Raw genomic sequence first — 288,358 nt, forward strand, 5'->3', positions numbered from 1 at the left:
GCTTGGTCCCTTTGCCAACCATCGTGTATTTCCGCCAATCATGGGGGCCGGCCGATTAATGACTATGCACCCGTGGAAGGTGCCAAACTGCAGAAACAGTATACCTAGTAATATCCCCCAATGGGACTCAGGTTTTTAACTATATTTAACCTTTCTCCAGCCATGTGCGTTGCTTCGGGTGACGCGCCGCCTCAGGTGATGGCGGAGATGATGGTTCTCCTCCACAGGCAGGGGGTTAACATACTTCCATATCTGGACAATCTCCTGATCAAGGCGTCCTCCAGGGAGAAGTTGTTGCGTCCATTGCTCTCACGATGCAGCTGCTCAGGGAGCACGGTTGGATCCTCAACCTTCCCAAGTCTCATCTGTAACTGACAAGGAGGCTGAATTTTCCTGGGGATGATCCTCGACACGGAGGCGAAGAGGGTATTTCTCCCAATAGAGAAAGCGTTGGTCATACGAACAATGGTCTGGGATGTCTTGAAGCCTACCCGGGTGTCAGTTCATCAGTGCATCCACCTTCTGGGAAAGATGGTTGCCTCCTACGATGTCCAGCAGTAGGGAAGATTTCATGCATGGTCCTTTCAACTGGATCTCCTGGACCAGTTGTCAGGTTCTCACCTACACATGCACAAGAGGATACGTCTGTCTCCGAAAGCGAGAATTTCACTCCTCTTGTGGTTACAACTGCCTCACCTTCTAGAAGGCAGAAGGTTCGGGGTTCAGGACTGGATCCTTCTAACCACGGATGCAAGTCTCTGAGGTTGGGGAGCAGTCACTCAAGGGGAAACCTTCCAAGGAAGATGGTCAAGTCAGGAGTCCCTTTTTCCCATAAACATCCTGGAGCTAAGAGCCGTGTACAACAGCCTTCTTCAAGCAGCAAACCTTCTACAGGATCAGGTGGTCCAGGTGCAGTCGGACAATGTGACCAGGGTGGCCTACATACACCGACACGGCGGAACAAAGAGCAGAGCTGCAATGTCAGAGGTGACGAGAATCCTCCTCTGGGCAGAAAGACACACAGTAGCGATGTTGGCAATCTTCATTCCGAGAGTGGACAACTGGGAAGCAGACTTCCTCAGTAGACACGATCTCCATCCAGGAGAATGGGGCCTCCACCCGGAGGTGTTCGAGGAGGTAACCGGTTGGTTGGGGGTTCCTCACATAGACATGATGGCCTCCTGCCTCAACAAGAAGCTGCTGAGGTACTGTTCCAGGTCGAGAGGCCCACAAGCAGTGGCAGTGGATGCACTCTTAACACCGTGGGTGTTCCCGTCAGTGTATGTGTTCCCTCCACTTCCTTTCATTCCAAGAGTTCTACAGCTTGTAAGAAGAATAAAGGTTCTGGCAATCCTCATTGCTCCAGACTGGCCAAGGAGGGCTTGGTATGCGGGTCTGTTGGATCTACTACTGGACAATCCAAGGCCTCTGCCTCTTCGGGAGGATCTTCTAATACAGGGGCCATTCGCTTATCAGGACTTATCACGGCTACGTTAGATGACATGGCGATTGAGCGCCAGATCTTAGCTCAGAAGGGTATTTCGAGTGTATTTATTCCTTCCCTGATACAGGCTAGGAAGGGGTAACGTCTAACCATTACCATCGCATTTGAAAAAAATGTGTTATGGTGTGAATCCAAGAAGTTTCCTGTGGTGGAGTTTCAACTTGGCCATATTCTCATATTCCTGCAAGCAGGTGTGGATATGGTCCCTCAAGGTCCAGATTTCGGCTTTATCCATTTTCTTCCATAAACAATTGGCTGCCCTCCCTGAGGTTCAGACCTTTTTGAAAGGGGTACTGCACATCCAGCCTCCCTTTGTGGCGCCGACGGCACCCCAGGATTTGGACGTGGTGTTTCATTTCCTGCAATATGATTGGTTTGAGCCTTTACAGGAGGTTGAGGTCAAGTTTCTCACGTGGAAGGCTGTCACTTTGTTGGCCTTAGTTCTGCCCGATGTGTGTCGGAATTGGGGGCTTTGTCCTGTAAAAGTCCCTATCTGGTCTTCCATGAAGATAGGGCATAACTCAGGATGCATCAACAGTTCCTTCCAAAGGTTGTGTTGGTTTTTCAAATCTACCTATTGGGGTGCCAGTGGCTACTGACTCCTCAATTGCTTCAAAGGCCTTGGATGTTGTGAGGGCTTTGAAGATCTATGTGAAGAGGACTGCTCGTCACAGATAATCTGACTCTCTGTTTGTCCTGTATGATCCCAAGAGAATTGGATGTCCTGCTTCTAAGCAGACAATTTCTCACTGGATCAGGTTCACTATCCATCATGCATATTCTACGGCAGGATTGCCGTGTCCGAAATCTGTTAAGGCCCACTCTACTCATAAAGTGGGTTCTTCTTGGGCCGCTGCCCGGGGTGCCTCGGCTCTGCAGCTTTGCTGAGCGGCTACTTGGTCTGGGTCGAACACGTTTGCTAAGTTTTACATGTTCGATACTTTGGCCTCTGATGACCTCACGTTTGGTCAAGCAGTTCTGTGGGAGCCTCCGCGCTCTCCCGCCCGTTCTGGGTGCTTTGGTACATCCCCATGGTACTAATATGGACCCCAGCATCCTCTAGGACGTAAGAGAAAATAGAATTTTATATACCTACAGGTAAATCCTTTTCTCATAGTCCATAGAGGATGCTGGGCGCCCGCCCAGCGCTTCTTTATCCTGCAGTGGTAATTTAGTTCAGTACTGCCTGGTTCCTAGGTAAGTTCTGCGTTCTTTACTGTTTTAGTACTGTTTCAGCTGTTGCTGAGTTTTCCGGCCTGTTGCCGGATTTGCCTTGTTGTGTGAGCTGGTATGAATCTCGCCACTATCTGTGTATTTCCTTCTCTCAAAGTATGTAGTCTCCTTGGGCACAGTTTCTAGATTGAGTCTGGTAGGAAGGGCATAGAGTGAGAAGCTAGCCCACACTGTTAAACTCTTAAAGTGCCAATGTCTTGACAATGCTAAATTTCCTTGTCGTATAAACAACCCTTTATGAAGTCTAAGAACACTGTACGCTGTTTACTTAAGAAGTACCGTAATGGTACGCTAGTTGCGTAACGATCGCTCAGCCGTAGGCGAGACGCTCAAGCGTCACGTTCGCTCATGGCCCAGTGATCACAGGACACGTTATTGGTTATGACTAGAGTAATGATTCGCTATGGCGTAGCGGACGCTCGAGACCACGAGGAGATCACCAGCGGCGCAGACGCTCACAACGCTATACCTTTATGTCTAAACCTTATACCAATGAAATACACGGAATACCTTAATGTGAATACAGGGTGTAAGTGCAACCTTGTGTAACCTGACTAACTACAAAGCTGCTTGAGCGTCACCGACGCTCAAGTGAACACTTAACACTATAGGAAATACACAGATACTGGTTTAGGGTCCAAAGCCTATTAACTGTATTATATCTAGTATACTTGTAAAAAGGGGATAACAGTACAAATGATACACTACAATATAACAAAGACTTCCTAACCAAAATACAATACTATCTAATACAATACAATACTAGTCTAGGGGAGATACGAGAGAAAGAGAAGGGAAAGAGAGAGAGAGAGAGAGACGGAGAGAGATGAGAGAAATTGGCTCACAGAAAGACAATGATTACGGAGAGAAACTTACGCACAGGGTAAACGATCGCATGCGCCTGGACATCCAGCACCCGATTTTCAGCAATGAGAACCGTTGAAGAGTGAGAGCTGGATGTGGTCGGCCTGCCTATTTATGCCCCACACACAATGCAATCTCATAGTCCCTACAATCCCATTGTCCATTGGATGAAGGAATTCGACCCTGTATCACAACAAAAGGTCATAGGTTGATTCATACAGGTGGGCTGTGACGATTTCCAACAGCTCAGGTGGGTGGGAAACTAGGTTTCCCGCCGCATACCTGAGTATGAGTAAATAATAGAAATGGACATAAACTTCTTATGTCCATAACTATTCGCACGAGCGATTAATACGCTCCAAACCAACACCGGAATATTGCTAATTAAATACTCTTCCGATGGGTACCAAACACTGCTGTATGATTCCTGTTAGACCCTTCGTACAATACAAAGAGGGATTACTTTAAACAGGGACCTTCTATATTAACCAAACTTTCAGAAACTATCAAAGGGATCATGATCTATAAACTACATTAATTGTGAAAATATGTAACGAATGAGTCGCACGCTACGACTACATAAACTCTACCGTAAATACGCATACCGCGCCTGCGAGTGCACGCTATTGCGGGTATGCGCCTTCACGGGAGAGCGTACGCATGCGCAGCACGGACCAGTGTGCGGTGCAAATATGGCAACGTGCATGGGGATATTTTTCTGACTTTGACAGTCCACCCTTTGGCAGTCAAAAATAACTGCCACCTTCTAAAACATTTCAAAAGGAGAAAAATATATGTCAGGGGTTAATTCATTTCCATGGTTGGGTGAGGGAGGAGAGAGGAGTAGGTGTGAAGAGGGTATGACCTAGTGTGATAGCAGAAGCATGTGTGTATGAGTCCATGTTTGGAGGGTCATGTATCATCGTGCCGTACGTGTTGTAAATCAAGCTTCGAGGTATTGCGAAGTATACATTTGAATTCCTTCTTATCCTGTGGTACAGGTCTGTGGATGGGCTGTCAAACTTTACCGAGCTCTTTTCGGATTTTGAACAAAATGGGGAGCACATTTTAGTTGATGATACATGAATGGGGAAGGTATGTGGTTGCTGATATCTGTGCCTGTATTCCCTATCGTCTATGTGTGTCATTACCTGAGGGTTGTAGAGATGAAGATAAAGAACACTTATGGAAAATGCAATGATATTCTATGTCAGGGAAATGTACATCTGTCGTCGAAGTTGTGTTCGGTATCTGTTGAGAGTCGTCTTCTTTGCGCTGTATTGCTCCTTGGGCATGAGCAAATAGCTTTGTCAGAGCCATCGGATTTACAAAAAAATGTTGGGCTAGCGTGAGTTTAAATGTACTAGGGAAACTGGGGATCCATGGCAAAGTTCATCAAGTGTCCATTTCTCAAGTGGTCAAAACTTCATCTTTGGTGCTTGTCTGTTGTCTGTATAGCGTCTCGTCAACTTCCTCGTCCAAGGGGGTCTTTGTATCTTGGAGAAAAGCAGAAAAACAGGTGAAAGAAACGGACCGTATAATCGCATTTTCATCACATTCGGGTTTCTATTATTGGGTCATAAATCAAATCCAGGTTAATTACAGTTTCCTCACTCCTCACGCTCATCACTTTTGTACTTTGTTTGCACCTCATTAAAGCCTGCCCGCATCTAAATATCAATCCAATCGATATAACGACACCCAAGATACATAGTAGAAACTTTCCAACATCCATTATGACTCTTTGAGCCCAGTCTCCTAAACCGGAGAACCAATTTCGCGGGTTCAACCATGACACCCAACCAGTCAGCTCATTACCTACAGCAGCAAGGGTGAGATTGTGTTTTCGACGAAATTCCCACTTTAATTGCAGAATATCGTCCATCTTTTGGTCTATGACCTCTACCGGATCCTCGGTGCTATTCGTGATATAAGTGCAACACTTTATGCCGTACTGTGTTGCCAATGTAACACAATATCCGCCTGTTACTGCTGTAAGATAATTAAGAACCATCCTATGCTGAACTAGTTCTGTTTTATAAGCTTGAAGTTCTCTTCCAGTGTATCTAAACGTGTCATCATACATTTCAGTGATATTATCTAACAAATTGGCGAGTGCGGAAATGTATCTATAATTCATCACTCCTCGAGCGGTGCGAGTGAAATCTAACGCTACCAGAACCTGAATCCCGGTGGATTCATGGATAAGATCGGAGGCCGGATGCTCTAACCTTTCTGACAGTTGTCTTTTAACTCGGTGCTCGTAATGAGTGTGAGTATAAGGAGCTTGGGCACCACGGTGTATGTCTTTCATTTTGTCATGTGTTACAGTCATCACTTCAGGCAATACTTTTCCAATATAACACAATCCTTCAGAGTTTGGGGCAAGCCACTTGTACGCCTTTCTCCCGCATATGAAATATGCGTCATCGGGGAGAACATATGGGACGGAGAAGGACATTACCATGTTACAAACCTTCCAGGTGAAATCTCCTGACCCTAATTCTTCCATCTGCTTAATGCACGTATCAGTTTGTACGATATGTGCACAGTATCCTGGTGATACCTCTCTAACTCTAGTAATTCTATTTCCTAAGGTATATCGATACCGGAAAGATTTTCCTCTACTGGCTATGTGGCGTACAAGCTCTGTATCTGTAGGCATTCTATCTGCTCTGTGTGAAAAGGTCATGGTAAGGTTGCTCCATGACACTTCCCAATTTCCCGGCTTACGGGGGTTGGAGATATTAAAACATAAGAGGGACCTATCCACATGGTATTGGTGGAGCTTCAAACTAGGAGGGCTGGAGATGTTCAATCTCCGGTCCACCGGTCTCCCACCACTTAGCTCAAGTACCTCCCCTAACGTTAAAGGAAATGGTACTAGCCCTGATTTACTATGACCCTGAGGTACTTGAGAGCATACCCAACAATCTGTTTTGTTTAACACATTACCCACTAAAGAGTGATAGTCACTCAATGGATGCCGGTCCATATGGATATTAAAACTGGATTGGCATTTCTTTATGCATCCATCTTCAACCAGATTATCACAGAGCCTACAGATACAATTTTCTTCAGCTAACAATCCATCACAATTTCTTCTATCGGATCGTTTTCTGATACTCGCCTTTGCTTGTTGGTTTGGTTGATCTTGGAAAACTACGCCTCCATCATCATAATCGGAACCCATTCCAGATCCTCTCTCGACCTCTATGGTACTCTCGCCGGAACAGACTGCTCTGGTCAACATCACGGTTAACATCAAAATCCGGATCACAGTCTCTTGGGGCAAGTCCATCTTTGAGGAGGAAATAGAGAAGAATGAGAAGGGGGAAAAAAGAAATTTCAAGGAAGAGGGGATGGGAAGTGGAGAAAAACAATAAAAGGGAGAGGGGAGTCGACAACTGCTTTCGGTCTTCAAGGCTCAGGTGCCGCCTCAGTCCTCCTGGAACAGACACTCCAGTGATACAACCTCTACCGTCTGTTCCTTATCACGGGACTTCTCTGGATCAGCAATCTTTTTGCAGTGGGATGAATGGACCCAAGTCTCTCTCTCAGCCACCTTCAATGCTGTGGTGCTAGTCAATAAGACCTGGTATGGTCCTTCCCATCTATCAATAAGACAACCTGAGCGTAGAAAATTTCGTATCATTACATAATCCCCAGGTTCAATGTCATGACAATTACTATCTGGTAAATCAGGAATCACCAACTTCAGATTATCATTTTGATTCCTCAACTGCTTACTCATGTTAATCAAGTACTTTACAGTTACTTCATTGTTACATTTCAAATCATCCTGAGGGTTAATCATGACATGCGGTTGTCGACCAAACAAGATTTCAAAAGGAGACAGATTAAGAGGGGACCTGGGAGTGGTTCTGATGCTATACAAAACAATGGGTAAAGCTTCTGGCCACGTCAATCCTGTCTCTGCCATTACTTTACTCAATTTATTTTTAATAGTGCTGTTCACTCTTTCGACCTTCGCGCTCGCCTGTGGACGGTACGGAGTGTGCAGCTTGCTATCAATTCCCATCAACTTACACATTCCTTGAAAGACATCACCTGTAAAATGGGTACCCCTATCACTTTCAATGATTCTAGGGATACCATATCTACATACAAATTCCTGCACAATTTTCTTAGCTGTAAACATAGCGGTATTTGTAGCTGCTGGGAAAGCTTCGACCCAATTCGAGAAAACATCTATACAAACAAGTACATATTTCAAATTTCGACATGGGGGTAATTGAATGAAGTCGATTTGTATTACCTGGAAAGGGCCGCCGGCAGGTGGGATATGGGATGGTTCTGTAGGTATTGCCTTTCCAATATTCTTTCTCAGACAGGTAAGGCATGACATTGCTCTTTTACTCGCATGAGAGGAGAATCCTGGGGCGCACCAGTATGCTCTTACCAATTTGCACATCCCCTCCTTGCCTAGATGAGTCAGCCCGTGAGCTGCTTCAGCCAGACATGGAAGGTATGCCCTGGGGGCCACTGGTTTACCATGTCCATCCGTCCAGAGCCCTGAGGACTCCTGGCCATATCCCTTTGCCTTCCAGACTGCTCTTTCCTGTGTGGAACACAAATTCTGCATCTCACACAACTTTTGTGTGTTGATGGTATTAAATACCATCAGTTGTGTGGTGTCTGTCTGTATGGGGGTAGCAGCTGCAAGCTTTGCGGCTTCGTCTGCTCGGCTGTTACCAAGGGATACTGGGTCTTGGCTATATGTATGTGCTTTACATTTGATAACAGCCACTCTGTCGGGTTCCTGTATCGCTGTTAGAAGCCTTTTTATATATGCTGCATGCGCTATCGGTGTACCAGCTGCCGTCATGAAATTTCTGAGGCGCCATAGGGCTCCGAAATCATGTACTACCCCGAAGGCGTATCTAGAGTCGGTGTAGATATTGGCTGACTTACCCTTAGCCAATTCACATGCTCTGGTTAGGGCGACCAGTTCAGCAACCTGGGCTGAGTGAGGTGGGCCTAGCGGTTCCGCTTCTATGGTGTCTTGGTCATCTACGACTGCGTATCCAGTACACAAGTCTCCCGAGTCTGACTGTCTATGACAACTACCGTCCGTGTAGAACGTGAGTTCTGCATCTTCCAGTGGGTTGTCACTGATGTCAGGCCTTGCGGTGAAATTTTGGGTCAAATATTCCATACAATCATGTGTATCTTCCTTTGCATTAAATCCTCCTTCCCCATCACTCTCACCTTCCACCCTTTGTGCCTGACCAGGCACACCTGGGAGAAAAGTTGCAGGATTTAATGCGCTGCATCTCCTTATGGTGATGTTTACTGGGGCCATTAATGCCAATTCCCATCTTGTAAACCTTGCAGATGAGACGTGTCTGGTTTGGGCAGAATTCAATAAGGCAGATACCGCATGTGGTGTATGGATTGTGAGGTTGTGGCCTAGCACGACATCTTCGCTTTTTGTCACTAGCAATGCTATCGCCGCAACGCTACGCAAGCATGTGGGGAGGGATCGCGCTACCGTGTCTAGCTGGGCGCTGTAGTATGCGACTGGCCTGCTGGCGTCACCGTGTTTTTGGGTTAGTACACCTGCTGCGCACCCAGCACTTTCTGTTCCGTATAGTTCAAAGGGTTTCCCATAGTCTGGCATACCTAGTGCTGGTGCCTGCGTTAGGCACTGTTTGAGTCTCTCAAATGCTGTTTCGGATTCGTCTGTATGCGAAATCCGATCAGGTTTGTTTGAAGAGACCATTTCCTGCAAAGGTAACGCCAATATGGAAAACCCTGGGATCCAATTACGGCAATACCCACACATTCCTAAAAACGTCCTGATCTGTTGCTGGGTTTGTGGCAGTGTCATGTCTCTAATGGCTTGGATTCTATCAGCGGTCAGGTGTCTCAGTCCTTGTGTTAGACAGTGTCCCAAATATTTTACCTTAGTTTGGCATAATTGTAACTTGTCTTTGGAAACCTTGTGACCTGTGTCTGAAAGATGAAACAGGAGCTGTTTCGTATCCTTCAGAGATGTTTCCAATGAATCTGAACACAGTAATAAATCGTCCACATACTGTATCAATACTGATCCACTGTCTGGTTGGAAAGACTGTAAACAATCATGCAAAGCCTGAGAAAATATACTTGGACTATCTATGAAACCTTGGGGTAACCGAGTCCACGTGTATTGGACTCCTCTGTATGTGAATGCAAACAAATATTGGCTGTCAGGGTGCAGAGGTACCGAAAAGAAAGCGGAGCAGAGGTCAATAACAGTGAAAAATTTGGCAGTGGGAGGAATTTGCATTAGGATGACAGCTGGATTAGGCACTACGGGGAACTGACTTTCAACTATTTTGTTAATCCCCCTTAGATCCTGCACTAGCCTGTAACCCCTCCCCCCACTCTTTTTAACAGGGAAGATGGGACTATTTGCTGTGCTGGACGTTCTTACTAGAATGCCCTGTTGTAGCAAGCGCTCTATTACGGGAAAAACTCCTAACTCCACCTCTGGCTTCAGAGGATACTGTGGGATTTTTGGAGCTATCCTACCATCTTTTACTTGTACAATTACTGGAGCTACGTTTGCCATTAATCCAGTGTCCTGTCCATCTTTTGTCCAAAGTGACTCTGGTATCTGAGATATCATCTCTTCTACTTGGGATGGATTCCTATTTGTCATAATGGAATGTGACATTAATTTTGATGGGGAGTCTAACATGTCTCGTACCTCCTGAGCGTGATTCTCAGGAATGTCCAAGAATACACCTTCAGGAGTACAATAAATGACGCAACCCATTTTACATAGTAAGTCTCTACCCAGGAGATTAGTTGGTGCTGATGCAGCCAGCAAAAAGGAATGCTTGGTATGCAAAGGCCCTATTGTAATCTCGGCTGGTTTGCTAACAGGGTAGTGCTGGACTACTCCTGTTACTCCCATGGCTGGAATTGTCCTACCAGTGGTTCTCATGCCCACTGTCGAATTTATCACTGACTTGGCCGCCCCTGTGTCTACAAGAAAGTTTAAAGTTTTACCAGCTACATTGATTGCAATCTCTGGTTCACTTCCAAGACTGGCAATCAACTTAACTGGCTGCAGATTACAGGTATGGCCACACCCCTAGTGGGTATGCTGACCCCCCTGAATCCCGCTGGCAGCGACTACTTGTGAGGGGGTTAGCTGGGAACTACCAGAGGCATGCCAATCTCTGTTCGGGGGATATCTTTTTGTTTCCCCTGTATGTGGCTCGAAACTCCGCCTCTGTGGACCCTGCTCCCAATGTCGTGTGTCGTGTCGTTGTCTAGGGGGTTGAAAAGATCTTTGTACACTCTTTGTTCTACAGTCTCGTGCATAGTGTCCCGGTCTGTTACAAGAAAAACATGTTATTACACTTGCCTTACCCACAGGATTCGGTGGTACATACGCAGGCTGCCTTGTGGTCAGCGCCTGTATACTTACGGACATCAACTTATCACTTTGCGACTCCCTGTGCCTAGTGATGTTTCTGTCGTGATCAATAGCAGCCTCTCTCAATGTGGACACTGACAGACCTCGCCAACATGGTTGTGTGGTCTGTACCCTAGCTTTTAATGTTTCTTTCAAACCATCCATCAGTACAGATACTGCTACTTCTCGATGGTTTGGGTTGGTCTTAATGTCTTCTATACCAGTGTACTTTGCCATTTCTAATAGTGCCCGGTGGAAATATTCTGTTGCCGTTTCGGACTCCTTTTGCTTAATGGAAAATATTTTATTCCATTTAACAACGGCTGGGAAATACTCTTTTAGCTGTAAATTTATCCTTTTTACATTATCCTTGTTGTACACGTCTGTAAGCGGTACATCTTTATCTAATGCGCAGTCAACTAAAAATTGAGTTGCATCGACATTGGAAGGTAAACAAGCTCTTAGCAGTATCTGCCAATCCTTGTTGTTGGGTTCTACAGTGTTACCTAGATCCCTGATGTATTTTTGGCTAGCAACTAAGTCTTTCCTGGGGTCAGGAAATTCGGACACTATTGTTCTTAATTCCATTCGGGAAAATGGAGTGTACATGGCAATGTTCCTTATGGGAGTGGCTCCAGACACATCTGTTTTTCCATTGGGAACTGCTATTACCCTTACAGGAGCAATTCTAACAGCCTCATTCTGCGTAGATTCTACAACTTGTGGTACAATTGTTTCAGTGTAGTGCATGGTGCCGTACTTACCCGTTGACACGACCTCACCTATCCCTCCGCTAGGGGCTTTCACTAATCTCGTGGGTGTCGCTGTGCCTACTGTGGTCTCTGCTATGGTGGCCGCAAGAGAGAGAGCTGAAATTGTTGCCGAATCTTCTTCTTGATCACACTCCTGAGGAAGGTTCAAAACAGGGTACAACTTGCACGGGTTAATAATAGCATGAGTTACTTGGTTAACATCATTTACATTTACAGGGTTACTAAGTGTTTGTGTTTTACAACCCAGTGCGTTTCTCTCCGCAATCAACTTCTCTCCTGCAATGTATGGTGGAGGAGGGGCTGTGGCTATCAGCTTACTGACTGCCCCAGATCCTGCCGCCAGAGCCAAACCTCTCTGTATCTCACCTTCCTGGTGCCATAACTGTAAATAATCATGATGCTGAATTCGTCTCTTTGTTGATTTTACGAGACATATCCTCCTCCTTAAATTTTGTAACACGTCTGGACTGAAGCTACCTATTCTTGGGAATTTGTCCCGGTCTTGTACAGTCATTCTCTCCCATTCATCACATAAAGATTCTGTGTGACTTCCGTATTTTTCACACATGATGTACCTTGCCGACCCAACGGGTCGGTTCTCTGAATCAACCCGAACCGAGGTTGATCGCCCCCTACCTGAACAACTGGCCCCCATAATTCTGCAGGTGTTGCTTATTCCTCCTTGGATCTTTATCTCAAGGTTTTCAGCGAACCCTTACAAACAAACCAAGATGTCCTGGGCAGGCCGGCGGTGGCGGTTTTACCAAGTACCCCACTTACTTCTCGCCCACGTTGGCCAGTACTGCAATAACTGTAACCAGAGCAGCTGTACCCAACCCAGGGCCCCTGTGAACCTCCTGTTTACTGGAACATATGAGGGTTACCCGAAGGACACTTACTCTTTCCAGTAAAGGTGGGGTTGTTAGATAGTTCCTGAGTGACCAGCGAACTTCCCTTTAAAAATAAAAAATTACACAAATCACGTCAGAATGTACAGATAGCGTTTGTGACCACTTTACTCTAATGGTATTAGGTCAGATTACTAACTACTGCACACAATTACGTGCGGTCCAATCGTTCAGTACATAAGCACTACTTGTCATGTACTGAAAGATCAATGGAATCGATGTTTCCGGCCGCGATTCCTTCAGCAAGAGCTTATGGCCTATATGGGTTCTGCACCAACACCCCAGGCGTTGTGCCTCTTGTACCTTTATAGCGGACCTCTTTGTCTATTTTACCTGTTACCTTATGACCTCCTGGTCTGTTCCCTTATGACCTCCTGGTCTGTTACCTTATGACCTCCTGGTCTGTTACCTTATGGTCCGCTATACTCTAATGCTCAAATATTATTTAACCAGGGATGCCTCCCTAGCCACCGTATATGTCACTTACACGTGTGTCCCTTGACGAGTACCCGACTTTCCTTTTGGTTCAACCTCTAAGTTATATAAACTTATGTGATAAAAACACACTCACTCAACACATGTACACTTTGTTTCTATATCTATTTCTGCGCAGAAATTGTCTTCAGTCCAACAGTGTTACCAATTAGGAGCAGGATCTGTTAAACTAAATTTCAGATTTTTTTTCAAAAATAGATTTGCGTTATTTACCGCGTCGCGTTATTTACCGCTGTGCGTTACTTATCGCCTTTGCGCTAATTATCGCTTTGCGCTAATTCAACTTTTCGTGACTTGAGCTACGTTGCGTAACCAGACGCTACGTTGCGTAATGTACGCTGCGTGCGTCTGCCGTTTGGATTGCGTACGCAAGTCTTTTGTTAGGGACACGTGTACGCAAAACAAAGATCCACCGTAACACAATTTCTACCTTTATCAATGTAGGTGATCCCTGATCATCTACCGCACACCACACTGACTGTCTTATCTCCCAGACAAGCCGTGTGTTGGTCTATACTTTAACTATTACCTCTACTATGAAATAACAGCAAATCTCTTTTTGCACTTTCTATCAACTATAAAACTTGGCAAACAGGAATAGTGATATACGAAATTTGAAAAAGAAATGCAGATAAATGTATGTGTGCGTGTATACGCAAGACAGAAGAGAAATAAAACAGTTTTAAAAGACACAAGCGTTTTGTTCTTCCGGTTCCCGGATTCCTTCAGCACTCTTTATCTAAGCGAAGCAGACGCTTATCCCGTCAGCACTGCGAGACAACCTCCCACCCTTTGCTGGGGGGATAATGTCTGCTGATCTACCTAGTGCAGATATGAGAAGGATAGGACGAGTCCCCAATTGACAATGCTAAATTTCCTTGTCGTATAAACAACCCTTTATGAAGTCTAAGAACACTGTACGCTGTTTACTTAAGAAGTACCGTAATGGTACGCTAGTTGCGTAACGATCGCTCAGCCGTAGGCGAGACGCTCAAGCGTCACGTTCGCTCACGGCCCAGTGATCACAGGACACGTTATTGGTTATGACTAGAGTAATGATTCGCTATGGCGTAGCGGACGCTCGAGACCACGAGGAGATCACCAGCGGCGCAGACGCTCACAACGCTATACCTTTATGTCTAAACCTTATACCAATGAAATACACGGAATACCTTAATGTGAATACAGGGTGTAAGTGCAACCTTGTGTAACCTGACTAACTACAAAGCTGCTTGAGCGTCACCGACGCTCAAGTGAACACTTAACACTATAGGAAATACACAGATACTGGTTTAGGGTCCAAAGCCTATTAACTGTATTATATCTAGTATACTTGTAAAAAGGGGATAACAGTACAAATGATACACAACAATATAACAAAGACTTCCTAACCAAAATACAATACTATCTAATACAATACAATACTAGTCTAGGGGAGATACGAGAGAAAGAGAAGGGAAAGAGAGAGAGAGAGAGAGAGAGACGGAGAGAGATGAGAGAAATTGGCTCACAGAAAGACAATGATTACGGAGAGAAACTTACGCACAGGGTAAACGATCGCATGCGCCTGGACATCCAGCACCCGATTTTCAGCAATGAGAACCGTTGAAGAGTGAGAGCTGGATGTGGTCGGCCTGCCTATTTATGCCCCACACACAATGCAATCTCATAGTCCCTACAATCCCATTGTCCATTGGATGAAGGAATTCGACCCTGTATCACAACAAAAGGTCATAGGTTGATTCATACAGGTGGGCTGTGACGATTTCCAACAGCTCAGGTGGGTGGGAAACTAGGTTTCCCGCCGCATACCTGAGTATGAGTAAATAATAGAAATGGACATAAACTTCTTATGTCCATAACTATTCGCACGAGCGATTAATACGCTCCAAACCAACACCGGAATATTGCTAATTAAATACTCTTCCGATGGGTACCAAACACTGCTGTATGATTCCTGTTAGACCCTTCGTACAATACAAAGAGGGATTACTTTAAACAGGGACCTTCTATATTAACCAAACTTTCAGAAACTATCAAAGGGATCATGATCTATAAACTACATTAATTGTGAAAATATGTAACGAATGAGTCGCACGCTACGACTACATAAACTCTACCGTAAATACGCATACCGCGCCTGCGAGTGCACGCTATTGCGGGTATGCGCCTTCACGGGAGAGCGTACGCATGCGCAGCACGGACCAGTGTGCGGTGCAAATATGGCAACGTGCATGGGGATATTTTTCTGACTTTGACAGTCTCCTGGTGGACCTGTCTATAACCCATGGTACTAATATGGACCCCAGCATCCTCTATGGACTATGAGACGAGGATTTACCGGTAGGTATATAAAATCCTATTTTTTTCACCTCTGGTTCAATTAATAGCTGAATTTGTTGTGATCTCAGCTATTCCATTTTGATTACAATTCTCATCCGCCAACTGACACTTGGAAAGCTTTGGATTACTGTATGTCTATAGTACTTGGGTTTGTGGTATTTATTTGCTTAAGTAAGAACATATTTTTATTTACATCCTTAGTGTTAACATGGCAATAACGTATTATTTGCTCTGCTGCTTCTGAATATCTATGGTTGTGTAGTATGTGCACATTGTATATTCCATTATGCACTGCCGCAAGGCGCTGCATAGGTGTCTCACTAGTCAGAAAGGCACATTTATAGGCTGATAAACAATATTATAATAAAACATGTCAAATGTATAACTTTGACACGAGACAGATAATGCCACTGTCCAGTTACTTTTCTTAATAAATGAACAAATATAAAATCTGGTACAAATAACAATATATTAAGAGAAAAATAGATGGGTGGTCCCAAATTAAGTTTAAGCAAGGGGAAGAGGAAGGGAACTGTTGCACTGGAATAATAATATCTATTTCATGTAGTATAAAGTTCGATACCCCTAATCTAAATACCGTAACAATCAATAATACGGAAAGTGGGGGTGCTACCACAGATCAGGTAAGAGTACCTATAGTGGAAAATAGAAGAAAAGAGAAAAAGGATCTGTTTCCGGTGCACAAGGTAATAGATAATATAAGTAAAATGTAACCTTTATTTTATATCTTAAAAATTGTTATACATGTGAAGACATGTTTTATTTCATGTCTGTAAGGTCTGACTGTTGCGAAATATAAAAAAAAAACAAAAAAAAAACATGTAACATTGGTGTAATGACATAACAACACTGTGCATTAAGGAAGAAAGAAAAATAACTAATAAACAAATATTAAAACCTCTGAGCGTCTCTTTCGTGCCTGTCCTCTATGATTTATGTCTCTGTGCAAACCCTTATATTGTATGTCTGCTGCAGGAGATACTATAGATGTTAATAACGTGTAATATGATTGTACTTCTGTGGGGATTCTATTATGTACCTTGAAAAGAGGATTGGATACAGTTGAATACAATTGTGTTCCTTATAATCAAGGTTTATAACAAAGTATCACTTTTGTACTCTTGTCAGAGACCTTGGCTCATTGCCCAGAAATGATGTTATAAAGACACTTAAGTCCTATCTATCCAAAAAATGTTCAATATACGGATAGGACTAATCTGCTAGATATACATTTATATACATAGGGAATTTCTCTTCCCCCCTGAACATATACAGTAGTGAGAAAATATATATGGGGATATATATGGTGAAGTGTGATTTGGGGTGTCTCCTGCATATAATATCAAAATTCAAAATAGAGACACACTTCACACATAGATTAGATCACCCAATCCCCTCTCACATATATTGTCAGGTGTCACTATCTCATATAGGGATTTATATATTGTCACTGTCTCATATAGGGAATTTTTCGACACATACCATAGTGAGAAGGTGTATATATTTCTAAATATATAAATCCCTATATGAGACAGTGACACCTGACAATATATGTGAGAGGGGATTGGGTGATCTAATCTATGTGTGAAGTGTGTCTCTATTTTGAATTTTGATATTATATGCAGGAGACACCCCAAATCACACTTCACCATATATATCCCCATATATATTTTCTCACTACTGTATATGTTCAGGGGGGAAGAGAAATTCCCTATGTATATAAATGTATATCTAGCAGATTAGTCCTATCCGTATATTGAACATTTTTTGGATAGATTGGACTTAAGTGTCTTTATAACATCATTTCTGGGCAATGCGCCAAGGTCTCTGACAAGAGTACAAAAGTGATACTTTGTTATAAACCTTGATTATAAGGAACACAATTGTATTCAACTGTATCCAATCCTCTTTTCAAGGTACATAATAGAATCCCCACAGAAGTACAATCATATTACACGTTATTAACATCTATAGTATCTCCTGCAGCAGACATACAATATAAGGGTTTGCACAGAGACATAAATCATAGAGGACAGGCACGAAAGAGACGCTCAGAGGTTTTAATATTTGTTTATTAGTTATTTTTCTTTCTTCCTTAATTCACAGTGTTGTTATGTCATTACACCAATGTTACATGGTTTTTTTTTAAATATTTCGCAACAGTCAGACCTTACAGACATGAAATAAAACATGTCTTCACATGTATAACAATTTTTAAGATATAAAATAAAGGTTACATTTTACTTAAATAATCTATTACCTTGTGCACCGGAAACAGATCCTTTTTCTCTTTTCTTCTACTTTGGTCCAACATTAAGTAAGAGAGGGTGTATTTATTTATTATTTACAATTATCAACAGGTACAGAACAACTCTGATCTTAAGGCCCGTACACACTGGTCGATGTATCGGCCGTTCTCTTGAACGGCCGATACATCGCGGGACCGTCGGCCAGTGTGTACGGGCGATACGTCTGTGAACTCCGTCGTTCACAGACGTATCGCGTCGGCCGCGCAGCACAGCCGACAGCCAATATATCTAACGATATATTGGCCCGTCGCTGTGTGTGTACGGGGCGGTCGTCCGACCGCCCCGTACACATGCTGCGGCGGCCGGCGGTGATTGACAGGTGAACTGGGCGGGCGCGAGCGCCCGCCCGCCCAGTTCATGACGTCAGTCCCCCGACGGATCGGGCAGTGTGTATGCACAGCACACTGCCCGATCCGTACATAGATATATCTGCAGATCAATTGATCTGCAGATATATCTAATAGTGTGTACCCACCTTAAGAAACAGATGTACAAACTACAGTAGGTGGGGCAGACTAGATGGGACAAGTAGTTCTTATCTGCCGTCACATTATGTTTCTATGAAAAACTTCCAAAACTGTGAGCAGAAATGTGCAGCTTTATTTCTTCATATTGCCTCATACAGGCCTTGTTTATAAATTACCAATTTCTCCTAACTTAAGTTACTTGTTGTGTGACATTGAAATATATTTCTATTCCATAGACAAAAAACCTTACGGTTTCACATGTCCCATTAAGGCTTCTTAGACATGATCGAAATTTCAGAAACCTGTTGTAACTCTTCCACTCAAACTCCAAAAAGCAATGAAATTCCGATCATTAAGGCTGACGCCTTAATGGACGTGTTCCTTGCGCAATACAGATATGGTATGCCATCACAGCCTGTGGGTAAGTGCAGATTCAGCACTCTCACAGAGTGAGATTGCTGTCACTCACACAATGGTGGAGCTGCTAATTCACAGATTTGTGTGCTCATTGGAATACACACATGCAGTCTATGCAACTGAAGGTCTGAGCAGTTTTGTGGTGCTCCCATCCCACACAGTGCCCACAACCATCCCATTCGGTCACCACAACAATCCCACCGTGTTACAACAGCTTCTCACTCCATACATCCATCTCACTTAGTATACACATTTAGCTCCCTCAAAATATCTTGGTTAATTGCTAAAACTATAATACCACATCTACTGTCTATGCATCTACACTTGCTTCCCCTATACACCTCCATGCTGCTGTCTTCCCCTATCCCTACTGCTGTGTTCTCCCATCTGTGCTAGTCTGTACTAACTTATCTGCACCATCTGTCTTTCCGCACCTGTGCCTTGTCTGTATCACCGTTTCCTTCTCTCTTTACTGCTCAGTGTTTCCCTCTTCAACGTCACTCTGTCTCCTCCAGTACAGGGCACACTGTCTTCTCTCCCATCTGCACCAGTTTTCTACCCATCCAAGCCAGTGTTTTCAACCCATCTGCACCATTTCCCCCATCTGCACCGCTCTGTCTCCCTTCCCATACTTTGTGCTTAATCTACCCCCTATCCACACCACTCTTACCCCATTCATGTAGCCGACATCCTGAAGGTAAATTTCGTGGGTCCTGCGCTCTTGGCAGGGAAATAACCGCCACAGCCCACCCCCCAGTGGTCCGGAAACGCCTCCGTTGTGCAGACCATGCCCTGCCAATGGCATTCTAACGCTGTTTGCACACCCCCTCCTTCCCCGCAACCCCCTCTGCCTATCAATCAGGCAGGGTGATCGCAGCCAGTGTTGATAGCATCTCACTGGGCTCCTGGGGTACGTACGCGCAGTGCAGCCATTGCACGTGGGCACCTCACAAACTAATTCAGACTGCGATCGCTGCTGCTGCGGTCTGAATTACCCCGTGTTTCTTTGTCCCCCCCCATCAGTGCTGCTTAGTGTTCCCTCTATCCACACACTTCTGTTCCCCCATCCACACCGCTCTCCTCCCTTCAATCAACAACACTCATACCTCATCTGAGCAGCTTTGTCTTCCGCTCAGACCTTCAGTTGCATAGACTGCATGTGTGTATTCCAATGAGCACACAAATCTGTGAATTAGCAGCTCCACCATTGTGTGAGTGACAGCAATCTCACTCTGTGAGAGTGCTGAATCTGCACTTACCCACAGGCTGTGATGGCATACCATATCTGTATTGCGCAAGGAACACGTCCATTAAGGCGTCAGCCTTAATGATCGGAATTTCATTGCTTTTTGGAGTTTGAGTGGAAGAGTTACAACAGGTTTCTGAAATTTCGATCATGTCTAAGAAGCCTTAATGGGACATGTGAAACCGTAAGGTTTTTTGTCTATGGAATTTCATCGCTTTTTTTAAATTTATTTTTTTTATTCAGAAATGTAAAATTTCACTGTAAAAATAAACATTTGATTTTTTAAATGTTTAATGAAAATTTTCGTATAACATCACTGTTCTGTGCAAAATAATTTTATTTACCAAACCGAATTGTTTAAGGTCCGTACACACTTAACGATTTAATGAGCGACGTCGCTCATTTTCCCCCTCCTTGAGCGACGTCGGTCGTTTTATCGTTAAGTGTATATGCCACCAGCGACGAACGATGCGCTGCCCCGCGGGTCGGCAACAATCGTCGCTGTCGGTAGGGCATGCATGAAGGATGTGGACTGTCGTCCACGACCTTCATGCAGGGCTGGCGGGGGCGTGACCTCACTGAGTGATATGAGCGGTCATATCGCTCAGTGTGTAAAGTCGGCTGCCGGCCGGCCGGCCCGGGAGGGGGAAAATAAGAATTTACTTACCGATAATTCTATTTCTCATAGTCTGTAGTGGATGCTGGGGACTCCGAAAGGACCATGGGGAATAGCGGCTCCGCAGGAGACTGGGCACAAAAGTAAAAGCTTTAAGACTACCTGGTGTGCACTGGCTCCTCCCCCTATGACCCTCCTCCAAGCCTCAGTTAGGATACTGTGCCCGGACGAGCGTACACAATAAGGAAGGATTTTGAATCCCGGGTAAGACTCATACCAGCCACACCAATCACACCGTACAACTTGTGATCTGAACCCAGTTAACAGCATGATAACAGAGGAGCCTCTGAAAAGATGGCTCACAACAATAATAACCTGATTTTTTGTAACAATAACTATGTACAAGTATTGCAGACAATCCGCACTTGGGATGGGCGCCCAGCATCCACTACGGACTATGAGAAATAGAATTATCGGTAAGTAAATTCTTATTTTCTCTGATGTCCTAGTGGATGCTGGGGAATCCGAAAGGACCATGGGGATTATACCAAAGCTCCCAAACGGGCGGGAGAGTGCGGATGACTCTGCAGCACCGAATGAGAGAACTCCAGGTCCTCCTCAGCCAGGGTATCAAATTTGTAGAATTTAGCAAACGTGTTTGCCCCTGACCAAGTAGCTGCTCGGCAAAGTTGTAAAGCCGAGACCCCTCGGGTAGCCGCCCAAGATGAGCCCACTTTCCGTGTGGAATGGGCTTTTACAGATTTTGGCTGTGGCAGGCCTGCCACAGAATGTGCAAGCTGAATTGTACTACAAATCCAACGAGCAATAGTCTGCTTAGAAGCAGGAGCACCCAGCATGTTGGGTGCATACAGGATAAACAGCGAGTCAGATTTTCTGACTCCAGCCGTCCTGGAAACATATATTTTCAGGGCCCTGACTACGTCCAGCAACTTGGAATCCTCCAAGTCCCTAGTAGCCGCAGGCACCACAATAGGCTGGTTTAAGTGAAATGCTGAAACCACCTTAGGGAGAAATTGAGGACGAGTCCTCAATTCTGCCCTGTCCGTATGAAAAATTAGGTAAGGGCTTTTATAGGATAAAGCCGCCAATTCTGAGACACGCCTGGCTGAGGCCAGGGCTAACAGCATTACCACTTTCCATGTGAGATATTTTAAGTCCACAGTTGTGAGTGGTTCAAACCAATGTGATTTTAGGAACCTCAAAACTACATTGAGATCCCAAGGTGCCACTGGAGGCACAAAAGGAGGCTGTATATGCAGTACCCCCTTGACAAACGTCTGGACTTCAGGAACTGAAGCTAGTTCTTTTTGGAAGAATATTGACAGGGCCGAAATTTGAACCTTAATGGACCCTAATTTTAGGCCCATAGACAGTCCTGTTTGCAGGAAATGCAGGAAACGACCCAGTTGAAATTCCTCTGTAGGGGCCTTCCTGGCCTCACACCGCGCAACATATTTACGCCAAATACGGTGATAATGTTGCACAGTTACATCCTTCCTGGCTTTGATCAGGGTAGGGATGACTTCATCCGGAATGCCTTTTTCCTTCAGGATCCGGCGTTCAACCGCCATGCCGTCAAACGCAGCGGCGGTAAGTCTTGGAACAGACATGGTCCCTGCTGGAGCAGGTCCTTTCTTAGAGGTAGAGGCCACGGGTCTTCCGTGAGCATCTCTTGAAGTTCCGGGTACCAAGTCCTTCTTGGCCAATCCGGAGCCATGAGTATAGTCCTTACTCCTCTCCTTCTTATGATTCTCAGTACCTTGGGTATAAGAGGCAGAGGAGGGAACACATACACTGACTGGTACACCCACGGTGTTACCAGAGCGTCCACAGCTATTGCCTGAGGGTCCCTTGACCTGGCGCAATATCTGTCCAGTTTTTTGTTGAGGCGGGACGCCATCATGTCCACCTTTGGTTTTTCCCAACGGTTCACAATCATGTGGAAGACTTCTGGGTGAAGTCCCCACTCCCCCGGGTGGAGATCGTGTCTGCTGAGGAAGTCTGCTTCCCTGTTGTCCACTCCCGGAATGAACACTGCTGACAGTGCTATCACATGATTTTCCGCCCAGCGAAGAATCCTTGCAACTTCCGTCATTGACCTCCTGCTTCTTGTGCCGCCCTGTCTGTTTACGTGGGCGACTGCCGTGATGTTGTCCGACTGGATCAGCACCGGCTGACCCTGAAGCAGAGGCCTTGCCTGACTTAGGGCATTGTAAATGGCCCTTAGTTCCAGGATATTTATGTGAAGTGACGTTTCCATGCTTGACCACAAGCCCTGGAAATTTCTTCCCTGTGTGACTGCTCCCCAGCCTCTCAGGCTGGCATCCGTGGTCACCAGGACCCAGTCCTGAATGCCGAATCTGCGGCCCTCTAGAAGATGAGCACTCTGCAACCACCACAGGAGAGACACCCTTGTCCTTGGAGACAGGGTTATCCGCTGATGCATTTGAAGATGCGATCCGGACCATTTGTCCAGCAGATCCCACTGAAAAGTTCTTGCGTGGAATCTGCCGAATGGAATCGCTTCGTAAGAAGCCACAATTTTTCCCAGGACCCTTGTGCATTGATGCACTGACACTTGGCCTGGTTTTAGGAGGTTCCTGACTAGGTCGGATAACTCCCTTGCTTTCTCCTCCGGGAGAAACACCTTTTTCTGTACTGTGTCCAGAATCATCCCTAGGAACAGCAGACGTGTCGTCGGAATCAGCTGCGATTTTGGAATATTTAGAATCCATCCGTGCTGTCGGAGTACTACTTGAGATAGTGCTACTCCGACCTCTAACTGTTCTCTGGACCTTGCCCTTATCAGGAGATCGTCCAAGTAAGGGATAATTAAGACGCCTTTTCTTCGAAGAAGAATCATCATTTCGGCCATTACCTTGGTAAAGACCCGGGGTGCCGTGGACAATCCAAACGGCAGCGTCTGAAACTGATAGTGACAGTTCTGTACCACAAACCAGAGGTACCCTTGGTGAGAAGGGCAAATTGGGACATGGAGGTAAGCATCCTTGATGTCCAGAGACACCATATAGTCCCCTTCTTCCAGGTTCGCTATCACTGCTCTGAGTGATTCCATCTTGAATTTGAACCTTTGTATGTAAGTGTTCAAGAATTTCAGATTTAAAATAGGTCTCACCGAGCCGTCCGGCTTCGGTACCACAAACAGCGTGGAATAATACCCCTTTCCCTGTTGTAGGAGGGGTACCTTGATTATCACCTGCTGGGAATACAGCTTGTGAATGGCTTCCAATACCGCCTCCCTGTCGGGGGGAGACGTTGGTAAAGCAGACTTCAGGAACCGGCGAGGGGGAGACGTCTCGAATTCCAATTTGTACCCCTGAGATACTACCTGCAGGATCCAGGGGTCCACTTGCGAGTGAGCCCACTGCGCGCTGAAATTCTTGAGACGGGCCCCCACCGTGCCTGAGTCCGCTTGTAAGGCCCCAGCGTCATGCTGAGGACTTGGCAGAAGCGGGGGAGGGCTTCTGTTCCTGGGAAGAGGCTGTCTGCTGCAGTCTTTTTCCCCTTCCTCTGCCCCGGGGCAGATACGAGTGGCCTTTTGCCCGCTTGCCCTTATGGGGACGAAAGGACTGAGCCTGAAAAGACGGTGTCTTTTTCTGCTGAGAGGTGACCTGGGGTAAAAAGGTGGATTTCCCAGCCGTTGCCGTGGCCACCAGGTCCGATAGACCGACCCCAAATAACTCTTCCCCTTTATACGGCAATACTTCCATATGCCGTTTGAAATCCGCATCACCTGACCACTGTCGCGTCCATAACCCTCTTCTGGCAGAAATGGACAGCGCACTCTTGATGCCAGAGTGCAAATATCCCTCTGTGCATCTCTCATATATAGAAATGCATCCTTTAAATGCTCTATAGTCAATAATATATTGTCCCTGTCCAGGGTATCAATATTTTCAGTCAGGGAATCCGACCAAGCCACCCCAGCACTGCACATCCAGGCTGAGGCGATTGCTGGTCGCAGTATAATACCAGTATGTGTGTATATACTTTTTAGGATATTTTCCAGCTTCCTATCAGCTGGTTCCTTGAGGGCGGCCGTATCAGGAGACGGTAACGCCACTTGTTTTGATAAGCGTGTGAGCGCCTTATCCACCCTAGGGAGTGTTTCCCAACGCGCCCTAACCTCTGGCGGGAAAGGGTATAATGCCAATAATTTTTTTAGAAATTAGCAGTTTTTTATCGGGGGAAACCCACGCTTCATCAAACACCTCATTTAATTCATCTGATTCAGGAAAAACTACGGGTAGTTTTTTTACACCCCACATAATACCCTTTTTTGTGGTACTTGTAGTATCAGAAATGTTCAAAACCTCCTTCATTGCCGTGATCATGTAACGTGTGGCCCTACTGGAAAATACGTTTGTTTCCTCACCGTCGACACTGGAGTCAGTGTCCGTGTCTGGGTCTGTGTCGACCACCTGAGGTAACGGGCGCTTTAGAGCCCCTGACGGTGTTTGAGACGCCTGTACAGGTATTAACTGATTTGCCGGCTGTCTCATGTCGTCAACAGTCTTTTGTAAAGTACTGACACTATCACGTAATTCCTTCCATAAGACCATCCAGTCAGGTGTCGACTCCCTAGGGGGTGACATCACTAATACAGGCAATTACTCCGCCTCCATACCATTTTCCTCCTCATACATGTCGACACAACGTACCGACACACAGCACACACACAGGGAATGCTCTGATAGAGGACAGGACCCCACTAGCCCTTTGGGGAGACAGAGGGAGAGTTTGCCAGCACACACCAGAGCGCTATATATATATATACAGGTATAACCTTATATAAGTGTTTTTCCCTTATATAGCTGCTGTATAGATTTATCTGCCAATTTAGTGCCCCCCCTCTCTTGTTTTACCCTGTTTCTGTAGTGCAGGACTGCAGGGGAGAGTCAGGGAGCTTCCCTCCAACGGAGCTGTGAGGAAAAATGGCGCCAGTGTGCTGAGGAGATAGGCTCCGCCCCCTTCTCGGCGGCCGTTCTCCCGCTTTTTTATGGAAAAACAGGCATGAGTTAAATGCATCCATATAGCCCAGGAGCTATATGTGATGCATTTTTTGCCCCCTAAGGTGTTTATATTGCGTCTCAGGGCGCCCCCACCCAGCGCCCTGCACCCTCAGTGACCGGAGTGTGAAGTGTGCTGAGAGCAATGGCGCACAGCTGCGGTGCATTGCGCTACCTTATTGAAGACAGGACGTCTTCTGCCGCCGATTTTTCCGGACCTCTTCTGCTCTTCTGGCTCTGTAAGGGGGACGGCGGCGCGGCTCTGGGACCCATCCATGGCTGGGCCTGTGATCGTCCCTCTGGAGCTAATGTCCAGTAGCCTAAGAAGCCCAATCCACTCTGCACGCAGGTGAGTTCGCTTCTTCTCCCCTTAGTCCCTCGATGCAGTGAGCCTGTTGCCAGCAGGTCTCACTGATAATAAAAACCCTAAAACTAAACTTTTTTCTAAGCAGCTCAGGAGAGCCACCTAGACTGCACCCTTCTCGTTCGGGCACAAAAATCTAACTGAGGCTTGGAGGAGGGTCATAGGGGGAGGAGCCAGTGCACACCAGGTAGTCTTAAAGCTTTTACTTTTGTGCCCAGTCTCCTGCGGAGCCGCTATTCCCCATGGTCCTTTCGGAGTCCCCAGCATCCACTAGGACGTCAGAGAAACATTAGACGATGTCGCTCACAGAGCGACATCGTTTAATGTGTATGGGCCTTTAGACTTTGGTCAAAATATTTTGCTGCCTTTGCAGCTGATGCAGGGAGGGGGCTAGGCGGCAGCAGCCTGTAACTGAGGCTGGAGGTAGGCGTGAAATGCATTGCTTGTACGTGTGAGTGCGTGGTGTCAGGTGCTGCGCGTGTATATGTGTGTGTGTCAGGTGCTGCCTGTGTATGTGTGTCAGGTCCTATGTGTGTGTGTGTGTGTGTGTATGTGTGTGTCAGGTGCTGCGTGTATATATAAGTGTGTCTGATGGTGCGTGTGTATGCGTCAGCTGCCGCACGTGGGTGTGTGTCAGGTGTTGCGGGTGTATATATGTGTGTGAGTATTAGGTGCTCCGCGTGTGTACAAGTGTATGTCTGGTGCTGCGCATGAATACGTATGTCTGTGTCAGGTGCTGCGCGTGTACATGAGTGTGCGTCAGGTGCTGCGCGTGTACATGAGTGTGCATTAGGTGCTGTGCATGTACATGAGTGTGCGTCAGGTTCTGCGTGTGTACATGAGTGTGCATTAGGTGCTGCGCGTGTACATGTGTGTGCGTCAGGTGCTGCGCGTGTCTGTGTGTGTGAGTAAGGTGCTGCGTGTGTATGTGTGTGTCAGGTGCTGCATGTGTATATTAGTGTGTCTGATGGTGTGCGTGTATATGTATGTGTCAGGTGCTGCGTGTATATGTATGTGTCAGGTGCTGCGTGTACATGCATGTGTCAGGTGCTGCATGTTTATTTTATTGTGTCTGATGCTACGTGTGTGTGTCAGGTGCCGCATGTGTATATGTGTGTGTGTCAGGTGTTGCGCGTGTATGTGTGTGTCAGGTGCTGCATGTTTATTTTATTGTGTCTGATGCTACATATGTGTGTGTGTCAGGTGCCGCACGTGTATGTGTGTATGTGTCAGGTGTTGCGCGTGTATGTGTATGTCAGGTGCCGTTCCCCTTCTTCCCATCCCAGCTCTCTCTGTAGAATACAGCTCTGCACCCAGAGAGAGGGAAAGACCAGGGGGCTGATCATTGCACTGCTCACTTTTTGGTCATGAGTTCGGCCTCCTGTTTCTTCCAGTGCTGAGTTCCTGCAGCCCAGCCCTCCCTGTTGTGCCAGAGAATCAGCCCTTCCTTCCCCTGCCAGAGAGAGAGAGCCCGAGGCAGAGACACTCTTCCCGTAGCTGGCCTACCCCCAGTACTTCAGCACTGGCCATGCGGCAGTCAACAAAGGAGACCAGCAGGGGGTCCTGGCAGCATCAGCTGTGGCCGCAGCTGGATCGGGGAGGCCTGCAGTGTCTGAGGTGGGCAGCACTTCCTCCGCCGCTGTCACCTTCCCCTGCCGGAGAGAAAGCCAGAGACATACCCTTCCTGCAGCTGGGCTACCCCTAGTACCTCAGCGCTGGCCAGGCAGAAGTCTATGGAGGGGACCGGCAGGGGTTTCGGGCCGCAGCAGCAGCGGCCGCAGCCAGATCAGGGAGGCCTGCAGGGTCAGAGCTGGGCAGCACTTCCACCAACACTGTCACCTCTGTGCTGGGCATGTACACCAGTCCGTACGGACGGAGGTGTCCACAACAGGCAGCAGTATAATGAGTCAGACAAACTCATTACACGCTGCCCACTGCTGCGCCACATGCCCTCGATGGAGGAAGCCTAGATGCGGTCCCCAGCTGCAGCGAGGGAGAAGAGTGATCACATCACCCTTCAACCCGGCACCTCACAATCAGCTGGGGATCTGCAGTAGCTTCATCTCTCTCTTCCTCTCCCTCTCTGACAGCACAGCAGCCCCTCTGGGTCCCATGTAGCTCTGCCCCCCTGCTCACAGTTCACTCGGCCTCTCCTGATTAAAAAGAAAATAAGAGCCTGACCTGCTGCTCAGATGCGAGGAGGGGACGGGCGGTAGGTCCTCTGTGAGTGCACTACACAGCAAAATTAACTGACTCCTCACAACAGTGTGGACTGCGGGCGACGTCAGATGCCAATTTGGGTGTGCTTGCCGCACTACCTGCCTATCAAGCCCAACGTGGTGCCATGGTGCCAGCCCCGCCCACTATACGGATTCCATTTTGTATTAGGAATCCTATAACAGCATTCCGACATCCCTCCCTATGACGCTGCCATCCATACACTGCCGCTCTCATACATCCGTACACCGCCACTCTCATACATCCGCACACTGCCGCTCTCACACATCCATACACTGCCGCTCTCATACATCCGCACACTGCCGCTCTCACACAACTGTACACTGCTGCTCTCATACATCCATACACTGCCGCTCTCATACATCCGTACAACCCCGCTCTCATACATCCGCACACTGCCGCTCTCACACAACTGTACACTGCTGCTCTCATACATCCGTACACTGCCGCTCTCATACATCCGTACAACCCCGCTCTCATACATCCGTACAACCCCGCTCTCATACATCCGCACACTGCCGCTCTCATACATCCGTACAACCCCGCTCTCATACATCCGCACACTGCCGCTCTCATACAGCCGCACACTGCCGCTCTCATACAGCCGCACACCGCCGCACTCATACATCCACACACCACCGCACTCATGCATCCACACACCACCGCACTCATGCATCCACACACCACCGCACTCATGCATCCACACACCACCGCACTCATGCATCCACACACCACCGCACTCATGCATCCACACACCACCGCACTCATGCATCCACACACCACCGCACTCATGCATCCACACACCACCGCACTCATGCATCCACACACCACCGCACTCATACATCCACACACCACCGCACTCATACATCCACACACCGATGCAGTTATACAGCCGTACACTGCCGCTCTCATACAGCCGTACACTGCCGCTCTCATACATCCGCACACTGCCGCACTCATACAGCCGCACACTGCCGCTCTCATACAGCCGCACACTGCCGCTCTCATACAGCCGCACACTGCCGCTCTCATACAGCCGTACACTGCCGCTCTCATACAGCCGTACACTGCCGCTCTCATACAGCCGTACACTGCCGCTCTCATACAGCCGTACACTGCCGCTCTCATACAGCCGTACACTGCCGCTCTCATACAGCCGTACACTGCCGCTCTCATACAGCCGTACAACCCCGCTCTCATACATCCGCACACTGCTGCTCTCATACAGCCGCACACCGACGCAGTTATACAGCCGTACACTGCCGCTTTCATACATCCGGACACTGCCGCACTCTTACAGCCACACACTGCCGCTCTCATACATCCACACACCGCCGCACACCACCACACGCATACAGCCGCACATCATCGCACTCATACAGCCGCACACCGACGCAGTTATACAGCCGTACATTGCCGCTCTCATACATCCGCACACTGCCGCTCTCATACATCCGCACACTGCCGCTCTCATACATCCGCACACTGCCGCTCTCATACATCCGCACACTGCCGCTCTCATACATCCGCACACTGCCGCTCTCATACAGCCGTACACTATCGCTCTCATACATCCAACCACTTCCACTCACATCTATACATACATCTACACATCCAATCCCCGCGCAAGGGAACACTGAAATCACTATCACTTTTCCCCGGGGTGTGACCACAGCCAGCCACTACTCCGGCCACCTTCTTGTGACACCAAAATGCATCTTACCTATCATCAGGGTGGTGCTGCTGCTGGGGGCGGGTTGCTGCCTCAGTCTCCTGGTTGGTGCTGCGATTGGAGGGGGTACTGCTTCCCTGTGCTGCCACTGTCTCCCGGATCATCGTGCCGCTGACTGAATTGCAGCTTGACGCTACTGCTGCCGGGAGTAACAGCTTCCTGACTGTTGTTGCTGGTGGCTGCCTACTGCTCATTGCCGCCGGAACACTGACCAGCTCGGCAGTGATGCTGGCGGAGGAGTAGTGGCGGTGGGGTGGGGGGTGCCTGCTCCCTTCCCTCGAGCATGCCGCAGTGCAAAAAAATAAATAATAAATAGAGAGCATACCAGGGTGAGAGTCTGTATGGATCACAGTGATTACACGGGGCACAGCATAAGGACACCTTGCTGTGAGGGGCTCTGCCCACACAGATTGCTGCACCCTCTCTGATGTCAGCCGCTGCCCTCTCGTTCTCTGGGCGGCCAGTTCCAGTGTGAGGTAGGAGAGAAAGAGAACACACAGGAGAGCAGCCCTGATATATAACAGAGGTGGAAGTTCTATAGGCAGCAGAGACGGAGACCAGCCAGCCAGTCTCCCAGTGCCCTGATCACTACACGCCGCCAGCACAGCATTACAGGAGGTTCCTATAGTGCTGCCCTGAGCTAACAGGTGTGTGTACTAAGTGTACCCCGTACAGTGTGCTGCGCCCTGGTGTCTCTGAGAGGGGTGAGGTCACCGTGCCGCTTTAGTATATGGCTTTTCCTTAGTACTGTACATTACAGCCCTGCACTAGTAGTGGCAACTCTGCCCTATGTTAACCTGTGAGGTTATTTTCCTATTTACAGAATAACCGGGGAGAAGGCGGCCATATTGCGGCTCTCAAGTGAAGGCCCTCTAGTACACCCCCTGCTGGCAGCCACTGCACAGGCGCAACAAATTGAAATGCCCTCTCTCTATAATGGGGCATATTTCTCTTAATTAAAAAAAAACCTGTAACTTTCCGAAAAACCACAACCCCAAAAGGCACTTCACTGGGACATGCTCTATCTAATAAAACAAACCCCAAGTCTTATTTTTATATATATATATATATATATATATATATATATGCGCACACACTCATGTATATACATGAATATACATGTATACACAAATACACGTATGTACATGTTTATGTATGTATAATACACTGATAGAGTACATTATATTTATGAATTAATTGCTTCCCGATTCTGCAGCATCATCATCAGCACCACCAGTGTTACAGTCACTTCACACTGACTGCTGCACAACACATCACTTAATTTCCGGGCCGCCCGCCACCTGGTGAAGAGACATGGGAGATGAAGGACCAGCAGTGCCACGTTGAGCGGAAGTATTGTGAATTAGTTACCCACACACTCCTTGTGACACCTGCTCCCCGTCTGCCCTCCCACCCGCTGCCTGCCGTCCGGAACCCGCACTGACAAGTAAGTCTCAGCAGAATGTGTCTGCCAGCAGCTCCCAGTCCCTCCTAGAGGAACACTGCCAGTGGTGTGGCGGCCGCGGCACACTAGGACTGAGAGACCGCAGCAGGAGGAAAGCACAGGTGGGCGGGAGGAGAGCATAGGCGGACATCACCACGTCACATTGCAAGGTGACGCCAGTCCCCCCAGTGAGGCCGCCGACGAATGCACTCAGCATAGTATTAGCAGCAGGCAGAGGGGGGGCGGGTGCAGCGGTGGTGGGAGGTACGGAAATGAGCTGCAGGCTAGGCTCCACCGATCACACACTCAGCGATCACTGTGCTACAGCAAGCGTGGCGTGCAGCGGTGCTGGACATTAGGGAGTGCCTGTGCGCACCAGGCACCCCCTGTACGCACGCCTATGCGCTACCACCCCCCATATGCCACACTACATCACTATGCTACAGCCCTCCCATATGCTGCACTTCATAAGTACACTATACCCCTCATACAACATACTACATCACCACACTACACTACTCACAATAAAATTAAAACATCCCAGTTCCTCATTCTTAATGAGCTCACGTGAGTTCTCTCCCCAACGGAGCTCCAGACCAAGTAACAATGAAGACACCAGCAGCGTGTAGGGGGCAGGCCTGGTCCACTTGTCAGGAGAGAGCAGTCACAGGAGGGTAAGAAGGGGGCGGGGCCTAGTCCTACAGAGGGGAGAGAGCACAGACAGGAGAGAGCAAGGTACAGGGGTAGAAGGGGACGGCTGATGTGAAGAAGGGGGCGGAGCCTATTCTTACAGGCTTTCAAAATTCGACTTTAAAATTCGACATTTGACAAATTCGACTTTTCTGCAATGGTACAAATGCGGCAATTCAACAAAAGTATATTCAATTGAAGTTTGTAAATTCGACAACAGTGCTTTTAAACAGTAAATTCGTCATTTCAATCCGCCACACTTTGCTGGCGGAATCTAATAAAAAAATTTAAAAACATGTTTTTTTTTTGGTAATAGCATATCTATTTATATTAGAAGGGATTAGGTACTTGGTTTGCCTTTTTTGGAGGCACAAGTATTATTTATATATTTTTTAAAATATTATTTATTTTTTAAATGGAATGTGAAAAACCCGGAAAAAAAAATTGCGTGGGTCCCCCCTCCAAAGCATAACCAGCCTCGGGCTCTTCGAGCCGGTCCTGGTTCTAAAAATCCGGGGGAAAAACGGACAGGGGATCCCCCGTATTTTTAAAACCAGCACCGGGCTCTGCGCCTGGTGCTGGTGCAAAAAATACGGGGGACAAAAAGAGTAGGGGTCCCCCGTATTTTTTACACCAGCATCGGGCTCCACTAGCTGGACAGATAATGCCACAGCCGGAGGTCACTTTTATACAGTGCCCTGCGGCCGTGGCATTAAATATCCAACTAGTCACCCCTGGCCGGGGTACCCTGGGGGAGTGGGGACCCCTTCAATCAAGGGGTCCCCCCCCCCAGCCACCCAAGGGCCAGGGGTGAAGCCCGAGGCTGTCCCCCCCCCATCCAAGGGCTGTGGATGGGAGGCTGATAGCCTTGAGAAAATTTAAAGAATATTGTTTTTTCTAGTAGTACTACAAGTCCCAGCAAGCCTCCCCCGCAAGCTGGTACTTGGAGAACCACAAGTGCCAGCATGCAGGAGAAAAACGGGCCCGCTGGTACCTGTAGTTCTACTGGGAAAAAAATACCCAAATAAAAACAGGACACAGACACCGTGAAAGTATAACTTTATTTCACACCTGCCGACACACACATACTTACCTATGTTGACATGAAGCAGTCGGTCCTCTTCTCCAAGTAGAATCCACGGGTACCTGAAAATAAAAGATAATTATACTCACCTGATCCAGGTTCCAGATTAAATCCACGTACTTGGCAAAACAACAAACCGAACACCCGGACCAGACGGACTGAAAGGGGTCCCATGTTTACACATGGGACCCCTTTCCACGAATGCAGACATCCGAATCTCGCGAGAATCCGACAGCGGGATGAGGACGTTCGTGCGTGCTCGGGCTAGCCGAGCAAGGTGGGAAGGTTCGAACCTGCCTCGGACCCGTGTAAAATGGGTGAAGTTCGGGGAGTTCGGATTCCGACGAACCGAACCCACTCATCACTAGTATGTACGTGAGTGTCAGGTGCCGTGCGCGTACATATGTGTCAGTGCCGTGCATGTACGTACGTGTGTGTCAGGTGTCGTGCGTGTACGTGTGTGTGTGTCAGGTGGCGCGTACCTACATGTGTGTATGTCAGGTGCTGTGCATGTGTGTACGTACAGGCGTGTGTCAGGTGCCGCGCGTGTACGTACGTGTGTGTGTGTGTGTGCCAGGACACACAGCAGGGAGGAGGGGGGGGGGGTGGCTGGACACACAGCAGGGAGGGGAGGGTGACCGGGCACACGGCAGGGAGGGAAGGGGGTGGCCGGACACAGCAAGAGGAGGGGGGGTGGCCGGACACACAGCAGGGGAGGGGAGGGTGGCCGGACACACAGCAGAGGGGGGCAGACACAAAGCAGGGAAGGCTGGGTGGCCGGACACACAGCGGGGGGGGGGGCGGACACACAGCAGGGGGGGAGGGGGGGGCCACACGGCAGGGAGGGGAGGGGGTAGGGGGTGGCCGGACACAGCAGGGAGGAGGGGGGGGGGTGGCCGGACACACAGCAGGGGAGGGGAGGGTGGCTGGACACACGGCGGGGGGGTGGGGGTGGTGGCTGGACACACAGCAGGGAGGGGAGGGTGACCGGACACACGGAAAGGAGGAGGAGGTGTGGCCAGACACACAGCAGAGGGGGGCAGACACAAAGCAGGGAAGGCTGGGTGGCCGGACACACAGCGGGGGGGGCGGACACACAGCAGGGGGGGAGGGGGGGGGCATCCAGACACACAGCAGGGAGGAGGAGGATGGGGGGGGTGGCTGGACACACAGCAGGGAGGGGAGGGTGACCGGACACACGGCAGGGAGGAAGGGGGTAGGGGGTGGCCGGACACAGCGGGAGGAGGGGGGGTGGCCGGACACACAGCAGGGAGGAGGGGGGGGTGGCTGGACACACAGCAGGGAGGGGAGGGTGACCGGACACACGGCAGGGAGGGAAGGGGGTGGCCGGACACAGCAAGAGGAGGGGGGGTGGCCGGACACACAGCAGGGGAGGGGAGGGTGGCCGGACACACAGCAAGGAGGGGGGGTGGCTGGACACACAGCAGGGAGGGGAGGGTGACGGGACACACGGCAGGGAGGGGAGGGGGTAGGGGGTGGCCGGACACAGCAGGGAGGAGGGGGGGGTGGCCGGACACACAGCAGGGGAGGGGAGGGTGGCTGGACACACGGCGGGGGGGGGTGGCTGGACACACAGCAGGGAGGGGAGGGTGACCGGACACACGGAAAGGAGGAGGAGGTGTGGCCGGACACACAGCAGAGGGGGGCGGACACAAAGCAAAGAGGGCTGGGTGGCCGGACACACAGCGGGGGGGGGGGGGGGGGCGGACACACAGCGGGGGGGGGGGCAGCCGGACACACAGCAGGGAGGAGGAGGATGGGGGGGTGGCTGGACACACAGCAGGGAGGGAAGGGGGTAGGGGGTGGCCGGACACAGCGGGAGGAGGGGGGGGTGGCCGGACACACAGCAGGGAGGAGGGGGGGGGGTGGCTGGACACACAGCAGGGAGGGGAGGGTGACCAGACACACGGCAGGGAGGGAAGGGGGTGGCCGGACACAGCAAGAGGAGGGGGGGTGGCCGGACACACAGCAGGGGAGGGGAGGGTGGCCGGACACACAGCAAGGAGGGGGGGGTGGCTGGACACACAGCAGGGAGGGGAGGGTGACGGGACACACGGCAGGGAGGGGAGGGGGTAGGGGGTGGCCGGACACAGCAGGGAGGAGGGGGGGGGTGGCCGGACACACAGCAGGGGAGGGGAGGGTGGCCGGACACACAGCAGGGGAGGGGAGGGTGGCTGGACACACGGCGGGGGGGGGTGGGGTGGTGGCTGGACACACAGCAGGGAGGGGAGGGTGACCGGACACACGGAAAGGAGGAGGAGGTGTGGCCGGACACACAGCAGAGGGGGGCGGACACAAAGCAGGGAGGGCTGGGTGGCCGGACACACAGTAGGGGAGGGCGGGTGGCCCGACACACAACAGGGAGGGGGGGTGACCGTACACACAGCAGGGAGGGGAGGGTGTGGCCGGACACAGCGGGAGGAGGGGGGTTGGCCGAACACACAGCACGGGAGGGGAGGGTGGCTGGACACACAGCAGGGAGGGCGGGGGGACGGACACACTGCAGGGAGGGCGGGGGGGGGACACACACAGCAGGGAGGGCGAGGGAGGGGGGGGCACACACAGCAGGGAGGGCGAGGGAGGGGGGGGGACACAGCAGGGAGGGCGAGGGAGGGGGGGGGGACACAGCAGGGAGGGCGAGGGAGGGGGGGGGACACACAGCAGGGAGGGCGAGGGAGGGGGGGGACACACACAGCAGGGAGGGCGAGGGGAGGGGGGGAGACGGACACACAGCAGGGAGGGCGAGGGGGGGACGACGACGGACGCACAGCAGGGAGGGAGGGCGGGGGGGGGACTGGTGACCATAGAGACCTTGATAAATATCGCATACTGCAGGGAGGGAGGGCCGGACACAGCAGGAGGAGAAGGAGGGAGGAGTGGCCGGACACAGCTGCCCGAGACGCCTCCTACTGCCAGCCGCACCACAGACGCGGGGAGGAGACGCAGGCAGCAAGAAGGGAAGGTCCGGCGGGCGGCCGGGCACACAGCGGGAGGGGAGGGCGCGGCCGGGAGGGGAGGGTGGCCGGACAAGCAGGGGAGAAGTGGAAGCTGGGTACACAGCGGTGGGCTGCCTGACAGAACTCACCCAGTGCTACGCAGCTCCGGCGATCTCCTCCCGCTTCATGGACCTCAGTGAACTCACGCGCAGGGAACCGCTGGCTGTCCTCCTGCAGCTCCACGTGACTCCTTCCCACTCTGTCTCCTCGTGCCCAACTGCCAGAGCTACTCTCTGTACACCCCCTGCTGGCGGCCACTGCGCAGCCGCAACAAATTGAAAAGCCCTATCTTTATAATGGGGCATATTTTACTTAATTAAAAAAAAAACTGTAACTTCCTGAAAAACCTTAACCCCAAAAGGCACTACACTGGGACATACTCTATCTAGTAAAACAAACCCCAAGTCTTAATTTGTCCTCTATCCTGAGTTATGCCTTCCCAAAAAAATCCTCATTCACTCTATGGGAATACGGTGTCAAAAAGCCACAGAGGGAGTGGCAGAAAAAAACTGACAGTTGGAACTTTAGGTTACTCCCAATTCCTCATTTTTTATTATTTTGCCCTGAAATTTGGCATGCAGCACCGGGTGACGATTCTACGCTCCCATGCCAAATTTAAGCTCAGTACGTCCTATCAGTTTTGAGGTGTAGCCCCTCAAACACCATGCCCCCATCTCAGAAGTTCCCTATGGGAGAATTCCGTTTGTTCGATTCAGCCTTAATATAAGGGCACGACCGTGCCCTTATAATAACTTTTCCACAAACCATGTAAAATATAGAGTAATGGTGGAAAGTCCCACTTACTATTTATAAACAATATTACAGTTTTTCAAACATGTTTAAGAAAATAAAACCGCTTTTTAATTATTTTTGCATCTAACTATAAATGAATGTTCATTTTAGATCAGTTACGGAGCAAGAGACCCTGTGCTGAGTGACAGAAGGATTTATCCACATTTTTTTCGAACAAGTTATAATGACCAGATGCAATTTGTGGCAATTGTAAAGTTATTGAAACTCTTTGGCTGGAACTGGGTTGTGATAATTTCATCAGATGATGAGAGTGGAGAGCGGGAGTTCCAACAGCTGAGCAGACAGTTAACCACTCATGGGATATGTATTGAATTCATCTTAATAGTATTTGATAATATTCCTAAAAGGGAAATGTCAGTATTTAGGAATATTCATCATTCTACTGCTGAGATTATAATAAAGTGTGGCACATATACCATGTACATTTCACATTTTATCCATAGAATAGCTATACTGACTGTTAATAAGACTTTTATTCTTCCAGCTTCATGGTCAGCTGAAGTAGAGATTACGATGGCCAGTGATAGGGGTGTACCAGTTAATTGCTCTCTTGTGTTTTCACTTCCTGTATGTAACATCACTGGGATGGAATCATTTCTAGATAATGTCAGTCAACCAAATAATTCAATTGATCCATTACTGGAGGATCTCTGGATAACTCAACTTCTTTGCATGTCTAATAATGAGGTTAAGGATATTTTTTTTCCATTATTTAGTAAGAAAACCATTAGAAATTGCACTGGGGTAAATCTTAGTACCTATTACAGTTTTCCTGAAGATCCTATTCCCTACCGGGTGTACATTGCTGTTTTCACTATGGCTCAAGCTTTGCATGATATGTATTTATTTTTAAACAATAATGCAACAAGAAACAACTTTAAAGTAAATAAAAACCAAGTAAGTTTATATCATGATCATAAATTATCATTATCAACAAAAATTTACATTGCACTGAATAACCACAACTTACAGTTGGTGTCACCATATGACTAAGGGGGTCATTCTGATCTGAATGCTCGCTGCAGTTCTTTGCAGCGCACCATTCAGGTCAGAACTGTGCATGCGCTGGTGCATGGCTGAGAGCCAACAGCTGTCGTTGCCTAGCGATCGCCTCTGACTGATTGACAGGCATAGGTGGTCGCTAGGTGAGAGGGGGCGGCAACGACGAGTATCTCCCGGAAAGCCGCAGAAGTTGCGCTGGCTGGGAGTTACTCTACAAGTACAAAAGCATCGCCTCTGTGCGATGCTTTTGTACTTGTTGAGGGTGGGGGATGGCCTGACATGCAGGGCGGACTAGTCCTGTGCTGGGCATGTCAGGGAAGATGATCGTAGCTGTGCTAAATTTAGCACAGTTAAGATCAGGTCGGAATGACCCCCCAAATCTGGAGTTTATATGAATATGGCTCATTAAATGGTCACCTAACTTGCAGTTTGGCAGAGATGCAATACAAACTGACCATTGTAGACAGAAAGACATAGTCAGGCTCAGACTGGGCCACCAAGGAGCTGGAGAAATCACCGGTTAGCCCTACTGAGTATTAGTCATGCTCTCTTTGTGTGAGGGCGGTGATTCAGAGTTGTTCTGAGGGGAGGAGAGGTGCACACTTCGCTCTCCTCCCTGGCCCCAAGCAGCAGGTGATCCCGGGCGGCGGCGGTGACACAGAGTCGGGCTGAAGGAAGGAGAGGTGCTCGCTGTGCTCTCCTACCTGGCCCTCAGACACAGGAGCATCAGTGGGAGCAGCAGCAGAGCTCAAGCGGCAGCTGTGAGCAACACTGTGGGGGCAGTATCTGTATATATCCATATACTCAGTTTTTGAGAGATTACCATCACAAAAACACTTTAGAAGTGTACGTACCATACAAAATGTATGCTTAATAGTTTTTTCCAACAGCTATACGTGCACTAAATGGCTTAACGAAATGAGATAATTTATAAGTAAGACTTGTTTTATTGTTTGTTTTATTGTGCAGGATGTTGATTGGAAAATTTCATTGACATTTCATTTTTCTTGTCTTGTTAATGACAATAAATTATTCTTATTCTTATATATGGCACTGTTGGGACAGTATCTGTGTATATGGCACTGTGGGGGCAGTATGTATATCTGACACTATTGGTGCATATGTGTATATGGCACTGCACGACTGGGGGTGTATGTGTATCTGGCACTGCTGGGGGCATATGTGTTTCTGGCACTGCTGAGGATATATGTGTATCTGGCACTGTTGGGGGCATATGTGTATCTGGCACTATTGGGGACATAGTTTCATAGTTTCTGAGTTTGAAAAAAGACAATTTGTCCATCGAGTTAAACCTATTAGTGGTCTCCAATACTGTATTATTCTTAGGACAACTTTATCTGTTGTGAATGTTGGGCGTTATGTTTATTCCTCTTTTTTTAACTATACTGTGTGATCTACACACCATAACACTGTATATCCTTATCCATTAGGAATTTATCTAGCCCATTCTTAAAAGTAATGACCGAGTTCGCCATTACTACTCTCTCAGGCAGGGAATTCCAAGTACATATTGTTCTTACAGTGAAGAAACCTTTACGTCTCTGTGTGTGAAATCTACTCTCCTCTAACCTATGCGGATGTCCACGTGACCTCTGTGCTGATCTTGCAAAAAACAAATCCCCCGCAAGCTCTGTGTATTGCCCCCTTATATATTTGTAAATGTTAATCATGTCCCCTCTTAATCTCCTCCTTTCCAGTGTAAACATGCCAATATTAGCAAGCCTTTCCTCGTATTCAAGCGTATCCATCCCCTTAATCAATTTGCCTGCCCGTCTCTGAACCTTTTCTAGTTCCAGGATATCCTTTTTGTAGTATGGTGCCCAAAATAGTGCACAGTATTCAAGATGAGGCCTCACAAGTGATTTATATAATGGGAGTATAACACTCTCATTCCTTGCATCAATTCCCAATTTTATACATGCTAATACCTTGTTTGCCTTATTTGCTGCAATCCTACTTTGGTTACTAGTGTTGAGTTTGTTATCAATATGAACACCTAAATCTTTTTCCAGTACAGAATCCCCTAGTTTTTTCCGATTTAGAATGTAGATAGTAGTTTTATTCTTAATCACGGCACCTCCCATTTGTTTGACACCTCTAACTCACTGTTAACTTCCAAAAAACATTATAAACAATACAATCTATGCAATACGATACTGTACTATGACCTAGCTGAGAAGAGAAACAGTATTCACAACAGAACAGTAATTAATAATTCAATCAAGGGCAAGGGGGAGAGAAAAAAAAAGAAAAAGTAACATACAATAAAGTCAATACAGTAATGATAGTGATTCTTGCTTGTCTGGGGGAGTCTGGACTTCGTTCATCTCTACCCGCTCCTGGTTTACTGGTCACTGCTCCAAATGCCTACTTTGCCTACTTTACATGCAGTTGCTCCGACTCCAAGCACCTCGCATATGTGTTTATGGCACTATTGGGGGCATACAGTATGTGTATCTGGCACTGCACTACTGGAGGCAAATGTGTATCTGGCACTACTGGGGTCATTATGTGTATCTTGCACTACTGGGTCATTATATGTATCTGTCACTATGCAGGGGTCATTATTTGTATCTGGCACTATACTGGGTTATTTATGTGAATCTTCTGTTCTCTCCCGGTGTCACTCAGTCACATATACTACTGGTCTCTAACAATGTAACCATTGCACATATACTACTGTTCTCTCCTGGTGTAACCGAGGCACATATACTACTGTTCTCTCTCTCTGTTACCTACGCACGTATACTGTTCTCTCCCGGTGTAAACCAGGTGTGTATACTACTGTTCTCTCCCGATGTAACCCAGTTGCATATAATACAGTTCTCTCCTGGTATAACCCACTCACATACACTACTGTTCTCTCCCAGTGTAACCTAGGCACATATACTACTGTTCTCTCCCGGTGTACCCCAGGCACATATGTTACTATTCTCTCCCGGTGTAACTCAGGCATGTATACTACTGTGTTCTCCTGGTGTGACCCAGGAACATATACTACTGTTCTCATCTGATGTAACCTATGCACATATACTACTGTTCTCTCCAGGTGTAACCCAGGCGCATATACTACTGTTATCTCCCGGTGTAACCCAGGCACAAACATAAAATTTTGAAGTGGGCAGCAAGGTAGAGCTCTTTTTCTTTATATACTATGCTAGGTGTCACCTGTAATGGCTGGCCACTCCTCTCTGATCACATGGCTACACCCTTTACAGCATATGGCAATGCCCCTTAGTGGACCCCTGTGACTGCAGTTCCCTGGTGGGCCCTTCATTCCCCTGTCTGACACAGGATGCTGGGGTCCATTAAAGAAACATTTTTTCCCCAGCACTTTGTCTGGAGAAAGCTATACTTTGTTTTCTATTTATTCAGTTACTGTACATGAAAAGTGCAAAAATTACCAAAATCTCAATATTTCCATTTCTTCTTACACATTTCAGCAGTCACCATTGTATATAATGGGGGATTTAGAAGAACAATATTCACAGAGATGAGCAAAGCAATCACACTTCCATGTTCCCCTGGCTGTCTTCCCATTGGACTGTTGTCATTGATACTGATGGGTACAAATTAGTGGTGAGCGCAGGGACATTTTTTGTGTTTTGATTTTGGCTCTATTTCTCCTTTGAGTTATGTATCTATATTGGTTTTGCCAAAGCTTCCCTTGCATGTTTTGGTTTTGGATCTGGATTTTTTTAAGAAAAAAAATCAAAAACAGCTAAAATAACAGATTTTAGGGGTGCTTTTGTTCCTACATGTTATTAACCTCATAACATTCATTTCCACTCATTTCCACAGCTCACAACATTGTTTTCATCCAGTTTAGGCCAAAAGGTTGCATAGATGTAGCTGAATGACTAAGCTAAATGACAGAAGTGGGTGGCACAAACATGTGGCACATCTTCGAGTGGCACTGCAATGGCAGACAGGATATCAGTTTTACAAAATATGCCAAAAAAATGCTCCAAAGAGCACATAATGCACAGAAAAGAGGTGCAAGATGGAATTGTCCTTGGGCCCTCCCACCCATCCTTATGTTGCATACTGTATATTAAACAGGACATGCAAAGTTAAACAAACCAATCATTTCAGCGACAGGGATTGTCACTTGTGGCCGAAATTATTGGTTTGTTTGGTCTGTCCCAATTCCACACACGAATCCTCAATTTGTATTATGTCCTCCTTATCAGATTCATCACCATCTTTACTTGTACTGCTCCCCACATGTGCAGATGGTTCAGAAATGGTGGAAGGAGGTTAGAAGAGGCTTCTCTATGAGGACAGTGTGAGAAATGTCAAACTCACACATAGCTATTGTGGACACCCCTAAACGCTACTGAAGAATGTCTGATGGCTCTGATTCTCAATGGACAGTTTGTCTTGTTGTCTCTGCAGCTAACTTTCCTTTTGATATTTTTTCTTTACCACTCTAAAATTAAATGATTTTACATTCCCTAACTTTAGCCCGTTGTGCCCTTGGGTATCTGCCTTAGCAGATGTCGTTGACGGACTTACATTGTCAATGTCATGAGAAGTGGCAGCAGCTTCAGCACTCACAGTGGCCTACATTTCTATTAACACAAAGTGGGGTTGACCTTCATCGACAGTGTCACACAAATGAGTCAGAAATATATATAATTACTTACTGTGGATTACCTTCATCGACAGTGTCACACAAATGAGTCAAAAATATATATAATTACACTCTGTGGTTGACCTTCACCAACAGTGTCACACAAATGAGTCAGAAATATGTATAAGTTATTTAGATATCACACACCGGCAGTTACAGAGTTGCACAAATGTGTCAGAAATATAGATAATTACACAATGCAGTTGTCCTTCACTGACAGTATAATACAATCCGTTTATCAGTAGGAAATAATAGTCACAGTACTTATGAAAATTTAATAAAAATTGTATAGAACACTGGGGTACAGCACAAACAAACAAAAAATATATATTTTTGTATAATTATAATTTTAGGCTATTTGTTTTTAGCTTTAATTATTTTTATTTTACACTGGGGTGGAGCCCATGGATGGATGTACAGATCACCCCTTTCAGATAAAGCACACAGAGCACCCATTTTTCAGATACAGCTAGCAGAGCATCCCTGGATTGATATAGCAGACAGGGCACACCTGGACTGATACAGCAGACAGGGTACCTCTATACTTATACAGAAGACAGGGCACCCCTGAACTTATACAGCAGACAGGGCACCCCAGGACTTATACAGCAGAGTACCTCTGGACTTATGCAGCTGTAAAAGTCAAATTGCTTTCTAACAAATATTTAAAATGCCAGCTCTAATATATACTGTGGACGCCTGCGCATCTTATTACCATGAGCTAAGAATGTGCGCTATACATCGCAAAACACTGCATCCCATAAAAGAAAACAATACACCCACACATTATGTGAGTTCCAAAGCTCATTGATGTATATATTTGTTATTAAAAGGATATGTATTCAATATATCACAATGTACAGTATATATATAGTTACATTGTTACAATTTACACAGTAAGCAGTTATTACAAACTAATTCAAATACATACACGGCCAGCAATACATCACCATATTTTGCTATATATGCACCCTCCGCTCCATGTCACTCTCTCTCTCTCAGTAAAATCATACAGCCTCTGGACAGATAGCATCTCGACCATCATCTGGGACAAAAGAGAGCAGCCATCTCTGTGTGTGATCAGCTATACACTGAGTCTGTTGGGGGCGTGCACAGATCTCTTGTTATTGGTCTAGGGGAGGGAACTTTCTCATTCATGATGAGTTATTGGTCAGTTCATATGCAAGCAATGTCCAGCCTTGATGGTGTAATTACAGGAGATAGCCACTGGTACCAAACTGCAAACATGCTGTCTTCCACGAAGTTCATTGTTCTAACAAGAGTGACTTTAGCTTTCATACATTTAATCATATCTATTCATGGCAATGTGCTACAACCTAATCACAGGCATCAAATTGACACACACATTAATCTGGTTACTTTGACACCAAGCACGACATGTCCATCTTGCTCCGCTCCAATAATACACATACATGACGTTACTCCATTATATAATTTAAAACCTTATGATGTCTGGTGCTTGGTATGTTCAATTTATGTGCTGTATGAAATATGTGTTGAATATATCTTTGTGGCATGTCTGTGTAAATGGGTATGTTACCATATATTGCGGTGCGCTTTGTGCGTATTTGCAAGTATAGCGACTCATAATGTGTGGAGTCTGTGTGTTCTCTCTATGTAATATTTTTGACTTCGACAGTCCACCCTTTGGCAGTAAACAATAACTGCCATAAATTATTAACATGAGAAAAATATTTCAGACAATAATCGGTGACCTAGACACACGTATGTATTCATTTCACAAATCAGACACTTGACTATATTTGGGGAAGAAAAGTAGGAGGACGAGACATCCTCTATATGCACTTGGTGGTCACGGGACCACTGGTTGGGTGTGGGACAAGATTCAACCTATAGAGTATGCTGAGACAGTGTTATGGCCTATGATGTCTGATTTGAACGAACATTTCACACATACATTTACCTACGTCTTTGTACACTGATGTTCGGATTCGATTGAGGTTCTGCTGGGTAGAGGGAGAAAACACAAACAAATCATGAAAGAGACATATAACATTTTCATGATTTACATTCCTATCATTCCCTGAACATTTGTTTCCATTTCTGGACCGTATGCTAGGTCTATTTCATCGTTGAACAAGGGTTATAAGTAGTGTCCTTTCTAGATAACATAAACCTTCAGAGTTCAGGGAGAGCCACTCGAAACCTTTCTTCCACATATATATTTATGAGCTCTTTATCTGCTATGTGTGAATAGCCATTGTCTGATTGTTCCTGATTACCTCCCAATTTCTGATTTCCTGAAATTGGTGAGATTTAAACATACCAAGGATTTATCTATGGTACATCTTAAGACTAGGGGGTCTAGTTATATTATATTCCTTGTCCACCGGTCCCCTCCCCCTTCCATCTAATTCAAGTACCTTTGCTAACTCTAAAAAAAATATGGCACTAATCCTACATCATTTCATCTTAGAGGTACCTGTGAGCACATCCAACATTCCATTTGGTTTAAGACCTTACCCACTAGTGAGTGGTAATCACTCAAGGGATGTCTGTCAAATGCTGCCTTATTGCTAGACTGACATCTCTGGATGCACTCTTCTTCAAATATTTGGGGTCACAATAACTGCAAAATACAGTATTCCTCAGACAATAGCCTATCACGTTACCTCCGAACTCCGTAACTACTAAGCCATTGATTTTTCTCTGGCTTTAACAAACTGATAGGCTAATCCTGGGATCCTATAAGGAAATCACTCCTTCCTCCAGAACCAGTTCCAGTCCCACACTCGACTCCTCATAAAAAAAACCTCGCAAAAATAGAATGTCCTGAAAAAAAATGTTTGTCAGCGGGAAAAAGGAGAAAAGAAAAAGAATTAGAACAAAACAAATCTTGTCCATAGCAAATCATTTACAATGACTGGTCTTTCTGTAATCCTTTAGTACGCTCAGGTAGTGTTCAACAGTGCCGCCTCTCAGTCTTCACAGAGCAGACTCTCTGGTGATACTTTTGCGATCTCACTCCATTTACGGGTTCCTTCTGGACTACCGACTTTCCTGCAATGGGAATCGTGGACCCAAGTCTCTCTCTCAGCTACTTTAACTGGGATAGTGCTGTCAACAAAACTTGGTACGGTCCTTCCCACCTGTCTATTAGGCAACCTGAGTGTAAGAACAATCACACAGTCTCTTGTTTCACAATCAAGACAGGTAGTATTTGGCATACCAGGGATCAACAGTTTCAAGTTCTTTTGTCAAGTTCTCAAATGCTGGCTCATCTCAATAAGGTACTGTACTGTCACCTCATTGGTGTATTTCTGAAAATTGTGCGAATCAATTATGACATGAGGTTGTCTTCCATAAACAAAACAAAAAAACAAACAAACACAAAAAAAATTTTTTTTTCGAATAGGGTGATTTGTTAAGTGAAGATCTGGGAGTGGTTCCGATGCTACATAATACTAGTGGCAGTGTCTATCACCACAATAGTCCAGTATCACTTTGCTCCTACTTCTAGGGGTACCATATCTACACACACATTTCTGCACAATTTTCTTTGCTGTAAACACAGCAGCATCCGTGGTGGCAGGAAATGCCTCTACCCAGTTTGAGAAAACATCAGTGCACACCAATACATAACAATAATTCCTAAAGGGTGTTAACTGTAGGAAGTCAATTTGTGTTACCTGAAAAGGTCCGTCTGCAGGAGGTATATGGGATGGCTCTGTTAGTACTACCTTACCAAATGTTCTTCCTCATGCAGGTAAGACAGGTCATTGCTTTCCTGCTTGCCTGAGAAGAGAACCCTGGTACACGCCCGTAAGCTTTTACCAATTTGCACATACCTTCCTTACCCTAGGTGAGTCAGATCATATGCTGCCTCAGCTAGGCTTGGGAGATACATCCTGGGGGCCACTGGCTTACCTTGTCCATCTCTCCAGATTCATGGGGACTCCTAACCATACCCCTTCGACTTCCAGACCTCCTTTTCCTGTAGTGAACACAAATTTGTATCTTAATTTAACTGTTGTGTGTTTGCAATGTAGAGTACCATGAGCATAACTCAAAAAAAAAAAAAAAAAAAACAAAACATCTCTAGAGGAGAGAAAGAAGAAGAAAATATCAGGTCTGCATTCACCAACGGGCATATCAGTGTCTATACAAAAAATTTCCTTCACCAGTATTCTCATCCTTCCTCCACCCTTTGTGCATGACAAGGCAAACTGCAGTAATACTGGTGTCATCGTGCTGGTGAGATATACTGGATTTGGGTAGAACTCTGAAGGACCAATTAGGTATGTAGTGTTTGAACTGTAATCGGGTCCATGTATTGTACCACCCTGTGTGAACGCAAAAGATGAAGAGGAAACTGTGGAGAAACAGAATAGAGGTTGGTGACAGATGAGTTTGTAGAGGTGGAGAGGATTTTATTAAAATGACAACTGGATTGAGCACTACGGGGAATTGATTAACTACTTGGTCTACCCCCCCTTAAAGCTTGTGCATGCTGTGTCACTACTGGGACTACTTCAGCCATCAATCCAGTGTCCTGTCCATCCTAAATTCATAGAGGAAATTATCTCACAGATACCGGGTTCCCTATCTGTGATGGACACGTGTCTATAACGGTGGAGTTTAACATTAGCCATTGAGGGGTGTCTAACATACCTTGTACTTCCTGATCGGGAGTACAATATATGTATTTCACATTTAACAAAATCTCTGTCGATTAAGTTAGTCAGGGGCCACTGCTGTTAGGAAAAAGAAGGAAAGGAAAGGGTTTAGCATTGTAGAGGCCCAATCATAACTTCAGCAGGTTTTTGTCAAAGGTTAATGTTGCACTTCTTTCGTTCCTCCCATTTGCCGAATTAGTGTTTATCAGTGATCTTATCCAGACGTAGAATTTTCTAGTACTGCAAAAGGCAAAAAAAATTACCAAGCTTCTAGGTCATGCGAAGTATTCATTTAATCCTTCTTATCCCATATTAAGGGTCTGTACATGGTCCAACAAACATTTCCGAGCTCATATTGACTAGGGGCATTACTAGGAATGAATACTTCTTATATGGTAACTAAAAGAAATATCCTGGGGTTACCCTATCTCTGTCCGCTTTCCTACTGGCAAATACTAATGTGCGGACAGGATTTTCTCCATTTCTGACGTTACTTTCTTGATTTTTATTTTATTTTTGGGTTTTACTTTATATGTACTCGAATGACTCCATACTTACCAGTTCCTCTGGTCTCAGCCACTTCCCCTGCAGGCTACTGCTCTTTTTTTTAACGGTTGGATACTCCTCTGACTGCATTAGAAATGGGTGAAACCAGTCTGGTCGCCTTCTCCTCCTAAATACAACTTCGACATTCCTAAGTACATATATAGGTTACATTCATATTTTTATTTTTATTATTTTCTATAGTTTGTATGCTGGCTGTAACTGCTTCCACATTTACATATGGCGGTGTACTTGATTTTCTCTTTTTTCTACTTGTTTATTGTTGCTACAAGTTCAAACAGTTCTTATATTTCTGTTCTTGTCTTATATGACTTTGGTTAGACATACTACCTGCAATACCTCAGGATCAAACTCACCAACCCTAGTGAATGATGCCCTATCCCCCGCAGTCATACATTCCCATTCATCGCAAAAAGTCTCCGTGTGTGGACCATATTTCCCACACATTTTAAACCGAGCTGACCCCCTGGGCCGTAGCTCTCCAGCCTGAACCCTGGCTGCTGAACGTCTCTCACTTGAACACCTGGCTCCCATAATACCAAACTACACAATGCAAGCAGACGGTGAAAGTTCTCCAAGCGCTCTTCACTCACTCTCGTCCACGCTGGGCAGTACTACAATACACTGTTGATAGTGGAAGGCGATGTACCCAACTTAGGGCTCCTATAAGACCTTACAGCACCGCAATTTCTTTCAGTGGAGGTTCTGTTGGAATATTTTCCTGAGAGAGACAGCGAAAAATTCCTTTTCGGAATCTTTCCACTGGAATTTTTTGTAGGGAGAGAAACAGACTATTGATCCCCCTTTCCAGTTTATGCCCACCAGGGATATTTCCTGTAAAGCGAAAAAACCCTTGTTTACACAATCACATTTGCGTGTGCTTCCCACAGCGCATATGACACAATAATATCATGTTGTGCTGTGTAGAACACACGGATGTGTGGTTCAATCGCACAGCCTATAGATACTAGTTATCTATATGCCCTACGATCGCGGGAGTCAAATTCACAAGCTGCGATCCTCAACCGGAGCGTAACAAAAAAACTTTACTTCAATTCACAGTTCTATCACAATTTACAATTCCCTATCATGCTCCTGTGCAAGTCTCCTCACGACTTGCATATCTCTCTATTCCTGTATTCACGTAAGGTAGCGGGCCTTAAGCCACCGAGCCTCTACTAACTCAGTGTTTCCAAGGGACTCGAATTTACGGGGTTCAATACACTCACTCCTACTTTCAGCTCACACAAAAACACAGTGTTTTTCTGTACAGAAAAATATCACTCCCTTTGAGTGATGGTTTTAACCCAGAGGCAGTACCGTTTAAACAAATTCTTACACTAATCTGCTTTTGAAATCAGGTAGTTATGTGCTATAGTATTAAAAGTATTCTATCCTAGCTTAAATTGAACTGCTATTGCGCGGTTATAATTTGCGCTCGCAACTCTATGCAACCTTGAGTAAACATGTGACCGTGCGTGTCTGTACGCCACGTGTGCGACCTTATGCCGTGTGTGCGCCTCTGTACACTGTCCTCACGTACTGTACCACGTGTACAAATGTGTGTTCGCAATTTAATAAACCACAGTATCTCGATAAATGTGAGCAATAAAAACTACTATTACTCACTAACACAACACACAATTGTTCCGTATAAACCTAAGCGACTAAGCCAGATCTTCGTTTCATGTTTTTATAATTACTCCCTTAACACACTAATTCAAATATATATAGCAAATAAATGTATCCAATTTCACACAGATCTGTAATGACTGCAATAATCTATAATTTAAATGCTATGATTCAGATTGGATAGCTATCTTGCAGAACATACACTGATATAAATACACACATAATTATAATAATATTATATATATCGCACACTATATACTGCACTTCTATGAAACACCTTCATATGTATTCGTGGACACCCTGAATGACTGTATTCTATCAGGTCCTCTATGATTTGCATATCAAAGATATTTGCCTTGCTTGTACAAGAAATTAGTTACACAGGTTAATTAACATTTCAATGCCTATCCTACCCTAGCAACAGAGTCAACAAGTCTTGGAAGAAAAACAAAAACAAAACAACTCTCTCTTTTCTATCTGTGTGCAACTCCCCCACTTGATGTAAGGGAATTACACAGACAAAAAAAAGTATTCACCTATCTCACCATTTACTCTCACTAGGCCCAATTGAAACTATTTGTAATTGACTATGGCATGGGTTAAATAAATTCATTGGTAACTTATAAATGGTGCTAGATTTGTAGATATGTGGAAACTTTGTGACAAAGGAAAGTGATTGTTCTAACCAGACTGAAAGCCAGCTATTTAGAAAGTGACCTTCCTAAAATGGCCACTGCTCCTCCCCCTTTCACATCCATGAGGCTTGCACAAGATGGTGGACAAGCCATGCGGCTCTTTTGTCACAAACAAATCACACTCTATACAGGCACCAAAAATTCCTTTAGGCCTGTGTTTAAAAATATACAAATTTTATCAGCATGCTAACACAGGTATATTATGGCTATGCACCAACTTTTAAATGTACTTTAAATTTACTTAACAGATAAACAATCCAATCTGAATCAAACACAATATGACTTATTTGAACTTTGTTTTGCAACAATAAAAATATGCTGTAGCATTTTAAATATTGTGAGAAACACACTGTCCCTTGAATTTCATATCAGCGCCTTACTGATAACACACAAAAAAACAACACAAATGGATGTGATTCGGTAGAAGGTCGCAATGCATCCATCGTTAGCTTGTCGACCACAGCGGCGTTTGTACAGTGCAATAATTAAGAACGTGATATCGCGGATGCAGCCCCCATCTGTTCAAGTCAAATTGCTTTCTAACAAATATTTAAAATGCCGGCTCTAATATATACTGTGGACGCCTGAGCATCTTATTACCATGAGCTATGAATGTGCGCTATACATCGCAAAACACTGCATCCCATAAGAGGAAACAATACACCCACACATTATCTGAGTTTCAAAGCTCATTGATTTATATATTTGTTATTAAAAGGATATGTATTCAGTATATCACAATGTACAGTATATATATAGTTACATTGTTACAATTTACACAGTAAGCAGTTAATACAAACTAATTCAAATACATACACGGCCAGCAATACATCACCATATTTTGCTATATATGCACCCTCCGCTCCATATCACTCTCTCTCTCTCAATAAAATCATACATCCACTGGACAGATAGCATCTCGACCATCATCTGGGACAAAACAGAGCAGCCGGCTCTGTGTGTGATCAGCTATAAACTGAGTCTGTTGGGGGCATGCACAGATCTCTTGTTATAGGTCTAGGGGAGGGACCTTTCTCATTCATGATGAGTCATTGGTCAGTTCATATGCAAGCAACGTCCAGCCTTGATGGTGTAATTACAGGAGATAGCCACTGGTACCAAGCTGAAAACATGCTGTCTTCCACGAAGTTCATTGACTTGGTGCTGCAACATGCTGGTTAGTTTTAATGGCAATGGTGATCGCACTGTTCACCCCTTTTTTTCTTAGTGTAGTAAAGTGATATACTGAATAGGGTTCCAATTCCGCAGCTGATAACGACTCAGGCACAACCCTAAGCAACAAATTATTATGTTGTTCCTTGTGCTCCAACTCCTCATATTTTTATAATGGAACTTTAGTTCCCTGCTGAAAAATTTACATCCCTGAGTGAGACATCAAGCATTATGTAACCCATGAAATTTGTCAAATTGTGTCTCCAAAACAGTGTGTACTGATTAAATTAGGCAAAATCCAATTTGAGCTCACCATTTGTTCTTTCCAATGCAGATGTAAAACATTTTCAGATTCTTGATCTAGACTGGAGATCACAGATATCCCTCCTGTGAAAGGGGCACCATCCTCTTTCATCTAAGGGTCTCACAAGCATGATGGTGAGGAAGGGCTACTGTTGAGGGAAATGTTTGTCAGAGGCACCAGACCTTTTTTGGGACTTTGCCCATTTTTCTATTCATTTTGTGCCAATAAAACTACCAGGTGCATTACCCCTCTGTACCCCTGCTACAGCTGAACTCATCACTAGTGGGGGCAATAGATCAGTAGGAAATCAATTCAGCACATGTGAAAAATGGATTTCCTCTTTAAAGTCCAGGGGGCAGACCAGGATGGCATGGTAACATGGGATGCAACCATGTCAGGGAAAGCCCAGCTGGATATTTTTGTATCTTATGTAACCATGCCATTTAACTAGTTAAGTAACTACTGTATAATGTTTTCTTTAACACTTAGGGGTCTATTTACTAAAACTTGGATGGAGATAAAGTGGACCGAGATAAAGTACCAAGCAATCAGCTACTAACAGCCATGTCACAGGCTGGGTTTGAAAAAAGACAGGAGCCAATTGGTTGGTACTTTATCTTCATCCAAGGCTTAGTAAATAGACCCCCGAGTCAGCATATGTATATATTTAATAATGAGAAAGAAATAGCAAGTGCTATTAATTGCATGTGTCACTATATAACAATTAAATTGGTTTAGGGTAATTGTTGAAACCTAAATATAGGATGAGTCCTAGGGGTAAATTTACAAGCATTGGTTTTGGGTCTAATTCAAAACCAATTAGCAACAATGAGTATTGTCATCGGATTGAAGTTTAAAAGAACAACATTTACTATGCATTATTTTTGACAGTCATTTCAAATTGGACATTAATACCCATCAAATTTCTTCCCCCTACTCTGCAGCAGATCCAACAGCAAAGCTGTAATCAATCTAGTGCTGAGGGGAAGCCTTGCATAGATTACTATGACCTCTGCAGGTTTCACTTGCTCTATAGCTAATTGGATAAAAATGTGTTGGATCCCTCCAAAATAAATTACTAGCCCCTGGGCCTAGCCTTGTATTGGAAAATAGGGGGAATACAGTTTTCAGCCCAGGGCTGGTTGCCCTTGGAGAGGGGGGACACCATTTTGGGGAGTCCCAACTTCTCTAAGGATTCCAGCCCTGGGCTGAGTAGTTTTGAACTGGTTTAATAACATCTACAGAAAAGAAGCCTGCACAGATCATAAACATCTGTGCAGTACTTCACCCAAACTCACCAGCCACAAGCAGATCTATTGTTTAAGTGGGTTTGCCATCATTTTTGGGTCATTTTTCGTTCATTTGCAAACTAATGCTAAGTGAATCTGCAGCTTCTATACTTAATGTAAAATAATCAATAGTTGGACTGACATTGAAAAGTCTTCTAAAGTTGGTAATTTGGTAGTTTTTCAATTATTTTGCCTTTATTAAATACTTGGTTTGCAAAATGGATAAACAGCATCTATGTGAATCCAAACATATACAGAAAAATCTAATCAAATTTTTTGAGTTTGTAATTTCCTCTCTGTTTCTGTAATTACTTTTTTTTACCTAAAATGATTCAATATGTCATTCAGTTTAAAATGTAAAAAATAAATAGTTACGCTAAACATGGCAATTGTTAATTACAATATTTTATGTTCAGTATTATAGATGTTCTCTATAATCAGTGTGTTTCAGTGCCAGTGCAAGGTTTTTCAAAACCCTAATCAAAACTTCTGCCTACTGCCCCTACCCCCTCCCAAATACCCTCTTTCCACCCAGAAAAGGGGTGAGTTTTGAGTCATGGATCACGGTGTGTAAGGGGTGGATATAAGGCAGCATGGGGAGCACGAGAGAGAGTGAGGGAGTGAGTGAATGAGAGAGAGACGAGGAAGGTTTCAGGGAGAGAGAGAAAAAGAGGGGCAAACAAGGTAGAGAGAGAGGGGAGAATGCGTGAGACAGAGAGATGTATCAGGGAGAAAGAGAGAAGAGTAAGACAGTGAAAGAGGGTGTCAGAGAGAGAGAAAAGGTGTCAGGGAAAGAGAGGGAGGGGAGCAAGAAAGAAACAAAGAGAGAGAGAAAGCGGAGAGTGGAGGGTCAGGGAGAGAGAGAGAGAGAGATGGTGTTGATTCGAGAGAGAGACAGGGTGTCAACCAAGGAGAGGCAAGGTTTTGGAAAACAGTCAACAAGCACAGGAATTTCAGTCAAAGTAGTTAGAGATGGGTCATAGAACAGTCCACATCAAAAAGACATCAAATACTGTAACTAGCGTATATTTCATATAGCAGGTGGTGGTGCACCCAAAGAGTAAAAAAGTATTGATAGAAAAAAAGATAGAAAGAAACTCTCTTGTTGGGATACTCTTGTCTATGAAAAAATGGAATTAGTTAAAACTTAACTTTTATTAGTTATAATTAGAATAGATATACGATAGCCTCTGAGATAAATGTCATATGGGGCATAACACTAGAAATAAATTTCTAGGGTCGGCAAAAATATCAGGAATACTATTAAGAAATTTGAGTTCAATTACTCAATTCAAAACATATAGGCATTTCTATATAACTATACTGTTATAAAATTGACCATAAATATAGATATAAAAAGAAGGATGCTTCGATATAAGGAGAGGGAGATGAGATGTGGGCAAGGGAGAAGGATAGAGATGGAGAGGGGTAGAACAAAGTTCCAGTGAGGTTGTGGAGAGCCGATGCTGCCTGCTGTATGTGACGTATAGAGAGTGGTGAGCAGGTCCTGCCGCAGCTGTTACCGGATAGAAGGAAGAAAGAGAGGGCGGCTGTGGAGCGAGGTTGAGTCACCAGCGTGCCCTGTTGAAGTGCTCTGTTTTGAATTGAGTCATTGAACTCAAATTTCTTAATATTATTCCTGATATTTTCACCAACCCTAGAAATTTCTTACTAGTGCTATGCCCCTTGGGAAATTTATCTCAGAGGCTATTGTATATCTATTTTAAATCTAATATAAGTTAAGTTTTAACTAATTAAATTTTTTCAAAGACAAGAATCCACCACAAAGAGAGTTTCTTTCTCTATTTACTCTGTTGAGAGAGCGAGAGAGAGAGAGAGAGAGAGAGAGAGAGAGAGAGAGAAGAGAGGGTGTCAGGGAAAGAGAGGGACTGAGAGAAATAGAGGACATCAAGAGATGGTGTTTGGGAGAGAGAGAGAGAGAGAGAGAGAGAGAAGGAAATAAAGGGCAGAGAGAGAGAGTGATGCAGAAAGAAAGAGGGATGAGAGGGTAGAGAGAGTAAAGGTGTTAGTGAGAGAGGGGAAGAGAAAGGAGGGAGAGATGGTGTCAGGGAGAGAGGGAAAGGGAGGGGGAGTGAATGGGAGAGAGATGGAGGGTGTCACGGAGAGAGAGAGAGGGGAGCAAGAGAAAGAGTGTGAAAGGGAGAGAGAGAGAGGAGGGAGCAAAAGTGATAGTGTGTCAGGGAGAGAGAGAGGGGGAGAGCCAACGAGAGGGAGGGGGAGTGAGCTAGAGTGATAGACAGAGGGTGTCAAGAGGAGAGAGAGCATGTCAGCGAGAGAAATAGGGAGAGACAAAGAGAGGGAGAGGGGAGAGGTGGGATAGAAAGAGGGAGGGGGAGAAAGTGGGAGAGAGTGAGGGTGTCAGGGAGACAGAGAGGGGCGGCAAAAGACAGAGAGAGAGTGTCAGGAAGAAGTAGAGAGGGATATAGAGAGGGATAGATTGAGTGGAGCAAGACAGAAAGAGAGGGGAGACAGAGAGAGAGAGGCATAGTGAGTGGAAGAGAGAGCGTCAGGGAGAGAGAGCGCATCAGGGAGAGAAAGAGACTGGTGCAAGAGACAATAGAAAGGAGAGATAAAGAGGGAGAGAGATGGAGAAAGAGTTGAGAGAGATAGGTGGAGAAAGAGGGGAGAGATAGAGTGGGAGAGAAAGGAGAGGAGGGAGAGAGAGAAACAGAGGAGAGGGAGAGGAGAGAGGGAGAGGAGAGAGGGGGGAGAGAGAGAGTAGAGAGATGGAAAGAAAGAGAGAGTGGGGAGAGATAGAGAGGGTAGTTCAGAACTGATCGTAGATGTGCTAAATTTAGCACATCTATGATCATTTACTCTGACATGTGGGGGGACGCCCAGCACAGGGATAGTCCACCCCACATGTCAGGCCCTGCCCCCCCCACACACACAGGTACAAAAGCAGGAGGTGATGCTTTTGTACCTGGCGAGTAGCTCACTATTTGTGTAGCTCCTGTGTGCCGGTAGAGAGCTATCCGCTGTGTCCCAGGTCTCAGCGTCTGCGTGTGACATCACAAAGCCACAGTGGCCCACCCCCACAATGGTCCAGACATGCCTCAGTTATCCAGAACGCACCCCACCAATGGCATTCTAATGCCGTTGGCATGCCCCCTCCCACTCCGTGACCGCCAATCAGGCAGAGGCAATTGCAGACAGTGAGATGCTGATAGCATCTCACTGGGCTTCCAGGGTGTGCATGCGCAGTGCGGCCGCTGCACATGCACACGCCACAAAGTAATTCAGAGTGCGATCACTGCCGTTGCAACAAAGCAGTATGAATTACCCCCCGAGAGATAGAGAAAGAAGGTAGAGATAGAGGGAGGAAGAATGGGGAGAGACACATTACCTGACCCAGCCTTACTAGGCTTCAGCACAGGTCTATGATGGGTGAGGGCACTTCATGGCATTAGGCCCTGCCCCCTCCCACCCACAAATCGCAGCACTGTATTCCCGGCTGCCTGGAGTCAGCCAGGCAAAATGGTCCTGCAGGCCAAAGCAATATTTGTTGCATTGTGGGGGCCCATGATCTGTCCTATAATCGGGTCCTGCACACATACACAGCACGCCGGCACTACAGAGCCTCAATAGTGCCCCCACCAGGCCAGGCTCCAGCTGCCGGGGAAGAAACACCTGGTGTTATTGGCGCTGCCATAATCAACCTCGCCATATGTCCATATGGTGCTGCTCATGGATCCATCATCATGGTTATCATCCAGGGGGGTCCTGGTGGAAGTGGCTGTATAGCCTGCCCTTGGAACAGGAGCAAAGGATCGCCAATTACTGGGGGGCGACAGCATCAGGTAACGGTGTAGAGCACATTGGGCACCACCTAACCTACACACGCTGACTCTCTGATGTCCCCTCTGGCAAATTGGAAAAGAGATGGGTGGGCGCACACTCATCAGTGCATGCAAGCGGGTATTAATGGATGAACAGAAAAGATCTCAGAGATCAGTTCCTGCCATCACCTGGTGCCACCCGAAAAATGCCTGCCAATAGTTGGCTGTCCATACTGTAGGTCTAGAAGAAATCCTTCATTTTTTACCCAGGTAGCCTTCAGGTCCCGGCACCTATAGTCAGATGGCTAAAACTGCCTAATGGAAGTGCAGGCCCTGGTGTGTTTTAATTTTTGTTTTGGAAAAACCACCTTTTAGTGTTTTTCCTTTTGGTTTTGGATCTGGATTTCTTTATAAAAAGTTATAAAAAAAACAGCTAAAATGTTACTTGAACCTATTGTTCCTACAGTATTACTAACATTAATAACATTCATTTCCAATACTGTACAGTCAATTTTAACCAATTTTGCATGACTTGTATGCAATGAAACCCACGTAAGATCCATTTTTGAGATCAGAGATCTGAACTTGTGGGAAGACCGGAGATGCACTCGGTTCTACTTGAAACCCCAAAGTGACCCGAGCTGGTACTCAGTTCAACTAAAAACCAAAAGGTTGTTTTTCAGCAAAATCAGCCACTCGTAATATATTTAGTACACCTGGGTTAGTGACTTGATAAAGGTCTAACACTCATTAGTTCAAATGTTTTATTTGTTTGCAAAGATACACTACTGTAGCACATTTTATTTAAACAAATTGTATAAATGGGGGGGTCATAAATCATACAGTACTCAACCAATCACAGCATGTTCTGTGTACTTTTTTTTACTACTTTCACAGACGGCATGATCAACATGATAAATAAAAGTCAAAGAAGTGTGTTCCATCATTAGAAGTGTAGTTAAAATCATATAAGACAAAAACATTTTCTTATTAGAAATCTATTCTCAGAACTATTCAATTTTAGCAGATTAACAAAAGGTATGTCCTCCTTTATGTAAATAACAATGTAAAATAAAAATATATTGAATTACAGATGCAATATTCTTGGTTTGACATATCCATGTCTAAATGAAGATTTTTTTGTTCTTGAAAAATGTCCTGCTTCTAAAAGACAAATGACTGTATATACTACTCATGGCTCATTTATTGCTGATAAGAATGTTGTAATGGGGATTTGGTATGATTTCCCAATGGTCGGGATCCCAGGGGTCATGAGACCAATGCCGGAATCCCGACAGCAGCACATCGAGTGCGCTCGCCACGCTTCAGGCCCAATGGCACATTTTTGCTTGCCACACGATTAAATTCTGTAGGAAAATTAACTGTGATCCATTTATATATTCTTGCCTGAGAGAGCACCCTCACACTACAGGACTTTAGGAGGTGGGCATTTCTAATCATGCTACCTATACAGTATAAACCTTACTCTGGCAGCAGGAAGCTGCAAGAGCGTTAGCTCTCATTCTTCTACGAGGTGTCCTCATACACCTAGCCTCAATACACAATGTGGCATGAGATACCTGGTGCAAGTGACCTAGCCAAGCAGTGCAGCACAGTAACTTTGTCTTTTGCATCTTATCCGCACTACTGACTCAGTAAGACACCTCTCAGTCTGAACTAGAGACCTTTACCACATTAATTTTAAATATAAACTCACACATGTGGCACAACAGAACTTGGGAGTGAAATAAAGCCGTGGTTGCTTCATCCTAGCACTGCGTATACAGATTCAGACTCATTTGCACACAGATATACAAGTGACGCATGTCACATTAATCAGTGCATCCTGTGACACACACGACCTGGTGCACCAAAAAGGGCTGTTTGGCATGACTGTGCAATAGTGCATGAGGACACAGCTGTAGTCCTCAGCAATCCCATTGTTTTGTTTGTAATTCCTGTATATGACCCAGGCTTGTTTCTGACCACTTTCCAGTGTTATCCCTTGGCTCTGATCTATGCAGACCATTTTTTCCTCTGCTTATGACCTGACTTTCCTTCTGATAGATGAGTTTGGTTTTGACACTTCCTTTCCATTACCAGACCCAGTTTGCTGACTTTTCATTGCTATCCTGCTACAAACCAACTTCAGGTGCTGTGTCCTGTGTGCTGGGTCCAGCAAAGTAAATTCCTCCTTGAGGAGGTCCCTGGTGAAGCTCACCAGACTCCATCTCCCTACTGTTGATTGTATTAATCATAGTGGTTCGCTATAATCCACATTTCAGTCCAGAATCATGAAAAGGAAGTGGACTGCAAAGAGTGGGGTTAGCCCTAAAAATTCTGAAGCATTGAGAGAGAATGAGATGCGCATGTCTTGGAAAAATGGATGAGGGATTAGAGTTTTTATTTAGAAAAGACATGCATCTTGGTGATATGCTGGTATTGACTTTATATGTTAGTAGAAGTAATTTATTGCACTGATAACCAATGTACGTTCAGCTAATATAAAATATTTTACAATGTAAATTAGCATAGAAGCTTAGGTACATCCAAAGGATACTGTATATGGTAACGGAATCTCAGTAGAAAGGGCATTGTACAGTAATACTCAATGAGGGAGCTTGACATGAAGTAACCATAAAATAATGTATTTCATTTTATTTCACATGGTACTAAGTATATAATGGTACAGTAAGTATATAATAATTATTATTTTCCTCTGGTCTGGTGTTATGATATAAATTGTATAGTATAGGAATACATAAATGATATGCCTTCTGTAGTTATCTAACAATTGAGGTGCACACTATAATCCAGTGCCAGATTAAGCCTTGAGGAGTCCCTCCAGGGCACTTAAAACAGGGGGGACCAAGGGGAAGGGGGTGTATATTAAATTATCCATACCTCTGAACATGACCCATTCTAGAAGGAACAAAATGCTCTCTACCTGGACTTCCCTCTTAATGTATGATTGGCGCCACTTGTGTTGAACTATTTCATTGATAAGAAAGGTATTTCAACATACTGTAGGTGATTTTGTCCTTCCTGGAATAGGTCATGTTAGGAGGTATGGATTGTGTATATTAAATTGAAACCAATGGTGTATATGAAATTTAAACTAATAGTTTAATAATGCCTGAGTTTTCTTGTAGTGGAACAAAGACAACTCTATATCTTATCTTGTCACATGCAAGAATAGCAGCAGCCTCTACAGAGGAGGACTCTGTGTGTGTGTGTGTGTGTGTGTGTGTGTGTGTGTGTGTGTGTGTGTGTGTGTGTGTGTGCGTGTGTGTGTGTGTGTCTCTCTAGACCAGAATACTCTCATTAGATAGCAGGGTACCTAGGACTCAGACACGCAGGCAGGGAGGAGGAGAAGCTGGTATCCCTTGGTTACTTAGAGCTCTCTACCTCCTCCTATCTATCCTCTGTTCAGTAGCTCATGAATCCTGATACTCCTGTGTCTCTGTCTGCACTGCATACTGTCCTGTGCACATTCTGGCTGCCTGGTTCTGCTACTGCACAAGTGAGAGAGCTAGTGATGTCAGTGTGCTCCACATGTGGGGGGGGGGGGCTGACAAAGGGGGGCCTGGGTTACAGTATTCCCTGTGTCCCTACCTTAATCTGACTATGCTATAATCCTACACAGGTGCAGAGTATCACATAATGTTCTGCGTTACATCACAGACAACCCTACTGACACAGCTAATACCCCTTTCAGACAGAGAAAAGGACCCGGTAATTTCCTGGTTCGGGAAGGGTCGACCTGGGATTTTTTTTCTGTCTGAAAGGGTCAACACAGGACTGAATTCCTGGGACTTCTACCCAGGTTTCTACCTGGGTTTTGCCCGGATCGTACACGGGTTGCCGGCTGTCTGAAAGGGTCCGACCCGGGATTTTAAAAATGGGTCACGGTTAACAGTGCTTATTGGCTGAGCTGGCAGGGCACTGATGATTGGCTGAGCAGCAGGGTCTCTCTGATTGGCTGAGCGGGCGTGGCACTGGCATCTGAGGTCACAATTGTGCTGCAGGGGAGACAGATGAGAGAGACAGCGTCGCACACTGGAAGGAGGAAGAGACCAGGGAGCTGCTTTCTGTTAGAGAGGAGGAGGAGATCCGGAAGCAGATCACTGGGACAGTGAAGGATGCCACAGTGTACACCAAAATTGCCAAGATACTTACCTCAATGGGCATTGTGCGGACACAGCAGCAGGCAGTGAATAAATTGAAAGCTCTCAGAAAATACTACAACAAAGTTCACGACCACAACAGGAGGAAAAGTGGTGCTGCTAGAATGAAGTGGGCTTACTATGATCAGTGCAATGAAGTGTTTGGCAATTCTGCACTGGTTAATCCCATTGCCATTTCATCATCCAGTTGTGAATCCTCACAAAGCACTACCCCGGAGAACATCCTATCCATTCCACCGAAGCCACCAATGTTCTGTGATGACATCACTGAGATCAGCGACACTGATTCGATGGCTGCTGTGGGGTACCCAGTCACTAATACTATTGAGGTCGATGCCAGTGGAAGCAGCACAGGGACTCCTGGGACACCAACTTCTGTGCAGACTGAGACGCCACGGGTAGGTGGTATACAATTATGGATGGACTGCCGAGTGCCGTGGACTACCGTACTGTACTGTGTCTGCTGCTAATATAGACTGGATGATAATGAGATGTAGTATGTATAAAGAAGAAAGAAAAAAAAAACCACGGGTAGGTGGTATACAATTATGGATGGACTGCCGAGTGCCGACACAGAGGTAGCTACAGCCGTGAACTACCGTACTGTGTCTGCTGCTAGTATAGACTGGATGATAAATAATGATATAAAAAATATATATATATCACTACTGCAGCCGGACAGGTATATATTATATAATGACGGACCTGCTGGAGTGGACACTGTCTGTCAGCAGAATGAGTTTTTTAATTTTTATAGAATAAAAAAACACCACACAAGTCACACGACGAGTGTACTTTTTCAGGCAGACATTCAATCACAATATACTATACTGGTGGTCAGTGTGGTCAGGTCACTGGTCACAGTGGTCAGTGGTCAGTCACACTGGCAGTGGCACTCTGGCAGCAAAAGTGTGCACTGTTTAATATGTACTCCTGGCTCCTGCTATAACCTATAACTGCTCCCCAGTCTCCCCCACAATTAAGCTGTGTGAGCACAGTCAGATATTATACATAGATGATGCAGCACACTGGGCTGAGCACAGATATGGTATGTGAGTGTGACTGAGTCACTGTGTATCGTTTTTTTCAGGCAGAGAACAAGAACAGAACGGATTATTAAATAATAATAAATTATAAAACTGCACTGGTGGTCAGGTCACTGGTCATCAGTCACTAGTATAACTCCTCCTAAGCTCCAGTAAGTAAATGAAGTGTCTCACTCTCACTCTCCTATCTATTTTAATTTCTAAACGGAGAGGACGCCAGCCACGTCCTCTCACTATCAATCTCAATGCACGTGTGAAAATGGCCGCGACGCGCGGCTCCTTATATAGAATCCGAGTCTCGCGATAGAATCCGAGCCTCGCGAGAATCCGACAGCGTGATGATGACGTTCGGGCGCGCTCGGGTTAACCGAGCAAGGCGGGAAGATCCGAGTCGCTCGGACCCGTGTAAAAAAACATGAAGTTCGGGCGGGTTCGGATTCAGAGAAACCGAACCCGCTCATCTCTAATAACTCCTTGTCATTAGTGCATTTGTACCATGTATAAGTAGATGGTTGGCAATCTTTCTAACCTTGAAACTCCTCTCTTTAGTGCTATACAATCAGTATTTGTTAGCAATCAGTTATAGGTGATTTCTAATGGGTTATTAGTCTTTGGATACCCTGCTATAATTAGGTTTTCTAATGACCTAAGTCTAACTTTGTTCTATCACAACCCTTGATGCCTGGTTATCTGCCTGTGAAAAGTGGCCTATTCATTTTGGTAAAAGTTTTTCCTGTTCTTCACATGCAGAGGATTCTTGGATCTGAGCTCAATCAAGACATTGAGCCAGATATAATGAAGTCTGAGTTGGCCAGAGGTGTGGATTCCCAGCCGAACGTGGATGTTTTTTAAATGGTAATCATGTACAAGGCAATAACATGCCTTGTAAATGATCGCCACTTTAAAAAATGCCCAAGCTCACCTGGGAACCTGCACCTCCAGCCAACTCGGACTTTATTACATCCGGTGCATTGTCTGCTCACTTTTTTGGATTGATTGTTATATGTAATTGTAAAACTGAATTTAGAACTTTAACTATGTGTTTGCCTGACACTTTTTTATTGGTATCTTTTGTCCAATACACTGAAACGTGAATGTCTGATTATGAGTTTGCAACTAACTGAAACCTTTACCGCTTGAAAATGCAGAATTGGTTTTCATAAAAATAAATCCACACAATTTATAAATGGCAAACAAAAACCAAAACAATCTTCAGTTAAAGCTGTTAATGGTTTAAATTAATCACAATAAGGGAATAAGCATTTAAATATATAACATCTTGAAGAAAAACACTCAATAGGCTTATACACCAGAGATACATCAATGCAATAACTATTATTATTGTTGTTGTTATTATTATTATTATTAGTAGTAGTAGTAGTAGTAGTAGTAGTAGTAGTAGTAGTAGTAGTAGTAGTAGTAGTAGTAGTAGTAGCATTTAATTCAATACAGGGGTCATAAGGGTTGTGAAGCACCATTTATATGGAACAAAAACTGCATTAAATTACATAGTTACAAACTAAACAACTAAATCACTTGGTATAAAACAGAATGCAATTGGAATAACTATACAGAGAAAGCAAAGGGAATAAGGTGTAGATATATGAGAAGCAGTAAAGTAGAGTAGGAAAATAGTCTTCATGGAATGCTTGAAGCCTAAGAGGTTGATAAAAGTCTAAAAGAAAATGGAAGCAATTTCAAAAGATGGGAAAGTCCAGCAATAATCCAGATGTGAGGGTGGGTAATGATGATCAGGGAAGGGGTGTGGAGAATAAACTTGATATCTAGGATAGAAATGTTTGATTGAAAGCTTTGTATGTGTGGGTGAGAAGTTTGAATTTTATTCTGGAAGTAATAGAGAGCCAGTGGAGTTAATGGCAGAGGAGCAGCAATGACAAAAAAATGTGAAGCAGGCAGCATAAATAAGAGTAGCCTGTAGCGGTGCAATGGGGACCATAAATTAGAAGTTTACAGTAATTTAGAAAAAAAATGATGATGGCATGGTTGAGAGTTTTAGTAGGGTGAGGAAGGCCCTGATTCTGGAAATATTGTGGAGGTGGAAATTACAGTATTGGGAGACGGACTGAAGGTAGGGTAGGAAGAGTCCCAGTTGACAACTACTTGAGATATACAGATGTGAATGGGCAAATATTCTCTCTAAGTGCTGTAGAATATGAGTGCATTATATATAGTAAATTACTGGCAATAAATAATTAAATAAATAATTTAAAAATATTAAGCTTTATATGACATTGTGCTGTTTATGGAAAGATGGCTGATAGTTAATAGATGACACAGGAAAGGTCATAGGGAGCAATATTAGAGGAAGATTGGTCAATACAGTATGTGTATTGTAGGCATAGATGTAGTATTAGAGGACAAAGAAATGGAAAGTACAGTGAATATCATTTAAAGAAGTTAACAGCCAAGAGACAGGGAGCAAGGTATATTGTAATTTTCTCATTTTGGAGAGATAGATAGATAGATAGATAGATAGATAGATAGATAGATAGATAGATATGCTAAGAAAAATGGTGCTTATTGATCTATTAATGCCAGTCATTTATTATTATGAGTAAAGATGTTTTTACCCCTGCATAAAAGCTCTTTTCTCTTCACATGAGGCATCCTCAGTATATTGTAGCATTTAGGGAAAAACATGCAGCCTAATATTCCAATGCATGAGGCTAATATAGCAAACACCTCTACAATGACCATATGTTTCCCCTTACTACTCAGATAGGCTGGGATTGCACAGACCCACACACTGCAGAACACCAGCATGCTGAAGGTAATGTATTTGGCCTCATTATAGATGTCCGGTAATGTCCTCACCATGAAAGCCAGAGCAAAGCTCACAGCTGCCAGGAGTCCCATGTAACCCAACATGAAATAAAATGCCAGCACAGAACCCTCATTACATTGGATGATGATAGTCCCAGGATATGTGTCCATGTTAAACTCTTGAAATGGAGGAGAAACTGACAACCAGATGACACCATTCAGGACCTGAACAGATGAGCAGAACAGGACTAAAGAATTTGGTAGTTTGGCTCCCATCCATTTTCTCCAGTAACTTCCAGGTCTTGTGGCCTTAAAAGCGATGCAAACCATGATAGTCTTGGCCAGGACTGAGGACACAGTGATAGTAAATATGACTCCAAAGCAGATCTGCCGCAGCATGCAGGTTATATCCACTGGGCGACCAAGGAAGAGAAATACACAGAGTAAACACAACTTTATGGAGATGAGGAGAATAAAGCTGAGGTTCTGATTATTAGCTCTGACAATTTGACTGCTCCGGAAGTAGACAAATATTGCAAATATGAAGACAATTATAGCAAAAAATAATACAGCTATGCCAGAGAAAAACAAAGTCATATAGTCCACTTCATATGAAAGAAACTCTTGTGATTTGGAAATACAGCTGTTTTTAGCATCATTAGGCCATTCAGTATCAGAGCATTTTACACAGTTTTCATTATCTATGGAACAAAAATGTGACATAAAATATTGTAGTAACAAGTTGCCACACTCTCTCTCTCCCTTTCTCTCATAGGGAATAATGGGACCTATTTACTAATCCTTGGATGGAGATAAAGTGGACAGAGATAAATGACCAGCCAATCAGCTCCTAACTGCCATGTCACAGGCTGGGTTTGAAAAATGACAGTCTGGAGTCAATTGGCTGGTACTTTTTCTCTATCCAAGGCTTACTAAATATACCCCAATATTACTAATAGGGGACAAATAAAGGAAAGTGTTGTGGGCAGGGGGTATGTGAAGGCAAAGCTAGTAAATATTGGGTATCATATGATGGTAGAGCTGAAGGGCAGTGGGTTGAATGTGAGAGTATTACTTGTTGGTGGGAGCATGTGCTGATGGGCAGGTGATGCCAGTGGGAAGTGGAAGAAGCGATAGAAAAATTGTAGCCGTAGTGTTACCCTCATTCTTTCTCAAGTATTTATCTCTCCCTCCCATTATTTCACACATGCTGGGACAAATGCACTAGCCCATAATTTGCAGACAACTGTGCAAATGCTTCTACATTTATGGCAACAATTATTTTCACACAAAATCATCCTAAATTTCATTAAAAATGAATTGTTGCCACAAATCTAACAGTAATAGTACAGTGGATTGCAGCGGTGCCCACTAATTTAAAGATGTTGCATTTGGATCATTTTCACTTTGTTATTCTCTCAATTTTATATGACTACATCTCAGTTCTGTATCCTGTCTCCACTCATCTAGTACTTTCTTCTCTATCATTATCTATATTTTATTTTACAAATAAATTGATGCAAAGCAATTCAGTACTTTTTTTTTACATAGTTTTGGATACATTTTGAAAATTGCCAAATTATTTGTTCATCTTTAGATATTGAAAAGATTTACAGAAGTCAAAAATATCTTCTCAGAAAGAAAATAGAGAAAAAGTTGACATTAAATGATAAATTTGAGGATTTCTAAGTCTAAACATAAAATGCCAGGAACGCATGGAAGCTTTTTCTATATTCTCCATAAAATGTACTAAAGTCTTAATAATAGGTTTTAAAAATACACTCATTTAATCAATTCTTAAACAATAAAATTAATTAACTAATAAAAGTGTTGCACATTATGCTCTGGAGACATCATATAACAAGCAGTGCAATGCGTGTTCTTCATTGCATGTTTATACATTTTTTAGGTTCATTTTTGGCAACATTTCTTCAACTCTGTAGTCAGACCTAAGTTACAGAACTCAGAGTCAGGCCTAATGTGCACAACTCAGTGTCAGGCCTAATGTGCACAACTCAGTGTCAGGCTTAATGTGCACAACTCAGTGTCAGGCCTAATGTGCACAACTCAGTGTCAGGCCTAATGTGCACAACCCAGTATCAGGCTTAATGTGCACAACTCAGTGTCAGGCGTAATGTGCACAACTCAGTGTCAGGTCTTATGTGCACAACTCAGTGTCAGGCCTAATGTGCACAACTCAGTATCAGGCTTAATGTGCACAACTCAGTATCAGGCTTAATGTGCACAACTCAGTGTCAGGCCTAATGTGCACAACTCAGTGTCAGGCCTAATGTGCACAACCCAGTATCAGGCTTAGTGTGCACAACTCAGTGTCAGGCCTAATGTGCACAACTCAGTGTCAGGCCTAATGTGCACAACTCAGTGTCAGGCCTAATGTGCACAACCCAGTATCAGGCCTAATGTGCACAACTCAGTGTCAGGCCTAATGTGCACAACTCAGTGTCAGGCCTAATGTGCACAACTCAGTCTCAGGCCTAATGTGCACAACTCAGTATCAGGCCTAATGTGCACAACTCAGTGTCAGGCCTAATGTGCACAACTCAGTGTCAGGCCTAATGTGCACAACTCAGTGTCAGGCCTAATGTGCACAACTCAGTGTCAGGCCTAATGTGCACAACTCAGTGTCAGGCCTAATGTGCACAATTGTTACTCAGGTCCAGATCTTTTTTTGCAAATTAAGTACATTTTTAGCTTTTGTTTAATTTCATCATTTTACATAGAAAGGATCCCTTTTACACCAACCTACCCTATGATACAAACACACACACACACACACACACACACACACACACACACACACACACACACACACACACACATCCTTTGCAGATATGGTCTTTTTTGGTGGTTAGAATCTTCAACAATTAACAATGCCTGTCAATGGAAATTTTAACATCTTGATTTAATTTTCTTTATAAAAATAACAGAACTATTTAATGTATAGTTAGTGAATTAATGTAAATACATTTTCTCTCCCCTGCACTTGTACTTGCAAAGCAAAATCTAAAAATACTGTACCAGACTTATTGGATATTTCTCCTTCTGAGCACGGCACACAGTTATAGCAGCATGCATGGTATCCTTCCTTTGGTGCTTTTCTGAATCCATCAGAACACTTTTCAGAACATTGTCCATGTGGCATCTGTGACAAAGAGTTATGACTCAGCAGTTTTACTGAACATTCCATCATTCCCCCTATTTTTGACACTAACAGCTTTGGATCAGTACAACCAATCTGCATATATACTGGCAAGTAGTAAAGTATTGGATAGAGAATTTGTTTTAATAAATCAGTTGCAGAAATATATCCCAAATTTCCAGAACTATTTTATTTGAAACTTTAAGTATCTGAAATTAAAATCTGTAGAAAAGTTATCTACAGTATGATATTTTGCATACACTACTTTAGATTATTAATTTTGTTTTATCTTTGTGACATACTGTACATATTTCTGTGACAAAATACTTTATTTGTTGTGCATCATTAATTTATGGTTGTAGTATAATGTGGATTCAGGGGTGCTTTTAGTACAGATGGGAGGTAGGAAAACAACATATAGAAAAATATAGAGATGCTGTTGACATTAGAGCAGTTAATTACATCCCTTAAGGTAGACTTAAAACATGGACCACCCTTAATGATAGTAGCTACTGTACAACTTTTAGTTTAAATGATACCATTGTCCCATTAGTTTGCCATAACACTAGCTCTTTGGTACTCTCCAAAATTCATACAATGAACCCAGACATTCTGTCACTAAAAGTTAATGAGTTAAACATATCACAAATTAATATAATGGACTTGCAATATAAGCTTAATGTACAATCTTAAAAGAAAAAAATGTCCTCTTGGATTTTGAGGCAATTAACTTACATTATTAAAATGTAACACTTACTGCAATTACATATAAAAATACCACATATATTGAGGGTCATAGTATACATGCAAAAACTATACACACATACAAATAAGCAAATATTATCTAATTGAAATCAATAAAAATTGAAGAATGAAAAATGTAACCACTTAATATTTTTTTCTAAACATTGCTCAGAAATTGTCATTTTTATGATTGAGTTAGCTTACCAACACCTATTTATTTTAAGTGAACAAGCCCCATTAGGCGAAATGTGCATCCTTCTTTCGATACTTAGTCTTTGTGCACAGGACCGAGTTCTAGGAACACTGGGAGTTTGATAACTATAATACTTTATTCACCTAATTTTTTGTATGTCTGTCAAAATGCTCATTATTGTTGTTTGTAATTGCAAATCTCTGTACATTTCTGTATACCTTTACAATCTACTTTATTATATTCTACCTTTTCAAGGGACTTTCATTGTGCAGCACCCACCTGGTCACTCTGCACTGGCTTTTATGCTAACACGCTGATTTCTTTTGTGATTTGAGGCACAAAAGCAGATCCCTCTCTGATCTATACTTACTCATCTCTAGCTCACTTTCCATAATCCCATCCTCCTGTTCACTGTCCATCGTGACACAGAGGGGGACAGTAGAAGTAGGGTTGAGCAACGTGAGACGGCTACCACTCTGTGCTTAGCAAATTAGGTATAATATTATTATTCTACTATAGGAGATGACATACACTATTATTGCATCATTACCCAGTGTGTTATGCTAATTGGACAACATGAAATGTACTTCTCAAATATTTAATTATATAATCTATGAAGCACATTGTTTTCATGTTTGAATATTTATAGATACAGTATAAACAATATTTTCACCTATGTACATTACTAATTATTAGTTATCATTCTTTTATGTACTCTTTGCTTTGGAAAGCAATACAGCCACAATATAATATATGATTAACAGGACACTGACACTGTCCAAATACTGGGAATCATAGATATTTCTGGCTTACAAACTCATTAGTTTAAAACTATAGCTTTTTATTTCTGAAAGTAAAAACACTTGATATGTCTGTCTAAAATAAATGTATCACATTATAATTGTGTACAAATACCATTTCTTATATAAATATATATATATTTATATATATATATATATATATTATAGAAAAAGAGGAAAAATGGCGCCCCAGGGGTTTACAAATACCCTTATACAAAGACTATTGCTTAACAGGATTTGCAATCAATATTTATACAGGTTTTTAAAACACATAACGGACTGTACTTTTCATAAAAATTTATTAAAACAATTATACAGAAACATGAAGTATATCCATCATTATTACATGTACATTATGATGTAGTTTCTCCTACAGAAATCCATCAATGGGATATGGAGGAAAGAAGGCAACCTTTCTGTTGTATCCTTATTCTTCCTCATTAAATATTCGGAGATAACATCAACAAGAAATACAGTAACCCAACGCGTTTCGTCTAGGAACTAGACTTCATCAGGGGTGCATCTTAGATAATATTGTCTATCCAAAAGAGTGATAGGCCTAGATCATTGGCCGAATAGGTTCATACGTGGGCTTCCAAACATCAATGAGGCGTGAAATAAGGGCATAAAGTCAGCCTCGTGAATCTGGTAACTCAGATTACGAAGAGCTCAAAAGGGAAGCATTCATATGAAAAAAAGAGGAATCGGCAACTTCATGCACACATGGAGGACCTCAGAAGTCACAATACAGGTGAAAAATGCAGAAATCTATACAGAGTCCTTATGGTATCCTATGGATAGGATACCTTCCAAATAGTGATCAGCAGTGAGCCAGTGATCATGCATGCATGCACACACAGTATATATTCGATGTATTGTCTATGTGTATTGCTAGTTTTTTGTAGAGATGACACTTTGACATAATTTTATTGCATATCTATAAAAAAAATTTAATTGAATAACACAAAGTGCCCCAGAAAAGGAGTCTTCTTCTCAGTCCCAATTCTTCCACGAACACTATTTAAGATATATATATATAAAACAATTTTATTAAAACTTTTAAAAAATGTAAACATCAATACACACGTTGATGGCTGGAACATCGTGACCATTGCATCTTCATTTTTTTGGCACCTGCTGAAATCTGCAGCCTCCTTTTTTTCACATTTCACATTTTTTTCACATCTTTACAGAAGCTGCTAATGTCTGTAGCCATTGGATGGGGGTGCTGCCAGATCATTGGGGGGAGGGTTCCAGGAAGCAGAGGGTCCAGAGCTCCCTCTTAGAGTCGCAACTGCAGGAAGATCCTCATCCTACAGTCGCACATTTGGCTTTCTGACAGGTTACATCAGATTCGACCACGCCAGGCAAGTAGTAAAGCAAAACAAATCTAAAGACTAGTCTCTTCCCTTCTGACATCAATTTGAAGTAATTTCAGTTCTGTACCTCTTGCATTGCTATATTTCTGTTAGCTGTTACCCCACTTCTACATGTCCCTGTTTAGAATGGCCCTTAACAGCATTTCGATAGTCCCATTTTCTGATTATACCATTATTTAGAAATCTGACATTTCTATAAATATATTATCACATTTATCTTTATACTTCATTCCACCACTTTACAGTCTCTATGTCTCTGGAAAACAGTCTCTAAAAGCCTCACCTGTATATAGTATTAAACTACTATGGGGGACTAACTGTTTGGAGTTTCTTTATTCTCCCTATGCTTGTGTGAGTTTCCTTCGGATGCTCCAGTTTCCCCCTAAAATACAACAATATACTGGTATGTAATTAAAAATAACAAATGATATTTGTACAATATGGAAGTATTGATTCCAGACAAGCATGGTGTCCCATTTGTGGTGGAATTAACCCATCATCCCTGCATTTTGGCATGTGGTCCATAAAATCAGAAAAAAAGGAATACAAATGCCTTCTTGTCTCTCACATTTTTGCTTCTCTCTATATTTCCATATTGTATAAAAAAGTCTTACCGGGGGGGAATAGCTGTACTTCCAGTGAGCTCCTGAACAACTACCCTCCTTATAATCACCTTTACCCACTTTCCACTCTGAAATCACCCTCTACCAGGCGTCCTTATTACCTGCTGCCGCCGGCGATTCAGTGCAGGGTGAGCTGCGGCGCCTGGAGACGCTATTAAGGGTCTCTCCGGATTGCGGCCTTCCCTGCCAGAAAAGCCGGGGACTCGAGTACCCGCTCAGGCCCGCCGGCTGAGCTCCATGGCGAGAATTGCGGGAGAACGGAGCCGCGGACACCAGCTCTGTTTAGAGCTTCACATACACACTGCCTGCCCTCTCTCCTGGCCTGATGACCTACATGGATAGGAGCCTTAATACCACCTTGCTGGCACAACACATGAGGTGAGAGACAAAACAGGCTCTGCTATACACAGGCTGTGTATAGCTGCGGCGGCCATTTTCTCCCCAGCACATTGCATTGCAGCCTAGTCTGGGAACACTTTGCTGGACTGTTAGCTTTATTCATACCTGCTGGATCCTCTCCCTAACCTCTTGTCTTGCTACCTACATTACTGGGGCTTATTTCTACATGTTGCTGGAGGTCATAAGCAATCCCTCAGTGTAATATCTGGGTGCACCCTCTGCTATTCCCCAATACTCCCGGTCTGTAGCTACATGTGAAGCTTGTCACCTTTCACATTAACCCCCTGGTTCCTGTGATTCGCATTACCACATTTTTGCATTACCCACAATTTGCCTCAGAAGCTTTCTGTATTGGATGAGGACCTCAGCAGCGCTGCTGGTCAGGCTGTTACTGTGTCCTTCTGCATAGTTCGTGTATCTACATATGCTTCTGAAGGCCCTCTCACAGGAATATCTACTCATGTACTCTGCAATGTGATTTTATCTACGCAATGAGCTGATAGCCTCTCTCACCGGCCTCATCTTACTTACTTCAGTAGAGACATTTCCACTTGTCACTGTTACTACCTATTGGGGTTTTTTCTGAATATTATATTGTCCTGGTTGCTGCTTATATGGAAAAATATCTTACGCCTCCTGCCTCTGCACAACCTCTTCAACCACGCCAGGAAAAGAGAAGGGCAGACACCAACATGTTTTCGGATTCTGCTATCGTTGCATTATCTCCTGCCGCCAAAAAATCGGTAGCCCCCCGGGACTCTTATGTTACATATAATGACGTGGTAGATGCTATTAAGGCGACCATGGGGCCGCTACTCTCACAAGCAGTTTCGGATATAACTTCTCAATTGCAACACCTCACCCACCGGGTTGCTGAAACGGAACATAGTGTCGGTACCCTGTTTCAAGACGTCTCGCATCTCACACAAGTGGTTCCCAAATTGGAAAAGGACACCTATCATCTTTGGAACAAGGTAGACGACCTTGAAAATCGGTCTAGGAGAAATAACATCCGACTAGTGGGGCTCCCGGAAGCAGTCAAGGGCCCGGCTCTAGCTCATTTTGTTCGTAACACTCTCCCAACCCTCTTAGGAATCGAATCTGAATGCCGTGATCTCATCATTGAACGAGTTCACAGAGTGGGTCAACATTCCGCAGCTACGTTTACCCGTCCTCGAGTTGTCCTGTTTCGATGTCTTAATTACTTACATAAACAGTTGCTCTGGTCAGCGTCCCGCAACAATAAATTTATTCCATGGGAGTCATCGAAGTTATACCTTTTTCAAGATTTCTCAGTGAAATTGTCTCGAGCCCGTAAGGCTTTTTCCCCAGTGTGCTCCCGCTTAGTGGCAGACCAGCGTAAATTTGCCCTGATCTACCCAGCCAAGCTCAGACTGTTTGATGGTTCATCTTACAAAGATTTCAACACTCCCACTGATGCAGAGGCTTTCTTGGCAGAAGAGAGTTGTTCTACGCCCCAAGGAGATATTGCAGATACTCCTCCGGTTACTCGCTGACCTCCTCTCAGTTCCTGTGGACACTGCTTTGTTCTAATACATTGATTTTTTTTTTCCCACTGAAAAATGCATCCCTTCATTAAAATGTCACTACGAATTGTTATGCAAATATGTCTTATTTTCTGGTATTACAGGTATACTACTGATAATATGTTTACTGCCTGAGTTCGAGGCCTAGTTACTATTTTTTCACATTGATTCAGTTTTCAGAGGCTTATCTCGCCCATTGTGTTTTGCTATTAGATTCATCAAACATTTGCCATGATTTCAATGGCACTGGTTTTGACTTTGCAGATTTATGTTTGTTCTCATTTCATGTCATCCCATGTTTGTGGTTTGTCTCTTCCCTTTTGTCTCCTCTCCCACCCCCTCTCCCATTTTTTATTTACCTGACAGGTCAAGTGGGGATGTTTGTAACCGGTTCCTACATTACTCACCTATCACTTAAATGTCTGTACGCTTAGGCACGTGGAATGTCGGAGGAATTAACTCCCCGGCTAAAAGACGCAAGATTCTTACCTATATTTCCAAACTGAAGGTAGATATCATATTTATCCAAGAAACGCATTTGACTCACACTGAATCCCTGAAACTACAAACACTGGGTTGGAAATTGTTAGCTGCTGCACCTTATAACTCTAAATCCCGAGGCATAGCTATATTAGCCAAAAAATCCTTATCCGTCTCTATTTCTAATTCAGTTATTGACCCGGAAGGGCGGTACCTGATTACTGATATTGTAATCAACAATTCCCCATATACCCTCTGCACGATTTATGCCCCAAATGTTTATAAAAGATCCTTCTTTAGCACCTTACTGGCCAAATTATTACAACATAGCTCAAAATCCCTGATTTTATTGGGAGATTTTAATCTTATTTCCTCCCCGATTCTTGACAGGTCCTCCACCTCAAAGACTCCCATCTCGCTCCCTAAATTGGGTATACCAGCGCTTTCCAAGCAACTTAGCTTGATTGATGTTTGGCGAGCTATGAACCCAATAGAAAAGAATTCACTTGCCTCTCTGCAGCTCACCAGACACTCTCCCGCATAGATTTTATTTTATTATCTTCCTCCTTATTCCCCAGAGTGCAAGATGTTGTTATTGAACCCATAGGGTTTTCTGACCATGCGTTAGTATGGTTGTCGCTTCAAACTACAGTAGACAAGGGCCTTTATAGATTATGGAAATTCCCTAACTATTTGTCCCAGTCCATTTCTTTTTGGCAAAAACTAGAGTCCGCTTGGATGGACTTTAAACATGCTAATGCTGATTGTGAAGCTTCGGACCCACTCTTGTTTTGGCAGATGGGCAAGGCGGTCCTCTGCGGTGTCATAATCTCTTACCTGGCAGCTGAGAATAGACACTTAGCCGCCATGTATCTTGATTTACAGTCTAAATTGACTGAATCTTATCAGTCCTTTAAGTCGGCCCCTACCCCTTCCAATAAGTTGGTTTACTGCACTGCAAAAAATCATTTTGATGAATATTTTAAAATCAAAAGTGATCGCTCCCTTTTTTCCACTAATTATACATTTCATAGATTTGGAAACAAGACTGTCCGTCTCCTTTCCAATCTACTAAAAGGTTCACAACCGCCTATGTTGGTCCACCCGTTACGTCGAGAAGACGGTTCTGTGGCAAACTCGAGCGACCAGATCACTGATATTATGAAAAATTTCTATGAATCCATATACTTTGACCCTCAAGGTATTGATCCCCCTTTCACTGACGAGGTTCCCCCCAGTTCTTGGACGTTTCCACCCCTTCCCCAATTTCCAGATGAATTCTCCCATCTACTGGAGGCCCCTGTCTCCATAGAAGAAGTCACTAGGGTTATTCAGCAATCAAAACCATTGAAAGCCCCAGGCCCAGATGGTCTATCAGCGGAATTTTACAAAATTCTATTGCCTAGGTTTGGGGAAAGCTTGGTTGCCTTTTATAATGGTATTATTTCTTCCAAATCGGTTCTACTCTACTTTAATTCAGCGATTATTAAGTTACTCCCCAAACAGGGCAAAGATTTATCTCTACCTGGATCCTATAGACCTATTTCTTTTTTAAACTTTGATTATAAAATATTTACAAAAATTCTGGCTGACAGATTGAAATTATATTTACCCCAAATTATTCATCCGGATCAGACCGGTTTCATATTAGGTAGGCTTTCAGTAGTTAATGTTCGAAAAAATTTGGCAGCTATCCACCACTCGAGCTCTTCTACCCCTCCTAGTCTGATAGTTTCTTTTGACGCTGAAAAAGTGTTTGATTTAGTTAGTTGGAAATACCTTTTCACTGCTTTACGCCGGTTTGGATTCCCCCCCGCTTTTATTTCTATATTACAAACACTATACCATTCACCCTTCTCACAAATTTCCTGTAACGGTTCCATATCGTCTGCCTTCGCCATTTCACGTGGGACACGCCAAGGCTGCCCTTTATCCCCCCTTCTTTTTGCCATCGCCATGGAACCTCTGGTGATTGCTATACGGCTTTCTGCTACGATTGAAGGTATTACCATTCGTTCCAAATTACTCAAAGTTTCCCTATATGCAGACGATATGGTGCTTTTTCTTTCCAACCCGGCATCCTCTCTTCCAGCTGTCCTAAACCTCATCTCCTCTTTTGGTTCTGTCTCTGGTTACAAAGTCAATTTGGACAAATCAGCGATCCTCCCCATTAGTGGCTCGCCCTCTTATTTTCAATCATTGCTTATTATTCAAGCTTTCCACATTGCCCAGTCTTCTATTAAATACTTAGGTATTCATATATCGACTTCACTATAGGACATTTATGCCATTAACTTTACCCCCATCATCGCCAAGCTAAAATCATACCTAGACAATTGGCTATCCCTGCCTATTTCCCTCTTAGGCAGAATAGCAGCTATTAAGAGTGTACTGTTTCCCAAAACCTTCTATGTTATGCAAATGCTCCCGTTTAGACTCCTCGCTAAAGATATCAAAAATTTAAATACCCTCTTTTCCCGGTTCCTATGGCAAGGGAAACGTCCAAGAATTGCGTTCACTAAATTAAGATTACCCCGTAAGGAGGGAGGTCTAGGTTTTCCTGATTTAGCCTTATATTCGGACGCAATATTTTTTCGATATGTCAGTGACTGGTTGCTCGAGACTAACTCTTACACAGATAATCAACTGGACTCTGCTCTATTTGCCCCTTACTCCCCCAATGCACTGTTACACTCCAGATTAGCGGATATTCCTCCATTTATTAAAGACAATCCTTTATTCATAGAAACTTATCGGACTTGGGTTAATATTAATAAAAAATTTCATGGTAAATCTAGCTATTCTCCGTATGTGGCATTATGGGGAAATCTGGCTTTTCCCCCTTCACTATCTAATGTGGGTTTTCTTCAATGGAAGGAAAAAGGTTTAGCCTCAATAGCGAAGGTATTTGACCCTGGTGGCCGTCTATATTCATTTGCTGATCTTCAGTCCCGATATTCCATTCCTACTCAACATTTCTATATGTTTCTTCAAGCACGTCACTATATTCAATCCCTGTGTATCCCATCATCTACTGATAATAGAACGAACACGCTCCTTTCCTTGCTTAAGCTCATTTCCTCTGTGCCTTATAAAATCAGTTTACTGTATACCTCATTGGCTTCCTTGTCAGCCTCGGCTCACTGGGAACCCACCCTGAAGAAATGGTCTCTAGATGTGCCTAGTATCAAACTTTTACCGGACCTGATATCTTCATATGATAACATGCTTAGATTCCTACACTCTTCCTATTTGCAAGAAGTTCACATTAGGATGTTACACAGAGCATATATAGCTCCTGCACAACAAAGGTATATGACACCCCTTGAATCTGGTGCATGCGTTAAATGCAAAATGTCACATGCAACATTTATTCATTGTGTTTGGTAATGTGGCAAAATTAAACGGTTTTGGAATAAAGTGATTCAGTTTATCAATGCTATGTTTTCTACTCATGTACACCCTGACCCTTCGGTGTGTCTCTGTGGGAATTTCAAAGCTTGGGACTTAGGTCCCGATAAGAAATTTAAACTCCAATTACTGTCTTTAGTTATCACGATTGCCAAAAAGATTATTCTCATTCATTGGATTCATTCCTCTTCTCCCTCACTATCAGAGGTCAAACAAAAATTGTTGCAAATACTGTATTAAGAGCGAAGGTCTACTATTCCTGACATTAATGTGGGCGTTGAGAAATTTTACCGTAAATGGAAATTTTTTATTAACACTTTGGAAATACAGACACAAAATCATATTCTTAAATTATTCGAAAATACTACCTTGAATTTGCTTAGGAATCTCTCCGCCGATTCTTAGATGTGTCTCAGCTGTATAATTATTTTAAATATTCTATATAACATGGTTATGAACCCCTGATTTCCGATGACGATTTCTCACCCCCCTTCCCCCCTTCCGCTCCCTTCCCTTCTTCCCTTGGATGTTATTTGTAGTGTTTTGTTTTGTTCGTCTTTCCCCCCTCTTTTTTGGGTTTTCTATTCATACTGTACCGTAACATGAAGATTATTGTTAGACTCTCGTATTATTCTATGTTATGTCTGCCAATGAGTTTGTGGAATTTATTTTTACATATCTCCCCCTAACCTTCCAGCTAATGTGGTACGATTGTTTTTTTGTTGAGATTTTCATTGTCTATGCAAGCCACTGGCCTAATTGTACTTGTTCATTCCTATTCGGTACTGTAATTGATTTTCTCTATTTCTATTAGAAAACCAATAAAATCTATTTACAAAAAAAAAAGTCTTACCCATCCATATTCCGAAGCCATCGCTGAACCTCCTTTATCTTAATTTTGTATTTACCTGGTGATCAGCTTCCATTAGATATCTCGGTGTCCATCTTACAAAATCTTATCACACCTCATACAAAGCAAACTACTCTACCTTCTTCAGGCTGATAGACTAAGATATCACTCTGTGAATTGCATTTATTTCCTGACTCAGTCACATTAATGCATTTAAAATAAACATCCTCACAAACTTTTGTAACTTTTTCAGACTGTACCTGTGGTGCGCCCCCCATCCCCCCCCCACACACACACACACACATTCTCTACTCTCTCCAATTGCATTATGGTAAATTTGTCTGTGACAACAGGACACCCAAAATACGCAAATGCATTCTTTTTGAAAGCATCATAAATGGTGGTCTTGGTCTACCATCGTTAGCATAATATTACAAAGCCTCTAGACTGAATCAGCTGGTTGCCTGTAACTCTCCTAAAGGTACCAAATGCTGGGTTGACTGCAAATCTGCACTCAGAGTGGTCCCCTCTGTTTCAGACCTACCGTAGCTTCCTCAGAAACATAGGCCCTTTTTCAGCTTTATCGGTCCCTTTGGTGACACTCACTCTGTCCGTTTGAGAAACTATCAATTCTAAATTCACATTATTGTCAAAGTCGAAAAAATATAGTAATGCACATGCCCGCTGCGCGTGCACTCAGTCTGCCGTGCGTGCACATATATCCGCAATTTGCGTAAAGTAGCTTTCCACGGTCATGCGCCTTAGAGCGTGGTATGTGCATTTACGGTAGAGTTTGTGAACGCATAGAGGGTTATTAGAACATTACATATTTAACCCAAATAGTGTACATTTTAGATGTATTTCCCCTACACCACATCAGCGAGTATTAATAGTTTAAACAGTTCCTGGACAAAGGGATTCGCCTTTGCATGATAGGAAGGGTCAGGTAAAGGTTGGAAGGTGATGTCTAGTATCCAGCTGTAGGGTATTTTGAGGGTAACATTCCGGTGTTGGTTAGAGAAAGATCGCATGTTCCTGCGTATAGTTATGTGCAAAAGTAGAATATGAACATTAACTATATTTACTGTATATTATGTATGCGGCGGGAATCCAGAGGATACCACCCACAAGAGCAGTTGGGGAAAGACATCGCCCACCTATTCAAATCCACCTATGACCTCTTATGTAATGTAAAGACACATCCCTGTGTCCAATGGACAATGAGATTACAGTGACCATTGTATTGTGTATGCATGTTGTGTATAAAAAGCCCATTGTTGCCTGGCCGGTCAGAAGACTCTGAACGCTATCTGTATGACCAGCGGAGGACCGGCCGGGTTGCCCTTGCGAACATTCTCACGTATGTACATTCTCTGTAGCCATTATTCTGTTTAGATTTATCTTGTTAGCCTGTAGTGTATGATTTGTACTGTTTTACCTTTTGGAATTAATCCACTGTGGCCTAAGAACCCTGTGGTTGCAACTACAAATCAGTGTTGTGTCTTCACTTTCCTTCAAGGGTTTTAGAGTGTATTTATCTATATAAGGTGTATAAGTATTGATAAGGTGTACGCACTGTGGGTACTTTATACCGTCAGCGCTACTTAAGGTGTAAGGTATAACATCGATTGCAGAACTTTGCTGCTAAGGGTTTAAAGTGTAATCATATCATTGCATTGTATCATTAACAAGGTATAAAGGTTATCAATTGTGTGTGCGCACGCTGTGTGTACTCTGTGCACTCAGTGCGGCGTGTGTACGCCAAGTACGTACCACGTGCGGGACTCTGTACGCAAATAGCGTACAAAGTGCGTAGCACGTGTATTCAGTCTAGCGGCCATGGCGGCTCCACGGTAATAGTGTATCTAGAGGTATAGCTTTTCGGTCTAAGATAATATCGACATTATCATTATTTAACCATCCCTTGTCTCATTTTCCACTGTGGTTTCACCCCTCCCCCCCTCCCCCACCCCACCCCCCGGTGACTCACCTCACATGGCCTCTACTTAGCCAGCGGCTGGTGTTACTCACTTCCATCACATTCTTGGCCAATCTGTACCAAAATATTTCTTAGAAAATTTGGAAATCTCAGATCTCTACTGAAAACACTCTGAGCAAGTAGGATCCTTCTTTCGCATTTGGTGGACATGCCCTAATATAACCCCTTCTGTTCGATGGTCCAATCCCTGATCTCCATATTTTCCCTTACGTATCAACTTACCCCAGCCTCACTGATTCTGTGTGCCCCAGCCTGCCAACACTCTAAATATGAAAATAAACTAATTCTACACATTTCATGCACAGCTAAATATAAGATTGCATCTGGTTTGTTGCCAAAATGAAGTTCATTACAAGTCTCCAAAATAACATGGACTAGTTTCATGTGGTAATGTCACCTTGGTATAGAACTCAGGGTGTAGCTCTTCCTAGTCTTCCCGAATCACTCAGTCCCAGATGCTGCTACCATATCCCTCTGCTGCTCTGCTTCCCTCCCATCTACACTACTCCTCTTTTTGACTCGCCCAAGTTCGCCTCCATCTCTTTTGTTCTCTAGTCTGTATATTTTCTGTTTTTTTTAATTATCACTCCTATATCGTCCCCTCACCCTTTCCATTTTGTGTTTTGTTTGGTAGTTTTGTTTTGTGATGTCCTTTTCTCTATAGGTGATAACTAATGGCAATACTGTATATATTCCCATTGTTATACCATGTCATCTATGTTATTTTCTATCTGCAGGTACAGTACAAGGTTTGTGATTGCTGTATGTTCAATAAAATTGTATGACCTTTAACATTCCCATATTCCCCTCTTCTCTCTCCTCCCACACAATTCCTCCTGACCATGCATCCACTGCGTATCATTATTACAATGTACATTCTACAGTATGTTGTGACTGCTTATTTTCATTAGAGATGTGCACTGACCCCTGTGTTTTGGTTTGGTTATTGGTTTTGGATCTGTATCTCCTTCATATTTTGGATCTGTATTTGGTTTTGCCAAAACCACATTTGCATGTTTTGGTTTTGGATATGTGTTTTATTTTTTAAATCATAAAAAAAGGTAATATCACAGAATTTGGGCCTGCTCTTTTTCCTACAGTGTAATTAACCCCAATAATTTTAATTTCCAGTCATTTCCATTATAGTTTAACCACCTCACAAGTCACAATATTGTTTTCATCCAGTTTAGGCCAAAAGGTTGCTCCAAGGTAGTTGGATGACTAAGCTATATGACAGCAGTGGGTGACACAAACATGTGGCAGTTCACATTCCAACATGGCAAATCTAGGAAACAGAATGGCACTGCAGTGGCAGGCAGGGTGGCAGTTTAATAAACTATAAAAATGTTTGTCGTCTACACAAGATAACAGTCAACAATGCTTCAAACAGCACATAATGCAAAGAAAAGAGGAACAAGACAGAATGGTCCTTGGGCCCTCCAACCACTTTTATGTTGTATATATTAAACAGGACATGCACAGTTAACAAACCAATCACTTCAGTGTTAGGAACTGCCACTTATGGATGACATGATTAGTTTGTTTTGGCCCTCACTAAACAACTTGCAAATGGGCAGTGGACATTTCTGGCAATGATCTCTATGTACACAAACTAGCTGTACATAGGCAAGATGACATCATCGTCATAATTATCCAATTCCACATCCCCATCAGTGTGTACATCATCTTCTTCCAACAATATTAATTTGTACCAGCTGGAATCCACCATTATAGGTGCCTCTGTATTATTTGACGTAATTGCTGGCAAAGGTCTTCCTTGTGAAATTTGTAATTAATTTTGATGAACATCATCTTTTTCACATTTTGGGGAAGTAACTTCCTATAACGATCACTGACAAGGTTCCCGGCTGCGCTGAAAACTCTGAGTACACACTGGAGGTTGGTAAACATAAGTAAAGAAAAGTAAGTTTGTGCAAGGGCCTCCAAAATGCCTTTTGTCACTGCCAGTAGTGAAACGGTCTGCCTTACTAGTCTGTTTGGATGCTATAACTAAAATAATTATCAAACATGAATATTACAGTGCAGTTTGGTCCACAGCAGCATCACAGTAATTGTATGCATATTACACAGGGGTATGGCCTATAGCCTCACAATACTTGTATGAAATTGGGGTACGGCCTGCAGCGACACAATACTAGTATGAATACTTCACTGCGTTTTCACCTACTGTTTCACAATACAATAGAAATTGAGGTACGACCTGCAACATCACAATACATGTATGAATATTAAACTGCGGTACGACCTACAGTGTCCCAATACTTGTATGAAATTGAGGTATGACCTGCAGCATCACAATACTTGTATGAATTTTACACTGCAAGTACAACCTACAGCATCACAATACGTATATGAATATTACATTGAGGTCTGACCTGCAGTATCAAAATACGTGTATGAATATTAAGCTGCTGTATGACCTGCAATGTCACAATATTTGTATGAATATTAAACTGCGGTATGGCCTGCAGCTTCACAATACTTGTATGAATATTACACTGTGGTACAACATGCAGAGTCACAATACTTGTATAAAATTGGAGTATGACCTGCAGCATCACAATACTTGTATGAATTTTACACTGCAGTCTGACCTGCAGCATCACAATATGTGTATGAATATTACACTTTAGTATAGCCTGCAGCATCACAATACCTGTATAAATATTACACTGTAGTATGACCTACAGCGTCACAATACTTATATGAAATTGGGATAAAAACTACAGCATCAAAATATATGTATGAATTGTAAGATGTAGTATGCCCTGCAGTGTCACAATACTTATACTGTACATTATGAAATTGTGGTATGACCTATTGCATCACAATACGTGTATGAATATTACAGTGTGGTCTGGCCTGCTGCATCACAATACTTGTTTGAATATTACACTGGGGCAGTGTCGGACCGGAGCATGAAGGGTCCACTGGGGAATGCAGTAGTAGGGGGCCTATGCATAGGGGTGTGGCCAGCCTCCAGAGGGGGTGCTGCCAGCCACTAGAGATAGATGGTCTGGGCTCCTTGATATATATGTATAGGAAATAATGCTAGTGCATGCACGGTATCGTACCAGAGTATTAATATAAATAGTCTTGTGTAGTATAATGTAACATTATTTATATTTCAAGTGCACTGTTTTGAACCTGATCCCTAGAGGAGGAGGTGGAGCCCTCATGTAGTAGGGTTCATCGGGGGTTTCACCTGTGCCACTGTGGGACAGTCCGACCTTGCACTGGGGTACAGCACTAAAATAAAATAATATTTTTTAACTTCTATAAATTTTTTTCTTTATTTTACAATAGAGCAGAGCCCCTGGATGGACACAGCAGCTCCCCTGGATGGACACAGCAGAGCCCCTGGATTGACAGAACAGATCCAATGGATGGACACAGCAGAGCCCCTGGACGGAAAGAGCCAGCAGCACCTGGACGGACACATCCAGCAGCCCCAGGACGGACACAGCCATCAGCCCCTGGATGGACACATCCAGAAGCCCCTGGATGGACACAGCCAGCAGCCACTGGAGGACACAGCAGCCCATGAAGGATGTATCAGCCCCTGGAGGATACATCAGTACATGGTTGGACATGACTGCCCCTGGATGGACAAAGCAGCCCTGGAGGACACAGAGCCCCTGGACAGACATAGCACCTCTGGACAGACACAGCAGCCCCTGGAGGATAAAAAATATCCTGGATGGACAACACAGCACCCTTATATGGTCACAGCATATACTGCACTGTTAAAGTTCCACAGCTGGAGTGAAGATGAATGCCGATCACCTGGGATCTTTATGCAATTAAAAACTAGAGATGTGCACTTGAAATTTTTCGGGTTTTGTGTTTTGGTTTTTGGTTCGGTTCCGCGGCCATGTTTTGGGTTCGACCGCGTTTTGGCAAAACCTCACCGAATTTTTTTTGTCGGATTCGGGTGTGTTTTGGATTCGGGGTTTTTTTTCAAAAAACACTAAAAAACAGCTTAAATCATAGAATTTGGGGGTCATTTTGATCCCAAAGTATTATTAACCTCAAAAACCATAATTTCCACTAATTTCCAGTCTATTCTGAACACCTCACACCTCACAATATTATTTTTAGTCCTAAAATTTGCACCGAGGTCGCTGGATGACTAAGCTAAGCGACCCTAGTGGCCGACACAAACACCTGGCCCATCTAGGAGTGGCACTGCAGTGTCACGCAGGATGGCCCTTCCAAAAAAAACACTCCCCAAACAGCACATGACGCAAAGAAAAAAAGAGGCGCAATGAGGTAGCTGTGTGAGTAAGATAAGCGACCCTAGTGGCCGACACAAACACCTGGCCCATCTAGGAGTGGCACTGCAGTGTCACGCAGGATGGCCCTTCCAAAAAACACTCCCCAAACAGCACATGACGCAAAGAAAAAAAGAGGCGCAATGAGGTAGCTGTGTGAGTAAGGTAAGCGACCCTAGTGGCCGACACAAACACCTGGCCCATCTAGGAGTGGCACTGCAGTGTCACGCAGGATGGCCCTTCCAAAAAACACTCCCCAAACAGCACATGACGCAAAGAAAAAAAGAGGCGCAATGAGGTAGCTGTGTGAGTAAGGTAAGCGACCCTAGTGGCCGACACAAACACCTGGCCCATCTAGGAGTGGCACTGCAGTGTCACGCAGGATGGCCCTTCCAAAAAACACTCCCCAAACAGCACATGACGCAAAGAAAAAAAGAGGCGCAATGAGGTAGCTGTGTGAGTAAGGTAAGCGACCCTAGTGGCCGACACAAACACCTGGCCCATCTAGGAGTGGCACTGCAGTGTCACGCAGGATGGCCCTTCAAAAAAATACTCCCCAAACAGCACATGACGCAAAGAAAAATGAAAGAAAAAAGAGGTGCAAGATGGAATTGTCCTTGGGCCCTCCCACCCACCCTTATGTTGTATAAACAGGACATGCACACTTTAACCAACCCATCATTTCAGTGACAGGGTCTGCCACACGACTGTGACTGAAATGACGGGTTAGTTTGGACCCCCACCAAAAAAGAAGCAATTAATCTCTCCTTGCACAAACTGGCTCTACAGAGGCAAGATGTCCACCTCATCATCATCCTCCGATATATCACCGTGTACATCCCCCTCCTCACAGATTATCAATTCGTCCCCACTGGAATCCACCATCTCAGCTCCCTGTGTACTTTGTGGAGGCAATTGCTGCTGGTCAATGTCTCCACGGAGGAATTGATTATAATTCATTTTAATGAACATCATCTTCTCCACATTTTCTGGAAGTAACCTCGTACGCCGATTGCTGACAAGGTGAGCGGCGGCACTAAACACTCTTTCGGAGTACACACTTGTGGGAGGGCAACTTAGGTAGAATAAAGCCAGTTTGTGCAAGGGCCTCCAAATTGCCTCTTTTTCCTGCCAGTATAAGTACGGACTGTCTGACATGCCTACTTGGATGCGGTCACTCATATAATCCTCCACCATTCTTTCAATGGGGAGAGAATCATATGCAGTGACAGTAGACGACATGTCCGTAATCGTTGGCAGGTCCTTCAGTCCGGACCAGATGTCAGCATCAGCAGTCGCTCCAGACTGCCCTGCATCACCGCCAGCGGGTGGGCTCGGAATTCTGAGCCTTTTCCTCGCACCCCCAGTTGCGGGAGAATGTGAAGGAGGAGATGTTGACAGGTCGCGTTCCGCTTGACTTGACAATTTTGTCACCAGCAGGTCTTTGAACCCCAGCAGACTTGTGTCTGCCGGAAAGAGAGATCCAAGGTAGGTTTTAAATCTAGGATCGAGCACGGTGGCCAAAATGTAGTGCTCTGATTTCAACAGATTGACCACCCGTGAATCCTTGTTAAGCGAATTAAGGGCTCCATCCACAAGTCCCACATGCCTAGCGGAATCGCTCCGTGTTAGCTCCTCCTTCAATGTCTCCAGCTTCTTCTGCAAAAGCCTGATGAGGGGAATGACCTGACTCAGGCTGGCAGTGTCTGAACTGACTTCACGTGTGGCAAGTTCAAAGGGCATCAGAACCTTGCACAACGTTGAAATCATTCTCCACTGCGCTTGAGACAGGTGCATTCCACCTCCGATATCATGCTCAATTGTATAGGCTTGAATGGCCTTTTGCTGCTCCTCCAACCTCTGAAGCATATATAGGGTTGAATTCCACCTCATTACCACTTCTTGCTTCAGATGATGGCAGGGCAGGTTCAGGCGTTTTTGGTGGTGCTCCAGTCTTCTGTACGTGGTGCCTGTACGCCGAAAGTGTCCCGCAATTCTTCTGGCCACCGACAGCATCTCTTGCACGCCCCTCTCATTTTTTAAAAAATTCTGCACCACCAAATTCAAGGTATGTGCAAAACATGGGACGTGCTGGAATTTGCCCATATTTAATGCACACACAATATTGCTGGCGTTGTCCGATGCCACAAATCCACAGGAGAGTCCAATTGGGGTAAGCCATTCCGCGATGATCTTCCTCAGTTGCCGCAAGAGGTTTTCAGCTGTGTGCGTATTCTGGAAACCGGTGATACAAAGCGTAGCCTGCCTAGGAAAGAGTTGGCGTTTGCGAGATGCTGCTACTGGTGCCGCCACTGCTGTTCTTGCGGCGGGAGTCCATACATCTACCCAGTGGGCTGTCACAGTCATATAGTCCTGACCCTGCCCTGCTCCACTTGTCCACATGTCCGTGGTTAAGTGGACATTGGGTACAACTGCATTTTTTAGGACACTGGTGAGTCTTTTTCTGACGTCCGTGTACATTCTCGGTATCGCCTGCCTAGAGAAGTGGAACCTAGATGGTATTTGGTAACGGGGGCACACTACCTCAAGAAATTGTCTAGTTCCCTGTGAACTAACGGCGGATACCGGACGCACGTCTAACACCAACATAGTTGTCAAGGCCTCAGTTATCCGCTTTGCAACAGGATGACTGCTGTGATATTTCATCTTCCTCGCAAAGGACTGTTGGACAGTCAATTGCTTACTGGAAGTAGTACAAGTGGTCTTCCGACTTCCCCTCTGGGATGACCATCGACTCCCAGCAGCAACAACAGCAGCGCCAGCAGCAGTAGGCGTTACACGCAAGGATGCATCGGAGGAATCCCAGGCAGGAGAGGACTCGTCAGAATTGCCAGTGACATGGCCTGCAGGACTATTGGCATTCCTGGGGAAGGAGGAAATTGACACTGAGGGAGTTAATGGGGTGGTTTGCGTGAGCTTGGTTACAAGAGGAAGGGATTTACTGGTCAGTGGACTGCTTCCGCTGTCGCCCAAAGTTTTTGAACTTGTCACTGACTTATTATGAATGCGCTGCAGGTGACGTATAAGGGAGGATGTTCCGAGGTGGTTAACGTACTTACCCCTACTTATTACAGCTTGAAAAAGGCAACACACGGCTTGACAAATGTTGTCTGCATTTCTGTTGAAATACTTCCACACCGAAGAGCTGATTTTTTTGGTATTTTGACCAGGCATGTCAATGGCCATATTCCTCCCACGGACAACAGGTGTCTCCCCGGGTGCCTGACTTAAACAAACCACCTCACCATCAGAATCCTCCTTGTCAATTTCCTCCCCAGCGCCAGCAACACCCATATCCTCCTCATCCTGGTGTACTTCAACACTGACATCTTCAATCTGACTATCAGGAACTGGACTGCGGGTGCTCCTTCCAGCACTTGCAGGGGGCGTGCAAATGGTGGAAGGCGCATGCTCTTCACGTCCAGTGTTGGGAAGGTCAGGCATCGCAACCGACACAATTGGACTCTCCTTGTGGATTTGGGATTTCGAAGAACTCACAGTTCTTTGCTGTGCTTTTGCCAGCTTGAGTCTTTTCATTTTTCTAGCGAGAGGCTGAGTGCTTCCATCCTCATGTGAAGCTGAACCATTAGCCATTAGCATAGGCCAGGGCCTCAGCCGTTCCTTGCCACTCCGTGTGGTAAATGGCATATTGGCAAGTTTATGCTTCTCCTCCGACGATTTTATTTTAGATTTTTGAGTCCTTTTTTTACTGATATTTGGTGTTTTGGATTTTACATGCTCTGTACTATGACATTGGGCATCGGCCTTGGCAGACGACGTTGCTGGCATTTCATCGTCTCGGCCATGACTAGTGGCAGCAGCTTCAGCACGAGGTGGAAGTCGATCTTGATCTTTCCCTATTTTTGGAACCTCAACATTTTTGTTCTCCATATTTTAATAGGCACAACTAAAAGGCACCTCAGGTAAACAATGGAGATGGATACTAGTATACTTATGGATGGACGAGCGACTGCCGACACAGAGGTAGCTACAGCCGTGGACTACCGTACTGTGTCTGCTGCTAATATAGACTGGATGATAATGAGATAAAATTAAAATATATATATATATCACACTAGTACTGCAGCCGGACAGGTATATATTATGTAATGACGGACCTGCTGGACACTGTCTGTCAGCACTGCAGACTCCTAAAGTAAGCTACTAGTATCAAGAAGATAGAAAAAAAAAAAAACACGGGTAGGTGGTATACAATTATGGATGGACGAGCGACTGCCGACACAGAGGTAGCTACAGCCGTGGACTACCGTACTGTGTCTGCTGCTAATATAGACTGGATGATAATGAGATAAAATTAAAATATATATATATATCACACTAGTACTGCAGCCGGACAGGTATATATTATGTAATGACGGACCTGCTGGACACTGTCTGTCAGCACTGCAGACTCCTAAAGTAAGCTACTAGTATCAAGAAGATAGAAAAAAAAAACCACGGGTAGGTGGTATACAATTATGGATGGACGAGCGACTGCCGACACAGAGGTAGCTACAGCCGTGGACTACCGTACTGTGTCTGCTGCTAATATAGACTGGATGATAATGAGATAAAATTAAAAAATATATATATATATATCACACTAGTACTGCAGCCGGACAGGTATATATTATGTAATGATGGACCTGCTGGACACTGTCTGTCAGCACTGCAGACTCCTAAAGTAAGCTACTAGTATCAAGAAGATAGAAAGAAAAAAAACCACGGGTAGGTGGTATACAATTATGGATGGACGAGCGACTGCCGACACAGAGGTAGCTACAGCCGTGGACTACCGTACTGTGTCTGCTGCTAATATAGACTGGATGATAATGAGATAAAATTAAAATATATATATATATATCACACTAGTACTGCAGCTGGACAGGTATATATTATGTAATGACGGACCTGCTGGACACTGTCAGCACTGCAGACTCCTAAAGTAAGCTATTAGTATCAAGAAGATAGAAAAAAAAAACCACGGGTAGGTGGTATACAATTATGGATGGACGAGCGACTGCCGACACAGAGGTAGCTACAGCCGTGGACTACCGTACTGTGTCTGCTGCTAATATAGACTGGATGATAATGAGATAAAATTAAATATATATATATATATATATATATATATATCACACTAGTACTGCAGCCGGACAGGTATATATTATGTAATGACGGACTTGCTGGACACTGTCTGTCAGCACTGCAGACTCCTAAAGTAAGCTACTAGTATCAAGAAGATAGAAAAAAAAAAACCACGGGTAGGTGGTATACAATTATGGATGGACGAGCGACTGCCGACACAGAGGTAGCTACAGCCGTGGACTACCGTACTGTGTCTGCTGCTAATATAGACTGGATGATAATGAGATAAAATTAAAAAATATATATATATATATCACACTAGGACTGCAGCCGGACAGGTATATATTATGTAATGATGGACCTGCTGGACACTGTCTGTCAGCACTGCAGACTCCTAAAGTAAGCTACTAGTATCAAGAAGATAGAAAGAAAAAAAACCACGGGTAGGTGGTATACAATTATGGATGGACGAGCGACTGCCGACACAGAGGTAGCTACAGCCGTGGACTACCGTACTGTGTCTGCTGCTAATATAGACTGGATGATAATGAGATAAAATTAAAATATATATATATATATCACACTAGTACTGCAGCCGGACAGGTATATATTATGTAATGACGGACCTGCTGGACACTGTCTGTCAGCACTGCAGACTCCTAAAGTAAGCTATTAGTATCAAGAAGATAGAAAAAAAAAACCACGGGTAGGTGGTATACAATTATGGATGGACGAGCGACTGCCGACACAGAGGTAGCTACAGCCGTGGACTACCGTACTGTGTCTGCTGCTAATATAGACTGGATGATAATGAGATAAAATTAAAATATATATATATATATATCACACTAGTACTGCAGCCGGACAGGTATATATTATGTAATGACGGACTTGCTGGACACTGTCTGTCAGCACTGCAGACTCCTAAAGTAAGCTACTAGTATCAAGAAGATAGAAAAAAAAAAAAACCACGGGTAGGTGGTATACAATTATGGATGGACGAGCGACTGCCGACACAGAGGTAGCTACAGCCGTGGACTACCGTACTGTGTCTGCTGCTAATATAGACTGGATGATAATGAGATAAAATTAAAATATATATATATATATCACACTAGTACTGCAGCCGGACAGGTATATATTATGTAATGACGGACCTGCTGGACACTGTCTGTCAGAGTCAGCACTGCAGACTCCTAAAGTAAGCTACTAGTATCAAGAAGATAGAAAAAAAAAAACCACGGTAGGTGGTATACAATTATGGATGGACGAGCGACTGCCGACACAGAGGTAGTGTTAGGGTCTCCTGCCCTGTGCTGCCACGTCGTCATGGCAACCGGGAGACAAGTGCTAGCGGAGTAACCTGAGCGCAGCTGATACTCCGGTTCGGGTCTTTTGCTGTGCAGTGGTTACAGGCATGGGATCCGGTGCTGTTTTTTGTGCTCACAGTCTGTGAGGTCTGAGGGGGGCGTGGACAGCACCTGCTTTATAAGGCCTCTTCTCAGGTTAAGCAGATGCTGCTGAATCTTTGTTGGTTAGTCAGTTCCTGAAAGTTAGCCAGTACTGTGTAGCTTTGTATTTTGTTGTTGCTTACTGCAAATAGGCCTGGGCATTTGGTACTACACTCTGCCAATCCAGACCTAGCAGTAAGACTGGAGTCAGTCGTTTAGCCTGCTGAGGTTCTTTTGCTATTCTGTGAACCCAGCAGGTTTGTGGCTGTACTTTCAGACCTGCCTGCATAATCCTCTCTCACTGTGCAGGGCGTCCATGTGTCAGTTTAGTGGCAGTAAGCTGAACCTGGGCCCTGCAAGTGAGAATTAGGATTGTGGAGACTCTCCTTGTGTCTATTATTCCATCTCTGACCAAGGAGTTTACTGCCACACCCGTTGGTAACCCTTTAGGGTTTTGCTGTTGCCCGTAGCAGCAGCATTTCGGGTTCTCTACGTATTAAAACACAACATCTTGCTTTTTCCATCTGAGCATTTCTAATACTAGGGAGACACCCAGTTTCTTAGCCTCTGGGCTTCTCTGTTCACTCTGTGTTGGTTTTGTTACCCTATCACCTTCTGTGTACGTTATGTCATATTTCCCAGTCTGTCTGTGAGTTCATTTGTTTTGCATCCCTCTCTGTTCAGACACCAGTACATTCCTGCAGGCACTGGTGTGTATAACAGTTCAAACACCAGTACATTCCTGCAGGCACTGGTGTGCATAACATATTCAGCAGCCCAAATACTCCTGTTGAAATTTTGTGGGAATATGGAGCATACCCCTCAAAATACGTTGCAACAGGTGGTCGATCAGGTGCAGGTCCTGACTCGTCAATTTAATGATTTGTCCATTAAAATGCACACCTCACATGCCGCTGGCGGAGCTCCCGCAGCAGCAGCACCTTCAGGGGTTAAGGAGCCGAAAGTAAATCTTCCGGATCGTTTTTCTGGAGATCGCTCGCAGTTCTTTTGTTTCAAGGAGAGCTGCAAGTATTATTTCCAGCTTAGGCCTCAGTCTTCTGGGTCAGAGATTCAGCGGGTGGGCATAGTGATTTCCTTGCTACAAGGAGACCCACAGGTCTGGGCATATGGGTTGCAGCCTGACTGTCCGTCGCTTAAAAGTGTTGATGCTTTTTTTACGGCACTGGGCATGTTGTATGATGACCCTGACAAGACGGCCTCAGCCGAGGCTCAGATTTCGATCCTTAAGCAAGGGCGAAGGCCAGTTGAGGTTTACTGTACGGAGTTTCGGAGGTTGGCCCATGATACCCAGTGGAATGACCTAGCCCTGAGACACTAGTACCGAAGAGGTCTTTCTAACCAGATAAAAGACCAACTGGTACAATATCCCTTGCCTGATAGCAGTTATCCATCCGGGTGGATAGACGGCTGAGAGAGCGTAGGCTTGAAAGGGAGACCGAGGTTTCCTTCTTTCCCAAGGGAACCTCAGACTCTGAGGAATTTTCCGAGGAGCCTATGCAGATTGGGGCTACCCGCCTCTCCTCGCGTGAGAAGACGCGGAGGAGACAGCAGGGGTTGTGTTTGTACTGTGGGAATAAGGGTCATGTGGTAGTATCATGCCCAGAAAAGCCGGAAAACTTCAGGGCCTGAGGGTGATGGGAAATATCCTGTCAGGCCAGAAGTCAGAATTTCCCAAGAAGACTTTTATCATTCCGGTGACCTTGAAGATCCTCGGTCAAACTGTCAAGACTGAGGCCTTTGTGGACAGTGGGGCCGACGGGGTTTTTATGGACCGCCAATTCGCCCTGAAACACTCTGTTTCCTTAGTACCCTTGGCGTCGGAAATTGAGATTTGTGGGTTAAACGGGGAACCATTATCCCAGGGTAAAATTACCTCTTGCACTAGCCAGATTTCTTTGTTTATTGGAGCCACACACTCTGAAAAATTGTCCTTTTATGTGACTGTCTGTACTTTTGCCCCATTGGTGTTGGGGTTACCCTGGTTAAGGGCCCACAATCCTCAATTTGACTGGGTCTCTGGGGAGATTCTTAGTTGGGGTACTGATTGTTACAGGAGTTGCTTGAGCCTTCCAGTCAGGCTCTCGCAGCTAAATTTGCCAGTATTGCCAGGGTGTTATGCAGATTTTGCGGACGTGTTCTCCAAAAAAGTTGCAGAGGTACTACCTCCCCATCGCCCCTATGACTGTGCCATTGATTTGTTGCCGAATGCTAAGCTTCCCAAGAGCAGGTTGTACTCCCTGTCACGTCCTGAGACTCAGGCTATGGCAGAGTACATTCAGGAGAACTTGGCTAAAGGATTTATCAGACCTTCACAGTCTCCAGTTGGGTCGGGGTTCTTCTTCGTGGGTAAAAAGGATGGTTCATTGCGACCCTGCATCGACTTCAGGGAATTGAACCGTATCACGATTAAAAACTCATACCCACTGCCTCTCATTTCGGTCTTGTTTGACTAGCTTCGTACTGCCACCATTTTTTCTAAGATTGACCTACGCGGTGCGTACAATCTAATCCGAATAAGAGAGGGGGATGAATGGAAGACTGCCTTTAATACCCACTCAGGGCATTATGAATATTTGGTGATGCCTTTTGGGCTCTGTAATGCCCCGGCAGTCTTCCAGGATTTCATGAACGATGTGCTCAGGGAATATTTGGATAGATTCTTAGTTGTATACTTAGATGACATCCTAATCTTCTCCCATTCCCTGGAGGAACATCGGAAGCATGTACGCTTAGTCCTCCAGAAACTCAGAGACCACCGGCTTGGGGCGAAGCTGGAGAAGTGCGAATTTGAAGTTCAGCAAATCGCATTTCTAGGATATATTATCTCCCCAGAAGGTTTCCAAATGGAGGGTTCCAAGGTACAGGCAGTCCTGGATTGGGTGCAGCCCACTAGTTTGAAGGCGCTTCAGCGTTTCCTGGGCTTTGCAAATTTTTATAGACGATTTATCGCTGGATTTTCGTCTATAGTGGCGCCCTTGGTGGCACTCACTAAGAAAGGGGCGGATGTTGCTCACTGGTCTCGTGAGGCCAAAGCGACTTTTGCCCGTCTCAAAAGGGCATTTGTCTCGGCCAAGGTGCTGCGACACCCAGATCCAGAGCGTCCTTTTGTGGTGGAGGTGGATGCCTCTGAGATGAGTATTGGGGCAGTGCTCTCTCAGATGGGAGTATCTGATAATCGCCTTCATCCCTGTGCTTACTTTTCCCGTAAATTTTCGCCTGCCGAGATGAATTATGACGTGGGTAACCGGGAATTGTTGGCTATTAAGGATGCACTCGAGGAGTGGAGACACTGGCTTGAGGGGGCTAAGTTTGTGGTCTCAATTCTCACCGACCATAAGAATTTGGCATATTTAGAGTCAGCGAAGCGTCTCAATGCCAGGCAGGCACGATGGGCTTTGTTTTTTGCTCGCTTTAATTTTTTGATAACATATCGCCCTGGGTCAAAAAACATCAAGGCTGATGCGCTCTCGCGGAGTTTTGCTCCAATCCAGGAGACCACCGAGGAGCCGTTGCCCATTGTGTCCCCATCATGTATTAAAGTGGGCATTACCCAGGACCTCTTGTCATTAGTCCTTAGAGCACAGGAGCAGGCTCCTCCAGACCTTCCGGTAGGTCTTTTGTTTGTGCCTCCTAGGTTAAGACAGCGAGTGTTCCTGGAATTCCATGCCAAGAAGTCGGCAGGTCACCCGGGTATTGCCAGAACTCGGGAGTTGCTATCTAGGGCGGTGTGGTGGCCCTCGGTGGCTAAGGATGTGGATCAGTGGGTTCGGGCATGTGACATCTGTGCCCGAAATAAGACTCCTAGAGGGGTTCCTGTTGGCCCATTACATCCACTCTCTATTCCATCTAAGCCATGGACCCACATTTCAATGGATTTTGTTGTGGACTTGCCCAAATCCTCTGGGATGACAGCCATCTGGGTTGTCGTTGACAGGTTTTCGAAGATGGCGCACTTCGTTCCACTGGTTGGGCTGCCATCGGCCAGATGCCTGTCTGAATTATTTATGCTGCATGTTGTGCGCCTCCACGGGTTGCCACTTGATGTGGTCTCTGACCGCGGATCCCAGTTTGTGGCCAAATTCTGGAGGGCATTTTGTTCCGATCTCCAGATTTCTGTCAGCTTGTCGTCAGGCTACCATCCGCAGTCTAATGGGCAGACTGAAAGGGTGAACCAGACCTTGGAGCAGTTCCTCAGGTGTTATGTCTCCAAGTGTCAGACTGACTGGGTTGCTCATCTGTCAATGGCGGAGTTTGCCTATAACAACGCGGCTCACTCTGCTACAGGGATCTCTCCCTTCCTTTGTGTGTATGGGCATCATCCTAAGGCCAATTCTTTTGACCCCCTGGACTCCACGCCTGGTGGTTCCTCTGTCGTTTCGGTCCTTAGAGGTATTTGGAGGAAAGTGAAGAAAGCCCTTGTGTCTGTGTCATTAGTGACCAAAAGGGTTTTTGATAAGCGGAAAAGACCCTGCAGCTTCAAATTAGGAGACTTCGTCTGGTTGTCTACCAAGAATTTGAAGTTGAAACAGCCATCTCATAAGTTAGGCCCCCGGTTCATCGGCCCTTATAAGATCACCAGGGTTATCAATCCGGTGGCATTTCAGTTAGATCTTCCCCGTTCTTTGGGTATCAATAAAACATTTCATTGTTCCCTTTTAAAACGGGCGATTAGTAATCCTTCTTCCAGAGGAAGACCTTCCCCTCTTCTGATACATGGCCAGAGGGAGTTTGTTGTTGAAAGGATTCTTGACTCCAAGATGGTTCGGGGTCGGCTATCATTTTTGGTGCACTGGAAGGGGTATGGCCCGGAGGAGCGGTCGTGGGTGCGCAGTTGTGATCTTCATGCCCCCAGACTGATACGCTCTTTCTTCTCGCAGTTCCCCGATAAACCCGGTGGTAGGGGTTCTTTGACCCCTCGTCAGAGGGGGGGTACTGTTAGGGTCTCCTGCCCTGTGCTGCCACGTCGTCATGGCAACCGGGAGACAAGTGCTAGCGGAGTAACCTGAGCGCAGCTGATACTCCGGTTCGGGTCTTTTGCTGTGCAGTGGTTACAGGCATGGGATCCGGTGCTGGTTTTTGTGCTCACAGTCTGTGAGGTCTGAGGGGGGCGTGGACAGCACCTGCTTTATAAGGCCTCTTCTCAGGTTAAGCAGATGCTGCTGAATCTTTGTTGGTTAGTCAGTTCCTGAAAGTTAGCCAGTACTGTGTAGCTTTGTATTTTGTTGTTGCTTACTGCAAATAGGCCTGGGCATTTGGTACTACACTCTGCCAATCCAGACCTAGCAGTAAGACTGGAGTCAGTCGTTTAGCCTGCTGAGGTTCTTTTGCTATTCTGTGAACCCAGCAGGTTTGTGGCTGTACTTTCAGACCTGCCTGCATAATCCTCTCTCACTGTGCAGGGCGTCCATGTGTCAGTTTAGTGGCAGTAAGCTGAACCTGGGCCCTGCAAGTGAGAATTAGGATTGTGGAGACTCTCCTTGTGTCTATTATTCCATCTCTGACCAAGGAGTTTACTGCCACACCCGTTGGTAACCCTTTAGGGTTTTGCTGTTGCCCGTAGCAACAGCATTTTGGGTTCTCTACGTATTAAAACACAACATCTTGCTTTTTCCATCTGAGCATTTCTAATACTAGGGAGACACCCAGTTTCTTAGCCTCTGGGCTTCTCTGTTCACTCTGTGTTGGTTTTGTTACCCTATCACCTTCTGTGTACGTTATGTCATATTTCCCAGTCTGTCTGTGAGTTCATTTGTTTTGCATCCCTCTCTGTTCAGACACCAGTACATTCCTGCAGGCACTGGTGTTTATAACAGTTCAAACACCAGTACATTCCTGCAGGCACTGGTGTGCATAACAGGTAGCTACAGCCGTGGACTACCGTACTGTGTCTGCTGCTAATATAGACTGGATGATAATGAGATAAAATTAAAATATATATATATATCACACTAGTACTGCAGCCGGACAGGTATATATTATGTAATGACGGACCTGCTGGACACTGTCTGCAGAATGCGTTTATAAAAACACCACACGACGAGTGTTTAACTTTTTTAGGCAGACAATCACAATATACTGGTGGTCAGCAGACAATCACAATACTGGTGGTCAGTGGTCACTGGTCAGTCACACTGGCAGTGGCACTCTGGCAGCAAAAGTGTGCACTGTACTTAAATGTACTCCTGCTATAACTGCTCCCCAGTCTCCCCCACAATTAAGCTGTGTGAGCAGTGAGCACTCAGCAGTCAGATAATGATATACAGTATATGATGCAGCACACTGGGCTGAGCACAGATATGGTATGTGTGACTGTGTCACACTGTGAATCGTTTTTTTTCAGGCAGAGAACGGATTAATTAAACTGGTGGCACTGGTCACTGGTCACACTATCAGCAGCAAGTAGTACTCCTCCTATATGCTCCCCAAAATTTGTGTCTCTCTCTAGTACTCTAGTCACTCTAAACGGAGAGGACGCCAGCCACGTCCTCTCCCTATCAATCTCAATGCACGTGTGAAAATGGCGGCGACGCGCGGCTCCTTATATAGAATCCGAGTCTCGCGATAGAATCCGAGCCTCGCGAGAATCCGACAGCGGGATGATGACGTTCGGGCGCAATCGGGTTAACCTAGCAAGGCGGGAAGATCCGAGTCGCTCGGCCCCGTGTAAAAAACCTGAAGTTTGGGCGGGTTCGGATTCCGAGGAACCGAACCCGCTCATCTCTATTAAAAACCCATGAGAAACCAACAACGGGAGGACAATGTTTTGCTTTGTTTTAGGATCCAAGTGGGGCGGGAAAATCTGAGCCGGACTCGGATAACCTTCCGATTCACAACGTACCCTCTCATCTCTAATTTGTATCCGTCTCAGGTATTATCTTAATGTTTACTATGTGGAGTTTCTGACATTCCTCCCCCTCCTTATTTCTATGTGTGTATCCTCTTAATTTGATAAATGTAATATCATTTATGTATAAGAAATGTTATGAGATGTACTTTGCCATAAAATACAGGGAACATCTTATTGTGCAATTCAGACACATCTCAGTACCTGTGGCAATCGGATAGCAGAGAACATGTAGTGGATACAGACGTTATAATTCTTCACTATTATATTTAACAGGATTTGTACACCCACGCCATTGGGTAGTTGTAGGATCAATAATATCACTGTTAATTTGGGATACTGCTAGGAATGTGATCAATAACAGCATTGTAAGTTTGCTAGATCACATTTTACCAACTATCCCTTAATTGATTTTCACAACTAAGGCCAAATAGGCATAAATTTGGGAGATCACATTGTAAGAATTATTCATCAGTTTATTCTATAGCTAAGGCCAATCATATCCATGTATAACTTAATATCCCAACAGATGTGGTACAGTATAATAAACAGGATGTATGAAAATATACTTAGCTAATAGGGGAGAAATAACATATTGAAAGGTTCTCTCTAGAGATGAGCAGGTTTCGTTCTCTGGGAACCAAATCTCCAAACTTTGCAATTGGAGCCGGCATCTGAGCCCAGCTCGGGTTTTCCTGCCCTCCTCGACTACATCATCAAGTCCAAACAACATCATCCTGTTGTTGGATTATGTAGGCTTTGGATTCTATATAAGTCCCCAAGCATATGCACTATCTTCACTCATTGAAGAGTATACTGGATGGAAGTGTCCATCTCAGTACTGGGTGGTGTGGTGTGGTGTAGTGTGGTGTGTGGTGGGTGGGGGTGCCCTGTGTGCTGTATCTGAAAAAGGGGTGCTCTCTCTTTCTGCTGTATCTGAAAAAGGGATGCTCTCTCTGTCTGCAGTATCTGAAAAAGTGGTCCTGGCTCTGTCTGCTGTATCTGAAAAAGGGATGATCTCTCTGTCTTCAGTATCTAAAAAAGGGGTGCTCTCTCTGTCTACTGTACTTGAAAAAGGGGTGGTCTCTCTTTCTGTTGTATCTGAAAAAGGGTTGCTCTGTCCATCCATCCAGGGGCTCTGCCCCAGTGTAAAATTAAAATAATAAAAGCTAAAACCAAAAAGCCTCAAATGATTAAAAAAAATACTCCATTGTATTATACAATTTTTATTTTATTTTCTTAAGTACTGTGACACTGGCAGTCAGAGCAAAGTATATTATTTCCTCCTCATACTCGTACTGTCTGACACTGTCGGTGAAGTCAACCACATTGTGTAATTATTATTATATATATTTCTGACTCATTTGTGTGATGCTATCTGTGAAATCAACCACAGTGTGTAATCATTATATACTTTTCTGACTCAATTGTGCGACGCTGGTGGTGAAGTCAACCGCAGTGTTTAATTATTATATATATTTCTGACTCATTTGTGTGACGCTCTCGGTGAAAGTGTGTTGATAGAAATGGAGAGTACTACTAGTGCTGAAGCTGCTGCCACTAGCCATGATATTGACAATGCAAGTCCATCAACATCATCTTCTAAAGCACATATCCATGGGCATAGAGGGCTTAAGTCAGGGTATATAAAATCATTTAATTTTAGAGTGGTAAAGAAAAAAATCAAAAGGATTTTTAACTGCAGAGGCAGGCAGACTAGTTGCGCATTCAGAATCATAACTATCAGACATTCTTGAGGAACATTTAGGGGTGTCCACATCAGCTGACATTTCTCACACTGTCCTCATAGAGAAGCCTCTTTCGCCTCCTTTCACCATTTCTGAACCATCTGCACATGTGGGGAGCAGTACAAGTAAAGATGGTGATGAATCTTATGAGGAGGGTGATGAGTCTCATGAGGAGGACAAAATAAAAATTGAGGATTTGTGTGTGGAAGTGGGATAGGATGAGAGGGATTTGTGTGTTCTTTCTGACAGTGAGGATGTTGATGATGTTCTTTGTGTAAGTCAGCCACCGGTGGCTGCAGTTGTTGACCATGATAAAAAGAAAGTCAATGCGATGCCTGGGCAGAAGACCAAAAAAGCCACATCTTGGGTGTGGGATTATTTAAACACCAATCCAGACAATGTATATAAAAGTTTCTATTCCATTTGTGAGGCCAAATTTAGTAGAGGTAAGAATGTTAGCCATCTAGAAACCTCCTCCATGTTATGTCATTTGCGGTGCAGACATGAAATTTATTGTGCAAATTTATAATGTAATTAACGGGATATAGTTATGTGACTGGCGGTCAGGAGACCGACACCTCCATCCTTACCCCTGAACTTCCCGACAGTCAGCATGCCGACTAACAGGGACTATCCCAACTCGAGTGGGAATAGAACCTGTGGCAAACATAGCTCACCACCGAGCCTGCATCATGGTGAGTGCAGTTAGCCCACAAGGGGCTTCATTGCCCTCTCCCCCCAACACCGGCATTCTGCTGCCAGGATCCCAGTTCAGGATGCTGACCACCAGGATCATGGCGCCGGTGAAAAAAGTTAAATTTAAGAAACTACATCACCCAGCAGGCAAAGCAGCTTCCGGTCGCGGACGGTTTTGCAATTTTAGCAATAAGTTTTGACACTGTACCTCCGAGCTATTCCCAGTAAAAGGGGATCTTTTCAATAGGGGAGATTGTATAGATCAGTCTTTAATTCTTTAATTCTTAAATTTAACTTTTCCGCTCCGGCTACTGAAAGCGCATGTAAAAACTACATTACCCAGCAGGCAAAGCGGCTTCCGGTCACGGACGGCTTTGCAATTATAGTAATAAGTTTTGATATTGTACCACCGAGCTATCCCCAGTAAAAGGGAATCTTTTCAATGGGGGAGATTGTATAGATTAGTTCTTAATTTTCAATCTTAACTTTAATCTTGGTGTCATTTTTGTGCTTAACCGCAAAAGACTACATTTCCCATGAGACATATCTATTTCCGGTTACGGAGTTGTTTTAGATCAATCAATTGCCTACATATCCCAGAATTCTTAGTGCTAGCAGATTTCCACTTTTGATTACTTCTTTGAATCAACATTGTTTTTTACAATCAATGGAGCTCTGTACTTATACACTCACAATCTACATTGTAATGAGAATTTTTATCATTTCCTAGACATTTTAGAATGTTAGTCCCGGTCATGTGACCGGAAGTGATGTAACCACACTTTTGCCATAAATAGGGCAACCTGTTTGTTTAGACCCTCATGCCTTGAAAAAGAGTCTTCTGACTCGAAACGCGTCGGCTTAGAGGGGATACTACTACAGCGGATCTGTCTTTTTGTACTCTGAAGGAAGGTAGGACCTTGTCATATTCATTTATTTATTTTGGAACTTAAAAAGTTGGCCACTTACTGTTCCAAGACGGTTCTCACTTCCATCAGAGCCGGACTCTGACGCTTGGATATACGAGTGTTTTTTATGTTATATAATTTTGAATAAATTCATTTTTATTTTTACTACTTCTGGATCGAGGTCTTTTAAAAGAAACCTTTATATGAGGACACCAACCACTTCTCACGTGAGTGTTAGGTACGCCTTCCATTTGTAAAAACTTGGGGTATCCTGTTTTAAATGATAGAAAATCAAGCATCTTACGAAAGATACCTTTATGAACGTCCAGACACCTGCCTTCATGTGAGTCTGGTGTGTCCATAGGAACCCTATGGTTTAATTACCCTCATAGAAGGATAGCAATATTAAGTTTTAGGTATACCGCTCTTATTGGTTTAAGACAATACCTTTTCCTTTGAAGTACGACGATACTGCACATTGTATATTCTTCTAATTTCTTGCATATTTGGGCAAGTACAACCGCCTGGTCAAAACTCCTTCGGAACGAAGCCTCCGAAAGAAACCGCTATATGAGGATAACTACTACCTTTCACGTGAGTGTTAGGTACGTCTCCTTTTTACACTAGTAGACATCATTTCAAACTCTAATTCACTCACAGATAAAGAGAATATCACACCTTGAAAAGATACCTTTATGGGCTTCATTATACCTGTCTTTCGTGTAAGTCAGGTGTGTTCTCATGAAATTAAGTTCAAAAAAGTCATCAATTCCCTGATCATCGATTAGGGAAGCCCACCAGTCCACATTGAAAAATTACACCCATCTTTCCTTGTTTATGACGATATTACACATTATCTATCTCTGTTTTATTTACCCTATCTTTGAATACGGCGAGTTTTTCAACAAATATTGAACACAGAACATCACTGACTGCCCATTCGGAAACGGCAAAGTTAAGTATCTATTTAGCACTCTCACCTTTACCACCACTGCTTGAGCGATAGTGCCATCTAACCCACACCACGTATGTACCATTGACTGTAGCCATTATTCTATTGTATTGTATTGCTATTGTAACCCCCTTTCAGTAATTATATGTTGGTGTGTTGGAACCCTGCATTTTAAATACAGTCTGGTGTCATGTCTCCTTTCCCTGCTAAGGTTATAAGTGTATTTCAGTTACACATGCAGCTGCTAAGTGCTCACGGTGTATCTTTGGGTGTGTACGCACTGAGTGTACTTTGTACAGCAAGCGCAGCATTTGTACGCAAAGTACGTACACGGTACGGGGCTCTGTACGCTAATGGTGTAATAAGTACATAGGTTAAGGATTGAGTATAGCGGCCGCAGCGGCTCCATTTAAAGTGTATTAAATGTCTTTTTTAAAGTGTTGCTTTTAGTCCTATAAGTAAACCAACATTTACACTAGAGATGAGCGGGTTCGGTCTCTTTGAATCCGAACCCGCACGAACTTCACTTTTTTTTTCACGGGTCCGAGCGACTCGGATCTTCCCGCCTTGCTCGGTTAACCCGAGCGCGCCCGAACGTCATCATGACGCTGTCGGATTCTCGCGAGACTCGGATTCTATATAAGGAGCCGCGCGTCGCCGCCATTTTCACACGTGCATTGAGATTGATAGGGAGAGGACGTGGCTGGCGTCCTCTCCATTAGAATAGATTAGAAGAGAGAGAGAGAGAGAGAGATTGTGCAGACAGAGTTTACCACAGTGACCAGTGCAGTTGTTGTTAAGTTAACTTTTATTTAATATATCCGTTCTCTGCTATATCCGTTCTCTGCCTGAAAAAAACGATACACAGCAGTCACACAGTGTGACTCAGTCTGTGTGCACTCAGCTCAGCCCAGTGTGCTGCACATCAATGTATAAAAGCTTATAATAATTGTGGGGGAGACTGGGGAGCACTGCAGGTTGTTATAGCAGGAGCCAGGAGTACATAATATTATATTAATTTAAAATTAAACAGTGCACACTTTTGCTGCAGGAGTGCCACTGCCAGTGTGACTAGTGGTGACCAGTGCCTGACCACCAGTATAGTAGTATATTGTTGTATACTATCTCTTTATCAACCAGTCTATATTAGCAGCAGACACAGTACAGTGCGGTAGTTCACGGCTGTGGCTACCTCTGTGTCGGCAGTCGGCACTCGGCAGGCAGTCCGTCCATCCATAATTGTATAATTATATACCACCTAACCGTGGTATTTTTTTTTTCTTTCTTTATACCGTCGTCATAGTCATACTAGTTGTTACGAGTATACTACTATCTCTTTATCAACCAGTGTACAGTGCGGTAGTTCACGGCTGTGGCTACCTCTGTGTCGGCAGTCGGCAGGCAGTCCGTCCATCCATAATTGTATTATTATAATATATACCACCTAACCGTGGTTTTTTTTTCATTCTTTATACCGTCATAGTGTCATACTAGTTGTTACGAGTATACTACTATCTCTTTATCAACCAGTGTACAGTGCGGTAGTTCACGGCTGTGGCTACCTCTGTGTCGGCAGTCGGCAGGCAGTCCGTCCATCCATAATTGTATTATAATATATACCACCTAACCGTGGTTTTTTTTTCATTCTTTATACCGTCATAGTGTCATACTAGTTGTTACGAGTATACTACTATCTCTTTATCAACCAGTGTACAGTGCGGTAGTTCACGGCTGTGGCTACCTCTGTGTCGGCACTCGGCAGGCAGTCCGTCCATCCATAATTGTATTACAATATATACCACCTAACCGTGGTTTTTTTATACCACCTAACCGTGGCAGTCCGTCCATAATTGTATACTAGTATCCAATCCATCCATCTCCATTGTTTACCTGAGGTGCCTTTTAGTTCTGCCTATAAAATATGGAGAACAAAAAAGTTGAGGTTCCAAAATTAGGGAAAGATCAAGATCCACTTCCACCTCGTGCTGAAGCTGCTGCCACTAGTCATGGCCGAGACGATGAAATGCCAGCAACGTCGTCTGCCAAGGCCGATGCCCAATGTCATAGTACAGAGCATGTCAAATCCAAAACACCAAATATCAGAAAAAAAAGGACTCCAAAACCTAAAATAAAATTGTCGGAGGAGAAGCGTAAACTTGCCAATATGCCATTTACCACACGGAGTGGCAAGGAACGGCTGAGGCCCTGGCCTATGTTCATGGCTAGTGGTTCAGCTTCACATGAGGATGGAAGCACTCAGCCTCTCGCTAGAAAACTGAAAAGACTCAAGCTGGCAAAAGCACCGCAAAGAACTGTGCGTTCTTTGAAATCCCAAATCCACAAGGAGAGTCCAATTGTGTCGGTTGCGATGCCTGACCTTCCCAACACTGGACGTGAAGAGCATGCGCCTTCCACTATTTGCATGCCCCCTGCAAGTGCTGGAAGGAGCACCCGCAGTCCAGTTCCTGATAGTCAGATTGAAGATGTCAGTGTTGAAGTACACCAGGATGAGGAGGATATGGGTGTTGCTGGCGCTGGGGAGGAAATTGACCAGAAGGATTCTGATGGTGAGGTGGTTTGTTTAAGTCAGGCACCCGGGGAGACACCTGTTGTCCGTGGGAGGAATATGGCCGTTGACATGCCAGGTGAAAATACCAAAAAAATCAGCTCTTCGGTGTGGAGGTATTTCACCAGAAATGCGGACAACAGGTGTCAAGCCGTGTGTTCCCTTTGTCAAGCTGTAATAAGTAGGGGTAAGGACGTTAACCACCTCGGAACATCCTCCCTTATACGTCACCTGCAGCGCATTCATAATAAGTCAGTGACAAGTTCAAAAACTTTGGGTGACAGCGGAAGCAGTCCACTGACCAGTAAATCCCTTCCTCTTGTAACCAAGCTCACGCAAACCTCCCCACCAACTCCCTCAGTGTCAATTTCCTCCTTCCCCAGGAATGCCAATAGTCCTGCAGGCCATGTCACTGGCAAGTCTGACGAGTCCTCTCCTGCCTGGGATTCCTTCGATGCATCCTTGCGTGTAACGCCTACTGCTGCTGGCGCTGCTGTTGTTGCCGCTGGGAGTCGATGGTCATCCCAGAGGGGAAGTCGTAAGCCCACTTGTACTACTTCCAGTAAGCAATTGACTGTTCAACAGTCCTTTGCGAGGAAGATGAAATATCACAGCAGTCATCCTACTGCAAAGCGGATAACTGAGGCCTTGGCATCCTGGGTGGTGAGAAACGTGGTTCCGGTATCCATCATTACTGCAGAGCCAACTAGAGACTTGTTGGAGGTACTGTGTCCCCGGTACCAAATACCATCTAGGTTCCATTTCTCTAGGCAGGCGATACCGAAAATGTACACAGACCTCAGAAAAAGAGTCACCAGTGTCCTAAAAAATGCAGCTGTACCCAATGTCCACTTAACCACGGACATGTGGACAAGTGGAGCAGGGCAGGGTCAGGACTATATGACTGTGACAGCCCACTGGGTAGATGTATGGACTCCCGCCGCAAGAACAGCAGCGGCGGCACCAGTAGCAGCATCTCGCAAACGCCAACTCTTTCCTAGGCAGGCTACGCTTTGTATCACCGCTTTCCAGAATACGCACACAGCTGAAAACCTCTTACGGCAACTGAGGAAGATCATCGCGGAATGGCTTACCCCAATTGGACTCTCCTGTGGATTTGTGGCATCGGACAACGCCAGCAATATTGTGTGTGCATTAAATATGGGCAAATTCCAGCACGTCCCATGTTTTGCACATACCTTGAATTTGGTGGTGCAGAATTTTTTAAAAAACGACAGGGGCGTGCAAGAGATGCTGTCGGTGGCCAGAAAAATTGCGGGACACTTTCGGCGTACAGGCACCACGTACAGAAGACTGGAGCACCACCAAAAACTACTGAACCTGCCCTGCCATCATCTGAAGCAAGAAGTGGTAACGAGGTGGAATTCAACCCTCTATATGCTTCAGAGGTTGGAGGAGCAGCAAAAGGCCATTCAAGCCTATACAATTGAGCACGATATAGGAGATGGAATGCACCTGTCTCAAGTGCAGTGGAGAATGATTTCAACGTTGTGCAAGGTTCTGATGCCCTTTGAACTTGCCACACGTGAAGTCAGTTCAGACACTGCCAGCCTGAGTCAGGTCATTCCCCTCATCAGGCTTTTGCAGAAGAAGCTGGAGGCATTGAAGAAGGAGCTAAAAGGGAGCGATTCCGCTAGGCATGTGGGACTTGTGGATGCAGCCCTTAATTCGCTTAACAAGGATTCACGGGTGGTCAATCTGTTGAAATCAGAGCACTACATTTTGGCCACCGTGCTCGATCCTAGATTTAAAGCCTACCTTGGATCTCTCTTTCCGGCAGACACAGGTCTGCTGGGGTTGAAAGACCTGCTGGTGACAAAATTGTCAAGTCAAGCGGAACGCGACCTGTCAACATCTCCTCCTTCACATTCTCCCGCAACTGGGGGTGCGAGGAAAAGGCTCAGAATTCCGAGCCCACCCGCTGGCGGTGATGCAGGGCAGTCTGGAGCGACTGCTGATGCTGACATCTGGTCCGGACTGAAGGACCTGACAACGATTACGGACATGTCGTCTACTGTCACTGCATATGATTCTCTCAACATTGATAGAATGGTGGAGGATTATATGAGTGACCGCATCCAAGTAGGCACGTCACACAGTCCGTACTTATACTGGCAGGAAAAAGAGGCAATTTGGAGGCCCTTGCACAAACTGGCTTTATTCTACCTAAGTTGCCCTCCCACAAGTGTGTACTCCGAAAGAGTGTTTAGTGCCGCCGCTCACCTTGTCAGCAATCGGCGTACGAGGTTACATCCAGAAAATGTGGAGAAGATGATGTTCATTAAAATGAATTATAATCAATTCCTCCGCGGAGACATTGACCAGCAGCAATTGCCTCCACAAAGTACACAGGGAGCTGAGATGGTGGATTCCAGTGGGGACGAATTGATAATCTGTGAGGAGGGGGATGTACACGGTGATATATCGGAGGGTGAAGATGAGGTGGACATCTTGCCTCTGTAGAGCCAGTTTGTGCAAGGAGAGATTAATTGCTTCTTTTTTGGGGGGGGTCCAAACCAACCCGTCATATCAGTCACAGTCGTGTGGCAGACCCTGTCACTGAAATGATGGGTTGGTTAAAGTGTGCATGTCCTGTTTTGTTTATACAACATAAGGGTGGGTGGGAGGGCCCAAGGATAATTCCATCTTGCACCTCTTTTTTCTTTTCTTTTTCTTTGCATCATGTGCTGATTGGGGAGGGTTTTTTGGAAGGGACATCCTGCGTGACACTGCAGTGCCACTCCTAGATGGGCCCGGTGTTTGTGTCGGCCACTAGGGTCGCTAATCTTACTCACACAGCTACCTCATTGCGCCTCTTTTTTTCTTTGCGTCATGTGCTGTTTGGGGAGGGTTTTTTGGAAGGGACATCCTGCGTGACACTGCAGTGCCACTCCTAGATGGGCCCGGTGTTTGTGTCGGCCACTAGGGTCGCTAATCTTACTCACACAGTCAGCTACCTCATTGCGCCTCTTTTTTTCTTTGCGTCATGTGCTGTTTGGGGAGGGTTTTTTGGAAGGGCCATCCTGCGTGACACTGCAGTGCCACTCCTAGATGGGCCCGGTGTTTGTGTCGGCCACTAGGGTCGCTAATCTTACTCACACAGCTACCTCATTGCGCCTCTTTTTTTCTTTGCGTCATGTGCTGTTTGGGGAGGGTTTTTTGGAAGGGCCATCCTGCGTGACACTGCAGTGCCACTCCTAGATGGGCCCGGTGTTTGTGTCGGCCACTAGGGTCGCTAATCTTACTCACACAGCTATCTCATTGCGCCTCTTTTTTTCTTTGCGTCATGTGCTGTTTGGGGAGGGTTTTTTGGAAGGGACATCCTGCGTGACACTGCAGTGCCACTCCTAGATGGGCCCGGTGTTTGTGTCGGCCACTAGGGTCGCTTATCTTACTCACACAGCGACCTCGGTGCAAATTTTAGGACTAAAAATAATATTGTGAGGTGTGAGGTATTCAGAATAGACTGAAAATGAGTGTAAATTATGGTTTTTGAGGTTAATAATACTTTGGGATCAAAATGACCCCCAAATTCTATGATTTAAGCTGTTTTTTAGTGTTTTTGGAAAAAAACACCCGAATCCAAAACACACCCGAATCCGACAAAAATAATTCGGTGAGGTTTTGCCAAAACGCGTTCGAACCCAAAACACGGCCGCGGAACCGAACCCAAAACCAAAACACAAAACCCGAAAAATTTCAGGCGCTCATCTCTAATTTACACTAGTGACTGTAATTGGGATGAACCCAGGCTGCGTGCAGTTTTTTACCCGACCCAGCATTGGGTTTCCTGCATAATGGATGCACCAGAGAGAGAGAGTTAATAACTGGAAAAGGATACATGTTGCTCAAGAGATATTTAATCTACGCAAAGGGATACCTCAGTAAACTCCTCTGCACTGGTCAAATGATAACCCAGGTTGATCTGAACTACCTCAAACCATTGGGTACCCAATAGAGACATCATTTAGTGTATCAAGGTCATTAAGAAATACGTAAAGTTAATATTGAGGTTAGAGAAGTATTGTATTGAAATTGTTTTATTGCTTGCAAAGTGAGTGTTTATTGGTGAATAGTGTTACCATCCAGTATTTGTGGTATTGTTGCGGTTCATCCTAGTGAATTGTTATTTACAGAACCTAATGGGCTGGTTGGTCCCGGGTGAAGCAGCATATCACCCATACTTGGAAAAAGTGTGGACGGCCTAAGTGTTTCACAAGTGTTGATGCAATTCTTTGTCGTTTTGGTTATTACTATTTTGTACACATTCTATTGCTAGAGTAATAATTGCTTACACAATAGTTAATTATCTTCAATTGACATTCAGGCACACATAAGTATATTAACTGCATTTGAAATGTGAGATTCATCTACAATTGAATAGTTCATAAAACAGATGCAGTTGAAAAATTGTTATCCCTTTCATTGAAGTGTAGATGCCTCCTCATTCACCGGAAACAAAGTACCAAGATTCTCTAGAGTTCCATCCAGCAGATGGAGGTAAGGAAAGGCTCATTGATTGACCACCCGGTCACCACACATGCGCAGTTTGGACCTGAATGCCTGCTGTGCGAAAACGCACAGCAGCGATCAGGTCTGAATTGCCCACATAGACCACTATAAAGTCAGATATAGTCAGATCCCATGGCACAGGACACACATCACTGCAACCCACACACGCACACACACACGCACACACACACACACACACACACACACACACACACACACACACACAGAACTGACCATGCCCCCATATCACTGCTCACACCCCCTGAAGCAGCATACAATAGGCCCTAAATAGATTTCAGCTCCAGGCCCAACTGGACCTTAATCTGGCACTGCAATTATTGACAACCAGTGGAAGGTTATACTGGCTACTTTAAAACTGTTCCCTTTAGTGATGCTGTCGCTGACTTTCACTTGTGTTTCCTACTGTAGATAGCAGTCTTTTAAAACTGTATTACTTAGACCTGTTTCCTCTTGCACCAGCACACTATAAATTATGACTTTACATCAGTAAAATAGATTGCCTGTCTCTAGGTGCACTGGCTACTTAGGGGCACTTCTCAGGTAGCTAAAGTGTCACTATGTCCAATAATCAATATGCTCCAGTTGCTATATGTGTAGTAATTAAGTGACTTAAAGGTGTGATAAAACTGCTGAGGTGTCATGAACTAGCTTTTGGGGGAGCTCTGCTCAAATTCCCCTGGTGATGTCAGTGTTGCAGTTATTAGGGATTTACAGGCTGATTAGTGCTGCAACTGGCTCACCTCTCTTCGCCTGCCACTCCAAACTAGGGCTGCATCTCCAGCTACAGGCTCTCCACCTGCTGCCCTCAGTCTACACCTCTCTCCATCTGGTCGCCAGGAACAGCAGTCACGACTGTGTAAATAGAGCAGCACTTCTCCTCACTGCCAGCCACCATCTCTCCTCCAAAATGGCTGCTCAACGACCACCAACTGTCGATCCAGCCAGCATTAGCCAGCCTCTATCTCTCTCTCTCGAGTTGCATGTGACCTCCAACAGTCACAGTAGCAGCATGAGTCAGCCACTCCCTGAGGCAGCATGTTAAATCTGAATGAAAAATTGCAAGTCCTCAGGCAATGTCAAATACAATATCCCTGTTAATGGAATACAACTTGGCTTCTGGAAGGAAAATTATAAATGTCAAAACTTTACATCCACAAAACATATGTGCATTCAGCACTTACACTCTTTTTCATGTGTTTAAAAAAACTTATCTATACACATTAAACAATTATAAATAACAGTAATATTTTTTTCTACACTATTGTCTTTGTTTAATATATGGAGCATCTATGTTTCTCTTTATTGACTTACTAAAAACTTTTCCATAGTTAATGCTAACTCTTGGGAACCAAGTTATTGTTCCTCTGCAACAAAAGATTGACTTATGCATAACAGATTCTAAAAAATTCTGTTCAGGGGACCCCACCCGACCCCACCCTCTCACCACCCTCCCTCTCATGGCTAAATTGGTAATGACTTCAGTGTCTTCTTTTTGTTTAATGGTATGCACTATTGGATGACTGAGGTGGGTTATTCTGGAATGAGTACCTTTCTTGCTGGGATCATTCTGACATGATGGTTCCTGAAGAAGTTGTGTTCAGACTTTTCCCTGCAGACTCTGTTGCATTGATCCACTTTGTTTCTCTACTTGTTGACTAGTGATACTTTCCCCTAATGTACTTTGCACATGGATATTGGCACATGAATAGCATCATGGGTTGCGACAACTCCGGTAAGGCTTCTGTTCATGAATGACTATCTATTCCTCTGCCATACTTCCAACTTCTTATGACATTTCTTTACCATCACCGTGTAGGTGGTCTTGCTGATAGTTACTTGGAGGGCCTCTGCACTGTGAAAGGTGCAGATAATGGTTGCAATATGCTTCATATTTGCTGTATTGGACTGGAGACCCACCAAGACCGGTTATATTAACTGCCTCTGCACCCTTTTCTTCTTTGACTACATTAAATTCTACAGTCTCTCCATTTCTCAGACTTTAAAAAAAATTATTGGGTTGTTTGGTTGGATGGCTGTGTAGTGCACAAAGATATCCTTTTTGTTGTCATCTCGATTTATGAACCCATATCCTCGACTTACATGAAACCATACAACTATGCCCAAAACTTTCTCTGTACTGGCTGGTCTCACCTACAGGTGACATGCTGATAGCTTTTACTTGATTCTGCACTACTGAGTTGAAGCTCATACCTCCAAGTAGTTCTTTCTCCAAGAGTAGACCCGTTCTCTCCAGTCTTTCTGAGAGCTGGTCCTTGGTTTTGGGATTTCTGAGTAAATGTTCTTGTTGGTGGCAATCGCATTCAACATGACCACTCTTCTGGCAATGCCTACATATTGGCTGACTATGTTCTTCAGCCTTATTAGTAACACGTCTATAATTTCCTGTCACATCCCATTGGTTGTCATAATGGAGCCTCTTTCCATATCTTCAGTCTTTCTCTTCTCTGTCCTTCTTCTTTCAAGCACTTAATTTCTTTACACATATCTGTCATGACCTGAATAAGTTCTACAATTTGTTCCTTTAGAGCAATTAACAAATCTTCTGTAGCCATTGACTGAATGTGTTGAGTCGCTTTTTCCAAATATGCAGTGGTCTGCATTTGCCTATAACTAACTGCTTCCCAAAATCTTGTTTGCATTTTTATTAAAATTTTAGAATTTGCTAGATGGATCTTGCAGCCCTAACCTCTTAAAATGAGATTTCATCTGTTCTCCATAGATGCCCTCGACAAATCCACTAACTAGCATTTCATCCTCTTGAATTATTTCCCCTGGTTTGAAAGCCTTAAGATATTGCATAGCTTCCTTTAAACCAATAGCAAACTCTTGCAGAGTTCCATTAAGTTGCTGCTTTTTTGCAGAAAAATGCAGCATCAACTCCAATAATGTTCGAGAGGCAAAGATTTTCAACAATCTTTCCAATATGTCATTTGCAGTTCTCTTTTGACTCTGCGGCCAAGAAATTGCCTCACGCAGAGCAGTCTCCTTCAGTTGTCCTAATAATATTTCTAATTTTTGTTGTTCATTAAGTGAGTATAGCCTAAACAGAGACTGAAGTGTTTCCTTGAATTCTTTGAATTCATCTGTCTCTGTAGAATGTATATCTCCCGAATAAGTTGGGAGCCATGGTGCACCAAAATACTATGGCATTGTAATAAGTGAGAAAGTGAACACAATAGAGCCCTCCCTATCAGGTACTTCCCCTTGAGACATCTTAATTTAACCAATGGGTTATAACTTAACTTGGGATTCAGTAAGTATCCTGTTTGTTGGATGACAAATGTGACATCCACTATGGTAAGTATCACAGAAGTCTTACAGGAATATAACTATCAATGTTGGTTCACCAAACAATGTCATTCAAGGTAGATTACTCACAGACATTAACTTTAAAATTCCTTTGAAGGAATTAATTTAACTGGAACAATTTAGTGACGTTTTCCTACACTGTAAATAACTTTAAAAGATTAACACATTCAATAACTTTTAATTTTTAACTGGGTGCAGTTAAAAATGTAAAAGCACACTGTTGCAGTATGCTGTGAAATATAGAGGTGCTGATGTCTTAATAACATTATACTGGCCCTGTCTGCTATAAAAGTTTGGGTGTAGTTAAAAATGAAAAGCACACTATTCCTGTATGCTGTGAAATACAGGGGTGCTGATGTCTTAATTACATTACACTGGCCCTGTCTGCTATAAAAATTTGGGTGCAGTTCTTAAAAATTAAAAGGAACTGCTCCTGTATGCTGTGAAATATATGGGTGCTGATGTCTTAATAACATTACACTAGCCCCAGGGGCGGATTGGTATGGCGGGAGACCGGGCAAGGTCCCGGGCGGCCGGCACATTTGGGCCAGAACAAGGCCGCTCACAGTGCTCCTGGGGCCGCCGCCCGCCGCTACCGCGAACGCGCCTTCAGCGGCAGCAGCGGCTTGTGCGCATGCGCAAACGGGTGTTATGCCCTTCGTCAAAATGGCCGCGGGAGTGCTGCTGCGCATGCGCGCCCGCAGCAGCTCCTCCCAAGGGCCTTTGCGGAGCTCGTCGTGAGTGACGTCTCACGGCTCCGCCTCTGCCTCTAATCTCTCCTGTGCTGTTTAGCCGGGAAAACTGGATGGGCGGCGCGGCGGTGTCAGGCGGGTGCTTTACATTACAAAGTAAGCTATTATTAGCTACAGGCAGTAGCAGAGCAGTACACAGTGACAGCACTGAAATATAGTCAGCTCCTAGAGAGTGACCCTCATAGACTGTATGTGTACGCTGACTGCATTTAGTGATTGTGTGTAAATTAATCCTCCTCATTATAATTATGTATATGTAGTATGTGCCAGTGTGCCTTACAGCTGGGGTGGAGGGTGCTATGTCTATGTGTGTATATTGTATCGGATTTGCACATGTAGGGTACCCTGATGGGGTCATCCTGCTGCCAGGTGTAGCATGCAGCACTTGCTGGTACTGGTGAGAGAGATCTATGCCCCCTGTAGTTGTGCCCCCAGACACTGTGCCCCTTGTAGCTCTGCCCCCAGTCACTGTGCCCCTTGTAGTTATCCCCCAGTCGCTGTGCCCCTTGTAGTTGTGCCCCAAGTCGCTGTGCCCCCTGTAGTTGTGCCCCAAGTCACTGTGCCCCTTGTAGTTATCCCCCAGTCGCTGTGCCCCCTGTAGTTATCCCCCAGTCGCTGTGCCCCCTGTAGTTGTGCCCCAAGTCACTGTGCCCCTTGTAGCAGTACCCCTTGTGGCTGTGCCCCAAAGCCCAAACACATTAAAAAAAACAAAAACACACACACATACTTACCGCTCCTGCAGCGCTGTCCTCCATCTCCGTCCGCCGGCTCCTCTCTACTATGGGTGAGACGTCATGACTCATGATGTCTCTCCCACTGTAGCGCCGCTCAGACACCAGGGGTCAATTATGACCTCTAGTGTCAGTCAGCGGCGTTGGCTGCAGTGGGCGCCCACACAGCCCACGGCGCCTGCTACAGCCAGGAAGGGGGATCGCTAGTGATTGGACAGCGGATCCAGCACTGGATCCGCTGGTCCAATCACATCTGGGGGACTGACAGGGGCGTGCATTCATCGGGGCTGAATGCACACCCCTGTCATTGCGGCACCAGTAAAGGTGCCGCTTCCCCATACATCTTCAATGGGCTTTCACAGCCCATTGCTGCGCCCTGCCCGCCCCCCGCTGCCCGGACTGTAATGGTATCAGCGGGAGGCACCTCTCCCGCTGCCTCAACCCAAGGATGCAGCACAGTGACAGTGGACAATGGTTAAAATAATAGAAGATATTTATAACAGACGCTGTGTCATAAATATCTTCTTTTTATTATTTTAAACATTATGACAGGGGAGGCACTGCCTCCCCTGACTGCACGTCCCTGGTTTTGAGCTGCCCGCTAATTGCAGTAAACTCCAGCACTATAGGAAATTCATATTGCTTACATGACTACACAATTTTATATATATATATATATATATATATATATATATATTTCTCTGACGTCCTAGTGGATGCTGGGGACTCTGTAAGGACCATGGGGAATAGACGGGCTCCGCAGGAGACTGGGCACTCTTAAAGAAAGATTAGGTACTATATCTGGTGTGCACTGGCTCCTCCCTCTATGCCCCTCCTCCAGATCTCAGTTAGAATCTATGCCCGGCCAGAGCTGGAGGCACCTAGTGGGCTCTCCTGAGCCTGCTAGAAAAGAAAGTATTTGTTAGGTTTTTTATTTTCAGTGAGATCTGCTGGCAACAGACTCACTGCTACGAGGGACTGAGGGGAGAGAAGCCAACGTACCTGCTTGCAGCTAGGTTGCGCTTCTTAGGCTACTGGACACCATTAGCTCCAGAGGGATCGAACACAGGCACCTGTCCTCGGTCGTCCGTTCCCGGAGCCAGGCCGCCGTCCCCCTCGCAGAGCCAGAAGCATGGATAGAAGATCAAAATCGACGGCAAGAAGACCCTGTCTTCATTTTAAGGTAGCGCACAGCACCGCAGCTGTGCGCCATTGCTCCCACCACACACCACACACTCCGGTCACTGTAGGGTGCAGGGCGCTGGGGGGGGAGCGCCCTGGGCAGCAATTACATTACCTTTGGGCAAAAATATAACATATATACAGTCCTAGACTGTATATATGTAAAACCCCCGCCATTTTCAATATCTGAGAGCGGGACAGAAGCCCGCCGCTGAGTGGGCGGAGCTTCTTCCTCAGCACTAACCAGCGCCATTTTTTCTTCACAGCTCTGCTGGAAGAGGCTCCACAGGCTCTCCCCTGCAGTATACAAGGTACAACAAGGGAAAAAAGAGAGGGGGGGGGGGCACTTAAATTTAGGCGCATATTTACAGTATCAGCAGCTAAGGGGAAAAACACAGTTATCGTGTAAATCCCTGGGTTAATTAGTGCTGTGGTGTGTGCTGGCATACTCTCTCTCTCTCTGTCTCCCCAAAAGCCCTTGTGGGGTCCTGTCCTCAATTAGAGCATTCCCTGTGTGTTTGCGGTGTGTCGGTACGTCAGTCAACATGTTTGATGAGGAGGGATACGTGGAGGCGGAGCAAGTGCAGATGGATGTGGTGTCGCTGACAACGGTGTCGACACCGGACTGGATGGATATGTGGAAGGTGTTAAGTGAGAATGTTAACTCTTTGCATAAGACAGGGCTGGCCAAACCGGTCCTCGAGATCTACCAACGGTTCACATTTTCCAGACCACCTAGCTGGTGCACAGGTGTAGTCATTACTAATTAAGATGTGCTGCATTCATTCCTAACTGACAATTCTACAGATCTCCAGGAGGCCTGGAAAACATGAACTGTCGGTAGATCTCGAGGACCGGTTTGCCCTGGCATAAGAGGTTAGACAAAGCTGAATCCTTGGGACAGTCAGGGTCTCAAACGGTGCCTGATCCCACAGCTCAGGGACCTTCAGGCGCTCACAAGCGGCCGCTATCCCAGTTAGTCGATACAGATGCCGACACGGAGTCTGACTCCAGTGTCGACGAGGAGGAGGCGAGATTACAGCCTAAAATGGTTAAGGCCATACGTTACATGATAATTGCAATGAAGGATGTTTTGCACATTTCAGAGGAAACTAGAGATGTGCACCGGAAATTTTTCGGGTTTTGGTTTTGGGTTCGGTTCCGCGGCCGTGTTTTGGGTTCGAACGCGTTTTGGCAAAACCTCACCGAATTTTTTTTGTCGGATTCGGATGTGTTTTGGATTCGGGTGTTTTTTTCAAAAAACCCTAAAAAACAGCTTAAATCATAGAATTTGGGGGTCATTTTGATCCCAAAGTATTATTAACCTCAATAACCATAATTTCCACTCACACCTCACAATATTATTTTTAGTCATATAATTTGCACCAAGGTCGCTGGATGACTAAGCTCAGCGACCCAAGTGGCCGACACAAACACCTGGCCCATCTAGGAGTGGCACTGCAGTGTCACGCAGGATGGCCCTTCCAAAAAATACTCCCCAAACAGCACATGACGCAAAGAAGAAAAAAAAGAGGCGCAATGAGGTAGCTGTGTGAGTAAGCTAAGCGACCCTAGTGGCCAACACAAACACCTGGCCCATCTAGGAGTGGCACTGCAGTGTCACGCAGGATGGCCCTTCCAAAAAATACTCCCCAAACAGCGACAAACAGTGAGTATATTGATCTTTTCTTTTCAGGTATCCGTGGATTCTACATGGAGAAGAGGACCGATGTCGGCGTGTGAACATAGGTAAGTATGTGTGTGTCGACGTATGAATTAAAGTTTTACTGTCACGGTGTGTGTGTCCTGTTTTTATTTGGGTATTTTTTTTCCAGTAGTACTACAGGTACCAGCGGGCCCGTTTTTCTCCCGCATGCTGGTACTTGTTGTTCTCCAAGTACCAGCTTGCGGGGGAGGCTTGCTGGGACTTGTAGTACTACTGTAAAAAACAATATTCAGACATTTTACTCCAGGCTATCAGCCTCCCATCCGCAGCCCATTGGATGGGGGGGACAGCCTCGGGCTTCACCCCTGGCCCTTGGGTGGCTGGGGGGGGGGACCCCTTGATTGAAGGGGTCCCCACTTCCCCAGGGTACCCCGGCCAGGGGTGACTAGTTGGATATTTAATGCCACGGCCGCAGGGCACTGTATAAAAGTGACCCCCGGCTGTGGCATTATCTGTCCAGCTAGTGGAGCCCAATGCTGGTGTGAAAAATACGGGGGACCCCTACTCGTTTTGTCCCCCGTATTTTTTGCACCAGCACCAGGCGCAGAGCCCGGTGCTGGTTTTAAAAATACGGGGGATCCCCTGTCAATTTTTTCCCCGCATTTTTAGAACCAGGACCAGCTCGAAGAGCCCGAGGCTGGTTATGCTTTGGAGGGGGGACACCACGCCGTTTTTTCCCGTTTTTTAAAATCGCGGCAAAATCCGGCAAATCGCCCGTTTTTCGCCCGCGGGAATGTCGAAACCGTTTTTCATTGAGCCGGAATTCACCTGTCGAATTGTGTCGAATTAAAAAACGGCGATAATTTGCCGCGATTCGCCGTGAATTGCATATACCCCTAAGTATTTTCATTTTTCTAGCGAGAGGCTGAGTGCTTCCATCCTCATATGAAGCTGAACCACTAGCCATGAACATAGGCCAGGGCCTCAGCCGTTCCTTGCCACTCCGTGTGAACTACTAGTATGAAGAAGATAGAAAAAAAAAACCCACCACTGGTAGGTATACAATTATGGACGAGCACTGACGACACAGAGGTAGCTACAGCCGTGGACTACCGTACTGCGTCTGCTAGTATAGAGATGACAATGATATAAAAAAGATATATATATCACTACTGCAGGTATATATATAATATAATGAGGGACCTGCTGGACACTGTCAGCAGACTGCTGAACTACTAGTATGAAGAAGATCGAAAAAAAAAACCCACCACAGGTAGGTATACAATTATGGACGAGCACTGACGTGACGACACAGAGGTAGCCACAGCCGTGGACTACCGTACTGCGTCTGCTAATATAGAGATGATAGAGATGAACAAAAAAAATATAACACTACTGCAGGTAAATATTTATATAATATAATGAATGACGGAACTGGTTTTCCATATGGACAGGGCAGAGTTGCGGACCCGTCCACATTTTCTGCCAAAGGTGGTGTCATCTTTTCATCTGAACCAACCTATTGTGGTGCCTGCGGCTACTCGTGATTTGGAGGACTCCAAGTTACTGGACGTAGTCCGGGCTTTGAAGATTTATGTTTCCAGAACGGCTGCAGTCAGGAAGACTGAATCGCTGTTTATACTGTATGCACCCAACAAGTTGGGAGCACCTGCTTAAAAGCAGACAATTGCTCGCTGGATATGTAACACAATTCAGCAGGCTCATTCTGCGGCGGGATTGCTGCATCCTAAATCAGTAAAGGCCCATTCCACAAGGAAGGTGGGCTCTTCTTGGGCGGCTGCCCGAGGGGTCTCGGCACTGCAACTTTGCCGAGCAGCTACTTGGTCGGGGTCAAACACGTTTGCAAAATTCTACAAGTTTGATACCCTGGCTAAGGAGGACCTTGAGTTTGCCCATTCGGTGCTGCAGAGTCATCCCCACTCTCCCGCCCGTTTGGGAGCTTTGATATAATCCCCATGGTCCTTACGGAGTCCCCAGCATCCACTAGGACGTCAGAGAAAATAAGATTTTACTCACCGGTAAATCTATTTCTCGTAGTCCGTAGTGGATGCTGGGCGCCCGTCCCAAGTGCGGACTGTTTCTGCAATGCTTGTATATAGTTATTGCTAATTACAGGTTTTTTTGTTATGAGCCATCCGTTGTGTGAGGCTCCATTATATTCATACTGTTAACTGGGTAAGGTTATCACAAGTTGTACGGTGTGATTGGTGTGGCTGGTTTGAGTCTTACCCTGGGGTTCAAATCCTTTCCTTGTAATGTTAGCTCTTCCGGGCACAGTTTCCTTAACTGAGGTGTGGAGGAGGGGCATAGAGGGAGGAGCCAGTGCACACCAGATATAGTACCTAATCTTTCTTTAAGAGTGCCCAGTCTCCTGCGGAGCCCGTCTATTCCCCATGGTCCTTACGGAGTCCCCAGCATCCACTACAGACTACGAGAAATAGATTTACCGGTGAGTAAAATCTTATTTATTTATTTTTACATTTAATCTGTGACCTATACATTTAGATGTCTGTCTGTGATTGCTTAAAGTTTTAATGAATTTACAGATATGTTTTCATACTGCTTTTATACTTACTGGTTATTCAGCTACAGAATTGCCATGAAGGAAAGCTGGTATGAGACGGCATAGAGTAAATAACTGTTATCAAACCCTCTTCTTGGCTACAAAGTACTATCATAAATTGTTGTGCAGTCTGTGTCAGATATACATTGTAGTAATGACTGTATTAGGCTACATTTTGCTAGTGGGTCTCTGACCTCACCTGTTGTGCAGGAACTCTGTTTTTTCAGCCTGATGATCCTGACTGTGTGGGGTTGCTTCTATTTAGTCAGTCCATTGGCATACAAATATTTTCAGTCCAAAGGACACATTGCATTTTCATTTTGTCCATTGTTTGGGTGCATTGTTTAGGCCTCTGTTAAACTTTAAAGAATGTTAACAGCACACTTTTTTTTATAATATACATGCATTGACATATTCTAGTTAATATGGACCATGAATCATCCAATATCTTCAAAAACAGATAGTAGAACCTAACTTTATCTAAATCTGTCTCTGTTAAGGGCCCATGAAGCTCTGATGTAGAGAAACTTTATTTCAGACTGTAGTTTGAAAGCCTTTTTTAAGCAACCCCACTGATGTCTGTGTGCTGACATGTTACAGTAATATAGTACATCTTAATGGAAGTCTGACTCTGGGGGTTTATGATTTGTTTAGGGGTTGGGTTTCAGTACTGTTTCAGCTGTTGAGTTTTACGGCTTGTTAGCCGGGGTTTGCCTTGTATGTGTGATCTGGTATGAATCTCGCCACTATCTGTGTATTTCCTTCTCTCGAAGTATGTTGACTCCTCAGGCACAGTTTCTAGACTGAGTCTGGTAGGAGGGTCATAGAGGGAGGAGCCAGCCCACACTAAACTCATTAAAGTGCCAATTGCTTTTGGTGGACCCGTCTATACCCCATGGTACTAATATGGACCCCAGCATCCTCTACGGACTACGAGAAAAGGATTTACCGGTTGGTAACCAAAATCCTATTTTCTGCAAAGCAATATCAGATTTGCTGGAAGAATAAATGTTTTATGAAATGCTCTTTTTAAGTTGGTTTAAAGTCTAAATTCCCACGTACTGTAACACATGTACAAAAGTAAAATGTAGTCAACCTCAAATTAACATACTAAACTGTTTTTTGGAGTGCAGGAGGACGCTACTCCAACTTGTGTAGACTCCAAGTGAGTAGCTAAGCGATTACCGGCAGGCACAGAGCAAAGTCAGCAGGCCAGGAGTAGAACAAACAAATCTCTTGCTGGAGAACAAGGCCTATTATAATATTTCCTTCCTTCTCAGCCAGTAAAGGTATTTTCATATAAATAATTAATTGGCTATTAATTACTTGGGCTTGTTTTAGAATTCAGTGTTGCCTTTTTTCCTTTATACAGTTGCCAACTAAACTGACCGTGAAGTGTCAGCGATTCAGTGGCAATGGTGAGTCTGCTGAATATTTACTTTTTTTCAGAAAAAATTGCTGTGCACATGGTTCTGCACACAGTTTTGTACTGTACATGTAACACGAACATAGATGTCTCAAAACTACATCTCTTTAACATCTATGTTCATCCTGTCCGTAAGATATGTGAAGGCAGCCATATGCACAAACATAGCCAGATTAAGGAGGGATGCGGGGCATACTGTACCCTGGGACCCCCTTTGTTATATTTATATAATAGTTGTCTTTCAATTAGGTGGAGCTATAAAAAGTACCCAGCCATTATTAAACTATTAGTTTAAAACAATGTATCACAGGGAAGTGTGACCGGCATTCTCAGGACACTCCCAGCCCCCGTAGCCCTCTATCCAGCCCATTAGATATATCTCATGTTACAATTGTATGCCGTATGATATATTGCATGCAGTATATAGTGGCTTCATCAATCGCATGCGATATTCTTATGCAAAAATAGTGCAAAAGTACCAAATTGTATGGAATCACTCCGGGGAAGGTCCCGGGGGAGTTCAAAGGAAATGACATCAGACTTCAGCCTCAGACATATCGTTGTAGTGTATGGGGCCCTTTACAATGACAGCATTTTAGATGGCCTATTGTAGCTACCTTGACCTTTTGCCAAAATTAATCTGCTGTTTTATTTACACACACTTATAGGACAGTATACACCTTATAGTAAATTATTGTATATTGAATGTTCATTGTATAAAAAAAATATTTAAAACATTTCTTCAAAGGAATCAAAGAAAGTTAAAGGGGGTGCAGAAAAAGAACGAGAAAAAAAAAGAAGGAAGTTGCTAGAAGCTGCTAGTCAGTGTGTTAAGTTGGATCGTTTTACTGTAAAACAACCTAGCGCTACTCAGTCTGTTCCGTCAGTAGAAGTGGAATGTGTACAGCCAGGCGAGCTACAGCCGTCAACTGGCCCTGTTGCTGCTTCATTGCTTGAACATTCTGAATCTGAAACACCAAGTAGCTCCGCATCTCTGTTAGATATCTATGTGCATCCTGATAAACCTGGCCACTCAACAGTTCATAGTGATATTATGTTATCTGTAGGCTCTGCTGAGCCTGTAATGGGGAGCGGGGAGAAAGTTAAAAGTTCTGCCATGGCAGTAGAATGTGTAGGTAGTGTGGAAGATGTTGAGGCTGTCTGTAATCTTTTTGCAAGACCACGGGTAGGTGAGAGGCCATTCTTTTTTGAAAAACATCCTATTCAACCATTTGACAGCTCTGATTTGCCATTTGCAGCTAAAAAAGTGTTTAAAAGAAAAGATGGCTCACAACGTTTTTGGGTTACCTATGACAAAACTTCAAATGCTCTGTATTGTTCTGTATGTTTAGCATATAGCAAAGATACAGAAAGCAATGCGTTCATTCTAGGTATGAAGTCTTGGACACATGTTTATCAAAGAATTGATGAACATGAAAACTCTAAGCATCACAATAAATGTGCTGAGGCCCATATGTATACTGTAATGCACAAAGATGTTGGAGAGCTGGTATTCTCTGTACAGAAAAAGAAACATAGAGAAGAGGTCATAGGTAACAGACAAGTTGTGGAACGAGTGATTGATGTCATTAAGCTTATAGGTAAACGAGGTTTGAGCTACCGTGGTAAGACTGCAGAAGCCGCGTATACCTTAGATGATCCTGTTTTAGATCATGGTAACTTTCTAGAGCTAATTATTCTGCTTAGCAAGTGTGACCCACTGCTGAAAACCCATCTAGATAAGGTTATTAAAAGCAGTCAAAAGGCACGTGCTGCAGGCAGCAAAGGCAGAGGAAATCTTGTGACATTTCTATCAAAGACCACAGTGAACCAGATCATAGTTACTGTTTCAACTTTAATCAAACAGTTTATCTCTAATGAAGTTCAAGAAGCTGGAATGTATTCTGTACAGTTAGACACTACCCAGGACATTTCTGTGAAGGACCAGTGCTCTGTGATTATTCGTTACGTCACTGATCAAGTACATGAGCGACTTCTGTCTTTAGTCAGCTGCACAGATTCTTCTGGGAAGGGATTTTTGGAATTGTTTAAAAAAGTCCTTGGAGAAAATGGATTAGATATTACGAAGTGTGTGGCAAATGCGACAGATGGTGCAGCAAATATGCAGGGCACATACAAGGGGTTTTCAGCTTGGCTAGGCAAAGAGTCACCAAATCAAGTTCACATTTGGTGTTACAGTCATGTTTTAAACCTAGTTATTGGTGATGCAACTCGTTCCCCCTTAGCTGCTGCATCATTCTTCTCCTTGCTTAATGCAGTTGGTGCCTTTTTTAGGGAATCCTATCTCCGTATGGACATACTAGAAAGCTTCATGACTGATAAAAGTGGAAACCAAATGCGATTACAGACCATAGGCCAGACACGATGGTGGGCTAAAGATGCAGCTTTATCCAAAATTTTTGGTTCCTATAAAAACATAGAAAAAGCACTGTTTGTGGATGTCATACTAGCTTTGACCAATGTTGAGGAGTCAGAGAAATTTTCACCTGAGCTACGTGCCAAAGCCAAAGCACAAAAAGAAGCCCTATTAAAACATGAAACCATCATGACTGCATTTATGTATTTACGAATATTTCAAATTACAACACCCTTATCTAAGTATTTGCAAACAAGTGGCCTTGATTTGTTGAAGGCTCAACAAATGGTTACCTTTTCTCTAGAGCAACTGGTAGTGATTCAGCGAGACCTTGCTAATATCAAACTTGTTGTTGACAACTTTATCACACACGTAAAAGAAGAACTAGTTAGACGATTACCTGAAAACATAATAGAAGTCCAGGAGGATTTCCCTGAGAAGAGAATCCGAAAGAAAAAAATGATGCCTGGAGAACAGATTCCAGATGATGTCATTACTGATCCTCTGAAGGATTTTGAGGTTTGCATTTACAACAGGGTCTTAGATGCAGCAATTGAAAGCCTGAAAAGCAGGTTTGCGAAGAATAGTGCAATTTACAGAGATCTAGCTTGTTTATCTCCTACACAGTTTGATGAGGTGAAAGTGCATTTGCCAGCCGATGCCTTGGAGAAACTGGGAGATATTCTGACACAATATGATGAGGAAGCAACCAAAGCCAATCTGCAGTTAGAATTAGTTAGTTTAGCTAAAAACTGGGATCAGTTAAAACTTACGCTACCAGAAGAGTATTGTCTTACCAGGCTTGATGAGGAGGTAGATGAAATTGAAGAACTGTCATCCACACATAGATCTGAAGTGACTTCTGATCAGCAACAGGTAAATTGCAGGAGATGCCTAAACTGTGCTATATGTGTATATGACACTCTGAAACGCTACAGTTTATATTCACTGGCCTACAAGAATATAGGCCTAGCTTATAAGTACTTGCTAACACTCTCGGCAACACAGGTAGCTTGTGAGAGATCTTTTTCAACATTAAAAGTAGTTAAAAACAGGCTACGGTCCACTCTTGGAGCAACAAATTTGGAAGCTTTTATGCTTATGGCTGTTGAGAGAGATGTTTTGATGAACAATGTGGACAGTGAAACTGTCATTGACAAATTGGCTTCCCAGAGTTCATTATTACGAAAAGAATTGTTTTTGGATTGAGCTAATGGAGACCAGGAGGTATATATTTTTGTTGGCTGTTCTTCATTGGTTTCTAAATCTGCTGCTTAGTAAATACAGGGTTACAATTCTGAAACATTGCTGGTTAGCCGATGTTCAATTGTATTCTAATGCCGGGATACGCCACATTTTTCAGTCATTTTGGGTTTCATTAAATCTATGGCATGCAATCACACAAATAAATTGCCTAAAGCCAAAAGCGACGCATAGTAAATATACCCCTAGGTAAGACTTGTTTCTTTAATTTGCTACTAAAAGGATGAAAATGGGTTGGGTTTTCATTTTTCTGCACTTTTTTTTATTAAAAATATTGCTGTTTTGAGGTTTAAAACAGTAATTTTTTGTTGATTTTAGTTACTATGCACAGTGTTTACATTTTTCAGCACTTTATTGGTATTTTAATATTGCTGTTTTGAAGTTTGAAATGTTTGTTTTTTATTACTATGCACAGCGCGTTTTCAGTAATTACCAACTGTTATTTATATATTGTTATGTGTTATGTTTAACCTACATGCAAATAAATTATTTTATCTGATATCCATGTCTGGGCAATAATTATAAGAAATATAGTGTTGATGTAGATCAGAATAGCTATTGATAAAGATTATTGTGTACAGTTTGTACCACTGATGCACCCTACATGGGGGAACACATGTATACCATCAGATTCCAGGAAAACAAACAATGGAAGTTTCACTTTTGACAAAGCTTTTGCTTCTGAGAAGAGATCATCCTGCCTTGTCACCAGGCCCCGCCCCTCAACAGACTCCGCCCCTCAGCAGACTCCACCCGCATTAGGGCTGCTTTGAGAAATTTCCCGGGCTGGTTTTCCAACCCAATCCGCCCCTGACTAGCCCTGTATGTTGCATATATTCAGGGTTGCAGCTGCTGTTAAAATAACATTACACTGGTCCTGTATGCTGTAAGAATACTGGGGCACTGTGAAAATAAAGGGGCACTGTTCTGTATGCTGTAATAATAAAGGGGTGCTGTCCTGTGAAATGAAGATCAACAATTTGGAGGAAAAAATAGTAGAAGATCAGAAAAAAAATTATCTGATGAGAAATAAAAACTTAGGAATATGTCATTCATTACACAAACTTGCAAAAAAAGGCTAAGGCATTGGCCTATATTCATAATGGGTGGCTCAGCTTCTCATGCTTAGCTTAGCCATTCAGCAACCTCGTGTTCCTCTTCTTTTTTTCTTTGCACCATGTGCTGTTTGGGGCATATTTTTTAAATCTGCCATTCTGGCTGACACTGGTGTGCCACTTAGGTGGGCCAAATGTTTGTGCCGCACACTTGTGTCGCTTAGCTTAGCCATCAACCTACCTCATTGCACGTCTTTTTTTCATTGCATCATGTGCTGTTTGGGGCTTTTTTTAAAATTCTGTCTGACACTGCAATGCCACTCCTAGATGGGCCAAGTGTTTGTGCCACACACTTGTGTCTCTTAGTAAAGTCATCCAGCTACCTAATTGCAGCTCTTTTTCTTGCATGATGTGTTTGGGTCCTAGTTTTTAAAAGTACCATTGTGTCTGCAACTGCAGTGCCACTTCTAGATGGGCCAGGTGTTTGTGCCACATACTTGTGTCACTTAGCAAAGTCATCTAGCTACCTCAGTACAACCTTTTGGCCTAAAAATAATATTGTGAGGTGTGAGGTGTTCAGAATAGACTGTAAATTAGTGGAAATTTATGTTTTTGATGTTAATAATACCATAGTGTCAAAATTACCCCAAAATTCTGTGATTTTAGCAGTTTTTATGTTTTTTTAAAAAATCATCTGGATCCAAAACCAAAACCCAAAAGGGTGATTTTGGCACAACTAAACCAGATCTAAAACATGAGCAGGGATCCAGATCCAAACACAAAACACAAAAAGTGCTCACTGCACATCTCTAGTAATAAGCATAAAATTAATTCTAAAATAGAGAAAGGGAACCAGTTGAGGGAATAGTTGTAGAGTAACATTAGCAGTGGCATTTGTGAATAAAACAATAAGAAAAGTTAATGAGGGGTAGAACATGATGAAAAAGGTAGCATCAAAGGAGTGGGAGGGTCTCTATCTGGTGATCCAGAGAAGGAACAAATATGTGTAAATGAAGAACTGAAAGCTTTTGAAAGGGAGGAGTCACGGTGATACTGAGATGGGAAACATTAGAATCCAAAGTGATGATTGTACTGTCAACAATGTAGGGACAAGTTTGGAGAGTATGAGAGTATGTAATAGTGACTTACTGTAGGTAAGTCTTGGAAATATTAAGCAAGAAAAAGTATTGTGCTATCCAATTGTAAATGGCACAGTTAGAAATGCAAGATAAAAGGTCAGAGATGGATAGGTAGAGTTATGTGAAATCATTATAATGTACTGGAATTCTAGACATTGAATAGATAACTTAAGGGGTCATTCCGACCCGTTTGCACATTGCAATCTTTCACAGCCATGCAAATGGGTCAGAACTGCACATGCGTGTGGGCGGCAATGCATGCAACAACAACATGGATGAAGAAAGCGTTTGCAGTGGTATGTCCAGGCGAACGCAGGCAAGTCCAGCCATCTCCAGGGAGGGATCCTGATGACAGCTCCAGTCAAGATCATTGCTGCAGGTGAGTAAGTCCTGAACTGTGCAGAAACTGCACAAACTTTTGTTTGTGCAGCTCTCTATACAGCGGTTCGCAGTCCTGCATACCGAATCCCCACTCCCCTGTATGCAGGGACTACCTGATCGCAGCAGTGATAAAAGTAGCCTGCTAGCAATAAGGTCGGAATCATCCCCTTAGTGAGGAGGTGAAAATGGAAAAGTTTAGAGGCCTAGAACAGAGCCTAGATATTTCCTGATTAGAAGTGGGAGACCAGAGAAATAGATGGTGGTGTATGGTGAGATGCAGATAGGATGTTGACAAGCCTCCACAAGAATTAAGAGGCAATGATAAATAAAGGTGGGACTATCGATACATAGACTAGTAGAGTTAAGATCGGGTTATTTTGTGAAAGGAGGTCATGAGACAAAGGGGGTAAGAAAAATGGCAGTTGAGAGAAAACAGTTAAAGATGGTGGGAAAGTTGAGTCAAAAACTAGTGGAGAGAGAGTGTGTAACAGGTGGTTATAGATGGGGAAAAGGAACAAAGTTGATGTTGAAAAGAAGAGATAAGATAACGTTGATTTCCCAGTGGTGGATGATGATGTAGGGAGATAATAAGGTGAGAAGAGAGTTAGGGGGAAAAAAATCTTGGAGGGAGAAATTTTCTATCTGATTCTATTTTGCTTGCTTAGATGGAGATGAATTCAGAGGATGAGAAGGAAGGAGACAGAGGAGGGAGAAGGTAGTTTAAAATGGTGAAGAGTCACTGGAGTTAGGAAGATTAGCAACAGTTAAGATTTTTGAAGAATTAGTATTTGTTAGGTGAGAAGGCAAAGCTACAAATGGAAAGATTAAATTTAAGTGTAGTGAAGAAAATCAGCATTAAAGCAAGACTTCCTCCAAAGGTGTTTAGCGGTACAATAAACTGATTGGAGGACAATTTAGAATTCCAGAGTTAGGGGCAGGCTAAAGTGTCAAAGGTGGCAAAATGCATGGCAGGTGTGAGAGGGTATTGTATAGGGTAACAGCCTTGTTGAGTCATGCCATGGCAATGGTAGAAGATAATATAATAAAATTCTAATTTTGCTATAGAACTGTAGATAATAATCATACTAGTATGGCCCTCTCTGGGCTCTGTGACTGTTCCCATTTCTAAAGTCCTATTGAGTAAGCAAGCACAATATATAAATAAATGTTATCAATTGTATACAATTTCGATAGAGAATAGAAATGTTAGTTACAGATACAATGCTGATGGTGGCAGCTAAGTGATGGTAAGAAGTAGCACATGAGGAATACTGTATGCTTGCCTGACGATTTTAGGTGTGGGCTAGAAGGACACCCAGGGTGCTGTGGCCTGAGGGTGTGGCCACAGTCACCCCACCAGCACCATCTGATTTGCATGCTCATGCCTCATGCTGGCTGCTTTCCACCATCAGCTGGCCACTTCTAACTACTCACTTCCACCCAGCATCACCCACAGCTAGAAGTAGAAGAGATGGTCGGGAGCCAGAAGACCTTCTGCCATGGCCGCACTCAAAGAGCTGGTGAGTGAAAGAGACACAGGCAGCAGGACAGATGGCATGCACACACTCACTCTATCGCTTTATAGAGGGGCTCTACCTGGCATAACATGTTTAATGGGCATTATCTGGCGCAATGTGTATGAGGGGCTCTACCTTGCATAATGTGAATAAGAGGCTCTACCTGATGCAATGTGTATAAAACGATCTACCTGGCATAACATATGTTAGGGGTTCTAGCTAGCAAAATTTTTATAAGGGGCTCTACCTGACACAATGTGTATAATTGGCTCTACCTGGTGTAACATGTTTAAGGGGCTCTACCTGGCATAATGTGTATAATGGGTTCTGGTCACTGTGGTATAATGCATGTAAGGGGCTTTATCATGGCATAGTGTGTAAAATGTTTACTTCTTTTTTTTCCAATAAATGTTTATTGATTTATAGAATAATAACATGATATGGAAGATGGCATACATATTTGAACTGGTAATACAGGAAAACACAATCCAATAGATATAGTCAATGACAGTTAAACATAGTCATTATGGCCAGTTGTATATAAACTCATTGTCCAGGTAAATACCTTCCAATCGAAGTCAAATCTGGTCTCTTTAAATAGAAGCTGTCTAAACAAAGCATTTCTTAGCACTAAAACAAATAGAGAAGAAAGGGACAGAAAAGAGTACAGGGTGGAAAAAAGAGATTCAAAGAAAGGGAGGGGAGGGTAAAGACAGTGTGGATTTTCCTAGGTCCAGTTGGATCAAGAAGATGAAATAACAGCATCTAACTCCAAATAGCAATAATAGCGCAGTTAGAAATAGGAAGGAGAGGTTACTGTGAAGGGCCCAAGTTAGAGCAGCAATGTCGGGAAAGCTTGTGAGGACTTAATTTCCAACCAAGGGTACCAAATAGTCGTGAATCTCCGATGGGTCTCCGGTGTCACCTTCAATTCCTCCTTAGACATGTACCAGTCTACTCTGGCAACCTATTCCCTCATAGTAGGAGGTTCAATAGATCACCAGCAAACCGGAATAACCGCTTTGGCTGCGCTATTAAGAAACTTTAGTAAAGAGTTTTTGTAGGTCGACAGGGGCCATGTAACACAGTTGAAAAGCCAGAAGGCAGGATCAGAGGATCCACCGAACCCACTATCAATTTTGAAATTGCAATGACTTTATCCCAAAAGGGACGAAGTATAGAGCAGTCCCACCAGACGTGCAACGGGGAGCCCGTTTCAGTAGTACATCTCCAGCACGCATCTGGTACATCAGGGAACATTTTAGCCAGTGTTAGGAGACACCTGTACCACCGAGATAAAACTTTGAAATGCGTCTCGAGGACTGAATAACTTGAGGAACTTACAAAGGTGGCTTGGAAAATCTTCTCCCAGTCCTCCTCTGACAAATCTATCTGTATGTCATGGCCCAGTCACTGGTATACTTAGGGAGATCAGGGAATTTGTTCACAATAAAACATCTATAACACTTTGAGAGGAGGTGCAATGGACGAGATGGGTCTCAAAAATCGTTAATGGTCTAGTCAGGCTTGGGCGGACATTACTCCCCAGGGCAAAGTGTTTTAGTTGAAGGTATTTCCAAATCTCCGAAGGCGGGAGATTCCACTTTGATTGCATCGAGGGGAAGGTGATTTTCTCTCCACGCTCCACCAGCTGGCCAACACGTGTCACCCCCACCAGTTTCCAGGAGTCAAATCCCCGGCATGAGACTGCCAGCGGGAAATCTGGGTTATAGAACAGTGGGGTCAGAGGAGAGTATTTAGAAGAAATATATGGGAGAACCCTAAGTCTATTCCAGCATGAAAGTGTAGGGCCAATAGTAGGATGACCTATATGTGGTATCTTTGAGCACCAGGGAAAAGTAAGCAATGGGGGCGGGTAGCACTGTTCCCTCGATACGGACCCATTGTTTTGTGTCATGTAGGTGTGACCATTCCAAGATTCTATGGAGAACGATAGCCTCAAAATACAGTGTGAAATGCGGCAGCTGAAGACCGCCCTTATGTTTAGGGCGAAAAAGAATGGCATGTTGAAAATGAGGCCGTTTGTCCCCCCATTTAAAATCCCTAACTAAATTGTGTAGATCTCTGAACCAAGATTTGGGAAAGGAAACTGGGAGTGACTGAAGGAGATAGAGGACTCTCGGCAAAACGTTCATTTTAATGACACTGAGCCTCCCCAACCAGGATAACCTCCTGTTACCCCAAAATGTTTACTTCTATGTGATGTAGTGTGACTGACGGACACTACTGTGTGGTTAAATGTGAATTGGTACTATTTTGTGGCAGCACCCCTAAATTTTTGCCGCATGCCTTAGGTGTGCACTGTCCCTGTTTTTAAATGGGGGGTGTCACCACAGGAAACATTTGCCCTAGGGGCCACAAGGTTTGGAACTTCGGCCCTGACTTGCCTAAGTGTAAGGATAAAAATTAATGAGCATTCTAAAGGTTGAAACTAACCTATATTTTAAACATTTCTATCAACATACCCTCTCATTTCTCCAATGTATTTTCCATGGCTCAATGTATAACTGTTTATCTCCTGGAATGGATTCATCAAATTTTCCAATGTTTATATCAAGTATGGAATTTTGTTTTGTTTTATCATATGTTATCCTATTTACAAGCTCTAAAGTTGAAGATAATTCTCCTTTTTCATTATACATTATTTCATTACCATATTCATCTTCATAATAAACCTTTTGTATATAGGTGTGAAGCTTTCAAATAAAAAAAAAGAGATTTAGGGTTAGAGAGTTAGAGAATGGACAAGAACAGATATAATCATTTCTGAACACAATACAGTATAATAGAAGATTTTACAGATGAAGAAAAATAAAACAGTAAATTGCTGTGGGTACAAGACATGTGCAGTAATTATGGAGGACATTACTCTGCAGACAAGCTATAAATGGATATAGAGATTAGTTTCCAATTTAAATTCAGCAGATCTTCACCGCTTTGTTTTTCTGAATACATTGGTGGATTACCAGCACTTGCAGCAAGGGCACTTAAAACTGTGCAATGGTCTATTGTTCTATTGTATTGCTTTGGTACTTAGATTGCTTTATATAAATGATCATAGGGCATTGTTCATCATCTAACCACTCACTATTTTTGTATACTGCTTGAACAAAGAGTAATAGTGCATTTTACTAGCGCTTGGAGGGCAGTGATACTAATATAATGACTCACTATTCTACTACTCAGGCACTGAGCAATAGTGCCCAATACCTGCATTATTATTACCCATTCATCGAAACAGAATGACTTGTTCCTATAAGAATCCAATTTGGGACTATACTAAAAATCAAACAAGACCACTATCTGAGGGAGACTTTTTAGAAGGAAAATTTGATTGGAACAATCTCAGAATTACAAGAGATATGAAATGCTCGAACAACATAACCCAAAAATCAGAATAGGAGAAGCAAGAGAGGAGGTTTCAAATGTCAAAGTAACATAGTAACGTAGGGGCAGATGTATTAAGCCTGGAGAAGTGATAAAGCAGTGATAAAGGCAATGTGATAACACACCACCAATCAGCTCCAATATGTAAATTAACAGTTAGGAGCTGATTGGCTGGTGTTTTATCACCTTACACTAATCACTGCTTTATCACTTCTCCAGGCTTAATACATCTTCCCCATAGTAACATAGTTATTGAGTTTGAAAAAATACAAAATGTCTAGTTCAAACTCTCTTTTATAATTCTTACACTAATCTGTAAGACTGAAGTGAGTTAATAAGTCTAGCTGACACTATTAATTAAGCTTTTTTCTAAAATACACTCACTTTAATTACTATATCCTTGGATATTTCTTTCAGTTCGGAATTTTATCTAATCAATTTTTAAACATATTGATTGAGTCCACCATTACCACCTTCTCCGGCAGTGAATTCCAAATCATTTTTGCCCTTACTGTGAAGAACCCTTTCCTTCGTTGGGTATGACAATTTATCTCCTCTAACCTCAGATGGTATCCACATGTCCTGTGTGTAGAGATTTTTAAATGAACAAATCCCCTGATAGATCCTTGTATTGTCCCTTTATATATTTGTAAGTATTAATAATGTTTCCTCTTAGCCGCCTTTTTTCAAGCATGAACATATCTAGCCTAGTAAGCATTTCCTCATAATCCAGTTCCCCTAGAACCTTAATCAATTGGATGGCTTGCCTCTGAACCCTTTCAAGTTCCAAGACGTCTTTTTTTTATGGAGCGGTGCCCAGAACTGAACACAATATTTAAGTTGCGGCCGTAGCAATGATTTGTACGATGGCAGGATTACACTCTCATATCTTGACTCCATTCCCTGCTTTATGCATGCTAATACCTTAGTAACTTTTGATGCTGCCCAATGACATTGGGAACTGCTTTTATCAATAAGCACCTTCAAATATTTTTCAATTAACGTTTCCCCTACATTTTTCCCATTTATTTTCTAGGTTGCATGATTGTTCTTAGTCCCAAAGTGCATAACTTTTTTCATTTTTCTATTTTGAACCTCATTCTACATTTATCTGCCCAAACTTACAATAGAAATAGGTCATTCTGTAGAGACTCAACATCCATGTCTGAATTAATTATTCTACACAGTTTGGTATCATCTGCACAAATTGACAATGTGCTTTCCAGACCTTCTCCTAGGTCATTAATAAATATGTTAAATAGTAATGGGCAGAGTACAGACCCTTGTGATATTTCACTAAGTACAGGGGCAGAAAACATCCCATTAACCACCACTCGCTGTTTCCTGTTATCCACAAAATTACTTACCCAATTACAAATATTGTTTCTTAAACCAAGCTCTCTTAATTTGAAAATCCGTCTCATGTGTGTCACTGTGTTGAAGGCTTTTGCAAAATCCAAATAGACCACATCCACTGCATTTCCCTGATCAATATTTTTGCTTGCTTTCTCATAGAAACTAATTAGTTTGACACAAAACCATGCCTTTTCCTTTTAATAACCTTGGATGTTTCCAAGTATTCCTGAATGCTATCCCTTATTTTACCTCCAGTAATTTCCCCAATATTGATGTCAAACTTACTGGTCTATAGTTACCGGGATGAGATTTAATTTCCATTTTAAATATTGCTATTCGACAGTCCTTCGATATCATGCCTGAAGTAATTGAATCATAGAAAATATAAAGGCCTTGCTAGTTCTGTTTTAAGCTTCATAAGCACCCTTTGGAAAAGTCCATCTGGACCTGGAGATTTATTTATCTTAATTTTACTTAGTCTCGTGGATTACTTCCTCATTTAACCAAGTACTTAGAAACAGGACGTTGTCACAGCTGTTGTTATGCACTACTCCCATCAACTTGTCCTCTCTAGTAAACATGGATGAAACTATTTTCTTCACTAGATCAGCTTTATCTCCATCATCATTTATCAAGACACCCAACTCACCCTTTTATTTAACCTTTTGAAATTTATATATGTAAAAAAGCTTTTTAGGTTTTTTTTTACTCTCAATGGTGATTCACTTTTCAATATCTTTTTTTACATTTTTGTTACATTCCTGGTAGAACTGGAATTATTCCATCTTCCTGTCAAATGTAAACACTTTGAAAGGATGCCTCTTTTAATCCTTTTCTTTCTTAACCTTTTCATTAAGCCACATAACTTTTAATTTAATACTCCTGCATTTGCTACCCATGGGAATGAACGTATGATTGTACTCATTGAGCAAAATTTTTAAAGCATCCCACATTTCAGCCAAATTCTTTCCATGAAACAGAATTTCCCAATCAATGTCCTTCAGTTCTCATTTCAGCAAGTTGAAATTAGTTTTTCTGAAGTTAAAAGTCTTAGTTGGGCCCTTATAGTGATATTTTTGAAAGCTAATATCGGATCTGATCATATTGTGATTGCTATTTCCCAAGGTCTCCCCTACTTTAATATTTGATGTACTCTCAACATTATTAGTTAGTACTAGATCCAGTATAGTCCTAAGTCTATTTGGTTCCTCGATTACCTGAGATAAGTAGTGATCATTTAGCACAGTGGTCAGGGAACATGGTTAAATTACACCAAATTGGGTAAAAATGAAATTCCAGCACTGGCTGGCTTGTAAGGTGATGTGCTGATGTCACACCACGCTCCCAAACGCCTGTCCTGCGCGTCTGCTCCTGGCACACTGTGCTATGTTTCTGGATGCAGTGTGACATGCTGACATCACACTGCGCTATCTCATGCCCGCTAGTCCTGTACTGTCCTGTTCTCCCATTCGCGGCCCGCCAACCGCCAACCCACACACAGAACTTGAAGTGTTCTGTGGCTGACCGCTGACGGAGTTCTACAGGATCAGACAGTGGCCCACATAACAGTGGGAAATTCCCACTGACATTACTGAGGTGAGGATGTGGCCATCTTTCTACTAAAAGTCGTGCCCCTCATCCATCTTTCTTACAATCATTGTGGTGTTTTGGGGAGAAAGTGTTAATTAACCCATTCACTACCAAAAAATAATTGGCCATATAAACAGTGATAACCAGTATATATGCACAATAATATATGATTTCCATCCTCTCAAATCAAGGGGGTAACATCAGCGTATCTAAATATATTTTGGGGTAAAAGGTAAAAAAGCTCCCTGACCCCTGTTTTAGCATGTTTAAGAACCTGTTTCCCCAAGCTGTTTTACAGGATTCGGTGTTCCAATTTATTTACAGATAATTAAAATCCCCAATAATTAGGACCTCCCCCGGTGCTGCAGCTTTTTGATTTGCTGCAAGAGTTGTAATTCTTTAGTCACACTAATATCTGGCAGTCTGTATCATGTCCCTATTAAATAGCTTTTTTGTGTCTTTCCACCCACTGAAAATCTCAACCCATAATGACTCCACATTATCTCCAGTACACCCGTAAATAACCTCCTTTAAATACAGTTTTAAAAATGGCCTAACAAAAAGACCTACACCGCCTCTTTTTTTATTAGTACTATATCTACTGAAAGAATACACCCTTCCAAATTTGCTGCCTAGTCGTGAGAATCATCCCACCATGTCTCTGTAATTCCTATGATTTCGTATTGATCTTTAAGTGCAATCGTTTCTAATTTCCCAATTTTACTTGTTAAGCTTCTTGCATTTGCAAACATGCACTTTAGTTTAGTAATTCCCATTTCCATAGATGATTGTTTATTTCTTGATTTACCTGTGCTGACTATTCTTCCCCTTATCTCCACACCGTTTATACTTCATAGATCCCTCCTTTCTGCCCTCTCTGATTGTCCCATTAAATCTTTCTAATTCCCAAACACACCTAGTTTAAAATCTCCTCCAACCCTCTAACCATCCTTCCCACAAACACTGCTGGCCCCTCCTCATTCAGGTGCAATCCACCGTGACAAAAAAGATGACGCCTGACAGAGAAGTCTGCCCAATATTTCATGAAGACAAATCCCCTTCCTACACCAATATCTCAGCCACACATTCACCTCCCTAATCTCCCTCTGCCTACCTGGACTAGCGTGTGGCACAGGTAGTATTTCAAAGAATATTACCTTCTATGTCCTTGCCCTAAATTTGCGACCTACAGTAGGTCACTGTAATTATTTTTAAGGACATTCCACCTGCCTCCTAGCTTTGTCATTGGTGCCGGAAGTCAACATACTGTTTGAAGATCGTGATGCAGGTAGCAGATTACCATAACTGTCTTTCAAATAATTGACTCCCCTACCACCAAAATCTGACTACTGTAGGTACCTTGCTAACAACTTTCCCATCTGTGCCGGAGTGACCACTCCTCTGGTTGCTTGGGGAAACAGTCTCTGCTAGCTCCACAAAATCTGTACTGCCATTCAAAGTAACATTAAGAAGATTGGCAAAACACATTACCTGTATATGGAAATCTTCAATATGTCCCCAAAAATATGTAACTAAGAAACTGACTAGTCTGCTATAGTCTAAATTTTGCACTTGCAAATATAACTTATTTTACCTTTTTTGTGTTATCAAATACATATATACACAATGTGGTAACTACAACTGGTGCAGGGAATGCAATTGCTATGGAGACCAGCCATTTTGGAGCCTGAAGGCCCAGCACCATTGCACCATTTTGCATATTTTTGGTTCATTTTTTTTTAATTAGCAGTGTGCCGGGTTCCGCATCCAGCAGTTTCCTTCCTGGTAGGAGGAGGGAGGGGGTAGACACTGTGAGCAGTGAACTGTGGCAGCTGCAGAACAGGTAGATTAAGTGGACAGTTGGAATATGTGTGTCTCTGCCTCCACCCTAGTACAGCACTTCGCCCATCCGACCACATTCACTAAACTCTCCCCGTAAGCTTACACCCCCATAAATTCCTTTGTTACGCTCACTTTCTCATGAATCCTCGTAGTATAGTATGCCAATAAATGAAAGAAAGACAATATCAATTAAATCTGATACATATACATTCTCTTCTCATGCACTATATTCCACAATTCAAAAACACACCTGTGAATGTGACAAATACCCTTTCTCTAGTGTCACACTACATGAATTTACAATAGAATACTCACACTGTAAAGTGAAATCTAAAAGCTAAAAAATAAAAAACTTCCATTCAGTGGATCAGCTTCGCAATACAGCTACCGCAGTAAATTAGAGCAAAGTTCAAACAAAGGGCGGTAACAGACCATTATGGGGGTGGCTCTGTTAAAATGTGGATGGGGTGACAGCATTTTGGGGGAGGCTGCGTGACAACACACGCAGCGGTTCCAATGGGAAATATGGCGGAGAACCCTCTGCCCTGGCAGCCGGACTGTGGAGGCAGGGAGTCGTCCACAGTTGCTGTGACCACAATTAAATTGTGTTTGCAGCCACTGGGCAGGAAATTCAGCATGCTGGGTGGACTTGCTCTGTGATGGGTGGCCCCCAGGCTGCAATGGGTGGCCCCCAGTATTCGGAAAAAGGATTGCAGATTCTGTTTTTAGCAGAATCTTCAATCCAACCTGAAAACCCCCCAAAGTTCTGACAGGGTGTCAATAGTCCAGAATAATGTAGCTGTGTCCTTAAGAAAGACCCTGAATATTGAAACGCATTGGTGGAGAGGAAAGGGGCTTGTATGTCACAGGACTGGTGGCCAGCTTCATTATTCTGGACTATTGACATCCTGTCAGAACTTTGTTTTAACTATGTTCTAATTTACTGTGATTGCTGTATTGGGAAGCAGACCCACTGAACGGAAGATTCCATTGTATAAAGACACACTGTAATGCCTGAATTACACTATATAGGGTGAGTGCAATATGCAGACCTTTCTATTTTTTTATTTTGTATATATGCAGTATTATACTATGTGTTTTATCTTTTAGCCTTCACTTTACAGTGTGAGTATTACATTTTAAATACCTAAAGTATAGTGTGACACTGGAAAAGGGTATTGGTCACATTCACAGGTTTGTTTTCAAAATGTGGTATATGGTGTATGAGGAAAGAAAGTAGATGTATCAATTTTTATCTTCTTTCTTTCGTTCATTGACATCCTTTACTACAAGGACCCCTGAGAAAGTAAGCATGACAAAGGATTTTATCTACTGCCCTGCACCTCTATATTCCACCCATACTGCTTTTCTTCTCTATATTCCATACTTACTGCTCTGTATCTCTATATTCCCTCCCTACCATCCTGTGTCACCCTATCCCCTTCCTACTGCCTGTATATCCCTATCCCCTCCCTACCTCCCTGCATCTGTCTATCCCCTCCCTGCCACTCTCTGTCTCCCTATCACTCTCTACTGCCATGTGTATCCCAATCACCTCCCTACCTCCCTGCATCTCTCTATTCTCTCTAACAGGTAATCACTTGTGCTGCAGGGCAGTGGGGTGCTGAAGGGGTGAGCCTGCAGTGCTTGGTTTGATTCTGTTTTTAATGTACTGTATGGGCCAATGTTTCTGTATGGGCGGCTATTTCAATACTTTGGGTCCCACAAGGTTCTAGTTACACCCCTGTATATACAGCATGTAATCTATATACATAGAGGCATTTTGTCACCAAAAAGTGCTAAAAGGAATCATATTTTGATGAGAGTTGTAATGTCGACTCTAATGGAACTCCAAGATGATGATTCAATTATTTAAAAAATAGTTTTTGTTTTAAAAAAAACTCAATAAAAAGAGCACAATTAACCACATAAAAATAAAATTAATTTGTTACACACAATAAATATATGTAGATTTCATTAAGGGCAGTGTAAAAAAGTTTAATAGATCATCAGAGTGAACCTAACACTTTCCAAGGTATATATATATTTAAACAAAAAAAGTCTGGAGATTAATAAAGATAAAAAATTCTGGGGCATGAGTAAATGAAGAAATGTTGGTGGTGTATAAGAGCAAAGTCACAAATTGCTGTGATATAAGAATGCATATTTAGTTCTGAATTCAATTAGCCCTAAAAGAAATACAGATTTTTTTTGTGTGTTTTCTTAAGGCTTTTTTCTGAGTACTACTACTTTTGCTTTCGTATTCTCTGACCTATGCAATTGTAAGCGAGGTACCTACTTGTGATTCTGAAAACTCCTCTCATTACTACAAAAAAATGGATCCCCCAGAATGGCACTCAATGTTTAAGTGGTCCATCCAGTTGCCTGGAAACCTCCGTCATCTTTGGAAGTGGTTAGAATTCTGACAATAATAGCAATAGTTTATAATATGATAACTGGAGCTGCCACCACATCATACAGTTTAAGGGACAGAGCAGAGTTGCTGTACATACACAGTGGTAGCAGCTTATCCTACCAAGTCTGCTGTGTGTGTGTGGTTCTGAGTCCTCAATCAGTGCACTGGACCAGAGATTAGCTACCAGGATGAAGAGACAGGAGCCTTGCCATAAGTTGGGAGAATGTGTGTTTAGAAAGTGCAATTCCGTCTCCTATTGGTTCTTTAATGTTTGTGTATTTATTAATTCTGGGATGTTTAGCCTTTTCCTGACCACTTACTTATGTTTTTTGTTAAATTTGTTTGATACAGACTATTCTATAGACCATCTATATTGTTAAATATTAATACTGTATTCCATACAGTATCCAGGATATAAAGACCTATAAATACAATAATGTCCAAGGTTGGTACTAAGGGGGTAATTCCAAGTTGATCGCAGCAGGAACTTTTTTAGCAGGTGGCAAAACCATGTGCACAGCAGGGGGGCAGATATAACATGTGCAGAGAGAGATAGATTTGGGTGTGGTGAGTTCAATCTGCAATCTAAATTGCAGTGTAAAAATAAAGCAGCCAATATTTACCCTGCACAGAAACCAAATAACCCACCCAAATCTAACTCTCTCTGCAAATGTTATATCTGCCCCCCCTGCAGTGCACATGGTTTTGCCCAACTGCTAAAAAATGTCCTGCTGCGATCAACTTGGAATTACCCCATAAGTTCTTCAACAGCTCCCACAGACACCTGCACTTGCTCCAATGCTCCGCAGAATGGGAGATTGTTGATTGCATTTGGAAACCCCCTCTAGATATCCTGTGTTTGCCACTGTCTATATTTTACTCCTTTTGTCTTTACAAAAGGGGTAAACTATAGATCCTGAAACATTGACAAAACTCATTTAAGTGGTGTGAATTTCTTTTGGTGTCCTGAGTGTCAATCTGGGGGGGGGGGGGGGGGGGTGTCCTATATATATATATATATATATATATATATATATACTGTATATATATATATATATATATATATATATACATACACACAGTGTGTGTATATATATATATATATATATATATATATCACACACCATCTGGACATTCAAGGAATGGATTTTTTTTTTCAGTTTCAAGAACCTTCTTCTGATTGTCTTGGTAGTATGAATGCCACATGGGTACAGGCTATAGCTCCCAGAACAATGGGAATTGCCCTTTTTAAAAAGAGCCAAATTCAGACTCCCTCCATTTGCTTTTGTTGTTTGGAAATGTAATAAACTGGGTTGTTTATTTGCAGAAAGCCTTATTGACCTGGGTTAAATAATGTGAAACATGTGGATTGTGAGAAACTGCATGATTGGGACAAAGTAGGTGGAAAAGTGTCTGATGCTAAAAATGTAATGCAGCCAGCAGTTTCTAGAAACCACTGACTTCATGATTAGTGGGCACCCAAGGTTCCAGGTCTGGCTCCAACAGATCATACAGCAAAAAGATTGTACAAGAGGGTAAGCCATAAGATCTTTTCACCTCCACTGCAGAGAGACTGTCCAGTACATGCCTAGTATGATAGTGGCATGGACATGGAGTTGAGACATGCACTGACTCATCAGATGGGGAGATTGCCTGAGCACCATATTCATCTGGCAGACCTACTCATCCTCCACACTTACTTGGTCCATGAACATCCAAATAGTGACAGTAAAAAGCTATATTTTTGTAGGCAGTTTTTGAAAAAAGCAGATTTCTAAAGAAAACAATTGCTTTGTTTGCAAAAAACAATGTCGTAAAGCAGTTGACTGTAAAAACTGTAGCTCTCTAAAGAGTGACAATTTCCTGATAAAGTATAAATTAAGTTGGTCATAATTAAAAAAGTGGATCATGGGTAAACATAAAGGCATCAAATATTTAAAAAAATGACTGTGGGTCAGAAAACAATAAAAGGTATGTTGATAAATAATAATGCTTGTAGAAACAAAAAAAAGAATAATAATACACATTTTCAAGGTCAGTTTTAATATTTCACCACCTCAAAGTACAGTACTGTAGGTGAAATTAAATATCTGTAAACAACATCCCAAACCCCTAAGAACTTTTCACTTGTATGCAATTGAATTGGTTTGCTGCGAAAAGCCAATTTTTGCTTATTAAGAAGTTTCTACTCATCAAAATCAGATCAACAAAAACTTTACAAGGATTATTTTTGTGTGAAAAGCAGACAATTGAAATCCAAACGTTTTCACTATATAACTGAGCCCCGAAAAGTGTTTTTTTAAGGGAAAAAGCTATTTTTGTAACTAATTTAATATGGCCCTATGAATGTTAAGCTTGGATGACCAGCCAGTGTTAGATGAAATGGGAGGCATGGCAATTTGTGACTTTGTACTTATACACCAGCAACATTTTTTGTTTTACCTATGCTCCAGAGTTTTTGTCGTTTATACATTTCTGGACTTGTTTTGTGTGAATATACCTTGGAAAGTATTAGTATTAGGATCACTCTGATGATCTAATTTACTTTGTTGCACTTACCTTAATGAAATATACATATTTTTATTGTGTGTTATAACTATTTACTTGAGAGTATTCAGAGATACTTTATAGAAGCAGCAATATTGTCCTTAAGAGGATTTCACAGGGTTCATTTGATTTAATTTTATTATTTTGCATTGTGATTAATTGTGCTCAGTTTAGACTTTGGCATTTAAAAATGTTGATAAAGGTGCGGAGATTGGCATATTATAAAGAAACTAATAAATAGAATCTTTATGACAAGTGTATAACTACACCTTCAATAGCAAAGAGGAAAAACAACCAACTTTCCAGTATCAGAAAGAACTAAGGAAGATTCAGGTATAAGCACTGGGTATAAAAAATGTGATTCTTTGTTCATTACATACCCCATCACATCATATATTTTTTTTACCACTACTGTATTTTTATTTCATCTTGATGTCACATGATGCCTGACTTAAATCCCACATTATAGTTACTCTACATATTTTAGAAGTAATTCTGCACATCAATTGAAAAGACAAATATTTGTTTTACCATAGATGTTTCTGCACTGTATATTAGAATACCACTTAATAAGAGGTTAGAATCAGTAACTTTATATTCCAATCAATTTAATTTTAAAACACAGCTATGTTTTGTTTGGCACTACACACTTTTAACAGTCTGTAATTGTGGCCATCGGCTCCAAGTTTGCACCAAGAAGGTTTGAAAACATACAGAATGTACATCTGGGAGGGCTCATATCAAGCCAACCTGGAAATCTATGGCAATTTTATAAACAATCTATTATTTTGGAATGGGATTTGAACACTGTTTTAGAATTTTTATAATATATTAACACAAATGGTTTTAATGAAACTTTTACAAATTATTTGCACATCACTATGGTAAACTTTATTGATCACCTTCACCAAATAAGGGAATTATCTGCACTATAGGAGTTCACATTATAGTCACTGTGTGATAGGCATCCCTAAAAGTCAACTAGCACGGATACATCATAATAGCACCTTAGATGAGGATTTTGAAACACAAGCTACAACTATTTTGACCAATTTAGAAAATGTGAATATCTTGAAAAATAAGTTTCTTCCACTATAGAATAAATAAGAAATAAACCAAGGAATGCAAAGATTAAAGAAAACATACTTTTGATATACCTTTTGTTAGTAACTTTAGCAATACATTATTAACAATTAGGAAGAACTGTCATATTTCAATGTCAGATAAGACACTTACTACTGCAATTCCAGAACATACAAGGGTCACTTTTTAAAAAAAACTATCTGAATACCCGTGCTTCACTACGGAATTTAATGTATAATGCAAATCTGTGTCAGCTTGCATCTCTGGGCTTCCCCGGATTGATGCGTTCAACATGCTAGTGCTGAGAATAATCCGCCTCCTTCTCTTCCCTGTCCCACCTCTGATGCTGCCCTGCTCAGTGCTGTAAATATTGGGATGACAGGCCAAGCTCCACACACTATATGGTAAATATGTACGTTTGTTCACTACCCCTTCTCACCCCCATGTTGGGGTCTGAACTTGGACTGAAATGGCATCGGAAGTGTCACTATTCATCTCCGTGACCCTGAACACTATGGATTTTTACATGTCACACCCTTCCTACTCCCACCCCTAGAGTTGCTAGGGGTTTCTTACCCCCACTGTATTTTCCTTCTAGGCCCCCATGCTGATGGGTGCTGAACTTGGACTTAAACAGCATCGAGAGTGTCACTATTCATCTCCGTGACCCCAAACACTATGGATTTTTACATGTCACCCCTTCCCACCCCCACTGCTTGGGGTGCTAGGGCTGTCTTACCCCCACAGTTTTTTTCCATCTCAGTCCCCATGCTGATGGTGGCTGAACTTGGACTTAAATGGCATCTGAAGTGTCACTATTCATCTCTGTGACCGCAAACACTATGGATTTTTTCATGTCACCCCCTTCTCACCCCCACCCCTAGGGATGCTAGTGGTGTCTTACCACCACAGTATTTTATTTAGAATGTAATTCACATGTGTCCCAAGTTTGGTGTAAATTGCTCCAGGCATTCCAGAGTTATGCCCAAAAACTATGGACTTTTACATGTCCCCCTTCCCACCCCCACCACTAGGGGTGCTAGAGGTGTCTTACCCCTACAGTATTTTTCTCCAGATGGTAAGTCATATGTGTACCAAGATTGGTGTAAAATGTTCCAGGCATGCCAGAGTTATGGCCAAAAACTATGGATTTTTACATGTCACCCCCTTCCAACCCACACCCATAGGGGATCTAGGAGTATCTTACCTCCACATTATTTGTTTCAAGATTGTAAGTGATATGTCTACCAAATTGGTGTAAATTGCTCCAGGCATTCCAGAGTTATACTGTAACATACACACGTACTGACATACACACATAAGTTTTTATATATATATATATATGTGTGTGTATATATATATATATATATATATATATATATATATACACTGCTCAAAAATAAAGGGAACACTTAAACAACACATCCTAGATCTGAATGAATGAAATATTCTTATTAAATACTTTGTTCTTTACATAGTTGAATGTGCTGACAACAAAATCACACAAAAATTATCAATGGAAATCAAATTTATTAACCTGTGGAGGTCTGGATTTGGAGTCACACTCAAAATTAAAGTGGGAAAACACACTACAGGCTGATCCAACTTTGATGTAATGTCCTTAAAATAAGTCAAAATGAGGCTCAGTAGTGTGTGTGGCCTCCACGTACCTGTATGACCTCCCTACAATGCCTGGGCATGCTCATGATGCCACCTAACTGCCATCCCCCATTATAATGATCCATTATAATGGGGGCTGGCAGTGATAACCAATAACATCAAATTCAAGCAAGAAAGTGCACACAAGGATAAGTTTAAAAATAAACCTTAAACTATTATTTTATTTCATGTGGACTAAACCGCAAAATCTAAAAAATAAACACAAGAAATTGTGTAAAAATTGTGAATTAAAGATAGATGATTGATAAAAAAACAAAAAAGTTTCCTGCTTTGACATGTATTATGCTCTTAGATAGAAATCTGATGTCTCATTATATTTATTACTACCCCATATTTATTATTGTGTGTGTTTAGATGTTCTATTAGTAAAGCCACAATTTATTGCTTAGAACACTTTTACACCTTGATGGATTCATGAATATTTACAATGGATAAAACAAGGAATGAATATTGCGATAAAACATCAAATATGAAGAACACCCAAATTGAATTAGAATGTTTCACACTATTTTACAATCAAATATCTTGTGTTGAAGGTCTATGCACAGACCACATACTGTATACAGAAAAGTTTACAGATTCAAATAAATCTAGTTTCCTTCATTCAATCTATGGATATAAGCTTTTGAAAAAAAGTTAGAATTATTCAAATATCATTGCTAGGAATCTATGCACACAAACTAGATAATGGACAGGATATACAGTAATTGCATCAAATATAGTTGTGCAAGATGTAAATAACAAATCTATCCTTTCATCTGTTGTTATACTGAATCAGATTGGCTTTATTATTGCACACAGATCCTAGCTATGTTTCTAACAAAATTATACAACACTTAAAGATTATTGATACAATATAGTATCTATTAGTACCAAAGTATGAAATAAAGTACATGCCACTTGGGGGTATATTTACTAAAAGTCATTTGTGGTTCTATTTAAAATCAACCAGAATAGAACTAACATCCCCACAAAATCAACTACAATGTTTCTATTCCAAATGGCTAATTTTCCAAAAGCCTATTTTAAATTCCTTTTAAAAATTGCTGTGTGATGTGTGTTCTATTTAAAGTTCTAAAAGTACTCTATTTATCAAAAATCGACCCAAAATTTACAAAAATATATAAAAAAAAGTATCAAAAAATGTACCTAAAATCAACCTAAAATAAATTAAAACAAGTATTTTGGTCAAAATAGGTCACGTGCACTGTATTACCTACAAACACCTTCATTCCTGGGCTAATTTGCTTATCCGTAATTTTTTTTTAATTCATTGCTGTGCCTTTCAGTGTCATGAGTTATGCAGCCAGAGTGCCCCATATGCTTCTCTACCATGTTTTGTCTGTCACATTAAAGTTTTCAAGCAATTCTACATTACAAAAACTCAAATAGAACTATTTATGATCGTTCAATTGAAAAACAGTGATTTGGTTCAATGTTCAGTCGATGTTGGGTCAATTTTCAAATTGACTATTTGTGAATATGGGTTAGAAATTGAACTCTGTGTTAAAGTATTGGAGGTTCTATTGTAGTTCTATTTAAGTTTAAAGTTCTGTTTCAGGCAATTTTGGGTCGATTTTGACTTTAGTAAATACCTGTCACAAAAAATTAACTGAAAATTGACTCAAAATCAAATGAAAACCAAAATCGACTTTTAATAAATATATACCCATTGATGTGAGAATATTAGGGAATTACTCTGGTTGTGAATCAATTTGTTGCCAGAAGAACAATTTAATTGTATTATCCAGAGGGGTTCAATATGATTTCTCGGCTGCAGGGATGACGACCATCAGTATACCAAAAATGCCATCTCGGCTGCCAGTATGCCGGCAGTGGGGTGAGTGCAAAGAGTTCCCTTGTGAGCTGGCTGCGCTCACTTTGCTGCAGGCTCAGTGCCTCGCTGCATTCGCCACAGGTTCTATTCCCATTCTATGGGTGTCATGGAACCCACAAGTGGTAATAGACCTTGATCAACGGGATTCTGACTGTCAGCATTGCCAGCTGTCAGGATCCAGTGTCGGTATCCTGACCATTGGGTTCCTGACAGCTGGCAAATTAACTGCATCCCATCCAGACAGACATGAAAAAGTTATAAATTATTTACAGTATGTGCATTATTTGCAATGTTGTTGTTGTTGTTATTATTATTATTATTATTATTTATTTATATGGTGCCACAAGACATCTGCAGTATCCAATTACAGAATACATAAACAAATAAGCTAAAAACAAGGATACAGTGGCTTACAATTCAATACATATAGGACAAGTTCAGGGTATATAAACATAGTTGCGTCAGCAGACAACACTGAAATAAGTTTTAGGTTGGCAGAAAACAGAGGGTTATGGTGCCGTCAAAGGGAGTATTGAAAAGAAGATAGGTTAAGTAAGAGATGTAAAAGCACATGAGGGAAGAGGACCCTGCTCGTAAAAGCCTTAATACTGAGCTGTATACTGTACTGTAGATGCAATACCAATATGAGTTGTTTGAAATACTTTTTAATCACACTTAGAATACAGTAGGTGCCTTTTTATTGCCTTAATAGAAGTTTGTATATTCAATTTACTAAACAATTAGGCATTGCAGATATATGGCATACATTGTCAAATTGTTATATGAAAGCTTGTGACCACACCGAATGTTAATTACTGTGAGGTATGACATTGTAGACTCAGTACATTATTCATGCTGTAAGCACTCACTCCAGAGGCTGAATGTAATGCCTCCCGACACATTTTTTTAAAGAGGCAATCACAAGGCAAAACCATACCTTTTAAGTAATTGATGCTTTCAAAAAAGTCCATGCTTGCACATTCCAGGGCCAATTTATACCCCCTTGTCCATAACTTAGTCAGGCACTAGAGGCTGGATTCTAGGGGCCCAGGTTTACTGGGTAAATCTCACATGCTGTATAAGTTGCCAACCTGTTATGGTGCTGATCCTGCTGCAGTGCTGCCCATAAACACTGCCTGCATGGCTCCCTTTGCCAGAGCCACATCTATTGCCAGAGCCACATCTAACACTGCTGCCTCCCCTTACTTGGTGGATGCATCACAAGCACAACCAAACTCATTACCAGACTCCAATGGCCCAGCCTGATTCTGTGACTGCTTGGACCCTGCTGCCATTCCCTCTCCTTCCCTACAGTTCCTACAGACCTGGGAACCTGCACCTCCATACCCTGGTAGATCAGTGCTGCTCTACTGGCCTCTGGGCACTGGGGACCTGCTCCCTTACTCTGGATGTCTGTCTGGAAGTGCTGTGGAGCGGCATTCTGCCCACATCCGGCCTGTGTTCCCAGAACTACAGCCTGACTGGCAGTCAACTAAAAAAGCTACCCGTGTTGTTTTAAATATTTTTTTGCAGAGAGCTTCTCTACTTCTGAGTAAAGGCTATGGAGCTTCTAAGATTCTACCTCCACTTTCACATTAGGGTCTTGCAATTGGGTATTGGTTATGGGGGATGGTAGTAGGGACTAGTAGGCAGAAGTTTTATCTAGAGTGCCAAGAAAGTTTGTATTGGCCCTGAGTAAACCCGTTCCCCTCATAGCTTGCAGCCATGGGGCGTATTGCCCAAAACTACCCCCGCTTCCACCTAGCCTTCATCATGGGCAGTACTGCCTGAACACATTCCTCTCCCGCTGTAATCATGTAGCCATAGGACATAATGACTTGACCTCCCCCCATTCATCTAACATGCAGTAAAAAGGGCATTAATGCACAAACCCCTTTGCATAGTCTATAATGCTAAACACCACACCCAGCATGTATACACAGGCAGTTGTGCCCAAACAACTCCACCATAGCTTGCAGCCACAGCAGAAGGTATCCCTGCAGTACCAAGCCAAATGTACCTTTGCCCTGGCAGTTCCCAAGATCTTATGGGGCTTTGAGAGCTACAGTAGCTGGCTGGGTTATGTGCATTTTCCTTCTGGTGCCCTGTAGGTAAGTGAGTAGGAGGGTGAGAGGGCAGCATGCAGGGAATGGTGGGCATGATGTGTGTAAGGTGTGCTACTACTGAGGTGGGAATTATGGGCCTAATTCAGGTTGAATCGCAAATCGCAATCCAATCAGAATTTTTGCGTTTGCCTGGTGGGCCCATGCGCAGGGCCCATCCTCCACATGCACCCAAATTTACTGTGGGTGTTCAACAGTAAACATGAATGCCTCTGCCTGATCGACAGGCAGAGGCATTCGCAGGGCAGCAATGCTCTGTTTCCAGAGATGGAGCATTGCAGGGCGGCTGCAGGGATATGAGAGTGGTGGCTCCTGAATGGGGGGCATGGTGTGGGCATGATCCAGGTGACTGTATGGCATCACACACAGTCGCTCTGATCAAATATATGGTGACTTGCCTCCTGCCATCACAGCCAGGCTGCGCCAGCAGGAGCCTTCCACAATATAAGTGATTACTCTAAAATTGTGGTCCAATCGCAATTTCAGAGCAATTGCAGTAGGTGGCCAGTGGTCTGCATGCTGGACAGCCTTGCCCTGCAATGGGCAGCCCCAAGCATGCAAGCAAAAGGATTGTAAATTCTGCTGTTTAGCAAAATTTACAATCCTTACTGAATAGAGTCCAATGTGTGTAAGGGGTGCTACTACTGTGGTGGGAACTTTGTGCATTGTAATTTGAATTAGGGGTAACATTGTGTACCCACACCACTTCCTTGTGAGACCACACCCCTTTTTTGTGGTGCTCAACTTTGGCGTTCATTGTTCCTTTCGACAGTGTGAGAGGTAGCGCACAAATATATTGTTTGCAGGTGTGCAACAAACACCCTAGCACCAGCCCTGCCTTATTGGAGAGAGTGTGTGAGGTGCTGCACCCTGCGCCTAGATATAGCATAAGGGACCCCCAATATATGGAAAGGCTTTGACGAGGCTTGTGGGCTTATTCATACATTTGCGCAAATATATGTTACCAAGATCTCTGAATTCAATTATTTTGCAGGATTTCAATCTGGTTACTAGTAACATTCAGGGTGCTGGGAAAAACAAAATATTTTTTTCTTGCTTAGAAATACCCCTGCCATGCAAGCACCTGAGTGATATCACTAAGCTAATTGACCATCTGCCACTATATATGTCTGTTGTGAGAGGCAGAAAGTATCCTGCATTAGGAGAAGGTGCAGGTCTTGATATACCATATGGAGCACTATGGGGTTGCTCCAAGGTAGGTAGCTCTTAGTTTAGATAAATATGTAAGTAAGGAACCATTATCATGTGGCTCTTTGCTGGTTAATCATAGACCCAGATTTTGGTAAAAGATGGAAGGATCTAGTGTGGCATACCATTACATTCTATTTATACTTATCACTTACAAATTTCTTTATTAACACTATTTCCTCAATATTTTAATTACATCTCATTATTTTTGTATCACTTTCTGTAAATAGCTTTGGCTTCCTAACACTAATTTATTAACACTATAGTTTTTTTAGTGGTGTGCTGCCCTGGGCTTTCTGGCTTATGCTGATTTTTGGGGTGCCACACTCTGTACCTAGATATAGCATTCGGGACCCCCAATAAATGGAGAGGCCTTGACAAGGCTTGGGGGATTATTTATACATTTGCACAAATATATGTAACCAAGATCTCTGAATTCTATTATTTTGTGGGACTTAAATCTGGATACCATTAACATTCAGGGTTCTGGGGAAAACAAAATGTTTTTTTTTTCTTGCTTAGAAATACCCCTGCCATGCAAGCACTTGAGTGATATCACTAAGCTAATTGAGCATCTGCCACTATATAGACCCCTTGTTAGTCAGGATACCTCAACAAGAATACAAAATATATATTAGAGGGTGTTTAATTAGATAGTATATTAATCCTTTCCACCCAGAAAATTTGCCCTTTGGGCTACCAGACACACTGGATGGAATTCTAATGTTTGAAAAGTCAGTTGGGTGTCGGTTTTTTCCTGTCTGTTAGATAGGAAAAAACAGACTCCCAACTGACTTTTCAAACATTTGAATCTCCCCCTCACAGTCTTAAAATTCGATGGACAACATAATTTCATCATATTAAAAGCAATACAATCATAAAAGGATGTACATCCACAAACAATTGATAATCAATAGGAATAATTATTCTTCTGATAGGAGGTTATAAGTACAGATGATGTTTAAGCAGCCCTGCACATTTCATCCCAAGGACTTCATCCGGGTTTTAGATCTGTGAGAGAAGAATCAGACTAATAGAACAATTGGCATTATATTAACACCCAATAGGCATATCATTTTATTAGTTGAATACATACTAATTGAAGAGTTCAAAATATGGCTCAATCTACAAAAGTATAAATACAAGAGGGTGTAATATAATTTATATTCATGAAAAAAGAAGAAAAAAAGAAAACAAAAAAAGAAGAAGAGCAGGTGGATGTTACTTTAGAGATCGTACATATCATTAGAAGTAAAATTCAAATCAAGTTGTAGGTAAAAAAACCTAAAAAGAAGGGTTGTATTATAAAACATCCCAAGAGTAAGGAATATATTCATAGCTGATTGGAGTTTCTATTTTTCTCATATTGTAAAACAAATTAGATAGATGGAAATGCTAATACTTTCTAAAAATTAATCAAGGCAAGGTTACATGCATTTCACAAATATTGGAAACATCATGTATATATTCATTAATGACTTCCCCTGATAACAAATGGGTGTAAAACTAAAACAGGTGTTGTCTCCACAATTAAATATGTGGATGTACCCTATTTAGATAATGCCATATTGAAGTGATAAACAGTGACATACAGATATTGATGATACCATTTGGAGATAAAGGGGTATAAAATGCTAAAGAAGTATTCTCTTCCAGAATAATTACTCAAGTCAAAATTAACAACATATAGCATGGAAAAGGGTAACCACACTATAATTTCAGCTAGCAAGCCTCTACATGTGCTTCCATCCAGAGATCCAACAGATATTGGGGCCAGGTAGGGCTCTCAATTTATACCCTAATAACTCCTACAATTTGAAGCTCACCCACCACTATGACAGAGAGAAAATCACATTTCTGGATTTGGTCCTTTCAGGAAAGGAATCAACCATTACCACATGTAATCACATTAAGAAGGTCGATACCAACAGTTACCTACAGTACATTTCAATAGTTGCCATGCTTTGAACTGGAAAACAAACATTCTATACTCGAAATGTAATCAGATTAAAAGGAACTGCAGCAATAAAGAAGATTACAATCAACAACTGAAGATTTACTCACAGAGGTTCAAAGAAAGAGATTAGTATGAACAAGTGGTGGAGACAGCCCTCCAAAAAGTGCAACAACCTACAAGTCTTAAGTAAACTAAACCACAGGAGAACAGTAAACAGACAATACCATTCATTGCTACCTTCAATTGTCAAGTAAAATGCATCAAAAGATTCTTAAGCAGACAGTGGAATATCCTTTTGATGGACCCAGTTTTGAAGGAAATTCTACCTCTACACCCACAAACAGTGTATAGGGTATCTAATAATCTGAAAGTGATTTTGGCACCAAGTCTGCTTAAGACTGACACCCCTAGACAGCTGAATACTTTTATAAGATGTATGGGATGTTATACTGTAAGTGTGCCAATTGTAATATCTGCAAGTATGTCAATCCAAACAAAAAAAATCTTCAATCACAACGATTCTCATGAATGCACCATTAAAGATTTTATAAACTGCAACTAAACTATGGTAGTCTATTTGCTTGAAATCCTGTGGTCTAAAATTATTAAAGCTCATACAGACTGGGCGATTTTGAGCTGAAAGCAGCTAACTTTAGGTGTTTTGAGCTGCTGTAGCTCCGAAACGTGCGTCTATCTATAATACAAGTGATGCTGCTTTATTCAACCAGTCTCCAGTGATTTTTGAGGAGTGTGTGCTGGGTTACACAGGCACGGGGACCCACTGTTTTCTAAGAGTAGGAGTGCTGGCTGCTATGGACTAATATATATATATATATATATATATATATATATATATATGTGAACAGAAATGATGGGGATATCAGTGACCAATGGTGTTGTTACAATACTGGTGTTGTTACAATACTAATAATCAAGAAAGAGAATATATTCAATTAAAAATTAATATGAGCAATTAATTTAGAACAAAGTATAAATAAAGCATAAAATTCAACAGACTGTAGGTGGAGCTATAATAAATCAAAAAAATCAGCCTATTAAGAGTGAGTTAAAAAAGTGGTATATGAAAAAGTTATATCATTTAGAATTTATGTTAATGGGTATACCACAAGTGGAGCTAAACCTCAATAATATATATATATATATATATATATATACATACATACACACACACACACACACACACACACACACACACACTGCTCAAAAAAATAAAGGGAACACTTAAACAACACATTCTAGATCTGAATGAATGAAATATTATCTTTAAATATTTTGTTATTTACATAGTTGAATGTGCTGACAACAAAATCACACAAAAATTATCAATGGAAATCAAATTTATTAACCCATGGAGGTTTGGATTTGGAGTCACACTCAAAATTAAAGTGGAAAAACACACTACAGGCTGATCCAACTTTGATGTAATGTCATTAAAACAAGTAAAAATGAGGCTCAGTGGTGTGTGTGGCCTCCACGTATCTGTATGACCCCCGTACAACACCTGGGCATGCTCCTGATCCATCTCCTGAGGGATCTCCTCCCAGACCTGGACTAAAGCATCCGCCAACACCTGGACAGTCTGTGGTGCAACGTGGCTTTGGTGGATGGAGCGAGACATGATGTCCCAGATGTGCTTAATTGGATTTAAGTCTGGGGAATGGGCGGGCCAGTCCATAGCATCAATACCTTCATCTTGCAGGAACTGCTGACACACTCCAGCCACATGAGGTCTAGCATTGTCTTGCATTAGGAGGAACCCAAGGCCAACCGCACCAGCATATGGTCTCACAAGGGGTCTGAGGATCTCGTCTCAGTACCTAATGGCAGTCAGGCTACCTCTGGGGAACACATGGAGGGCTGTGTGGCCCCCCAAATAAATGCCACCCCACACTATTACTGACCCACTGCCAAACCGGTCATGCTGGAGGATGTTGCAGGCAGCAGAACCTTCTCCTTGGCATCTCCAAACTCTGTCACATCTGTCACATGTGCTCAGTGAGAACCTGCTTTCATCTGTGAAGAGCACAGGGTGCCAGTGGTGAATTTGCCAATCTTGGTGTTCTCTGGCAAATGCCAAACCTCCTGCACGGAGTTGGGCTGTAAGCACAACCCCCACCTGTGGATGTCGGGCCCTCATACCACCCTCATGGAGTCTGTTTCTGATCATTTGAGTAGACACATGCACATTTGTGGCTTGCTGGAGGTCATTTAGCAGGGCTCTGGCAGTGCTCCTCCTGTTCCTCCTTGCACAAAGGTGGAGGTAGCGGTCCTGCTGCTGGGTTGTTGATCTCCTACAGCCTCCTCCACATCTCTTGATGTACTGGCCTGTCTCCTGGTAGCGCCTCCATGCTCTTAACACTATGGTGACAGACACAGCAAACCTTCTTGCCACAGCTCGCATTGATGTGCCATCCTGGATGAGCTGCACTACCTGAGCCACTTGTGTGGGTTGTAGACTCCGTCTCATGCTACCACTAGAGTGAAAGCACCACCAGCTTTCAAAAGTGACCAAAACATCAGCCAGAAAGCATAGGAGCTGAGAAGTGGTCTGTGGTCACCACCTGCAGAACAACTCCTTTATTGGGGGTGTCTTGCTAATTGCCTATAATTTCCACCTATTGTCTATTCCATTTGCACAACAGCATGTGAAATTGATTGTCAATCAGTGTTGCTTCCTAAGTGGACAGTTTGATTTCACAGAAGTGTGATTGACTTGGAGTTACATTGTGTTGTTTAAGTGTTCCCTTTATTTTTTTGAGGAGTGTATATACAAGCAAATGGTGGCGGCACTCTGCGGTCTGTGATAGTAAGAATCAGATGAATACCATGTCCTTAAAGTTCAATGTTTCGGTGTTGCCACCTTTATCAAGAACTCACAATGACATATAACAAAATCATACCTTATATACATAAACAGTCCCGCTCTTTTTCAAATCCCAAAATTCCCTGCTCCTGCACCACCATGGATGTGATGTACGATCGGCACTTCCTGAATTTGTCTCACGCGGTGCAGGGGCGGGGGATACAGCTCTGTGACACTACATCACCATGAAAACATAATGCCATGGTGTAAGGAATAAAACTGCAAAGGTCTACATATCGTGACCGATGCAGTATAAAACTAACTTGTGCAAAAAAAATGTGAAAACAAACAATAAAACAACAAATACATATACAAAGCAGCTTCAAATACCCCCGGCATATATGTGGAGATGCATCACTTAAGCGCATGTATACCATGTATCAATCTCCTAATCTAACTGTCAGGGGTGCAACTATGTTACTTCAATGCCCACTGCAGAATAATACCAATTACTCAATTAGGATATAACTAGATCACATTCTGTTAAATGTAGCATATACATACCGTTCCAACAAGACTCACTATATCTCACATAAACCACCATGGAGACATTGTTGCATGTTGATATAAACACTAACTGCAATCACCTACTGCATATAAGAGCTCCCTTTTTGATCATTCCAAAAAACAAGAAAAAATTAGATGGTTTTGTTTAAGCCATAAGGCGACAAAGTGTTTAAGGAATGTATCCAAAAGGTCTCCACTTGCAATAGTCTTTTCTCTCGATCCCCTCCACGTCTGTTGGCAGGGACATGATCAATAATTTTATATGACAAAGTTGTCAATGAGTGTCTGAGCTCTTTGTAGTGTCTCGCTACATGCTGGTCAATGTCTTTGCCCTCGAGAGCTTGGAGGATAGCTGAGCGATGCTGAGTCATGCGTTCTCGAAATGTACACACTGCTTTCCCGACATACATTAAACTGCGCGGACACTTAATATAGTATACCACAAACTTAGATGTGCATGTCAAGATGTGCTTGATGGGGATACATTTTCTGGATCTGGGGTGCATAATCAGGTCCCCTGTTTCTAGATATCTACAAGTAGTGCACCCGTTACATCTATAGCATCGGGGCTTCCTACTTAAAAAAATGTTGGTCTAACACTGGAGGGGATTTAGATACCTCATTATGCACCAACCATTTATGCAAATTCCTACCCCTCTTATAGCACATCATGACACGCGAGTTTGACAAAGATTCCAAAGATTGGTCTGTATTCAAGATCGGCCACAGTTTCTTTGTGGTGGAGCTAATGAAATTGCTGGAAAAGTTGAAGCTGGTCACAAAAGGCAATACTTTAGCATCACTCTGAATGTTTTCTTTAGTATTTTCGCGCCATTCCGACCGTGAACGAGTAAATACTTTTGCTTTTGCTGTTTCCAACTCCTTCAATGTATAGCCCCTTTTGTAAGAACTTGTGAGACATACTCTCAATTTCTTGTAATGCCACATCATCATCCTTGGTGATCCTACGTATCCTTAGGAATTGGGAAAAAGGTAAACCCTTTTTCAAGGGAGGAGGGTGATGCCTTTGAGCGTGCAAGATATTCACGTCTGTAGGTTTGTGGTATATTCTTGTATCAAACATGATACCATTCCAATTAATCCATACATCTAAAAAGTGAATGTCTGTATGGCTGCATTCATAAATAAACTTGATGTGTTAATGCATCTGATTTATCTCTGACATGGCTGTTTCAAGCTTTATACTAGTACCTGTCCATAATACAAGAATATTGTCTATATAACAATAGGAAAATGCCACCTGTGGCTGAAAATTCATATTTTGCATAAAGACCTCCTGCTCGACTTGAAATATATATATGTGACCCCATCACACATCCCTCTTTTGCACAAAAATTGATCAGTAAACAAAAAATAGTTATGAACGAGAGTTATTTCCAATAGATTAATGAAAAAATTGATGTCAGGGCCTTGGTAATTAGGATGATTATGCAAATAAGTGTTGACATTAGTGGTACCCTCCTGTTGCGGAATACTCATATACAATGAGACTACATCGATGGCACAAAGTAATAAGTGGTTATGTAAATTGCAGAGTCCATCCAATTTGTCCAATAGCATGTTGGTGTCTCTTAAAAAAGTGAATTCTGATGCAATTAATGTTTTCAGGAAGTGGTCTAGATATTTGCAGATATTACTGTACAAGGATAATCTAGCAGAAATGATTGGACGACCGGGTGGAGCTGTCTGAGATTTATGAAGTTTAGGCAGAGTATATATGACTGGGACCAAGGGTTTATCCCAGTTATATATACTCTGCCTAAACTTCAGAAATCTTATATACAGTAAATATTTCTCATTTCACTTCACCAACTTAGATTATTTTGTGCATATCTATCACATGAAATTCAGCTAAAAAAAATTAAATTACAGGTTGTAATGTAACAAAATAGGTAAAAAGCCAAGGGGGGTGAATATTTTAGCAAGGCACTGTATGTATATATATATATATATATATATATATATATACATACGATGTGTACAAAAGAAGCTGGCAGCGCCACAGATGTAGTATCAAAGGTGTAAACAACAGTATTAGGAACTCCCTATAAACTATTAGGGCGTCAGCTTATGAACCTCAAAAAACATGTAGGCACTGGTATATATGCCTAGAAATAAGAAAATGGTGCAGGGGGATGAGGTGTTTGCAAGCGACCAAAGGTGTCGAATTAATAGTGTAAAAACCAGGTGTTCTAAAAATATATAAAATTTAATTTCAGAAGACAACACACTAAAAAAGGGGGGGTATTTCGTAAAATATTAACAATTTTCAAAAATGCAGCCTAATCAATAAAATCTGGTATAAAAGAGCAGAGGTAAAGCTAAAAAAATTTAAACACATATACCAAAAATTATTAAAAGGTACATAAAAACATGAGAAATAGGTACAAAATCTACAGGATAAAAGGTAAAAAGGGGTAAAAATTGGGAGAGAGGTAGCTTAACTTCAATAGTAGAGGTATAATCAGAGTAGCATCCAACGCGTTTCGTCCCTCATGGACTTCATCAAGGGGTTGTGAGAGGCTAGAGACAGAACATATTTATACCTCATAGCTAGGGGAGGAGTTATCAGCATCACTTCCTGTTTGTTAATTGATAGATTGCTGTCATATAGTCAAAATACCTGTATACGCACATAAATGTGGGACTAATACAATAGGGAAGCCCACTGTTATGTTTATTCGCCAAAACGATGCCTGATAGAGCTAGAAAGACGTATATAACATAAAAAAACTAGTAAGTCCGTCAACTTCCGGTCCGGACTGTGTGGAACGTCATATCCGCCCCACTTCCGCCCCTCTTCCGGCAGCATTAGATCCGCTATGCGCATGCGCCGGCTGGGCACCGTGCGGTGGAGATCTCTAGTATACTGTCACTTTCGAGGGCGGCGGCCATCTTTTTGGTTATCCAAAAGGGGATAGAGTCCTGCTGCGGGTAGAATCCATGTGCTGCGGTCTATATAATTCAATGTTCTACCATGTATGATAGGCGGCACTCACAGGACATGTAGTGTGAATAGAAATGAGATCACCCCTTTCTTAAGCATTTCGGTTTCATTAACCGTCTTCAGAAGCAACAATGAAGCAAAAACATCATCTTACCTTTATACAATCATAAAAGACACCACCTGTGCATCATCAACGGAGCCTCGCGGACCTGTTTCCGGCAACGTCATCAACTGCCAACCACTCAGCCCCGTCGATGATGCATAATGGCTTGATGTGTGTAGTATGAAAAGAAACGAGATCACCCCGTTCTTAAGCTTAATGTTTCAGTTTTACTAACCATCTTCAGAAGCAACTATGAAGCAAAAATATCATCTTACCTTTATACAATCATAAAAGACACCACTTTTGCATCGTCCATGGAGCCCCGCAGACCTGTTTCCGGCAATGTCATCAACTGCGGAACACTCAGCCCCATCAATGGTGATGGGAACACATTAGCCGGTATGCACCATCGACGGGGCTGAGTGGTCCGCAGTTGATGATTTCTGTTGGGAACAGATCCACGGGGCTCCGCGGACGATGCACAGGTGGTGTCTTTAATGATTTTATAAAGGTAAAATTATATTTTTGCTTCATTGTTGCTTCTGAAGACAGTTAATAAAACTGAAACATTAAGTTTAAGAACGGGGTAATCTCATTTAATTTCAAACTACAAGTCCTGTGAGTGCCACCTATCAAACATGGTATATTGCTTATTTAGCTAAGGAAGGAACCGGGCATGCTGCATGTGTATGATTAACAGGGTGCAGAGTATCTTTTCTGTATATATATATATATATATATATATATACAGTATATATAGCTATAAACGGATATACACACACATATATATATATATATATATATACATATATATATATATATATATATATATTTATATATATATATGCAGTATACATTGTGTAGCTTCCAACAGATTGGGAAGTCGGCTGTGGGGAACAAGGAAGAACGATTGCTTTTCTCATCTATATGAATACTTTCACTGCAAAGCCCCCATAATATCCAATGGTGGCTTCATTAATGTGTAAGAAGAAATGAAAAGGTGGAAATATCAATCATTTCTTGCACTTTTCATGTAATTAAATGGAAAGAAAACAAAAAGTAGCTTTCTCTGCTAAAGTGCTAGAGAAAAAAAAATTTTTATTTGTTAAACAGTCCCCTGTCTACAATGGTCATTTAAACTTTACGTTTAAACATATTTTTATATGTATTATCATAACAAATAAAAAAAATAGTACATACAGATGCATCCTCATGCATCTTGCTTGCGATGTTTTGCGGGCTATGAGTCCCGGCATAGCATACTGAAGTGGGTGCCCACAAAACAAACCTTATGGAGGCACACAGCCACCGTGGGTTGTGGGAAATGATTTGCACGCTACCTGGAGATATGAATATCATGGCCGCTAGTTAATCTAATGCGGGCGCTACTGTGCAACATTTCATATTCATGGTGATGGAGTCAAGGCAAGCTGCAAAAAGCAGCAAAGATGTACAGTGACACATCTGTACCAGAACCACACAGTGTTAATAAGTATATTGCTCATACAGTAAAGTAACAGACAGAATATATAACATTAGCAATCAAACTACCAATATAAATTACAGGGCTAGATCCAACAATAATAAATTGCTCTATATAGGCGGCACCAAAGAAAATATATCTAAAATTCACTATATAGATAAATAACTGAAATGTAGAGAGAAATTTGCACATATGAAACAGAAACAATTTTAGTAAAATTTAGACTAAAATAAATAAAATAACAAAAGTGGTAAATATAAACATCAGACAAAAGGAAGCAGGAAGGGAAAGAGGGAATGAAGGTATACAGTGGGAGCATGCAATAGTGAGTATATACAGTAAACTCATAAGACAGTGTCTTAGAACAACATAACATGGTAAAGAGTTCTAAATCCATTGGCGTGTACTTTATTTCCTTTTAAACATCCAGATTCATAGAAACTCCAGATTTAGTTATGTGTTAACACTAACTGTATGTTGTGGTTATTCGTTGCAATGTCATTTTTTTGTTGATAATGAGAATAATGTTCATTGTATAAACTTACTTGGTTTTCATTTACTTTAAAATTGTGTTTTGTTACGTTAGTGTTAAAAAATAGATACATATCATGCAAAGCTTGAGCCATAGTGGAAACAGCAATGTATACTCGGTAGGGAAGAGGATCTTCAGGAAAATTGTAATAGGGACTAAGATTAACTCCAGTGCAATTTTTAAGGTTTATTTTACGCATTATTGAGAAAAGTGAATTCTTCAACTCATTTTTAGACATGCAGCGACGTTGAGTTATCCAGAGATCCTCCAGTAATGGGTCATTTGAATAATTTGGTTGATTGAATTTATCTAGAAATGATTCCACTTCAGGGATGTTATATACAGGAAGTGAAAACACAAAGCAGCAATTAACTGGAACACCCATATAACTGGGAACAGTAATCTCTCTTACAGCTGACCACGTAGCTGGAAGAATAAAAGTCTTATTGACAGTAAATTGAGCCATTCTATGGATAAGAAGTGTAATGGACACAGAATATGTGCCACACAATATTATAATCTCAGCAGTAGACTTCTGAATATTCACAATTAATGACATTATCCTAAAAATGTTTGTAAAAAATAATTTTAAGCTGAATTCAATACATATTCCATGTGTGGTTAACTGTCTGCTCAGTTGTTGGATCTCCCGCTCTCCACTCTCATCATCTGATGAAATTATCCCAACCCAGTTCCAGTTAAAGAGTCTCAATAACTTTACAATTGCCACAAATTGCATCTGGTCATTGTAACTTGTTCGAAAAAATTGTGGATAAATCCTTCTGTCACTCAGCGCAGGGCCTCTTGCTCCATAACTGATCTAAAATGAACGTTAACTTATAATTAGTTGACAAAATAAGCACTTAAAAAAAGTAGTTTTATTTCCTCAAACATGTTTGAAAATCTTATATTGTTTATTTATACTAATGAGGACTTTTCCACCATTACTCTGTTTTACATGATTTGTGGAAAATTGTAGAAATACATTTCAATGTCAAACAAAAAATTTAATTTAGGAGAAATTGGTCATTTATAAACAAGGCCGGTATGAAGCAATATGAAGAAAAAAGCTGCACATTTCTGCTACAATTTTGAAAGTTTCTCATAGAAACATAATGTGATGGCAGATAAGAACTACTTGGTCCATCTAGTCTGTTAGTTGGATCAGAATTGATATTATTAAATCATTTATCAAAGTAAGAGAACATTGTGATTTTCTGTGTCCTGTGTAAAAATGTATAAATGTGATATGTTTTATAATTATATGGTTTATCAGCCTATAAATGCACTTATCCATGCTCAGTGCATTTGCATGGAGCATTATTGGTCTAATTCTGATTGACAAGTCTGCATCTTTATGCTGATGTTGATGCTGATTTTGTGACTTGTTAAGTTTTCACTTGCAGCACTTTAAACTTTACTGTACTGGGTACAAACAATACACAAACACAGAGGTTCAGAAGCACCAGTGCAAAGCGTAAATGATTGCCATGTTAACCAGAAGAATGTCAATAAAATCCCAATGGTTTGGTTTTAGATCTGTATAAACTTTATGTTTTGGTTTTACCAAAACTGCCCTCTTTTGTTTTGTGTTTTGATTTGTATTTTTTTTTCCATAAATTGAAAAATAAACCTGCTAAAAATCACATAATTTAGGCTTTTTTTTGTTCCTACATTATTATTAACCTCAGTAACAGAGCTGTGGTACAAACACAGCAGTTTATAGCACATATATGAAACTTTAACACACAGCAGTGGCAGAAAAAAAGTGATGGAAGATGGAATTGTCATTGTGTCCTCCCACCAATCCTTGTGTTGTATAATAAAAAGGACATGCAGAGTTTAATAAACCAAGCACTTGGAATTCATTCTGTAACAACTCATCCCTGCTGGAATCCATATACAGAAATCTCTGTGCTTTCATCTACAGTAATTGTTTGTAAAGGTCTTCATTGTGGAATTTGTAATTCATTTTGAAAAAAATCAGCTTTTCCACATTTGAGAAAGTAGCCTCCTATACCCAACACTTACAAGGTTCCCGGCTGTGCTGTAAACTCTGAAAAAAAGTGGAAGGCTCAATTCATGCAAAGTGAGTTTGTGCAAATGCCTCCAAACTTCGTTCTATTACTTCCAGTAGTCAATGGGACTCTGTGACATACCTGTTTGTACTCTGTGAGTTGCAATAAAATGCTAATAATATTGTACACTCAGAAAAAAAGAAGGCATATGTTATAAAAAAGATATACATATAATATTGATATATTAGAGAACATTATTTAAATGCACATCAAACATATTAAATGCAAAAAGTTAACCAATTACAATTAACACTGAAGTCTCATAGATTCTTTAAGGGCCGCAGGGGCCTTAAAGAATCTGTGATTCACTTTGTAGAAAAAAGTGCACAATCCCACCCCCACACTAAGGTGTCAGATATGTTTCAGAATGTGTGGCCAGGGCTGGTGTCCTAAGCACTTACTGCTGACACTGCTGGTGCAGCGGGTGTTCTGCTGGGTCCTATGAGAGATGGCTCCAGCGTCTAGCAGAATGCAGTGATCTCCCTGGATGGTCTACTCTGTGATGATGGGCCAGTGTCCCCGTGGTCTCCTGCATGGGCGCCGCCAATGATCCTCTTGTCACATGATGGCAGGGGCCAATAAGAGACTATCTTCACTGACAATACCTGGTTTTTCCTGCTCAGGTATAAAAGGAGGTCCTTTGCAAGCACCCAGAGCCTGTGTAACTAGTTACAATGTTAGTGTGACAAGTGAACCTGCACTTTTTCTCCTATGCAGAACTACCAGGACCAGCTATAATCTTCAGACAGTGACCAGTCCTGTTCCTCTTTATTCTTCAGCCATTAACAAGTCTGGTCCAGCTATTTTCTTCTGCTGGTAACAAGTCCAGTCCATCTTTACTGTTCAGCCAGTAACCAATCCGGTCCAGCTTTACTCTTCAGCCGGTAACCAGTCCGGTCCAGCTTTACTCTTCAGCTGGTGACCAGTCCGGTCCAGCTTTATTCTTCAGCCAGTACCCAGTTCAGTCCAGATTTATTCTTTAGCTGGTAACCAGTCCGGTCCAGCTAATCTTGAGCTGGTAACCAGTCCGGTCAAGCTTCATTCTTCAGCCGATAACCAGTCCGAATAAGCGTTATTTTTGAGCCGTTAATCAGTGCTGTACAGCTTTACGCTTCAGCTGGTAAGCAGTCCGGTCCAGCTTTTTTCTTCAGCCAGTAAGGAGTCCGGTCCATATTTTTCCTTCAGCCGGCAAGCAGTCTGGTATAGAACCACTCAGTAGTCCACTTTCAGAAAATCTTACCAAAGGCAGTTCTCCCTGCTACCCAAACATCATGCAAAAGAGTTACATTTATCTTTCTAGATTTTACTCATGAGCTGCAACCGCTGTATTGCTTTCATCACCTGAAACAGGTAACACTCTGCATAAAACTTTGACAGTTTGCACAGGCCTCACTCTGGATTCCTATCCAGCCTCAAAACCAGAAGTAGTGGCCCTGCAGAGTTTAGCAACTAGGGTGGATGCACAGGAGGCTGTTCATCACCAAGTGATTTAGTATTTACCAGAACTATCAGCCTGCCTAGACAGGATCCAATCTAACGACACCAGTTACCACTCCTGTATCCTCCTCAACTTTCTTATCACCTGTCTCCAATTCTGCCAAGCATGATAAGCCTTAGTTACAATTACCTACTCCAAGTTATTATAATGGCAACCCAAAGAATTGTCATGGTTTCATCAATCTATGCAAAGTGCACCTCGAGTTATGTTCACAGAACTCTCCTACACAAAGATCCAAGGATGCATATATAATGTCTCTCCAGGAAGGTTCAGCTCTTGAGAAGGTGTCTCCCCTGTGGGATCATTCTGATCCAATTATCTTGGACTATTCTCATTAATTTCTTCTTTTAAGGCAGACCAGTGACTGCTTCAGTAGACCTACAGATGTGTCCAGATTTACCTTTCTGAAAACAGTGCAATGGCACACAATTTGGCAGGACATCAATTCCTTGTGTTGTTGTGCTATGATGTTGTGCCATGACAATTCATAGTTTCACCACTGGGTGGCCAGTGCATCACATAATGTAGCTTTCCACCTACATTTGCTGTAATACAGAAAGAGGACAAATGAAGGATGTTTACTAGAAACCAAGGTAGTCTAGTGGATTAATGCTCTAATTTAGTAAACCAAGTGCCCAGGTTCAAACCCCAGGAAAGCAACATTCTTTTATATAAATTTTAATTCTTAAAAGAGTTTAAATATAAGCAGACATCATTTTAAAGTGAACAACCAGTATAGTATATCATAAACTTTTTTCTAGACTAATATTTATAATATACACATTTTTTAAAACTAGAACCAACGTAATATAAATTCAGATATCAGTATATATGAGCCATTAATAGCTTATTCTATTACCTGAGTGCATAACCTAAGTGTATTAAAAATGTATATATGTATACATTTATATATCATCCTTAAATGTTCAGTGTAAACATATAAGTGCAATTATTAAAAAGAAAGATCACCTAAAAGCGAAATCTAGATGGAAAGTGTGTAAAAAACATAGATGAATATAAAGTGATAATGAAGGTGTGGAGTAAACACATAAAACTCCACACAGAAGTGAATCAAAGTGTAACAAAATGTAAAAAAAAATGACTAAAATATGTGGTATACTGTAAAAATATAGACACATGTACCTAACTTATTCAAGACCAGACATTCTATGGACCTATAATATATGGAAGGCCCATGTGAATGGCGTGTGCACCCCTGTGAATGCAGGCTTTCCCCTGGCTGCCTGGGGTGGGTGGCTAACATCATATGATGTCAGTGCCCGCCCCAAATTCGGAAGACTACGAGCAGCCGCGGAGTGAGTCCTGGCTCACTCAGCGGCTATGAGTGCCAGGAACACAGGAGAAATCCTTCAATGATGAGTATACATTGAAGGATTTCTCCTGTGTACGAGCACTTGCGAGCAGATGTATAAGTGTACACATCCTCTCAAAGTGTTGTGGGGGTTTAGGGCAGTGGGGGGATGTGTGATCGGCGGGGTGGCATTCACCTGTTCGCTGGGCTTCAATTTCACGCAGCCTAGCGAGCAGGTCTGAATCAGGCCCCATGTGCTTGTGTACTTAATTAAAACATGGCTATGGTTGAGTGCTTCAAAAATTTAGAAAATATAGCTAATGTCATAACATATGTCTGTTGCTGAAATACTGTACAGCCATCAGTGGGTTTTCACAGCCATCAATGTACAATGACATTGTAAACGTGGTTTATTATTACAATGATAGTTCAATTTAATGTAACCAGCTGGCTTGTCCATTTCTTTCTATTATCACTGGCAGCACAGATAATCAATGGTCTACATAATTACAGGTCTCCAAAGTAACAATGTTTTTAAATAAAAACAAATAATAGGGCTGTACAGTATGTGTATTGGTGCCCCTCCCCATTAGTGATTGTGCTACTTTGTGAGTAAGAGACTGTACAAAACTGTATCAATACAAAAAATGAGTCTTAACAACATGCAGGGGAGGGCAAATAGAAACCTAATTTGTTGTCTGTCTTGGGACAGTGCACTGGGACTAATGTACTAAGCTTAAAAGGTGATAAAATGGAGAGTGATTAAGTACCAGCCAATCAGCTCCTTCTGCCATGTCACAGGCTGTGTTTGAAAAATGACAGGAGCTAATTGATTGGTGGTTTATCACTCTCCCCTTTATCACTTTTTAAGGCTTAGTACATATTACCCACTGTCTCCAAATTAATTTCTCATTCCCCCTGTGTGTTGAGGCAAACAATACATGAAAACAGGGGAGCTTTAACTACTTAACTGATAATATTTTTCCCAAAAAAACAGCTCCACATGAGTGTATTAGATAAAGAACATGAATTTAACCCTATTCAAAATGATTTTAGTTAAAAAGTAAGTAAAAAAAAAAATTTTTTTTAAGTATTTTTTTCAAACATTGAAACATTGATTGGGAACATTGCGACCATCGGTACATTGGAAACATCGTAGCCATTGTTGCTTTCATTTTGAAAGCCGGGACAGCCACCAGGTACACAGGGTGGGGCTCAGGGAGGGGGTACTTTACACTCCCCAGTGGCTGCTATTGTCTGATGCCACTGGAGGGGGGGGGGGGGTTATGCCATGCTGACTGATCTGCAGTGATCGGCAGCACGGTAATCAGTAGGGTAGAGTGCAGGGAGGCAGAGGGACCGAAAGGTGCCTCTGACAGCAGCAGCAGAGGGAAGTTTCCTTTCACTAGAATTAAATACTAATCTTATTACATATTTGTAAAAATAAAACTAGAGCTGAAGTATTATAAATTCAGATATTAGTATATATGAACCATTAATAGCTTATCCTATTACCTGAGTGTATAACCTAAGCGTATTAAAACCATGTATGTATACATTTATATATCATCCTTAAATGTTCAGTGAAAACATATAAGTGTAATTATTAAAAATAAAGATCACCTAAAAGTGAAATCTAGATGAAAAGTGTGAGCAAAACATAAATGAATATAAAATGACAATAAAGCTGTGGAGCACACATATAAAAACTCTACACAGAAAGTGAATCAAAGTGTAACAATATGTGAAAAAATTACTAAAATATGTACCTAACTTATTCAAGACCAGATATTCTGTGGACCTATATTAAATGGAAGGCCTGGAAATGAAGCCCCATAGGTAAACCAGCCATGTGTGACCCCTGGTCAGGAATGTATTCCCCAGGTCATGTTGAATATCAAGACTGATAAGTAACTATGCATTACTCATGCTTACTCATATGTGACTTGTCTAAAGGAATAAGGACATTAAAAGTTACTTCAATTTGCATTATGGAGTGCTGGTTCTTCCTAACCATAGCCCCGGCCGGAGCCTCATGGTGAGGACTATTGTGTATATATATATATATATATATATATATATATATATACATAAAACAGAAGGATGATTTATCAGTGTAGAAGTTTATTAGTGTATTATATGCTTAGATTTCCAGTTTATTTAAAAAAAATTAGAAACATTGGTTAGCATTGGTTAACATCGGTCTCAAAGTACCGATGTTTCAGTCTAAACAATGTTTTGAAACCAATGTTGAAAAATATAATTTATCCGATGTCGTCTTTCAGTGTCTCATCCCTCCCTGTACAGAAACATGGGGGTCCTTCCGAGTTGATCGCACAAAGAAACTTTTTGCTGCCTGTGCGATCAACTCGACGTTGCCTATGGGGGAGGGCTATTTTGCATAGCAAGGCTGTGAATGCTTGTGCAGCCCTGCTATGCACAATTTTTTTTTGTGTGGAACTAGACCAGGGTAACAGTTACTTACCCTGTGCAATCGATCCAGCGATGCAGGTCCCGGAACTGACATCAGACATCCACACTAGAAAAATGCCTGGAAACGCCTATGTTGGACTCACCACTTACAGAAAATGGTGAGTTGATTCCCAGGAATGCCTTCCTGCTGTCAATCTTCTTGCGATCTCGCCAGTGATCGCTTTCTTCAGTCTTCTGGTCATTGCCTGTTGACGGCCGTCACTGGGCAACGACGCGCATGCGCATTGTGGCCGCCATGCAGGTGCATAACCGACCCATTCGCACTAATGCAACAACCAGCAGTGTGCGAACGGGATGGAATGACCCCCCCATGGGCCTACCATAATTCAGACCTGATCGCAGGACAAATTTGTTCTCAAAATGGACAAATCCATGCTTCACTGCAGGTGGGGCAAATGTAATATGTGCAGTGAGATTTAGATTTGGGTGAGTTATTTTATTTCTGTGCAGGGTAAGTACTGGATGCTTTATTTTTACACTGCAATTAAAATTTCAGTTTGAACACACCCCACCCAAATTTAATACCGCTTTTTCACTGACATGCACATGAACGCGCACCTACCTGGGATTTCTTTCAGTGGAAATGGTGTCAAGGTAGAAATCCTGAGTATAGTGACCCGGGATTCTTACCCGGGAATCAAGCAGGGTTTTTAGCTGGTCTTTCCTGGGTAGGCTGTGTGGGAGATGTTTACAAAAGTCCATGACAATAATCGAAATAATAGTGGTGCCATGAGAATGGAGTGGAGGTATTATGAGGCTTGCTCCTACATTTTTGGCAATTCGGCCACAACAAATCCAGTGAGTTTTTTGTCATCTTTAAGCGCTCTTGACCAGCAGTCTAGCAAAAAAAAAAAAAAAAAACAGCAAAAGAGACCAGCAGTCTAGCCTTCCCCAAATCCCCCCTACTATTGGCAGCACCACTTTATGTTTTTGGAGCACACAGGGCAGCATCCCTTTACAGCACAGGACAGCACGGAACAACAACACCCCTTTCCAGCACATGGCAGCGCCGCTTTGTTTTTAAATGATGTTGCAGCACCCACTTATTTGTCAGACACGGCAGCTCCCAATTATTTGCCACAATCAGCTCCCAATTATTTGGCACAGGTGCAGTAGTATGCACCCACTTATTTGGTAGACATGGCAGCTCCAGCTCAGATCACTCAGCAAGATCGCTCAGCACACAGTGCTGCACCAGTGATGTGTGCTGACCGATCGGTCACTGCCCGTGTTCTCAATATCAAAAACATGGGTGATGTGTAGATATTTCAAGCATGCTTGAACTATCTAGATGGGGGACCCCATCACTTTCGCTATAGTCCGTACACACAGAGTGATTTGCGCTGATTCTCTAATCGATTCAGTCAAATCACTTAGAAAAGCTGCCCAAATCGCTACTTAGAAAAGCAGCCCAAATCGCCTGCTTTGTCAATTTTTCCATGACCAAGCAGGCTTGTGAAAAGGTGTTAAGCTGGCCATACATCAGAACAACATTGGTCCTGATTGCACGATTGTGACTAATAATGCGACCAATTGTGTGCACATCACGAGACCCATTGTCTATCATACAACCCGCATGCAATATGATTGTATGCAGATCTTTCTGATGTATGGCCAGCTTTAAAGTCTAATTCCTAATTGTGTAGGTGTGAAAATATCAGTGTGAGGGGCATTTGAAGTAGGTTCCTTGGGGGGTAGATAATACATGTATCCTGGCTCGGGGATAGATGGGGTCCTGGGATTTGAAATGGACAGTGACCCTTAAGCAATTCAGAGCCTCAGTATTAATGCAAAAATTTGAGTTATTTGATGCTCAGAGAACAGAGGTGAATGAAGTCTAAAGTGACATTAAAGAATAAGTTAAGAAAAACCTAATAGTGCTACAGAGTAACAGAACATATTATAACATTTTGCAATGATAAAATAATTCCAAATAAAGAGTAGAAACATAAGTGGAGAAAATTAATGCAATCACTTGGATGCTTTCTACAATCCATACACGATTACAGTATACAGTGTTGCAGAGGTGAGTTTATTTTAAACTATTTTCAAGATTCCATAACAAATGTAATACTACGGTGAAGGACGTGTTACAGATAAAATATAACAAATTAATTTCTTAAGGCAGGTAGACTAATTTTGATATTTCAAGCATTTGCAGAAAGGATGAGTACGATAGGCAAAGGACCCTTTATGCAAATTCTATGCATTATTTGTTTGCGTACACACATCTGATGATGCAGCCCACAGGAAGATATTTGGCAGCTCGAGGAATGAGTCTGGCATTGGAACTGATGGTGACACTGGCATTGATGTGGATGGTGGATGCTGGTTGCAGCAGTCTGGAGGTACTGTAGCAGTGGACTGGAGTTAATTCACTGAAGATGTGGCATTCAGTCGGTCTACCACTATTGGTCAACAGGCCATCAATCAACTCATGAAAAATGTCAACATACCTTAGGTTGACATGGTCAAAAGGTCTACAAAAAAAGAAAAATGTCAACATGAGTCTTTCCCTTTTTTTTCAAAACAAGTGTTTTTATATACTTTACTATCCAAGTGGACTTAAAGTTAGATTACAAGAGTGTGCCAAGTGTAGCTTGGTGAGCAAAGTGAGCCATGCAAGGAAACATGGTACACTTATACGGTGTCTATGACGAATATTAGTTTAAATGTAATATACTCCTCCTGCTTGACATTTTCCAGGAGGGACAAAATACTCTCTACCTGGACTTTCCTTTTAATTTATGATTGCACTCATCTGTGTTGACATTCCTTTAATAAAAATCAGTTCAACACAGGTGACACCAATCATATATTAAGAGGGAAGTCCAGGAAGAGAGCATTTTGTCCCACCTAGAATGGGAAATTTGGGAGGTATGCACAAGCGACTATTCAACCCTCCCTTTACCCGGGCCCACTGTCTTAAGTGCCCTAGGCCCCCGCAAACCTTAATCTGGCCTTACTTGCGTTCACATGAATATACACAAGACATGTAGGCCCGGTCCCATATGTATCAAGTTGTCATTCTCTAAATCCCTGCTGGAGTAATGGGGCCTATACACAGAGCGTTTTTATGCCACTTTCTAAGCGATCTGACTAGATTTGACTAGATCATTTAGAAAATGAGCACACATCACTGTGTGTGTAGGGTGCCATAGCGATAGCGATGTGTGGCCCTGTGCATCACTATCACTGGGCAATGTAGATCATGCATGCATGATAAATCTAGTTAGATCGCCAGTGTTCTCACCGGAGAACACTGTCCATTCCAGATCACTCAGCATATATCACTGACACATCGCTGGTGCATTGCTGTCTGCTGAGCGATCTTACTGAGCAATTTAGCATCACTCAGATCGCTGGCACACATCACAACAGTGTCAGTGTAGGCCCCATAACAGTTTGCAAATAGAATCTAATGGTGTGGTGTTTATGTCCCCTCAAATGTATATAGTGAGTCTTAATTAGTGTAACAGTGATTTCCAAACTTTATTTAATCATGGCGCCCTAAAATATCAGCAATTTTTCAAGGCACCCCTACTCCAAAAGATTCTTATTGATAAATGTAAAAAATTATATTAGATTACATACATTGTTGTTAATTGTCACCCTTAGGTTCAGATATGTTCTGGTGGACATAGCTGTGGTTTACTTGCCCAATAATTTATAATTGGAAGCCAGCAGCACTGGTTTTGCCTATCACTTTGACAATAAATAATATATTTTATTTCTGGACCAACAAATTGAAGGACCCCTGTAAGTGTCTCGCGGCACCCCTAATTGCCTAGTTACACAGCTTGGGAACCACTGGTGTAGTAAAAGTTCCTCATGACTCTTATTGGGTGTCTTGTTCTGGGAGTCAAGAGTCTCGACCTGCCAGATGCAATAATTAACCCAACTCCGATCCAGAGTTATGTTTTTTACTTTTAGGCGAGTGTCTGAAACTGAGCCTTTCCTTGACACAGCTCTGTGCCACTGTCCTCGATGGTGCTGATCTTTGCTGAGATATTATAAATGGAGGAATAGGAGAGGGAGAAAGACTGGAGCATTCCAGTACATAAGAGATATTATTTAATTTTTTATATATATACATATAACTTTTAATAAATTTAGTGTTATTTGTATAATTTATGTGATATGTATTCTATACTATATACATTTAATTGTGAAATTCATTAAATAATTTATGCATATTTCTGGCTTTCCAATAGTTTGAGATTATGTTGCTGCTCCCACGAGTGCTGCTATATATTTTTAATTTTTTGTAATCTTTTTTAAAGGTATACACACGACGATTTTATAGCTGTGAATGAGGGACCAGCAACAATATTTATCTTATACATTGGCGCTTTTTAAGCAGTAAGGGTTCTTTTTTTGTAATTTTAAATCATTGCCTCTGAACTAAATTGGAATAATGATGCATTGAAAGCCACCTTTCTCACTGGCTTATCTGAGCGTATAACGGATGAGCTGGTGACTAAGGATTAGCCATAAACTCTGGAAGCCCTGATCTCTTTATGCATCAAGATTGACATAAGTCTTTGTGAGCATGGGCTAGAACATAGTAGGGGTGGCCATCCAAGAATTCGGTTGGCCTACACCTTCCATGCCAAGTCCCCTCCCATGGAGAAACCGATGCAGTCAGTACAATCTCGACTAAGTCCTGAAGATTGTCAGCACAGACAACAGGAGAAGCTCTGTTTGTATTGTGGCTCAGCCAATCATTTCTTAAAGAATTGTACTAGCTATCTGGGAAACTAGACCTCCTGACCTATACAGGAGGAGTCAGGTTGGGAGCAGTCAATAGTCATAATCCTAGAACAGAATGTTAAATTACTTTGACCCTCAAGGGTTCCAAACAATCATATCAAATTTCTGCTCTCATTGACTCAAAAGCTGCTGAAAATTTAATTTCTTCATCCTTGGTTCAATTTTTAGAGTTAGCGCTCAAGAGCCTTCAGTAACCAATTGATCTCTCAACAGTCCACAGAACTCAGATCCCTGATGGGACTACTACTCATATTACTGAGCCTATGCCTCTTTCTATAGGTACTTTTCATCAAGAGCAATTATCTTTTTCTGACTTGCTCTACAAGAAAAATCATGTTTTGGGTTCACCATGGCTTTTGTCTTCACAACACACACACTCTGAAATCGTAGCTTGGTGTCCTTCCTGTCAGGAATCCTGTGTCTTACCAGAATGCATGTGTCATGAGACTTCTTCCTCTTCTCTTACTCTACCTGCAGAATACCAATAATTTTTAGATGTTTTCCCTGAACAAGCTGCAGATCAATTACACACACACTGGCCTTGGGATTGTCCGATTGACTTGATCCCTGGGAAACACTTTGAGGGGTCAAACCTACCCCCTGTCCTTTCACAGACTCAAGACATGTCAGATTATGTGCAAGAGAACTTAAAGGGTTCATTTGGACTTCTACATCACCTGCCAGTGCAGGTTTCTTTTTTGTCAAAAAACAAGTCAGAGGGTAGCGACCTTTCATAGATTATCATACCTAGTTATGCCCTTCAGCCTTTTTAACACCCCAGCTGTCCTCCAGAATTTTGTCAATGAGATCTTCTGTGGTGTACTTTATTATTACATGGTGGTATATTTAGATGATATTTTGAGCTCCTCCAAAGTCATCGGCTGCAAGTCAAAGAGGTACTCCAATGGTTACGTAGGAATATACTCTACGGCAAGTTATCCAAATGTACTTTTGAAGTCACAGTATACCTTTCCTTGGATACGTAATCTATGGTTCCGAACTTCGTATGGATCCAGAAAAGTTATCTGCTATTCAGGATTGGGCCGCTCCTTCTAATCTACAGGCTATACAATGTTTTTTGGCTTTGCCAATTATTACCGGAACTTTTATCAAGAAGTTTTCTACAGTTGCAGCCCCAATTATCGCCTTGACCAAGAAAGGAACAAATCATGCAACATGGCCTCAGGAGGCACTCACTACTTTCCATCAGCTTAATCAAGACTTTATTTCTGCTCCTATACTCTCGCAGCTGGTGTTGCAGAAGCCATTGCTCTTGGAAATTGATGTCTCTAGTATTGGGACTGGGGCCATTCTTTCCCAATATGCGGAGGATAGGAAGTTACATTCCTGCAGATTCTTTTCAAAGAGATTTTTTCAAGCCAAACAAAAGTATTTTATCGGTGATCAGGAGCATCTTCTAGCTATCAAAGTCAACTTGGAGGAATGGAGATATCTACTTGAAGGAGCTCTTCATTCAGTAACCATATTTCCCAATCACAAGAACCTGCTTTATTTGTCTTCTGCTAACTTTTTGAATCCAAGATAGGCTTGCTGGGCTCTTTTCTTTTTTTAATGTTTGTAGCAAGTACCGTCCAGGGACCCAAAATGTCAAGTCCGATGCTTTATCTAGATATTTTTCATCTAATGAAGAGGAGGATGACATTCATGAAAGGCCCATCATCAATCATCTTGCTTTCACTGCCCCAAAGTTGGCAGTACCTCTGGGTAGGTCTCACATCCCTTAACATTTAAAAAAGCATCTTCTTACCTGGGATCATTCCTCCCATTGTGCTGGGCACACTGGGATCTTTAAGACCTTCAAATTTTAGCAATCTAATTATTAGTGGCCTACGATGAAGTAAGATATTTGTGAGTTTATTAAATCTTGTCCTACATGTCATCTTGTTCTCCTGTTGCCGGTCTACTTCAACCTCTTTCTATTCCAGTACACCTGTGGACTCACATGGAAATGGATTTAATTACCAACTTTACCGGATGAGAAAGGGTTGAATACCATACTTGTGGCAGTAGACAGATTTACAAAAATGGCCCACCTCATTGCACTCACTGGACTGTGCTGCTAAACTTGTCCAATTTTTATTTTTCGTGAGATCTTTAGGCTGCACGTACTTTCACTTGAGAACAGGTTGGGTTGTGGTATCCAGTTTGTTGCTAAATTCTGGCAGGTCTTATGTGCTGTACAGCTATGCAAGTCAAATTACATTTCTCAACAGCCTATCATCCACAATCCAATGGCCAAGTGGAGAATATTTCTTCTTCCCAAGATAATTGGTTGTAACTTTTACCTTGGGTCAAATTTGCGCACACTCTTCGATATCATACAGCATCTAACACAACTCCCATTTTTGCTAATTATGGCTATCATACATGGATTCTGGAATTCAGTCCTCTTCCAGCCTCTGAAGTGCCAGCAGTCTCATCTAGAATACAAGTTCTCTCACAAGCCTGGAAGGATACTCATGTTTCTTTGAAAAGGCATCTCGGAATTATAAAATTTATGCTCGTAAAAGATGTTGGCCTTCTTAAAGATTGCAGCCGGGAGACCGGGTCTGGCTGCTCACCAATAATTTGAGACTTAAGGTTCCAATCATGAAATTTGCCCCACAATTTATTGGACCGGTTCCTATTGAGAAGGTAATTAATCCTGTTGCCTATAGATTTAAGTTACCTAGATATTTTAAGATTCCAAATTCCAAATTTAGACCTTTATGACCTAAGTTATCACATGTCCAAATGGAGCGTGGAGTTAAATTTGAAATTGCACAAATTCTTGATTTACGGTATGGCTTTGGCTATTTACAGTACCTCATTGACTGGAAAGGCTATGAACCAGAAGATATGTCACGGTATAGGGCCAAAGATGTGGATGCTCCTTGTCTGATTTCTAGTTTTCAGTGGAGATTTCCTTATAAGGCTAAGAGTTGTTTAGAGTCCACCCCAGAAGAATGGGTACTGTCAGGAGGTGCAGCCAGCACCGGTCTCCTAAGTGCTTACTGCCTACACCGGTTCAGCATGGGGTCCATAGGGTCCTTTAAGAGTATGGCTCTCATGTCTGGAAGACTGTGGTGATTTACCTGGATGGGCCACAGTGTCTGAAGTCCGGTGTTGTTGGGCAGCATCCCCGCGGTCTCCTGCATGGGCACCACCATCTTTCCTCCGGTCACATGACGGCAGGGGCCAATGAGAGACTATTTTCACTGACACTCCCTGCTGTTTCCTGCTCAGGTATGAAAGGAGGTACTTTGCAAGCACCCAGAGCCTGTGCAACTAGTTACAATATTAGTATGAAAAGTAAACCATCATTTTGACTCCTGTGCAGCACTATCAGGTCCAGCTATATTCTTCAGCTGGAAACCAGTGCAGTCCAGCTTTATTCTTCAGCTTGTAACCAGTCCGGTCCAGCTTTACTCTTAATTCGGTTACCAGTCCGGTCCAGCTTTAATCTTCAGCCAGTAACCAGTCCAGCTGTTTTCTTCACCTGGTAACATGACTGGTCCAGCTTTATTCTTCAGCCAGTAACCAGTTCAGCTTTCCTCTTCAGCAAGCAGACAGTCCGGTCCAACTTTATTATTAAGCTGATAACCAGTGTGGTCCAGCTAGTCTTCATTAGGTACTCAGTCCGGTACAGAACCACTCACTGTTCCACTACCAGAAATTCATACCAACGGCAGTTCTCAATGCTACCCAAATCTCATGCAAAAGGGTTACACTGAGCCTTCTCAATTTCAGCCATGAGTTGCAGCTGCTGGAAACCTTTCATTACTTGAAGCAGGTAATACTGTGCATAAAACCATGCAAATATGGTCTATAATTTTGTAGTGTAATTTCTCAAGATTATGGGGGTAATTCAGACATGATTGCTGCTGCAAATTGCATCGCAAGCGGCATTTATTTGCTGAATACGCACGCGCAAAGTCATGAGTGCACATGGGCGGGCCTCCCCATGTGACAAATGGGCAGTCATACACATGAAATTTGTGAAGCATACAGTCAACGGCAGAGAGGTGTGATGAAGGCAATGCGGGGGGCAAGGCTTAACAGGCTAGCAAAAAGAAGGTGGGTGTGTAGCGGGGGAGTGTGCTATGGGCTGCAGGCGGGGTTTATGCATGACTGCAAAGCAAATCGCTGTCAGTGCTCACTGAGCATTTGCAGATGCCGAGTAAGTCTAGGGATGCACAAAGCTTGGAAACGCGTAGCACAGGTGTCATGTCAGCGGTCTCCCAGCAAATAATTGCATATCACACACACCTGTTTGCAATGCAAACACCTCAACATCTCATTACGGGGGGGAATTCTGAGTTGATCGCAGCAGCAAGTTTGTTCGCAATTGGGCAAAAATATCCGCACTGCAAGGGGGCCAGATATAACATTTGCAGAGATAGTTAGAATGTGTGGGTTATTTTGTTTCTGTGCAGGGTAAATTCTGACTGCTTTATTTTTACACTGTAATTTAGATTTCAGTTTGAACACACCCCACCCAAATCTAACTCTCTGCACATGTTATATCTGCTCCACCTGCAGTGCACATTGGCCCTCATTCCGAGTTGTTCGCTCGCTAGCTGCTTTTAGCAGCATTCCACACGCTAAGCCGCCGCCCTCTGGGAGTGAATCTTAGCTTTGCAGAATTGCGAACGAAAGATTAGCAGAATTGCGAATAGAAATTTCTTAGCAGTTTCTGAGTAGCTCGAGACTTACTCTGCCACTGCGATCAGTTCAGTCAGTTTCATTCCTGGTTTGACGTCACACACACGCCCACCATTCGCCCAGCCACTCCCCCGTTTCTCCAGACACTCCCGCGTTTTTCCCTGACACGCCTGCGTTTTTTCGCACACACCCATAAAACGGTCAATTTCCGCCCAGAAACACCCACTTCCTGTCAATCACACTACGATCAGCAGAACGATCGTCATTAGGCCGTGAGTAAAATACCAAACTTTTGTGCTAATTTACTTGGCGCAGTCGCACTGCGAACATTGCGCACGCGCAGTTTGCGACTTATCGCACCGATGTGAAGAAAAATAACGAGCGAACAACTCGGAATGAGGGCCATGGTTTTGCCCAACTGCTAACAAATTTGCTGCTGCGATCATCTTAGGCCCTACATCTCTAGCTCTCTACTATGGCCCTCATTCCGAATTGTTCACTCGCTGCTATTTTTAGCAGAATTGCTAATAGGCTAAAATCCGGCAGTTCTGCGCATGCGTATGCACAGCAGAGCGCACGCGCTAAGTATTTTTATACAAAACTATGCTATTTTACTCACGGGTGAACAAAGCTTTTCAATCGCTCTGCTGATCGTCGTGTGATTGACAGGAAGTGGGTGTTTCTGGACGGAAACTGTCTGTTTTCAGGGAGTGTGCTAAAAAATGCAGGCATGCCAGGTAAAAATGCAGGAGTGGCTGGAGAAACGGGGGAGTGGCTGGCCGAACGCAGGGCGTGTTTGTGACGTCAAACCAGGAACTAAACGGACTGAGGTGATCGCAATCTAGGAGTAGGTCTGGAGCTACTCAGAAACTGCAAGGAAATACTTAATAGCAGAATTGTTAATCTTTCGTTAGCAATTCTGCTATGCTAAGATACACTCCCAGAGGGCGGCGACTTTGCATTTGCATTTCTGCTAAAAGTAGCTAGCGAGCGAACAACTCGGAATGAGGGCCTATGTGTGTTATTTGTCAAGCAATTGTACACATTACACACAACAGATTAACTCATTTCAAAGGTCCTCTTTCTTGTGTTCACATTGTTTTGAGGTGTCTATCAAGCACCATTGTGCTATCAAAATACACATACTGTATGAATCTCACCCACATACATGCCATGTTTTCTGAAGGAATACATTGTTTGTGTGAATCATATTACAACATTTCCACAATACTGCAAGTTTACATGTGATGTTCAGTAATGATGCTTTAGGTTCTAGATTAATAGTATTTTGTTTTTATTTTACCCAAAAAAATTACTCATAGCATTTCAAAATAAATAAATCAGCCATTACCATGCAGCCATAGGTGTATCTATAATGGGTGCAGTGTGTGCGGTGCACACAGGCCCCTGAGCCCAGGGGGTGCCCACAACGCACACACTCCACCCATTTCTCCTATACTTACCTTTCCGGAGTCCATCGCTGACAGTGTGTGGGCCCCCTCCTCTCATGTAGCCATCGCGCTGCTGCTATCACTCTAAGTGCGATACACTCTGGCACAATCCCAGAGTCTACAGCCATGCACATGACTCAGAAAAAATGGCACTGTGGCCATTTTTTGAAGTCCTGCACATGCGCTGTAGACTCTGGTCCTGTGCCAGAGTCTATCGCACTCAGAGTGCTGGCAGCAGCGGTGACAGCTACAGGAGAGGAGAGGGCCCACACACAGAGTCTGCACACGGGTCCATTCCTCTCTAGAGATGCCCCTGCATGCAGCACAATCAAAAAAACACTATTTGTGGACAAAGTGAAGGGGAGTAACAACTTGCAATATTAAATCATAAATTTTTTAATCATAAGACAAAGACAAAGCGAAAGAAAGGAAAGAGTATGCCAAATAACACAGCAACAAGCACCTGGCTGTGAAGAAATGAGGATTACAGTACCCAGTAGTCATTTACCTCCATCTCTGCAGCAAACACAACAAAAAGCTGGTCTCAGTACCCTGGCTGAGGAATATATGAAGCAAACAGAAGAAGAAACTGGTCCCAGTACCAAGACACAACAATCAGGCCCACAAACAGAAGAGGAAGCTGACTGAAGTTCACAGGCTACTGCATTGCAGCCAGGGAAAGAGAAGAGAAAATGCCAACCCCCATTTGGCAGGAGTGAGTTGGTCATTCTTGTCCTGCAAGCCATTGACAGAATTCACTATGTCACCAAAAATATAAGCACTGGAACCAAGGACCACATCTGGAGAGAAATCGCCATCTGCCCCTTTTTTTGGCTGGCTGAAGGGGTTGTTCTTCAGAGTGGGATCTTCTTGTGGATCTGCGAGTGGCCTGCCTAGTGAGATCTGGTTCCTGGGCAGGGCTTGGGGATGGGGCAGGTGTTGTAGCCTCCCTAAGAGTCTGGCCATAGAGGGCTGAGATGGTCTCCATGCCTTGGGCAATAGTGGCGGATATCTCATGTATGCCTTTGGCAACAGTGGAGGAGAGCTCACACATCCATTGTCGCATAGAGGAGGTGAGCTCACGGACCTCCAGTAGCATCTGTTCTTGGAAGTCAGTGTTGTTTCAGCTTTGGTTTTCAATTTGCACCAGATGCTCCTGAAGACTGGGTCATGCCTCAGTGCGTTGGCAGGATGGTAGGCTTTGCGGGCCCACACTGGAGCTGCCATCATTGGCACCCTCACCAGCCTAAGTGAGCAGCATCTCATGTGCTGTGATTGGAAAAGGAGACAAAAAAAATCAAAACATTAGTAATCCTTTTTTTATTGCTTTTTTCTTTTAAAAATATTTTTCAAAATTTACCTGGCAAGGCATGTGGAGATTCAAAGGTAGGCATGTCTGTGTTCATTTTGGACACACCTGCCACCTCCTCATCTGCCACACAGACCAAGGCTTGCTTCTCCAAGGCTGTGTATACAAGACTCTCAAGTATTCACCAACAGTGTTCCACTCGCAGATCTCCACCGTTCAGACATCTTGTTCTTCAGCCTAACTACAGATGTTTTTTTTTAAATAAAAAAACATATTTTAATATTGCAGTATTACTTGTTTATATTTTTAACATTTTCCTGTTTTAAGATTCTCTCTGTCTACTTTTTTTTTTAGTTGAGTTCTTGGTGCAATTGTATACATCAAACAATCACAAATATCATACCCTACATTACTTTGGACATCTTCCACTTCTACACATACATAGCAGTAAATATTGTAAGATGTAATTTGAACTTTAAGATTGAATTTGGCACATAGTAACCAAACTTTCAAATGTTCAATTATCTTGCACCTTCTTGAAGGTTATATATGTAATAATCTTGGTTGCTATAGGCAACATCAAATCTAAAAAGGAACTACCATCTTAGTAAATGCAAACAATAGTGTTTTAGAGTGTGAATCAGTATGTACTTACTGTCTCCAAACTTCTTGGGGTGTGCGGAGCATTGGGGCCACCTCATTCACCGTGTCAGTGATATCTCTCCAGATATTGTCCTTGGGCACAGCGCCCATGTTCTTAGATCCAAAATTTATTTTGTCAATGGCTTGTGGGACAAGAATTCCCTACTCCATCCTGCCAAATTGGGATTTACGTCTTCTGTTATCTTTCCCTGGTTGTGATACAGTAGACTGTGAACTTGCCCCATCTTCCTCTTCAGTTTGTGGACCTGATTGTTGCGTTTGGGTACTGGGCACATATTCTTCCTCAGTTTGCCCCACATCTTCCTCATCCAAGGAACTAAGACCAGCTTCTTGTTGTGTTTGCACAGTAGATGGGGGTACCTCACTACTGGGTCCTGCTCCTCTTTCCTCTGCACAGCCAGGTGCTTGTTTCTGTGCAATTTGGCATTGTGTTTCTTTCCTTTCTCTTAGGCTTTGTTTAACAGCTTCATACTGTGATTTTAGCCTTCTAAATTTTTGTACTGTCTCACTTTCAGAACCCATGATGCAGGTAGCATGTGCGTATGGTTCAAGGGGTGTTGTTTTATATCTGCGTATGCATGCTTAAAGTAAATTCGCACAGTTGATGCATACACAATTGGTACATTTGCTTTGATTGCTTACATTATTTATGCATGCCCTAACCATCTGTGGTTTGTGGGTGTATGGAGGCTAACGAGTTGTGGTGTGCTGTGGTGAGTGGTGGAGAGAAGTGTTTGGAGGTGTTTACTATTTTGTGTTGTTTTCTTAATATGTAGTGGTTTTTCTCAGATTTCCTTGGAGTAATTTTAATTTTCTTATCTGCTGTGCAGAGACGTACAGATTTTTGCTTTCTATTGTAATTTTTCTGGTAAGTATGTGGTATGGTGATGGTTGTGTGTCCCCGCACAGCGTGTGTTTGCAACACGTCCTTGTGTAGTGTGCTTTGGGATGTGTTGCATTTATGTGGTGTATTGCAGTCACACAGACAGCGTGTAGGACAAACAATGCATATTAGGGGTCATTCCGAACCGATCGCTCGCTGCAGTTTATCGCAGTGCAGCGATTGGTCGGATCTAAGCACGCTGGACAGCCGAAGGCCGTGGTTCCCTTGCGATTGCCTCTGCCTGATTGACTGGCAGAGGCGGTCACTTGGCAAGAGGGGGCTGGACGGCGGCATTAAGCCACCATTTAGGGGGCATGGTCCGGCCAACGCTGGTGTGGCTGGACCATTGGGAGGCGGGTCGCGGTGGCTGCGTGACATCAAACGCAGCCGCTGCGACCCGGGCAGCGACGAGGTTCTCCCGGCCAGCTGCAGGAGCTGCACTGGAGTTACTCCTCAAATTCAAATGCATCGCCGCTGTGCAATGCTTTTGCATTTCTGCAGTGGGGCCCGGTACTGACATGCGGGGTGGATTAGCCCTGTACTGGTCGTCCTCCCGCATGTCTGAGTGCCTGCTCATAGCTGTGCTAAATTTAGCACAGCTACGATCAACTCGGAATGACCACCATTGTATTTGTTTTTGATATTGCATTTTTATGATTGTATTTAAGGATGTTTGTAGTGTGGATTACCTGACTGAAATGCTAAAAGTTTTTTTTTCTCTTTAGTTATTTCTTCTCAAAGGAGCATAATTTTTCTGTTTTTTTGTGGCAAAGTAGCATTTTTTGTTGTTTATTCAGGCCTTCTGCCTTTTATTTCTGAAGTTCATGTATATCTGCTGGTAAGTATATGCATGTTCTTAGGTATGTTCTGTGTGGTGGGGTGTTGTTTTCTCTTAGGGTGCTTATTATGAATATTTTTCTTTTTTCTCAAGGGAGCATAATTTTTCTATTTTTTCTTGTGGCTAAGTAGCCTTTTTTGTTGTTTATTCAGGCCTTCTGCCTTTTTTTTTGAAGTTCATATATATCTGCTTGTAACTTATATACATGTTTTTTAGGTGTGTTCTGTGTGGTGGGGTGTTGTTTTCTCTTAGTCTACATTTTAAGTGTTTGTTTTTTCTTCTCAAGAGAGGATAATTTTTCTGTTTTTTATTTCAGGAAAACTAGCCATTTTTGTTGTTGTCCATGCCTTTTGCCTTTTTTGTTTAAAGTTTCTATATATCTGCTGGTAAGTATAAGGTAAGTATATGCATGTTAATAGTGTTGGTGTGCTATGGTTTGTGTTTTTCTTCTAAAGGGTGCACCAGTTTTTCATTTTAATTCTGGCAAAGTAGCATTTTTTTGTTTTGATTCAGCCTTTTGATGTGTGTATGTATGTATACATATATATATATATATATCTGCTGGTAAGTTGGTAAGTATATGCATGCTCATAGTCTTGGTGTGCTCAGTGTGGAGTGATGGTGTATCATCTTAGTGTGCTTATTATGGGAGTTTTGTGTTTTTCTTCTATTCTCAGTTGAACTTTTTTGGGGCTAAAGTAGGCTTTTTTTGTTATTTACAGCCTTTTGCTGTTACTGTATATTTTGTTGGTGTTTTTTTCTGGTAAGTATATGCATGCTCATTGTGTTGGTTTGGTGTGTGTGGAGTCTTTTTGTTCTTTAGTTGTTTTGGTTTTATTTGTAAATGTTAACAATGTTCCTTTTCTCCTGTTGTGCACAATTTAGAGATGGAGAACACCACACCTGTAAGTGGATTGTAGACATTAAATTTGGTTGTCAAGAATGTTATTGGTTTATGAATTAACACTCTGTAAAATGTTTATTTCAGTTGGCGACAGCGGCATACCTGTATGCATTATACGTCAACCCCAACATGCGCCTCATCCTAAAAGGCAAAGGAGACGTGCAAGGCCTAGTATCTTTTGAACCCGTGTCACACTTTTTGGAATGCCAGATGATGAGGTGGTGCAGCACTATTGGCTGCCCCCTCATGTCATTCTAGAAACTCAATAATAGAGAGTGATCTAGAGAGTCAAATTTGCAATCTTACAGCAAACCCACCACTGACACATTTCATTGCTGTCTTAAATTATTGCACCTCATGGTGCTACGAGCATATAGTTGGAGTCCTGGAAGGCATCTCCCAGGCCTCATTCTCCAGGATCCTAAAGCGCATCATTGCTGCATTCCTCAAAATAACTAAGCAGTTCATATCAATGCCATTGGATGTGGAGTCCCTAGCTGTGGTGAAGTGCCAATTCTGTAAACATGGTTGCATCCCACATGTTATTGGGGTAGTGGATGGTACACATGTTCCACTTGTGGCACCATCACATAATGAAATAAACTTTTAGAACAGAAAATGTTCCATTATTTGAATGTGATGGTTGCCTGTGGGCCATCCCTCCAGATACTTTCCCTGAATGCCTGGTACATTGTGCATTATTGAGTAGCTAATGTATATATATTTTTTTTTAAATAGTGTTTAATAACTAACATATTACTGTGTTCTTCTCTCCTTATGCAGATCACAAAGGAGGAGTGGTAGGCAGTAGCACAGCAGTCCCTCCCCTCATCAAAGCCCCACACCCCCTCAAGAACGACTCCCATCAAACTCCCTCCCCGCCTCAATATTCCACCCCCTCTCAACCACCCTCCTCCTCAATCTTTCACCCTATCTCAAGCACCCTTCCTTTCTCAATCTTCAACCACCTCTGAACCTCCCTCACCCCCTCAAACTTCAACCCCTACTGAACCTACCTCCCCCATTAAACTTTAACCCCCTCTGATCCTCCCTCTCCCCTCAAACTTCAACCACCTCTGAACCTCCCTCCCAACTCAAACTTCAACCCTCTCTGAACCTCCCTCCCAACTCAAACTTCAACCCTCTCTGAACCTATCTCCCCCACTCATGCTCCATCCCTCACTCAATATGATCTACCTTCCCCATCCAACCTCCCATCCCCTTTCAAGCCCCTTCCCCCATCCAACCTCCAACCCCCTCTTTGGCTGTTATTGAGGAGGTAGAGTGGGCAGCTATGGCCCCAGATGAAGAAGAGGATGAGTGTGTGGCTATGGTGGTTATAAAGCATATTTTTAGTTAACCTAGTAGTTTTATTTTTTATTATATACGACAACATATGCCTTTAACCTGTGTCCCTGCAGCTGCGGTGTAAATACACATCCCAGCATTCCCTGCCACAGTTTGCATATTAAGGCATGCTATCACTGAGGTAGGACATGCTTGGATGTGTAGTTCCACAGCAGCTAGAGGGACACAGGTTGAAGACACATGTACTGCAACAGATTACAGTAAAACATTCATTGTTTAGCAAACTTGGTCATAAAAGAAATAGAGGTAGGAAGGCCCTGTTTCCAAAATGACAATGTACAGATGTGTCCACATACATCTTTGCTATATCCCACCATGTACGGCTTGGTTTTGCATGCCATAGACTCTGAGATTTAGATATGCTTTGTGATTTTTTTTTAACTTGCTTCTTTAATATGTTACTTTATACATATTCTATTATGGCAAACAAAAAATTTAAAATCTATCCACTCGCTACTCGTGAAAAACAGCTTAGCCGTGTTTTGCATGTTGTGCCAAATATAGCAAAATAGCAAAGATGTAAGTGGACACATCTGTATATGGAATTCAGAATTTCAAACAATGCTAGGAAGTAATTCTAGCACTATCACAGTGCACCAATAACATTGCAAAGACATTCATTATGTATTTGAATTTAATTGTTAAAGGATTTCGAAAGTCATGTGTTTTGTAGGTGCATCTAAAAAGGTTTGTCTGAATAGCTAAATTTCCAGGACCATCTTAAGATGTGTGTGAGACCATTACATAAGATGGGTTGTGGTCCAACAAACTCCAGAAATTATGTTTGTGAACAAGTCAGCCGTTAACATGACAGATGCATAGTGTAGATGGGATTTGGTTGTTTTGACTATATAAGTGTAGAGATATATATTTAATTTAGAAAAATGTATGCTAAAAATCATTTGTATATGTGACTGTAAGTTTTTGTGTTATTAATCAGTAGCATATGTGAAGCGCATAATCAGCTTTGCAGTGGCATTCTTAATGTATTGTAGTGATGATGATTTACATAATATGTTTTCATGTTTTTAATTTTTATTTTTCACATTCTTCCCCACCTATTACAGATCATGCGGATGGAGATCGTGACCAGGACATCAGGAGTGAGCTCCTGGACAAGCAGTCCAACATCCAGGCCCTTCTGGCAAATGTTAACAATTTATTGTTTTTTGTATTTTTTTTTAAAGTGTTCTTACTACTTTTATGTTCTATTTAACTAAATAGATTAACTAAATAATATTTAACTAAATAGTTCTATTAAACTTTAAAAACTATGCTAATGTGTAGTGTTTTTATTAAACAAAAACGTATACCTTTTTCATCTGTCTTTTTGCTATATCATTTATCCTCTTTTCCTTCAATATGTGTTTTTTTTCTAGCTACATTTCATTTATGTGTCTTTCCTTTTTTATTTTAGGTTAACAACATCACTATTTTAAAAGACTACATATTTGAAAATATAGTTTATTAAAATATTATTAAGTGTATTGTGCAATTAGGACAAAATACATATTTTGTGCAAACAGTATGCATGTTGCCTTAATTGCTGAATATTATTGAGTAATTAGGTTGTCAAACTTTACATTTTGCAGTGTTTGATCGCTTAATTGATCAATCACATTACAATTCCTTAGGGTGATTGCTTTATTTATTTTTTGGGGGAAAAAAACATTGTGCAAATACTTGCAAGCTAGCGAATTCAACGCACATGTATGACACATAATGTGAAAAGTCAACAAAGAAGGAGGTGGTATGTTTGTAGCTAGCTGTGATTTGGAGAACTTGTCAAGCTTTTTCCAGGGGGACCACCTGTTGCTGAAATGATGGGTTTATTAAACTGTGCATGTCCTGTTTATACAACATAAGGGTGGATGGGAGGTCCCAAGGACAATTCCATCTTGCACCTCTTTTTTTCTTTGCATTATGTGATCTTTGGGGCCTAGTTTTTAAAACTGCCATCCTGTCTGCCACTGCAGTTCCACTCCAAGATGGGCCAGGCGTTTGTGCCGCCCACTTGTGTGGCTAAAGTTAGTCATACAGCTACAGCACCTTGGTGCAACTTTTTGGCCTAAAAACAATATTGTGAGGTGTTCAGAATAGACTGGAAATGAATGGAAATTAATTTTATTGAGGTTAATAATACTGTAGGATCAAAATGACCCCCAAATTCTTTGATCCGAACTCTTCATTTTGCAGTGTTTGATCACTTAATTGATCAATCACATTACAATTCCTTAGGGTGATTGTTTTATTTATTTTTTTGGGGAAAAACCCCATTGTGTGATTATTTGCAATCTAGTGAATTCATTGCACATGTACGACACATAATGTGAAAAGTCATCTAAAAAGGAGGTGGTATGTTTGTAGCTAGCTATGATTTGGAGAACTTGGCAAGCTTTTTCCAGGGGGACCACCCGTTGCTGAAATGATCGGTTTATTAAACTGTGCATGTCCTGTTAATACAATATAAGTGTGGATGGGAGGGCCCATTGACAAGCTCAATGTTGCAAGCGATGTGATTAGCAACCTTGCAAACGCATCGCTCCCACGCAAAGTAAAATAAAAAACACCTCTTTTGTGCATTGCTGCACATTTTTGTGCACTCATACGTGGTAGGTGTATTTTTGCGTCTGTTCACACACTTGTGTCCTTTTCGTACACTTGTGAATGCTGCTTGCGTGTGCATAGAACAGCAATCAGGTCTGAATTACCCCCTATGTCCCATCTGGAGTGGATGGCTGCACATAAGGTAGACCTGTGCAATGCCATCCTCTCCTTCAATTACCATTCTATTTTCCACATATAATGCAACCTGCAAGGGCATGACAAAGTATATATTACATATTTAGTGGTACATGTTACATGATGTCTGATCCAAAAAATATTTTATGTGTAAGGATGGCAAAAATATTTACAAGCTATCATGTATAGACAAGTAGTGCAAGATGCAAATTTCAAACATATCGTATTCATTTGTAGGAAATACACAGATGATGGTATATTCAATGAAACCCTATATATTTTTATCAATAAATCTTTTATATTTTTCCTTCTGGTATATATCAGGGCTTAATTTTTCTTGTGTTAAAGGTTGGCAATTCTTTTTCAGTTTGAATATTGGGCCATAAATCAGTAATGGTTTTAATCTTAGAAGTTAGATCTCTCTTTGGTTTACCTGTAAAAGAAGTTACCCTAGAAACATTCAAAGCTTTATGTTTAATTTTAATCACATCAGTTACATTGTATCCTCTAGATTTGAGGTGTATGTGTATAGTTAGGAAATGTAATAGAGCACTGGTGTCTTAAACAAATCAGTAATTATTTAATTTGTATAAGAAGGGTAGGTATAGACACTAATTTTGCATGTGTAAATACCTGGTCAGCGTACAGATGGAGCCACGCTCATCTAGCCTTCTCTGCTGCACCTAGGTGCACCATGGTTTATTAGCACAAGCCTTTCATCTATTGTCCTCAGCTGCAATACAATACAGAGATAAAAATACAGCAGGGGATTAAGTCCAACTGCCCTGGCTCAGTTAATCTTATTAAAAGGCAAAGATGAAGGGGGCTCCATCTGTATAGTGTATATTTATTAGTTGTGTAGGTGCTCCCTGGAGAGTGTAGGAGTATAGTTATTAAGGCACGGAGAAGAAAGTACTCTCTTGACGGGACACTCACCTACCTAGTTTTAAGTTTATGACTATTAAAACATAATGTTTATTAGTAATTATTAAAATTGTTTACAATTTAAAGACAAGACGAGGACGAAACAAACACATAAATGGGCATTGATCTAATGTTGTCTGTGTGAGTTCACAGATTGCTCACAATTTTACACTTCCTTTGCAGTATAGGATGCAATTAGTGTATGAGTAAATACAGTATGATAGCTTTCCACAACTGACCAGTAGATTCTGGTGGGGACTCCTTCTACCCAAGGTTGGTTGTTGCCTCCTGCAGTGTATCCTCATGGAGCATTCTCATCCCTGGCAGGTTGCCACACTGCAGGTTCTTTTCTTCCACTGGTATCTCCAGGTATTCCAGGCATTTTTGTTGTACATCTTTAGTTATCTGGCTTTCCCATTACAGGTAGCTCCTTGGCTCCAATGGCACTGAGTTCTTCCACTGTTTCTCATAATGTGGGGGGTCATCGTGTTTCTGTTGTCCATGTCTACCTCCAGTGGCGGGTTAATAGGTTTCCTGATCCCCAGTCCAGGGACAGTCTTGTAGCTGGTGCTTGTGGTCTCCATAGCTTTTACATCACTCAAGTTCCCCTTCACTCCATTTGTTATCCCAGAGACCACTCTTGAGTTCATAACCAAAGCTGCCGCAGGTAGAACATTGTGCCTCTCTTGATACAAAAAGCGAGAAATGTCACCAATGCACAAATGCGGCTGCTATAAGTGTGAATGGATAGAGTGTCACCTACACTCAAAAACATATATTGATACACAAGAAGAAACCACACCACAAGCACACTCAATACTTATTATCTAAGTGATTGATTGTTCACTGATTCCGATTCCCTCTGAATCCCTTTTCAGTACCTCAAAAAGGGAACAGATAAAACATAATAATGTACCTCTGTTGATCCAATATTATTGGAGTATACAAAGGTAAGAACTCATACCACAAAATATTGTCTACCACAATAGCGACAATATCAGTGTAGGGGATGCAGTATATCCGATGTCTACAAATCTTTCCACTCTTTCAAATATTTCCAAGTTTTTACACTATGGAAGCTTTCTTTTGATTTTTATGTGTAAACTGGAAGAAAATATTTGGAAGAGTGTAAAGATATGACAATCGTTTGTAGAAAACTGTTGAATGTTTTAATTAAGGAAACAAAAATATGGTGGGAGGTTGTGACACTGGAGAAATACTTAGCAAATAAATTAATACCTAAAGTATTTATAAGCCAGAAACAAGCAAGCTTCTCCAGTGCCACTGAATCCTTCAAAAATAATTGGGATACAATCTTGAAAGATTGTTCCTTTGCCCTCATGAATGTTATCATAGAGTAAAGAAAAAGGGATCTGTCCAGCCAAGATGAGAGGATTGCTGAATATAAAAACTTTTCGGCCCCTTTCTCAGACACAACAGAATATAAGGAGAAAGAAAAAGCTATCATGTTTAAGATTAAAAAAATAGAAACAAATATAATTACTAGGAAAACTAATAAATTTATGAGGGACAAGAAATTATCAGAAGAATTAAGTGAAGTTTTAGAAGAACAAATAGTCCATTTAGATTCCCCTATTAGGAATCCAAAGAACAAACCTATAAGAACTATGAATAGAGAAGTAGAGATTAATATTCCAATTAGGGGTTTTCACAAATATAATGAACCCTCTAGATAATTTCAGGGGCAAATTAGAGTTTATAAACCTAATAAGAAGATTTATCCTGATCAAGAACGAAATACTAAACACTGGAGAGAACCTAGATGGGAAAAAGCACCGCAATGGAGGAATGCAGAACCACACAAATCTGGATTCATTAATTAATTAAACAGGTCCACATGGGAACATAGGAATAGATTTGAAGCTTTAGATCAGTTTAATTAATCACCTAGTTTTTTAGAGAGAAGGACCAACAACAGGAGTTGGAGATAAGAATTACACACAGAGGTACTAAAGAAGTTATAAAAAAACCAAGTAAATGAAAAAGAAATAAAACCATATAGGGAAGATAAAGACGGAACCAATACTTCTATTGAAAAAGTAAAGATTTTCAATTTAAGTAGACATATCCTATTGGAGGAGGAAAGAACCCTTTTAGAAAAGGGTCTAAAGTTTGCCCCATCCATGAAAATAGAAACCTTTAACACCTTCATAGATACACAAGTTTGTTAGAAAACTAACCGTGAAAAAGTTTCATAAGTTAAAATCTAAGGATGAGGTAGTTAATAATGAGGAGATGGACTTTAGATTCAAACCTAAGTCAATATTTTCCCTACTTACCTTAAGGATAACTTTTTTTGAAACCTTCAGCCATTTGGTCAATGAAGATTTAGAGAAATTACCTCAACAAAAAATCTCATAGAATTTAACTAACAAGGAAAGAAAGGCTTTGAAAATGTTAAAAATGAAATCAGATTTAATAATCAAGCCAACAGATAAAGGGGTGATAGTTTTATTGAATAAAGAGGGTTATGATGATGTAATGTATAAACAATTGAATGAGAAAGAGACATACAAGAAGATAAGAGGGGATCCCACTGAAAAAAAATATACTTCTAATGAAGGAGTTGGTTGAAAAATGTAATAAAAGGGAACACTTACTGATGAGGAAGTTAAGTTTTTTTTACAGTGTCTAATCCAGTGGTGCCCACTCTATATGCTCTTCCAAAAATTAACAAGAACCCAACCCATCCCCCGGACGTCCAATTGTTGCTGGAATAGAATCAGTAATGACTAATCTGTTCCAATGGATTGACCACTATTTCCAACCATTAGTACTTCTTAATCCTTCTCACCTTAAAGATACTAGGGATGTACTGGAGTTCTTGGAAGAGGTCCCCTGGAATGATGACTATTTTTTAGTCACTGCAGATGTAGGGTCATTATACACCATTATTAGTCATCAACAGGGTGTTAATGCAACAACAGAGGTTTTAATGAATTTGATATTAGAAAAATCCCTACAAGAGTTCATAATACAATTGATTTTGTATAATAATTATTTTGCATTTAGAGATGAATTCTGTTTACAACATCGAGGCACCGCCATGTGCACTTGGTTCACCCCCAGCTATGCTAATATATTTATGGGCGTATGGGAAAATGAAATGGTGTGGAATAATAATCTGCATAAGGTGAGCCTAGTGTCCTGGCGGCGCTATATCAATGACATTATTTTAATTTGGAGTGGAGATAAGTAAGAATTAAATATCTTTCTACCCGGCCCGCATTGTGCCGGGTACAGCACATTGTGGACCGTGTAGAAAGATTGCTGGGAGGGGCCGGAAACGACCCGGTGATCTCGGTGCACATTGGCACCAATGACAAAGTTAGTGGTAGGTGTGATTTCCTTAAGAGAGATTATAGAGATCTAGGACAAAAATTAAAGGCAAGAACATCTAAGGTAATATCCTCTGGAATATTACCTGTGCAACGCACTAGTCCAGGAAGGCAGAGGGAGATTAGGGAGTTAAATGTGTGGCTTAGAGACTGGTGTAGGAAGGAGCGGTTTGTGTTCTTAGAACACTGGGTGGACTTCTCAGTCAGGCGCCATCTTTTTGGTTGCGATGGATTGCACCTGAATGAGGAGGGGGCAGCGGTGCTGGGGGGAAGGATGGTTAGAAGGTTGGAGGAGATTTTAAACTAGGTGCCTGGGGGGAGGGATTAGAAAGAATCAGTGGAACAACTAGAGAGCAAAGAATAGTGGGATGGAGAAAGTATAATGGAGGTGGAGAGGGGAGAAGGAGAGAAATAAAGGTGTTGACAGATTCCGCCATTACAACTCCCTCAGGCAGGGAATTACAAACACGTATTGTCCTTACCGTGAAAAAGCCTTTACGACGTATTGTGCGGAATCTCCTCTCCTCTAACCTGAGCGAGTGTCCACAAGTCCTATGAGTTGATCTAGACAAAAACAGGTCCACGCAAGCTCTGTGTATTGTCCCCTTATATAATTGTAGATGTTGATCATATCCCCTCTTAGTCTCCGATTTTCCAATGTAAACATGCCTAGTCTTTCAAGCCTTTCCTTGTATTCCAACGTCTCCATGCCCTTAATTAGTTTATGCGCCCTCCTCTGAACCTTTTCTAGCTCCAGGATATACTTTTTGTAGTACGGTGCCCAGAATTGTACACAGTATTCAAGGTGTGGCCTAACTAGTGATTTATATAACGGGAGTATAACACCCTCGTCCCTTGCATCAATTCCCCTTTTTATGCATGCTAGTATCTTATTAGCCTTTTTTGCTGCCATCGTACTTTGGGAACTGCTGCTTAGTTTGCTATCTATGAGAACACCTACATCTTTTCCAGTACAGTATCCCCTAATGTTACCCCATTCAGTTTGTAGTTGTTATTTTTGTTCTTGCTACCACAGTGCATTACCTTACACTTGTCGGTGTTAAAGTGCATTCTCCATTTGGCTGCCCATGCTTCTAATTTAACCAAGTGATTCTGAAGAGACTCTGCATCCTCCTCTGTATTTATAGCCTTACACAATTTGGTATCATCTGCAAAAATTGACACCATGCTCTCTAGATCTTCTGTTAGGTCGTTAATGAAAATGTTGAACAATAGCGGTCCTAATACCAAGCCTTGTGGCACACCACTTAACACTTCAGTCCAATTTGAGAAAGATCCATTAACCACAACATGCTGCTCTCTGTTATATAACCAATTCTTGACCCAAGTGCATATAGTGCCTCCTAGCCCTAATTCTTGTAGCTTATAGATAAGTCACATGTGTGGTACTGTGTCGAAAGCTTTGGCAAAGTCTAAATAGATTACATCCACGTCTTTACCCTGATCGAGGTTTGCACTTACTGTTTCGTAAAAACCAAGTAAGTTGGTTTGACAGGATCTGTCTTTCACGAATCCATGTTGATTCCTTTTAATGATTTTATTGGCTTCAAGGAACTTCTGAATACAATCCCGTAGAATACCTTCCAGTACTTTCCCCACTATAGATGTAAGACTTACTGGTCTATAGTTACCCGGTTCCGCTTTACTTCCCTTTTTGAATATAGGCACTACTTCCGCTATACGCCAGTCTTTGGGAACCATACCTGATATAACTGAATCCTTAAAGATCAAAAATAGTGTTTTTGCCAGTTCAGAGTGAAGCTCCATTAGAACCCTTGGGTGAATTCCATCGGGCCCTGGTGATTTATTAATCTTTAAATGTTTAAATCGGTCACAGACTACCTCCTCACTTAAATAAGTACCTATCAGTGGGATATTCTCATTATTGAGATTGTGTGTCAGTCCCTGAATTGGGTCCTCTCTAGTAAATACTGTTGAAAAAAAAAATCATTAAGTATGTCCGCTATGTCATTATCATTTTTGATTAAGACTTCCAACTTGTCTTTTACAGGGCCTATACTCTCCTTCTTTAATCTCTTGCTATTAATGTATTTAAAGATTTTTTTGGGATTTGATTTGCTTTCCTTAGCTACTAGTTTTTCTGTTTCTACTTTAGCCACTCTTATTTCTTTCTTGCATATTTTGTTACTGTCTTTATAGTGCTGAAATGATTCCGCATTCCCATCAGATTTGTATTTTTTAAATGCTCGCCTTTTCTTGCCCATAAGTTCCTTTTTTTTTTATTATGCCACATCGGTTTATTATTATTAATCCTTTTTTTGCTGCTCGTCTGTAGCTAGTAGCTAGTAGTGATTTTAATACATCCCATTTCTCTGTAGTATTTTTTTCTAGAAACAAACCTTCCCAATCAATATCCCTTAAAGTTTCCCTCGTCATTTCAAAGTTGGCTTTGCTAAAGATTAGAGTACTAGTTGAGCCAGTATAGGACTGTTTATGAAAACTTATATTGAATGTGGCCAATTTGTGGTCGCTGTTTCCAATGGGCTCCCCCACTTTAATATCTGATACTAATTCCCCATTGTTTGTTAATACCAGGTCTAAGATTTCATTGTACCTGGTGGGTTCCTCAATTAGTTGAACTAAGTAGTTATCATTAAGTGTGTTTAAAACCTATTACCCCTAGCCGTATCACATGAATCGTTTTTCCATTTTATCTCTGGATAGTTAAAATCTCCTATCACTACTATGTCACCTATTCCTGCTGCTCTTTCAATCTGCTTCAGTAACAATTCCTTGTAAGATACATTAATACCAGGCGGCCTGTAGCATACCCCCAAAACTAACTTTTTTTATTCCCTTTTCATCACATGCAATTTCTACCCACAGCGTCTCGACCGTATCTACAGTCCCCTCCTGCAAATTCTCCCATATATCAGGTTTTAAAAATGGTTTTACGTAAAGACACACCCCTCCACCCCTTTTATTTAGTCTGTCTCTCTTAAAAAACATATAGCCTTCTAGGTTGACTGTCCAGTCATGAGATTCGTCCCACCAAGTTTCAGTAATGCCTATAATATCATACTGTTTACTTGCTGCAATTATTTCTAGTTTGCCCTTTTTACCAGTAAGGCTTCTAGCGTTCACATACATACAACTAAGATACGAATTTCCCTTTGTGTTAGGGACATCTTTCACCTTATGGAGCAACGATGACCTGTAATCGTCACTAGTTAGTGCGTTGGTAAAACCCCTTTTAGTAACCATGTTGATACCTTTACCGGCTGCTCTTACCCTCCCCCCAACTTCTCCCCCATTTCGTTTACTACCACCACCCCCACTATTCTCAATGCACGCCCTGTAGTTTCTAGCTAAACCCTCCCCCCAGGCTCCTAGTTTAAAATCTCCTCCAACCTTCTAACTATCCTTCCCCCCAGCACCGCTGCCCCTTCATAATTCAGGCGCAATCCATCATGACAAAAAAGATGGCGCCTGACTGAGAAGTCCGCCCAGTGTTCCAGGAACACGAACCCCTCTTTTCTGCACCAGTCTCTAAGCCACACATTTACCTCCCTAATCTCCCTCTGCCTCCCTGGAATAGCGTGTGGCATGGGTAATATTTCAGAGAATATTACTTTAGATGTCCTTGCCTTAAATTTCTTGCCTAATTCCCTATAGTCTTTCTTAAGGACATCCCACCTTCCGCTGACTTTGTCATTGGTGCCAACATGCACCAAGACCGCCGGGTCTTTCCCAGCCCCTCCCAACAATCTGTCTACCCGGTCCGCGATGTGCCACATCCGAGCACCCGGGAGACAACAGACTGTACAGCGATCACAGTCCCGGTAGCAGATAGCCCAATCTGCGTTACTGATGATAGAGTCCCCTACCACCACAATCTGACTAGGTAACTCACTATCTTTTGTCCCAACTGTGCCAGCGGGGCCGCGCCTCTGGATGCTAGAGGAAACAGTCCCCTCCGGCACTGACATTTCTTCACTATCATCCTCAGAATCCTCATCCAGTAGTGCAAACCACTAGATATTAGTTTGGCTGATGAATTGCAACTCTTTCTGCAAATCTAAATAGCTGCAGACATGGGGGACGTTGTTATTGTTGGGGACTTTAATTACCCAGACATAAACTGGAACACCGAAACAGTAAATACAGCTAGGGGTAACAGGTTCTTAAACATGCTAAAAGATCATTACTTGTCCCAGGTAATTGAGGAGACAACTAGGCTAGGGGCTATACTGGACCTAGTACTAACTAATAATGAGGAAATAATAACAAATACTAAAGTAGCGGAGACCCTAGGAAATAACGATCAAAACATGATCACATTCGATATCAGCTTTAAAAAACAACAATATAAAAGTTTAACCATGATTTTACTGCTGAAATGTTGGACATTTTTACAATTGCGCTCAATAAGTACACTAATTTAAATATTCCCAAAGTCAACAAAAACAGAAGTAGGAAATCCAAACCAATGTGACTTAATAAGAAGGTCAAGGAACAAATGAATAAAAGAGGTGTGCTTTCAAAGGATTTAAGTCTGATAGAAAGGTGGAATCATTCCCGTTCTACAAGAAATGTAACAAAAAATGCAAAAAAGCAATTAGAGCAGCTAAAATAGAAAACAAAAAACAAATCGCAAAGGAGAGTAAAACAAACCCCAAAAAGTTCTTTAAGTATATAAACGGTAAAAAGGTTGAAAAGGGAGAATATTGGGCCCTTTAAGGGCAAGCTGGATGTCATGATTAATGATGATAGGGAAAAAGCAGATTTATTTAATAAATTCTTTTCATCAGTATTCACGAAAGAGGACAGGTGGACGAGAGTAGAGCATAACATAAATAATAATAATGACCCATTGCTTGGTACTTTCTTAAATGAGGGAGTAATCCGGGAGAGACTAAGTAAAATTAAGATAAATAAATCTCCTGGGCCGGATGGACTCCACCCCATGGTTCTTATGGAACTCAACATAGATATATCTAAATCTCTATATTTGATCTTCAGCGAGTCAATTAGATCAGGAATGATACCAAAGGACTGGCTTATAGCAGAGGCATTCCCAATATTTAAAAAGGGTATTAAAACGCTCCCCGGGAACTATAGACCAGTTAGCTTAACATCTATAGTGGGGAAAATACTAGAAAGTATATTAAGGGATAGCATTCTAGAGTACTTGGATACCTCCAAGGTAATTACTAGGAATCAACATGGATTTGTGAAGAACAGGTCATGTCAAACTAATTTAATAAGCTTCTATGAGAAAGTGAGCGATAATATTGATCAGGGTCAAGCAGTGGGTGTGATCTTTTTAGACTTCGCTAAGGCTTTTGACAAAGTTCCACACAGGAGACTAATTCTCAAAATAAGAGAGCTTGGGGTAGGAACTACTATCTGTACTTGGGTGAGTAATTGGCTGTTTATTATGGAACAGCGAGTGGGGGTTAATGGGATGTACTCTGAATGGGCTTTAGTACTCAGTGGAATACTGCAGTGCTCAGTACTCATGCCATTGCTTTTTAATATATTCATTAATGACCTAGGAGAGGGAATAGAAAGCACAGTGTCAATTTTTGCAGATGATACTAAACTATGTAGAATAATTGATTCAGACAAGGATGTTGAGCCTCTACAGAATTACTTATCTAGACTGAAAGCATGGGCAGATAAATGGAGAATGAGTTTCAATATAGACAAATGTTAAGTTATGCACTTTGGGACTAAGAACAATCAGGCAAACTATAAACTAAATGGGGAAAATGTAGGAATAACGGTAGTGGAAAAGGATTTGGGTGTGCTCATCGATAATAAACTTGGTAACAGTACACAATGTCAAAATACAGCAGCAAAGGCTAATAAGGTGCTATCATGCATAAAACGGGGTATGGAGACAATGGATGAGAGTGTAAGCCTGTATAAATAATTGGTGAGACCACACCTGGAATATTGTGTACAGTTTTGGGCACCATATTATAAAAAAGATATCTTGGATCTCGAAAGGGTTCCGAGACGAGCTACTAAACTGTTTAAGGGGTTAGACGCACTGGACTATGAGGAAAGACTTAAAAGGCTTCACATGTTCACATTGGAAAAGAGGCGACTGAGAGGGGACATCATTAATATTTATAAATACATTAAGGGACAATACAAGGATCTATAAAATTACTTGTTTACAAAAAAAAACTACATAGGACACAAGGACACCCCCTGAGGTTAGAATAGAAAAAATTACATACCCAACGGAGAAAATGATTCCTCACAGTAAGAGCAGCAAGGATTTGGAATTCTCTGCCAGAGAAGGTAGTAATGGTGGACTCAATCAATAAGTTTAAAAATGGATTAGATAAATTCCTAGCGGGAAAAATATCCAGGGATACAGCATTTAATTAATATTTAAAAAAAAAAAATGTAATGTACAGCAGGTTGAACTCGATGGACATTTGTCTTTTTTCAAACTCACCAACTATGTAAAATACCAATGATAGAAATATAGTTCTAAGTTACAATATAAGTAAACATTAAGTAGATTTCCTTGATTTGAGCATATACGTGGAAAATAATAAGGTACAAACAAATAATTTTGTAAAATCTACAGATTCAAGGACATACTGTACATACAAAAAGATAGTTGTCACTATCAAAATTGACTGGATGGAATACCATTGGGCCAGTTCAAAAGGTTAAGGCATAACTGTACTGAAGGTGCCATCTTTAGTGAACAGGCAGTTGAAATGAGTAACAATTTCCTAGTGTGTGGTTACAATAAGGGAAAAGTTTTGGATTCACTTGAATATATTTCTAAAATAAACAGAAATGATCTCCTTAAAAAAACAAATATAAAAAAAAAAGAAAGACAATGAGAATTTCAATTGGGCTTTTTCAACCAATTTTCATCTCAACATAATCAAGTGAAAAAAAAAAATGAAAAAACATTGGGACCTTTTGAGGTGGTGATATACTGGAATCGCCAGTGTGTATTTTCCGCAAGGTATCAAACCTTAAGTCAGAATTAGTGAGAAGTTTCCATTCTGCACCTACTAAAGCAGCTAATATCCTCTCTAAGGTTTTTTTTTAGATGTGGATGCTTCATGGGGTGCAATAAGATAGAAAGTGTTATGATCAACAGTCAATGCTGTAAAATTAAGGAATTTATCACATGTAAACAAAATAATATAATTTATGGCATCGGATGTATGTGTCATCTGTTCTACATTAGGAGAACAAGCAGACCAAAAGATCAGGATAGGTGAACACCTACGCAACATAAAGAAAGGGGTTGAAACACATAGTGCATGCACTTTAAAGAGCAGCACAGTAGTGACACTAAACATATTTAAAATTTTTATGGTCTACGTAGGATATCAGGGAAAATTAGATTAAAAGATACAGGCAGAAAATTGAAAAGGAATGAAATTAACCTGATTCATCACTTTAAAACATTGGTTCCTACTGGTATCAATAAGGATTTTGAGTTAAAATGGTTTTTATAGAAGGTTTTATAAATGTGTTTCTTAAAAAAATGTATTTGTCCATTTAAGGTGTTATTCTACTTGAAAATGGTGACTACATATCTATCTGATGAGAAAAATCTCTCCAAATATGGCCGCCGTCCGTGCAATAAATGAGGACATCCTGTGAATATGGAGTGTGTTTGTATACATTCCAGTGAAAACGGATAATGAGAATATCTGGAACGGAAGATAAAGATCGTCCGAGTGAAGTAAGAATAAACAAGCGGACCCAGAACTTCCGCACTAGGTCATTTCATGTGATGTCATCGGAATGGATGTGTATGGACCTTACCTCCTAGCCACGTCATCGGCTGGAGACGCATGGACTCTAACTTCCAGTCACGTGTACCAGTACTTCCGGTTGCGTATTTACCCGGAGGCAAAATTAGCTTATGGCGGTCTTTCTATTTGGAATGTGAAATTACAAAAACAAGTGAATGGATCATATGGAAGGGATGTAATATTGTGAAAGATAGGAGATTTTTTAGACTAGAAGTGACATGTCTGGAATTAGGTTTGTTTTGGAAAATAGGAAGTGGGGTATAAATTCCCCTTAGTTGTAATGCTTTCCATTAGCCTTGACAAAGATACATGAGATATTGAAATGCGTTGGCCAGGAAAGCTTGCAGAATGTGGATGAATACCCCCAGAAGCAGGAAGGATGGTTGCAGGATGCCAGAGGTTCTCCATAGCTTATGTGCATTTTGTCTACATTTCTGGTAGACAAATCCATCTGGTTTGAGTCTACACTTATGCATCAATTTTTTATTGTCTATTTGTGATTAGACCCATTTGTGGGGAGGAATCATTTTATGTTGTACACAATACATTTTTAATTGGAAGTTTTTACACTATGGAAGCTTTCTTTTGATTTTTATGTGTAAACTGGAGGAACATATTTGCAAGATTGGAAAGATCTGATGATTGTTTGTAGAAAACTGGAGAATGTTTTGATTAAGGAAACAAGAATAAGGTGGGAGGTCGTGACACTGGAGAAATACTTAGCAAATAAATTAATACCTAAAGGATTTATAAGCCAGAAACAAGCTAGCTTCTCCAGTACCACTTATTTCTTCAAAAAGAATTGGGATACAATCTTGAAAGATTGTTCATTTGCCCTCATGAATGTTATCATAGAGGATCCTATTGGAGGAGGAAAGAACCTTTTTAGAAAAGGGTCTAAAGTTTGCGCCATCCACGAAAATAGAAACCTTTAACACCTTCATAGATACACAAAAGTTTGTTAGAAAACTAACCGTGAAAAGTTTCATAAGTTAAAATCTAAGGATAAGGTAGTTAATAATGAGGAGACAGACTTTAGACTCAAACCTAAGTCAATATTTTTCCATACTTACCTTGAGGGTAACTTTATAGAAAACTTCAGCCATTTGGTCAATGAAGATTTAGAGAAATTACTTCAACAAAAAATCTCATATAATTTATTTAACAATTAAAGAAAGGCTTTGAAAAATGTAAAAATGAAATCAGATTTACTAATCAATCCAAAAAATAAATGGGTGATAGTTTTAATGAATAAAGGAGGTTATACTCCGCCCCCTATGCTGATATTGTCTGCTTTTGTGGTAGACAATATTTTGTGGTACGAGTTCTTACCTTTGTATACTCCAATAATATTGTATCAAGAGTTACACTATTATGTTTTATCTGTTCCCTTTTTGAGGTACTGAAAAGGGTTCCAGAGGAAATCGGAATCAGTGCACAATCAATCGCTTAGATCGTAAGTAATGTGTGCGCTTGTGGTGTGGTGGTTTCTTCTTGTGTATCAATTGTGCCTCTCTTGTCCGCGGCTTCTCCAGGTATCTGTCTTCAGCTTGCCGATGTGGCGCTTCTGTCAGCGCCATTCCACAATTATCCGGGTAGTGGCTCATGGGCAGTCCTGAATTTTTTGTCCCCTTTTGTCACAAAGCTCACTCCAAGGCTTGTCCAACAACTTCTCGAACAATACTTGCATTTCTGATTGGTGCAGCTGGCTGCTTCCCTCTTGGTTCAACTCCGTTGACTCCTTGGGATCTCTGGTTATTCCTGGAGACCCGTTTAAGTGGTGGTGTTCTCTCCAATGGGTCTCAGTGACCAAACACTTCCTCATGACCTTCATTATCACGGCATCCCACTAGGGGCACTTCCCAGCCTCATGATCCTGCTGCTGGCACACCTTGTAGGGGATTGCAGTGGCTTTCTTGCATTTCATCTAGCAGAGTTCTTCATTGTCACACCAGTTCGACTGCTGCAGTAGATCTGTTGAAGTCATGGTGGGCCAGCCACTTGTATCCTCCCATGCCAGGGGGAGGATCTGTTACAGCAGTGTCCAATGCAAGGGCCATTTTGGTGGAGTTCCACATTGTGTCTGCTGTATTCAGATACTGTCAACTGCACCAAATGTGGGAGGGGTGGGGGTGGTAGCATGCCCCGCTGACAAGTGGGGGTAGTTGGGCCCTTACCTCCCTCCACTCGTTTCCACCTTCTGTCCATCAAGGGAATTTGGATGGCACTGGAACAAGGTTTGGACATAAATGGAATCCTCCTGTGTTAACCTGGAAAGAACACAAAACACTCTATGCATAGATGTCCTCCACTGGGCTCAGTGAATGGTCATCATTTGCACTTGTGGCCTTAGACTAGGTGCCTCCACTTTGGTGGAAAGCACCAGGCACAACCCTGAACAAAAATCGACAAAGGGGAAATGTGAAATGCGACAATATACATACACAGATTATACACAAAACATGAATTTGCTAACCAGATGTTACCTCAGACTCCTGGACATCTCCAGTTTCCTGTAATAGAACACAAGGATGCAGCTCACTGATGCAGTGCTTCTATGCTTCTCTTACAGTTCCTGTCAATCAGTCTGCCATTTCATCTTGGATGTCATCTCGCCACCTCAAACTCAACATTTCCAAAACAGAATTAATTATTTTCCCACCAGCTAAGAGTAGTTACCAACCTGATATCTCCATAACTGTTGACAATGCAACTATCCACCCTACCCCACAAGCTCGCTGCCTAGGTTTCACCGTTGTCTCTGAACTGTCCTTTGTTCCACACATTCAATCGGTCTCTGAATCATGTTACATACACCTTAAAAACATATCCAAAATATGCCCTTATCTTACACAAGATACTGCAAAAACTCTAATCCATGCACTCATCATCTCCCGCATTGATTATTGTAATAGTCTCCTTACTGGTCTTCCCAAAAATAGGTTCTCACCACTTCAATCCATTTTAAATGCAGCTGCGAGGCTAATCTTCCTCGCCAGATGTTCTTCATCTGCTGATCCGCTCTGTCAGTCCCTCCATTGGTTACCGGTATTCTACCATGTCAAATATAAAACACTTTTACTTACATACAAGGCTATTAACCAAACTGCACCATCATACATCTCCTCACTCATCTCAAAACATCTCCCTACCAGACCTCTCTGCTCTGCACAAGATCTGCATCTCTCATCCACATGTATTACCTGTTCCCACTCAAAATTATAGGACTTTAACCAGGCTTCACCCACTCTGTGGAATGCCCTCCCACGCACAATAAGACTCTCCTCTAGTCTCCAAACCTTTAAACGTTCCCTGAAAACTCATCTCTTCAGACAAGCCTACCAAGCTCCCGACCCACACACATAACCTTCAATGCTTCCCTATCCAGTTACATCTCCTCTGTACAGTCCACATAACCTTACATTTTGTCTTCCAACATTGCTGGGTGATAATATCATACAACCCACTAAGAACCTAGAAATCTGGGAAACCATTATGTAACAGGTATCATCTATCCTTGTGTATCAATGCCTATTTCCCTATTGATTGTAAGCTTGCGAGCTGGGCCTTCCTACCTGTATGTCTGTCTGTCTTTGCCCAGTCTTGCTCTATTAACTGTTGTTCTAATTGCAAAGCGCAATGGAATATGCTGCGCTATATAAGAAACTGCTAATAAATAATCAGGAAGCACAGATAATACGGTGGCACAGACAATACAGTTAACAACATTAAGAAACTCACTAACATGTACCTACTGAAAGCCTTCCTTTCATGGGGGTCTGAATGTGAAGTAATCAAAGACTTAACCTGACCTAAGCCTGACTGCTCACCATAAACCTATGTGCCTAGCGCAAGATCAAGAGATGGAGTGGCCTAGTTCTGACTTACCATATCTGTTGCCTAGCACTGGATAAAAAGATGCCACAACCTAGTGCTGACCTGCTGACCACGAAATAGCTTTGGGCCTACTGCCCACTGTGCCAAAGCCTATTGCTGCCTATATGGGAGACTGTCTGTTGGGCCTATAGCCTGCCTAACTGGAACCCTCCCAATGCGTTGGTCCTAACCTGATTCTTCACAATGGTGTAAGGACTAATGCACACAGTGTCCAGGCCTATTGCTGCTTATCTGGGGGACTTGTTGCTGGGCCTATAGCCTGTCTAACTAGAAACCAGCCAATGCCTTGGGACTAACTGGAAACCTCACAATAGCATTAGTTCTAATGCCCTCTGTGCCCCGGCCTATTGCTGCCATTAGGGGATGAATATCCTCCCCTCCTCTACTGGGCCAAAAGATACCTTATGCTCCATGAGATTAGAGCCTGTCTTCTGTGTCACAGGTCTAGTGCCTGATGTCCCCACAGGCCTAGTGCATGTTCCCTTGTGGTCTAGGATGATACCCTGTTGGACTTACCAGTCCTGAGGGTTTTGGCTGCACCAAGTCTGGTTCAGCAACTCCCACTGCATGGTCTTCACTGGAGGCAGCACAGCTCTCACCACCTCTGGTGTTCCTGAAGCCTTCACCAGGGCAGCGGTGTCATTCACTATCTATTTTTTATTGCACACCACTGCCTCAGGGTTTCCGGCATCTTCACCAATGGGTGATGGCTCTTTGAACTTCAGCAAGCAGCCAGTGGCCTTTTTAAGCTCTTTTTCAATGGCCTTCACCCTCCCAGGAACTCATCACTGTTCATTAACGGCTGACAAACTGAGCTCCAGCATATGGCGCCGGCTAGTATGAGTTAGTGCCAGGATGAGAGGCTATATATGGTGAGCCGGGATTGGCTCGTCACAGCCACTCTTAACTGGTCACCAGTATGTGAGCCATGATTGGCTCACAATTGGCTCCTGATTAAAAATGCAGCACTGTGATTGGTGGGGCATGATTTCTTGTCAATTCAGATCCACCATAGCAATTCTGCTTCCATGGCCACATAGCCAGATTAAGGAGAAGCTGCAGGGCATACTGTATGCCGCCCCCCCCCCCCCACCCCGGCCAGAGCACACTGACAACACTAGCTTTCCCTTTTTATACAGCAGCAGAAATAGACAGCCAGAATGTGAGCAGGACAGAATGCAGTGCAGGAAGAAACACATGAGTATCAGATTTCAGGAACTATCGATGGAGCTTTCTAACCAGGTGAGAGATAGGAGGTTGGCGAGAGTTGTAAGTGACATAGGGTGGGATCCCTGTGTCACTTACAGCTCTCTCCACACATGACTTTCTGAGTCCTGTGTAATTTGTTATCTAATGAGGGTCTAGAGCAGGGGCGGCCAACCAGTCAGTGCCAAAGAGCCAAAAAACCTTGTTAGGTACGTCAAAGAGCCGACATCGAGCCGAAGGCGCGCATGCAAAAATGGAATGTGGGCTTGTGCCTGCTAGACCACGCCTCTGGTATAAAATACATTGAAAAAGCCAGAACGACATAAAATAAAAATAAATAAAGTCAGATCCATTGATAAAGCCACTTTCACATAAAATAACTGAAAAAGCCAGATTCACATAATAATCTTAAGTTCCCCCATGTGTCACTCCAGCCAGCTCTCCATGTGACACTCCTGCTAGCACCCTCCAATGTCACTCCAGCCAACTCCCCCGTGTCACTCCTGCTAGCTCTCCATGTGACACTCCTGCTAGCACCCTCTTATGTCACTCCAGTCAGCTCCTCCATGTGTCACTCCTGCCAGGACCCTTCTGTGTCACTCCAGCCAGCTCCGCCTTGTGTCACTCTAGCCCACCCTCATGTGTCACTAAAGTTCCCCCACCAAGTCGTGCCACTGCTGCAGCCCCTAATGTGTTCTCTGTTTGCCAGTGGGTGTCTCACCTCTAGTATCTGGCTCCTTCAATTTTCAGTCCCTATAGTGCTGCTGCATGTCTGGCTGGAGTGTAGCAGTTTTTGTATCTGTTGTGGTCACATGATTTAGAGTGTTGGGAGCCACATTTAAATAAAGAAAGAGCCTCATGCGGCTCAAGAGCCACTGGTTGGCCACCGCTGGTCTAGAGACAAACAGAGTCCTCCTGAGTCCTGTCCCAATGTGTAAGTAGTATAGAGGCTGCTGCTATTTTTGCATGTGACAAGATAAAATATATATTTTATTTTTCTATGTGTATTTTAAGGTTGTTTAAGTTGTCTTTGTTCCACTACAAGTATATTTTATAAAATAGTTGTCTTTCAATTAGGTGGAGCTATGAACAGTACCCAGGCATTATTAAAATAAAAATAAAAATCAAATAAAGACCATTGTACATACCTCCCACATGACCCATTCCAGGAGGGACAAAATGATCTCTACCTTAACTTTCTTAAGTTATGATTGCAATCACGTGTTGAAACACCTTGCTTATCAATTAAATAGTTCAACACATGTGACTACAATCCTATATAAAGAGGGAAGATCATGTAAACAGCATTTTGTCCATCCTGGAATAGGTCATGTGGGAGGTATGTACAATCTTATATACAGACCCACCCTTCTATTGGGCCCCCCTGTCTAAAGTGCCCTGGGCACCCCAAGGCTTAATCCAGCCCTGCATGGCCACCACTAAACTCTGCTGCTATGGCGGCAGGTGGGGACTGGTACAGATGAGTCCCAGTTCCACAGTGATTCTGGGTACTTCCCAGGCAGGAGGGGAATGGGGCATAGTAGCAGGGCCAGTGACCTCATTAGGACACTAGCTCTTACTACACCTATAGATGGAGCCTCGCTCATCTTGGCTTCTCTGCTGCACCTAAATGAACCATAGTTTATTAGCATAAGACTTTCATTTATTGTTCTAATCTGCAATACAATACAGATAGAACATTACAGTAGGGGATTAAGTTTGACTGCTCTGGCTCAATTAATCCTGTTAAAGGGTTAGATGGTGTTAGTTGAGGATGGCTCCATCTGTACACCAGGAAAATCAGTGGATGGTCCCCATTGGGGCATATTCTTGTTAGATAAGGATTTGTGTGCAGGGAACTGGTCATTCTCATACATGGGACAAACATGTAATAAAACTGCCACATTCTGTAGGTCACTATGATGAGCATAATTATAAGGAAAAGTCCACACAACTGTAAAGGTAGGTGTGATAATGTATGTGCATGTGTAAGGCTAATTATGCAGGGAGAGTAGCAGATAGGCCCTGTAGGGGCATAGCCTTATGTGATGATGATGATGTGTGTGCGGGGAACTTGTTGCACCCAACCATGGGCAATACATGTCTTACTGTTTGTGTCCTAGATTACTATTAGTATTACATTTTATTTATAAGGTGTCACAAGTTTTTTGCAGCGCCATGCACACAGCACACATTAGAACAATACAGGGTATACAGAACTTAACATTACAGTTACAGAAAAACTAAAACAGAGCACAGGTAACAATTAGAAATACAGTTCTCAGTACACACTACAGCTGAGATGAAAGCAAGCAAAGGAGTATTTATCATACTAATGGGGGCAGACAGCTATTGGAAGAGAGAAACAGTCAAGAGCGAGAGTAGATGCTGGTATAGACATTTGCTATGTAGGCTGTAGTTGAAGTGTGAGAGAAGAGGGTTGCTAGAACAGGAGAGAAGAGGGCCCTGCTCAAAGGAGCTCACAATCTAGGGGGTGGGGGGGTAGACCAGTGACATGGGGTGCAAGCAAGCAAAAAGCAGCCTGATGGAATGAAGGAAGTGAGGCAAAGATGGCCAAGGCATGAGGGACTGAGTTGGAAGAGTTGAAGAGAGGTGACGGTCTTTGGCTAATATGAGTGGGTGGGAGGGAGTATGTAGGGAGATGAGGTTGGAGATATAGGGGGTAGTGGAGTTACAAAGCGCTTTTGTACGTGAGGGTGAGGAGTTTGAAGAGGATTCTGTGTGGGAATGGGAACCAGTGCAGGTTTTGTCAAAGAAAAGTGGCAGATGTAGAGTGGCGGGAGAGGATAAGTCAAGCTGCAGTGAGAAGAATGTTTTATAGTTGAGCTGTGAGATGACCAGTGAGTGTATAATAAGTTTAGTCACACTCTGGGAGAGGAACAGCTAGATATGAGCGATACTGTGTAGCTGGAACCAACAGGATTGAGCCAAAGACTGAACATGGGTGTTGATGGAGAGGGAGGAGTTAAGAGTGATGTCTAAGCAGCGTACTTAAGAACAGGGAGGATGATGGTGTTGTCAACAGTGAAAGAGATGTTAGGGTGGGTGGAGACCCTGGATGGGGGAAAGATGATGTGTTTGGTTTTGTTCATGTTGATCTTTAGGAAATACTAAGATATCCAGGATGAGATGGTGGAGAGGCAGCTGGATACCCAAGAGAGGACAGAGAGGGAGAGGTTAGGAGAGGAGTGGTATAGTTGCATATCATCAGCATAGAGGTGGTCTTGAAAGACGAAGAGCTTAAAAGCGCATCCATGGAAAAGGTGTACAGGGAGAAGAGAAGGGGGCCCAGGACTTAGTCCTGTGGGACACCAATGGGGAAGATGGAAGAGGGTGTAGTGGAGCAAGGGGAAGACACCGAGAAGGAGTGGTTATTAGGATAAGAGGTAAACCAGGCAATGGCAGTGCTGGCGAGGCCAATGGTCTGGATGGTGTGGAGGAAAAGAGGATGATCTACAGTGTGAAAGGCAGGAGTGAGGTCCAGAAGGATGAGCAGAGAGATTAAGGCATACCCTATCTCGCTGTGCTGTTTCCAGGAATTGGGGCTCTCATCTGTAATGAGACAATAGGCAGAGAGTGCCCATTGGGGTATAATCTGATTAAAGATATGTGTGCACAAGGGGAACTAGTCATGCCAATACACTGATAAAAAATTTAATATTGCTGCCACATATTTCACTGTGGTTTCCCCATCAGTGTTTTTCCCAAATACCGGGGCTCTTATTTCGGAACATAATCGGACTTGCTACTATAGTATGAATGCAGAGAACTGACTGTATTCTAGGGGGGCTTCGACCATAAAAGGTTCTGGCAGGTATACAGCACTACAGGATTTTCCAAAGATTCTTTAACCAGGAACAGAGGACCAGGGGCCCACACTTGCAGGTATGAACTATACTTGGCAAGGACTGACAGGCTGACAGAAAAAATAGGATTTTAATTACCTACCAGTAAATCCTTTTCTCGTAGTCCGTAGAGGATGCTGGGATTCCATTTAGTACCACGGGGTATAGACAGGTCCCTTGGGAGCCATGGACACTTTAAGAGTTTAATAGTTTATGTTGGCTCCTCCCTCTATGCCCCTCCTACCAGCAGTATAGAAACTGTGCCCGAGGAGACGGACATACTTCGAGAGAAGGAAATACACACCAGCTCACACATAACAATGGAAAGCCAAGCTAACCAGCTTGAAACAATTCAGCAACGGCTGAACAACAGTAGTTAACCAAGTAACAATGCAGTACTTAACCAAGTAATAATGCTGACTTAACCAAATAACAATACAGGAAAACAAAGCGCTGGGCGGGTGCCCAGCATCCTCTACGGACAACGAGAAAAGGATTTACCAGTAGGTAATTAAAATCCTATTTTCTTTTATGTCCTAGAGGATGCTGGGGTTCAATTCAGTACCTTGGGGATGTACCAAAGCTCTCAGCATGGAAGGAAGAGTGCGTAGGCTCCTGAAGAACCGATTGATCAAATTTAAGGTCCTCAGAGGCCAAAGTATCGAACTTGTAGAACTTCGAAAACGTGTTCGACACTGACCAAGAAGACGCTTGGCAAAGTTGCAAAGCCGAGACACCCCGGGCAGCCGCCCAGGAAGAACCCACCTTGCGAATAGAGTGGGCCTTAACAGATTTTGGACACGGAAATCCTGCCGTAGAATAAGCATGCTGGATAGTAAACCTGATCCAGCGAGAAATCATCTGCTTAGAAGCAGGACACCCAACATTGGGGTTTATTTACTAATATTCGTGTTTGAGTCGGTTTGTGTAGTGTTTAAACTGGTTTGTTATCGGGTGCATTTTCATGCAACTTTTTGAAACTATATACGCCAAGTTATGAAGCAGTCGAGTTTATGGTTTTCGTGTTTTCCGATGTCGATGCCAGTCATTTTTTTTTGTCACATTTACGGCCGTCATTGTCGTTTGCGTACGTGTTTTTGTTGTTTTTACTGGTTTATTTTCTATGTTAAACGCGGCAGGGTTATTTATCAACCACGGACGCATTTTCACTTTTAGTTTCGATTTTCATCCCTGTTCATGATTGGTTGTGTTTCAGATGTAGGAATGTCTGTGCGCAACCATATAAATATGCCCCAAACCGTCCGCACCTCGTGGGTTTAGTTAGTGGTGAGGAGGGAGGTTGTGCTGTGGAGTATGGTCAGTAGTTGGTTTGGTGAGGAGTTTTTTGGGCGATTTCTGAGTGTAGTATTGTGTTTGAAAGTAGTCTTGTCATTCTTGTAGTCTTGTATTTTTAGGTTTTGTCTCATTTTTTGTCCAAGTTTTTTTGATTTATAGTCCCTTGTCAGTGTTTGTGTGTGTGTGTTGTGCAGTGGTAGTGGAGGAGTGTGTTGTTTGTATTTTTTTTTCTGTGTTAATTGTTGAACCACACAATTATGTCTGACTCAGAGGTGTGTGAGGTGGCTGAGGTGAGTGAGGTGGAGGGTATGAGTGAGGGGGAGGAGGTTGGTCAGGTGGAGGAGGTGAGTGAGAGTAAGGTTAGTGAGGTTGAGGAGGTGGGTGAGGTTGCTGCAGCAGCCTCAAGTGACAGTGATAGTGACAGTCAGAGAGCTTCGCAGCCACGCACCACTACTAAGACTGGGTGGAATGTAAAGTTTAGTTATGCTGAAAATGTGGCATTGGTGCGGGAGCTGATGAAGTATCAGCGGCAGCTATTTGGGCCTGAGTCCGCCAAGGTGCCAACATGGAAGAAGACAGTGTTGTGGGTGAAAGTTGTTGCTGCTGTAAATAGTGAGGGGGTGGTCAAGCGGACGGAGGACACGTGCCACAAACGGTACTATGACATAAAGTGATGTGTTAAGTCCAAAATGGCCAAGGAGGTGAAATCGGCTCGCAAAACCAGTGGTGGACAGCCCTATATTGCCAGATATCTGGACTATGAGGAGCCCATGCACAGTTTAATACCTCCTGAAGTAGTGTCTGCAACTCATGTCCGTGATTCCGATCTGCCCAGGAAGGATGGTGAGCATGTGTATTTGTCTTAACATTCTATTACATTACTTCTTGTGTAATTTTTTGGGGAAATGTGTGTCATGTGACGTTGCATATTACTCCCATCGTCATGTGTGCGTCAGCAAATACATTGTTTTTGGTAATGTTTTCTACAAAAGTCAATGTAACATAGTACTTTATTGTATGTCATGTGGTTTTTTTACAGTACATTTTCCATGTGTAGTTTGGACTTGGTGTGTCATTGAATTGTCGAGAAATAATGTTTTCCTTTTGCACATTTGTCAGTTTGCAAGTTGGCCTATGTTTTTGATTTCAGTTATCCATGTGCAATGTTAGAAAATCAGTGGTTGACATGTTAGAGGCTGGAGTAGTGCAAAGTTGCTTTGAAGCCAGTTACATGTTGGATCATTTAGAGTCTGTATTTGTACCCTGACACAACACTGCAGACTTAGTTACCGTACTATTATGCTGGTTTTTTTAATGTTGGTTTGTTTTTTGGCTCATATTCTGCTAATGTGTGTTTGGAGTGCCACATCACAGAGCATTTTCTATATTGCATCTTTTATTAATTACATAACATTTTTAAATGAAGATGTCTGTGCTTTGGCTTGTTAGTGTATGTATTAGTAATTGTGGGCCAGATTTATTCAGCATGGTGAAGTGATAAAGTGGAAGTTGATAAATTTCCAACCAATCAGGTCATAACTTCCATGTTCCAGGCTGGGTTTGCAAAATGACACTTAGGAGCTGATTGGCTGGTGCTTTATCACCTTCCACTTTATCACTTCACCAGGCTTAATTAATCTGCCCTTGTGTCCTATGTCTGTGTCCTGTACATTATTTCCTTTGTTGCACTTTCCATAGTGCATATGGCTATTGGCCAATGTGTGTGTTTGTTAAATTTTTTTATGGATTTGTTCAGAAATTATTCCCACATAAATAAGCATCCATTTTTGAAAGATTTAATGTTTATAAACATAATGGGTGGATGTATCAACAATAGCATGAATAAATTAGTTATTTTATTTGTTTCATTATTTACAGTGTTGAAAAAACGCAGTACTGGTCGGCCTACAGTCACTCCCATGACATCTGATGATGATGACGCTGCGGAAGCAGGTAAAGTGTCCATTGTAGTATAGGTTATGTTTGTAAAGGAATGGCCATAACAAAAGTACACTTTAAATCCTAGGTCCATCAAAAGAAGTCTTGAGCAGCAGAAGGCGGACTCCTGTAGCACACCAAACAATAATACATGTGGCAACAAAGAAAGCAAGGTCTGATGTCCAATCACAACCACAGCAGTCTACCCCGCCAAGAAGATTGTCTACAGTTTCTTTGGTCCCAACACTCCAAATTTTGGTCACACCTCCAAGATGCCAACCACACTCCCCTCATCTTGATTGTGAGTAAGAAACTGCAATGATTAAAAAAAATGACTCATCTCATAATAATCCATTTAATTAGACTAATTAACTCAAAATTTCACAAAATCTGCTATACTTACCGAAAAAAAGAAAACATCAAATGGATTCTGAGCAAAATGGCCGTGTCCACATCCAGTAAAGATATGTATGTCCACTTCAGCCATACAGCAGCAGATTGTGTGGAAGATGCAGCAACATAAACACGTGTAAGCGTGGCGAATAGTAAGGTTTTTTACAACAATTTCACTTATGTGTTTGTCGTAACATTGGCACCAACATGCCAAAACATTACTATGTTTCTGTTTTAAACACTATAAGGCAACACATTATGATTTAAAGTGTGTTTTGATGGTGGAGTATGTCTAATCTACCATACAACTCATGTGCTTGCTTTAAGAATGAAGTAACCAGACACATTTGCCACAAACTGGAATATGTCTGTATTTAAGTTCTGAGTGATGATGTTGCTATGCTGGATATCTGAAAGCACCATTTATATACCCTGTGTTCCATGTTTATTGCTTTGCTTTAATTTCTAAAACATATGTCTAACTAAGGCCAAAATGGTTCTAATTCCAGATTCTAGTACTGGTACCAGCATCCCGACGCAACAGCAGCAACACAGTGACATGGATGAGACAATCATGTTACAAATGCAGCCATTAATGGAAGGAATCAGCCACCCAGCACCTGTGAGTACACCACCACAGCAAAGCACTCCACCACCACAACACAGCCCAACAACACCAGTAGCACAAGGCCCTGATCAAGTGTTTTGGGACAGTTGGGCTACACAGCAGGCCACTAATCAAGATTGCCTGCCTAGGCAGACCCACATTTTTGCTAACCTACCATCTCACCTCAGAAGAATCAGCAGAAATATCAGTCGACAAAATGAACCAACCACCAGAATTGCCAATACCATGGAAATCATGCGTGCAGACATTACACATGTCATGGGCAACTTACAATGCATAATGGAAGAACAGCACAGACAACAGCAAAGCTACATCAACATCTTAGAAAACAATCAAATGATCAATGAATCTATCACCAGAATTTTAGAGAATCAAAATGCTGCAACACGTGAACTTAATGCCACCCTCACTAACCTCAATGAAACACTCAGATCCCAGCACCAACAGCAACCAAGCAGCAGTTCTGGTACGACTACTCCCATTCTATTGCCAGTGTCCTCACCACCAAGGCGCTCCACCAGAGCCCGCCAACATGACAGTGGTAAAGGCAAAGGCCAGTCCAAGCAGCCAACCCCCAAAAAATAAAAAATAGAGACACCCATTTCTGTATAGAGAAGAAAATAATCACCGTTAGTAAGATTATTACACATGATGCAGAAACAAAGAAATTGTAAATATTTTAATCAACACAAATAATGTGTATAATAATGTATATATGTTGAAAACTGTATTGACTTACAAATCAGCAAGTTTACTCCAGCAAACATAATGAAATAAATTGTTTTGGATGATACTAAGTTTGTGTCCCTTAAATATGATGGAGCATCACACATAGGGACAAATGTATTCCTCAAGGCTAACATATATGTGGAGAACTGTTACATTAGGACGTTACACACATTCATAAAATAAATTAATAAATAAATTACTATGTGGATTATGTGTGCTTTTAATAAATTATCAGTACAAGTTTATTAACACTTATCCAGACTTCATGCATGCCACTCATAATCTGTTGTTTAGAGATTTAAAAAAAAACACATTCTACATTTGTTTTGCATAAAGCGAGGGTATGTTTGTATGTCTCAAGGAGACAGACACATTCTGAGTAATGGTTTTTAAATGAAAAATGGGGCAACATATATTTATGCTTACACAAAAAATTAAAGAAGCAAACAAAACTTACCTTAAAAATAAGTATTTATCTGGTCTTGCCTAACCTGCCTCCCTACAGCTGTACTCCAAGTATCACCAGATGTCTCTAATTGCTCTGCTTGCTGGCTGCTTTCTTCATCCTCCTTCTCCTCATCAACATGTGGCAGATGTTGTTGCAAACACATGTTATGAAGAAAGCAGCAGTAGAACACAATTTGAGTCACCTTCAAGGGACTATACAACAAAAGGCCACCAGACTTATCCAGACACCGAAACCTAGATTTCAGCACACCAAAACATCTTTCTATCACATTCCACGTGGACTTATGTGCATGATTGTAATTGTGTTCAGCAGGGGTATCAGGTCGGGACAATGGAGTTAGAAGCCAAGAGAAACAGCCATATCCTCCATCACCTGAAAGACAGATATAATAACGTGTTTCATGTTAAGATACACCAACACATAAGTAACACACTGTATTTGGGCAAAGTATTCACAGGCCTACACATATCAAATGACATACCCAGCAGCCATTTATCTGGCATTTGTCCATCCTCAAACTTATCAAAGAGGGATGACTGACTGAGGATGAAGGAGTCATGGCAGCCACCAGGGTAACCAGCAACAACACTCATTATTTTGAGTTTTGCATCACAAACCACCTGCACATTTGTAAAGTGCTCTAGATGACGATTAGTATAGATGTGCTGCCTGCCCCTAGGTGGTCTCAGCTGAATGTGTGTGCAATCTATGGCTCCCAACACATTGGGCATGCCAGCAAGCTCATAGAAATCTACCCTGACGGCATGCCACTAAGACTCCTGGGTAGGGAAGCAGATTGAGGCATCAATGTGGGTCTGCAAAACAGCCAACACCTGTGTGTATATTTGATAGAAAATTAAACATGAGATTTTAGGACAGAACTGGCCACCAAGAGTAATTAAAAACAACCAAAAACAGAGGAGGTAGTTAGATATACATCACCTGTGTTAATATTCTTGAATATGAGGGCTGAGATACCTATGACATCCCCAGACACAGCCTGAAAGCTCCCAGTAGCCAGAAAGTGCAACACAGCCAGGAGTTTGTGCAGGCCTGAGACAGAGACAGAGCGAGAGTGTGCTGTCCCAGGGTCTAGGCCCAGTTTGACAAGATCATACAGACAGAAAATGTTGGTATGATTTAGACGGAACATCTGTATGACACTAACATCGGACAATGCATTCAAGTTTAAATGCCCCCTAAAAAAACGAGGCCTGCGCAGCCTCCGCGGAACCTGTACAACCTGCTGACCATGTTCAGTTTCTTGGCCCTGGTTACTTCCAGGCTGATGTCTGAGTCTGAGGAATCCCACAGCACACAAAAGATCACTGGCCCACAGTCCTGCTGCCATTTCTGAGTGTAGGTTAAATGAAATGGGCCTAAGATCATTTTATAGGCATCCTAATTCAGGTGTGAATGATTTGCAAGTGGCAACATATGTAAACACGCCTGAAAAAAGCAGGTCTATTTTTTTGCCGCTTTTTTAAACGAATCGCAAACAAATATGACCGCAATTTAGCACTCAGAGACTAACACCCAAATACGAATGAATAGTGAATACCCGTGTTGTATGAAATAACAGCCGCGTTTGACCAATGGTCTATTCATTCGTATTTCTGAACTTTGCCATTAAAACCATTACGAATAGCCCAAACTCTGCCGAGATTTGTGCTCCTGAATTCCGTGTTGGGACTTAGAAAAAAAAACACAAATTGGTCAAACTCGGATTATTAGTAACTATAGGCCCTTGTTGGGATCATAAAGGACAAACAGAACGTCCAAATTTCTGTAACGAGAAGTTCTACTCACATAAATCTTCAAAGCCCTCACAACATCCAAGGACTGTGAGGTAATTTAGGAGTCAGTAGCCACTGGCACCACAATAGGTTGGTTGATATGAAAAGCCGAAACAACCTTCGGAAGAAACTGCTGACACATCCTGAGCTCAGCTCTATCTTCATGGAAAATTAAGTTGGGGCTTTTGCAGGACAATGCCCCAAATTCCAATACACGTCTTACAGATGCTAATGCCAACAGTGTGACCGCCTTCCAAGTAAGAAACTTGACATCAAACTCCTGTAAAGGCTCGAAACAATCCGACTGCAGGAACTGTAGGACCACATTAAGGTCCGAAGGTGCCGTAGGAGGCACAAAAAGAGGCTGGATGTGCAGAACCCCTTTCAAGAAAGTCTGAACCTGAGAGAGGGCAGCCATTTGTTTCTGGAAGAAAATGGACAAGGCCAAAATCTGGACTTTTATGGATCCCAAGCACAGGCCCGCATCCTCCTGGAAGAGGAGAAACCACCCTAGTTGAAACTCCACCGTAGGAAACTTCTTGGATTCATACCAAGACACATACTTTTTCCAAATCCGATGGTAATGTTTAGATTTTACTGTTTTCCTAGCCTGTATCAGGGTAGGAATAACCTTGTTCGGAATGCCCTTCCGAGCTAAAATCTGGCATTCAACCTCCATGCCATCAAACGTAGCTGTGGAAAGTCTTGATAAGTGAACGGCCCCTGTTGCAGAAGGTCCTTGCGAAGAGGCCTCAGATCTTCCAGCAGTACCTCCGTGTACCAAGCCCTTCTTGGCTAGTCCGGAGCAATGAGGATAGCCTGAACTCTTGTTCATTTTATTAGTTTTAGAATCCTTGGGATGAGTGGAAGTGGAGGGAACACATACACTGACTTGAACACCCACGGAGTCACCAGTGTGTCCACTGCCTGTGGGTCTTTCGACCTGAAACAGTACCTCCGAAGCTTCTAATTGAAGTGGGAGGCTGTCATGTTTATTTGAGGTGCACCCCAAAGACATGTTACCTCTGCGAACACCTCCAGGTGGAGTCCCCACTCTCTTGGATGGAGATTGTGTCTGCTGAAGAAGTCCACTTCACAGTTGTCCACTAACAGAATGAATATTGCTGACAGCACCACCACATGCTTTTCTGCCCAGAGAAGGATTCTTGTTACCTCTGACATTGCAGCTGTGCTCTTCGGTCTGCCTTATCGGTTTATGAAAGCCACCATTTTTACATTGTCCGACTGAACTTGAATGGACTTGCAGAAGATGTGCAGCTTGTAGAAAACTGTTGTTCTGAATCCTGAACATACGGTCCTCGAGAAGGTGAGATGTTTGCAGCCACCAGAGGAGTGCAAGTCTGGCTTTCGGCGACAGACGTATCCGCTGGTGCATGTGAAGATGAGATCCCGACCATTTGACCAGGAGATCCAGTTGGAATGACCGTGCATGAAATCTTTTCCGTACTGTAGAGACTCGTAGGAGGTAACTATCTTCCCCAGAAGGCAAATGCGCTGATGAACCTATACCCGGGCAGGTTTCAAGACATCCCGGACCATTGTTTGTATCACCAACGCTTTCTCCACAGGTAGAAACAACCTCTGCACTTCCGTGTTGAGGATTATCCCCAGGAAGGACAGTCTGCTTGTCGGCTCCAAATATGACTTTGGAAGATTCAGGATCCATCCATGATCCTGAAGTAGTTTAATGATTTTAGGTTCAATACTGGTCTGAGCGAACCCTCCAGTTTCGGTATCACAAACAGGTTTGAGTAATAACCCATGTTTGTTAGGTGAGGTGGAACTGGAACAATGACCTTTGTCTTTACCAATTTTTTTTGATGGCTTCCTATAGGATAGCACTTTCTGTCAGCGAAGCTGATAATCCTGATTTGAAGAATATATGAGGTGGGAGTTCTTGAAACTCCAGTCTGTACCCCTGGGACACAATATCTTGTACCCAGGGGTCCAGGCCTGATGACGCTCAGATGTGACTGAATTTTTTTAGTCTTGCTCCCACCTGCCCAATCACCAGGCTGGGAGATCCACCATCATGATGAGGATTTTGAGGGAACAGAACCAGGTTTCTGTTCCTAGGAACCTGCATGTGGAGGTTTTCTGGATTTCCCCCGACCTCATCTACAGAAAGTAGAACAGGGTTTGGACATTTTAACTTTTGTGGTCCGAAAGGACTGCATTGTAGATGATGGATAATATTTCCTCATCGGTGGTGTTGCTGAGGGAAGAAAGGTTGACTTACCCGTGGTTGCCGTGGAGATCCATGCATCCAATGCTTCCCCAAACAGAGCCTGACCTGCGAAGGGTAGGTTCTCCACACTTTTCTTGGATTCTGCATCCGCAGACCATTGGTGCCACCAGAGTTCCCTGGGTGCCGAGACAGCCATGGAAGATGCCCTCGCATTAAGATGGCCAAGGGCCTTCATGGCCTCCACCATGAAACCTGCAGAATCCTGTAAGTGATGTCACTTTTTTCCATAGAATTTAATTCCTCTAGTAATGTGTCTGACCACTTTACTATGGCTTTAGTAATCCATGCACAAGCAATAGTGGGCCTTTAAGCCACTCCTGTAGCAGTGTATAGTGATTTGAGCGTAATCTCAATCTTGCGGTCAGCCGGCTCTTTTAAAGCAGTAGACCCAGGGACAGGTAAAACCACCTTTTTAGACAACCTAGATACAGAAGCATCTACTTCAGGTGGGTTTTCACACTTTTTCCTATCCTCCTAAGGGAAAGGAAAAGCAATGAGAACCCTTTTTGAGATCTGGAATTTTCTCTCAGGCTTTTCCCAGGATTTTTCAAACAAGGCATTTAATTCCTTAGATGCAGGGAAGGTAAGGGAGGCTTTCTTATTGTCTGTAAAGTAAGCCTCCTCCACCTGCTCAGGTACCTTATCAGTAATGTGTAAAATGTCCCTAATGACCTCAATCATGAGTTGCACCCCTTTAGCAAGGGATGCATCCCCCCTGCACATACCCTTCACCATCCCCTGTATCAGAGTCGGTATTCGTGTCAGCTTACATTATCTGGGCAAGAGGACGCTTCTTTGGGTATACACTCGGGGTTTTTGATGAGGTAGTGGGAGCTGAATATGACAAAACCGCTACTTTCTTAAAACCTATGTTTCAGTCTCATTATGAGCCATCCGAGATGAAATCTGTGATATCATTCCCCAAATAGAATCCACCCATGGGGGTTCATATTCAGAAAGCTGAGGAGGTACCTGGCAGTCCTGAGTACATGAAATAGACTATTCAGGAGAAGATACACACTCTGCAGCACAAGACACAGGGTCCCCAGACATGGTAATGTGAGATATATAAACACACACACACACACACACACACACACACACACACACACACACACAGGAATATGTCAGACAGTTTCCCCCAGAGTACCTTCAGAAAGTCACAGAGTATAAGGAGACAGCCACACAGCACCCCAGTAGGCAGTTAATAGAAAAAAGGCCAGCACTGACTGAGTAACCTTAATAGGATTAAGCTGTTATTAATACACTCTCCCCCCTGTCTATAATACCCTGGTATCGCAGAGGATATCTGGAGTGAAGTGGAGGGCAGCACTCCCTGTCAGCATCTCTTCAGTGTGATCTGCAGGGAGAAAATGGTGCTGGTGAGTCCTGTATCCACCCTGTGGAGAAGCCCCGCCCACTGTAATGGCTCGTCTTCCCGCACTTAACAGATTATACTGGCCTGAGGTACTTGCATTGCTAACAGCGGATTTAGCCCTCATTAGTACAGATGACCAGTTTAGGGTATGTGCGCTGGCCCAGGATGCCCCTCACTGTGCCGTACACCAAGTGCAACTGAGCCTTCTAGAGCGCAGCCTGTCAGAGCTGTGCTTCCAACCTTGTGCCACCATTCCCACCGACGACCCGCTTCCCGGGCCGTCGGCATCATAATCACCACTCTTCTATCTTCTGGCTCTGTTAGGGGGTGGCACCCGTGCTGCGGGAGTGAGCGGTTGCCTCGTAGGCTTGCGATCAGCACCCACAGGAGCTCAGTGTCCTGTCAGCAGAGATAGAGAACTATTAATTTCTAGAGTTGGGTCCTACTCCCCCCCTAAGTCCCACGAAGCAGGGATGCTGTTGCCAGCAGCCTTCCTGTACCTAACACTCTTAGAAAAACAACAAAACCAGAAAACCTCCTAAGAGCTCCCCTAGCTGTGACCGGCTCCTCCGGTCACATTTTCTAAACTGAGTCTGGCAGGAGGGGCATAGAGGGAGGAGCCAGCCTACACTATTAAACTCTTAAAGTGCCCATAGCTCCCAAGGGACCCGTCTATACCTCATGGTACTAAATGGAACCCCAGCATCCTCTAGGATGTAAGAGAAAGGAGGGAGGTGCAAATCCAGAGCCCAGCCTTGATGATCCCCCTCTAATGAATAAGCTTGTGCAGCTGGAACACTGCACATCTCCCCTGCACAGCCCTTAACCCTGGAAGCTGCCAGTCATCTATCTTGCCTAGTAACCAGCAGGAGGCCACTGGCCAGAAGTATTCTGACATCCTGGTCACCTAGCAATGACCGGGACTCACAGGGATGATGAGCTGTGGTGCCTCACAACATGGGAGAGCCATGGGTCTGTGAGTCACCAAACACATCCTGGCTTTGCAGCCCCCGCTTCCATTGGCCATCTGTGCAAGCTGAGGCTTATTCAGCTGACCAACTATTGGGAACATCTGGATTATCAGGAATCTGTGGCTGTCCATTCTCAATATATGTGCACAACAGTCCTTGTGATGACGCCTGTAGCACCTAAATGTCAGACAATGGTGTTGAGGTGGTAAGGAGGGGTCAAAGGGTGGGCCGCACTTTTTCCCCCATTATCTTGGAGGGGAGAGTCAAGGGTCTGCTTGTCACCTTATATTGGCCAGCTGCATAAGCTGTGTCTAAAGCTGGGCATTTACTATACAATTATCTAGCAGACCATATGTCAGATCTGGCTGGTTGGAATGAAAATCTGGTAATGTATGAGAGCAAATGACAATCGACCATTTGCTCCAAAATACAGGAAAACGGACAAAAACTGTTGTTTAGACAAATTGTATAAATCACAGAATTAGAGTAAACAACTTGTGTGAACTACAGTTTTTGTCTATTTTCCAGTACTTAGAAGCAAATGGCTGATTGTCATTTGCTCACACACATTACCAGATTTTCATTCTAACTAGTAAGATCTGGCAGATGATCTGTTAGAGAATTATATAGCGTATGCCCAGCTTTACTCAGCTGACCATATGTGGGGAAAATTGCAAATGCGGTTTGTGATGTTATATCACAGCTTGAGACATCGGTCATAGCACTGGCATTGCAATTACATACAGGCATCTCTTTTATTGAGACATTTCCTGCATAACCCTCCTAGAGATTGGATAGAAATTCCATTCTGCTGTCGTGATATTGACCTTCAATCTGTCTATGAATCAGATCCAGTGAACACTTTTAAGTTATTTCATGTGAACATCACTGCAGATCTTATATGGTCTTCTAACATCTCTTTTATGATAAAAAAAAATCCAGCAAAGCATCTACTTTTTGAGTAGTACTGTAAGAAGGATGTAGACCTTCAGAAAAAGTTCCTAAGGATTTTTTATGGATGTGCTTCTGAGAGTATTTCAACTAATTATTTCACAGTGTGATTTGGAAAGTGCACTCTGTGAGATCATAACATGCTCCAAAGGGTGGTTAATATTTTTAAACTTATTAACAGTTTCTTATATAACATATACCTTTGCATTTTAAAATTGGAAACAACAGCTAATATGATTTTTGTCAGTCAAAGTCTACCCGCAATAAAATATATTTGCATGAAAATGAGCGTAAAGATGGCAAATCAATGTATTAATGACAATACCAACCATACTCATGGCCTTTTTCCGATTGCTGCCAATTAAAAAAAAGGTCTAGCAATGTTAAAACTAATGCTAATTGTTTAAGAAATAGTTATCCATCTTTAATAGCTAGATTGGACCCAGTATTACTCTTTACGCACAAAAAGTATTACATTTACAAAGTGAACATTATATTTTGTCATAGTATTCACCACAGGAGTCCATACAAAGTAGCATGTGCTCAAACCAGCTGGACCTGTGTGAAGCAGGTATGTTTTCTACATGCTGGATGAGGTTCTTCACTGCAGCTTCTGGTGACAAATCTCACCCATCTTGCACTTGACTTTACTGAACACAAATAAGTCACAGTGGGCCAGTTATGAGCAGTACATAACCAAGCTCCTGGATTCATTCATGGGCCAGAAAGTCCAACACTTTCCTGGACTTGTGGGTAGGTGCATTGTCATGATGTAGAAGGGCACAACAAGTGCCAGTTCTTAGATGGCACTAATAAATGGCTTCCTGCACATGGTTGGCATACCAGTGACAGTGTGCTGCCACATGAGTGGAACAGTAGCTGCATGACCAGTTTTAGCCACAACAACACCCACCATCTGCTTGGCCAAACTGGAATAATGTTGATAATTCTGTGGTGGAATACTTCCAACTGGGTCCACTGGGTCAACTATGGTTTGGTCTCAGGGTTGAAACTGTAGATCAAGGATTCATCACCACTGATAATCACCCAGACATAATTTGATTGACTGCCATCAAATCTAGTCAGCATGTTGTGGCACCAAATCACCCGAGCCTCCTTCTGCTCTCGAGTCAGCTAATGTGGCACCCAGCATGTAGAAACCTTGCTCTGGCCATGCTTTTCATGGAGTATCAAGCGGTTGGATCCTTAGGAGGTGCCTATATCCTTCGCAACTATGGTCTGACACAGGCAGCAACATTGTCCTTGGTGATGGCAGATAGAAGTCGTCCGTAGTGCTCCTTGTCTTCCAGGAGACGTCTCCAACACTGAAATTCTGCAAACCACTCAAATACAATGGTTAAGGATGGCTCATGCTCCCTACATAAACAAGCTTTCAGTTGGTCAAAACTTTCCTACTGTTGCAGACCACTCTTGTAGTCACAGAAGATCATGGCTCTCTAGTGGCCTCTGTTGAGCTTCATAATGAGTTTGTGAAGGAAGTGAACATGCTGACTCCTTTGGTGCATGTGTTTCTGATATTTGGATGTGTCCACTGGCAATCTTTTTGTGTGACTTTTTCCATTAAATTGAATCTTATTCATAAAACAATGTGAATAGGATGCACAAGCAGCTTTTGTTGTTTTAAAAAATATGCAGCATACATATATTATGTGTGCAACCGCGTCTGTATCTGTTGAATCAGCAGAGTCTACTTGTGTTTCTTATTAGCATAGCATATCTAACACTAACAGAGTTGCACTGGACCTGTCAGATGACTCACACCAGGCATCTCCCTCTGCATGGTATATTTAGGTAAGATGTATGAGGATACTGTACATATGTATGGTTCTGTGCCTTGATGTTTCATGAGATCTTTAGTAATAGATTCCAGTGTTCAACCAGACAGAATGTGTCTACTCTACAAATGCACTGCACATCTGGAAACCTATTGCACACCCCTAATACTTATATTTCTTGTTTGTATTCACTTGCCGGGAGACTTGAGAGAAGAAATATGTTTTTTAATGTTTTGTAATGTAACAAATAAATGTTATTTGATTGAAAAAACATCTAGGTGGAAATATAATATCATGATTATTGCTAGTTTGCTCTTTGTTTTAAAGTGTGTTCTCCTTTTATAAAAAAACATACACGCTGAAATCATTTTGGTGCCTGCATCTCCCTTATAGTCACATGTAATAATCTAAAAGAGTGAGTACTTTGATCCAGCAACAATCATACAAATAAAATAGGTTTTATTAATATTTTTAAGAAAGGTTTGATAGCACTTACCTGTGAATACCCATATACATTCAGCATTTGTGCCATTGGGATGGTGGTGTGAGAGTTGAGATCCCCAATAAAACCACCTACTTTGCCATGCTTCATACATCTGTAATTAGGAATGAATTCCTTATATCCAGACAATATTCTGAAAACATCTTCGATAGCCTTATTCTCATTTCCACATGAATCATACAGATGATAACCCAGAGTAATATTTGGCAGAATGTCTGGGTTCATGTTAATTTGATTAATTGCAAAGATAAAAGCTCGTACATGTCTGTATTCTCTGAAGGTTATACTGAAAAAAATTGGGTGCAATTACTATTATGATTATTATTTTTAAATATTTATTTTTACAAGGATTATTATGGTTTTTATAAATACTGTAAACTTTCACAACATTATTTCAAATGTACCTTTATATATAACCCTACCTTATTGTCTTATAAATAATCAGTACTGTATCAGGAGTTAAAGCCTGAACAATGTAATCCCATTCCTACTGTATGTAATAGTATATACAGTAAGGTCAGAAAGACCTACTGTACAGTAAGTCCAGATCACCCAATGTACTGTAAAGGTAGAAATATATGTCTCAATCATACAGTATACTTAATTTTAAGGCATCAGTAACCATTATGGTTTCATGTCTTCTGTCTTCTCCTAACTTTTTTTTTACCAACCATGTGTCTATGCTGGGCATTGACTTCTTTAGGAAGCTTCCTATTGCACCTGCCTCATTACTATCTATCTATCTATCTATCTATCTATCTATCTATCTATCTATCTATCTATCTATCTATCTATCTATCTCTGTCTGTCTGTCTGTCTGTCTGTCTGTCTATCTATCTAATAGCCCTCACTCACTCCCTGATTGACTGCCTCATCACAAATTTTCTTACTTCCTGATAAATTAAACATAAGTATTTGTTAAACAAAAAAAGCAGAGAATCCCTGCTATGTGGCGCTAATTAAATCAGAGCTGCCCTAGACGGTTTACCACCCTAGATGTCACCAAACATCTTAAATACATAAACAAATATAACAAATTTTTGGAAGGTATACCACCCTGGGCGCTTGTATTAAATAGTGAAAAACAATATAGTGCAGTCACTTATTCAAAAGACTTCAGTGTCATTCCATCTGTTGACAGTATGCTTGATTTTAATTCGGAAGGATGCAGTGCATAAAATAAAGAAAAAATATATATAGTGTAACACAGTTTTAAGTGAACAAAAAAATTCCTCGTGATTATATAACATGATATAACTCTATATGTGATGTTATATCCAATATTAACCAAGGCATACCCCACTCACTATGTGTGTAGAATTTAATAAACTACAAAAATGGTCCTGTCACTTTTTACCGTATCTACTACGGGTGCTCCTTGGGTAATGCCTAGAACCATGGGTTAATATTTACTTACATTAAAACATCTCAAATTTACATTTCTATAGATTTGCCAAACACTCATTTATATTTACAAATTAAAATTAGAATTGCTATATACCTGTATGCTATATATGATAGTGCAGTATGAGAGAGAATATTACTACACATTTCTTTCTGTAAGTGGGAATAGCAAGGCAGCACCAAGGAAATGCATGCCTCCCATATACAGTAAGTCATACTGTAGCAGCTACATAGATATGTGAAGGGCAGTGGTGTCATAAGCCAGAACCATGGAGTGCAGCCTGCACTCAGGTGTTACCATTGGAAGTGGTGACAAGAAAGTGCCGGCTCTTTTGCAGTGATTGGAGCTGGGTGCTGCAGTGTAATATTTTCCTCCAGCACTAGGCTCCTGTCACACATAAGGAGCCAACACACACACAGCCCAGTCTCTGTGGGCAGCCAGCATCTATGAGGATGCTGGGCATGCCCCCAGAGTTGAAGGAATGGAGATATGTGAGGCCATGCCCCCGTTTGTTAGGTCACACCACCTTTTGACAGACATTCCTCTGGCACAGGGGGAACAGTGCATAGTGCACACTGGGTGTCACCACATCCGGTGACACCTCCAATGAAGAGGGATTCCATTTCTAGTCAAAATTATTGTTTAGTAACTGATTTTGAACATGAAGTGCATGGAGATTTTTTTTTATAAACAGTGTTTGAGGGAAAAACAAGGATCCTTTCTCTGCTAATGAAATACAATCTTGCATAATAGGCCGCAAAAAATTGTTTAACTGCCAGATCCCATGCTAGATTATGCTGAGTAGGTTACATGTAACATAGAAGAACCCAGAAATAATTATATTCTGTCCTTCAGAAACAAAAGACTACATTGTTAAAATGGTATAGCGGGTCTTTTTAGACAACTTTTACTAAAATTAGTAGATGGAAAATCACAAAGGCAAATGATATACTGTATAATAAACACAATTCCAGTGATTTGCTTTTTCTGTCCCACAGGGCAAAGTGACTCTTGAATCAGGTCTTACTGAACTTCCATGTACATGTGATTTCGTAGTTTTTTATTTTTAATAAATTTGCAACAATCTCAAAAAAACTTTTTTCACATTGTCATTATGGGGTATTGTGTGTAGAATTGTGAGGGAATTTTGGAATAATGCTGTAACATAACAAAATGTGGAAAAAGTGAAGCACTGTGAATACTTTCCGGATGCACTGTATAGTAGCCAAGGTAAAATGCTTGCCCAGTATACTAACAGAAGCCACAACAAATCTACAGTGAGCATCAGCATTAACTTTCAAGGTTTCAAAAGAGAAAGAGCGCTTGACTAAAATTACCACACCACGAGCCCTGGAATTGTACGAAGAAGAAGCCAATACCAACCACCCAAGCATTTTCAATTTCAATGTCTCAGGAGGAGGTAAGTGTGCTTCCTGGAGAAATGCCATGTTTACACCACTTTTTTCCTTCTCTTCACCGTGGAATTATTTCCCTCGATGTTCCATGTAGAAAAATGTAAATCAGGCATTAATCAAGGAATCGGGGAAGGAAACAAGTTAACTACCAGTACACATTCCCATCACAACATGACACCACCCAACTCACAATGGAAGTAGAACATGGTGCAGGAAGGGAGAGGTAAGTGAGGTGGAGGGAGAGGCAAACAACAAGAGGGAGGCGGAGAATAGGGAAAGACAGAAGTAAGAAAGGGCAAACAAACACACGTGTTTAAATCAGGACTTCCTTCACACAAAAGGAAGAATAGCATATCAACAATAACACCCATCCGGCAACAAAACAACAGACCTGCTCCCCCTCCCAGTAATAAAAAAGGTAAATAGAGGCCAAATGACCCCTGCAGTGATTATGAAAATATAAACATAAAATATAAACATCACAAGAAAAAAACAAAAAACAATTCAATTTATAGAAACATGGATATAAACAGCACAACAAATTAGCCAGAGTATGTGAACATTAGAAGGCACACACATAAAGACAATAAGGAAAATATGACAGAAGTCCCATCAGTGGAAAAGCCACATGTCAACCGTAAATACTGTAACAACTGAAATGAGGAGGCAACATATCAGCAACTCAAAAAGGCATTATACGAATCCATAACATCATCCTGCGGAGTCAGAAATATCATCTTGGGAAAGCTCCTTAAGAAAGGCCGAGGCATTAGAGAGGTTGGTGAAATCTTTGAAAGATGTACCATCAGATATGCGAAGCCTAGCATGGTACAGAAATCTAAATTTCTGACCTTCAGCGACAAGTTGAGAGTAGACAGGTGAAAAGGATTTCCGAGCCCTTGACAGCTCGGCGAAATAGTCCTGAAAAATATGTAGCTTGTGACGTTCCCATGATAAGGCTTTGACTTTGCAGGAAGCCGACCAAATTTCCACTTTGTGTAGATAGTTCAAACATCGGAAGAGCGTAACACAGTGTCTTGGTCTGTTAGGAGTTGGTGTCAGACCCACCCTTTGAACCCTCTCAATAACAGTGTCCTGGCAAACCGACTCAATGCCTAGTATTGAGGGAAGGGTGTTGCGGCCAAAATGGGACATAGCAGTGACTTGATATATTCTGGCAGACCGATTAGCCTAATGTTATGTCATCGATTTTGTTACAATGATGATAATTTTCAGTGGTAAGGCGTTTCAAAGAGAACTGCAAAATCACCAATATAATGGGAGACAACACCAAGCTGCTGTTCTGTAACAGAGACTCTCTGGTTCAATTGCTGTAGCTGACCAGTGAAGTCAGCTACTGCCTTGGAGAGAAGGGGAGACACAGTGGCAGTGATCGCTTCCACCACCTCCTTATTAGTGACAGGGGCATCAGAGCCCTGACTCACATGTCACCAAGAGGGAGATGCCTCAGCCACAGGCTTCTTATGAAGAGGGAGAGCACTCTCAGAAGCGGTTTTTCCTGGTGTGCGCCTCTTCTCCTGGCGTGGCAGCTGTGGCATTTGCGGTGCCTGGGGAGCCAGAAAGCGGTCCTACACCCGCCAGCAGAGGTAATGAGGAGCACTGTGGAGGGGTCCGGTGCAGTAGAGAGGCTAAACAAGCCTTGTAAAACGGTCTGCAAAGGAGCGTGGAAAGAAGCTCAGAGACGAAGCTCCACACTTCATCAAGCCGGAACCAGAAGTCAAAAAATGCAAATTTTCCTGCCTTACTATATTTATAAACTATCTGCTTTTAGCAACTAAAGTACATGCTGAAAGTCATAGAACTGTGACGGTCATTTACTATGTGTATTTTGACTTGCTTAGATTTTTTAAACAAAACCATAAGCACACATTTATATGAATTGTCTCTGCTGCCAGATACAGAACTATCACTTTTTGAAGAGTGCACTGGAAATGAGAGCAGCCCACCTGATGGAGAAGATGAGATGGTCACTCAGCCAATGGCAGCCCAACACAAAGATCAAAAACTGCCAGACAAAGTATAACAGACATTTTTCTACACCTGGCCATAACCATATAGGCATAAACATTAGCCATCAAAAGAGTGCAAGATTCACAAACAAAATGTTTTTTCAAGGTGTCATGAAATATGAGCCACTGAATTTGCCCGAAGCTGAAAAAGTTTATCCTCAGAAATAGATCACAGCAATCCATGGAAAACAAATTTTTGCAAATTAAGCAAAGCCATATCACTATGACCTGCAATCTACTTGAGGCTTATACTAATGATATACATGAGCTAAATTATAACACACCAGCTATTACTGCACAACTTTTAAATTGCTTACCAGAGAGCAGACTGGAGAATTAAGTTCCCCAGAATAATGCACTACACAACTACTGTAATTAATTGTTGGTTTGTTCATTCATCAGCATATATTTATCATTGATCAATAAATCGGATAAAAGCCATATCAAAGAAAATATAAGACAATATAATATAATAGGTGGCAGTTGAGCAAAACCACATAACCTACTGTATTGTATTTCCATATGTTACAAATTGAATAAGACAATAAAGCAGATTATAAACCATCTGTATTAATATAGCTTTTTGAACAAGTTTAAAAATCAGTCACCATATTAATTAGTACTTTGCATGCAATTAGTATCATGTGGCCAAATATTTCAACAACTATCTTAGTAAGGTCATAAATTAGTCAGTGTCCACATAGACACATCACCACTCTGAGTATATAGTATCCAGGGCTCTGTGAATAAAAAGGTCCTGCATTTTGAGGGTACACATGTCTTATCTCCAGCTGCTGGTGTTTCCTAGCATGCAGCTAACAATTTATCTTATATAGTTGCTGAAGTTAGAAATATGGTTGAGAACAAAAATGACAACTTGGCTGCCCCTTAATCCAGAGGGTGCAGCCAGGACAGCACTTAGGGGGAATGGCTGGTACACAGGTGGGTTGTCTGGGGGCGTGGTGGCTCAATTGCATCAACGTGACTCCATCCCCTGCTCTACAGTGCAGAGAAAAAAGGCACTGTATATTGCAGAGGCAGGGCTGTGATGGCATAATCCAGTGCAAATCCTGTCATTGGTTCCCCTTGGCCTACCCACTTGTGATCGATTGTGAGCATCCGAGAAGGTGTGTGGGGCCAGAGTGGGATTCAAGAGGCTTGCTCACCTTTGCAGGGTGCCGGGAGTGCCACACAATTTTCGGTACCCACCCGGCCATTCCAGTAGTGTGGAGACATTTTTTATTGTGTTCCTACATTGTGGAAAAGCACTTAGTTATTGTACACTGCACTAATGGTCTGGAAGACAAGTAAAAACTTTTCTGTTGGACTTTTCCTCCTGTCAGCTACTTGCTAGGATACATCAGCAACTGGAGGTAAGAAGGAAATGTGTACCCTCAAAAGCTGGATCTTTTTATACACATAGGGCTGAATACTAAATACTACAGAGTTGTGATGTGTCTATGTGGATACTGACTATTTTCTGTCCGTACTAACAAACATGATACAAGACTTGGGGCCTAATTCACTGCAGGTGGGGCAGATATAACATGTGCAGAGTTAGATTTGGGTGGGGTGTGTTCAAACTGAAATCTAAATTGCAGTGAAAAATAAGGCAGCCAGTATTTACCCTGCACAGAAACAATATAACCAACCCAAATGTATCTCTCCTTGCACATGTTATATCTACCCCCAATTGCAATGTGTCAGCATCCGGAGTCTTACCTCTGGTTCTGGTCCCTGCATCCTTCCTGTTAGCTGGATGGTGTGCCTGCAGCAGATAGGAGCTGCGGCAGCGAGGTCCTCCGGCACAACTGACGGGTGTCTGGAGGCCAGGGTCCGGGTCCTGGGGAGAGGAGCATGGTGGCCGGAAGTGTCTGTTTATAAGTGTTCTGTTGCTTGAGTGCGGCGTCTGGGAGGCTGAGGCCTGAGGTAGTGGCTGTGTGCTTGTTCCACATGTGTGCTCTGTGCAGGGAGCCGCCATGTTGGAGACCAAACGAAGCCAATAGGTATCCCAGTTTGCATCCAGCCAATCCGGTGCAGTCTTCTCTTATAAAAAGGGGTTGATGCTTAGTCACGGTGCCAGTGCTTCAAGTTACTTGCTGCTGTAAGGAGCACAAGCTCTCTGCTCCCAGGTTAACCCCTGGAATCCTGGTTCTGTTGTGGCCACCCGCTGGTCAGTTCTGTTATTGCAGTACTTTGCTCCCAGTCCACCTGCTCTTGCGGATTAACCGCTGGGTCCACTATCTGGTAGAGGATCTCTGCTGCTGGTGTTCACAGCGATCCTCTCTTCAGCATCGTTCTTCAAGTTGTCTCTTCATTCAGTGTTCTTCAGCATCATTTACAAATCACAAGTCATCTCTTCATTCAGAGTTATTCAGCATCATTTACAAATGACAAGTCACTTCTTCATTCAGTATTCTTCAGCATCGTTTACAAGTCACAAACATATCGTCTTTCAGAATTCACTTAGACTTATATCCTAGTCGTTGTGTATGATTGAGGTCTCAGTAAAACTTAATTAATCATTCTTCAGTGTATTGTTCTCGTTCATTGTCCTCATTGCCAACCCCTCTACATCTTCGGGCCTAAGTCTTCAATCCATGAGTAAGAACTACATTCAGCCACCTCATTTCCTTCCTTTGCCGATAGCTGCTCCGTCAATTATCAGTCGTCAGATCCCCAACTCAAGCCAAGCGTGACAGTAAGCACTGGCCACATGGATCCGACAAGTGATCAGGATTCTGGGGGTGACGCAGCCTCAGACATCCTGTCACGGTTTAATAAACAGGAAGCTACGCAAATTCAAATAGTGCAGTTTATGCAAAGTATGTCAGCCCATCTTGACTCTTTCCATGTAGTCATATCCATACCTCAAGTACCAGCTTCTGTTCCTGCCACTCCAATTCTAACAGCTCCTATGCCAGTTCCACTTCCACGGTTGCAATTACCTTCACCTAGTAAGTTTGACGGTACTCCAAAGCAATGCCGCAGATTCCTCAATCAATGTGAGATTCAGTTTGAGTAACAGTCGGTGAATTTCCCAACTGCCCGGACTAGGATAGCTTATATTATTTCAAAGATGTATTGCATTATTAAGGCTCCGGCGGCAAAAAGAAAAATAGCAACATAAAAAACAAGTAACATAGGAAACATGTACTTAACTATATAACTAGGTGCATAAATAACTAGCATGCTCAGTACACTAAAAGTGGGGACCAAATATATGAAAAAAGGATAAACAGACTAATCAAGTTGAGAGGATCAGATGAATCAGCATTTCAAGTGTCCGGACGTGAGAAATGGGTTTTTGCAGACTCTGGGTCTTAGAAAAAGAGTGGTTTTCCATTCTCAAAAACCCGCATGCGAACCGGATACAATAAAGAGAACTTGACATTCAAATTAAATAATTGCTTGCAAATTGGAGCAAACTCTCTGTGTTTGTTTGCAACTAGGTTAGAGAAATCCTGAAATATAAGGAGACATTCTCCTTTGTAAGTGACATTGGCCAGTTTTCGGTAGTGATCTAGAAGTTTTATTTTGTTGCCATAGTTCAAGATTCTCATAATCACTGGGCGTGGGTGGCTAACAGACTTTTTCCATTCTGGACCAACTCTGTGTGCTCTCTCTATAGCCAACGGGACTTCTTTTAAAGCCATAGCTACTTGTCTTGGGATCCAGGTAGACAGAAGGTCCAGAAACTCATACCCCTTTACCGACACTGGGATGCCACTCGCCCCTAGGTTATTTTGCCTACAGCGATTTTCTAGGTCGTCACATTTGCCTACCAAGCCTGTAATTTCTGTTTGTTGGGATTCAATTGTCTGCTGAGCAGTGAGCAAGCTGTCCTCAAAGGAGGATATCCTTTGTTCCGCCTCATCTAGATGACCATAGTGGTGTTGTAATTGGGTGAGATTCAATTGCTTCTTTAATGCCTGCAAGCTTCTCATCCAGTAGAGGACCTTACTCTGCCACAATGTGAGTAGGTTTCATTTTGGGCACAGGGAGGTTAGCCATAGTTTTGCATTTATGCTGTGAAGCAGAGTGTGAGGTAGTGCCGTCCGAATCAGAGAAATTCCCACAAAGAGTGTCCTCTCGGCAAGCTAGAGTCAAGACAGTGGGGGTTATTGAAGCAGGCACCAGAATTTTTTTCATATAAAGTTAGTAGTGTAGGTGTAGAGCCTGGTCAAAAATAAGCAGAGAGCAAGTCAAAAAGGGGGGTATTCGGGTGTCACATCAGTGGTGACAAAGTTAGTCAAAGTTACATTTTAGAGATCAGAGTATGGGACATGGCAGCACACACACAGAAAACAGCATACAGTTGCCAGAGTTGCTGTGGATTCACATTCGGGCACAGATGACCAATCTAAGATAAAAAATTGCTGCTTAGCAGAAAGTCACCGGGAGGCATTTGGCAACAAGAACTGGGCATGTCCAATATTGTTCTGCAGTCATTCCTACTCTATAGCTGTCATTTGTAGTCAAGTGCAGGTGAATATATGAAAATGCCTGTGTTGTAAACCGTATAATGTGGCAACAAGGGAAAGTCAGCAAAGCAGAAATAAGTACCAGGACCCAGACACAGTTTAGTATGGGAACAAAACAATAGTAGGAGACATATGAGACACCCCAAAGCAGTGATGGATGCTTTTCCAGAGCAGGTGACCCCCACAGAGGGCAGGACCAGCCATAACCTAGGAGAAATGGTCTGCTATTACAATGTGTATAGAGAGTACAGGTATCAACTCCCCAGCAAGATGGCCACGTGTATGGTTGAGTGTGAGGATCACTCACCAGTTTGCTGTGCTCCAGGGGTCACCAGCCACCACAGGTGCTAGGAGAAGGGATGAACACTGACACTGTGTGGGTAAGGCGAGTGGAGCCGCCTATGTGCTTGACAAGCTCCAGTGGCCGCTGCCTGGGTGATGCACTGCACTGAAGGTCCTCACGTCACGCGACAGATAGTCCACAACCCGCAGAAACAATGCAAGCTGTTTCTGGCTCTGCAGCAGGTATCCCTGTGAGGGCTGTAGGGGTCAGAGATCCAGACAGGTATCGCTGGGCATGGCAATTGAAGGTTAAGTACTGGTTTTGAGTGTGCCGTGAACTGGAGATCCACAAGGGTGCTGCCATCCTTCATCCAGCTAAACTAATGAATTTTCTAAATATACAAACAATTAATTCTTTAAAACAAAAACTGTGCATTTGGCACAAATAAATTAGTTTGCATCATATGTATTTTATTATTATTATTATTATTATTACTCTCCATATAGTTAAATATTTTCATTTTAAACTAAATATGGGATTCATGTATTAAGCACTGAAATGGGTGGAGAAGCGGATCAGGCAAAAAGTTTCCCATATCAACTAACAAATTTGGACATACCACTTTATTTAATGTGAAAGACAAATGTTGCTTGGAAGCTGATTGGTTGATATGGGCAACTTATCCACTCTTTTCAATGCTTAATACATCAACACTTTAGTTAATTAGATGGTGCTCAAATTACAATTTCTTTAAAAACAATCACTGCCCAGACCAAACAACTACTGTGAAGTAGGTGGAAATCACTGAAGCCCTAATCTGTCTTCCACTCACACAGTCACTCGGTACAAGACCCCTACTTGCTCACTGTCTATAACAGGCCTTGCAAACCTGTGGCTGTCAAGCTGTTATGAAACTACCAAGCATGTCCTGCCACCATTTTGATATTAGGGAATGCTAAAACTGAGGTAGGGCATGCTGGGATTTATAGTTTCACAAGATCTGGAGAGACGTAGGTTGGCCAGACCTGGTCTATAACATAATCTAGGGATGGTTTGTTGTAATGCCAGTGTGTACAATAGACAGCAGCTGTGCACAATGTTGGATACCTTTGATAAGTTATATAGAAAAATGCCACCATATTTCCCAGTACATCTGAACATATTTTTAATAGCCTAAACGTGCGTTTTATCAATGATCTAGTGGCTATACAGTATGTGCCTCATTATACCTATGTTCAGCAGTAGTCTGCATGTTTGACAATGGAGTCAGTAGCCAGATGCAACAGACATATCCACTGTTGGAATAAAGAAATCACATACATTATCATTTAGAATCAGTAACTTAAAAATCCATGGTGATTTACTCTATCTCTCTTGAATATGTCACGTCTCCAATTTTTCTTTTCTGAAGTGCAGTTTTTTAGCCTGATCGCTGCACAGCGAACAAATGCAGCTAGCAATCAACTCGGAATGACCCCGTATGTTGGAACAGTTGAGGAAGAACATCTGTAGGACCCCGCCAGCATACAATGCATTTAGGTTTAACTGACCATGGAAGAACATAGTCCTGTGTAGTGAAATGAAAGTGGACAGCATAGCATTACTTTGAATATCCATGATATCTACTACCAGAGTGCACAACATGCTTGTGTCCCCTTTTATATAATAAAATGTAAAAATATTAATATGTTTTATTAAAGGTACAATCTCATTAAACAGAGTTTCGCAGTGTGCAAAAATAATAAGACAATTCTCAACTAAAGAGAACAGCATGCCTACTAGAGAAAGGATGGAATAAGACATCTAATGTAAGGGGATGGGAATGCGTGACCGCTGGTCACCAAACCGATGCTGGGATAACGACATCTAGATAGCCGGAGGGGAGGGCAAGTGGAATAAGTCCCTTGCGGGGTCGGTGGACAAAGTTGTTGAGAAGTCCAAGTCAGGGTTGGGTTATAAAAATATATCCAAATCTTTGATGATCCCCCGGAGCACCATCAAATCCATAATCTTCAAATGGAAAGACCATGGTACCAAAAAAACCTGCCAAAAGAGGGCAGGCCACCAGAACTCACAGACCGGGCAAGGAGGGCATTAATCAGGGAGGCAGCACAGAGACCAAAGGTAACCCTGAAGGAGCTGCAGAGTTCCACAGCATGTGACCACAATAAGCAGTCCATCATTGATATCCTCCTGCAGATGAAAAGAAAAGCATTTGATCTTGCAGCAATAGTCTTAGGGCACAGCAATGACTTCTCTAAAATCCTTACATTTTGCCATAGTAGAAGGGTCCAAATTATGAAATAATTTAAACTTGGATACTTCAAAGTGGATCACAGGCTCAGAGTTCCAGGGCTATTTATGGATTTGTAGACTAGACAGCAAAAAAAGGCTGCACATATCATAGTGATCTGTGCAGTAGTCAATAGTTAAATGGTCCAGAATGGGGAAGAACTTAATTTTGTAACCTGCAACTGTAGACAGAACTGGTTCCACATCCACCAAGGGTCTGCACAGTAAAGTTCCACAGACAGGCAGCACCACCATCAGTATCAGTGGTGCTAGTATCACTGTTGGGACTCAAGCTTTAGTCGCCTTCTCCTTCTCAGTCCCCAGTGGCTCCATGGTTCTCCCTGGGCTGGCAATAACTACTTTATATATATATATATATATATATATATATATATATATATACATACATACATAAGGACAAAAACCTTTTCCACGCGCTTCAATCAGCAGCACCTCACAGTAATCCCCCTTTCAGTGGGAACAAGAAAATAATATGGAGATTTGATCCAGAGGGCGCTATGACTCCACACTATTGTCCAAGTAGGAGTCCATACACAAATTAAAAGACCAATGTCCAAATATTTCAGTGTTCCCTGAAGAGACTTGATTGAAACCCCAATCTTGTACTGTTGTTAGATGTATTCTTTGTAGTCACCAAATGGGGATTTAACCTGAAAAATACCCTCACACCAAAATTGACAACCAAAAACATAGCACAATGGCCTAATATTAATAGAACATCTGAATTGTATTTATGACATTCAGACATGATGATACATAAAAAAGTTTGATCTTACATCATAAAAAGGTTTTAACTGGAAGCCAGTGTTACACACGAACAGATGTTATGAGATGCCACCAAGCACCTTAGGGTGTGAGCTCTATGGTGGGTGTTCTTAATGTAAGGAATGGGTTCAATCACCTGAAACCCTACGCGTTTCGTCCTTTCATAGGACTTCTTCAGGGGTAAAATCTTTAAAAGAGAAAAATTAGTTTGTGGGTGTCAAGAACTTTATTGATTCGCTAGAGGTGTAGGATAAGAATTATTTCAGGTACATACCAATAACTAAAGGTGAGACTATAAGTTCCACCAGCATGCAATTGTTCTTCGACAATGGGAAAAGGCCTATAGGTAGAGCATGGACAGATTTGACAAATTCTCAGAATTTTTAGTTCTGTTTAATTTATACCGAAAAGGAGTGAGCGGGTTACTCCCTTAAAGTACATACTAAAATAAATCGGTGGATAGAGTATTTATGTCCCGGGAAACTTGTTTAGATATAAGTCCTAAATAAATGAAATAGACAGGTTTTTTATTGTAATTTAAGTGGGTATAATATTTTCTTTATAAATATTACCAATACATACCGATATCAATAGAGTATTCAGGAATATCCTAGTAGAGGTCACTTGTCAACCACTACCCTTATAGGGTTACAGAGCACCTATACATACAGAACACTCCATCAGAGACATAATATATGGCTACAAAGGATAATTGGAGGCATGGGTACATACATATGTTTACCATTATAACTACAATCAAAATATTAGACACATACAATATTGTTACATAATCATTCAGAGATGTAATATTTTTAAAACATAAGATATGACAATCTTCCGAAGTAATATTAAAGTGTTACAAATGTATGTCATAATCAAATGATATAATACAATGTAAATGCAATTGGCAATTGTGTTTCCAAATAACAGAAACAAATCTACACATAATACAGATACATATAACTACACAATCTGTTGTCGAAGTCGAAAAGGGGCAGCAATGAAAACAGGGAGATGATGAAGGGACATACTGTAGGGGCAGGGATATGCAGGAGTGACAGAGTGGTAGGAAGCCGCTGCTGGGACACAGGGCACTTAAGCTTGTCACACATAGGCTGAAGCCCTGAGCAAAAATATTGATCATGCATGCAGATGGGCAAATTGGACCAAAAAAAGGTTATGCAAGTGCCCTGTCGAAACCCACCCCACAACCAAGTTATATATAAACAAGTGATGTCACACTGAGAGGGTAAGGCTGCCTAGACAAAGTTGGCATTTTTTGTAAGGGACACTACTGGTGTGGGCATTAAATAGTACTGTGGGCATGTGTAAGGAGCACTACTACTGCAAGGATTATGTGCATAAGTGGCACTACTACCATTGGTATAATGTTAAAGTGGAACCTCTGTGTGGTGAAACATATTTAAGGGGCACTACTGTTTTCTGTAATGTGATTGAGGGGCACTACTGTGTGGCGTAATGTGTATAAGGGGTACTACTGTGTAGCATAACATGAATAAGTAACAAGATTTTGTGACATAATTTGTATAAGGGGCACTACTATGTGGTTTAATATTAATCAGGGGCAAAACATGATTGTGCTACTGTATGGAATAATTTCAATTGTGGGTACTAATGTGTGGTCACACACCTTGTGAAACCTCACCCCTTTCTTGCAGCGCATGCTTTCTGCATGCAGTGTTCCTTTATAAAGTATGGGAGGTAGGGCACAAATGTATAGTTTGCGGTGGGGGCGCTGATCACCCTAGCACTGGCCTTGGCTCTGGCTAATGGGAAGGAAGATTGATGGCCAGGGAAATAACTGATGTGTCCTCTGCTGTCATTGTTGCGATGTGTATGCACATGCATCACAGCAATGATAGGCAGTGCCATGCTGCATACTAACACTCCAGCAGCATTTTCCATTCATTGCGAATGGGATGCAAGTGCAAGCGTATGCAGAAACATGTAACTGGCATGTGTTGTATGAGCATAATGGCAACAACAGAAGAACACACATACTTTTTTGGGGTGGGGCTTTATAGTAAAAAGGTGTGCAATGCCCACTTATACAAATTGACAGATTTGAGGGGAGCGTTATCGTGCCCCTCAGTCAGTGGCAAATCAAGATCTGTGTAACTGCTCCCCTCCCATCCTCCTCACAGGCAGAAGAGACTGATGCTGCTGTTAAGCGACAACAGCCTCCCTGCACCACCACAGCCCAGCCAGCGCACAGCAACAAGTGCTAGCTGGGTAACAAAGCTGCTGCTGACAAGTAAGGGGAGCAGAGCAGTAGCGGCGGACCTGCACCCCTCCATAAGAATCGGGCCCGGATAATTAGTCCTCAGAGTCTATAATTTGCTCGCAGTTTCTACTTTCTAAATAAAAATATGTGACTTTTTATTGTTTAAAATTACTATTAAATGTCTTACAGCTTATATAGCAAACAATAGATATTTAAGCTAAACATGACAATTGATAAGAAAAATATTTTACATTTTGTATACCTGAGTTAGAGATTTGATAAAGGTCTACAGGTGAAACTCAGAAAATTAGAATATCGTGCAAAAGTTAATTTATTTTAGTAATTCAACTTAAAAGGTGAAACTAATTTATTACATAGACTCATTACATGCAAAGTGAGATATTTCAAGCCTTTATTTATTATAATTTTGATGATTGTGATTTACAGCTTAAGATAACCCCAAATCCAAAATCTCAGAAAATTAGAATATTACATAAAATCAATAAAAAAAGGATTTTAAATACAGAAATGTCGGCCCTCTGAAAAGTATAATCATGCATATGTACTCAGTACTTGGTTTGGGCCCCTTTTGCATGAATTACTGCCTCAATGCGGTGTGGCATGGATTCTATCAGCCTGTGGCACTGCTGAGTTGTTATGGAAGACCAGGATGCTTTAATAGCGGCCTTCAGCTCATCTGCATTGTTCAGTCTCATGTCTCTCATCTTTCTCTTGGCAATGTCCCATAGGGTACAAATGCAGTGAACAATGAGTCAGTGCTGCTGAAGGAAGTCCAGACACTCTCGGGACACACAAGTATCACCACTGTTATACACTGATACACACTGTTTCTGTAACCACATTATACTGATTGTAGTACAATAGGTGAATCATAGTGCTATAGGTGAATTGTAGTGCTATAAGGGGATTGTAATAGTGTGTCTTGGATAGGTCTCTACATATAAGAAGGGACACACATTAATTACAGGTAACTAAAGGTTAAAGGGAGTTAGTTAATCCTTTCAGAATGAGTGGGAACAATATTGATGGTCTCACCCAGTGCATTTCTTATCAGATGAATGCATACCTGGAGCAACCATACCGGGGTGAATACCTCTGCACAAGATGTGAGCAAATGGTCTCTTTGGGAGCCCAGATATCTGATCTAATTGCAACACTGAGGAATATTGCCAATCTTGAGCAAAGTTTGCAACTCACTGTGGATGAATTGGGGGAGCAGGGTGGGTCTGACAAAGAGGAAGATGAAGAGTTAGGTAGTTGGGTTACAGTTAGAAGGGTTAGAGGTGGGAAAAGAGGCAGGCCAGCACTGAGCTGCCAAATCCCAGCAGATTTGCCTGATTGGTCTAAGACACTGTGAATTGCAGTATAGATGGGGTGGAGCTGGCAGAGACTGTTTCCTCTAACAACCAGAGGTACGATCACTCCAAGCACAGGGGAAAACTGTTAGTAATGTATCTAGTCAGATTGTGGTGGTAGGGGTTTCAGTTATTAGAAAGGGAGATAGGGCAATCTGCTACTGGGACCATGATCATTGTACAGTATGTTGTTTTCCTGGTGTTCGGGTATGACACATTGCAGATCAGGTAGACAGATTGTTGGGATGGGCTGGGAAGGACCAGGTGGTCTTGGTGCATGTTGGTACCAATGACAAAGTTAGTGGTAGATGAAATGTCCTTAAAAATTATTATATAGACCTAGGTCGCTAACTTAAGGCAAGGGCATCTAAGGTGATATTCTCCAAAATATTAACTGTGCCACGGGCTAGCCCAGGGAGACAGAGAGAGAGAGTAGGCAGGTAAATGGCTAAGAGATTGGTGTAGAAGTAGGGATTTGTTTTCTAGGAACATTGGGCAGACTTATCGGTCAGGCGCCATCTTTTTTTGTTGTGATGGATTGTACCTTACGGAGGAGGAGGCAGCAGTGCTTTGGGGAAGTATGGTTAGACAGTTGGAGGAGATTTTAAACTAGGTGTCTGGGAAGGGATTAGCAAGATTTTATTGGGTGACCAGAGAGCAGAAAGGAGGGATGTACCAATTGTAATGGGGGTGGAGAGGGGGGAGGATAAAAACAGCAATGGAAAAACAAGTGTAACACAATAAAGTAAGAAAATTAACAAAAAACATACAGACAAGGGAATTACTAAACTAAAGTGTATGCTTGCAAATGCAAGAAGCCTATCAAGCAAAATGGGGGAATTATAAATGAGTGCATTAAATGATAAATATGATGTAGGTATTACAGAGATATGGTGGGATGATTCTCATGACTGGGCAGCAAACCTGGAGGCATATACTCTCTTCAGGAGAGACATGGCTAACAAAAGGGGAGGAGGTGTATGTCTTTATGTAAAGCCATTTTTAAAACCATATTTAAAGGAGGTTATTTACGAGGGGACTGGTGATAATGTGGAGTCATTATAGGTTGAACATTCTAGTGGGGGTAAGGACACAAAAACAGCTATTAATAAGGACATGCTACAAACATCTTGATATTAGTGTGACTGAGGAAGTACAACTCTTGCAGCAAGTCGAAAAAGATACAGGACTGGGGGAGGTGCTTATCATGGGGGATTTTAATTATCTGGACATAGATTGGAACAGCAAATCATGTGATACAGCTAGGGTTCCTAAATATGCTAAAAGATCACTACTTATCTCAAGTAATCGAGGAACCAACTAGAATTAGGAATATACTGGACATAGGGGCTAATTCAGGTTGGATTGCAAAGAGCGATCGAACCAGAATTTTTGTGATTGCCCCGTGGGCGCATGCGCATTGTGCCGTCCTGCGCATGCACCCGCATGTTCTGTGGATGCCCCACAGAAAAAGCAAATGCATCTGCGTGTCCATCAAGCAGAGGCATTCACAGGGGAGGAACACTCTGTTTCCTAGGCAGAGACAGAGCATTGCAGGGGTAATAGGACGTGACATCGCAAACAGGGGGCATGGCATGGGTGTGATCGTGGTGCCTGTGTGACATCACATGCAGCCGATGCGATCAGAAAAATGGTGGCTGGCCTCCTGCGGGCACAGCCAGGCAGCGCCAGCAGGAGGCTACCCCATTTTCTACGGTCAAGCGGAAATTACGGTTGCACCACGATGGGCGGCAGCGATTGGCGGCACCCAGCTTGCGATCACAAAGATTGCAAATACTGCTAAAAAGCAGAATTTGTAATCTTTTCTGAATGAGGGCGATAGTACTATTATGTATAATAATATGGAGATTATTTCAAATACTTAAGTAGGGGAGATTTTAGGAAACAGCGATCACAATATGGTCACATTCAATATTAGTTTTCATAAACATCATTATTGGGGTTCATGTTCAACTCACAAACACAGGTAATATAATGTTGGAAGCTAGCAATTGGGATGGTTCACAGGTAGAAGTAGTCGGGCGAACCCCAAATTTCTTTCTTATGAGAGAAACTAGAATGGAAAAAGTGCAATAGTGCATCCGGTTTTGCACTATTGCACTTTTTCCATTCTAGTTTCTCTCATAAGAAAGAAATTTGGGGTTCGCCCGACTACTTCTACCTGTGAACCATCCCAATTGTGATACGCCCTTTTAAACCTGTGTTTGTGAGTTGAACCTACTGAATATTAAAGGAAATCTTTTGTTTACTAGCATATTTGCACTATTGTAGTGTTCTCTTTTTTATAGTTGTATCTCCTAAGGGTTTACCCCCTTATGACTCAGTGTTCCATGCCTTTGACTACATGAGAACTTCTACTTAGAATCGTTTCATCATATACAGTGTAAGCGCAATAATACATTTTACCTACCACGTACTCAATTTTTACTAAAATTGTCATCAGGAATACATTATACAAAGATATCTTACCTTATATACCATCTAAAATCACCAGTGCACTGAGTGTACAATCACACTATCTTCCGGTTTTCGCTGACGTCACCCGCAGCAGCCGCTGCTATGACAACAAGCCCGGATAGCAGGAAGTGAGCCCAATCACCAAGACAACCATCACATACATTTATATGATAGTAAAACCTGTCAGAGAGAACATATTTGTGATAAACGGTACAGCATATCTTATATCTAATAACCATTTACATATAAAATGACAAAGTATATTAGCTAAACAGCATCTCTGTACCAATCAATTACAAAAAACTATTAAAAGATAGATAGTCATTTAATCCATGAGGTTGAACTGTATTTAATCTAAAAATCCATCTGGATTCTCTTTGTAATAAAGCTTTTTCACGATCCCCTCCCCATTTTAATTCAGGTACCTGGTCTATCATTTTATAGCGCAATTGCGCAAGAGTGTGCTTGCATTGTTTAAAATGCCTGGCAACTGGGTGATAAATATTTTTTCCTATCAATGGCTTGGTGAATTGCCCTCCTATGTTGAGCCATCCATTCCTTAAAGGGACGGATGGATTAACACACATAAAAAAGCCACATGGACAATGAATAAAATAGACAGTATATTTACTAGTGTATGTCAGTATTTGTCTAATTGGGATACGTTTCCCAGTATGTGGGTGTGCAAATGAATCACTAGGCTCAAGATAAGAGCAAGCAGTACATCCCAAACAACTGTATACCCCTGGTTTTCTTGTTAAAAAGTTACTAGCTATAGGGTTGAGCATAGAAATATCCGTACAAACTATCTTATCTATAATATTTCTGCCTCTCCTAAAGCATGGTAGTATTCTCTTGTTTTTAATTGAACTTAAGTGTGTATCCTGTGGTATCACTGGCCAAAGTCACTAAGCTTCTAGTGTAATAGCTAAACTAGCATTGGTGAAATCATTGACCCAGATCAGAGAATTAGTGGATTTATCACCTATCTCTTTCAACTCTGGGATTATGGGAGCTTCCAACACTTTCTGTATATCACTACACAGATCCTTACTTAAATAGCCACGCAGTAAAAATGTGGTACGCATTCTTTGTAGATGTATCATTTCATCTTCTACCTCACTGCAGATCCTATGAATACATAGAAACTGCGAGTAAGGTAGACCTTTCTTTAAAGACACCGGATGAAAACTGCTAGCTTCCAACATTATATTACAATTGGTCGGCTTCGTATATAAAGAATCTTTTCAACTGGTTACCTTCTAATTTAACAAGTACATCTAGATAATTAATCTCGGCCTCCTCAACACAATAAGTAAATTTAATATTGGGGTCTTCAGCATTTACAATGCTCATTATATCTTCAAACTCACTTCTGGTACCAAACCAAATCATGAATACGTTGTCTATGAACCGGGTGTAGAAGTGTATGTTCGCTGAAAATGATCTGTCGGCAAACATCGACCTCTCGACACCGAACATAAACGAATTCGCAAATGAAGGGGCTACGCAGCTCCCCATAGCGCACCCCAATGTCTGCACAAAGAACATGTTATCAAAAAGAAAATAATTACTATTCAAAGCCAAATATAATAAATCCAAAAAGAAAGACAAGTTAGGGCCGGTGTAATGTGAATTATTACTATACATGAACGGGTTCGGTTCTCCGAGAACCGAACCCCCCCGAACTCCACGTGGTTTACACAGGTCCGAGGCAGACTCAGTTCTTCCCGCATGACTCGGAAAACCCGAACGAGGCAAAATGTCATCATCCCGCTGTCGGATTCTCGCGAGATTCGGATTCCATATAAAGAGCCGCGCGTCACCGTCATTTTCACTCGTGCATTGTAGAGAGAGCGGAGGGGACGTAGCTACGTTCTGTCAGGGGAAAGCTCAATATCAGTGCTCAGTATCAGCGCTTACTTATTGCTGCTCAGTAATACTAGAAGTGTGTCTCTCCTGCTCAGTGTCAATTCTAGTATCCTCATAAGTGCTCAGTATCACTGCTCATTGTCTTGTGCTGCATTGTGGTGACCAGTATACTACAGTACAATAGTCCAGTGCTGCATCTTGCTGCTCAGTGTCAGTTCTAGTATCCTCATCAGTGCTCAGTATCACTGCTCATTGTCTTGTGCTGCATTGTGGTGCTCAGTAATACTACAGTACATTACTAATATACTAGTCCAGAGTCTTGTGCTGCATATTGCTGCTAAGTGTCAGTTCTCATTAGTATCCTTATCAGTGCTCAGTACCACTGCTCATTGTCTTGTGCTGCATTGTGGTGCTCAGTAATACTACAGTACATTACTAATATACTAGTCCAGTTTCTTGTGCTGCATGTTGCTGCTCAGTGTCAGTTCTCAGTAGTATCCTCATCAGTGCTCTGCATCACTGCTCATTGTATTGTGCTGCATTGTGGTGACCAGTATACTACAGTACAATAGTCCAGTGCTGCATCTTGCTGCCCAGTGTCAGTTCTAGTATTGTCATCAGTGCTCAGTATCACTGCTCATTGTCTTGTGCTGCATTGTGGTGACCAGTATACTATAGTACAATAGTCCAGTGCTGCATCTTTCTGTCCAGTGTCAGTTCGAGTATCCTCATCAGTGCTCAGTATCACTGCTCATTGTCTTGTGCTGCATTGTGGTGACCAGTATACTACAGTACAATAGTCCAGTGCTGCTTCTTGCTGCACAGTGTCAGTTCTAGTATCCTCATCAGTGCTCAGTATCACTGTTCATTGTCTTGTGCTGCATTGTGGTGCTCAGTATACTACAGTACATTACTAAAATTCCAGTGTCCTGTGCTGAATCTTGCTGCTGTTGGGTGCTGTGGTAGTGTCCTTTCACTGTGCACAGGTCATCATCATTCCAGTCACAGTGGTATCTGGTATCTATCTAGTGGTATCTAATTCCAGAAATTACTGATGACTAATTTCAGATTTATCACTGGCATATAATTCCACACATTAAAAAATGGAGAACAAAAATTTGGTGGGGAAAATAGGGAAAGATCAAGATCCACTTCTACCTAGTGCTGAAGCTGCTGCCACTAATCATGGCAGAGATGATGAAATGCCATCAACGTCGTCTGCCAAGGCCGATGCCCAATGTCATATTAGAGAGCATGTAAAATCCAAAAAACTATAGTTCAGTAAAATGACTCAAAAATCTAGATTAAAATTGTCTGAGGAGAAGCGTAAACTTGCCAACATGCCATTTACAACACGGAGTGGCAAGGAACAGCTGAGGCCCTGGCCTATGTTCATGGCTAGTGGTTCAGCTTCACATGAGGATGGAAGCACTCATCCTCCCGCTAGAAAAATGAAAAGAGTTAAGCTGGCAAAAGCACAGTAAAGAACTGTGCATTTTTCTAAATCACAAGGAGAGTCCAATTGTGTCGTTTTCGATGCCTGACCTTCCCAACACTGGACGGGAAGAGGTGGCTCCTTCCACCATTTGCATGACCCCTGCAAGTGCTGGAAGGAGCACTCACAGTACAGTTACCAATATTCAAATTGAAGATGTCACTGTTGAAGTACACCAGGATAAGGATATGGGTGTTGCTGGCGCTGAGGAGGAAATTGACAAGGAGGATTCTGATGGAGAGGTGGTTAGTTTAAGAGAGGTGGTTAGTTTAAGTTAGGCACCCGGGGAGACACCTGTTGTCCGTGGGATGAATAAGGCCATTGACATGCCTGGTCAAAATACAAAAAAAATCACCTCTTCGGTGTGGAATTATTTTAACAGAAATGCAGACAACAGGTGTCAAGCCGTGTGTTGCCTTTGTCAAGCTGTAATAAGTAGGGGTAAGGACGTTAACCACCTAGGGACTTCCTCCCTTTTACGTCACCTGGGAGTGCATTCATCAGAAGTCATTGACAAGTTCAAAAACTTTGGGTGACAGTGGAAGCAGTCCACTGACAACTAAATCCCTTCTTCCTCTTGTACCCAAGCTCCTGCAAACCACACCACCAACTCCCTCAATGTCAATTTCCTCCTTAGACAGGAACGCCAATAGTCATGCAGGCCATGTCACTGGCAAGTCTGACGAGTCCTCTCCTAACAGGGATTCCTCCGATGGATCCTTGAGTGGAACGCCTACTGCTGCTGTTGCTGCTGGTGCTGCTGTTGTTGGTGCTGGGAGTCGTTTGTCATCCCAGAGGGGAAATCAGAAAACCACTTGTACTACTTCCAGTAAGCAATTGACTGTCCAACAGTCCTTTGCGAGGAAGATGAAATATCACAGCAGTCATCCTGTTGCAAAGTGGATAATTCAGGCCTTGACAAATATGTTGGTGTTATACGTGCATCTGGTATCCACCGTTAGTTCACAGAGACTTAGAGAATTGCTTGAGGTAGTGTACCTAATCCCATCTAGGTTCCACTTCTCTAGGCAGGCGATACCGAGAATGCAAACAGATGTCAGAAAAAGAGTAACAAGTGTCCTAAAAAATGCAGTTGTACCCACTGTCCACTTAACCATGGACATGTGGACTAGTGGAGCAGGGCAGACTAAGGACTATATGAATGTGACAGCCCACTGGGTAGGTGTTTTGCCTCCCGCAGCAACAACAGCAGCAGAAGCACCAGTAGCAGCTTTTTGCAAATGCCTACTCGTTCCTAGGCAGGCTACGCTATGTATCACCGCTTTCCATAAGAGGCACACAGCTGACAACCTCTTACGGAAACTCAGGAACATCATCGCAGATTGGCTTACCCCAATTGGACTCTCGTTGGGATTTGTGACATCGGACAACGCCACCAATATTGTGCGTGCATTACATCTGGGTAAATTCCAGCAAATCCCATGTTTTGTACATACAATGAATTTGGTGGTGCAGAATTAAAAAAAAAATGACAGGGGCATGCAGAAGCTGTCAGTGGCCCGAAGAATTGCGGGTCACTTTTGGCATTCAGCCACCGCGTGCCGAAGACTGGAGCACCAGCAAACACTCCTGAACATGCCCTGCCATCAGCTGAAGCAAGAGGTGGTAACACGGTCGAATTCAACCCTCTATATGCTTCAGAGGATGGAGGAGTAGCAAAAGGCCATTTAAGCCTATACATCTGACTACGGTATAACCAAAGGAGGGGGAATGCAACTGACTCAAGCGCAGTTGAGAATGATTTCCATGTTGTGCAAGGTTCTCCAACCCTTTGAACTTGCCACACGTGAAGTCAGTTCAGACACTGCCAGCCTAAGTCAGGTCATTCCCCTCATCAGGCTTTTGCAGAAGCAGCTGGAAAGATTGAAGGTGGAGCTAAAACCGAGCGATTCCGCTAGGCATGTGGGACTTGTGGATGGAGCCCTTCATTCGCTTAACCAGGATTCACGGGTGGTCAATCTGTTGAAATCAGAGCACTACATTTTTTTCACCGTGCGCGATCCTAGGTTTAAAGCCTACATTGTATCTCTCTTTACGGCAGACACAAGTGTGCAGATGTTCAAAGACCTGCTGGTGAGACATTTGTCAAGTCAAGCGGAACGTGACCCGCCAACAGCTCCTCCTTCATTTTCTACCGTCACTGGAGCTGCCAGGAAAAGGATAAAGTTTCCAAAACCACCCACTGGCGGTGATGCAGGGCAGTCAGGAGGAAGTGCTGACATCTGGTCCGGACAGAAGGACCTGCCAACGATTACTGACATACTGTCTTCTGTCACTGCACATGATTATGTCACCATTGAAAGAATGGTGGAGGATTATATGAGTGATAGCATCACTGTAGGCATGTCAGACAGTCCGTACATATACTGGCAGGAAAAAGAGGCAATTTGGAGGCCCTTGCACAAACTGGCTTTATTTTATCTATGTTGCCCCCCCCCCCCCCCCTCCAGTGTGTACTCCGAAAGAGTGTTTAGTGCAGCCGGTCACCTTGTTAGCGATCGGCGTAGGTTACTTCCAGAAAATGTGGAGAAGATGATGTTCATCAAAATCAATTATAATCAATTCCTGCAGGGAGACATTTACCAGCAATTGCCTCCAGAAAGTACACAGGGACCTGTGATGGTGGATTCCAGTGGGGACGAATTAATACTCTGTGAGGAGGGGGATGTACACAGTGAAAGGGGTGAGGAATCGGAGGATGAGGAGGAGGTGGACATCTTGCCTCTGTAGAGCCAGTTTGTGCAAGGAGAGATTCATTGCTTCTTTTTTGGTGGGGGCCCAAACCAACCAGTCATTTCAGCCACAGTAGTGTGGCAGACCCTGTCGCTGAATTGATGTGTTTGTTAAAGTGTGCATGTCCTGTTTATACAACATAAGGGTGCGTGGGAGGGCCAAAGGACAATTCCATCTTGCACCTCTTTTCTTTTTTTTTTATTTATCTTTGCATCATGTGCCGTTTGGGGACTATTTTTTTAAGTGCCATCCTGTTGGACACTGCAGTGCCACTACTAGATTGGCCAGGTGTTTGTGCGGCCTACTTTTGTCGCTTAGATTAGTCATACAGCGACCTTGGTGCAATTTTTAGGACTCAAAATAATATTGTGAGGTGTTCAGAATAGACTGGAAATGAGTGGAGATTGTGGTTATTGAGGTTAATAATACTATAGGATCAAAATTACCCCCAAATTCTATGATTTAAGCTGTTTTTGAGGGTTTAAAAAAAAACACCCAAATCCAAAACACAAGGAAGGTTTTGCCAAAAACGCGTCCGAATCCAATACACGACCACAGAACCGAATCCAAAACCAAAACACAAAACCCAAAAAATTACCGCTGCACATATCTAATTATTACTAAGCAGTACTCTTACAGCATCAATCCCTCTATCTATCGGTATTCGGTATATTAGTATACAAACTGACAACATCAGCTGTACATAATAAACTAGATGAAGGGAGGTCACCCAATGCTCTAAGTTTGGCTAGAAATGTGTTTGTATCTTTAAGATAGGTCTCCTGCATTTGCACTATTGGCTGAATATAGAAATCCAAATATTTTGCTGCTTCATAAAATAATGAATCCCTAGCAGACACTATAGGCCTGCCAGGTAGACACGCTATATTGTGCTATTTAGGTATAGTATAAAAAATGGGGGTTTTGGGATGATCTATTAACAAGGCCGAGACCACTTGATCTGAAATAAACCCTCTTTCTCTCCCATCAAATTAAAGAGCTTTCAGCTGCTCTTTAAAATGTTGTGTAGGATCAACATTAAGCTCACGATATACTAAAGGGTCTAATAATTGTCTATATGCCTCCTTTTTGTATAGCTCCAAGTCTTGGACTACCAGTGTGCCCCCTTTATCAGCAGGGTGCACTATAATGTCCGAATTAGAGGAAAGGTCCTTGAGTACTTTTCTCTCAGCTTGAGACAAATTATTAGAGACAACTGGTTGTGTTTTATCACAATCAATAACTTTAGCTATCAGAGCATTAGATTATGCCTTGATAGCATTATTGTTAGATTGAGGGTCAAACGTGCTCTTTGGTCTTACTGGACAATGTTCACGTATGTTGATATTCTCTGACTTGGAATTAAAATACTCCCTCAAACGTAGACAGAGGGATTGATGCTGTAAGAGTACTGATTAATAATAATTCACATTACACCGGCCCTAACTTGTCTTTCTTTTTGGATTTATTATATTTGGCTTTGAATAGCAATTATTTTCTTTTTGATAACAAGTTCTTTGTGCAGACATTGGGGTGCGCTGTGGGGAGCTGCGTAGCCCCTTCGTTTGCGAATTCGTTTATATTTGGGGTCGAGAGGTTGATGTTCGCCGACAGATCAATTTCGGCGAACATAGACTTCTACACCCGGTTCATAGACAACGTATTCATGATTTGGTTTGGTACCAGAAGTGAGTTTGAAGATATGATGAGCATTGTAAATGCTGAAGACCCCAATATTAAATTCACTTATTGTTTGAGGAGGCCGAGATTAATTATCTAGACGTCCTTTTTAAATTAGAAGGTAACTGGTTTAAAATGTCTTTATATACAAAGCCGACCGATTGTAATACAATGTTAGAAGCTAGCAGCTTTCATCTGGTGTCTTTAAAGAAAGGTCTACCTAACTCGCAGTTTCTATGTATTCATAGGATCTGCAGTTAGGTAGAAGATGAAATGATACATCTACAAAGAATGCGTACCACATTTTTACAGTGTGGCTATTTAAGTAAGGATCTGTATAATGCCATGCAGAAAGCGTTCTAAGCTCCCAAAATCCCAGAGTTGAAAGAGATAGGTGATAAAACCACTGATGCTTTGATCTGGGTCAATGATTTCACCAACGCTAGTTTAGCTATTACATAAGAAGCTTAGTGACTTTGGACAGTGATACAACAGGATACACACTTAAGTTCAATTAAAAACAAGAGAATACTACCATGCTTTAGGAGAGGCAGAAATATTAAAGATAAGATAGTTTGTACGGATATTTCTATGCTCAACCCTATAGCTAGTAACTTTTTAACAAGAAATCCAGGGGTATACAGCTGTTTGGGATGTACCACTTGCTCTTATCTTGAGCCTGGTGATTCATTTGCACACCCACATACTGGGAAATGTATCCCAATTAGACAAATATTGACATACACTAGTAAATATACTGTCTATTTTATTTGTTGTCGATGTGGCTTTTTTATGTGGGTAAATCCATCCGTACCTTTAAGGAATAAATGGCTCAACATAGGAGTGCAATTCACCAGGCCCTTGATGGAAAAAATATTTATTACCCAGTTGCCAGGCATTTTAAACAATGCAAGCACACTCTTGCGCAATTGCGCTATAAAATGATAGACCAGCTCCCTGAATTAAAACGGGTAGGGGATCGTGAAAAAGCTTTATTACAAAGAGAATCCAAATGGATTTTTAGATTAAATACAGTTCAACCTCATGGATTAAATGACTATCTATCTTTTAATAGTTTTTTGTAATCGATTGTTATAGAGATGCTGTTTAGCTAATATACTTTGTCATTTTATATGTAAATGGTTATTAGATATAAGATGTGCTGTACCATTTATCACAAATATGTTCTCTCTGACAGGTTTTACTATTGTATAGTTGTATGTGATGGTTGTCTTGGTGATTGGGCTCACTTCCTGCTATCTGGGCTGGTTGTCATAGCAGCGGCTGCTGCGGGTGACATCAGCGGAAACCGGAAGATAGTGTGATTGTATGCTCGGTGCACTGGTGATTTTAGATGGTATATAAGGTAAGAAATCTTTGTATAATGTATTCATGATGACAATTTTCTAAGTAAAAACGAAACGTTGAAGCTACATTTACTTCCGTATATTTCCTGTGAGTGCCGCAGACTGTGGGGAGTGTATACTAATTTTTGTGGAAGGCACCCGGTACCAGTAACCTAGGGAGGGGTAAGCAGTGAGTGCCAAGCGCAGCTGTGGAGATATATATATATATATATATATATATATATACACATTTATCTATATATATATATATATATATATATATATATATATATAAAAAACAAAGATGCCATGTTCCACTCTCCTCACCAGATGTTATCTTCTGGGGTGCACCCTTAATGCCCCTGAAAACAGGGACTACAATAAAGGAAAAACGCAAGCCATACTCTCCCATATATCAAAAGATGTCCAAAGTTATTTTATTTCACTTCTTTAAAGGAGGAGAATCCAATTTTGAGGTTATTGTTCTTCCATCATATCCATAGGCTCAATGTGCAATCATCAGATATATGTATAAAAATAATGAAAATATACAGTTAATATGATGTGTCTGAAAACAACAGGGCAACATCTGTGCCTAAATCACAGCTTGTGGTTGTTTGCATCATTATCTGCTTAATGTTCATGTATAATTATATATATCCTGTCGCCAAACCCAAAGCACTGGTTCCATTAGGTCAACAGAAATGATCACCAGATGGTATACATGTCGGTCAATTTCAGCTGCCTGTTGCGCCGTTCTAGACTAGTACCTAAAAAGATAGACAATATCCCCATCAAAACAGATTCTTGAGTCAATGTGAGGGGAAAAACCACTCTTAATTCCACATAGTCCAGCCATCTACATACCTGTCCAGCCTGTCCTCAGGTGTGCATTCCACACAAATGCGCATGTCAGCATATCCAACCCGTTTTCTGCAGGGTTTAAATCACCCTCCGCTTGGAACTCGAAAGTGTTGCTTACTTCAGGCTACATCATTTTCCTATTACAGGCTGTCATATTGTGCTTTCTAACTTCCTGCGATCTGTGCGTGTCAACATGCGTTCCAACATATTGTCACTACTTTCTCATAGAGGCCGCTATGCCACACATCAACTTAACGCAATAGCTTATGCGGTCCATCTTTACCATATATTGACTCATCATAAACAATTGTAAATAATGGCATAATTGACTTATATTTCAGGTGAATCTGCACTAACATAACGAGATATGTATCCGCAGGATATTCATCATGTAATTCCTATCAGTGGAATCTAATCATGCGTCCCCTCAATTGGCTTTTACAATACACATTCCTAACCACATACATTTTATTTCATATAGAAAGCATTAATATTACACATTACAATTATTTTTTACACAAAATGATTTTTAGAAAAAATTAGCAAATCCCATCCATTGTCAATGCACGAGGTCAGTGCCCTAAAGTTGTCCTGCTACATAAGTAACACTTGAAATTGATGCTCTCATTTAACCCCTTAGGTGCCACTGTGTCTGAATCAAAAATCCCCTGGGCCTCCTTTCTCAATAGCATCTTGTCTCGATCACCGCCCCTCATAAGGGCTGGAACATGATCTATCAACATACTTCCCAACGTAGCTACTGAATGCTTCTTCTGTAAAAAGTGTCTATCTATGGGTTTATCACTTGTGCCTTCTTGTACAGACTCCCTAATAGAATGTCTATAGTTGACCATTTGTTATCAAAAATTTCTAATGGTCTTCCCAACAAAATAAAGTCCACACGGACAAGATGGTATGTATATTACATATTTTGAGGTACATGAAAGCCATTGTCTAATCAGGATCTTCACCCCTGTATGTGGATGTGAAAACTCCTTTCCTGCCCACATGCCACAGCAGCTGGTATACCTTCAGTGGCAGGTATCGGTTATCAAAATGGCGGTTACGATTATCAAAATGAGAAATAGACTTGGTTTTGCATGGACAGTTTCTGTCTGATTATTTCAGGGTGAAAAAATCCCCAGGTGGGTTCAGGATCCAAAATGTATCAACTATAGGCCGCACTAATCCTACATTTTGTAGTAAGTGGTGCGGTGTTTTGAATAATGTTCTATAGACCTGATTCTCCTGGTGATTAAAGAGGTTGGTTGTGAATTAAAGAAAAGTAGGTCAGAGTTAGCCGAATTTAAGACACAGTCCCAATCTAATCTTGTGGATGATAAAACTTAAAAATGGCTGGAAAAATTAACCACAAGCCTAGAGTGTTATAAGAAAGATTTGGTAGCATTCAAGAGGAGTAAACTTGATGTTGTACAAAATGATTATAAGAATCATAATGTACATAGGTGGCTCACTGGGGATGGGACAAGGGTCCCTAGACAGCGCCAGAGATCTTTTAGACAAGGTCAACCCTTCTCTGTTGACTCCTCCTATTCGACCTCAGAGGCTGAACAAAATGAGGGTTTACCAACGAGCGGCTCTGGTAATTGTTTAGGGGTTGCTCAAGGTTTCCCAACCAGAACAGATTTCAGAGAAGGAAACGGCCGCATACGAGGCGAGGGGGGAGGGAGAAGAGGCAGAAGAAGAAGGAGGCGCTAGTTGATAATGTGTTTAACCTCTCAAGATTTCCTTTTTCGGCTGCTGAGGAATCAGTTTTGGCTTTGAGTTTGACATTTGTGCCGACTTTTGCAGGAAACAGATTTGACTTTCAGGTAGATTTGTATAAAATGGGCAGGATACTGCGATTGAAAGAGTTGTTTGCTACATTTTAATGTCAACAGCTGTTGGTATATATCCTCTGAATTAAGGATTGGATCCAATAAAGTAAGTAAGTTAGGGAATAAATATTTTAAATTTGCACTAAAGTATAACTAAACAAAGCTCCAGGAGTGAGTACCAGTGCACAACCTAGTCCGGCTCCGGTGTTCCCGTGGTTGTCATGTCACCCCTTGTTCTGCCTCCCACTGTGCTGGCTCCGGTACCCCTGAACCTCATTGCAGCTCACCGGTATACTCCCCGCCGGCCGTGTGTACTGGGCACCACCATGATGCCGATGATCAGCTGGCCGCATCTCTACCAACTGCAGCTGTCAGTTCAGTCACATGATTCCGCTGCCCAATCGCTTGTCAGCAAGGGGGATAAAAGGGCTGGACATGGCTCTAGCAAATCGTCCAGAACAATATCGCTTCTTAGCTGTGTCTAGACTCAGACTTCAGTGTTCACTCCTTGGGGTAAATTTACTAAGATGGGAGTTCTATTTAAGATGGGATGTTGTCCATAGCAACCAATCAGATTCCAGGTATTATCTTCTAGAAGGTGTTAGATAAATGAGAAGTAGAATCTGATTGGTTGCTATGGGCAACATCCCATCTTGAATAGAGCTCCCATCTTAGTAAATTGACCCCCTTGTTCCCTGAATATCTTTAAACTACCTGTGTTTCTTCAGTTCCAGCAGTATTACCACCACTGTGATTCCATCTCATTGTAGATCACCAGCACAAAGAATCCAGCTCATAGCAGCATTACAACCATTGAGATTTCAGCTCTTAGCAAGCATTACCAGCACTGTGATTTAAACTCATTGCAGCAATACTAGCACTGTGATTCCAGCTCATAGTAGTAAAACCTGTGCTGTGTTTCCTGAAGCTAAATAACCTTCCAGTGCATCCTTGAATGTACTGCTACATTTATTCCTGAAACAGTTCAGTCCAAATGCAAGCTAATCAGTGTGTATTCATGTGTGCTGCAGTTCAAGATGTCTCTCTGGTTTCCAGGCTAGTTCAACCAAGTCAGATATTAAACTGACTCCAGTTCCATTTGTCTCTGCGGATTCTTGTCCAGTTCAAGCAAGTCAGATATTAAATTAAGGGTGTGTACACACGGTGAGATCCTTGCTATGCCCGATTTTCACTTGCGATTTCCCATGAACTCCCTGGAGCCCAGATAGCACAGATTTTGACTTTTCTTGAGATATGAACTATGTGTGCTTACGATTTTGGCTTATGTGAGATGTCATTGACATGTGAGATTAACTAGTTAGTACACCTATCTAGCAAGGATTGACTTGCCTGCACAGTCTATCTTTTCTTGCGATGCCAACTTGGCGGGACCGCGCATCGGGATCGGATCGGGATCGCAAGGTGACTTTCACCTTGCGATCTGCACTAACTTTTCTTGCGATTTTGACTATATAGTCAAAATCGAAAGAAAATATCTCACCGTGTGTACACACCATAATGCCAGTTCCAGTTGTCTCTCTGGATTCTAGTCCGGTTCAAGCAAGCCAGATATTGAACTGATTCTTGTGCCAGTATTTCTTCATGTAATCTACAATAAAGCATATCAGTATTAACCTCATCTTCCTGTGTAACACAAGCGCAAGTCTTATCTAAGCCCACCGAGTTCCTGAACTGTGTGCCCACCACAGAATCACATATATATTCATAAAATACCAGAGATCTGACAAGGAGATGGCAGTGATATTTCTATATCTACTTGTAGCCTGTGTTTGCAGAGTAGACTCCACTTTAAGGCAAATAATATACTGTAATTCCCCAGAAGTTCCACTTCAGCAGCAAGGCACATATAGGTAGGATGTTTCATCACTGCACTATACAGCAGGGACTCCACATGTTTAAACACAGTGCACTAAAGATACAGTATTAGGTAACAGGGTCCATAATAAAATATTCAAACAGGTGCCACACAAAGTGTGCAACCAAATGCACAAAACAGTATATCTACAAGTTCAGTTGGCACTCAATCCACAGGTTTAAAGGGCTTCCATGCACAATAAATTATGCACTTGCTCTTGTTACTGGTGTGGTCCCGGGGAAGGGGCTGTGACCCCAAAAATGTTAGACCGGACAGTTTGCCATATCTAATATGATAATTTTGCACATATAAGTCTCCAGAGTGCCTTTGTTCATTAGATGTATGTATTAATAACAATTGAAGTTCAGTGCGAACAATACAGATGAGATCTTGGTAAATTTAAAAAAGGCAAAAAATATGCAATCGATAATTATTATGACAACCATGTATATAAATTGCTGACTGGAACAGAAGGTCCACGCCAGGAATATAATTCAAGGAGACGACGTAGACCTTTGCAAAAAAAGTGTAAAAAAAACAAATCCATCAAATAGGGATAGTGAGTTGGGAGTTTGTGATATCAATGTCTGATGATCCATCCAAAATATCAGGAGTCCCATCAGGGAGAGCTAAATAAGGCAGCATAAAGTCCCAGGCAGAACTTCCAAATGCAGGGGGGGGGGGGGGGCTGGGGCAGAACCAGAGGGAGGCACAAGGTGACCGAAAATAAAAAGACCTAGTACTCAATCTCTCCAAAAGAACTCTCAAACTCATAGAGGTTGCAGTGCTTAATAAGGGTTTACGCTTTGTGCCAACAAACCAGTACAATTAATTTTGCTGGAAATGGGACTCACATAAATTTTCAAAAAACTCTGAAGGAGGATTTTTTTTAGGAGACACAGTCTTAGGTCGAAGAGGTTCCTCTTCAAATACAGCTTTGACCCAGTCTCATATAACGCATCCCTGAAAACCTTTAATCAACTACTGGATGAGTACTTTACTACTTCACTGTAGGTGACAGGGCTATCTGAGAGGTCTGAGAGGGGAGAAGTTGGCTGGGAGGTCCCCTGTGCTTCAGGCAGTGCAGCAGCATGTGTGTCTTCTTCCCCTGTGTGTAGGGTCTCACCCACGGTGGCCATATTGCCAGTTGCACACCGTTTATCTGAGTGGGACCTATGAGCTTTAGGCGGATGCTGTGGGGGGAAAAACGTCTCCATCTGGCCCCCTGTGAACTTCTCCAGCTGGTAGTGTGTGGTGCGCTGTATGGGAAGCCGCTGATGCAGCGTTGAATCGGTATATTGCCAGGGTAGCAAAGGAGCTCCTCACCAAGCTGCCATCTGCTGCAGCGCCGAAAACGGAAGTGGACATCTGTGTCCTCTTGCCAAATGCCCTCTTAAGTTGCTGGCCCCATATTTGTTTGGCCCATGGTGATTTTCTACCATTGCTTAAGGGACTTGACTGTCAAGATCCTTCCTGCTGAATTGGTACTGTGCTGTCTGAGAATGGGTACTGGGCCCTGTTACCGCTGCCTCTGCATGCCCAGGTGATTGTTGGTGTGCTTGCAGAACTGCTGCTTCTCTGCATTTTTTTATATTTTGTTATTGTTACTTATATTTTATTTATGTCTAATAGATTTAATTTAGAGATGTTTAGAAAAAAACACAAAAAAAAACACGATTTGATATACAGTATCTTCCTAATTCTGTAGTGTTACATCTTCTGTTACTGTACCATAAGTGCTGTGCATTATGCAAACACTGGCTATATGCAGGTATTGCACCAACATGCCATGTTTAAGATTCTGTTCCCTTAAATCTGAAAACACAAACAGCGTTGTTTAAATGTATAAATATGTGGAAATACAGTAGTGCAAAAATTGATGCTAAAATACACAAATGGGTAATTTGTTCCTAACAGTAGTAATTGGAAATACACAACTTTAAAGATAGCATGTTGAACATATCCAGATAATTAAGGCCTACATACCAGTCCACACAGGGCTGAGGTATAATGAGGTTTTCTGATAATTAGCTATGATTAATCTGTGTGTGATTTTGTGATTGTGCAATTATCTGCAGAAACATTGATGGTGGAGCAACTGTGATGGGTCATTGCATGGTCTGCTCAACCCATTACTTACTAAGAACCTGCAATCTGTTTTTGTATAGTGGCAGGCCATTTATTCACAGACATGCAACAATTTCACCTGCAGGCCTGGTGTCACATGCATACTGCATGTTCAGCTTCACACCCCTCTTCACAGGGGTGCAAAGCCACACACCAAGCCCGCCCTCAGCATAACTATTTCCCGTTGCCTTTCTTCTTCCTGGTTTTTGATCGTATAACTGCAATTTTTTTGCAGCTTGCATTCTGGCACATGTGTAGTGAGATTTTTGCTCTTGCACAGTGGGCAAACAATTGCTGCTTGCACGTTTATTTGCAGCAGTGATAAGGTCTTAAAACCCCCCTAAGCTGTCATACAAATTTAAAATGACTGAGTTTAAAAGAACGTCTAAGAATTTCTCATCCACAAAGTTCTGGAAGACCGCTGGAGTGCTATTTAGACTGAATGGCATAACCAGATATTCGTATTGACCATCTTTGGTATTAAAGGCTGTTTTCTATTCATCTTCCATGCAGATATGAATTAAGTTAGAGGCTCCTCTCAAATCCAAATTTATTAATATTGTAGATCCTTTCACATGATTGAACAATTCTGTAATGAGAGGCTAAGGGCAGTAACACACACGCCGGTTTCTCCCAGATGGCAAAAAGCTGGACAAACTTTGTCCGGCTCTTTGCCATCCGGGAGAAACCGGCAGGGTCTTTCACACACAACGGCTTTGAGCCATGTGTGAAGCTGTGTGAAGCATTAGACATGGCTTGGGAAAAAAACGTTGTATTTGAAAGCTCCCCTTTACACACACGGTCCACTGGCTGCGAAGACGGCATGGCGCCGGCCCGGCAGCCGGACTTTCCAGTAGAGATGAGCGGGTTCGGTTTCTCTGAATCCGAACCCGCCAGAACTTCATGTTTTTTTTCACGGGTCCGAGCGACTCGGATCTTCCCGCCTTGCTCGGTTAACCCGAGCGCGCCCGAACGTCATCATGACGCTGTCGGATTCTCGCGAGGCTCGGATTCTATCGCGAGACTCTGGTTCTATATAAGGAGCCGCGCGTCGCCGCCATTTTCACACGTGCATTGAGATTGATAGGGAGAGGACGTGGCTGGCGTCCTCTCCATTTAGATTATAAGAGACTGAGAGAGATTTACTGGAGCTGACTAGGAGGAGTACTGTTACTGTAGAAGTGTAGAGACTGAGTGGAGAGAGTTTACTAGTGAGGACAGTGCAGTTTACTTTATAATCCGTTCTCTGCCTGAAAAAAGCGATACACAGCACACAGTGACTCAGTCACATACCATATCTGTGTGCACTGCTCAGGCTCAGGCCAGTGTGCTGCATCATCTATTATCTATCTATATATAATATTATATATATCTGTCTGACTGCTCAGCTCACACAGCTTATAATTGTGGGGGAGACTGGGGAGCACTACTGCAGTGCCAGTTATAGGTTATAGCAGGAGCCAGGAGTACATAATATATTATATAGTGAGTGACCACCAGACACACAGTGCAGTTTATTTAATATATCCGTTCTCTGCCTGTAAAAAGCGATACACACAGTGACTCAGTCAGTCACATACCATATCTGTGTGCACTGCTCAGGCTCAGGCCAGTGTGCTGCATCATCTATATATATTATATATCTGTCTGACTGCTCAGCTCACACAGCTTATAATTGTGGGGGAGACTGGGAGCACTACTGCAGTGCCAGTTATAGGTTATAGCAGGAGCCAGGAGTACATAATATTATATTAAAATTAAACAGTGCACACTTTTGCTGCAGGAGTGCCACTGCCAGTGTGACTAGTGACCAGTGACCTGACCACCAGTATATATAATATTAGTAGTATACTATCTCTTTATCAACCAGTCTATATTAGCAGCAGACACAGTACAGTGCGGTAGTTCACGGCTGTGGCTACCTCTGTGTCGGCACTCGGCAGCCCGTCCATAATTGTATATACCACCTAACCGTGGTTTTTTTTTCTTTCTTTATACATACATACTAGTTACGAGTATACTATCTCTTTATCAACCAGTCTATATATTAGCAGCAGACACAGTACAGTGCGGTAGTTCACGGCTGTGGCTACCTCTGTGTCGGCACTCGGCAGCCCGTCCATAATTGTATATACCACCTAACCGTGGTTTTTTTTTCTTTCTTTATAGTCATACTAGTTACGAGTATACTATCTCTTTATCAACCAGTCTATATTAGCAGCAGACACAGTACATTGCGGTAGTTCACGGCTGTGGCTACCTCTGTGTCGGCACTCGGCAGCCCGTCCATAATTGTATATACCACCTAACCGTGGTTTTTTTTTCTTTCTTTATACATACATACTAGTTACGAGTATACTATCTCTTTATCAACCAGTCTATATTAGCAGCAGACACAGTACAGTGCGGTAGTTCACGGCTGTGGCTACCTCTGTGTCGGCACTCGGCAGCCCGTCCATAATTGTATATACCACCTAACCGTGGTTTTTTTTTCTTTCTTTATACATACATACTAGTTACGAGTATACTATCTCTTTATCAACCAGTCTATATATTAGCAGCAGACACAGTACAGTGCGGTAGTTCACGGCTGTGGCTACCTCTGTGTCGGCACTCGGCAGCCCGTCCATAATTGTATATACCACCTAACCGTGTTTTTTTTTTCTTTCTTTATACATACATACTAGTTACGAGTATACTATCTCTTTATCAACCAGTCTATATTAGCAGCAGACACAGTACAGTGCGGTAGTTCATGGCTGTGGCTACCTCTGTGTCGGCACTCGGCAGCCCGTCCATAATTGTATATACCACCTAACCGTGGTTTTTTTTTCTTTCTTTATACATACATACTAGTTACGAGTATACTATCTCTTTATCAACCAGTCTATATTAGCAGCAGACACAGTACAGTGCGGTAGTTCACGGCTGTGGCTACCTCTGTGTCGGCACTCGGCAGCCCGTCCATAATTGTATATACCACCTAACCGTGGTTTTTTTTCTTTCTTTATACATACATACTAGTTACGAGTATACTATCTCTTTATCAACCAGTCTATATATTAGCAGCAGACACAGTGCAGTGCGGTAGTTCACGGCTGTGGCTACCTCTGTGTCGGCACTCGGCAGCCCGTCCATAATTGTATATACCACCTAACCGTGGTTTTTTTTTCTTTCTTTATAGTCATACTAGTTACGAGTATACTATCTCTTTATCAACCAGTCTATATTAGCAGCAGACACAGTACAGTGCGGTAGTTCACGGCTGTGGCTACCTCTGTGTCGGCACTCGGCAGCCCGTCCATAATTGTATATACCACCTAACCGTGGTTTTTTTTTCTTTCTTTATACATACATACTAGTTACGAGTATACTATCTCTTTATCAACCAGTCTATATTAGCAGCAGACACAGTACAGTGCGGTAGTTCACGGCTGTGGCTACCTCTGTGTCGGCACTCGGCAGCCCGTCCATAATTGTATATACCACCTAACCGTGGTTTTTTTTTCTTTCTTTATACATACATACTAGTTACGAGTATACTATCTCTTTATCAACCAGTCTATATATTAGCAGCAGACACAGTACAGTGCGGTAGTTCACGGCTGTGGCTACCTCTGTGTCGGCACTCGGCAGCCCGTCCATAATTGTATACTAGTATCCAATCCATCCATCTCCATTGTTTACCTGAGGTGCCTTTTAGTTGTGCCTATTAAAATATGGAGAACAAAAATGTTGAGGTTCCAAAATTAGGGAAAGATCAAGATCCACTTCCACCTCGTGCTGAAGCTGCTGCCACTAGTCATGGCCGAGACGATGAAATGCCAGCAACGTCGTCTGCCAAGGCCGATGCCCAATGTCATAGTACAGAGCATGTCAAATCCAAAACACCAAATATCAGTAAAAAAAGGACTCCAAAACCTAAAATAAAATTGTCGGAGGAGAAGCGTAAACTTGCCAATATGCCATTTACCACACGGAGTGGCAAGGAACGGCTGAGGCCCTTGCCTATGTTCATGGCTAGTGGTTCAGCTTCACATGAGGATGGAAGCACTCAGCCTCTCGCTAGAAAAATGAAAAGACTCAAGCTGGCAAAAGCAGCACAGCAAAGAACTGTGCATTCTTCGAAATCCCAAATCCACAAGGAGAGTCCAATTGTGTCGGTTGCGATGCCTGACCTTCCCAACACTGGACGTGAAGAGCATGCGCCTTCCACCATTTGCACGCCCCCTGCAAGTGCTGGAAGGAGCACCCGCAGTCCAGTTCCTGATAGTCAGATTGAAGATGTCAGTGTTGAAGTACACCAGGATGAGGAGGATATGGGTGTTGCTGGCGCTGGGGAGGAAATTGACCAGGAGGATTCTGATGGTGAGGTGGTTTGTTTAAGTCAGGCACCCGGGGAGACACCTGTTGTCCGTGGGAGGAATATGGCCGTTGACATGCCAGGTGAAAATACCAAAAAAATCAGCTCTTCGGTGTGGAGGTATTTCACCAGAAATGCGGACAACAGGTGTCAAGCCGTGTGTTCCCTTTGTCAAGCTGTAATAAGTAGGGGTAAGGACGTTAACCACCTCGGAACATCCTCCCTTATACGTCACCTGCAGCGCATTCATAATAAGTCAGTGACAAGTTCAAAAACTTTGGGTGACAGCGGAAGCAGTCCACTGACCAGTAAATCCCTTCCTCTTGTAACCAAGCTCACGCAAACCACCCTACCAACTCCCTCAGTGTCAATTTCCTCCTTCCCCAGGAATGCCAATAGTCCTGCAGGCCATGTCACTGGCAATTCTGACGAGTCCTCTCCTGCCTGGGATTCCTCCGATACATCCTTGCGTGTAACGCCTACTGCTGCTGGCGCTGCTGTTGTTGCCGCTGGGAGTCGATGGTCATCCCAGAGGGGAAGTCGTAAGCCCACTTGTACTACTTCCAGTAAGAAATTGACTGTTCAACAGTCCTTTGCGAGGAAGATGAAATATCACAGCAGTCATCCTACTGCAAAGCGGATAACTGAGGCCTTGACAACTATGTTGGTGTTAGACGTGCGTCCGGTATCCGCCGTTAGTTCACAGGGAACTAGACAATTTATTGAGGCAGTGTGCCCCCGTTACCAAATACCATCTAGGTTCCACTTCTCTAGGCAGGCGATACCGAGAATGTACACGGACGTCAGAAAAAGACTCACCAGTGTCCTAAAAAATGCAGTTGTACCCAATGTCCACTTAACCACGGACATGTGGACAAGTGGAGCAGGGCAGGGTCAGGACTATATGACTGTGACAGCCCACTGGGTAGATGTATGGACTCCCGCCGCAAGAACAGCAGCGGCGGCACCAGTAGCAGCATCTCGCAAACGCCAACTCTTTCCTAGGCAGGCTACGCTTTGTATCACCGGTTTCCAGAATACGCACACAGCTGAAAACCTCTTACGGCAACTGAGGAAGATCATCGCGGAATGGCTTACCCCAATTGGACTCTCCTGTGGATTTGTGGCATCGGACAACGCCAGCAATATTGTGTGTGCATTAAATATGGGCAAATTCCAGCACGTCCCATGTTTTGCACATACCTTGAATTTGGTGGTGCAGAATTTTTTAAAAAACGACAGGGGCGTGCAAGAGATGCTGTCGGTGGCCAGAAAAATTGCGGGACACTTTCGGCGTACAGGCACCACGTACAGAAGACTGGAGCACCACCAAAAACTACTGAACCTGCCCTGCCATCATCTGAAGCAAGAAGTGGTAACGAGGTGGAATTCAACCCTCTATATGCTTCAGAGGTTGGAGGAGCAGCAAAAGGCCATTCAAGCCTATACAATTGAGCACGATATAGGAGGTGGAATGCACCTGTCTCAAGTGCAGTGGAGAATGATTTCAACGTTGTGCAAGGTTCTGATGCCCTTTGAACTTGCCACACGTGAAGTCAGTTCAGACACTGCCAGCCTGAGTCAGGTCATTCCCCTCATCAGGCTTTTGCAGAAGAAGCTGGAGGCATTGAAGAAGGAGCTAAAAGGGAGCGATTCCGCTAGGCATGTGGGACTTGTGGATGCAGCCCTTAATTCGCTTAACAAGGATTCACGGGTGGTCAATCTGTTGAAATCAGAGCACTACATTTTGGCCACCGTGCTCGATCCTAGATTTAAAGCCTACCTTGGATCTCTCTTTCCGGCAGACACAAGTCTGCTGGGGTTGAAAGACCTGCTGGTGACAAAATTGTCAAGTCAAGCGGAACGCGACCTGTCAACATCTCCTCCTTCACATTCTCCCGCAACTGGGGGTGCGAGGAAAAGGCTCAGAATTCCGAGCCCACCCGCTGGCGGTGATGCAGGGCAGTCTGGAGCGACTGCTGATGCTGACATCTGGTCCGGACTGAAGGACCTGACAACGATTACGGACATGTCGTCTACTGTCACTGCATATGATTCTCTCAACATTGATAGAATGGTGGAGGATTATATGAGTGACCGCATCCAAGTAGGCACGTCACACAGTCCGTACTTATACTGGCAGGAAAAAGAGGCAATTTGGAGGCCCTTGCACAAACTGGCTTTATTCTACCTAAGTTGCCCTCCCACAAGTGTGTACTCCGAAAGAGTGTTTAGTGCCGCCGCTCACCTTGTCAGCAATCGGCGTACGAGGTTACATCCAGAAAATGTGGAGAAGATGATGTTCATTAAAATGAATTATAATAAATTCCTCCGCGGAGACATTGACCAGCAGCAATTGCCTCCACAAAGTACACAGGGAGCTGAGATGGTGGATTCCAGTGGGGACGAATTGATAATCTGTGAGGAGGGGGATGTACACGGTGATATATTGGAGGGTGAAGATGAGGTGGACATCTTGCCTCTGTAGAGCCAGTTTGTGCAAGGAGAGATTAATTGCTTCTTTTTTGGGGGGGGGGGTCCAAACCAACCCGTCATATCAGTCACAGTCGTGTGGCAGACCCTGTCACTGAAATGATGGGTTGGTTAAAGTGTGCATGTCCTGTTTTGTTTATACAACATAAGGGTGGGTGGGAGGGCCCAAGGACAATTCCATCTTGCACCTCTTTTTTCTTTTCTTTTTCTTTGCATCATGTGCTGATTGGGGAGGGTTTTTTGGAAGGGACATCCTGCGTGACACTGCAGTGCCACTCCTAGATGGGCCCGGTGTTTGTGTCGGCCACTAGGGTCGCTAATCTTACTCACACAGTCAGCTACCTCATTGCGCCTCTTTTTTTCTTTGCGTCATGTGCTGTTTGGGGAGGGTTTTTTGGAACGGACATCCTGCGTGACACTGCAGTGCCACTCCTAGATGGGCCCGGTGTTTGTGTCGGCCACTAGGGTCGCTAATCTTACTCACACAGCTACCTCATTGCGCCTCTTTTTTTCTTTGCGTCATGTGCTGTTTGGGGAGGGTTTTTTGGAAGGGACATCCTGCGTGACACTGCAGTGCCACTCCTAGATGGGCCCGGTGTTTGTGTCGGCCACTAGGGTCGCTAATCTTACTCACACAGCTACCTCATTGCGCCTCTTTTTTTCTTTGCGTCATGTGCTGTTTGGGGAGGGTTTTTTGGAAGGGCCATCCTGCGTGACACTGCAGTGCCACTCCTAGATGGGCCCGGTGTTTGTGTCGGCCACTAGGGTCGCTAATCTTACTCACACAGCTACCTCATTGCGCCTCTTTTTTTCTTTGCGTCATGTGCTGTTTGGGGAGGGTTTTTTGGAAGGGACATCCTGCGTGACACTGCAGTGCCACTCCTAGATGGGCCCGGTGTTTGTGTCGGCCACTAGGGTCGCTTATCTTACTCACACAGCGACCTCGGTGCAAATTTTAGGACTAAAAATAATATTGTGAGGTGTGAGGTATTCAGAATAGACTGAAAATGAGTGTAAATTATGGTTTTTGAGGTTAATAATACTTTGGGATCAAAATGACCCCCAAATTCTATGATTTAAGCTGTTTTTTAGTGTTTTTTGAAAAAAACACCCGAATCCAAAACACACCCGAATCCGACAAAAAAAATTCGGTGAGGTTTTGCCAAAACGCGTTCGAACCCAAAACACGGCCGCGGAACCGAACCCAAAACCAAAACACAAAACCCGAAAAATTTCAGGCGCTCATCTCTACTTTCCAGTGGATATTTCCGGCAGCCAGGCCGGGGTCGTGCAGTGTGAAAGGACCCTACACCTCACACTTTTAATTACAATGCCGGCACGGGAAAAAGACATTCGGCTTTTTCCCGGCCGGTAAAAGCAGGCGTGTGTGTTTCAGCTCAAAGGATAATGGTTCTTCACTGGGGTCTCATTTATTCCTTGATAGTCTATAGAGTAGTCATTCCCAACCTCAGTCCTCAAGGCACACTTAACAGTGCAGGTACTAGTGATATTCAAGCTTCAGCATGGATGGTTACATCAAAATAACTGTGGTACTAATTAGAGATGTGCACCGGACATTTTTCGGGTTTTGTGTTTTGGTTTTGGATTCGGTTCCGCGGTCGTGTTTTGGATTCGGACGCGTTTTGGCAAAATCTCACCGATTTTTTTTTGTCGGATTCGGGTGTGTTTTGGATTCGGGTGTTTTTTTTACAAAAAACCCTAAAAAAACAGCTTAAATCATAGAATTTGGGGGTCATTTTGATCCCATAGTTTTATTAACCTCAATAACCATAATTTCCACTCATTTCCAGTCTATTCTGAACACCTCACACCTTACAATATTATTTTTAGTCCTAAAATTTGCACCGAGGTCGCTGGATGGCTAAGCTAAGCGACACAAGTGGCCGACACAAACACCTGGCCCATCTAGGAGTGGCACTGCAGTGTCAGGCAGGATGGCACTTCAAAAAAATTGTCCCCAAACAGCACATGATGCAAAGAAAAAAAGAGGCGCACCAAGGTCGCTGTGTGACTAAGCTTAAGCGACACAAGTGGCCGACACAAACACCTGGCCCATCTAGGAGTGGCACTGCAGTGTCAGGCAGGATGGCACTTCAATAAAATTGTCCCCAAACAGCACATGATGCAAAGAAAAAAAGAGGCGCACCAATGTCGCTGTGTGACTAAGCTAAGCGACACAAGTGGCCGACACAAACACCTGGCCCATCTAGGAGTGTCACTGCAGTGTCAGGCAGGATGGCACTTCAAAAAAATTGTCCCCAAACAGCACATGATGCAAAGAAAAATTAAAGAAAAAAGAGGTGCAAGATGGAATTGTCCTTGGGCTCTCCCACCCACCCTTATGTTGTATATAAACAGGACATGCACACTTTAACGAACCCATCATTTCAGCGACAGGGTCTGCCACACGACTGTGACTGAAATGACTGGTTGGTTTGGGCCCCCATTAAAAAAAGAAGCAATCAATCTCTCCTTGCACAAACTGGTTCTACAGAGGCAAGATGTCCACCTCATCATCATCCTCCGATTCCTCACCCCTTTCACTGTGTACATCCCCCTCCTCACAGATTATTAATTCGTCCCCACTGGAATCCACCATCTCAGGTCCCTGTGTACTTTGTGGAGGCAATTGCTGCTGGTGAATGTCTCCACGGAGAAATTGATTATAATTAATTTTGATGAACATCATCTTCTCTACATTTTCTGGAAGTAACCTCGTACGCCGATTGCTGACAAGGTGAGCGGCTGCACTAAACACTCTTTCGGAGTACACACTGGAGGGAGGGCAACTTAGGTAGAATAAAGCCAGTTTGTGCAAGGGCCTCCAAATTGCCTCTTTTTCCTGCCAGTATACGTACGGACTGTCTGACGTGCCTACTTGGATGCGGTCACTAATATAATCCTCCACCATTCTTTCAATGGTGAGAGAATCATATGCAGTGACAGTAGACGACATGTCAGTAATCGTTGGCAGGTCCTTCAGTCCGGACAAGATGTCAGCACTCACTCCAGACTGCTCTGCATCACCGCCAGCGGGTGGGCTCGGAATTCTTAGCCTTTTCCTCGCACCCCCAGTTGCGGGAGAATGTGAAGGAGGAGATGTTGACGGGTCACGTTCCGCTTGACTTGACAATTTTCTCACCAGCAGGTCTTTGAACCTCTGCAGACTTGTGTCTGCCGGAAAGAGAGATACAACGTAGGTTTTAAATCTAGGATCGAGCACGGTGGTCAAAATGTAGTGCTCTGATTTCAACAGATTGACCACCCGTGAATCCTGGTTAAGCGAATTAAGGGCTCCATCCACAAGTCCCACATGCCTAGCGGAATCGCTCTGTTTTAGCTCCTCCTTCAATGTCTCCAGCTTCTTCTGCAAAAGCCTGATGAGGGGAATGACCTGGCTCAGGCTGGCAGTGTCTGAACTGACTTCACGTGTGGCAAGTTCAAAGGGTTGCAGAACCTTGCACAACGTTGAAATCATTCTCCACTGCGCTTGAGTCAGGTGCATTTCCCCTCCTTTGCCTATATCGTGGGCAGATGTATAGGCTTGAATGGCCTTTTGCTGCTCCTCCATCCTCTGAAGCATATAGAGGGTTGAATTCCACCTCGTTACCACCTCTTGCTTCAGGTGATGGCAGGGCAGGTTCAGAAATGTTTGGTGGTGCTCCAGTCTTCTGTACGCTGTGGCTGAATGCCGAAAGTGGCCCGCAATTCTTCGGGCCACCGACAGCATCTCTTGCACGCCCCTGTCGTTTTTTAAATAATTCTGCACCACCAAATTCAATGTATGTGCAAAACATTGGACGTGCTGGAATTTGCCCAGATGTAATGCACGCACAATATTGCTGGCGTTGTCCGATGTCACAAATCCCCAGGAGAGTCCAATTGGGGTAAGCCATTCTGCGATGATCTTCCTCAGTTCCCATAAGAGGTTGTCAGCTGTGTGCCTCTTATGGAAAGCGGTGATACAAAGCGTAGCCTGCCTAGGAACGAGTTGGCGTTTGCGAGATGCTGCTACTGGTGCCGCCGCTGCTGTTCTTGCTGCGGGAGGCAATACATCTACCCAGTGGGCTGTCACAGTCATATAGTCCTGAGTCTGCCCTACTCCACTTGTCCACATGTCCGTGGTTAAGTGGACATTGGGTACAACTGCATTTTTTAGGACACTGGTGAGTCTTTTTCTGAGGTCTGTGTACATTTTCGGTATCGCCAGCCTAGAGAAATGGAATTGGTATTGGGGACACAGTACCTCAATCAAGTCTCTAGTTGGCTCTGAATTAACGGTGGATACCGGAACCACGTTTCTCACCGCCCAGGCTGCCAAGGCCTGAGTTATCTGCTTTGCAGCAGGATGACTGCTGTGATATTTCATCTTCCTCGCAAAGGACTGTTGGACAGTCAATTGCTTACTGGAAGTAGTACAAGTGGTCTTCCGACTTCCCCTCTGGGATGACGATCGACTCCCAGCAGCTACAACAGCAGCGCCAGCAGCAGTAGGCATTACACTCAAGGATGCATCGGAGGAATCCCAGTTAGGAGAGGACTCGTCAGACTTGCCAGTGACATGGCTTGCAGGACTATTGGCTTTCCTGGGTAAGGAGGAAATTGACATTGAGGGAGTTGGTGGTGTGGTTTGCAGGAGCTTGGTTACAAGAGGAAGAAGGGATTTAGTGGTCAGTGTACTGCTTCCGCTGTCACCCAAAGTTTTTGAACTTGTCACTGACTTATGATGAATGCGCTGCAGGTGACGTATAAGGGAGGATGTTCCGAGGTGGTTAACGTCCTTACCCCTACTTATTACAGCTTGACAAAGGCAACACACGGCTCGACACCTGTTGTCCGCATTTCTGTTGAAATAATTCAACACCGAAGAGCTGATTTTTTTTTGTATTTTGACCAGGCATGTCAATGGCCATATTCGTCCCACGGACAACAGGTGTCTCCCCGGGTGCCTGACTTAAACAAACCACCTCACCATCAGAATCCTCCTTGTCAATTTCCTCCCCAGCACCACCAACACCCATATCCTCATCCTGGTGTACTTCAACAGTGACATCTTCAATTTGACTATTAGGAACTGGACTGCGGGTGCTCCTTCCAGCACTTGCAGGGGGCGTGCAAATGGTGGAAGGTTCCACCTCTTCCCGTCCAGTGTTGGGAAGGTCAGGCATCGCAACCGACACAATTGGACTCTCCTTGGGGATTTGTGATTTACAAGAATGCACAGTTCTTTGCTGTGCTTTTGCCAGCTTAAGTCTTTTAATTTTTCTAGCGAGAGGATGAGTGCTTCCATCCTCATGTGAATCTGAACCACTAGCCATGAACATAGGCCAGGGCCTCAGTCGTTCCTTGCCACTCCGTGTCGTAAATGGCATATTGGCAAGTTTACGCTTCTCCTCAGACGCTTTTAATTTTGATTTTTGGGTCATTTTACTGAACTTTTGATTTTTGGATTTTACATGCTCTCTACTATGACATTGGGCATCGGCCTTGGCAGACGAAGTTGATGGCATTTCATCGTCTTGGCCATGACTAGTGGCAGCAGCTTGAGCACGAGGTGGGAGTGGATCTTTCCCTATTTTAACCTCCACATTTTTGTTCTCCATTTTTTAATGTGTGGAATTATATGCCAGTATCAATAGCAATGGCCTACTACTATATATACTGCGCACAACTGAAATGCACCACAGGTGTGGATGTATAGTATACTTGACGACACAGAGGTAGGTAGAGCAGTGGCCTTCCGTACCGTACTGCTATATATACTGGTGGTCACTGTGTCAGCAAACTGCAAAACTAAAATGCACCACAGGTATAGAATGTAGATGGATAGTATACTTAATGACGACACAGAGGTAGGTACAGCAGTGGCCTTCCGTACTGCTATATATAGTATACTGGTGGTCACTGTGTCAGCAAACTGCAAAACTAAAATGCACCACAGGTATAGAATGTAGATGGATAGTATACTTAATGACGACACAGAGGTAGGTACAGCAGTGGCCTTCCGTACTGCTATATATAGTATACTGGTGGTCACTGTGTCAGCAAACTGCAAAACTAAAATGCACCACAGGTATAGAATGTAGATGGAAAGTATACTTAATGACGACACAGAGGTAGGTACAGCAGTGGCCTACTGTACCGTAATGCTATATATTATATACTGGTGGTCACTGGTCAGCAAAACTCAGCACTGTACTCCTGCTATATAATACAGCTGCACCCCAGTCGCCACAATTAAGCAGTGTGAGCACAGATATATGCAGCACACACCACAGATATGGAGCGTTTTTTTCAGGCAGAGAATGGATAACTGGTGGTCACTGATCAGCAAAACTCTGCGCTGTACTCCTCCTATATTATACAGCTGCTCCCCAGCCCTCCCCACAATTAAGCAATAGTGCACAGCACAATCAAGTTCAACAATAACGGAGAGGATGCCAGCCACGTCCTCTCCCTAACATTTCCAATGCACGAGTGAAAATGGCGGCGACACGCGGCTGCTTATATAGAATCCGAATCTCGCGAGAATCCGACAGCGGGATGATGACGTTCGGGCGCGCTCGGGTTACCCGAGCCATACGGGAGAATCCGAGTATGGCTCGGACCCGTGTAAAAAGGGTGAAGTTCGGGGGGGTTCGGTTTTCGAGAAACCGAACCCGCTCATCACTAGTACTAATTAAATCACCTGTGCTGAAGCATGGAAATCACAAAAATCTGGACTGTTAGTGTGCCTTGAGGACCAAGGTTGGGAATGCCTTCTATAGAGGTATATAGTCTTTTTTCTTAAGAAAAAAGAATCCTACACATGCAGACAAAGAGGAGGGATGAATAAAGCCTTTTTCAAGATTTTGTTTTATTTTATGTATGCAAAGATTCAGTATCAAGGACTGGCATCAGATATCTTGGAGACATCTTTCCAGGAAAAAAAGTATTTGGGATAATCCCATTCTCCGTGAGGAGGTAGACTGTCCGCTTCTTGTTTGTTTAACAAAAAAATATTCTGATGGTACTGTGAAGGCAACTTCTTGGTAATGGACAATTCTGTAGAATAAAGTGGAATTACTCTTTGGAGCCAAACATTTGTGTAGGCTTTGCCCCATGACAGCATTTGCATATAAAGCCATTATTTTGTGGGCTGTGCTTCTGCAGCCAATGTAACCCAAGAACAACTAAATAAGCAGCCTTTGGAATAACTAAGTACAAAATTCTTCTGAGGCTAACACTACAATCTGAATATTGGCTTGTAAGTGAGCCATGTGGAATCAGACTGCCATCCAGTGTCCAAAGTTATAGACTGAGGTAGGGCTTTAGTAGGTATACGATGCTTGAGAGCATAATCAGAGGTAATGAAGTTCCCTGCTTCCCCTGAATCAAGGAGAGCTGGAAAAATTTCAGACTTAATAGAATGTTTCAGAGTCATGGAAATAATGGAGTCAGGTTTTCTTGAACAGTGACTGAACCAGAGTAGAATCGTCAATACAGTGTGGAGACAACTGCACTGTTTGTACAATGTTCTGGAAATAATACAACAATGAGGAGAATAGCAATCAGAACACAGGTAGGACTGTGTATGACATAGCACTGTCACTATCTAACTACATAGGAAATCATTTTCTGCCCCCTGCTCACTGGTAATAGGATACTGGCATCATATGGTGGAATATTGGTCTCCCATTGGTGATGCAGCAGACACCTGATACAAACTGTCAGGAAGGTGCCCAGTTGCTGGATCCAATGGGAGAAGCTGCTGGTGAACATCAGAGACATGTGAGACACTGCAAGGAAAGGGAGTGGAGGCCACAGCCATGATTGAGTGGTGGGACTGCAGGGAGCATTTCCCAACAGTAGAGTCAGACTGGGGCATGAAGGGCCCACTAGGTAAAAGAAGGGACAGGGGCCCATACTTAGGGGTGTGTCCAGAATACAGAGAGGGTGTGAAGACACTTCACATGTGCTTGGGTACCCATGAGAGAGTGTAAGGTCTGAGCCCCTTTATAACATATATATATATATATATATGTATATATATATATGTTATAAAGGGGCTGAGATGAGCGGATTTGGTTTCCTGAGAACCAAACCCTACCGGACTTCACTACCCGATCTCGGATCCGAGTCAGGCTCGAGTTTTCCCACCCGACTAGGAAATAAGAACGAGGCAAAACGTCATGGGTTATCGGTTTCTCGCAGGGTTTGGATTCCATATAAACAGCCACGCGTCGCCGCCATTTTCACTCCGACATTGGAGAGTGTAGAGAGAGGACGTGTCTCCGTCTTCTGTGTTCTGAATAAGTTCAGTGGTAGTGTCTTGTGCTGCATCAGTCCAGTCACAGTGGTTGTGTCCTCTGCTGCCATATGTCCAGTGCGACTGTATAAATCCAATCCAGTGGTGCTGTCTTGTGCTGCATCAGTCCAGTGGTGGTGCATTTTGCTGCATCAATCCAGTCACAGTGGTGGTGTCCTCTGCTGCCATATGTCCAGAGCTGCTGTATAAGTCCAGTCCATTGCAGTGGTGCTGTGATATCCTGCACCAGTCCAGTGGTGGCGTCCCTGTGCTGCTGTATATGTCCAGTGATACTGCCATATATGTCCAGTGATACTACCGTATATGTCCAGTGGTACTGCCGTATAAATCCAGTGATACTGTCATATAATTACAGTGGTACTGGCATATAATTCCAGCGGTACTGTCATATAAATCCAGTTCAGTGATACTGCTGTATAATTTTAATGGTCAAGCCATATAAATCCAGTGGTACTGGCGTATAAATCCAGTCCAGTGATACTGCTGTATATGTCCGGTGGTACTGCCGTATAATTCCCGTGGTACTGCCCTACAATTCAAGTGGTACTGGCATGAAAATCCAGTCCAGTGATACTGCCGTATATGTACAGTGGTACTGCCATATAATTCCACTGGTACTTCCGTATAATTTCGGTGATACGGTCATATAATTCCAGTGGTACTGGTGTATAATTCCAGTAGTACTGACATATAAATCCAGTCCAGTGATACTGTCGTATATGTCCAGTGGTACTGCCATATAATTCCAGTGAAAGTGCCGTATACAGTATGTCCAGTGGTCATGCTGTATAAATCCAGTGGCACTGGTGTATAAATCCAGTCCAGTGATACTGCCGTATATGTACAGTGGTACTGACGTATAACTCGATTGGTACTGACATATAATTCCAGTGATACTGCCCTATAATTCCAGTGGTACTGGTGTATAATTCCATTTGTACTGCCATATAAATCCAGTCCAGAGATACTGCTGTATATTTCCAGTGGTACTGCCATTTAATTCCAGTGATACTGACCAATATGTCCAGTGATTATGCCATATAAAACCAGTGGTACTGGTGTATAAACCAGTACAGAGGTACTGCCGTATAAGTCCAGTAATACTGCCGTATAAATACAGTGATACTGCCATATATGCCAAGTGTTACTGCCATATAATTCCAGTGATACTTCCGTACATGTCCAGAGGTACTGCAGAATAAGTCCAGTGATACTGTCATATAAATCCAGTCCAGTGGTACTGCCGTATATGCCCAGTGATACTTCTGCTTATGTCCAGAGGTACTGCAGAATAAGTCCAGTGGTACTGCCATATAAATCCAGTTCAGTGGTACTGCCATATAATTCCAGTGATATTGCCGTATACGTCCAGTGGTCTTGCCGTATAAATCCAGTGGTACTGGAATACAAATCCAGTCCAGTGATACTGCCGTATATGTCCAGTGGTACGGACGTATAATTCCAGTGGTACTGCCAAATAATTCCAGTGATACTGGCCTATAATTCCAGTGGTACTGCCGTATAAATCCAGACCAGTGATATTGCCGTATATATCCAGTGGTACTGCCATATAATTCCAGTGATACTGTTGTATATATCCAGTGGTCATGCCGTATAAATCCAGTGGTACTGGCATATAAATCAAGTCCAGTGGTACTACCATATATGTCCAGTGGTACTGACGTATAATTCCAGTGGTACTGCCATATAATTCCAGTGGTACTGGCGTATAAATCTAGTGATACTGCCGTATAAATCCATTCCAGTGGCACTGCCAAAATAATCCAGTGGTACTGATGTATAATTCCAGTGATACTGCCATATAATTGCATTGATCATGCCTCATAATTCCAGTGTACTGGCATAAAAATCTAGTGATACTGCTGTATAATTCCAGTCCAGTGGTACTGCAGTATAAGTCCAGTGGTACTGCTGTTTAAATCCAGTGGTACTGCCGTATAATTCCAGTCCAGTATTACTGCCGAAAAAGTCCAGTGTTACTGCCATATAATTCCAGTGATACTGCCATATAATTCCTCTGGTACTGGTGTATAAATCCAGTTGTAGTGCTGTATAAATACAGTGGTACTGGCATATAAATCCAGTGATACTGCTTATAAATCTAGTCCAGTGGTACTGCCGTATAAGTCCAGTGGTACTGCCGTATAATTCCAGCGTTACTGCCGTATAATTCCAGTGATACGGCTGTATAATTCCAGTGGTACTGGCATATAAATTTAGTGATATTGCTGTATAATTCCAGTGGTACTGCCGTATATGTCTAGTCCAGTGGTGCTGCCATATAAGTTCAGTTGTGCTGTCCTGTGCTGTATATAATTTAGTCCAAATAAATGGGTTATTAATTTTTAATCCAAATAATTTTCACAGGGTTTGCCCTGTTTGGTGTAGAGGTACACTGTCCTGTACCGCATATTGTTATTTAACTCCAGAAAAAAAATGGAGAGCAAAAATTTGGAGGATAAAATAGGGAAAGATCAAGAACAACTTCCTCCTAGTTCTGAAGCTGCTGCCACTAGTCATGACATAGACGATGAAATGCCATCAACGTCATCTGCCAAGGCCGATGCCCAATGTGATAGTAGGGGGCATGTAAAATCCAGAAAGCCAAAGTTCAGTAAAAAGACCCCCAAAAATTAATTAAAATGGTCTGAGGAGAATCGTAAACTTGCCAATATGCCATTTACAACATGGAGTGGCAAGGAACGGCTAAGGCCCTGGCCTATGTTCATGACTAGTGGTTCAGCTTCACATGACAATAGAAGCCCTCATCCTCCTGCTACAAAAATGAGTAGAGTTAAACTGGCAAAAGCACAGCAAAGAACTGTGTGTTCAAAGATGGTATCACAAATCCCCAAGGAAAGTGCAAGTGTGTTGGAGGTTGCGATGCCTGACCTTCCCAAAACTGGACAGGAAGAGGTGGCTCCTTCCACCATTTGAATGCCCTCTGCAAGTGCCAGAAGGAGCACCCACAGTCCAGTTTACTAATGTTCAAAATGAAGATGTCACTGTTGAAGTACACCAGGATGAGGATATGGGTGTTGCTGGCGCTAAGGAGGAAGTTGACGATGAGGATTCTGATGGTGATGTGGTTTGTTTAAATTAGGCACTGGGGGAGACACCTGTTTTCCGTGGGATGAATAAGCCCATTGTGGTACCTGGGCAAAATATCAAAAATGCCACCTCTTCGGTATGGAATTATTTCTACAAAAATCCAGACAACAGTTGTCAAGCCGTGTGTTGCCTCTGTCAATCCGTAATAAGTAGGGGTAAGGACATTAACCACCTAGGAACATCCTCTGTTATACATCACCTGCTGCACATCCATCAGAAGTTAGTGTCAAGTTGTGAAACATTGGGTAAGCGCGTAAGCAGTCCACTGACACCTAAATCCCTTCTTCCTCTTTTACCTAAGCTCCTGCAAATCACACCACCAACTCCCTCAATGTCATCTTCCTCCTCAGTCAGGAACATCAGTAGTCCTGCAGGCCATGTCACTCGCAAGACTGTGGAGACCTCTCCTAACTGGGATTCCTCTGGAGGATCATTGAGTAATACGCCTACTGCTGCTGTTGCTGCAGCGGCTGTAGTTGCTGCTGGGAGTCGATCGTCATCCCAGAGGGGAAGTCGGAGGACCACTTGCACTACTTCAACTAAGCAATTGACTGTCCAAAAATCCTTTGTGAGGAAGATGAAATATGACACAGTCATGCTGTTGCAAAGCGGATAACTGAGGCCTTGACAACTATGTTGGTGTTAGACGTCCGTCCAGTATCCGCCATTAGTTCAGTGGGACTTAGAGAATTGCTTGAGGTAGTGTGTCCCCAGTACCAAAATCCCATCAAGGTTCCACATCACTAGGCAGGCTATACCAAGAATGTACAGAGACATCAGAAAACGTGTCCTCAGTGTCCTAAAAAATGCAGTTGTACCCACTGTCCACTTAACCACGGACATGTGGACAAGTTGAACAGGGCAAACTAAGGACTATATGACTGTGACAGCCCACTGGGTAGATGTATTGCCTCCTGCAGCAACAACAACAGCAGCAGCTCCAGTACCAGCGTCTCGCAAGCGCTAACTCATTTTTAGGCAGGCTACACAATGTATCGCAGCTTTCGGTAAGAAGCACACAGCTGACAACCTCTAACGGAAGGTGGGGTACCTTGGCGAGCGGTTTGCAGGCTTCCGTGCATTGGCCAATTCACTAACTAAACCCCCATCATTTATTTATTGATGTTGTGAGGACAAGTGAGCTTGCTATGGTGAGTGCTGAATTTTCTATTTGTATGTATTTGGGTAGGTGGCCATGGGCTGCATGCACCCCACCCTATGAGTGCTGAGTGCAGACATTGCACCCCGCTTCTGGGGTGGTGAGTGCTGTGGCTTTCTATATTTGTTTGTATATTGTGGGGTTAATCTTTGGTTAACTCTTATTAACCGTGGTCACAGGCCTTTTCATGCACCCCTGTGCAATCTCAATTGTTCTAAACCTGTGTCAGCTGCTCCTTAGTAATTTATCAGCCAGTGTCAGGTGACTAGTATGCCTTTAAAAGCCATAAGAATTGTGGCAGGCATACATTAAACCTAGTGGGCATGTTTGCAGTTATATTATGTGTGATACAGTTGCCAGGTTTTAATTTTTGAGACTTTGTGATAGTGTAGGACCTGCATGAAGGTGGGGTACCTTGGCGAGCGGTTTGCAGGCTTTCGTGCATTGGCCAATTCACTAACTAAACCCCCATCATTTATTTATTGATGTTGTGAGGACAAGTGAGCTTGCTATGGTGAGTGCTGACATTGCACCCAACTTCTGGGGTGGCGAGTGCTGTGGTTTTCTATATTTGTTTATATATATATAATTATTCTGAGAGCCCAACACTCACTACAGTAAACTCACTCACCTTAATACATTCATACATAAATAAATAATGGGGTTTTAGTTCATAGATTGTACAATACATTTAAGCTTGTTAATAAGCATAGGCAGGGGTGCATGAGAGAGCTGTGATCACAAAAAGGTTAATTAAAAATGAACCCAAATATACACATACAGTATAGAAATCCACAACACTCACCATTCCAAGGAATGGGGTGCACACCTGCACTCACCACCCCCAGGCTGGGGTGCAGTGGCCTGTGACCACGTTGCTTAAATAATATACTGAAAGCCCTGCGCTCACCACAGTGAGGGGTTGGAGTTTTCATTTAGAAAAGTTAAAACATGCATCTTGGTATAATATTGTTAATGGCCTGATATATGTTAGTTGAAGTATTTTTAATTGTACTGATAACTAATGTTAGGACAGCTACAAAATAATAGAATATTTTAAAATGAGAATCAGCATGAAGACTGCAAGCAAAATATATGATACAGTAGCTACAATATCTGGTAAAGGGGATTTCAGTAAAAAGTAGAGATGTGCAATGGACATTTTTCGGGTTTTGTGTTTTGGTTTTGGATTCGGTTCCGCTGTCGTTTTTTGGATTCGGACGCATTTCGGCAAAACCTCCCATAAGAATTTTTGTCAGATTCGGGTGTGTTTTGGATTCCGGTGTTTTTTTTCAAAACCCCCCCAAAAACAGCATAAATCATAGAATTTGGGGGTAATTTTGATCCTATATTATTATTAACCACAATAACCATAATTTCCACTCATTTTCAGTCTATTCTGAACACCTCACAATATTATATTTAGTCCTAAAATTTGCACCAATGTTGCTGGATGACTAAGATAAGCGACCAAAGTGGCCGGCACAAACACCTCCATCCTCTGAAGCATATAGAACGTTGAATTCCACCTCGTTACCACCTCTTGCTTCAGATGATGGCAGGGCATTTTCAGGAGTGTTTGCTGGTGTTCCAGTCTTCAGCATGCGGTGGCTAAATGCCGAAAGTGGCACGCAATTCTTTGGGCCACCCACAGCATCTCTTGCACGCCCCTGTCGTTTTTTAAAAATTCTGCACCACCAAATTCATTGTATGTGCAAAACATGGGACGTGCTGAAATTTGCCCACATGTAAAGCACGCACAATATTGGTGGCATTGTCCGATGTCACAAATCCCCAGGAGAATCCAATTGGGGTAAGCCAATCTGCAATGATGTTCCTCAGTTTCTGTAAGAGGTTGTCAGCTGTGTGCCTCTTATGGAAAGCAGTGATACAAAGCGTAGCCTGCCTAGTAACGAGTTGGCTTTTGCGAGATGCTGCTACTAATGCCGCCGCTGCTGTTATTGCTGCGGGAGGCAAAACATCTACCCAGTGGGCTGTCACAGACATATAGTCCTTAGTTTGCCCTACTCCACTTGTCCACATGTCTGTGGTTAAATGGACATTGGGTACAACTGTATTTTTTAGGACACTGGTGACTCTTTTTCGGACGTCTGTTACATTATCGGTATCGCCTGCATAGAGAAGTGGAACCTAGAGGATATTTGGTACCAGGGACACACTACCTCAAGCAATTCTCTAAGTCCCTGTGAACTAACGGCGGATACCGGATGCACGTCTAACACCAACATAGTTGTCAAGGCCTGAGTTATCCGCTTTGCAACAGGATGACTGCTATGATATTTCATCTTCCTCGCAAAAGACTGTTGGACAGTCAATTGCTTACTGGAAGTAGTACAAGTGGTCTTCCGACATCCCCTCTGGGATGACGATCGACTCCCAGCAGCAACAACAGCAGTGCCAGCAGCAGTAGGCGTTACACTCAAGGATCCATCGGAGGAATCCCAGTAAGGAGAGGACTTGTCAGTCTTGCCAGTGACATGGCCTGCAGGACTATTGGCATTCCTGTCTAAGGAGGAAATTGACATTGAGGGAGTTGGTGGTGTGGTTTGCAGGAGCTTGGGTACAAGAGGAAGAAGGGATTTAGTTGTCAGTGGACTGCTTCCGCTGTCACCAAAGTTTTTGAGCTTGTCAATGACTTCTGATGAATGTGTTCCAGGTGACGTATAAGGGAGGATGTTCCTAGGTGGTTCACATCCTTACCCTTTTTATTACAGCTTTACAAAGGCAACACATGGCTTGACACCAGTTGTCTGCATTTCTATTGAAATAATTCCACACAGAGGATTGGAAGAAGAAAGATTCCCTGTAATGGGCACACACGGACCAATTTGACCAAATAATGAAGACAAAAAGATATATCTTGTTAGACAGAAGGAGACAAAGAAGGTTATCAGATGTGCAAAGGCACAAGCTGAGGAGAAAATGGCCCAGTCAGTGGGTAAAGGAGGCAAAACTTTTTTTTAGGTATATAAGCGAAAAGAGAAAAACAAAAGGCGGAATTATAAAACTAAAGACGGACACTGGGAGTCTTGTTGAAGGAGACAATTTAATAGCAGATCATCTTAATGATTATTTTTGCTCAGTATTTACTACTGAAAGAGAGGGGAAGGGGCCACAGTTAAGTTGCAGGGATATTCAGGAAAATGAAACAAGTACATTTACAGAGGAGAAGGTCCTAACAGAACTCTCAAAGCTGAAAGTGGACAAATCTATGGGGCCAGATGGGATACATCCAAGGATACTAAAAGAACTTAAAGAGGTGCTGGTAGCACCATTGACAGAATTATTCAACCAGTCATTAGCTACAGGAGTAATTCCAGGGGACTGGAAAAGAGCAAACGTAGTCCCACTGCACAAAAGTGGAAGCAAGGAAGAGGCAAACAACTACTGACCAGTGAGTCTTACATCAGTAGTAGGGAAATTGATGGAAACACTCTTAAAAGAAAGAGTTGTAGATTATCTCAAATCCGGCAATTTACTGGATCCCAAACAGCATGGATTCACTGGGGGGAGATCATGTCAAACAAATCTTATTTACTTTTTTGATTGTGTGACTAAAGTGATGGATAAAAGGTGGAGCCATGGATATAGCTTATCTAGACTTTAGTAAGGCTTTTGACGCAGTTCCACATCGCAGACTGCAAAATAAACTTGAAAGTTTGGGATTGGATATTAGGATTATTGAATGGATAAGATCTTGGTTGAAGGATAGAAAACAGAGAGTTGTGGTAAATGGAGTGCATTCACAGGAGGGAAATGTTACCAGTGGAGTACCCCAGGGATCTGTACTTGGACCAGTGCTTTTTAATATATTTATTGGTGACATTGCAAATGGCATTAAAGGGAAAGTATGCCTATTTGCAGATGACACAAAGGTATGCAACAGGGTAGACACACCAGGTGGGGTAAAACAAATGATTGAGGATCTAGGTAGACTAGAGGAATGGTCAAGAGTCTGGCAATTACAGTTTAATGCCAAAAAATGCAAAATCATGCACTTGGGTCTCAAAAATCCTAAAGCTAAATACAGTATTAATGGCACTATACTGGAAACTACTGAGGAGGAAAGGGATCTAGGAGTTACTATTTCAGGTGACTTAAAGGCAGGTAAGCAATGTAACAAGGCAATGAGGAAAGCTAGTCAGATGCTTGGCTGCATTGGGAGAGGAATCAGCAGCAGAAAGAAAGAAGTAATAATGCCACTGTATAGGTCATTGGTACGGCCTCATCTAGAATACTGTATTCAGTTCTGGAGGCCATATCTTCAAAAGGATATTAATACATTAAAAACTGTACAAAGGAGGGCAACTAAAATGGTGCATGGCCTACATCACAAAACATACACAGAAAGACTAATAAATCTCAATATGTATAGTTTGGAGCAGAGAAGGGAAAGGGGGGACATGATAGAAACTTTCAAAATATATCAAGTGTTTCAACAAAGTCCAGGAGGGAAACATTCTCCAAATGAAGAGAAGCAAAAGGACACGAGGACATGCCCTGAGACTGGAGGGGGGGAGGTTCAGGGGAAATTTGCGGAAAAATTATTTCACAGAACGGGTAGTGGACAAGTGGAATAGCCTCCCATCAGAGGTGGTAGAGGCTAAGACAGTAGAGCAATTTAAACATGCATGGGATAGACATAAGGATATCCTTACAAAGAAATAAGGATCAAATAAGGTTAGTGATAAAAAATAATATAATAAAAAAAGGGGCAGACTAGATGGGCCAAGTGGTTCTTATCTGCCGACAAATTCTATGTTTAATATACTTTCCTATAGTCAAAAATCTTTTGATAGATGACCACAAATTCTAAAATATAGTTATATATATATATATATATATATAGTTATATCCTTGATGATGTCATCTCCCTGCATAGATTCTTCACACACTAACGGAAGCACCTGTACAAGTGGAACTGCTAGCGCTTACATCTGAAGTGGTTATTGGAGCGCTCACCCCAGCCCTCCAGGACAGAGACATATAACTGTGCCACGAATAGTGCCGGCGGTGGACGCGGTGGCTGCATACCACGAGGATAAATCTCCTTGCATCTGTGCTGTGATACAGGACATTCCCGCTGGTTCGGGTAATTATAAGTACAGCACTAGTCTTCTGCACTGGGACGCCAGTAACAGGAGGATCGGAGATACTTTGTATTTATTCCCTACAGGCAATCAGTAACTGTTGCAGTTTCATGCACTTTATGTAAAAAGCCAGACGAGTCGACTCAGCATTTTAAGTTACATTGATGCTACTTGTTTACAGTATAAAAGGATATCAGTGTGCTTCCACTAGTGTAGTTGGAGTGTATTAAACTATTTTTGAATTTTATGGTATACATTTATGTGTGGTATAATTGAGGTATTAATTAATTAAAATATAAGATTTTTATTGAAAGCAAGTTCCAAGTGTAGTAATTTTAAGTAAAAGCACACACATACTTATATACAAAAATGTATATATATTTTACATAGTACATTAAGCACAATATACTATATATAAAAGTTTTCTCTTTTTTCAGTATCTTTGAGGGTCTAGCTAATCCTCTAGTATTTGCAGCTGGTGTTTAATTAAGTATATATCTGCTGATTTGCAACGGGTGTTGAGGTGAGATTCACCTCTCGATAATTTTTAGCAGCAAGATGCCACACAAGACACTGGACTTTTAGTCACCACGATGCAGCACTGATACTGAGCACAGATATTGAGCACTGATGAGGATATTAGAACTGACACCGGGCAGCGAGAACAGCACTGGACTACTGTACTGTAATACCATATACTGGTCACCACAATGCAGCAATGATAATAAGGAGCACAGATACTGAGCACTGTTCAGGATAATAGAACTGACACTGGGCAGCGAGAACAGCACTGGACTACTGTACTGTACTACTATATACTGGTCAGTGGTCAACACAATGCAGCAATGATAATAATGAGCACAGATATTGAGCACTGTTCAGGATAATAGAACTGACACGGAGCAGCAAAATACAGCAATGGACTACTGTACTGTAATACCATATACTGGTCACCACAATGCAGCAATGATAATAAGGAGCACAGATACTGAGCACTGTTCAGGATAATAGAACTGACACTGGGCAGCGAGAACAGCACTGGACTACTGTACTGTACTACTATATACTGGTCAGTGGTCACCACAATGCAGCAATGATAATAATGAGCACAGATATTGAGCACTGTTCAGGATAATAGAACTGACACGGAGCAGCAAAATACAGCAATGGACTACTGTACTGTAATATCATATACTGGTCACCACAATGCAGCAATGATATTAATGAGCACAGATATTGAGCACTGTCCATGGTAATAGAACTGACACTGGGCAGCGAGAACAGCATTGGACTACTGTACTGTACTACTATATACTGGTCAGTGGTCCCCACAATGCAGCATGGATAATAATGAGCACAGATACTGAGCACTGTTCAGGATAATAGAACTGACACTGAGCAGCAAAATACAGCAATGGACTATTGTACTGTACTACTATATATATACTGGTCACCACAATGCAGAACTGTACTGTGCACAGATATTGAGCTGAGATTTAGCTGATTTTGGGCTATTCAGGCAGATAACGTAGCCATATCCTCTCGCTATCTCGACAATGCACGAGTGAAAATGGCGGCGATGCGCGGCTCTTTATATGGAATCCGAATCTCGCGAGAATCTGACAGCGGGATGATGACGCTTTCCCCCGTTCGGGTTTTGCGTGTAAGGCGGGAAAAACCGAGGCTGCCTCAGACCCGTGTAAACCACGTGAAATTCGGGGGGGGGGGTCAGATCTTGACGAACCAAACCCGCTCATCTCTAGTAAAAGTACTGTACAGTAACTTGCAGTAGTCAGTGATGGGGCATGACATGGTGTAAATACAATGTAGTTTATCTTGTTTTATTTCACACATTACTAAATAAATGATAGTACTGTACTTATGTGTATCTTGTCTGGTGTAATGTTATAAACATTGCTTTCCATTGGATTATATAAATGGCATGCTTTCTGTAGTTTTCTAACAAGTGAGGTGCATGCTAATATCCTACACAAGTATCACATATTGTTCTGCATGAAATCACAACCCCACTGACACAGCTAAGGGGGTGATTCAGAGCTGATTGTAGATGTTTTAAATTTAGCACAATTACTGTACAATCAGTTTCTTTGACATGCGGGAGGATGCCCAGCACAGGGCTAGTCCACCCCGCATGTCAGGCCCTGCACCCCCGCCCCCGCATGGGTGTGAAAGCATCGCGCGGCAGCAATGTTTTCACACCCGCCAAGTAGCTCCCTAGCTACTCTGGCAGGATACTACCCACCGCATTCTGTGTCACGCCGGCTGTGTATGACATCACGCAGACACAGCCTGCCCCTGCAATGATCCAGACACCCCTGCATTGTCCGGACCGTGCCCCTCCAATGGCATTCTAACTCCATTGGCATGCCCCCTCCTGCCCTGCGTCGCCTCTGCCTGTCAGTCAGGCAGAGGTGATCGCACCAGTGAGATGCTTTTGCATGTCACTGGGCCTTACTGGGTGCACACGCATTTTAAACCCGCTGCGCGAGCGCACTCCCCAAAATACTCTCAGACTGTGATCACTGCTGTTGCAGTGATCGGGTCTAAATTAGGCCCTCAGGGAGCTCTTATACAAACAGAGAGTGTATTAGAGGAGTAGGGGGAGGTGTACTAAGCCTTGGGTGCTTATGTAATCCCTTGCGAGGTGTAGACTGAGTGGGAGTTCTGGTGAGTATACCTGTATATTTAAAGCGGCAATCATTGACAAAGCACAACCAGTTTGGTTTTGTAATTAGAAAGTTTTGCTTGTAAATGATTGGCACTTTAAAAACTTGGGCATACTCACCAGAATTCCATCACAGCCTCTATCTCACAAAGCAGTGCATAAGCCCTATGGAGAGAGATAAGGTGGAAACAGAAAAAGTACCAAACAATCAGCCCCTATCTACAGTGTTCTGAAAATGACAGTTAATAGCTAATTCGATTTCACTTCACTTTCATGTTCCCTTTCCAAGGCATAGTACATCTGGCCTTTAATCTGAATAATTAAATTATGAGAATAATCAATATGCAAACCTTATCACCAAAGTTCTTACAAGCTGGAGACAATTCATGTAATAACACAAGATTATACTCGTATCAGATTTTACATCGTAATACTCTATATAATATACAGTATGTTACTTACCCTAGGCACACTGCTCTTAGCCAAAAAATTTCCACATGACCTGTAACCCAGCTATTGGCTGTGAATATTCCACCTATAATGATATGTCCATTTTTTGAATATTTATTTTCAAATAAATAATAATTCATTGGAAAAAGATCACATCCAGGTGCTGGTTTCTGCGCCTCACATGTGATGGGTGTAATGTTGAGCACACACAGCCAAACCATTTGGTGAAAGAAAATGAAATATAATATTGAATTGTAGAAATGTATTTTAAAAGTTATCCTCTTCTTTAACTCTACCCACTGATAGCTGCATAATTGTAAGAAAAAAATAAACAATGAAAAAGCAAGAAAGTCACAGTGAGCTTCTGACAGGTCGATTTACAGTCAGTTTGTGTAACAAGTGCATTTTGAGCAAATTCACCAGCACTGCACAAGTGCAAATTTTGCTTTTGTATTTACATTTAAATGTATTTTGTAGAGAAGTGCATGAGTCTGGTTTTGGTTCTTATTTCATCATCGTTTTGCAAAAGCAACCTTTAGTGTTTTGGTTTCTTTATTTTGAATTTAAATTGAGAAACGTGGGTTTTGGATTTCCTGAAAATTAATAAAAGTAGCTAAAACTTTTGCAATCCAAAATCCAAAATTCAATTCAAGACCACACTCATTGGGGGTAATTATAAGTTGATCGCAGCAGGAATTTTGTTAGCAGTTGGACAAAACCATGTGCACTGCAGGGGAGGCAGATTTAACATGTGCAGAAAGAGTTACATTTGGGGGGGTTATTTTGTTTCTGTGCAGGGTAAATGCTGGCTGCTTTATTTTTACACTGCAATTTAGATTGCAGATTGAACACACCATACCCAAATCTAACTCTCTCTGCACATGTTATATCTGCCTCCCATGCAGTGAACATGGGCCCTCATTCCGAGTTGTTCGCTCGCTATCTGCTTTTACCAGCATTGCACACGCTAAGCCGCCGCCTACTGGGAGTGAATCTTAGCTTAGCAGAATTGCGAACGAAAGATTCGCAATATTGCGAAAAGATTTCTCTGTGCAGTTTCTGAGTAGCTCGAGACTTACTCTTCCAGTGCGATCAGTTCAGTGCTTGTCGTTCCTGGTTTGACGTCACAAACACACCCAGCGTTCGCCCAGACACTCCCCCGTTTCTTCAGCCACTCCCGCGTTTTCTCCCAGAAACTGTATCGTTTTTTCACACACTCCCATAAAACGGCCAGTTTCCGCCCAGAAACACCCACTTCCTGTCAATCACACTCCGATCACCAGAACAAAGAAAAAAACCTTGTAATGCCGTGAGTAAAATACCAATCTTCATAGCAAATTTACTTGGCGCAGTCGCAGTGCGAACATTGCGCATGCGCAATTAGCGGAAAATCGTTGCGATGCGAAGAAAATTACAGAGCGAACAACTCGGAATGAGGGCCATGGTTTTACCTAACTGCTAACAAAGTTCCTGCTGCGATCAACTCAGAATTACCCCCATTGTCCCACTGTTTTATGGAAAAACAGCTCCAGGGAAGAAGTTGGTAATAACTGAAGTTTCTTTGCTTCATATGCATCAATACAGTAGTACTAGTGCTACACAGAATTACTTATTAGTGCATGTAGACATAAATGCACTTGAAAATATAAACTTAAAAAGAAAAATGTGCATACATTTTTTAATGTACAGTAAATATTTGAGCATACATTTTCCTTCAACAGTAAATGAAGCCCCATTTACTATTCTGTGCATAGCAGAGCCGAAACTATTCTTTTAGGTTCCGTGTGCTCAAAAGATAAAAAGTTTAAAGTGTATTTATTTAGACAGATATAGCAAATAAAAGTATACTACATAAAATTGCTAAAATTGCACAGAATAAATTAATTGCACTAAGAATTGATAATCCTTGATAAACAAGATGACACTTTTAAAGTTTTTTAAAAGTCAATTAAATTTTAAAAGCAAAAAAGGCAAAAAGAAAAAGGAGGAAAAACTTAGTTCAAAATATAAAAAAAGGAACATTTTAGTTTAGAAAAGGAAAATGCTTATCTTTTTAGCAAGGTGCAGTCTGGGAAGGCCCAATGCATCCTGTTAGATAAATTTAATGTATATATATATATATATATATAGCAAAGACAAATGGGCAGGAACTCCACAGGACTTCAGAAATCACCAAAGCAGCAGACAGCTTAGTATATCAATGTTTCAGGCACTCTTTATTAGCACCTTTCGTCAGGACAAAGAACCAATAAACAACACATACCTTTATAGCAGTCATTGTACCCTCCACCTCCCGGCGTCTCCCCTCATTTCCCGGACTGGTCGTCATTACGTCACACCCC

At 42.7% G+C, this 288,358-nt stretch overlaps 1 protein-coding gene and 1 long non-coding RNA gene across 2 annotated transcripts; both read right to left on the bottom strand.

The window, feature by feature from the left end:
• Positions 1 to 64,630: 64,630 nt before the first annotated feature.
• LOC135051170 (vomeronasal type-2 receptor 26-like) lies at positions 64,631 to 226,500 on the bottom strand. Its single transcript, XM_063957297.1, has 8 exons — positions 226,436 to 226,500; positions 223,642 to 223,933; positions 160,526 to 161,332; positions 131,474 to 131,704; positions 112,292 to 112,746; positions 111,361 to 111,436; positions 67,895 to 68,018; positions 64,631 to 65,556 (listed from the first exon to the last, which is right to left on the bottom strand). Exons 1-8 carry the CDS (start codon positions 226,498 to 226,500, stop codon positions 64,631 to 64,633), a joined length of 2,976 nt encoding a protein of 991 aa, XP_063813367.1.
• Positions 70,035 to 70,583, bottom strand: LOC135013191 (uncharacterized). The gene is made up of 2 exons (XR_010211964.1): positions 70,485 to 70,583; positions 70,035 to 70,275 (listed from the first exon to the last, which is right to left on the bottom strand). It is a non-coding gene; the product is annotated as an uncharacterized LOC135013191 (long non-coding RNA).
• Positions 226,501 to 288,358: the final 61,858 nt, after the last annotated feature.

This window comes from Pseudophryne corroboree, chromosome 1, assembly GCF_028390025.1.
Source record: "Pseudophryne corroboree isolate aPseCor3 chromosome 1, aPseCor3.hap2, whole genome shotgun sequence".
NCBI classification, from domain to species: Eukaryota; Metazoa; Chordata; class Amphibia; order Anura; family Myobatrachidae; genus Pseudophryne; species Pseudophryne corroboree.

What these genes read in the sequence shown, in the direction of transcription:
- LOC135051170 (XM_063957297.1), bottom strand. Translation starts at nt 226,500, where the DNA reads ATGGCATTTCTCCAGGAAGCACACTTACCTCCTCCTGAGACATTGAAA. An exon ending in ATGTATATGGGTATTCACAG is followed by an intron (nt 161,333 to 223,641) that starts GTAAGTGCTATC and finishes CGTTCATTTTAG; the next exon opens with ATCAGTTATGGAGCAAGAGG. An exon ending in TTAAAGTAAATGAAAACCAA is followed by an intron (nt 131,705 to 160,525) that starts GTAAGTTTATAC and finishes TTTATTTGAAAG; the next exon opens with CTTCACACCTATATACAAAA.